Source organism: Polistes dominula, unplaced genomic scaffold (assembly GCF_049000335.1).
Source record: "Polistes dominula isolate Pdom_NZ unplaced genomic scaffold, Pdom_raw_medaka contig_75, whole genome shotgun sequence".
NCBI lineage: Eukaryota > Metazoa > Arthropoda > Insecta > Hymenoptera > Vespidae > Polistes > Polistes dominula.
Genome location: NW_028301003.1, coordinates 1,211,164 through 1,499,521, shown reverse-complemented (window position 1 = coordinate 1,499,521; position 288,358 = coordinate 1,211,164). Strand labels below are relative to the sequence as shown.

Genomic DNA, 288,358 nt, shown 5'->3' with positions numbered 1-288,358 from the left:
TATAGTACTAAATTTATTCTACTCTTACTACTTATAATAATAATAATAATAAATTATATGTATTAAATTATTATATACATTATTATTATAATTGACAAATATTATAAGTAGTATAAGTAATCTTGGAATTTGTTTAGAAAAAGAAAAAGAACACCACCTTTAATATCTAGTAATATAGTAATCTAGTAATCTAGTAATATAGTACTAAATTTATTCTACTCTTACTACTTATAATAATAATAATGATAATAATATTTGATACTAATATTTATATATTATATAGTTGAATATATATATAACCAATTATATATAGTTAAAATAATAAGTTAAATATAGTTAAGTAATATATATATATATATATATATATAATAATTATACGTCATATACGTCATATCTTCAATGATAATTATTCATATTTAATAGAAGTGATAATAATAATCATTCTAATTAGGTCACTTATGCAGAAACTTGAATATCCCACTTCAAATGAAACATTTAACATTTAACATTATACACATAATGGCATTATGGCAGTAATAAACATTTTTTTATACATACATTTTCATTTTAAACAATATATTGATCTAATTTAAATGACCAATATTAAAACACTATAATAAAATACCAAATGAGATACAATTATTATTATAAGCAAAAATTTATTTATTTATTTATTTATTTAAATTCATTGAATTTGAACTTTATCTTTTGTTTTTAAAAAATTATTCAATGATAACACAACATGATTCAATCATTAAAAAAAAACCAAAAAAATATTACTATTTTTTTTCTAGTAATTTTCTAGAAAGAAAATAAGAATACAATTGAAAAAAACATTTACTTTTACTTTCTTTTCTTTTTTTTTGTTTTTTTGTTTATTTATTTAATATAGATTAAAAATTTATTAAAAAAAAAAGAAAAATAAAAGAAAAAAAATTATTTGTTGCAATGATGACGAAAATGTAGAAAAAAAAAATGATGACGTTAGTTTATAGATTGGCAATCTCGAAATACATTTTTCAACGTAGTTGAATACTAATTGCGAGTCAAAGTATTATATGTATATGTATATATATATATATGTATATGTGGTTTTGCGCAAGTTACAATTTTGCAACGTTTCAACTACCTACGATTCTTTCATTCCAAGTAGAGGATACCAACACGAGAAACCTTCTCCGGATTCGCTTCTGAAATCGAATGGAATGTATGATTATAAATTGACCTAATGGTTTAATTGCACCAACCAATAATAACTGACATTAATTAACAGGAATCTTTTTTTTATCATATGCTTTTTCATCCATTTTTTCTTTGTGTTTATTACAAGCGAACCAAAAAGAAAAAGAAATAATAATAAATCATTTGATTGAGATTTCGTTGAGTACTTTCTAAAAAAAAAAAAAAAAAGAAAAGTAGTGAATTTGATTTTGCAATATTATACAACAGCAAACAGATTTGTATTTATTTCGAAATATAATTTTGAATATGAGTGTTGGGTTTACTTTTTTATTTAAAAAAAAAAACAAGATGTCTGTTGAGAGTATCTTTTTAAAGATAAGATTGTTAAAACACGATTACATTATATTAAATTTCTTTAATAATATTTATTTTATTCATCATATGTTTTTCTCGTTCACATAACGTTTGTAAAAAAGATATAATCATACTGTGTTACTTTTGCAAATGATAAGTGCACCCGTTGCACTTTAGGCTTTGCAAGTTGTTGCAACAGTAGAAGAAGAAGAAGAAGAAAAAGAAGATGCACACATCTAATTACAGGTTTTGTTTAAGAGTGATGCAGTACAATCATACATATGGAATGTAATGTAATATAATTACGTGTTGCATTCATGAAACATAACTTTGAAGAAAAAAAATAGAAGAAAAGAAAATATCTCATCATTTGTATTATTTTTTTTTTCTAAATAATTTCATTCTTAATTATATATAAGAGTTTAATATTGCGATTGTAAATTGAGATATAAACTATCCTATCTTTCAAGTTGGATGAAACTGCACACAATGTGCACAATTTTATTCAAATCGGTTCAGTAGTTTAGGAGTCCATTGCGAACAAACAACGTGACACGTAATTTATATATATATATTAAGATTAGATAAACTATCCTATCTTTCAAGTTGGATGAAACTGCACACAATGTGCACAATTTTATTCAAATCGGTTCAGTAGTTTAGGAGTCCATTGCGAACAAACAACGTGACACGTAATTTATATATATATTAAGATTAGATAAACTATCCTATCTTTCAAGTTAGATGAAACTGCACACGGTATGCACAATTTGATTAAAATCGGTTCAGTAGTTTAGGAGTCCATTGCAAACAAACAACGTGACACGTAATTTTTATATATATTAAGATAAGATGGTTAAGTATATTATTAATTAAATATATATATATTACATTTTTTTAACACTAGATATACCACCATTTTCAGTATACCTATATCTACTACACTAGTCAAAAGGACTGGTGTATACAAAAAAAAAAATGCTTTTTGAGGCTTCCAGTCTTTATTTACAGAAATCAAATGTTACATGAAGTAGAAATTTGGAATAAAAATGGCCTGACCAGTCAGAATGATATTGGTCTGCTGATATATCTAATGTTAATTCTTTGTGGAAAAATTTATTAGTAGATATTTTGAAAGAACAAAAGGGATTTATTCGAGACGATAAATGTGAAAAAGGTGTGACGTAGTTTCTTCGAAAGTGATAAATCAAACAAGCAGAGATCAAATCGTCCTGTTTTATAGCCAGAAAGAAAAACAAGAAGAATAAGAGGAAGAAAACAAAATAAAAATAATAAGAAAGATAATGTTGAAGATGAAATTGAAGATGAAATTGAAGATGAAAATATTCTTAACAGTTTTGTTTTCCATTCATACAATACTTTTCCTGTGTTTTTTTATCGTCTATGAATTATAAATAAACATTTATCTATTTTAAAAAAAATAATAATAATAATATACATAGATACATATACATAAGAGATATACTAATAATAAAACACATATGAATACAATTTGCATAATAAGCGAGAAATAAAATATGCATAGGTGTGTATATTCTGCTGTCTATCTGTACATCATGTGTGTATTTGTATGTGTATTTGTGCACACATGCACGAGTTTTATGTAATATATAAAAATATATTTAAACAATATAAAATATAAATAAAAATTGCAACGTGAATCTTATATTTTGCATGATATATATATATATATATATATATATAATACATCAGTCACATTTTGATTAGTGTGGTAGAAATAGGTATTGGGATCTCTAGCACTTGAATACGCTATCTGGTGGCTAAATTCAAAATTAGAGTAGATAGGTCGAATTGCTACGCCACGTGGGATCTCTAGGAGGGACGCGCCATACACATTGCTAGGCTGAAAATTTGGGGGGGGGGCAGCTTCCGTTGCATCGCGCAGCCATGTTTATCTTTAATATGTATTAACGATTGTGTTTGTTAGTTTAAGTTTCGAATACTCTTTAGTATTTATTGTGATATTTATATTTAATTGTTTTGTTTGTTTTTTAGTAGTATTCTATAAGTGTAAGTTTAAAGTTTACTCATTTAATAATTACAAGAGTATAAATGTACAAACCTAACCTATAACTTATCGTTTGTTTACAGACTAAAATGTTTGAATCATTCGCGCTTAATCACGTGACTACATAAGTTCCAGTCCTCCAGCAATGTGTAATTATGACGCGTCCCTCCTATAGGGTCCCTAATTCGACTTACCTAATCTAATTTCGAATTTAGCCACCAGATTGCGTATTCAAGTGCTAAAGATCTCACCACGTGACGTAGTAATTCGACCTATCTACTCAAATTTTGAATTTAGCTACGAGATGGCGTATTCAAGTGCTACAGATCTCAATAAAATAATAATTTAATAATTTTGTAACGTGTGAAAGATGAAACAGAGTCAAAATCAGTTGTTGACATTTTGGTTACGTCAAAGTCTACAATGACACATGAAATAAATGATGTGTCTCGGAGACGCCATTGTATGTCACAAGGTGTTAAAATATCTTTAAAAGATAATTATGTTTTTGTTCTTCATTTTTTTTTTTTAGGTTATTTTTTTTCTCGTTTAAAATTCGATCATTTCTCACAATTCCATCTTATATCTCCGACCATGACACCGACCATGAGAAAAGAATTACACGATTGAATTATGTTCACGTTCCTTATGAAACATGAAAGATAATACATATATATATATATACAGTAATACATAAAGTATATCGTCATGATAAAGAGTCAGATAAAAATACAATAAACGACAAGTATAAGAGGAAAAGATAAAATGCATTCTCAATTGTCCTTCAATGTTTAATTGATTTTCGATCTTTTCGTTGTTTAAAGATTACAATATAATATACAGGTAAAAAAAAAAAAAAAAAAAAAAAAAAAAGAATAAGACGAAGAAGAATAAAAATATATGCGCATGCGTGGTGTACTTTTATTGAGATATAATTTTTTTTTTTTTTTTTTATTTTAATTTTTTTTTTCCTCAGGAATATTGCAACTTACGTAAGAGTTATTGTAGATAAATCGTAAATCGTAAATCGTCGTGAGTAATTTACGTAATTTTGTAAAAAAAAAGAAACAAAAAAAAATTAAAAACTCCTTTCGAAATAATAAATCTAAAAACAAAATAAAAATAAATAAAATTAAGAAAAAGAAATTAAATTAAATTCAAAATAAATTTTAATATAATATATACATATTTAATATATATATATATATATATTTAGTGTGTGTGTGTGTGTGTGTGTGTGTGTGTGTGTGTGTGTGTGTGTGGTGTGGTGTGGTGTGGTGTGTGTGTAAATTATTTTTCACGATAAGGAAATAAAAAATAGCAAAGTCTTGCAACTTATCGATGGGTATGTCCCTGCACTTGAAAAAAAAAAGAAGAAAAAAAAAACCTAACGAAAAATTATTAAGAAGAAAAAAAAGTAAAAGATTTATAAGAATATATATCAAAAGAATCGTTATCGTTAAATCGATCAAAGATAAGAACATGTGCACATATATCCGCGTTTACTTATTTCATCGTCGTAATTTAGATTTCAAAACGATTCCAATCATCATTAACAACCACTACTTCGATTTATTTTAATTCCTCTATCATTCTTCTTCTTCTTCTTCTTCTTCTTTAGGTTTTTTATTTTTTTATCTTTTTTTTGTTTTTTTAATTCTTATATATATATATATATTATACAGATAAAAATCAGAAATAATTACATTAAATTTTTTCGTATATCGTTCTCCTTAATCGCATAATTCAATTACAGGTATATATATATATTATACAGAAATATACTTGACTCATTTTAATTAACTTGTTAGTCATAACTTTGTACATTATTACAAAAAAATATATAATTTAATATTAGGTGAGATATAATTATTATTATTATTATTGTACAAAAGAAAATGATTTAATTTATATATATATATATATATATATATATATATATATATATATATATATTATGTGTATTAATAATTTAATTATACAAACATATAATATTTGCTTAACATAACCTATTAATAGTAACTTTTTACATTCATACCATCTGTAATATATATAAATTATGTGTTACGTTGTTTGTCCGCAATGGACTCCTAAACTACTGAACCGATTTTAATAAAATTGTGTATACTGTATGCAGTTTCATTCAACTTGAAAGATAGGATAGTTTATCTAATCTTAATATATATAAATTGCGTGTCACGTTGTTTGTCCTCAATGGACTCCTAAACTACTGAACCGATTTTAATAAAATTGTGCATACAGTATGCAGTTTCATCCAACTTGAAAGATAGAATAGTTTATATCTCAATTTATAATCGCAATATTAAACTCTTATATATAATTTAATTTATACAAATTTAAGGTACTATTTTATACACCTTTACTATCTGTTACCTGCCCAAGTAACCACAACCCAAACTCTATAGTCGCTGGTCGTTCTTACCTGTATAGGGGACATGTACAGAAAAACTTTCAGCTTTTATAAAATAACGAAGGTCTGGCCTATCGTGGGCTCTTGCTGTAAAATACATTTATATAAACACACCATGCCTTTAATGAAAACACACACACAAACACACATACACATGTATAATATCATTTGCAATATCACCATTTTTTTTATATGCATGACTGATGCATCCACGTCATACACATAAACACATATGTACATGTGTACATATATGAACACATACATTGAATTAAACATTTCTTCGTATACGTATTACGTGTGCTTTTGAAATCAGCATCCGGTAACGGTACATACGTTCGATTTTATATACAGTAAATTACTTTACTGTATATACATATATATGTGTATTCGTGTGTACGTGTATAGAGCGAAAGTATGTTGATGGGGGGGGGGAAACACATAGAAATAGAAGGGAAGAAAACAAGAGGGGGAAGACTGTTACTACCAGGAGAAACTTGCAAAAATTTTCACTATATCCTAAATTAATTTTTTTTTTTTTTTTTTTTTTTTTTTTTTTTTTTTAATAACTATTAACACACATACATATATTTGTAAGTGTATAAGAATGAAATTATTTTATTTTGTAATAAATTATATCATTTAATATTAGATTGTATTATATGTATATGTGTGTATTTAAGAAAAGACTTACTGTTAATAGGTTATGTTAAACAAGTGTTATATGTTTATGTAATTTAATTATTAATTACAATACACACGTCTTTAAGTTAACGAATTACCTTATACCGTCATCTGTTAGAATCTTATCGAACTAACAGAGATAATCATGACTCTTCTTTGTTAATAAACAAATAATTCGATTAAAAATTGAGATATAAACTATCCTATCTTTCAAGTTGGATGAAACTGCACACAGTGTGCAAAATTTGATTAAAATCGGTTCAGTAGTTTAGGTATCTATTGCGGACAAACAACGTGACACGTAATTTATATATATTAAAATAAGATAAACTATCCTATCTTTCAAGTTGGATGAAACTGCACACAGTATGCACAATTTTATTAAAATCTATTCAGTAGTTTAGGAGTCCATTGCGGACAAACAACGTGACTCGTAATTTATATATATATTAAGATTCAGCTTTATACTCTATCGAAATTAAGGTACTATTTTATACACCTTTACTACCTGTTACCTACCCAAGTAACCATAACCCAAACTGTATAGTAGCTGATCGTTCTTACCTGTATAAGGGTATGCATGCACAGACAAACTTTCAGCTTTGATAAAATAAGGAATGTCTGGCCTTCCTGGGCTTCTTTCTTGGGCTATTTGGATATGTGTAAATGTGCGTCTGTGTGTGTGTGTCTGTGTACAAATATTAGACCAGTATTTGTCATCATTGGATTTGATTGGTATTTAAATACGTTTTTAAATATTCATTATATTAGTTACACTATGGATATATTTTCTCTCAATGACAAGGATGATTCATTGACACATGAGAAACACCATGTGTATGTATACATATGTGTGTGTGTATACTTTACTTCTTTGTGAAATCATGTTTGATTTAAATGTATTTTTATCTTTTTTCTTTTTTTTCTTTCTTTCTTTCGTATTCATTAAAAAGCTTTTGTAAGTAATATTTATCTTTTTATTGAAATATGAGAGTGTCTTTTGTTGGAATATTTGTTCTTAAGAATCATTTAATTAATGAAAAGATATAAATGTGTGTGTATGTGTATATAGTTGAATGATTTATTAGAGAAATATTTAATAACAAACCAATAGTATGTATGAACCAATAGTAATATTTTCCATTGATAAATGTGAGAAGGAGGAGGAGGAGGAGGAAGTTAGTAAATTAAATATTAAAAAATATATATATATATATAAATTGTTTAAATAATCCGTTAAAGTATAATAACATTTTTAAATTGATTTTTAAAATTGTTTCATATACCAATACCAATACCAATACCAATTATCTATCATTTTTATATTTTTTTTTTCATATTTTTGATAAAAATGAGAGAGAGAAAGAGAGAGAGAGAGAGAGAGAGAGAGAGAAACTATCGTTAAAGAACGTCGCAATTTCTATTCTAAATGAGTCTTTAACTATAGCAAACATTATTAATAGTCAGGCATTACCTATAGCACATATTTTAACGAAATTGGTTTAAGAAATTGATGAAAGTATGAATAACTTATATATATATATATATATATATGTGTGTGTATTAATAATTTAATTATACAAACATATAATATTTACTTAACATAACCTATTAATAGTAACTTTTTACATTCATACCATCTTTAATATATATTAATTAATTAAATTAATTAAATTAATTTCATTTATATATATATATATATATATATAAGATATATATTATCAATCATTATCTTAATGAGTATATTCATTATAATATTTATCTTTGAAATTATGTTAATAAAATAAGTAAATTAATGATTGTGTATATATCATATTGATTTTTTTTTCTTTATCATTTGTTTGAAGAAAAAGAAAAAATGAAAATAATTATTTGACTTCAAATACAAACACACACACACACACACACACACACATATATATATATATATATATATATATATATATATATATATATATATATGTTGATTTTATAGTTATTATATTTTATATTATATTATATTATATTATATTATATTATATTATATTATATTATATTATATTATATTATATTATATTATATTATATTATATTATATTATATTATATTATATTATATTATATTATATTATATTATATTATATTATATTATATTATATTACAAAAATAATAATGGTATATTGTTTAATATAATTTTTAATATATTCTTTAATATATATTATTGTATATGTTATCCAATATTAATATTAATATTAATAATAATAATTATAATATTAAATATTAATAATATAATATTAATTGTCTCTTTTCGAAGATTATGTTGAATTATTAAAAATACAGGTTATGTTAACTTAATTTAATTTAATTTAATTATATGAAAATAGTAATAATGTATTCTTTAATATATTATTATTATTATTATTATTTTTCTATATTATTATATATGTTATCTAATAATAATATTAATAAAATATAATATTAATTTACTCTTTTCGAAGAATATGTTGAAATATTAAAAAGAAAGGTTATGTTAACTTAATTTAATTTAATTTAATTTAATTATATAAAAATAGTAATAATGTATTCTTTAATATATTATTAATTTAATATAATAATATTATAATAATTACATTAATATCTTTTTACTAATTACTTATTATTGCTAATAAACATTAGAGAATACAATTAATTCGTGTTATAGTTTGTTAAAGAATATGTTGAAATATTAAAAAGAAAGGTTATGTTAACTTAATTTAATTATAACAAAAATAATAATAATAATAATATAATATTCTTTAATACAAGATTCAATAATTATATTAATATCTTTTTACTAATTATTTATTATTGCTAATAAAAATTAGAGAATACAATTAATTCGTGTTATAGTTTGTTAAAGAAAATGTTGAAATATTTATAAAAAAAAAAAAAAGAAAAAAAAATTATTATTGTTAAATAATTATAAATAATATCTCAATTTTTTATATAAATCATTTGTACCAATTATTTTTATTATATTTTATGACTGATAGAATTAATTAAAATAAAACATTTGTAAATCATATTACAGTTTGTAAAAAAAGAAAATATTGAAATGTTAACAAACAAAAAAAAAGAAAAAAAATTATTATTGTTAAATAATTAAATAATAATATCTTTGTTTGTATAAATCATTTATTTATCATTTTTATAAATCATTTATATATATATATATATATATATATATATATATATATATATATTAATATTTACAATTGATAGGAAAAGTTAGAATGTTTTTTTTTTTTTTTAAATCGTATTAATTTGTTAAAGAAAATGCTAATTGTTAAATAATTAAATAATAATAATAATAATAATGGTTTATTTGTATAAATCATTTATTGTTACATATCAGGCTAACATTCGTGGTAGAAGGTGGCACTAAAAAAAATTTATCTTACCGCCCAACCAACCAATAACCAACCAACCAACCAAGCAACCAAGCAACCAACACATACTGGTGCAACAAAATTCGATAATGCAATTGCAACGCCCTCTTTGACCAATTTTACTTTAAAAGTAATATGAGAAAATAAAACAAAACAAATAGAAAACAAACATTATCGTGAAATATTTTTCTTATTTTTTTTCTTTTTTGTTTTTTTTTTTTTTTGTATTATTATGATAAAAACATTTTATGGAATTAGAAATTTTTCCTTGTAGTTGTAAAATATTAGTTTCATTTGTGGTTAGATTTGTACGTTAGAAATATAATTTCCAAGAAAAAGTATTATTTGTTTAAATAACATTTTCATCAAAAAAAAAAAGAAAAAAATAGAACAGAACAAATTAAATAATTAATTCGTCAACATGTCAATGGGGTCATGAAATTATTTTTTATTTTATTTTATTTTATTTTATTTTAAATTTATTGCAATTTTATTTGAATTTGAATTTGAATTTGAATTTGAATTTGAATTTGAATTTGAATTTTATTTGAATTTAGATTATGTTTATTTTATTTTATTTTATTTTTTATTTTATTTAAATTTAAATTTGAATTTTATTTTTATTTGAATTTAGGTTATGTTAATTTTATTTTATTTGAATTTGAATTTGAATTTGAATTTTATTTTTATTTTTATTTGAATTTAGGTTATGTTATTTTATTTTATTTTATTTTTTATTTTATTTAAATTTAAATTTGAATTTTATTTTTATTAGAATTTAGGTTATGTTAATTTTATTTGATTTGAATTTGAATTTGAATTTTATTTTTATTTTTATTTGAATTTAGGTTATGTTAATTTTATTTTAGTTTAATTTCAACTTTATTTTAATTTTATTTGAATTTTAATTTTAATTTTAATTTTAATTTTATTTTAGTTTAATTTCAACTTTATTTTAATTTTATTTGAATTTTAATTTTAATCTTAAACTTTATTTTTATTTTAATTTAGGTTATGTTAATTTTATTATATTTTAATTTAATTTTAACTTTATTTTAATTTTAATTTTATTTTTTATTTTTAATTTCAATTTCATTTGATATTAGGTTATGTTAATTTTATTTTATTTTAATTTTATTTTAACTTTATTTGAATTTTAATTTTATTTGAATTTTAATTTGAATTTGAATTTGAATTTTAATTTTAATTTTATTTGAATTTAGGTTATGTTAATTTTCTTTTAGTTTAATTTAATTTTATTTTATTTTAAAATATGAGTAAAAGAAGAAATATATATATATATATATATATAACATACGTGCACACGACGTGACACACGATGTGACACACGTGTACACCACGTGTACACTTCCTGGATCATTTGACGATTATATTCGTTTGTTTATTTAAAGTCATTCGAGGAAGTGGATTTGTTATCATCAAAGGATACGATGAATCATCTTAAAACACGTTTTAATGTAGATAAATCAAATCCTCGTATATTTCCTCTGTTATTCATTTTTTTTACAGTCATTAAACTGTTTAATTGAGAGATGATCATAAAAAGAAAATTATTCATAAATTATACAAAAAAATTCATTAAACTCGTTAGACTCGTTAAAATAATAAAGAAGAAAATATTTTTAATTCAAAATACAACAACAACAACAAAACATTAACGTTTATTTACTTAATTATAAATTGTTAATCATTTTTTAATTTAATTTTTTCTTTTATTTATTGTTTTTTTTATTTATTTATTTCAGGAACGGAAAGATGTCCTCAGAAAGGTGTAGTCAAACAAGTTGCTACGAAATTAGTAAGAGCATTATCAGAAAAAGGATTGGCTTTACTCGTCAATCATGGCATTCCAGAATTTAAGGTATGAATAATAAATTAATCAATTAAAAAAAACAAATATAATAAGTAATAACAACAAATTATCACACAACAAAGATGTCTTGATAATAATTAAATATAATAATAAATATTTTTCATTATTTTAATGGGCTGACATTTTTTGTACAATTACATTTCAATTTATATATTTATTTATTTATTTATTTATTTATTTATTTATTTATACTAAAATATTAACTTTAATAAATTTTTAATGATATTATATATATATATTAAATTTTTTTAACATTTAAACACATTCTTATACCACCATTTTCAGTATACGTACCTATTTCTACCACACTAGTCAAAATGATTGGTCTGGTATATATCTAGTGTTAATAATTTATAATAAATAAATAAATATATATATATATATATATATATATATATCTATATATAAAATATAATTATTAATATATATATACTAAATATAAAATATAATTATTAATATATATATATATATATATATATATATATATATATAAATATAATTATTAATATATACATACTAAATATATATTATTATATTTAATATTATTTATTAATTTAATTTTATTAATTTAATTTTATTAATTTAATTTTATTAATTTTATTATATTAATTTACTATTATTAATTTAATATTATTAATTTAATATTATATTATTTATATATATATATATATATATATATATATATATATATATATATATATATATATATATATGTATATTAAATGTTTATTACATTCTTTTATGATTTACAAAAAAAAAAAAATTGTGTTCTTAATGCATGGAATATATATATATAAAAAAAAAAAAAAAGAAAGAAAGATAATGAAAAGTAAACGATAATTATTATTATGCAACCTGATATCATCTTTCAACTTTATTTTCATCATTATGGCAATATCGTTAAAGTATAGAGTAAAGTATAAAGTGTAAAGAATGTTTTATTTTTTTGTTTTTTTTTTTGTTTTTTTTTGTTTTATTAATATCTATGGTTGATGACCATGCAAACATGAATCACTTTGATATGAAAATTTATTAATAAAATGAATATACATAACACATGTATATATATATATATAGATGTATTGGATGGAGAAGCATTGAAGTTTTCAAGGGCTCCAGATAAAAAAAAAAATCTTTTTAGATTATACAATGACCTCGGCACTTGAACTTACTATCATTCTGTGCTCTCTTTCCATTATAATGATGTAACAGTTCATTGCATATACTTTATTAACGATAAAGTTGTCTTTTAAATTTTGTCAATAGGGTAATGATCTATCTGACATACGTAATTGTGACGTTTTAATATGAATCATCGGTCTATCGATCATTCTCGAAAATGATCTATTTTACACATTTCTTTGTGTTTCTTTCTTTTTTCTTTTCTTTTCTTTTCTTTTGTTTTCTTTTTTTTTTTTTTTAATTAAATATAATATTTATATTTCTATCTATATTTATATCTTTAATAAAATTTCTATTTAATATTCTGATCGATCATTTTATATTTTTTATTATTGAAGAAGTGTTAATGAGAATGATTAAAAATATAATACATTACAAGCATACATGCATGCATACATACATACATACACACACATAGATTAAAATTTGTATGTTAGTAATATTATTGTATTAGAATTATTTAGATTTCATAGATTATAATTTGTATTGTCAGATTAATTTTAAATATTCGCGGGTTTTTATTTTTAAATATTCGCGGGGTTTTTGTTTTTAAATATTCGCGCGATTTTTGTTAAACATACGCGGTTTTCTTTTTAAATGTGGACTCCATTTTGAAAATACATTTTATTCAATAAAGGCGCGAATGCTTAAACTCGTTTTATGTATGTTAATAATTATGTATTGAAAATTTAAATTTGATGGAATTTAATTTGTATTGACGAAACAATTTTAAATATTCGCGGGGTTTTTTCTTTAAATATACGCGTGTTTTTGTTTTTGAATATTCGCGCGATTTTTGTTAAACATACGCGGTTTTCTTTTTAAATGTGGAGTCCATTTTGAAAATTCATTTTATTCAATAAAGGCGCGAATGCTTAAACTCGTTTTATGTATGTTAATAATTATGTATTGAAAATTTAAATTTGATGGAATTTAATTTGTATTGACGAAACAATTTTAAATATTCGCGGGTTTTTCTTTAAATATTCGCGCGATTTTTGTTAAATATTCGCGGTTTTCTTTTTAAATGTGGACTCCATTTTGAAAATTCAGTGTATTCAAAAAAGGCGCGAATGCTTAAACTCGTTTTATGTATGTTAATAATTATGTATTGAAAATTTAAATTTGATGGAATTTAATTTGTATTGTCGAAACAATTTTAAATATTCGCGGGTTTTTCTTTAAAAATTCGCGCGATTTTTGTTAAATATTCGCGGTTTTCTTTTTAAATGTGGACTCCATTTTGAAAATTCATTTTATTCAATAAAGGCGCGAATGCTTTAACTTGTTTTATGTATGTTAATAATTATGTATTGGAAATTTAAATTTGATATAATTTAGATTCTACTTTTAGGATAATTTTTAATATTCGCAGCGTTTTGTTTTTAAATATTCGCGCGGTTTTTGTTAAATATTCGCGGTTTTCTTTTTAAATGTGGACTCCATTTTGAAAATTCGTTTTATTCAATAAAGGCGCGAATGCTTTAACTTGTTTTATGTATGTTAATAATTATGTATTGGAAATTTAAATTTGATATAATTTAGATTCTACTTTTAGGACAATTTTTAATATTCGCAGCGTTTTGTTTTTAAATATTCGCGCGATTTTTGTTAAACATTCGCGGTTTTCTTTTTAAATGTGGACTCCATTTTGAAAATTCATTTTATTCAATAAAGGCGCGAATGCTTAAACTTGTTTTTTGTATGTGTTAGCAATTTTGTATTGGAAATTCAAATTTGATAGAGTTTAATTTGTACTTTCGGGACAATTTTAAATATTCGCGGGGTTTTTTTCTTTAAATATACGCGGGTTTTTATTCTTTAAATATTCGCGGTTTTCTTTTTTAAATGTGGACTCCATTTTGAAAATTCATTTTATTCAAAAATGGCGCGAATGCTTAAACTCGTTTTATGTATGTTAATAATTATGTATTGAAAATTTAAATTTGATGGAATTTCATTTGTATTGACGAAACAATTTTAAATATTCGCGGGTTTTTCTTTAAATATTCGCGCGATTTTTGTTAAACATTCGCGGTTTTCTTTTTAAATGTGGACTCCATTTTGAAAATTCATTTTATTCAAAAAAGGCGCGAATGCTTAAACTCGTTTTATGTATGTTAATAATTATGTATTGAAAATTTAAATTTGATGGAATTTCATTTGTACTTTCGGAACAATTTTAAATATTCGCGGGTTTTTTTTCCTTTAAATATTCACGAATTGATTTTTTTTTTTTAAATATTCATTGAGTTTTTTTTGTTTAATATTCTCAGGTTTCTTTTTAAATATTCGCGGTTTGTTTTTTTTAAATATGTACTCCATATTTAAAAATCACTTTTTTTTCTTTAAATGGCGCGAATATTTAAACTCGTTCTACATTGACATGACATTAAACCTTAAATAATATTGTTATTTTTCATTGGATTGCAGTTGAAAGCAGCGTACAGAGCATTAGATGAGTTTTCCGAATTGCCAGAGGAAACAAAAAGCAAATACCTACGTGATTCTTCGAGCAAATCCAATCATGGATATGTCAAGCCTGGAATGGAGAAGTAAGTGTGTCGATGTTGCCGCACGACTTGAAATGTCTCTTGGTGCGTATGAGAATAATAATAAAAAGAAAAGAAAGAAAGAACCAAAAAAAAAACAAAAAAATACAGAGAGACAAATCAAAAAGATCAAACAAACGAAAAAATACATTTTTAATTTTTATAGCTTTTCAAACTGTCCCCTTCATTTGCACATGCGCATTGTGAAGAACAATGTTAATCAAAAATACAATTAAATGAATAGAAAAAAAAATATTCCCTAATTGTTAAATTTTAATAAAAAAAAAGTGTATATATCATCGTATAAAACAAAAAAAGACATACACGTCAGGTATATTTTATTTTTTATTTTTGGTAACACATTTGTAATGTTTAACAATAATTGTCTGTCATTTTAAAAAAAAAAACGACAGATATTAAAGTATGAGGTAAAGATGTAAATTCCTGCGTTACTTTTGAGATAAATTCGATAAAAATTAGCAACTATTCATTTTGATGATACGCCATATATATTTATTATTATTATTATTATTTGTTTAATATATTAGATTCGCAAAAGAAGAAGAAATTCGTCATGCTTTCAACATTACCGGTTGCGAGGGAGCATTACCGCAAGATGAAGTACCCGGATTTAAACCTGCAGTGGAAGAATTAGAAAGAGATTTCAAACAACTTTCAGTCATGCTCTTAACCGTAATTATTCCTTCACATTTCTATTTCTTTTTTACTTCTTCTTCTTCTTTTTTTTCTTTTTTTTAATAATACTTGATAATAATAGCATATGTCTTCTTGATAGTTCAGGGATTCTCAAGCTTTGTTTTAAAACCAAAAAAAAAGATACTACTGGTTAATAATCCCAATAAGAAAGTAGCAAGATTTTTCCTGAATACGATTTTAGGTTTCTTTGGTTACATTAGGTTACATTACATACAATATAAGTTCCAATGAAATTATAAAATAAATGATAAACGATAGTTTGATGTTTGTCTAGGCATTATCAGTTGGTTTGGAACAATCTCCTGACTTCTTGTTATTGAAACATGATCAAATGTTGGGAACTGGTAATGAAACTACACTTCGTCTTCTTTATTATCCACCAATTGGTGCTCCGTCAACAGACGTGACGCGTTGCGGCCCTCATTTCGATTATGGCACTTTCACTCTGCTTGCACAGGTATGTGGATAACCTCGGTACTGTAAAAGATACTACAAGTTATGCGTATTGAATGACAATAAAAGGTATACTTGGGGTTCACTTTTGTATAATTTATACTAGAAATAAATTTATCTAGAAAAATATATATTTTAAAAGAGATAACTTTTACAGTATGTCCATTTTTTTTTTATCATGATATTAAATATTATACAGCAATAATGAACCACCGTATATTAAATGTCACGTTAATATTTTACAATATGTCAATTTTTTTTTTTTTATTATTATATTAAATATTTATAAAATATAAATTGACGACACTGTAAATTAAATGTCATGTTAATGTTTATAGATATACGACCATTTTCAGTATACCTGTTTCTACTACACTAGTCAAAATGATTGGTCTGATATATCTAGTGTTCAATATTATACAACAATAACGACACTGTAAATTAAGTGTCATGTTAATTTTTATAGATATACGACCATTTTCAGTATACCTAATTCTACCACACTAGTCAAAATGACTAGTCTGGTATATCTAATGTTAAATATTATACAACAATAACGACACTGTAAATTAAATGTCATGTTAATGTTTATAGATATACTACCATTTTCAGTATACCTATTTCTACTACACTAGTCAAAATGATTGGTCTGATATATTTAGTGTTAAATATTATACAACAATAACGACACTATAAATTAAATGTCATGTTAATGTTTATAGATATACCACCATTTTCAGTATACCTGTTTCTACCACACTAGTCAAAATGATTGGTCTGATATATCTAGTGTTAAATATTATACAACAATAACGACACTGTAAATTAAATGTCATGTTAATGTTTATAGATATACCACCATTTTCAGTATACCTATTTCTACTACACTAGTCAAAATGACTAGTCTAGTATATCTAATGTTAAATATTATACAACAATAACGACACTGTAAATTAAATGTCATGTTAATGTTTATAGATATACTACCATTTTCAGTATACCTATTTCTACTACACTAGTCAAAATGATTGGTCTGATATATTTAGTGTTAAATATTATACAACAATAACGACACTGTAAATTAAATGTCATGTTAATGTTTATAGATATACCACCATTTTCAGTATACCTGTTTCTACCACACTAGTCAAAATGATTGGTCTGATATATCTAGTGTTAAATATTATACAACAATAACGACACTGTAAATTAAATGTCACGTTAATATTTAAATATGTCAATTTCTTATTATGATATTAACAGTAGATATACCACCATTTTCAGTATACCTGTTTCTACCACGCTAGTCAAAATAATTGGTCTGATATATCTAGTGTTGAATATTATACAACAATAACGACACTGTAAATTAAATGTCATGTTAATGTTTATAGATATACCACCATTTTCAGTATACCTATTTCTACTACACTAGTCAAAATGACTAGTCTAGTATATCTAATGTTAAATATTATACAACAATAACGACACTGTAAATTAAATGCAAAATTAATCTGTAATTTGTTTTTCTATTTTTTAGGATTGCGAAGGTGGTTTGGAAATACAAACATCGTGCAGTGATCAATGGAGACGCGTTGGTCATTTACCTGGTGCCATTTTGATAAACACAGGAAGCATATTGGCCAATTGGACAAATAATCAATTTCCAGCATTAAGACATCGCGTTGTCGTTCCAGAACATTGCAGTCGTGGTCGTCATTCCATTGCATTCTTCGTACACCCGAACAATGATATACCAGTTGAACCATTGGACATTAAAATCGTTAAAACAAATCAAGAACCGGCACCATGTCGTCTACAGAAAAAGAAACGTGGCGTCTTAACTGCATATCATCATCTTCAACGTCGATTTCGAGAAACTTATGCATCGTAATTGGTTTTTTTTTTTTTTTTTTTTTTTTCTTAAACAATATATGTAATCATTATAATTATTATTATTATTATTATTATTATTATTGAGTTCCTTCATCGTTCAAAAATCTTTAACTCATTTCATTAGTTGTTTTATTCTTCTTTTTTTTTTTGAACGTTTTTTTTTCTGTATTTCTTTAATTATCGATATCACGTGATTATTAATTTTTTTCTTTTAATCCTTTTTTTGTAATTTTTTTTCTTTTGTATGTTCTCCCATCTCGTCATTAGATCCAAGCATTTGATGTTGATGAAGAAGGAAGTTAAATAATTCATAAATTGCAAACTACATCACTAAGTGATCGAATAAATAAGAAATTAAATTGACATACGTGTTACACTGAATATGTGATGAAGAAAAATGAATAAGAAGTATTATCATTAACAACATATCAGGAAACATCGATTTAAGACGTCGTCTACGTTTCAAGGACAATAATAAATAAACAATTTCTCTGTACTTACATTTCAAAATTGTTTCGTTCATTATTTTGATTCCTTACGTACGTTGGTTGGTTGGTTGATGGTGGTATCGAAAAAGGATTGGGAATATTATCTTAAGTATGTTCTCGTTATTTGATTTTTTGTTTTTTTATTTTGTACTTTTTAATTCGTCTAAGTCAAGGGTCGGCAACCTGTGGCTCGCGAGCCACATGCGGCTCTTTGGATACGAAGCTGCGGCTCGCGAGCCACATGCGGCTCTTTGATACGAAGCTGCGGCTCGCGAGCCACATGCGGCTCTTTGGATACAAAGCTACGGCTCGCAAGCCACATGCGGCTCTTTGGATACAAAGCTGCGGCTCGCGAGCCACATGTGGCTCTTTGATACGAAGCTGCGGCTCTTTGGATACAAAGCTGCGGCTCTTTGGATACAAAGCTGCGGCTCGCGAGCCACATGCGGCTCTTTGAATACAAAGCTGCGGCTCGCGAGCCACATGCGGCTCTTTGGATACAAAGCTGCGGTTCATATGTTAAGAGTCTTTTTTTTTTTTATCAAAAAGATATATTTATGCGAGTTATGCGAGTATTATTTATTTTGTTAGCAAGAAAAAATTGTGTGACTATTTAAATCTTTGAAATTTTGTAAATTGTAATTTTTGGCTCTTCCGACTCAAAAGGTTGCCGACCCGCCTCCTGGTTTAAGTAATATCAATAGGGAACATCGTATTAATAAATACACGTTTATTAAAATCCAGCATCCCATTCGATAGTTTGTTTTTCCTGGTACGGTTTGAAACAAATTATTTTATCACCTGGTTGAAATGTTATCGAACTATTGACAAATCTTAAACCACATTCCGTGCCACTTTTAATGGTATCCACTTCTTCTTTGTGATGTCTCATCGATAATAATTTTCCTTTGAAAAACATATCAAATGATTGAATTGTAATTTTTTTTTTTTTTTTTTTAAATGTTTCAAATGTTTCATTTTCAACTTACCGGTGTAAACAATATTATCACCACGTTTCAAATGATACAATTCATTTTTCTTAAGAATACCTTTGGTACATTGACAACCTGCTATAGAAACTTTCTTTTTTTCTATCTTAACGTCGAATTGTTTTAAAAAATCTGCTTCACCTAAAAGTGTTGAAAAAAAAAAACATGAAATTTTTGCACACAATGTTTTACAATCTTTTTTTATAAAAAAAAAAAAATAATAATTTTACCTATTATTTCTTCGCTATCTTTCAACGGAAGTTTCAAATTAATTTCATTCTTTATGTCGTCAATTAATTTATATATAACATTACAAGGTCGTATAATAATATTATTTGCTATAGCATTTTTTTGCATTGCGTTAGATATACTTATATTGAATAGATAAATAATAGCTGAAAAGAAAAAAAGAAAATATTCATTTTAATATAATTATAAATAATCATAATATTAACATTAAGCATAATATTACATATATAACAACACTATAATTTCCGAATGGCACCAACGTGGCGCCACCAACACTTACCCAAAAGTTTTCACATGGCACCAACGTGAAGCTACCGGCACTTACCCAAAAAGTTTTCGCATGGCACCAACGTGAAGCTATCGGCACTTACCCAAAAGTTTTCGCAGTGCACCAACGTGAAGCTATCGGCACTTACCCAAAAGTTTTCGCAGTGCACCAACGTGAAGCTATCGGCACTTACCCAAAAGTTTTCGCAGTGCACCAACGTGAAGCTATCGGCACTTACCCAAAAGTTTTCGCAGTGCACCAACGTGAAGCTATCGGCACTTACCCAAAAGTTTTCGCAGTGCACCAACGTGAAGCTACCGGCACTTACCCAAAAGTTTTCGTAGTGCACCAACGTGAAGCTACCGGCACTTACTCGATAGTTTTTCGCATGGCACCAACGTGAAGCTACCGGCACTTACTCGATAGTTTTTCACATGGCACCAACGTGAAGCTATCGGCACTTACTCGATAGTTTTTCGCATGACACCAACGTGGAGCCACCGGACGTCATAGTATTAATATAAATATATATAGAAAAATATTGTAATGTAAATACCATCAAAAGTAGATGCTAATTCGAGATCATTTTCAGTAACTGAACCAACACCGTAATGTACAACATTCAAACGACAAAGTTCATCTGCTGTATAAGTACCAATTACATCTAAAATAGCTTCTGCAGAACCACTAACATCCGTTTTTAATATAATATTAAGTTTTGGAGTAGGATCCGTTGTATCTTCTTTTTTTCTAGGCTCACGTTTATAATACTTTCTTCCCATTGCTCTTCTTTTTGCCAATCTTTCTGTATATTCCTAATAAATTAATAATTTATTATAATAATAATAATAATAATAATATCTTTGATAAAATCAATTTTCAATTTAAATTAAGATGCACATTTGAAGAAGATCAAATCTTATTATGGTAACATTTAAACCAATCTTACAATTAGATGTTCGTGCAATTTTAACTCAGCTCCCTTTTTATGTTCCTCAGCTTTAATATTATCTATTTGTTTTTGTCTATATCTAATAACTGTATGAGCTTCTTGTTCATTCTTAACTTCTAATATTTTATCACCAACATCGGGTAATTCTCTCCATCCCATGATTTGTATCGCATCCGATAAACTTGCTTGTATAACAGGTTTACCTGCATGATCGAACATTGATCTTACTTTAGCCCAAGCAGTACCACTTACTGAAAAAAAATGAATGATTAATTAGATGTAATAAAATTTATTATCATTCTCATTCATACATTTTCATTTTGATATATATATAAATTACGTGTCACGTTGTTTGTCAGCAATGAACACCTAAACGACTGAACCGATTTTAATCAAATTTTGCACACTGTGTGCAGTTTCATCCAACTTGAAAGATAGGATAGTTTATATCTCAATTTATAATCGCAATATTTGTTTATTAACAAAAAGTCATGATTATCTCTGTGTTAGTTCGATAAGATTCTAACAGATGACGGTATAAGGTAATTCGTTGACTTAAAGAGACGTGTGTATCGGACTGATTGTGAACCACAGCAACGCGTACTTACCAAGTACAGAATTTTTTTTAAAGTACCACGTTGAATAAGCGCAGTTGATAATTTTCCACGAGCTTTATCGTTTCTACATTCAATAACTACACCTTCAACCAATCCTGTAGGATCACCTTTTAATCCAATTATTTCTGCCTGTAATGCTATAGCTTCTACCAATGTATTTAAATTGGTTCCCTTTAAAGCAGATATATTTACACATTGAACTTCACCACCAAGTTGTTCAACGATAATACCTTGTTGTTGTAACATCTTTTGCGTTCTTAACTGAATGAATAATATTATTGATTGTAGCTATAAAAATTATTATCAGTAATATCAATGTAAATTAATATTATTATTTACTTACAATGTCAGCGTTATGTTTGTCAATTTTATTAATAGCTACAATAATAGGTACATTAGCTGCTTTAGCCATATCTATACTTTGTATTGTTTGTTCCATTACACCATCATCAGCAGCTACTACTAATACTACAATATCAGTTACTTGTGCACCTCTTTCTCTCATAGAAGTGAAAGCTGCATGACCAGGAGTATCCAAAAATGTGATTTTCTCACCCGTAATTAATTCCACTGAAAATTTCATTTTTTTGGAGGGGTTTTTAACATTAGTCTGATATAATAATAATAATAATTATTATTATTAAAAATAGAGTTTGATTGTGTACCATTAAATGCACCAATGTGTTGAGTAATTCCACCAAATTCTGTATCCACAACCGAAGTGTCTCTTAGTGCATCTAACAAAGTTGTTTTTCCATGATCAACATGTCCCATTATGGTTACCACTGGACGTCGATTTACTAATACAGATTCATCCGGTGGTGGTCTATATGGAAAATATATAACAAGTAAATAACAATGTTTATGAAAATAAAATTGCAAAGGTTAACATTAAAAACTTGTTTTTTGTTTACCGTACAACTGCATCGTAATCTTCCTGTTTTTGCTGCACATTGGTTGGTTTGGGAACAATCTTATAACGAAATCCTAATTTTCTAACGATACTAGATAATATTTGTGGATCATTTATATCTGAATCGAATGAATATCTTTTATTTTTATCTGAAAGGGAGGCAGCTGATAAAATATCTTTTATATCTCTTTTTAAAATAATTGCCAATTCGTCGACTTTCATGCCGGACCACAAATTAACTAACGGCCTTTTAGTCTTAGTTTCTTTTAATGATTTTAGTTCTTTCTAAATAAAAATATATATATATATATATCATATTCATAATATATTTTACTATTATTATTTGACAAAAGTAAATATAAATGAAATACAACAATATGAAATATTATTATCCTTTAAACTTACAGTGCGTTCATTGAAATGTGAAGTTGTATGAAAATAATCATATTTTATAAATATGATAGCTGAATTTCTTATATTGTGTTTAAAATATCGTCTTTGTTTAATAACTTCATTATTACACTGTTTTAATCCACTAAAAAATATACAAGAAAAATTATTCATTATACATATATTATATTACAAAAAAAAAAATAAATACATTAATTATAAATAAAATAAGCACCTGAATTTTGAGCATGTTTTAATTAAAGTAGGAAACATTTTGCTGGTATTCATCATAAGTTTAAATAATAATATTTATTTAATAACATAATAATATTAACAGAGGTTATATAAAGAAGTATCAAAAAGTGTAATAATAAATATTATCGCAATTAGCGATTCAAAACAACGTTTAAATGCAGTGTTGATATGATTGGTTAAACGTGAGCCAATAGAAATCGAACAAGTAACCAATCAAATAGCTCCAATGTTTTATAAGGTTTACATAAGTATTCATAATTCTAGGTTATGCTAAATGTATTTGTTATATGGAGGTTAGAGGTAAGAAGTAACATCCATAGAGATATTACAGATAGAGTAGACAAACCATGGGCGGTTGTGTTAGTGGAAATGTCTCTGCATGAATATAGCAAAAAACGAAAGGTTGATGTTGTCTCTCTCTAACTCATGCGGTACCGGCGCATGCGCATTAGACTTGTCGTGCTTATCGTACACGTATGTATACAATACCAGCTATCTTAACTTCTACTAGCAGATTAATGCGCATGCGCCGCTCAGCGCAAGTTAGAGAGAGACAACATCAACTTCCCATGTTCTATCTCTTTTTATTTCGCCGACAGGTTTATGCTAGCTTGCTGTTCTATGTGTAATATATCTATGGATGTTACTCCTATCTCTCTACCCACCATATTCAAAACAACATCTAAATGCAGTGTTGATATGATTGGTTAAACGTGAGCCAATAGAAATCGAAGAAGTAACCAATCAAATAGCTCCAATGTTTTATAAGGTTTACATAAGTATTCACAATTCTAGGTTATGCTAAATGCATTTGTTAGTTTTACGAGATTGTATGTATGTGTAACTAGATAACAGCAGTTTCTTTGTTTTTATAAACATGTACTTTTAAGTTATCTTACTGTTTATCATTTGTTTCTGCATATAAAGTTTTTATTTATTTTATATTCGTTATAATCGAAGAATTTTCGTCGAATCGTGTTTGATTATATATTTTCAATGTGAACTGAGATTTACATAGTTTAATGAAAACAAAAGAAAACAAAAAACAAAAATAGCAAAAAGTAATAAAAGATTTTTGTTTACTAATGAATGTTACATTATTTGCATACGACAAGTTTTAATTAAAAAAAAAAAAATATGTCTAATAATCAAGAAAGTGTCAGTATGTCTAACACAGAGGAACAACGTGAAAAAATGAAGAAAGAACTTGAAAGTAAATAACAGTTAATATTATTCAAATGAATGAAAATAAAATTGGAACATACATTAATGCAACAACAATGATGGTGTGCTTAACAACATATCACCTCACATTTATACATTATTAATTATTTGTTTTGTTTATTTGTAGAAGTGGGAATGTATCAGCCAAATGTTCCTTACGATTATATGAAGCAGGTATTTGATGTATTACAAGAATCTAGAGAAATGTCGAATAATACGGCAAATCAAAAGGTACAAATTTGCATTAGAATATAATAATCAATCTTAAATATGAAATATTTGAAACAATGATTTATCATTAAAATAACCTTCTTTTATTTTATAGGATTTGTCACATTCCATTAATGATATAACCAATAAATCAGACGTAACGATTAAAGGAGGAGATTCTATATCGGAAACAGATAATAACAGAGCTAAACCAAGTTGTTCGTACAATACACATTGTAACAATGTTAATTCGGAATCACCTAAACCACGTAACAAGAGAAACAATAAGAAAAAATGTACGGACGACAACGATGGAAGCGACAATGGAGTCACAATGGATAAAAATATGATGTCACGTTTGAGATCAAAGAACAATTCACAATTACAAGAGTGTTGTAATTTACGCGAAGATAATAAAAAAATGTCATCCATACAAAAAGATTTTCAATATCATAACAATAGATGGAAGATCAATCCGTTAGATTCACAATCTAATCCGAACGATGTGTCATTGCAACAACCAAAACGATCATCAGTTCAAGAACGTTTACCTTTCAGACTTTGCAAAGGTACGCACACCGAAGAAGAATCAATTAAAATAATGAACGACTTGAATAATCATTTGAAAAATATGGCGAATCTGTTAAGTTGCCATGGTACGACCGAATTGAAGTTTCAATGGGGGACACCCATTCAGGTGTGTAACTCCAAACCTCATTATTGCCGTTGACTCGCATATACAAAATTAATAACTACTATTTTTCTTTTTTTCACAATATGCGTCTATCCCTTTTTTTTCTTCTTCTTCTATTTAATACAATTTAAATCTTGTGTAATATGACATATCTACCGAAGATTATTATTATTATTATTAAAAAGAAAAAAAAAAAAGACTCAATGTATCATGTTAAAAACTAAATGCAAGTTAAACATATCGTTTTGTTTGTCTCTTTGAGTTTTAATATATATATATATTATATTATTAATAATAATTTATTTGATACTATTATCTATTAAGCATTAATTATTTTAGATTATTTTTATTATGCTTTTGCAATATTAATACGTTTAAAAAAAAATAATAATAATAAAGGAAATAAATTCGCCAAATAAAACTAATATCATAATTTGCACAATGTAAATGATCTACAATTAATTAGAATATACTTCTTATAAAATTGTAAATTGTATATTTTACAATTTTACATTTTATATTTTAATACTCTTACAAAAAAAAAACAAAAATACATTTTGATAAAGAATATGTTTGTTTTTATATTAAACTCTTTATACATACAATGGTATACATATATATACATATACATATATATATATATACATGCATATTGGTTAAATGATTGCATAAGTAAACTTTAACTGTAAGTTTTTATAAAAGTACATTTGAATAATTGTTATAAACTGTATTTACCATAACTATATTATGTGTATTATTCATATATATAAATATTAACCAGACAAACGCGGTAATCAAAAGTGTAAACTATGACGACATTTGTTCAATAAAATTATATTTCTATAAAAAAAAAAAAAGAAAAGAAAAGAAAAGAAAAAGAAAAAACCAACAATAGACTATTGTCTTTTTTCACTTGACTTATTTCAATTCTAATCCTTCTTTTATATATAGGTGGATACGGATAACAACAGTTTTGGAAGAATACCATCAATGGTGAATTGTTATTACGACGAAGAAGAAGACATAGACATGATCAATAATTACGAAGATGAGGAAAATCTAATAAATAATAATAATAATAATAATAGCGACAATGATGATAATTTAACTAATAATTATGACAGAGTTAACAAAAGGAAAGCATCATGGCTTATTACTAATTCAAAATTATCTAATTCCAGCAGCGACGATGATATGAGTCTTAGTTTAATTAAAAAACCCAAATCGGAAGATAAATGTCAAATGTACAAGAAAAAATTGCAAAGGAAGGATGATTCTTCTTCTTTTTCTTCTTCTTCTTCTTCTTCTTTGTTTAAACGTGGAAACAAATTAGATTATTGTACCAATGAAGATTCATTTACTAATAATAATAATAATCTTGTTAATGAAGAAAAAATGTTGAACAAAGATACAGATTTAAATAAAAGTTTAATAAATCATGGGCCTAACGAAAGAACAATGATATCATCAGAAATATTATCCAATTCAAGAAGAGATGATACAATTTCAATGTCTGACACAAATAAAACACAATTATCTTCATCGTTGACATTGAGAAGTAGTAAAAAGGTTTCTACTAATCGATGTAACTTAAATGATGAAAGTCCTAGTACATCGAGAAAAGAAAATTCAACTGGTATGTTGTTAACGAATAAATATAAAGAACAATTGGAACTAATTGATCGAAATATTAACGATGATGATGATGATGATGATGATGAAACAATGATCAAAGATAATATTGTTATTAAACCATTACCAATGAACAATTTTTCTACAAAATTGGCAAGACAATGTGCCATATTGAAACAAACCGATGCAGAGAGAAAGAAAAAAATGTTATTGGATAAAGAGGAAGCATTGAGAATGACTAAAGAAGAAAATGATAGGAAGAAACAAGAATACGTTAAAAGAAGAATGGAAGAGATGGCGAAGGAAAAGTTAAAGGTAAAGGATAAAGAGAAAAATAAGGACAGATTGATGGAAGTATTGGAAGCAAAGAGTACAAGTCGTACGACAAGGTGGAGGGATCAAAGAAAAAAATTAACAAAAAAACAAAGGAAAGAAGATTCCGAAATTGATGTAAGCGTTTTTTTTATATATATATATATATAGTTATTCTTTTTTATTTTATTTATAATATTGAATAATTATATTAACTAAAGTAGCACAAAATATTGAAAAATATTGAATACACCACACATGTATTCATAATTATTATAATATCTTGTGGAATTAACAGAGATAATCATGACTGTTTGTTAATAAACAAATAATATTGCGATTATAAATTGAGATATAAACTATCCTATCTTTCAAGTTGGATAAAACTGGATACAGTGTGCAAAATTTTATTCAAATCGGTTCAGTAGTTTAGGAGTACATTGCGAACAAACAACGTGACACGTAATTTATATGTATTAAGATAATATAAACTATCCTATCTTTTAAGTTGGATAAAACTGCATACAGTGTGCAAAATTTGATTAAAATCGGTTCAGTAGTTTAGGAGTACATTGCAAACAAACAACGTGACACGTAATTTATATGTATTAAGATAATATAAACTATCCTATCTTTCAAGTTGGATGAAACTGTACACATTGTGCAAAATTTGATTAAAATCGGTTCAGTAGTTTAGGAGTACATTGCGAACAAACAACGTGACACGTTATTTATCTATTTTAAGAAGAAACATATATAATTATATTATAATAAAATAATAATAAAAATATAATAATATAATACAGAATATATATATTTTTCAATATTTTGTGCAATAGTATATATATATATATATATATGTGTATGTATGTATATAGGAAGAAGAAGAAGAAGAAGAAGAAGAAGAAGACATTGAAAAAATAATCGAAGAAATAGAAAACGATGAGTATATTTATACAACTCATGTAACGTGTCCCATCTGCAACAAATTGTTTCCAAGTGATCAAATTGAAAATCATGCAGCTATGTGTGATCAATTTCAAACCGAAGATGATTATCTATATTCAACTGAAAACAGTAAACAAATGGTTAAAGGCAAAGTTAAAAAATCACAAATGTTATATGAATGTAATATTTGTTCTTCGTTTAAAACGTATAATGGTATAGATTATGAAGATCACGTTAATAAATGTTTACAGAGCAGACAACATTCACCACCTCGAGGTACGTTATTTTATCTTTATTTAATAAAAAACAAAAAAAAGAAAAAAGGAAAAACAATAATTATATATGTATAATAATACTTTTTTTTTTTTTACAGGTACTCCTGTTTTAATCGATGTACCTGATTCTCCAATTAGTTCTTTTCAGTCGATTAGCGAACAAAAAAATTCTAGTATAGATTATAATGACCAATTAAATAATATTACAAAAAAAGCACAAGTAGGTAGAAAGAGAAGGCGTTGATTGCATGATACAGTTGTTTTCTTTGACAATTTGAAAAAAAAAACAAATATATATATATATATTTTCTATTTTTTACTTTTTTTTTTTTTTATTTAAATATTAATATACGTTAAACCATTAAGTATTTGATTATACTTTTTCTCTAAAAAAAAAAAAAAAAAAAAAAAAAAAACTAAAAAAAATGTTAACGTTTGATATAATATATTTGTATTGTATTTAACTGAAGAAATGAAAATGTTATATTATATATTATATATTATTATCATTTTATTTTATTATTTTTTATTTTATTATCATTTTTCATTCAATGATAGATTATTAGATATATATTCTGCATTTAAAACATTCCATCATTTATAATATTTTCTAATTTAATTGATTATTCTAACAAATATATATATATTTATCTTTAATAGCATTTACAAGTAAATGTGTTTTTTTTTTTCTTATTTTTTTTTTTTTTTTTTTTTTTTTTTACAAGATTTAAATTGAATGTATTTAAGTAAGATTAGTTGAGATAAAAAAAAAAAAAAACAAGAAGTTCTATGTAGTTTTATTAAAAATAAATATTAATAATAAATTAGAATAATATGAAGCAAAATGAAAATATGGGTAGTCTTCGCACCAAAGTTTGTTTTATAGAATGTTAAACATACTCATATGTATATTTACAGTACGAATATATATATATATATATATATAGAATGTCTAAAGAGTTTGTTATTTAAACATATGGGAAGAGTAGTTCAGTATAATTTTATGCATTGAAAATAAGAAAATAATTTTTTAAAAAAACATTTTTAAAAAAGTCTCATTTTTTGTTTCTTCTTCTTATTTTTGAGCATAAAATATTCTTACAACGTTTGACTGTAATACTTTAGACACCCTATATATATATATATATATATCTATAATAAAATAATAAATAGATTAAAAACTTATTGAAGTATCTAGTTTTATCAATGCTAATTAATTACAAAAAAAAAAAAATAAAAAGAAAAAACAAATATGCAAAATTAAATTATATTCCAATGGGATAGATATTAATTTGTTTGTTTATTTTGTTATTAATATAGTTAGCATTGATATTAAAATTAGATCATTAAGTATAATGTATAAATATTTTTATACTAAATAATAAAATAAATTTTGTAAAACTTAAGTACGCCTGATCAAAAAGATAATTTTATAAGTGTTCATATATGTATCTTATCTATTCTTTTTTTTTTTTTTTTTTTTTTTTTTTTTGATAGATTAAACATAACTTAAAATTGATTTTTATATGTATACATATATATATAGATTTTATATGTATATATGTATATATGTATATATATAATTTGCGCAATTGTGTAAAATTATTCTTACACTTTTTATCTTTGAATTAATAAAATATTTTCATGCTGAATAATCAGATAAAATAGAATTTTAAAAAAAGAAAAAAAAAATTACACAAATTATTATTTATCTCAGATATTATATTTAGTTCATCTATATCACACATACAACGTTAATGTTTATGTGATATTTATATTAACAATAATATCAATTGATTTGTATTATTGTTTTGTTTTGTTTTGTTTTTTATTTACAATTTATACATGATTGTTTAAGAGTTTACATATAAAATATGAAGAAATTAATAATATTTTTGTTAATCATATTTGTAAACAATGTGTCTATGGAATTCATAACCTTAAATGGCTCATGGAAGGGAAATATTTTGTGCGGTAAGATTTAATTAATTAATTTTTACATAAAATAATTAATAATTTTTTACATATTAATTTTGTATTTATTGATTTCTTTTAGATAAAACTTCTCATCAAAAATGCAAAGGTAAAATATTTCATATTTTTATTTTTTTTAATTACTTCTTTTTTGAAATATAAATTTATTTATTTATTTATTATAATAATTAATAGTAATAATAAATTATTTTTATAGAATTAGAATTTCCAGCAGTTGTACCAGGCAGTGTTTATACAGTTACATTTGAATGTTTATTTTCGTATATATGATGTACCAATGTTTATACAGTTTATACATATTTATATATATATTTATTTATTTATTAATAATTAATAATAATAATATATTATAACTTTATAGAATTAGAATTTCAAGCAGTTGTACCAGGCGGTGTTTATACAGATTTAACTGTATAAACTGTATACACAGTATATACATTTATATATAATATGATACTATATATACAGTTTATACAGTTATATTTAGATTTTTATTATCGTATAAATGGTGTACCAATGTTTATACAGTTTATACATATTTATATATATTTACTTATTAATAATTAATAATAATAATAATAATAATAATATATTATAACTTTATAGAATTAGAATTTCAAGCAGTTGTACCAGGCGGTGTTTATACAGATTTAACTGTATAAATTGTATACACAGCATATATATATATAATATAACACTGTATACAGTTGTATATATATATATATATATATATACACAGTTTATACAGTTATATTTAGATTTTTATTATCGTATAAATGGTGTACCAATGTTTATACAGTTTATCCATATTTATATATATATATATTTATTTATTTATTAATAATTAATAATAATAATAATATATTATAACTTTATAGAATTAGAATTTCCAGCAGCTGTATCAGGCGGTGTTTATACAGATTTAACTGTATAAACTGTATACACAGTATATACATTTATATATAATATGATACTATATATACAGTTTATACAGTTGTATTTGAGTTTTTATTATCGTATAAATGGTGTACCAATGTTTATACAGTTTATACATATTTATATATATATATATATATATATATATATATATATATATATATATATTCATTTATTAATAATTAATAATAATAATAATATATTATTTTTGTATAGAATTAGAATTTCCAGCAGTTGTACCAGGCGGTGTTTATACAGATTTAACTGTATAAACTGTATACACAGTTATATTTAGGTTTTTATTTTCGTATAAATGGTGTACCAATGTTTATACAGTTTATACATATTTATATATATATATTTATTTATTTATTAATAATTAATAATAATAATGATAATATATTATTTTTTTATAGAATTAGAATTTGCAGCAGTTGTACCAGGTGGTGTTTATACAGATTTAACTGCAGCACATTTGATACCGGATAATTTTTTAGCAATGAACGATATAACTAATCGATGGGTTGGTAATCAAACCGTTGTATACAGTAGAAATGTTACTGGTGATTAATAATATTTATAAAAATATAAATATGTTCCGATTAAACTTTTATAACTCATCGATAACAATTTTACAGTTACAAGTACTTTAATGGATGGTTCAACGGTAGCATTGATATTCCATGGTGTGGATACTTTTGCTACAATTTATTGGAATGATCATAAAATAGGAGAAACTTCTAATATGTTTTTAAAATACATATTTTACGTAGAAGATTATTTGAAGGTATATGTTAAAACTACTGAATTATTTTTATGTATAAAATTATATATTACATATACATAGATAAAAAAAAAAATATAATCAGAAAATTCATAGATAGGAGAGAACACTTTAAAAATTGTATTTCATTCACCTGTAAAAATGGCTGAGGATTTATACAAGAATCAAAGTTTACGATACATCGTACCACCAAAATGTGTTCCCAAAGAATATAATGGAGAATGTCACGTTAATCATATTAGAAAAATGCAAGCTAGTTTCTCATGGGATTGGGGCCCAGCTTTTCCTTCTATGGGCATTTGGAAAAGCGTTGAATTAATTTCAACCAAAGAAATCCTAATTACAGATGTTACAACGGATGTTTATGAAAAAGACGAGTTTTGGGAAATAATTGTAACGATATTCTTTGAAATTCCTCCTCGTAAAAATATTGATGACATTAGATGCACCATAAATTCAAGATTATATCTAACAAACACTAATTACGTTCAAAATTCATCCGACGTAAAATTACAAGTCAAGGATGATGAATATGTTACAGCATCGATTATATTACAAATAGATTCAGTATGTTGACTTTGTTATCTTGTTTATTTTTTGTTCATGATAAAAAAAAAACATCATTTTATTTTAAATAATCTTTGAATTATATTTAACAGAAATTAATTGACAGATGGTGGCCAAATGGATATGGAAAACAAAATTTATACACGTTAATGGTTAACATTACTACAGGAAGTGAAACGTTGAATAAATCTTTACGTATAGGTTTTAGAACTATTGAATTAATAGAAGAACCTTTAAAGAAAGGATTAAGTTTTTATTTTCGTATAAATGGTATATCAATATTTGCAAAAGGAAGTAACTTTATTCCTGCAAGTATATTTCCTGAATTAACAGCTGAAGAACGTGTTATCAGACATTTATTATTATCAGCTAAAGAAGCTCATATGAATATGATCAGAGTTTGGGGTGGTGGGATGTACGAATCTGATTTATTTTATAATTTGGCTGACGAATTTGGTATTATGATTTGGCAAGATTTTATGTTTGCGTGTGCCATGTATCCAACGAGTGATGAATTTTTGATATCTGTTAAAATGGAAATTGTACAAAATGTTAGACGATTGAAGAATCATCCAAGTGTAGTTTTATGGGCTGGTAATAACGAAAATGAAGCAGCATTGTATAGTAATTGGTATGGAACTGGTAAAGATGATGTATACAGAAACGATTACATTAAACTTTATGTCAATTTAATTGAAAATGAAATGAAACAATTAGATACTACCAGACCTTTTGTAGTATCCAGTCCTAGTAATGGTTTATATACCAAAGAATACAATTATACTGGACAAAATCCGTATTCTAATTTCTATGGGGATGGTAAGATACATTTTTCATTATTATGAATTGTAATGTAATAATGAAATGAAATGAAATGTATGAAATGTATTATTTACAGTTCATTATTATAATTATTTAAACAATGGATGGGACATTAATCAATATCCACGTTCAAGATTTATATCTGAATATGGTTTTCAATCGTTTTCATCGATTTTAACAATTTCCAAAATTATTCATAATTTTCATGATTTACGTACAGACAGTGATATTATGAAACATCGTCAACATTTGCCATTTGGTACGGAATTGATGAAATTACTTATTTCGAAAAATTTTCTAATACCAAAGTCAAACGATACAATCAAAGATTTTACAAATTTTGTATATTTAAGTCAAATCAATCAAGCTGTATCTGTTAAAATACAAACTGAATCGTATCGTCAAGCCAAATCAGAATTGAATGATTTAGGTGAAGGATTAACGATGGGTGCACTTTATTGGCAATTGAACGATGTTTGGCAAGCTCCTTCGTGGTCTTCTATTGGTAATGAATTTTAATGTTTCTTTTTTTCTTCTCAATTTCTGTATTATTTCTCATGTGTTTCCTTTTTTTTTAGAATATGGAGGAAGATGGAAAATGCTTCATTATTATGCAACAGAATTTTTCTCACCAATTATTGTAACGTCTCATTTATCTCAAGTAAATGAATTATCTATTTATATTGTTTCCGATAAATTGTACGAGATAAATAATTGTACTTTAAAATTAAACATTTATAATTGGAACTCGATGCAACCACTTCGTGTATATTCTTATAATAATATTAAAGTTGTAAGTATATGAATTTTTCTTGTTGTTCTTTGCAAACAATATTAAATAATATTTTATTTTAACAGGAAGCAAATAAAGCGATGTTAATTACATCAATGTGGCTTGACAAGCTTCTTGAAAAAGTACAATGTGGAACGTTAGCAGAAGCTAAGAAATTTTGTGTCATACAATTAACGCTTGAAGATAATAATGGATTACAAATAGCTCCAATTAATTATGTTTATCCAACTGTATTAAAAGATGTAAATATTCCATCAGCCAATGTCAAAGTAAGTCAATTTTATCTAATCATAATAAATAATATAATTAATGAAATGTAATACAACAACAACAACAACAACAACAACAATTTGATTATATTTTAGATTAAAATAAATGTCAATCAATTACCAGGAAAATTGTCTAATTATCCAGATTATGAAATAGAATTAACGACCAATGAAATAGCACTTTTTGTATGGTTGGAAGTGAAAACGATAGATGGTCGATTTTCCGAAAATGGCTTTCACATTTTCCAGAAGACTAAGTATATAAAGTTTCATGCGTATGAAGCAACTACGCCGGACATGTTAACAAAAAATATACAAATTACAACTCTCTCGGACGTTTACAAACAGGAGGATGATGATCGTTCATTCGTTCATGAAAATACAAATACATTTATTGATTAGATGAAAGTAAAATAAATATCATAATGCAAATAAATTTCATATCCTATGTTAACCCAGGCGCTCAGTCTCTAGACAATTGTGCCCGGACCCCTTGCGGGGAGAAACCTATCATCGTGGTGGTCCCGCGGGTAGCCCCAACTCCCTTGCAAAGCGCAGCAGTCTGGCCGCCCCTGAGATTACCTGGTCGAAAATGTTGTTGGCGGTGGTCCCAAGGATATTATTTCTGACGTCCGTGAGCCCAACGCATTGAGTTATGAGATGTAGGAGGGTATCCTTCGCCTCCCCTTCGCCACACCTGCCGCAGACTGAGTCTTGTGCAAGGCCTAGTCGCGTAAGGTGCTTTCCTAAGTGCCAGTGCCCCCGACTCCCTTGCAAAGCGCAGCAGTCTGGCCGCCCCTGAGATTACCAGGTCGAAAATGTTGTTGGCGGTGGTCCCAAGGACATCATTTCTGACGTCCGTGAGCCCAACGCATTGAGTTATGAGATGTAGGGGGGTATCCTTCGGTTCCCCTTCGCCACACTTGCCGCAGATCGAGTCTTGTGCAAGGCCCAGTCGCGTAAGGTGTTTTCCTAAGTGCCAGTGTCCGGTGACCAGTCCCACAACCAGACTCAATTGGGCTTGGTCTAGGTTGATCAACTCGGTACCTAACTTCTCCGAAGGCCCTGAGAACAGGGCCTTTGTGTACCTCATGCCAGGGCCTTGCATCCAGAGATCCTTGAAGCGATCCATGGCCCACTTCGTAGTCCTCTTCGTATAAACTCCCATGAAATGTTGACAGGTTGATAAATATAACATTTATATTTATTATAAATGTAAATAAATATTTACAATAGCAAAATCTTTTGAAAATGACAATGAAAATGGAATTAAACACAAAGGAAATATTTCAAATAATATTACAAGTATTAATAATAATTGATAAATAATGATAATTAATTAATGTGAATTGAAATTAATTTTTAATTAAATATTGTTGTTTTTTTTTTCATTATTTCTGTTGTATTTATTTTATTATCATAAATTTACAATGAGAATGTTACAAAATAATTTATACTGTATTAATATTCCTATTCAGCACTGTACATGAATGTATATGTGTGTATAATGTTCTTATTCATACACGTATATGATTGTATATGTGTTTCATTAAAACAGTATGGAAGGTAAAAATTGCAAAATCATCAATTCCAAGAATGTAAATCACGTTTTGCAAATGTACAACAAATTACACGTACCTATGCAATATTTATGAAAGTTTAGTAAATTTTTTTCCTTTTATATCAAAAAATAATAATAATAATAATAATAAGGTAATTGTGTCAACGTGTTTTAATTCGTTGTGACAAAAAAGAAATGTTGAAAAAAGTTAGTCTCGTATTTAATTTCAAACGTGTGTACGAAGAACGAGATTTATATTTTAAACACTTCAAAAATGTTTCAAGTTTTATTAATTTTGTCAACGATCGTTTTTTCCTTTACGATTGGTGATGGTAATTCAAATTTTCTAATCTCTTTGTAGTTTAGTTTGTTTCTTGTTTTTCTATAATTTTTATTTCTATTTTTTTTTTTAATATCATTAGACGCTAATTTAAATCGAACGGATTTAAAATGCAGTGGACGTGTTTATTACAATGTTACATTGACCGCATATTATCCTGAATATTTGAGCGACAATGAAATTGATTATTTGGATATCAGAGGAAAGAAATTAAAAACACTTCAGGTTTGTACAAATTTGTCGGATTGAAGGGTGGGGAGTGGGGGTAAGGTAAGGTTAATTCGTACAAAAGCAAGGCATGTTTTTGTGAATTTTTTTGTGACGACACAGTTACAATTTCTTGATTAAAACCAATGGTACATTAAAGTATGACATTCGAAGAATATTATATAAAATTTTCACGAAGAAATATTTAAAAATACGACAATGGCAGCAATTATTCGGATGTGTCTCATGTCAGGAAAAAAGTAGAATTGCGGGGCCCCTCATTGGTGCTGGGCCCACCCGGGTGTTGGATCATCTGAAATTAAAAAATCAAAATTCATTCGTTAGATAATAGTTTTGCCCAGGTAACGCTGAAAGGGTTTTTCGAAATTTCAATTTTTCACTTTTTTGGAACACTTTGAAGGGAAAAACGCAATTATTTAGCCGATTTTTTTTGTAAAAAATCGCATTTTTCCCTTCAAAGTGTTGCATAAAAGTGAAAAATTGAAATTTCGAAAAACCCTTTCAGCCTTATCTGGGCAAAACTATTATCTAACGAATGAACTTTGATTTTTTGATTTCAGATGATTCAGCACCCGGGTGGGCCCAGCACCAATGAGGGGCCCCGCAATTCTACTTTTTTCCTGAGACACGTTCGAATAATTGCTGCCATTGCCGTATTTTTAAATATTTCTTCGTGAAAATTTTATACAATATTCTTCGAATGTCATACTTTAATATACCATTGATTTTAATGAAGAGATTTTAACTGTGTCGTCAAAAAAAAAATTCACAAAAAACATGCCTTGTTTTTGTACGAATTAACCTTACTCCTCCCTCCTTAATATTTAAATTAAAAATAATAAGATTTTGTTTTTTGACATCGATCGAAAACTCTTTCGTTCAATGTTCATGCAACTTTACATTAAATTGTTTAAATATTATCTTATTATTATATAGAAATTATTTTAATTATTATTTTGACTCTATGATTTGCATTTAATTTCAAAAAAAGAAATAAAAACCAAATAGAACCTTTGTCAAAGACCGATACACATAAATAAAAAAAGAAGAAGATAAAAAATCATGAAAAGAAAATTGGAATAAAAAAAAGACTGTCCGGAAAGTACGTGCCGATTTCCGGTAGATGGCATTGAAGTTATTTTACTGAAAAAAAAAAACCTGAAAAGTTCTGAAAGGAGGAAAATTTTGCAAGTTACTCTTTAAAGATGGAGAAAAAGTTTGTGAAACATAATGACACTTGAATATAATTTGATAAATAATTATACCAAGAGAAAAAAAAAGAACTTACATTGCAAAACATTTCAATCTTTCATCAAAATCGGCACGAACTTACCGAACAATCCAATAATAGTCAAATCATGGAATCAAATCATCATGGAAATAAATGAATTTTAGGATTACATAGATGGACGTGAGACTTATGTTACAGCAAGTATGGATTTATTAGGTACCAATCTTAAATATGGTTCTCATTTGTGTATACCTGAATTAAACGAACACTTTGGTAGGCGCATTCCTTTACAGGTATGAATCATAAGTTTCGAAACATGTATTTGTTCCACTTAATCAATTTTTATATTTACTTTTTTCTTTTCCTTGTTTTTTTTTTTTTGGATCAGGCACGTGACTATGATAGCAACATGAGTGGTAAAAAATTTTCTAGAATTGACATTTGTGTTAGAACTGATGTTGACAGTTATGATCAAGCTGTAAATCGTCTTGTCACTTTATACATATGATTATACTAATTACAACAACAACAACAACAACAAAATGATAAACAATTCAATGAAATGAAATTAATATTAACATATTAGCATCTATAATGAATAATAAATCTTACAAATTACATTGAATTAAATGTAATTGAAATAATATTCGCAAATTTTGGTATTTACGTATTAACGCCATTTGCAGCAAAATTCCGCTAATGCGCCCAATCTACACCTTAAATTGTTGCAACAAATCATGTATTTTCATTCACCTGATGCTGTCGCCATAACCCTGACGAAACCCTGACGGTTGCTGTGTGCAAACAACAAGGTTATTGTATGCGAACAACAAGATTGTTCTTTATTGGCGCATTAGCGGAATTTTAGCTGCGATGACGTTAATACTTAAGTACCCAAATTTCATATACACGTTATTTAAAAAATTATATAATGTATTCATTTTATAAAATACACTACAAATAGTTTACTCACTATGTTTTTTTTCTTTATCAGTGTATCTTCGATAAATTAAATAAATATTCTAAAAAAAAAAAGATAATAAAAAGAACAATTGTTATTTAAGTCTTACACAAATTATATATTTTCTAATCTAATAGAAAAATAGAGTAAAAAAAGATTAATGTAAAAAAGAAAGAAAAAAAAATAAATCTCAAATGATATCATTACGTAGGTTGGAACTTAAATAGTGGCAACTATTTATTCACAACTGATACAAAAGAGTTACATGTTTGTATCTGTTACTGTCCTTCAAAGTAATCACCAGCGTTGTGTAGAACCCGTTGCCAGCGATGTGGAAGACGTAATACACCGTTAGAAGAGCCTGTTCTGTTGATGGTGCTAATGGAGTGGTCTATTGTCATGTCTCGTCCATGAACCCATCGTGGCATTTGCTTCAGAATTGTTCCAGAGATTCGACAACGCTCCAAGTGCGTCTGAGCAGCTTCGTAACGCATCCATTTCTACATTTCTGTCAATACATGTGGAACCCATCGTGACATTTGCTTCAGAATTGTTTCAGAGATTCGACAACGCTCCAAGTGCGTCTGAGCAGCGTCTTAATGCATCCATTTCTACATTTCCGTCAATACATCATGCGGAACCCATCGTGGCATTTGCTTCAGAATTGTTCCAGAGATTCGACAGCACTCCAAGTGCGTCTGAGCAGCTTCGTAACGCATCCATTTCTACATTTCCGTCAATACATCATGCGGAACCCATCGTGGCATTTGCTTCAGAATTGTTCCAGAGATTCGACAACGCTCCAAGTGCGTCTGAGCAGCTTCGTAACGCATCCATTTCTACATTTCCGTCAATACATGCGGAACCCATCGTGGCATTCGCTTCAGAACACTGTTCCAGAGATTCGACAGGCAGTAGACCCCTTCATTCGCACCAATAACAGAACAGACTCTGCTAACGGGTTCTACACAACGCTGGTGACTACTTTGAAGGACAGTAACATGTGCAAACATGTAACTCTTTTGTATCGATTGTGAATAAATAGTTGTCACTATTTAAGTTCCAATTTACGTACAAAATGTATCTACAGTCAGTAGAGAATGTCTTCTTAAATATAATTGTTATAATTGGTATCGTTGATTTTGAAAGTAAAAGCAATAAATAAATAATTCATTTTGTTAAAATAAATAATTAAAGTTGATACAATTTATAATATAAATATCTTAAAATATAAAACAAGTCTATTAAATGTTTTATTTTGTTAAACTCTCATTCAAATATAAATCATTAAAATACCTAAACAATAACATAATGTATAAAATGAACTTTATCAAATGTTCAAAATCAACGGTTCAATTATAATAACAAAATAAATTATTTATTAACATTTTTTCTAAGAGGTAAAGTTTGATCATTAATTTCCTCATCTGAGGAAGAAGATTTCACTTTATTCCATGGTTGTTCTTCACCTGATCCTAAAGTACTATAAACGAGAATCTCAATTATATAAAGAGCAACAGTTACAAAGAATATTATTCGCCATGCTTCTATTGTTTGCTGTAAATAAAACAATATTAATTAATAATAATGTCAAATTGTTATAAAAGATACTTTTTCTTCCCTACGGGCCGGAAGGCGTCAACTTTTCTGTGCAAAACGAAGTTGCCGCTTTCCGCGTCATAATATACAATTGTTGTTTTGTTTTTACTTACATTTCCATGAGTTAATTTACCAACGAAAATAGGTACAATAAATCCTGGTATAGTAGCAATGCAATTAGTTATGGCTACCAGTGTACCGGCAAAGTTTGGTGCAATATCTATGTGATTAGATAAGAAACCACAATACATTCCACCAATACATGTTACTCCAATAGTCATAAGTATTACTGCTAAAGCACGATTACATCCGACATAAGATACACCTATCAGACAAATCATTGGAACGAATGATGCTGTAAACAAAAAAAAAAAAAAAAGAAAAGAAAATAACACCATTTTAAATTCAATGTTATTTAAAAATACATCAAATGAATTATACAAAAGATGATAAATCTTACAAAAAAGTGTTCCTATCTTTCTTGAAAATGTTACTGTTATTAAATTCTTGTCTTGCATGATAGCCAATACTTTACTCAAAGTCATTGTAAATATCCACATACATAAAAAGGGCATTGCTGATAATCCGGCATTCTGTATAAATAAAATGAGATTAAGAAAATATAAAATATATTATATATATATATATATGTAAATTCTTGAAATCTTACCGAACTCATATTGAATTTTAATATTTGACTCATATAAGTTGGTAATTCAATGAGCAACATATACCAACCAAAATTACTACAAAAGTGTGCTATCAATATTGCCCAAAATGGTGTAGATCTTAATAATTGTCCCCATGGTACTTTTAATTTCTAATAATAAAATTATTATTTATCTTATGTATTATTATTTGAAAGATAATATTTGATCAAAATATATAAATAATATATTGAATTACTTCTTTATGACCGGCATTGTTTTTAGTATGACCCAAAGATTCCATGATATAATTTTTTTCATCCTCGGTTATAAATCTCGTTTGTTCTTCTGGAGAATCTTGGATTATTAACCACCAAGCTGTACACCAAATTAAACATAATGCACCTTCGATATAAAAGATCCATACCCAACCAAGATTAGCAGCCAATATTCCTGATAACAAAATAGATATCACTGTACCCAAAGCAGTACCTAAAATAGAAAAATGTTAACATTAGTTAATATCGTCAAATGATCAATATAAGATAAGAGAATAATGTTGTTAAACCTTGTTTTTTTATTTTTATTTTTATATTTACCAGCATAAACGATTGATGCAAGAACACTTCGTTCATTCGGTGGTGCCCATTTTGCTATCATCACGTGCATAGCTGGAAACGTTACACCCTGTATAAAGAAAAATAATGTTAAATGATATATATATATATATATATATATATATTTTTTATTTTGTTTATATTAAAAAGAATATTTCAATACTAACACCACCGAGACCTTGAATAAATCTCATTACAATGAATAACGAGTAATGTATTTCTGCTGCAATTGGTGATAATATCGATGCTACAACATTTAACAATACTGATCCATTCATAACCCATTTAGCTGATAACAATTCTGACATTCTACCACCTGGTAATAATGATACCATATATCCCCAAAAATATGCAGATAAAATAAGACCTTGGAGTGGTTCGTTCCATACAAATGGACCATCCTGAAAAATCATTTTTATTCATAATAATAAATGTTCAAACATGGGTTTTCAAAAAATGGGTATTCAAAAAGAGAGATAAACAACAATTTATCATTGAATCTCTGAGACTCTATTCATGCGGAGCTAATAAAATGGGGTGGGGAAGAGGGGAAATAGATTGATCGAAGACATTTTTGAGCTAATCGAATTAATATGGAGCAAGGAAACATTGCTGGAACAATGGAAAGAGTCGATTATAATTCTAATCTTTAAAAAAGGGAGACAAAATGGATTGTAATAATTACCGGGGTGTATTTCACTTTTACCGACGTGTTACAAAATACTATCAAACATCCTACTAGCTAGGATAGTACCGTGTGCGAACGAGATAATAGGAGATCATCAGTGCGGTTTTAAGAGAAATAGATCGACTACAGACCACATTTTTGCTATTCGACAGATCTTAGAGAAAAAATGGGAATTAAATCAACCGGTACATCAACTTAATATAGATTTTCAAAAAGCGTACGACTCGGTAAAACGAGAAAAAAATGCTCGAAATTCTAATACGACAGGGGAATACCAAGAAGAAAATTGGTCAACCTTGTTCAACTTTGCCTAAAGGAAAGTAGGAGTAAAGTGAGGTTAGGTAACCAAATGTCGGAAGATTTTAATATCCATAGCGAGTTAAAACAGGGGGAACGCATTGTCATCCCTTTTGTTCAATTTAGTACTGGAATTTGGTGTCAAAGAACTGCAGTAAAGTAAAGATGGTTTACAGTTGAACGGGACAACACAATTGTTGACATACGCGGACGATATTGCTTTGTTAGGGGACAATGAAGAGTCATTAATTAATAACGCAAAAATATTCATAGATAATACTAAAGATCTAGGTCTGGTCCAAAATATTGGTCGGTATACCAAACGGGAAAAGACCACTGGGTAAACCGAGACGTAGATGGGAGGATAATATTAGAAGGGTCCTAAAAGAAATAGGATACGAAGACCGCGAATGGAAGGATTGTGCTCAGGGACAGGAACAATGGCGGGATTTGGTATTTGCGGCAATGAACTTCCGAATTTTTAATGCCAGTTAATAATGATAATAATAATAATAATGTAAAGGAAATGTGGTATTCAAAAAGAGAGATAAACAATTTATCATTGAATATATCTAATCTTTTGAAAAGATATTTATAAAACAATTTCATTGATAAATTGATAATATTTTTTCTTGATATTAACAGTAAGAGAAAAAGAGATAGAATTATATTATTTTATTTAATATATTTAAACATTTAAGTATGTTTTTGTTTTTTTTTCATATAAATCAAAAAGAAAAGATTACCTCGGTAGAAGATGATGTTACGTTTGAAATTTCATCACCCTGACAAACTTCCGTTATCATTAAACTTCCATTTTCATTTATTAATTCATCGTGTTTAGATAAATGTCTTATAGCTGTATGATTCACCATAGCTACGATAGCTACACTGACGTTTACTTTAAAACCATATATAATAGCCAAACCGATGGATCCAAGTATGGCCATTAAATATCGGATTGGAAAATGTGGAGACCCATTATGCCTTGGGCCTGTAAAATAAAATATTTCTTCAATTAATTTTGTTTTATTATTTTATCATAAATATGTTTAACGAGGGAATGTTAAAATTTACTTGTTAATAATTTAATGAGAATAAAAGTTTAAAAAAAAATACTGTAGAATTTAGGTTATAATAAATTAAATGATTCATCAACATCAACATTCAAATTCAACATCAAGAAAGTTAACAAAATAATTTTGAATGACCGTAAAGTAAAGTTGATTGAGTTAACTGAGACTCTAAAGATATCAAAGAAACGTGTAGGACATGTAATACATGAATACTTGGACATGCGAAAGCTGAATGCAAAATGGATGCCGCGCGTGCTCATTATCGATCAAAACAAAAACAATGGCAAGGTTGTATAAATTAAGCTACAAATTGCTTTCCTATCCACCGTATTCTCCAGATCTGGGTCCGTCAGTGACTTTTTCCTATTTGCAAATCTCAAAAGAATAATGCTCATTGGAAAAAAATGCAACACTGATGAAGAGGTTATCGCTAAAACTGAGGCCTATTTTTTGAGACAAAAGATAAATCGTTTTACAAAAATGTTATTGAAATGTTAAAATGGCGCTGGAATGATTGTGTTGCTCTTGATGAAGATTATATTGATGAATAAAGTCAATTTTGAAGGAAAAAAAAAACCGTGTTTTTTTTGTTAGGCCTGGGACTTTTCAGTCCATGTGTTATATATCATATGTTATGAAATTTAAAATCAACATAGTTCAAGAGGACACGATTGATACCATTTGGCATAATCAAGTAATATATATATATATATATGTGTGTGTGTATGTGTGTGACAGTGAAAGATAGAAACTGTATGTCAAGATTCACACAGTGGAATGTCAACACACATACCAAATGCATCGGTGAAAGCCCGAATATTTTGGTTTATTTTTATAACATTAATATTTCGGACATACACCACCAAGCGATTATGTGAATTTTAACATTGTTCAACTTCGATCTTTAACTGTAACATATAAGCCATATATTTTGAGTGGCACAACTCCATTTTCCAAAAAAATTAGGTTAGTTACCGTACTAGGGCACTTACGTATTAACGCCATGGCAGGAAACTTCCGCTAATGCGCAAACTATGCCTTAAATTGTTGCAACAAATCATAGAATAATAAAAAACTTTATTTAAAATCAAAATATTTTCAAAATTCCAAATATTTTATTTAGAAAAAGTAGTCAATCGGATTTCGGTGGAAAATAGGCCGATATAGAATTTAAAGTAGATTCAAAAGGGTCTCTATTTTCTATCACCTGATGCTGTCGCCATAACCCTGACGAAACCCTGACGAAACCCTGACAAAACCCTGACGAAATCCTGACGAAATCCTGACGAAACCCTGACGCAACCCTGACGGTTGCAGTGTGCAAACAACAAGGTTGTTGTGTGCGAACAATAAGATTGCTCTTTATTGGCGCATTAGCGGAATTTTTGCTGCGGTACCATGACGTTAATACGTAAGTACCTGTAATAGTTACATTTTTACATGACCTTTTCATTCTACAGCAATTTATTACAAATATATTTAAAATCATGAAGATTTTGTATCATGAATATACAGGGTGATTCTCACTAGCTCTTGCCACTTAAATAACTCCGAAAGTATGATAATACCAAAAAAATGGCTAAGAAAAAAGTTGCATGAAAAATTCAAGACAATAATATGACATTAATATTTTTTTGCTAGGTTGAATCATTTTCGAGATTTATTGGTCAACTTTGTTTTTTTATATACAATGTTACATTTTAATACTTATTTTCGGATAGCGGCAGTCAAGACGAATCCAATGATATGCAACATTAATATTGTTGAAGGTTAACGAAGGTCAAAACTTACGAACAAGCCGGCCACAATACAGCTCATGGTCATGGCCGCGTCATGGTCGCGTCATGGTCGCGTCGTGGTCGTGTCAAGGTTGTGTCAGGGCTGCGCCATCATTCAGTTGTTTCGATAACGAACGAAACAGATATTTTCCGAATAGTTTTTATTGAGTCATTGTCAGGTTTTATATTTAATGTTGCATATCATTGGATTCGTCTTGGCAACCGCTATCCGAAAATAAGTATTAAAATATAACATTGTATTAAAAAAAACAAAGTTGACCAATAAATCTCGAAAATGATTCAACCTAGCAAAAAAATATTAATGTCTTAATGTAGTCTTGAACTTTTCATGCAACTTTTTACTTAGCCACTTTATTGGTACTATCATACTTTCGGAGCTATTTGAGTGGCAAGAACTGATGAATCATACTGCGCATATTTTATTGTTTTCAATAATTTACTTAATTAATTTTAATAATATTTAATTAATATAATTTCAATAATTTATTGTTAATTGTAATAGTTAGTTTCAATATTTATTTTATTTTTAATAATATCCAATGATATTGCATCAGCTGTGCTCATAAATCATTTCAAATCTTTCATCATGAAGAATTAATATATTACTTTTATTATTTTAATAAATTATTTAATTATAAATTATTATGGTATTTACGTATTAACGCCACAATAGCAAAAATTCCGCTAATGCGCCAATAAAGAGCAATCTTTGTTGTTCGCACACAACAATCTTGTTGTTTGCACACAGCAACCGTCAGGGTTGCGTCAGGGTTGCGTCAGGATTATGGCGACAGTATCAGGTGAAAGAAAATTGAGACTATTTTGAATCTATGTTAAATTCTGAATTTTCAAAATGTTGCGATTTAAAATAAAGTTTTTTATTATTCTATGATTTGTCGCAACAATTTAAGTTGTAAATTGACGCATTAGCTGAATTTTGCTGCAATGGCGTTAATACGTAAATACCATTATTATTATTTATTATTATTATTATTTTAATAAATTATACAAATAAAGTATTTAATTATACTATCTTAAATTTGTACACAATAAAAATGCATTTTAACAATCGATTATTTTCAAATTAAAAATGCACTAATTTATCAAACTAAGATTTGAAAAAGAATAGAACAAACAAAAAATTAGATTCGTATCAATGAATAACATTTATTTCGTTATCGATCGCACGATAATACCATAAGTATGATACATTCATAGATAAATATATAATACTTTGATTTATAAAACATAATAATAATAATAATAAAAATATCAATGTAATATATAACATTACAATTTTTAATATTATCTTTCGTAAATCGAACAAATTCAATTGTCTTACATGAAATGAAAAGAAATGAAATGAAAGGTAAAGTAAAGTCAAGAAAATGGGGATGCGTCAAGGTCAAAAGGACGTCCGAGGCGCACGATTCAAAAAACGTTGTAACTCTCCTAGAAACTTTTTCATTTCATATTAAAACAAAATCTGATAAATTGAACTATTTCTTTGTGAATTGTAATGTGAATTGTGAATGAAAATTTATATAAAAAAAAAAAACCTTTGCAAAACAATTCTTACATGATAAAAATATAAAATTAGTTAAAAAAAAAAAAAAAGAAAAAGAAATGAACACACCTGTAGAATGATTTTCCATTGGCATCTTAATTAGATTCTTCAAAATATCTTCTTCAAAAATAAAATAAAAACAAACTTTATTTATTACTAGTATTAAATAATAAACCTTTTATTTTGTACACACAACCACACGAGGGTGGTGGTGCATTTAATTGGAAATACACACAAAAGGGGATGAATATACTATTGTATAATATTTCAAATAATAAACATACTATTCCCCTTTAGAAAAATATATTCGAGTATTGAATTATATATATATATATATATATATATATATATATATATATATTTTTTTGTATTTTATAAAATCTGATGTAATTCAAATGCACTTTATTGTAAGATCCGAATAATAGTCTTTAGATTGTATTAACTATAGTCACGACGATATCAATGCACATAACACACTGAGGTAAGAAAACGAAATCAGTTGGTTATTCTCGTTTTTCTGTAAAACACTTGTCCGAAAGGATCACGAGCCATTGGCCTCTCTGCTATAAATGCCGGTTCCATCCCACGTAATCATCAAACATACTACACAAACACAGACACACACACATGTATATACTTCCAGAGAAAATAGGTGGGATCAGTGGGGGGATGAGGTTGGGGTGGTGGTGGGGAGAAAACCATGTGTACATTCATATATATATATATATATATATACACAAATGAAACGTGGTATGACGTTCGTTGAGTCAAAGAGAAGGAAGAAAATGTGGAGACGTGCGAGTTTGCGCGTCCGTTAAAATCAGAAGCATCAACTTTCGAATAAGAATAAGAATGAATGCGATCATCTCGTTTAAATATATATTTATTTTTAGGATAAATATATATTGATATATTTAAGTTTTGTATGGCTTTTTTTTTTGGTTTTATTTTGTTGCAGGAATTATAACATCGTTTAATATTCATAATCATCTCTACCCTACATTTCACGCATACCTAATCATTTAAAAAAATATATATATATATATACTAGGGGTGCTGTCCGATACACACGTCTTTAAGTCAATGAATTACCTTATACCACCATCTGTTAAAAACTTATCGAACTAACAGAGATAATCATGACTCTTTGTTCATAAACAAATAATATTGGATTATAAATTGAGATATAAACTATCCTATCCTTCAAGTTGGAAAAAACTGCACAGAGTGTGCAAAATTTGATTAAAATCGGTTCAGTAGTTTAGGAGTACATTGCGGACAAACAACGTGACACGTAATTTATATATATATTAAGAAGATCTATATAAAATGAGATTGTTTTAGTCAATTATATAATTAATATATTTTGTTTTTCCTTTTTTTGTTTTTGTTTAGAAATGAATAATTTAACATTTTATGCATTTTCATGAAGTTTTTGTTTTGTTTTGTTAAAAATTACAAGAATGCTATTAGTGTTAATCACTTTTCATTTTAATTACTTGAACGTTTATAATAATTTATGAAAATCAATTTAATCATTTAAAATGAATTTAAATTCACTTTAATCACTACCAGTGTAAATTACAATTAGTAATCATTTGATATCCAACAAACATGGTGTAATATAAATTTGTATAATATTAGATATACCACCATTTTTTCAGTATACCTATTTCTACTACACTAGTCAAAATGACTGTTGTATACAAAAAATGCTTTTCGAGCTTTGCTTCCAGTCTTTAATTACTCTTAAAAAATAATCAAAAATGTTTAACAATAATAATTTTAATAGGTAAATGAATTTATAGATATTTTTCAATTATTTACAGAAATCAAATGTTACATGAAGTAAAAATTTGAATTTAAAATGGCCTAACCAGTCAAAATGGTCTGGTATGGTATATCTAATGTTAATAATTAAAAACAACAGAAATTAGAAAAAAACAAATGTTTGTATTTTATAGCATACTTTAGATATATATATATATATTATAATGATCGATTTACAAGATATGGTTATTTGTAAATAGTCGACATATAATGATGATATTAGTTACGTTAAATTTTCATTGTGAATATAAAAGACATGATTATTGTCTCTTGGCATGTTATAATTAAATTCAAATCGTAATAATTTTGTGAAGGAAAATAAATAATTGAATTATATACAATAAAAATAATATACGAAGAAGAACAATATGGAGTCGATTAATGAAAATAAACTTGATGAGATTTACGCGTGGTTAGATCAAATAACATTTTCAAGACCAAAGAAAAATATATCAAGAGATTTTTCTGATGGAGGTATATATATTGTAAAAAAAGATATTTTTATTTTTTTTTTTTTTTTTACAGATATTTTGTTTGTATTTTTTCAATTTTGTAGTATTTATGGCTGAATTATTGAAACGATATTATCCAAAATACGTTGACATACACAATTATGTACCTGGTAATAGTATAGCAAAGAAAATTGATAATTGGAATATATTAAATAGAAAAATTCTGTCTAAAATTGATATGAAACTTGGAAAGGATGTAATCAATCAATTAGCTAATTCACAATCAGGTATTATTGAAAAAGTTTTGATAGATTTGCGTGGGAAAATTTTAAAAGATTGTAACAACGATCAAGATTCTTTATATCTTGATTATGAAGAAAATGGAAGAGTTGGTAAATAACAATTGAAACGCATATACATTAATCAAATAATGAATTGATTTAAATAGTAATCTTAATAAATGTATTAATGTTAATTATATTATATTAAAGTTGACGTTAAACCTATTTTAAATCCTGAAGAAGTTGCTAATAGAACAGTACCACGACATATCTTCATACGACTCAAGCAAGAATTGCAAGAAAGGAATGAAACTATTAACACACTTCATCAAAAAATTTCACATTTGGAAAGTTTGATCAAATTGAAAGATCAAAGAATAGTGGATCTTACTACACAAGTTAAAAGACCAATGACAGATGTATCAACTTCTCGTATTAATGTTCTTCCAAATTATGAAATTAATAAAGTACGAATGAATTCTTAAAACGTTCTTTTTTTTTTTTAGAAAAAATCAAAAGAAATTATAGTTAATATTATATTTTTAAATGTAATTATATAATTTATCCTCTTCATACATGTTTTTTTTTTTTTCATTTCTATATTAACATATCAAAGTATTAACGTATTAATACAACAGTACTTGTTTGAAAAGTTTCTTTGAGAAAAAGAAACCTTTTTGTTTTTTCTTCTTCTTCTTCTTCTTCTTTCCTCTTAATACTCTTCCATATTCTTTCGTTCTTCTTGTATATTAATTTTCAAATGTACTTTACCCGATATATATATATGTATGTTTTACATGGGTGCTCTCATGCTAGGCGGTGATACCAAAATAACACCATCACCACGAATGAATAACATTGATATATTCCTTTTGGTAGTACGATAAACTTCCTCATATGTTTCTTCATCAATTTCTACAGTTGTCACAGTTTCTTCAGCTTCACCTAACACCATATTCAAATGTTGATCATAAGCCTAAAATAAGAAAATATTAAACATATATTATACTCCATTATTTAATTAGAAATTGTAAAGGCACATTGACAAAACTTACATGTAAACGTCCACGTAATTCTCTTTCGTTTCTCATTTTAACATAAATTCGTTCATCCAAACTCAATCTTATTAAATCCAATGGTTCTTTAACATTTATTGCAGGAACCTAATCATCAAATCAAATAAACAAACAAATATAAATGTTATATGCAACGTTGAATGAATTTTGAGGTTAACTTAGATAGGTTAACGAACGAAAATATTACCTGTTCTGTTTCATCAGCCATAATATAATTATTATTGAAATAATTAATAAATTATAGTTAATTATATTTATGAATTAATAGTTTAGTCTTGATTTAATATTATTAAACAAAATACACAAATGCCTGTATTTTATTCAACTCATCGACTTATCTCGAAGACAGTAATCGAAATCGTATCGTCAAAGCGTTTGGCGGGAAAATAACCAAAATTCAAATTAGTACCGAGAACATATTGAACAATAACTTAATCTTTTTAATTTGAAAACATTTTTATAACACATTATATTCAACAAAATAAGTAATACAATGTAGAAAGATAAACATTGTTTAGTCTTAATTTAATATTATTAAATAAAATGCACAAATGTCTGTATTTTATTCAACTCATCGACTTATCTCGAAGACAGTAATCGAAATCGTATCGTCAAAGCGTTAGGCGGGAAAATAACCAAAATTCAAATTAGTACCGTGAACATATTGAACAATAACTTAATCTTTTTAATTTGAAAATATTTTTATAACACATTATATACTGATCTTTAACAAAATAAGTAATACAATGTAGAATGATAAACATTGTACGAATTTTTACATTTTATTTATATCAAATAAATAAATAATATTAATTGATCAATATTATTTCATATTACAAACCACGTGAATATACATAACTAGTTTATTAATAACAAATTTTGAAAAAAAAACTGATTATAAATCAAAGAATCATCGATATTTTAATAAATAATATTAAAATAATTCATTCTTTCAATGAAAATAAATAAATTTCATTCAAGTGCCTTGTGATAGACTACACTTCATACTTGCATGTATAAAAATGATTATTTGCAAAACGTGGGTAAAAAAATGATTCAATTCCACGAATGTTTAGGTAATAGTACAATATTAGATACAAACTTGATTAGTTAGTTTTTCTACATAATTTGTACGAAGAATTGAAATAAATATTTCTTTAAAAGATTATTACATATTTATAAGCAAATTATTTACATGTATTTCAATGTACGTATATATTTAATAATATTACAAAGAATGAAAATTGATTAATTATACTTGTCTATATATATATATACAGTAATTAAATAAAAAGAGAACAAATATTTTATCATGATCATTATCAAAAATCAAAATGAAACTGTATAATTTCAATATTGTGTATTAAAATAATGATTCAATGTTATCAAAGGTCGGGGTATAGAACTATTTGTAGTTGTTGAAACAAACTTGAAATGAATAAGTATTTCTTCCTCTCTTTCCTCTCTCTCTCTCTCACACACCCTTCCCTTCTCTATTTCTTTCTCTTTCTGTCTGGAAATGTTTCTTATTTTTCTTTTTTTTTTAAGTACGCCGCCGTTTGTAAGACGTAAATAACGTTGAAATAAATCAGCACATTAATTCAATGCTCGTTCGCTCAATCCAACCAACCAACCAACCAACGATCATCGTTTAAGCAATTTTATAAATTCATCTGTAAATCCTGTTTAACAATAAGCTACAAAATACATCCTTCGTAGAATCATACTTTTATGCTATATATATATATGTAAATCATATGTCCATAAGTAGTAGTAGTAGTTACACGTATGCATCATAGGTGTACAATTGCACCGCTCGTACACTCCTCAAAGAATCGTTTCCATAAATATATAAATACTAAAATGAAGAAAAAAAAACACGAAGAAAAAAATATACATACATATATATATAAGTAACCAATAAAATAAGTAAGTAAGTAAGTAAGTAAAGTCTGATGATGAGGAGCGGCAGTGGTATCCCATTGTCGTTGCGTCAGCGAACCCAAGCAAAGAGATGTTTGGTGATTGGCCAATTAGGAATAGTGGGAAATCCCCGTTGATATACCTGCTGTTCTTCCGTCTGCTATGTTGAATGTGTTGTGTTATGTTGTGTTAGGTTGTATTGCGCGCTAGTATGAATGGCGCACGCATGGCACTACCATACACACATACATACATACATACATACAGTGACATACACATATATATATATATATATATGTACAATGACGTCCTAAACGTTTCACGCGCGTCATCATCGGAACCTCAAGATTTTTACCCTGAAGGAACGTAGACTATCGTTCAGCAATTAGTAACGCGCGAAACGCCATTCACATAACACGTTTATAGTTCCACGTTTATATATACATATATATATATATATATGTATGTTCGAAGTTTTTCCTGTGTGCACAATTTAAATTTGTGAAACCATTTGTTTGTTTGTTTTTGTTTTCAACGTTAATTAGCCATTAACAGTTTATTTTTATTTTTTCTAAATTCTTTTTTAATTGTTCTTTTGATTTCTTATTGCTAATAATACTTTTAACAATTTGTTTATTATCGATATCTTTTTTTTTTGTTGTGGTTGTAATATTCGTACGTTCTAAAGAGATTTTTCTTTGTTATTTAATAAAAAAGGGAAACTCCATTATTTCTTTCACTTTATTAACTGAATATATCAAATTCTATGTATATACATTCGCAATATTTATGTTAATTAACAGTTAACGATTTATTTTCTTGCGATATCTGTATTAGTTTGAATAATTGTGCGTGGCGCGAAACATTACGTACGATTGTATGCATGATAACACAACACTTAAATAATATACGTACGCGCGCGCGCACGTATTATAGATACATACATACATACATACACTTGGTTGCATTATTCGTTTCAATTTTTAAGTAAAACCGTCTACAACAAACTTATTTATTTCGAAAAAAGAAAAAAAAGACATGAATTCGTTTGACAATTATGATAGGACAAATCTTTCGGAGGTCAGTACAACAACTAAATAAATGTTTTTTGTTTTTTTTTTTTTTAAATAAATAAATAAAAATAAGAAAATAAAATATGCATATTATTTGATGAAGTATTTTGTTCATTTTTATACAGGTTTGTTCATCGGTGATCAACTTGAATGATGAAAATGAAAATAACGATCATTTTTTGTGGAACATGGATACACCTGTTGTTAATAAAAAAGATGTTACACACACAATGTATAATTCGTACGAACCTAAAAGGAAAAAATGTTCACTCGGTAAATTATTTTTGAAAATATAATTATCAATAAATTTTTACGTAATTGTAATTGAACACAAATATTTCGTTACTTTTCTTCCTCTTCTTCTTCTTCTTGTATTGTATTGTATTGTATTGTATTGTATTGTGATATTATTTTTGTATATTACAAATAAAGGTGAAATTGAGTACATCGATGGTACTGATTGGTGTAGAAAACCAATGAAAACTTGGTGCAAACAGGAAACGATAAGTTGGTTAATGTCAGCCGCATCTTCCATAGGATTACCATACAGATCTATACAACAAAGTCTTGCAGTTTCCGGGGAAGAACTTGCAGCCATGACACGCAATGATTTCTTATTTCACGATCCAATTTATGGTGATAAATTGTATTGCCATTTACATTCTCAACGAGTTTCTAATTCACGTATGTTTACAAACCCATTTACAATTAATTATTACACCACTATCCTTATATTTTAATATGATTTATATTAACAATTAGAAGTATAATCATTATTTTCTTTTTTTTTTTTATTTAATATTAGGATTAGATTAATTATACAATTATTAAAAAAAGAAAAAAGATAATTGTGTGTTTAGTGTAATTTTTTTTCTTTTTTTTTTTTTTTTGGATTATATTTTTATTTTATTTTTTAGTTCCACCATTTGAGGCTATACACTCACATTCCGAGGACGATATGGCACAAATGTCGTCCAGTGGTATATCCGGTAAATGATAATTCATTATTATTATTATTATTATTATTATTAGTATTATTATTATTATTATTATCGTATAAATCTGTACGAGAATACGTTTCTTTATTCCCCTTCTTCTTAAGTTAACTTTACTTTAATGAATCACGATATTTTTTTATTTTTTTTATTTTCTAGATGCGGAATCAGATAATTGTATGAAAATCACAACTAAACGGCCACCGGGTAGACCGAAATTATTAAAAACGAAGAAAAATGGTACGTTCTCTTTCCTCATTGTATATAATTGTTATTTTTTTTTCTTTTTTATTAATATATATTAATATTTATATATTAATAATAATAATAGTATGATATATATTATTGTGTTATTATAATCATGCAAATATAAAGTGCAAATATAATGTGCAAATAATTTATATTAAAATGCTATAAAGATAATAATATATATTATTATATTATTATTATAACATATTAATAATAATAATATATTAATATATATTATAATAATAAATATATAAATATATAAAATAATATACTATTATAATATATTAATAATAATATATTAATATATATATATATATAATATATTATAATATATAGAATATAATATACATCATAATTATATATTATATTAATATTATAATAATATATTAATATTGTTAATATAATATAATATAATATATAATTATAATTATATATTATATATTATATTAATCTTATAATAATTGTATTTTATTTTTCTTTTTTTATTCTATATAATATTAAATTATACATTATGATATATATTATATTAATATATTATAATAATATAATATTATTAATAATAATATATTTTTTACTATGTTATAATAATATATTATTTTATATATTTATTTATATATTATTATATTATTATTTAATATATTAATAATAATATATTAATATATTATTATTTATATATTTATAATAATAATAGTATAATATATATTATTGTGTTATTACAATCATGCAAATATAAAGTGCAAATATAATGTGCAAATAATTTATATAAAAATGCTAAATATATATTATTATATATTATTATTAATATATTATTATTATAACATATTAATAATAATATATAATAATATATTATAATAATAAATATATAAATATATAAAATATATTAATAAATTAATAATAATATATTAATATTGTTATTATAATATAATATATATTATATATATATAATTATAATTGTATATTATATATATTAATATTATAATAATATAAAATGCTAAATATATAATAATATATATTATTATATTATTATTATAACATATTAATAATAATATATAATAATATATTAAAATAATAAATATATAAATATATAAAATAATATATTATTATAAAATATATTAATAAGTTAATAATAATATATTAATATTGTTATTATAATATAATATATATTATATATATATATATATAATTATAATTGTATATTATATATATTAATATTATATATTATAATATATATATATATATATTAGAATATATATTATATTAATATTATAATAATATAAAATGCTAAATATATAATAATATATATTATTATATTATTATTATAACATATTAATAATAATATATAATAATATATTAAAATAATAAATATATAAATATATAAAATAATATATTATTATAAAATATATTAATAAATTAATAATAATATATTATCAATAATAATATATTTTTTAATATGTTATAATAATATATTATTTTCTATGTTAATATATTTATTGATGACATGATATGACATTGATATATTGATATATCAGACATATGAGATATGATATAATATTATAATATATATTTTATTAATATAATAAATGTAAATATTATTAATAATAATATATAATAATATATTATATTATTTATATTAACATTTATTAATATGATATATTATTACTACTATTATGACAAATAAAATGATTTGTTTTGTTTTTTTTTTGTTTCTTTTTACTTTTTTACATGTTAGTCACAGGCCAAGGTAAACTATGGGAATTTATTAGAGATTTATTGCGAAATCGTGAAACTTGTCCAAGTTTAATTTGTTGGGAGGATTATTCCCAAGCCAAATTTCGATTCGTTAAAAGTGACGAAGTAGCCAAACGTTGGGGCTCAAGAAAAGGAAATACAAAAATGACCTATGAAAAACTTAGCCGTGCCATGAGGTTTTTATTATTTCATTTTCTTATTTCAATTTTTCTTTTTGGCTTTTTCCTTTACACTTTACATGCTTTTCTTTTCTTTTTTTTTTTTTTTTGTTATTTGTTTTTAATGCGAAAAAGAAATGAAAAAAATGTCTCGTTTTAAATCATAAAAATTCAACTTTATGGTTTTTTTGTTTTTTTTTTTTCAGATACTATTATAAAAGTAAAATATTTCAACCAGTGCTTGGTAGAAGATTGGTTTATCAGTTTGGTCCTAATGCGAAAGGTTGGCAGACTGACAATCCTAATTTCCGATATTGATATTATTATTATTATTATTATTATTAATAATAATATTATTATTATTATTATACATAAATACAAAATTAATTTTAATTTATTAATAGTTATGTTTAAGAACGAATGTGTATTAAGTGATTTTATGCTGAATTATTGTAATTTAGACAACAACAACAACAACAAAAACAAAATGAAATTTCATATTTTTACAGAGAGATTGTAAATATCATCGATTATTATTAATATTTAATATACTTATATAAGGCAAAAGTCAACCCTTTTGTCCTATAATAAGTCAGACACGTCAAATTTTAACTAAAAACAATAAAAACCTGTGTTTGACTACACATATTTCAATTGTTCTCGATATTTTCTTAATTATATAATAATTAAATAATTAAATTTAAATAATTTAAATAATTATTTTAATAATTAAGAATATTTAAATAATTTAATTATGTATAATTATTTGTCAAATTGCACACACAAGTTTGAGTTGATAATTTTTTAAAAAAGAATTCATCAAATGTTAATGTAAAAATGAAAAATCTAATATTAATAATAATAATAATTCTTAAGTTTATTGTCATTGGAATAATTGAAAATTAGCAAATAGGACAAAGGGTTGATAAACTATATAAATAATAATTGTAAGATAATTTTCGAGATTAAAATCGAAATGGAGACAGACAGACAGACAGAAAGAAAGAAAGAAAGTAAGAAAGAAAGAAAGAAAATCTTGAGAGTAAATGATATAAATAAAGTAAGTACTTATATTGTATTGCATTTTGTCAACAAATAATAATTTGTTTGTTTGTTTGTTTGTTTTTTTTTTTTTTACATATAATTTTTCTCTTACGTTTTATATTATATTATTCGTATAATAATTATTTCTTAATTTGAAAAAAAGAAAAAAAAAAAATTCGTTGATATATAGTCAGTCTTTCTTTGATGTTTTTTTTTTGTCATTTTTTTTTTTTTATTATTATTATTATTATTATTATATAATTTATTATATACGTTTTCTGAGTCTTACCCGTAATATAATATATGCTATTGTATCTAGGATAATGTACAAAACGATCAATACGATCATGCAAAACCAATAATCTATTTGTTTCATGCCAACGGCTATCAACAGTTGTTTGGGCATGGCCAAATGACAATATACATCGGAACAATGCATTTTTGGTCTATCGTATCTGAAATTAAATAAGGTAGATTGTAATTTTTGTATCTCGTTTATTCCCTAGTAGCAGAAGACTATTGAAAAAATATTCAATAGATGTGTATTTAATATTAAAAAGAGATTCAATGTCTCACACATGTATTCAACATTATTTTTCAATATTTTCTGCTACTAGGATTGATTTTATATTATATTATAATGTAATATATATTATAATAATATATAATGCATATTATATTTATATTTATATATATAATATTAGGTCGAGAGTCATAAGTAACTTCCGATGCGGCTATGTAGAATCTATTTTTCGTATTTACCTACTATAAGTCACCGAAACAAACGAATTTTCGATATCACTGTATAGATGAGGATTCAGTTTAGTCTTCTGTTAACTTTTTTATGCAGTCAATGTTACATTTAACCGTTTTTCTTAATCACTGAAATGGATGGTAAAGATCACACGTGTTAGAAGTGAAATCTTCAATAAAATTAAGTTTCGAGAGAATGAGACGAATACAAAATAAAAATATCTGATGTAGGATAATTGTATTCTCTTCTTATTTAGTATCGCGGCCGTTTCATCGCCTTCCACCGCTCCGTTACATAGCCGCCTACCGCTCCGTTGCATTGTTTCAAATCACACCCATTCTAAAGAAGTTTTCACTTCCAAAAGTGCATATTCAACATGTAACGCTTTAGGAATTGAAACAAAGCAATAGCACTAAGGTGGCAACTGAAAAAATATACAGCTTATACAGTGCAGGACTGAATAACTGATAGGGCAGTCAGAAATTGGTTTGGAAAATTCCGTTCTGGAGATACGATCTTAAAAGATGAACCCGAGTGCAGGGGATGTATTTCCGACTTTGATGAACCTTTTAAAGGTAATATTGAGAGCAAAATCCAATAGATACGTTAAACAATTGCAAAGAGTGCAAAAAAACAAAAACTCCATGAAAGGTGTGTTGCACTTACCAGTCGCAGAAACGCCATTCTTTGTCTCATTAAAAATGGAAGTTATTTATGACTCGATCTAATATATAATGTGTATATTATATTATATTATAATATAATATAAATAGTATTATATAAATTATATTAGAATTTATTTCAATTATTGATTCTGTATTATGTTACAATATAATATAATATACAGTCAATTAATTAATCCTTTGCACTACACTTTTACATCCGCCATTTTTCCTTCTATCAAAATTGATAAAGATAACCTTTACTTTTTATTTGTAGTAAATTTCAAATAAAATATTTATTAAGAATATTTAAAAACTACTGTATAACCAAAATAAAATATTATTTGTAGTGTGCAAAGGGTTAAATATATTAATCTTAACTGTATATATGTAAGATTATATAATAATATATAATAAAATATAAATTACAAATATATTATAATTATTATATTGTAATATAATATAATTATAATATAAATATAACGTATATTAATATAATATATATATATATATATATATATATTATATTATAATATACAGTCAATTGAAACTAACCTTTTGCACTACCCTTTGCCGACATTTTACTTTTTACCAAAACTGATTAAAATAACACTTTTACTTTTTAATTAAAAAAAAAGAAAAAGTAAATTTCCAATAAAATATTTATTAAAAAAAGTTTAGAATTATTAAATAACAAATTTACAATGAAAATATTATTCATAGTGCAAAAGATTAAATATATTAATCTTAATTGTACATATGTAAGATTATATATATATAAATATATTAATAGAGAAAAATATAAATTTTACCCATAAATCGTAATCATTGTTCCTTCGAAACCATATTTTAGGAAAGACATGTGAAACAACCAATGCAAATATGGATGTGCATCATTAAGGTGTACAAAAAATCCGCTAAATATTGTAAATGGTAAAATTATAAGCGGTCCAAAGATCACACCGTTCTACAAAGTTGACAACTTAACATTGATTATGGCAATCGGTGCTAATTGAATATTATTATTATACATTATAAACAATTGAATGTGAACAAACCTGTACTGTTAATCCAACGCCAACGATAAAACCGATAGCTTGTGCTACCAAAGTAACGACGAAACACATAAGTACGTAAAGTATTAATCTTTTAGCTTCGAATATTTGATTACTCATGAAATAAACTATTAACGTGTATATACACGTTGCCGTTAATTGTACCGGAAAATCGGCAAATTTGTTTGCAAGATAAAATGATCGTAGCTTGTACCAACGATTAAAATGTTCTCGCATTAATATTGGCAATTCCAAAGGTACTAAAAAAAAGAAACAAAGTAAATACGTAAGATAAAGTTAACAAAAATATGATTATTAATATTAATCTTACGTTAATTAACCCTTTGCCCTTATATAACCCTTATATCAACTATCCTATCTTTCAAGTTGAATGAAATTGCACACAGTGTGCAAAATTTGATTAAAATCAGTTCAGTAGTTTAGGAATCCATTACGAACAAACAACGTGACACTTAATTTATATATATTAAAAAGAAGAAGAAGAAGAAGATATTAAATATACAAAATGTATTGCAACCATTGTACTACTTTGTTACTTTTATTATCAAAATTATCTATAATTTTTAGTTGAAGTAAATTTCAAATAAAACATTTTAAAAATAATTAACAAAATTCAAAAAATTGTTCCTAATGCAAAGGGTTAAATATATAAAAGGGTATTGGGATCTCTGGCAGGGGGGTGAACGTGGCTTATCAATTCGACCTATCAACTCTAATTTTGAATTTAGCCACTAGATAGCGTATTCAAGTGCTAGAGGATCCCACCACGTGGCGTAGCAAAATTCGACCTATTTACTCTAATTTTGAATTTAGCCACCAGATAGCAAGTGCTAGAGATCCCAATATGTTAATAATAAAGGTAAGGTTACTTACAAGTAATTAACGTAGAACTGAATGCACTAAACATTAAAAACATTAGATTAAAAAAAAGTAAATTAAAATTATCTAAAACGTAAGTGGCGTCTTGGCCAATTCTAAAAAATATTGCACCAACGATCAATGCGATTAAAAGATGCATCGATATCCGTGTGAGCGTCAATATCTGTTAACAGATTTAAAAAAAAAAAAAAACAAAGAGAAAAAAACATTAATTATTGTTGTGACTATAATCTTGAGTAAACAAAATGAGAAGAAGAGAAAAAAGAAATAAATAGAAAATAACAAAACAAAATGTACAATTGTTTTGATTACCTTGTCGCGTGATAATTTAATAGCGTTTCTTCTAAGAAGAACGTGAAATTGTTTCCAAAATCCAGTAGCATAATAAGTCGTATGTTTGTATTCTACTTCAAAGGATGGCACACGTATATTAGTCTGTTGTAAAATTTTGGAAGAAGCAGACATATGGGTTACGATGATTTCTTCAGTTTTACCCAAACTTAATACCATCGATGATCTCCAAGTATTACTTTTTCCATTATCAACAGATTCTACTAATCTCGATAGATGATCACCATAATCACCGTTACATATCTCTATTACTGAAAACAAAATCAAAATATTCATTAATTATTGATTAAAATATATATTTTATACATGTTGTTTGATTATCAATTATGCGAGTTATTATGTTAATTTGATATTTTAATAATATTATTTATTATATATATATATATATATATTGTGTAATAATATTAATGTAATTAAGTTCAATTAATTTTGTAACATTAGAATTTTAAAAAAGTATGATGGCGGTCAACGTGTCAAGGTTGAATCAAAAGTTCGTGTATTTATTGTGTTGAAACTTTAGTTTTGATATTTATATATATATTATTGAACTAACAGAGATAATCATGGACTCTCTTTGTTAATAAACAAATAATTCACGATTAATAAAATAATATTGCGATTATAAATTGAGATATAAACTATCCTATCTTTCAAGTTGGATGAAACTGCATACAGTGTGCAAAATTTGATTAATATCGGTTCAGTAGTTTAGGAGTACATTGCGAACAAACAACGTGACACGTAATTTATATGTATTAAAATAATATAAACTATCCTATGTTTCAAGTTGGATGAAACTGCACAGAGTGTGCAAAATTTGATTAAAATCGGTTCAGTAGTTTAGGAGTACATTGCGGACAAACAACGTGACGTAAATTTTGTACTTTTGGAAATATATATTTAAAAATACACGAATTTTTGATTAACCCTAACTGTTGTTATTATTATTATTATTATTATTATACTTACTAAAATCTGTAGGATTATAATGTGTAGGACAACGTAGACCAAGACTACTTAAATATGGCACCAAATTATGTGATCCACCTGTATAAACGCAATAACCTTCAGCAACAACGTAAAGATGATCAATCATATCAACTAAAGATGCACTAGGTTGATGTATTGTACAAATTATTGTTCGTCCTTCTAATGCTAATTGTTTTAAAAATCTGATACATTGTTTCGATGTGACACTGTCCAATCCGCTAAAGTGAAAACAAAGAAAAGAAAAATAATAGTGAATGAGAATTAATATAACAAAATAAATAATAATAATAATAACAATAATAATAGATAAAAAGTTGTATAGGATTTTGGTTTTTTTTTTTAAATGATTGTACAAAATTTGATTTTAATCACTTTTACGTGTGTTAAAATTAATTAAATAAATATTTATTAAACATACCTCGTAGGCTCGTCTAAGAATATTATTGGTGGATTGTTAATTAATTCTAATGCAATGGCCAATCTTTTTTTTTGTCCACCGCTTAGGGCACCGATAAGGGTAAATCGTGATTCTGTCAATCCCATCACAGATAAAATTTCTTCGATCTGTTGATAAATATAATAAAAAAAAAAAAAACATTATCTTTAATAATAATAATTAAATATATATTATAGTGGGTGAACCAAAAGTTCGTATAATTTTCATCAAATGTTCTTTATATTGAAATCAAATAATCGTTTGTTTTATTTTATTGTTCTTGTTGCAAAATTTTCTTTGAAAATATTAATTTAAACAAAAAAAAATTACATAAAATTGTAGTTCAACCTAATAATAATTGGTATATGTAATTTAATTTGGAAATATTAATCTACAAAAAAATAATACATAAATTTTGTTAAATTTACTTTTGGAAATATTAATTTAAAAAAACAAAAATTACATAAACTTTTTGGTTCAAGTTAATAATAATTAGTATATGTAATTTAATTTGGTAATATTAATTTAAACAAAACAAATTACAGAAATTTGTAGTTCAACCTAATAATAATTGGTATATGTAATTTAATTTGGAAATATTAATTTACAAAAAAATGATACATAAACTTTGTTAAATTTACTTTTGGAAATATTAATTTAAAAAACAAAATTACATAAAATTGTAGTTCAACCTAATAATAATTAGTATATGTAATTTAATTTGGTAATATTAATTTAAACAAAACAAATTACAGAAATTTGTAGTTCAACCTAATAATAATTGGTATATGTAATTTAATTTGGAAATATTAATTGAACAAAAAAATATAATACATAAATTTGTAGTTCAACCTAATAATAATTATTGTAAAGTTTACTTTGGAAATATTAATTTAAACAAGAAAATTACATGAATTTGTAGTTCAACCTAATAATAATTAGTATATGTAATTTAATTTGGTAATATTAATTTAACAAAAAAAAATAATACATAAATTTGTAGTTCAACCTAATAATAATTATTGTAAAGTTTACTTTGGAAATATTAATTTAAAAAAAAAAAATTACATAAACTTTTTGGTTCAAGTTAATAATAATTAGTATATGTAGTTTAATTTGGAAATATTAATTTGACAAAAAATAGTACATAAATTTGTAGTTCAACCTAATAATAATTGATATATGTAATTTAATTTGGAAATATTAATTTAACAAAAAATAATACATAAACTTTGTTAAATTTACTTTTGGAAATATTAATTTAAAAAAAAACAAAAATTACATAAAATTGTAGTTCAACCTAATAATAATTGATATATGTAATGTACTTTGCTAATATTAATTTAAAGAAAAAAAAAAGATTACATAAACTTTTTGGTTCAAATTCATAATAATTGTTACATATATACATGTTTATTTTTAATTTGTTATTGTTATTGTTCTAGTTCTTGTTCTTCCAACAAATAATTACATATCTTTTTTTCTTCTTCTTTTTCTTATTGCTATTATTATAATACTATTTTTCTATCAAAATCACAGCTTTAGTTGGATTTTCTTGTATCATTGTATAAACAATTCAACTTATTCCAATGAAGTAAAGAATTATTTGAACAATATTTGTAATCTGCATTATAATTGTTTTTGAATATTAATGAAATATATATTAGATTTACACAAATGATTCAATTTTCTAGAAAAAAAAAAAAAAAAGAAAACAATATCTTAGAAAAGTTTTACAAAACACCAAACCTACAGCTGAGATTTATCATTATTATTATTATTATTATTATTATTATTGATAATTGCATTGTTTAAATAAAATTTGTGATAGACCTATACCCTGCGCAATCTTTCACGTGGCTTCAAAGTAAGTTTGAGATCAGCTGCTACTAGCATAGCTTCTTCCACTGTGAAAAGTGGTTGCATATTGTCGTCTTGCATAATGTATGCAGATGAACGTCTAAATTCAACGAGGTTCCTTTCAATGCCATTCACCGTAACGTTTCCATCGAAGGACGACGTGCTACAAAAAAAAAAAAAAAACAAACAAGAAAAAAATCAAACAAAAAGAACAAAAGTTATTTTTAGAAAACAAGGTCAAAGTAAAAAGGTGTCGCAAGTTTAAACAATACGAATTATTTATCAAATATTATTCATTATTATATTGTTCTATCTTTTTTACTATTATTATTATTATTATTGTTGTTGTTGTTGTTGTTGTTATTATTATATATATAAAGCTCGATGATGAATAAAATTATGACGCAATTTAAATTCTATTCATCTCATCATTTTCATCATTATCATCATCATCATCAACATCACATGCTAGAATACAAATATCTACTTTATATATATATATCTATATATATGAGAAAAAAAAGAGAGAGAAACAAAGAAGTAGAAAAATAGAGAGAAAGAGAGAGAGAAGAAAAGAAAAGAAAAAAAAAAAAAAGAGAAAAAAAGGAGCTACCTTGATAACTTTTCATTGTTTTGTGCATATCTCTGAGTTTCGTTAGAGTAATTAAAAAAAAAAAAAACACTTGCACTTATGAAAATTATGTTTGTGTTTTTCTCTATGGCATTTATTTATTTAATTATTTTTTGTTTGTTTGTTTGTTTGTTTTTCTTCTATTTCTTTTCTTTTTTTTCTGTTTTTTTTTTTTTTGTAAATTACTGACATAAAACCTGCCAGGATATCCATAAGCGTTGTTTTTCCAGCACCCGATGGTCCCATAATGGCGGTGAGTTCACCCGGTCTGAAATCTCCACTAATGTTCCTTAATATGGTCTTCCTTTCTGTAACAACGTGAAAAGAAAAAAGAACAAGGAAAAACAAACCATTTGAAAAAAAAAAAAAAACAAAAGAAAAAAAAACAATAAAAAGAAAAGTAGACATCTTTTTTCTGTTTTTTTTTTTTTTTTTTTTTTTTTAAATTAAAACAACATGACATATATATATATATATATATATATATATATATTTTTTTTTTTTTGTTCTTTTTATTCTCATTCACTCACTCACTCACTCAAACTCACACATACACACACACACACACAACTATTTCATCTTATTAATAAAAATTCATTGCGTTATGTCAATCGTAAATCCTTGACGCATGTAAATGCGTAAGTGTGAGTGTGAGTGTGTGCGTGTGTGCATATGTTACCATATAAAATCACATAACTAAACAATGTCAAGTTTGACATAAGGTCACTTAGAACGTTTATATGTGTGTCTGAAATATTAATGTGTGTTCAAATAAATATCTCAATAATTCAATCTTTCATCAATGCATTTCATATATGTTGACAAACATATATTAATTTATAATTATTATAAATAATTATTGTATATGTGTCTGAAATATTAATGTGTTAAAATAAATATCTAAATAATTCGAACTTTCATCAATGTATTTCATATATGTTGACAAACATATGTTCATTTATAATCATTATAAAATATATTTATAAATTATACTTGTTAATTTTCAAAAAAAAAATGATTATATACATGTATTAATTATACATGTTTATTTTGACATTCTTCAACTTCTTATATATATATATCAAGTTATGAAATATGTTTTGATAATACATACTTAAAAATTCATGATTTAATAATTAATAATTAATGTGAATAAATTTATCGGTGTGATATATATACATATATATGTATATATATATATATATATATATATATAGGGTGATGATATTTAGAATTAAAATGCTGCATTGAATTAATTCAAATTTAAATGTTTTATTCTTGTAATTGTTTTTCTTACTAATAGGAAAAAAAAAACAAACAAACAAAGATAATAAAAAACCAAAAGATTAATTGTTAGGTTAGTTTTTTTCTTGTTATACTTTATTTCTATTAAAAATGAACGAACTTTTGATTACAAAAATATCTACTGTAATCTTTTGTATACATATGTCTGTACAAATGTCTGTATAAATTTTGATTAGAAAAATATGTACTGTAATCTTTTGATTACATATATCTGTAGAAATGTCTGTACAAATGTCTGTATAAATTTGAATTACAACAAAGTAATACTGTAATCAATCTTATTATTACAAAATATTATTAAAAATATTTAAAAATATCTATATATAGGGTGATGATATTTAGAATTGAAACGTTGCATTTATATTAATTTAAATTTAAATGTTTTTGTTTTTCTTACTGATAGGAAACAAAAAAAAAAACAAACAAACAAAGATAATAATAATAAAAAAAGAATATTAATTTTTAGGTTAGTTTTTTCTTTTTATACATCATTTCCATTAAAAATGAACGAACTTTTGATTACAAAAATATCTACTGTAATCTTTTGACTACAAATATCTGTATAAATGTCTGTATAAATGTCTGTATAAATGTCTGTATAAATGTCTGTATAAATTTGGATTACAACAATGTAATACTGTAATCAAACTTTTGATTACAAAATATTATTGAAAATATTAAAAAAAAAAAAATAATTCTTTAAAAATTTTTCCATTTTTTTTTGTTTTTGTTTTAGCTGATTTTTACAATAACCTTACGTCATTGAAATGAACAAAATCATTTATTTGATGGTATTATATCGTTTGTCAAACGAAACGAGATTATCGATTCTTATCGCTCACTATCGAACAATTTTATCGATAGGAATATAATTTTGTCTCTAACACATCAGTCAGTTTCCTTTATAAAAAAAAATTAACCCGAGTGACCAAAAAGAAAATTTCTCTTTTTTTTTTTTGCAGATACATTAAATGGAATCCTTGTGAAACTCATGAAAAAAAAAAAAAAAATAAACTTTTTACAAACGAAACAATTTGTGAGAAATTTTTATTCGTTTTCTTTCATTTTTCATATTCTTTTTTTCTCATTAATTGACGAATATAGAAAGAAAGTTTCAAATTATAAATTATAAATATTAATCAAAAAAAAAAAAAAAAAAAAAAGAAAAAAAACAGAAGAAGAAACAAAATACACGTGAAAGAAGATCTAGTAATATAGTATTATTATTTAGTATATTTATATAGTAATATTTAATTATATAGTAATATTTTTATCTACATTTGTACCTTCAACCCATAATCACTTTAATCTATCAAATAATAATAGTAGTGGTAGTAGTAGTAGTAGTAGTTTAGTAATATCAAGTAAATTGAAAGTACTTACATATATATATATATATATATATGTTAGAGTCATTTAGCTTCTGTCGATTAGTTTGTAACATAAAAAATATATATGTAAACAGATAAGATGATAAATTGATAGTGACAATGTGTAATCTGAAACTCTTCTTTTAACGTAATGAAAGATAAATGAAGATATACCTATGCACACATCTAATATGTATATAATATATATATATATATATATATATATATATATATGTAATTGTGAAAAATCGAAATTGGATAATGTTAAGATTCACATGGTTACTTTGGTTACTTCTTGGTGTATGTCCGAAATTTATAATAATTAATTTATAATAATGAAACACCAAGTATTCTGTCTTACACCAACGTATTTGATATATATATATATATATATTATAATGATATATATATATATAACAATATTATATTGATATATGTATATAATTTAATTATAATTTTATTTATAATATTTGATATATATATATATATATATATATATATATATATATATATATGTTACCGTGATAGATCACATGGTTACCTGGTTACTTAGTTACTTGGTGTATGTCCGAAATAATTGAAATTCGAAAATTTCTAATAATAATATCAAATATTCACCAACGTGTAAACATATATATATATATATATGTATAATATGTACCGTAAAAGATGGAAATTGGATAATGTTAAAATTCATATGGTTATTTGGTTACTTGTTGGTGTATGTAAATAATAATTTATAATTATATATAATATATATAATTTATAATAAAATAATAAATAATTAATTTATATATAATATAACACATTATTATATTATAATATATTATATATAATGTGAAATATTAATTTATAATAATGAAACTAAATATTCGGTCTTACACACACCGGACATATTTGATATGTGGGTATGTTGACATTTCATCATATGAATCTCGACTTTTTCCAAATTCGGTCTTTTATGATAACATATACATATATATATATATGTTATATGCTGATACGTGTATGATATATATGTATGTATGTATGTATGTATGTATATCAAGGAGAAGAAAAAAGAACAAGACGATTAAGTATTATTAATTTATTCATGAGGATAATAAACCAACACATGCACAAACACACAACACAACACAACACAACACATTAGGCTTCTCTTTTGACCGTTACATTATGATTAACATTTAATATGAGTCAAGAGATATTATCCGACATTATAATTCTAAAAAATCATTTTCTATCAATCTTTGCATTTATATTCTCTTTCATGATATAATAAAGTTCAAGTAATACCAACACTAGTTGTGCAAGATTTATCTGGAATAATTCTTATCTTGTAAAAAAAAAAAAAGAAAAAGAAAAAGAAACAAGAAACAAGAAAATAGAAAGAAATTCTCCTCGTGTAATTTAATTAAGAAAGATTATTTCGAAATTTTTATGTTATAACACAAAGAGAGGAAGAAAAACGTTCGTTTTATCGAAAATTTTGTGAAATAATATAAAAAAAAAAAAAAAACACGAGGGGAAGAAGAGAAAGAGGAGAAGGAGGAGAAGGAAGAGGAGTAGGGGAAATAGGGGGAGGGGAGGAGAGGGGGAGGGGAAAGTGAGAGAGAAACTTTGATCATGTAAAACGTGACGATAGATTGAAACATAGATAATATATGAACACACATACATACACACGATGTGACACATAGAAAAAAAAAAAGGGAAAACTCCCTGATGAATTAATTGAAACGTCGTGCTCCTTGAAAATAATTTTCTTTTTCTGTTTTTTTTTTTTCATCTTATTAAAAAAAAAAACGTACTTCTTTTAGTTATTAATTGTAATTAAAATATGAATCGACACGCGCGTGAGTAAATGACACGCGTATATTACAAAATCAAAAGGTTTATTCTGTTGATTAGAAAGTGGGAGAAAGAGAGAGAGAGAGAGAGAGAGGGAAATAGAAGAAAAGAAGGAGAGAAAGAGAGAAAGAGAGAGAGAGGGAGAGAGAGAGAGAGAGATAGGTCATTGGCATTTTAATGAATATGTTTGTAGAAATGAAAGAGAAATATAAAGAGTGAGTGGAGGAAAAGAGAAAAAAGATAGAAAGAGAAGAAAAAAAAGAAGAGAGACAAGTAATACGTGAGTCAAGAAAAAGAGAGAGAGAGAGAGAGAGAGAGATAGAGTACAACGACATTCCAAGGAGGACAAGAATTCAGACATACATACGATAAGTGAGTTATTAATAGATAAGAGAGAGAAGATGGGACAAAGCTGAGTTTCAAAACGTATTCAATAAAAATGTTAATGAACGAACGAACGAACGAACGAAGGAACGAAGGAACAAATGAACATTTTTACTTGTTGATGAAAATCCAAATTTACTCGATGAATCGTATCATATATAATAGAAATATGTGCATACACTTTCTCTCTATATATACATATATATATAGTGACATATATATATGTATGTATATGTACGTATGTATATATATATATGTATATATAAATAAAAAAGAAAAAAAGGTAGTTTACCTCTCGCCAGGACATTTTCCCGTCTAGTGTAAGAGATATCTTGAAAAAGAAGAAAGAAAGGATCGTCGATGCAAGGAATGCTCAATTCTTTCCAATGATTTGTCGAATTATTCGCAGTCGAATTACTAGTAGACGTAGTTGAAACTAACGTCTTCGAATCTAGCGCCATTTTCCGGATCTCTCTCTTCTATTGAAAACAAAACACGATAAAACACTTTCACACGGAATCACGTGTCCATCTCGAGAACTTTTCTTTTGTTTTGTTTGTTGTCTTTCTCACTCTCCTTCTCACTCTCTCTTTCTTTCTTTCTTTCTCTTTCTGTCTGTCTCCGTCTCACTCTCTTTCTTTCTTTCTTTCTTTCTTTCTCTCTATCTATCTATCTATTTTGTTTATTTTCTTGTTCTTTTTTTTTTTTTTCTATCGTTTCGTTAATAATTATTTTCACGCGTTTAATAAAATAACGAACAACGCGCGTGATTATTATTAATACCTTTTAACACGTTGGCATGACTAAACGACAATGTTACTTATTGCAATGCGCGGAAACTGTTATCGCGTTTTATGAACTTTTGAGAGTGTTGCTTCCTTCCGCGCGTGTACAAAGTACGCGCGCGTCTCCTCCCTCTTTTGTTTCTCGCGCAAAGTCCTCCACGCTATAACAACGTTGTTCCACATTCCATTCCGTTCCGTTCCGTTCCGTTCCGTTACATACCGTTCCATACTTGTACCGTTCCGTTTAACTTTTCTCTCATTCGTCTCGTTCCCTCTGTCTTATCTTACTATAGTTCTGTTCCATTCCGTCTCGTTTCGTCTGTCTTATCTTACGCTGTGGTTCATTCCCGTTCTCGTTCCCATTTCATTCCGTTCTGTTATTTTATTCTTCTCAATCCGCCCACTGGTAGTCAATTTTATATTTTTCTTTTCTTTTTCTTTCATTATTTTCTACGATTAAATAGAACTATTGTTTCGACACTTTTAAAGATTTTGTTGTTTGTCTATTTTGTTTCTAATTTGACTATTTTCCAAATTTTCTTTTTTCCCCCCTCCCCTTACTCTTATAAATATGTATATATATATATATATATATTAATACTGAATTTTTATGAATACACAATATTATTATTATATATTATATGTTTTATTTAATGAATTCGAGATATTGTATTTTGTTTCTAATTTGACAATTTTCAAACATTATCTTTTTTCCCGCCCTTACTTTTATAAATATATATATGTATATTAATGAATTTTTATGAACACACAATATTATTATATATATTATATGTTTTATTTAATGAATTCGAAATATTGTATTTTGTTTCTAATTTGACAATTTTCAAAAATTATCTTTTTTCCCGCCCTTACTTTTATAAATATGTATATATATATATATATATATATTAATACTGAATTCTTATGAACAATATTATTATACATTATATATATATATTATTCTGTATTATTTAATGAATTTGAAATAATAAGATTATTTTCAATTTGTACAGGCAATATAAAAAAAAAGATACAAGATAACTGTTTACTCCATTAGATTATTAATGAAAAATTTGAAGGAAAAAAACTTGACTGATTACTGAATAATGTTTAACAGTATAGATCTGGTACGGTATCATTATATTTATAACAACGTACCTTTCTAAATGATCATTCATGTTGAATGAGATTTATATTACTAGAGAAAGAGAGAGAGAGAGAGAGAGAGAGAGAGAGAGAGAGAGAAGGAGAAAATAAATTAGTAAACGATTTGCAAAATACCGGATGCAATGTTGGAAAGTAGTCAGACGAGTATCAATATTATTCATATTCCATTCGTTTAAAAGTAGATAAATAATTTAGCTGTCTAGGTTGATGAGTGATAAGAACAAAAAAAAATAAAGAAAGAAAGTAATTATCAACGTACTGTAAATTACAAAAGAAAAAAAAAAGGATTAATTGTATCATTGCTGAAGTTTCTTTATTTAAGGCTTATTGCTTTAGATATATGTCTGTCAGATTTGTATTGGTATTAATATATATATATATATATATATATATAAGTATGCGTCAATCTACAGTATTAGTATGTTGATCTTGATTTGATGATGAGCTTTAAGTATGTCTTTATCAAGACATACTTTAAAAAATACTTTACTTCTTGTCTCAACTTATCGTTTGCTATGTCAGGTATAAGATAAAGAAAAGATTTGATTGAATAGCATTGCAACAATGTAATAACCTTTTTTTGTTTTTCCATCAAAATTTCATCGCATTGACAAATTTTGAAATTAGAATTAATCTAAATGATAACAAATATAATAATAAATCTTTTCTTTTCATTTTAAAGAAAACGAAAAAAAACAGAATTATATGATTTATTAATAAATAATATTATTTAATGTTATAAATAATAATTTTACAAATTATTATAAAAAAAAACAAAAAAAAACACAAAAAAACTTCGACTAAAGTAACAAGCAGTTTTAGGTTATCATTATTAATCATAAAATATTATTTATAATGTAAAATAATTGTACTAATATCGTTTGAATATAAAGAAAAATGCGTGCGTGACTAAATAAAGATATTCAAATTTGCCGCCACATTGTAAAGCTGCGCAGATATCTCATTTCAAGCATCAACGCCAACTTCACGATGCATCATCACATAGGATGCAATCACGCATGCCAACTGTATTGCCATCTACGACGCCGTAAGGTGTAGGATAGCGGTGTTGTCAAATCTAAGTGCCCCCATACGAGAGTAACTTTATTATTTAACATGGTGTTTTACAATTAGTGGAAAAAGAAAAAGGTGATATTTGTTTATTCATTATTTCGCGTTGATTAATTTCTATCGATGATTATATCCATTGTCGTATTATATTAAATTGAATCAATTCGTTTACAATGTTATATAGAAATATAAAAAGTGTATAGAAGAATTGAGTGAACGTTCTCGACGTGAAAAATTCGACACACACAACATTCAAAAAGGAAAATAATATATATCGCATTGATGATCTACCTTGAAACAAACGATCGTCGAGATAAATCCGATGGGAGATGCTGATCGATTGGATTACATTTGTTCAACTTTAATCTTTTCATTAATGGACTTGATAGAAGATATTAATGCTCAAACGAAACAGGTATCCTTCATCCATTTTGTTTACGAACGCCTCTCCCACGTTTCGTCCCCGGAAAACACCTTTTTTTGTGTGTCCACTTAAAAATATTACAACGTTATAAATATTATGTCAATGAATAACAGTTAATCGTGTTAATTTTTATTTCATTTTTTTTTCTTTTTTTAATAACACATAACCACACTCTTGTCGACCTATTTATAATTGTATTTTTATTTTATTTTTTTTTTGTCTCTTTCTTTCTTTTTTTAACAAATCGATCAATGGAGTAGAGGGAGAGAGAGGGATGTTCTTCTCTCGATCTATCGTGTTTTTCCTTGTATCATTTTTTCTTCTTCTCCTTTTTATTCAATTGATATAATATTAGTATATATATATATATATTTTTTTTTTTTGTCCTTTTTTCACATCACATCTGTTTTATATTTTTTTTATTTTTATTTTTTTTTCTACGGAAATGTAATCGTCGTCATGTGAGTTTTTAAAGTGTGCATTTTCTTTTTTTTATCATTTAACATATTAACTCTGTGTGCAATATTCCGTATGGTTGGATGATAAATATTTTTCTGCATGTATGTATATATATATATATATATATATATATTATTGAATTATATCATATAATACACACTCACTCACACAGAGACACACACAACACATGTGCGTTTGCGTGTGCGTGAGTAATAAGCGCGTGAATGCGTTATGTATATACATATATATATATGGCATATAAACACATATCACACGTGCATCATATATACATATGATACATATAATACATTATTTATTGTCTTGCAAATGTATACGTTAATTTGTTAATGCATTATTATTAAAGAAATGTAATTTAACGTTATTATTATATATTCTAACCTCTCTTTGTGATTTACAAATTGTAGGTTTAAATATTACAAATAAACACGATGGCAAATAAAACAAAGTCGATTAATAAAACACAACCACGTATTCAAGTATTTCGACCGACGTACGATGAATTTAAAAATTTCACCAGCTATATTGAATATATGGAAAGTAAAGGTGCCCATAAAGCTGGATTGGCCAAAGTTATTCCACCACCTGAATGGGTTCCAAGAAAAAGAGGTTATGATTTGGATACTTTAGAACTTAGTATACCTGCACCAATATGTCAAGTTGTTACCGGAAAGCAAGGTCTTTATCAACAAATTAATATACAAAAGAAATCAATGACGGTCCAAGAATATAGCAAATTAGCAAATTCTGATCGTTACATTACACCACGACATTTTGATTACGAGGATTTGGAGAGAAAATATTGGAAAAATATAACATATGTAGCTCCCATATATGGAGCAGATGTATCTGGTTCTTTGACTGATCCTGATGTCAAAGAATGGAATATCAATCATTTAGGAACAATATTAGATTACGTAAATAAGGATTATGGTATATCTATAGATGGTGTTAATACTGCATATTTATACTTTGGTATGTGGAAGACAACATTCGCATGGCATACCGAAGATATGGATCTTTATTCGATTAATTATTTGCATTTCGGTGCACCAAAAACTTGGTATGCTATACCACCTGAGCATGGTCGTAGATTGGAAAGATTGGCTAGTGGCTTTTTCCCATCTAGTTATCAAAGTTGTCAAGCATTTTTACGTCACAAAATGTCATTAATATCGCCGCAAATTTTGAAACAATATTCTATTCCTTGTAATAAGATAACGCAAGAAGCAGGAGAGATAATGATAACGTTTCCTTATGGATATCATGCTGGTTTTAATCACGGTTTCAATTGTGCTGAATCAACTAATTTTGCTGCACCTAGGTGGGTAGAGTATGGTAAAAGAGCGACCCAATGTACGTGCAGCAAAGATATGGTCAAAATATCAATGGATACATTTGTCAAACGTTTTCAACCAGAAAGATATGAATTGTGGTTACGTGGTGAAGATATCGGTCCACATCCAGAGGATCCTAGACAAACAGCAGCACCAATGCCATCTCAAATGGATTTGTTATGTAGTAACACTAGTAATGGACAATTACCACAAAGTTATTTGAATGCTGCTCCTAAAAACAAAAGGCATACCATTCATAAGAAAAAGAATATCATTGGTACCAATACAGATGATATGGTAGATTTAGTTAATCGTTCAGATATTCCAGCTGATTTAAAGAAAGCTTTGCAAGATTTAGAATACGAGGAGGGTGATGATCAACCTGATGAACAACAATTGGAAGTATTGGAAGATATTTGGCTTAAGGCAGGTGAAATGGATGTCAATGAAGCGACCGTTTATGACGATGGTTATAATCGTAAAAAAGGTAGAAAAAGAAAGAGAAAGCAAAATAGTACTGAGAAGAAGGAACATCACAAATCAAAGAAAAATTCAGTTAAAATGGTAAGTCCAAAACGATCAGATGATCAAATTGTATCCATTAAATTGGAACAAGAAGAAATGTCTGCAATTGATCAAGAAACAATCGATCAACAAAATTTATTAAATCAAACTGATCCTTTACTTCTGACCAATGAAAATGTTTCATCTGAAAGTAATAGTAATACGTTGATATCTCAATTGTCAATGGAAGAATCTGCTGGTTTTGTAGATACTACTGATAAGTCGTCTACTAAGAAAAAGAAAAAACATTCCAAGACTCCGGAGTATAAGATGAAACAAAAATCACTTTCTAAAGGAAAGGGTAAACATACGAATATACCTCCATTGTTTATTCAAAACGAACCATTAGATGTTTCTGATGCAGATGTTCAACGTAAACTAATAGCAATGCCAAGTCTTAGCCCATATAAAACATATACAATGAAAGATATATCTAATAATCAAAGAAAGATCAATCTTTTACCAGGTAATATTATATCCGTTGGAAATGAATTTAGTATGACTACCATGAAAGATAAAACTGTAGTAAATATTACTAATAGTGGACAAATAATGCATCCATCTTATGACGATGACAAACAACAAGTAGAAGGAACTATAACCGTAGACGTGCATGATAAACAACAAAATCCTTTCTTGAAGACTTCCAAAAAGCCAAATAAAAAGCATGTTTACAAATCTACATTCCCTAATGTAAATTTATTGAAAAATAATGCACTATCTAGTAAGCAAATGGAAGATAACAAGAAGACATTAAACGAAGATTCGAAAATATATACTCAAGATATCAAGCCAGTTGGTGGTAGTACATCTTATAAAAGCATTGGAATGGTACAAACTGAAAGATGTATTACAAGTTATGCGAGAAAAGATATCATAAAGGCACCTAAACTCATGCATTTAGATTTATCTAATACCAAAGTGATATCAAAAGTAGAACTTGATGATGCAGATAAAGGGCTTCGTTTGGCTCCTAATTTGATGATGTTACCTAAAGAAGAAACGCAAGATACCAAACGCATTATGTTTTTGCCTAATACATCCACAAACAATGATCCGCCAATATTAGAAAATGAAGTTACTGGCAGAGAATCTACTACATTAGAAAAGAAAAATGATATTGATGTTTTAACACCTTCGACGACGTTTGCCATTCAAAAGAAAAATAATGCCGTAATGTGTAATTATTTTCCAAAGACTGCTGCAATTTTACCTAAACCGCTTAATCAGAATAATGTCAGCTTAAAGAAGGGTATCGAATTGAAATCAATTAATAATAAAGAAATGACGAAAAATAATTTATGGCAAATTCCTTGCAATAATAGTGTTTTCTTATCAAGTCAGAATTACAATAATAAATCACTTCAATTATCTCTAGCTAATGCTAAAAGAAGTGGTTTATTAAATGCTTGCACTAATATTCAAATAGGTCCTACAACTACTGCAACTCTAACTACGTTAAAAAAATTCGACTCGAATAAGGTCTTATTAACTGCTGGATCTCCTAATATTGCACAATGTTCAAAACTTACTTTGACTTCTCCAATTCAATTAAACACGATGGAAACAAATAACACTACTTTACAAGATAATAATGATAATATATCCAATAGTATGGCATCCTTGACGAGAATATTGCCAGCACCAGAAAAAATAGTTCCGAAAAATTCTTTAATTATTCGAAAACTTGAAAACGATCAAGGAATATGTAGAAGTCAAATGAAACAACAACAGCAACAACAAAATACAAGTACAAAATCATTACTTAGTTGTACAGTAAAGAATATCGATGATATGGCTAATTTAGAAGTAAGACAAGGTAATGTTGTTGCTACTGCTGCTGCTGCTGCTGCAGGTACATTGATGAATAAGATGAATAAAATTGAATCTAATAATATGTCATATAATACTAATTATCATTTGAACAATATGCAAAATTATCATCAGAGAGATCTTACCATAAATATGATAAAGCAAGAAGATAACAAATACGTCAATGTATCCAAAACTCAATGGCCAAATTTAGAGCAAAATTCTAACAATAGACATTTGACAATGCCAGAATTGAAGCCAATTAAACCACCAGTAGTTAGAAGGAAACCAAAAGAGAAGCTTAAAAAAGCAACTACAAGGAAAAAACAAAATGCACAATCGACTGTCATATCTTTGAACTCTGAAGAAAAAGGTTCTTCAAGTTCGTATCCTGCTTTAATGATACCAGGTCATATTTCTGATATGTTAAATCCAAATATTCCAAGTAGCGACATGATGAAAGCTTACAATGATTATTGGAGCGCGCAAGTTTCCCATTGTGCAATTTGTGCAACTTTTGCTTCCACTCGTTATGGAAATAGTCAAGTAATGCCACCCGATTGGAAGTATTGTAAACCTACTATTTTACCTGAAAGTTCTCCAATATGGGTAAGTAGAATATTTTACATATAATCAGTTTAATTTTTATTAAAAAAAAATTATTATTTTATATAATATTTTTCTTATATCTGGATTAGGTATCGTCAACTATATTTGCTGTAAATTCAAAGGAACAAGCTGTAGAATCAGAGAATTCTAAAATATTGAGATGTCGTGAATGTCACGTAACAGTTCATGCTTCCTGTTATGGAATTACCATGTTACCAACTGACCCATCCAATTGGGCATGCGATAAATGTAAAGCTGGTAAATCTGACGTGGTACGTATGTTCAATCTTTTATATATATTGAGAAAAAAGAAAGAAATACAGTATTAATTGTTAATTCTTTATTATTAAACAGATGTGCTGTTTATGTCCGATGCGAGGGGGTGCTGTTAAACGCACGAGTGATGGCGGTTGGGCACACATTTTGTGCGCTTTATTATTACCAGGAGTAACTTTTAAGGATGCTATTAATAAAGATCCCATTAATGTATTAACAATTAGAAAGAATGTATTAAAACAAAAATGTTGTTATTGTCGATACAACGATGGAGCTTGCCTTAGTTGCAACGAATGCGATAATCAATTTCATGCATCATGTGGACTTGTCGCAGGTGCTACTTTTGCAATACCGTTATACAATAGTCAAGAATTACAGGTAAAAATAATAAAATATTATGATGTTTATTTATTAAGATCAAATATTTAAGAATAAATGATAAAACAATGTTGTTGTGTGTGTGTGTGTGTGTTTCTAGGTGACGTGTCATGGTCACGATGACGGTAAAGAAAAAATACCTGTTATACGTCAAGGTGAAACAGTATGGGCAAAACATAGGAATTCAAGATATTACAAAGCTAAAGTTGAATCTATAAAAGATACTCTTTTCTATATGGTCACCTTCAGCGACAATAGTTTTAGCGATGATCTATATCCATCTGATATAATTGTGAGTACTTCAACAATATAAATATACATTATTTTTTAATTATATATTACTAAATAATAATGTTATTATTTAGAATTACGATCCTGGTAAACCACCACAGATTGATGCAGCTGTTACAGTTAATTGGACAGACGGTGAAGTCTACGATGGTACTTTTGAGGGCACTAATCATCAAATTATGTACACCGTGAGTATTACAGATTATCATATTCAAATGTATTGCAATAAACAGTGTATTATACAGTATATTACATACTCTATATATATATATATTATACAGTACATACATATTATATACTGTATAACAGTATATATATATATTATACAGTATATTACGTACTATATATATATATATATATATATATATATGTTATACAGTATATACATACTGTATACTGTACAACATATACTGTTATACAGTATATTACATACTATATATGTATATTATACAGTATGTATATATATAGTATGTATATACTGTATGACAGTTTATATATTATACAGTATAGTATATCTATATATATTTGTTATACAGTATATTACATACTTTATACTGTATGACAGTGTGTATATATTATACAGTATAATTACATTCACGGTGTAATATTAATTTTATTTGTATTTTCTTTTTCTTTTTTTTTTTTCTTTTTTTTTTACAAACGTATGTTTATTACTTTTGTTTAGGTAATTTTCGAAGATGGTTCTCAACTTGCCTTAAAACGTAACGATATTTATAGTTTACAAGAAGATATGCCAAAAAGGGTGCGCTCGCGTTTGGTAAGTTTAGTAACACACACACATTATAATTAATTTCATTATGTTATATTATATTTTCACACGCAAGTTTATCTTTCTTTGTTACCACCATATTCTTTTTTTTGTTTTTGTTTTTTCTTTTTTCTTTACTTGTAATTTTGATTTAAAGCTTTTTCTCTTTTTTTTTTTTTATCTTTCCCCCCCCCCTTTTTTTCTTTTTCTTTTGGTTTAAAATTTAATGAATAATTTCTTTTCGTATTAATTTGTATATTTGTATAATTTATTAAAGTCCATTGCCACAGAAATGAAGCACAGGTATCACCTTTACGGCTTAGAGGATGACACAACAAATGCGCAAAGGCACGCAAAACAAGTCAAACATTGTGATTAAGGCACTCCGACGACGACGACGACGACGACGACGTGTGAATTATACCATTTTACTGTAAATATGATCAATAGAAACAAAACGAAAAAAAAACAAAAAGCAAGAAAAAAAAACAACAAAAAAGAGATATGTTCCAACTCGTTTCTGTAAATATTAAATTAAAATAATAATAGTATATAGATGATAAATTCAAGGATCCTCCTCCTCCTCCATTGTAGAGAGATCTATTTAAAAGTGGCGGGGAGGAGGGGGAGGGAAGGAGGAAGGGGGTGCCGGGGGGGGGCAAAATCTCGTTTGTAATTTGATCATGTGTGTTGTGTGTAATCAAAAATTGATTTCTTTCCATTATTATTTTAAATGGATAAATTATAATGAGACGATTTTTTAAATACCAATTAAATGATAGACAGAGAGAGAGAGAGAGAGAGAGAGAGAGAAAAAAGAAAAGACCCCAAAAAAAATTTGAAGTTGATAACAAAATTGACATTTACAACAAACGATCCTTTCAAATTGACAATTGAAAAGAAAAAAAAAAACAAAAAAACACAATATATATTATCGTGAATAGAAAAAATCCGTTGCCATGTTATTGATTAATAATTATGACAAAATTATATTGATAATTTTCTTTTTAATTATTTCTGTATTTTATACTTTGACAAAATATTATTATTATTATTGATTTAAGAATTTTTATGTAAGAATGAAAAAAAAAAGAAGAAGAAGAAGAAGAAAGCGAGTTTAGCCCCCCCCCCCCCGAAGAGAAAAATTATGATGGAAGATGATCGATGTATGAAAGTGATGATGTATGAATTTTGTGTATATCTTCTTTATCCTGTATATGTATGCGTGAAAAAAAAAAAAAAAACTCTTAACCATTTCCGCTCGAAGTCTACAAATTTTCTTAACGAGTGATGATATATATATATATATATATATATATATATATATATATCGTTATAATATTTCAAAATCATGTCATAGGTCTCTTTTTACTCTTGGTACGCTTTTTATACTTTAAGGTTATGTTTTCGAATATAAAAATTAATTCGTAAATACAAATATATATATATGTATATGTATATTAATTATTTGTATTTTAATAATATATATATATATATACATATATTTATAAAACTTTGTATAGTTTTCGAAACAACAAATCAATTCGTTAATTATATGCAACGAAAAATAATTGCAATATTTCATCTTTTTATAATAATAAGATAAATGTATTATAAAATTTCGATTTAATATTTTTTTTTGTTTTTTTTTTTTAAATAAAATTGTCTGTCTGTCTGTCTGTCTGTCTGTCTGACTTCTAGCGGAAATTATTTGATAAATTTGGGTTAAAAGTTGAATAATTGCGAGAATAAAATTGAATTAATTCTTTGATTGCCACGGCGAAATTGTTTTGCCTGAGACGACGCCATGACGACACATTATATTTTTATTATTCAAAAAATATATTGACAAAATAATAATAATAATAATAATAATAACATTGTAATTGTTCTTCAATAGGATACTTTTTATTTCTAAGTATCTTTCATTTTATCGGGTAATATTGAAATACAGTAATTTGTAATTTTCATTTAGCTTTTTTTTTTTTTTTTACAATTGTACAAAATTCATACGCGTTCCGATCACCAATGGCTACTATCCACCCATCAGTGGCGTCTCAGGAGACACCAACATGGCAGTCAAAGTGTTAAATAAATAGTAGACAAAATATTATTATTAAGTATGCACGAAAATAACAAATTATCATTGTGTACCTTCGCGCCTTGGCCTTGAGGATTTTCTTTTCTTTTCTTTTTTTTCTTTTTCTTTTCTCAGGCGCCTAAAAATATACACACATTATATATTGTCGTGTTAGTTGGTTCTCTTTTGATTTTCTAATTTTTTTGAAGACGCGCGCGCAAAAATCCACACACACACATCACTAATAATATACATATTTTTCAAAAAGAGAAAAAGAAAGAGACAGAACACAGACAAAACTGTATAAAATTTCAAAAACCCACACACATCACTAATAATATACACATTTTCTCAAAGAGAGAAAAAGAAAGAGACAGAACACAAACAGAACTGTATAAAATTTCAATATGTCCGCCGATAGATGATTTATTTTTCTCATCAAATTTTTTGCGAAACAATTTACAAAATTGTATATTTTCAATTTTTTCTTTTTCTTCTTTTTTTTTTTTTGTATTGATGTGTGGTACTATTATGATAATTGTAAATATTTTTTTCTTTTTTGTATTTGATTTGATTTGATTCGATCATTATGTGTTAAATTAGTTTACACATTAGTTTTATTCATCGTAACGATTGAATTATCGTTTCGTCGAATTTATTTTGATTTCTTTTATTATTTCGCGTTTTATTTATTTTTTTTTTTTTTTTTTTCTTTTTGAGGGGTTTTTTTCTTCAATGTTTTTTTCCCCCTCCCTTATAAATTTATAATCAATTTATATTGTAATTTAATTTGAACAAATTTCGACAATTTTTACATTATACATTTTAAGGTATAGGATAAATTTAAATGTTGTCATCGTTTATACAGAAGATAAATTATTTTGTGTCACTCTATTTGAAATAATAATAATAATAATAACAACGTGAAAACGACGAATATTTGTTTCCACACACACACACACATACACACATACATTCTCTCTCTTTCTCAGTCTCTCTCTTTTTTTTTTTTTTTTAAACAGCTTCCAAAATAATATTGTTTACACACAAAGCGTTTTATGTATTTGTATAAAAATTGTGATTAACATAAAACAAGAAATTTTTAATTTAATCATAATTTTTACCGTCAAACAAACAAACAAAAATGTCGTTGTTGCGTTGTCAGATTTAATTGAAGTTCCTTTTTTTTTAATGTGAGAATAATGATTAAGTAAAAAGGGTGTATCAAAATAAAAAGAGACAGTAGTTATACATAAATAGAGTTATTATGCCTAATTATGGCAAGTATCATCTAGTCGTGTTATCATTTCCTTCACTGTTCAAATATACATATGTTTTTAAAAAAACAAAAAAAATAAAAATTTATTCAACATCAATCAATTTACAAAACTATTACATACATATACAGTAAACCTTTTTTCTGTAAAACGTTTAGATAACTCAGTATCTGGTAGAGCATTAGACTTTTAATCTGAGAGTCCAGGGTTAAAGTCCCTGTTTTTGGGCGAAATATATTCTTAATTAATTTACAAAACTATTACATATATATACAGTAAAACCTGTTTTTCTGTAAAACGTCTAGATAGCTCAGTATCAGGTAGAGCATCAGACTTTTAATCTGATAGTCCAGGGTTAAAGTCCCTGTTTTTGGGCGAAGTATATTTCTAATTACTTTTCAAAACTATTACATATATATATACAGTAAAACCTGTTTTTCTGTAAAACATCTAGATAGCTCACTATCAGGTAGAGTATCAGACTTTTAATCTGAGAGTCCAGGGTTGAAGTCCCTGTTTTTGGGCAAAATATATTTTTAATTACTTTTCAAAACTATTACATACATATATATACAGTAAAACCTGTTTTTCTGTAAAACATCTAGATAGCTCACTATCAGGTAGAGTATCAGACTTTTAATCTGAGAGTCCAGGGTTAAAATCCTTGTTTTTGGGCGAACTATATTTTTAATTAATTTTCAAAACTATTACATATATATACAGTAAAACCTATTTTTCTGTAAAACGTCTAGATAACTCAGTATCAGGTAGAGCATTAGACTTTTAATCTGATAGTCCAGGGTTAAAGTCCCTGTTTTTGGGCGAAGTATATTTCTAATTACTTTTCAAAACTATTACATATATATATATATATATACAGTAAAACCTGTTTTTCTGTAAAACATCTAGATAGCTCACTATCAGGTAGAGTATCAGACTTTTAATCTGAGAGTCCAGGGTTGAAATCCCTGTTTTTGGGCGAAGTATATTTCTAATTACTTTTCAAAACTATTACATATATATATATATATACAGTAAAACCTGTTTTTCTGTAAAACATCTAGATAGCTCACTATCAGGTAGAGTATCAGACTTTTAATCTGAGTCCAGGGTTAAAATCCTTGTTTTTGGGCGAAATATACTTCTAATTAATTTTCAAAACTATTACATATATATACAGTAAAACCTATTTTTCTGTAAAACGTCTAGATAACTCAGTATCAAGTAGAGCATCAGACTTTTAATCTTAGAGTCCAGGGTTAAAGTCCTCGTTTTTGGGCGAAATATATTTTTTACCATATAATAAAACATGAACTTATTAAACAAAAAAAAGAAATAGAACTTTTTCTCTAAAAAATTATATACAGTAAAATCTATTTTTATGCAGAAAATAAGGACGTATTTACAATTAGAAAATACAATCAATTATTTACGAAATAAATCAAAAAATGCTTTCAAACAAATTAAATAAGTACATTAGAACTGGAAATATTTTCAAAACATTTCATTTTTCATTGTATACATGGTGACATTTTCAAAAATGTATATTAAATAATTCAATGCTACTCGTAATCCAAAACGCTTATCTTCTTGTGACGAATTGGTTCAATATCGCTTTCGTCGCTTGAAGATAAGATTTCAATTATTTTTGATACCATAAAGTCAATGATCAGTTTTTGTGACGTTAGTCGATTGGTCATTTGTTTGTACACGTGTCACAATAGCAAGAAATACGCATGATCTCAGCTCTTTTTGGAATTTCAAGCTTCTTTCGGAATTAGTATCATTTTAAGAACATGCGTTTCCAATTTTATAGAAATCTTAATCCCTTGTATATATTTTATCGACTGTAATAGATTCCGGTTCTTCTTGTCCTTCTTCATAATCTATCAAATTATTGATAATGTCACTATCATTGACAGTTTCGTTCTCAATCATTTCGTCCAGTTCATTTTCACCGAAATTATCAAAGCCCTTTTTCCGCTGATGTTATGTGCGAGCGCAGTAATTTCAGATAATAACGTGGACACGTTTTTGGTTACATTTTGATTAATTACACATTCAGGTCAGATCGCTTTTACCAGCACGAATTTAATATGTGTTGTTTTATTTGACCAATTGCTGTAGTAATATCATTTATACAGTCTAACATTTTGAAAATTCTTTTCAAACTTCAGTCAGGTCTAATTCCATCGTTCTCTACTGTTTTTTTTTTCAGAATGTAGTTAAAAGTTAATTTGACATAATGTTTCTTAAAATTTGCGATTATGCCCTGATCCAATAGTTGTATAAGACTCCATCATTGTCAAAGAGTCCACTTAGTCAGGGTTTCCGTCCACACATGTATGTATACACTGATAGATAACATTAAACTGATGTCTCAACATCGCTGAGATTTATATACAGCATAACAAAAAAATCGCATATAAAAGGACTACACAAAAGACAGGTTTTACTGTATATATATATATGAATCTTCATTTAATAATAATAAATACATTTTAATATTCCTTAGACAAATATAATAATAGTAAATAATTAAATTTATAATATTATTTTACAATTGGAGATTCTTGATTAACAAATGTGTTAATTAATAAATATACATTGGAAATTGAGTAATGTATTTTGAAAATTACAGACACAAAAAATGTACAATACATATATATATATATATTATTATGTACATCATCATTATCTTTAATCTTTTTTTTTTTGGGGGGGTTTTTGATTTTATTTACAAAGATACAACAAAGTTATATCGGAAAATTAAAGGAATTTTGATACGACCAGACTATTCTTAAATAAAAAATCATATCACTTTTATAAATTTACAAATATTTTCTTAAACAAAATGATATATAATATAACAATAACAATAATAATAATAATAATAATAATAATAATAATAATAATAATAATAATAATAATAATAATATGATCACAATAATACGATCACGTTTATTATTAAATTTAATTTACGTGTAAATTAAATTGAATATGATTTTAGTAGTTGCGTTTAATGATTTTTTTTTACAATCAAAGATTTTTCAATGTGTTTTCTCTCAAAAAAAAAAAAAAAGTCAAAAGAAAATCAAAAGAAGAAAATACACACGATTGAAAATAATTTTGACAGTTTTTGTATTTTCTTTTATTAACACTAGATATACCGCCATTTTATTTCTACCACACTAGTCAAAATGACTGATGTATAAAACAAAACAAAACAAAACAAAAAATGCTTTTTGAGCCTTCCAGTCTTTATTTATTCATAAAAAAATACCAAAAAAATGTTTAACAATAATAATTTTAATAGACAAGTGAATTTATGAACATTTTTAAATAACAAAACGTTTAATTATTTACAAAAATCAAATGTTATACGTGAAGTTTTGAAATTTGAAATTAAAAAATGGCTCCGACCAGTGCAAAATGGCTGAGTGTCTGGTATATCTAGCGTTAAAATAAATTATACACGCGAATAATAAAGTTTAATAATAAATATATAAAGATACAAATAATAATATTCATTTGTAATAAATGTAAGAATGTGTTGTGTTTATAGAAAAAAAAAAGAAAAAAAAGAAAAAAAAAACTAGAAATTTGAACGAATGACAATGACCAAAAAAAAAAAAAAAAAAGAAAAAGAAAAGAAAATGGTAAAAATTAATTAACAATTGAAATATATGTGTGACATTAATTTAAGTATCTTTTGAACGTAGTGTTAGGTATCTGAGTTTTGACGATAAATATCCTACATAGAACAACATATATGTTTACATTGTTGCATTGCAAATGCATTTAAACACAATTTACAAAAAAGTAAGTAAATATGTATGCTAACAAGTATACTAATATATAAGTATACAGTTTAAATGAATATATAAATTGTAATAATTTTTTGTTTTGTTTTTAGCAAACCGATTACTAAAAAGGCAAATGGAAAAATATGAACAAATTGCCGATATTTTTGTATGTTCGTTTTCTTCCCTCCGGACGTTAAAAGCGTCAAATTTTTCTTCCGCTGTGCAAAACGAAGTTTGCCGCTTTTCGTCTACGTCGAGTAGAAATACAGTATACACACCATGGGGGCAGTAAATAAGAAAGCCTCAGAGAACACATGTTTGTTGATCTCGGCTTTGCCACGGACTTACATGTGCTCTGAGACATTTCTTACTTTATCGCTTTAGATATGAAACATACTATTTTTAAATAGTACTCAATAAAACAATACTGAAACATTCCTTGGTGATGTTACTATAACGTTAATAGTCCTATCTTCTATTAAGTTTGCACCAAAGTGCGCTAGCCGTTAGCAAGTGCATAAGTACACCTATGCCAATGATCAATATTAAATTATTAATAACATTAGTATCATTTATTTCCAATTCGTTTAAAAATTTCGTTGGTTTTTTATAATGACAATAAAAGTCATCGCAAACCAAATCCATTCGGTCATATCCGTAAACTGTATAAATGAGACTATGGAAACTGGCACGAAAATAGGATATGTGAAATATCCAACGAAATGCACGAGGAGTGTCCATGTATGTTGCGCAAAATCCAAAAACGGAAAATAGTACGGCGATAATGGGTCCTAGGAAGACTGCGATCTAAAAATATAAACAATAAATTCAAATTAACAAAATTATAATAGAATAAAAAACAAAACACACATATGTGTCACTTATTTATATTAAAAATGATTTATTTACTTTAACTGGGGTAGTTGCACCGATGAAAAATCCCCATGCTTGTGCGGTTAACGTTGCAGATATGCTGACAACCATAAAAAATAGGATACGATAAGTTTCTATGGGTTGTCCTGTTAACCAATAACTGATAGTCAAATAAGTTCCAGCACAGGCAGCTTGGAATGGTATTTCAATGAGTAGCATACTGATGTAATATGGTGCCAGTTTATACCACCGATTGAAATGTTCTCTACTAAGAATTTGCATTTCCAGGGGAACTGTATAATAAAGAAAATTAGAAGAAATATATTTACATTTATATTTATATAATTACATATATACATATATGTACATATAATGTACATTGTATACAGTATTGTATACAGTAATATATGTATTACTTACTGTGTATACAATGTTATTATTATAGTAAATACTGTATACAATACTGTATTGTTTTACAATACATGTATGTTTGTATTATATATATATATATATATATATATATATATATATATATATATATATATATATATATAATTAATTATACAGTTTTAAATTTTGTATAAAACTGTAAATACTTACAGGCAAGAGTAACCGCCATTTTTCCCGTGTAAACGATCAAAAGTAAGGAACCATATAAATAAACGTAATTAGCTAGAACACCATTAGCACGATAACCACTTCCCATATAAAGATATCCAAATATAACGCCAATGAGCAAATGACAAAGTAATCGTACCATCAAAAGCGTGTAATCTCTTTTCAAGCTTATTAATTGTCTTTTGTAAAGAAGATAACATTGTGTTAAAAAACTGGTCGTAGGTTGTTGTTCCGTAATGATATCATCTGTCAAACATATTAGATTAGATTAGGATTTTGAAAAATGTTTAGAAAAATGATTAGAATGTGAAAGAACATTTTATTTATAACAACAGGAGTAAAATGAATTTACAAAAAATGAATATAAGATATTGATTTATTTACCTTCTGAACTATCTTTGATTACTTTTGGTACAACTCGTGTAGTTGTTCCCTTGTCCCATAAATTTTCATCTGCTGCTGCTGTTAATTTATCAACCGTTATACCATAATCACCAATAGCAACTTCGATTACTGTAAATAATAATAAAATTCACGAATGTTTCATTATTTTAGAGAGAGAGAGATTGAGAGAGAGAAAAAGAAAGAAGGTAATATTGTTGAGTGTATTTGAATACTTACAAAAATCTGCTGGATTGTGATAAGGTGGACAATTGATACCGATCGATGTTAAATGTGGTAATAGACCATGAATCGAACCCTTGTATATGCAATAACCATTTGCAAGTGCATAAAGGGAATCAAACATTTCAAATAGTAATGCACTTGGTTGATGTATCGTACAAACTATCGTACGTTTTTCCATTCTTGCCAATCTTTTTAACAATGCTATACATTGGCTACAGGACATTGAATCTAAACCTGAACAAAAGAACAAGAACATGTAATTTTAACGAATTATAAACATTATGTATTCAATGTGGATTGACAAATGTTATTAATAATAATAATATGAAAGAGTAAAAGTAATGATAATAATAAATTACCAACCGGTGGTTGGTTCATCAAGAAAGATTACTGAAGGATTGCTGAGTAATTCTAATGCAACGTCCAATCGTTTCTTTTGACCACCAGATAACCTTCCACATAAAGTGTCGTAGCAATAACTCAGACCTAATATTTCCAAAAGATTCAATACCTATGACATTAAAAATATTTTATTATTATTATCATCATCATCATCATCATCATCAGTATGTGCCATTTGAGTAATAAACCTCTTCGATTTCGCTAAGACATTAAATGAATGTGAATTTTTATTGAAATGGGGACTTCCCCAATTGATCATTAAACGATAATTGACTACTTCTGTGTTGTAAAGTTGATTAAAAAAAATGCAACTTTTTTAAAAACATACCATCATTATCAACTGATGGATGGATATGGTATGATGATGATTTATTTGAAATAGTAAAGAAAAAAAAAAAAGGATAATAATAATAATCTTCTTTCTCTTCTTTTTTTTTTTTTTTGCTTTTTTTGTTGTTGTTGTTATTGTAAAACAGTCGAGTCATTGAGTACCCATTAAAGATAATGAGGAATAAGGAGGGGGGGAGGGGGAGGGGGAACAGGATGGGAATAAAAGAAAAAGAAGAAGAAGTAGAAAAAAACCATAATGGTACCTGAGTATGTTTATATGCCGAACTTATATTATTGCCTAACTTCAAGTGTGCTGTTATGGTCATAGCTTCGCCAACTGTTATTCTTCCTCGTACCAAAGAATCTTGTTGTATGTAACACGACGTTCTTTTCCATTTTTCACTGTGTGCTACTCGAACTTTCCCATTTACCAGAACCTCACCGCTCATACCTTTCAAACTGTAAAAATGTTCATGAGATTTAATATAAAAGAATATTAATGAACTTTAGTCAAAGAAATTCGAATACTTTTTTTTTGGTTGGGTGGGGGGATGATCAATTATACTTGTAACATCATCATCATCATGATCATCCTTATCTTTTGTGTGTTGGATGTGTTTAGTTAGTGACATTGTTTAAATAATGAATAAAATTATATTGAGATTTGTATTTGTTACTTCATCAATTGGAATTTGAACGGGGATTGATCTACGTATGAAATTATACTATTGTATACAATAAGTGCTTACTCGATTTTTTTTTCTTTTTCTTTGTCTTTTCTTTTTATTTACTTATGTACAAGAGCCATTGTTTTTTGTTTTTTTAAGGTTTTTGTTTTTTTTTCTGTCATTTTATTCATTCGATAGAAGATTATTACGTATTATAGGTTTATAAAAGATTACGTATGAAACTTACGTATAACCAGCAAGCACGTTTAGTAGCGTTGATTTTCCTGCGCCTGATGGGCCCATAATGGCGACCAATTGGCCAGCTTTGAATTCGCCACTTACACCATGCAAAATTTCTTTTTTTTCTGTATGGTTAAAACAAAAAAGAGAGATGTTTATATTAATAGAATAAATTACGAACAAGATGCGGTATTGTTCATTTATTTATTTATTTATTTATTTATTAATACGTTGAGTGCAGCAAGCTTTGTTTTATCTTCGTTTAAATTTTCAATTTCATCGATATACTGACAGTTGAAGACATTTGTTTATCTTATGAAATGATATTAAATGTTTTTATAATAAATACTTTTAACGCGTTATTTATAAAATTAATTATTATGCTTTATTTTTCTTTTTTTTTTTTTAAATAATATTTATTTATGTTTTTGTAATTATTTAAAATTTATGAATATAAAATGCAAATTACTTTTTTTAATATGTACAATTATTGTAATTTATATGAAAAGTAAAATGACGGTCACCGGTTAACGACGTAGCATTTAACCTATAAACCAATTACCAATTTGTCAAATTTAACCCTGAACTTAGCTGCAAAAGAAATTCAAATAACGCGGGAAAATAATTCGTTGTGTAGAAAAATGTCCTTTTTATTACTCATACTTGAATTATTTGGATAAAATGTAAGTCATTTTTTAAAAAATAATTTTAGTTTATCGATCAATGTTCAATTATTGTAATTTACATGAAAAGTAAAATGTCGGTCATCGGTTAACGACGTAACATTTAACCTATAAACCAATTACCAATTAACTGAAATTAACTCTGAATTTAGCTGCGAACGAAAAATTCAAATAACGCGGGAAAATAATTCGTTATACAGAAAAATCTTGTTTTCTTTTTCATATTTGAATTAATTGAATTAATATTTATTCTTCACATTAATGTAATTATTTTAAATTTATGAATATAAAATGTGAACCATTTTTTTTTAAATAATTTTAGTTTATCGATCATAATTCAATTATTGTAATTTACATGAAAAGTAAAATGTCGGTCACCGGTTAACGACATAACATTTAACCTATAAACCAATTACCAATTAACTGAAATTAACTCTGAATTTAGCTGCGAACGAAAAATTCAAATAACGCGGGAAAATAATTCGTTATTTAGAAAAATGTCCTTTTTTCCTTGTCATATTCAAATTAATTCGTCTTAATAAATTCTTTTCTCTGACTCAAAAAGTCCAAGAAGTCTACGAGAAGAGAATAATGAATTTTCATTATTCAATTATGTTTATCGTTATTCGTATCACGAAAAAGTTCAACATGAGACCCGTCCGTGACATCATTACCATGGATTTTTTAAAATCGGCTTAAACGTATCGCTCTTAATACGTTATTATTATTATTATTATTACTAAATTATATTTTGTCTTTGTGCGTTTAACCCAAACAAAATATACTGATAGACAATTTAAAATATCTTTTCAATTGTTTAGTCTCGTACGTAATCCCATCATCCATCCATTATCCTCGACCATTTGTATTATTAGAATTTTATCACGAAGTTTTTATCGACTTTCTCGATATGAATAAATATTTATTTCAAAGTCTACTGTATAAATTGATTTTATATGGGCCGCCTATTTTGAAAGTGGCTCAACTCCGTTTTCCAAAAAAATCGACTTAGTTACCGTAATAGTTACATTTTTACATGATCTTTTCATTATCAAGCAATTTGTTACAAATATATTTAACCCTTAAAGTGGACACTTGATAAAAGTTAGTTAACACGTTCACGCTGGCGCGTACCACCGGTGGCCCGCATTAGACTGTCTCATCGGGCGGCTTGAACCACCGGTGGCCCACGCTTGATTGTCCCATCGGGCGGCTTGTACCACTTGATTTTCAGTGTCTGCGCTGTAAGGCGGCACTCGAATCTAAGATGCGCTTCATCTGGCGGCGCGTGATTTTTGCTTGTTCAAACTTGGAACAAGGTGGACCACCGGTGGTACGCGCCGCCCGATGGGACAATCAAGCGTGGGCCACCGGTGGTACAAGCCGCCCGATGAGACAGTCTAATGCGGGCCACCGGTGGTACGCGCCGACGTGAACGTGTTAATAATTGCCACTATTTTAATAGAAAATATAAATTTACAACATTTACATACACTTAAGCAGTATAACTCGTTATACTGTTCATTGTATTGAAACGCAAACCCTTGAATATCTCGATTCGAGTATAAATAGAGAGATAGGCCACTTTCAAAATAGGCGACTCATATAATATTTATTCAAAATTAACGTTGATTATAATAATAATAATAATAATAATAATAAAAATAAAAGGACAAGAAGATGTGAAGAAGAGAAAAGACAGGAATGTGTATCTTTTTGTTTATTTTATTTTATTTTATTTTTTTTTGGTAATCTTTTCGATTTCTATTTTGATCAGTGACGTATAGAAAGCAACCTGTTCGATATAAAAAAGTAAAATACAAAATTAATTACATGAGATACAAAATGAAAGATTCGTGTGTATTAGGATGGTAGATTTTAGATGTCACTTTTAGAGAAAGTAGGCTATGAAAGTTTGCAAATAAAAGAGAGAGAGAGAGAGAGAGAGAGAGAGAGAGAGAGAGAAAGAGCGAGAGAGAAAAAGAGAGAGAAAGAAAGAAAGAAAGAAAGAAAGAAAGGGAGTGAAAGTTTGAACATTCGACGGAGAACATTCGGAAGATTTTAAAAGGTATGAAAGATGAAGATGAAAATGATGTACCAAAATGTAATTATTTTAGAAATATTTTTGTAAATATTTTTGGAAATATTTTGTTCACTACGGAATTTCGAGTTTCTTGAAATATTCGTGGATTTGATTTCTCTTGTTTTTTTTTTTTAATTAAAATAAATCACAGAACATTATAATTATCAATGACACGTGAATCATTTGATAAAAAGTATATGTAAAAAATTTCCATAATTTTTTTTTATTTGAATAATGACAATTTCAATTAAACCATGTTATTAATTATAATTATAAAAATTTTAGAGATTGTAATATTAAAACGTGTAGACTGGCCCGTTTTAGGAAGTCACAATGAAAAAAACGTATGTAAATTTACGGGGCCTGTCTGTTATATGTCCAGAATGATTCGCCGAATGTTCATCAATGTGTCATTCAGTTATTTTTCCTTCTTCGTTTTTTTTCATTTCTCGTGTTTTTTTTTTTTTTAATTAAAATAAATCACAGAACATAATTATCAATGACACGTGAATCTTTTGTTAAAATGTTATGTTAAGAATTTGATTAATTTTTATTTGAATACAGACAGTTTTAATTAAACTATGTTATAAATTATATTTAGACAAATTTTGTATTGTAATATTAAAATGTGTATATTCATTTTGTTATTGTTTAAATATTTAATAATTTATAATTATTTAATTTATTATTCTATCTATATATTATATAAATATAGAATATAAATATTAATTATTAAAATATATATTATTATATTGTAATATATTAAATTTAAATTATTATTTATTTAATTATAATTATTAAAATGTATATTTAATTTTCATATATATATGTATATCTTCAAATATATAAAAATTACGTGTCACGTTGTTTGTCCGCAATGGACTCCTAAACTACTGAGCCGATTTTAATCAAATTTTGCACACTCTGTGCAGTTTTATCCAACTTGACAGATAGGATAGTTTATCTTATCTTAATATACATAAATTACGTGTCACGTTGTTTGTTTGCAATGGACTCCCAAACTACTGAACCGATTTTAATCAAATTTTGCACACTCTGTGCAGTTTCGTCCAAATTGAAAGATAAGATAGTTTATATCTCAATTTATAATAGCAATATTATTTGTTTATTAACAAAGAGTCATGATTATCTCTGTTAGTTCGATAAGATTTTAACAGATGGCGGTATAAGGTAATTCGTTGACTTAAAGCCATATGTATCGGACTGATTGTGAGTTAAAGCAACGCATGGCTAGGCACCCCTAGTTTAATATATAAAATATTATTATTATTATTATTTGAAACATGCTATTTAATAATAATAAATTTGATTATCATTAATTTCTTACAATTAACTTCACGAAATATTAAAAACTTATGTGAAAACTAACATAAATATTCGTAGTCTTAAGTCACAGACGAATCATTACATAATTCACTCATCTGATTGATCATGAAAATGATCAATGATTTCAAGCACGAAAAATGAAATATTTATAAAAAGAAAAAACAAAAGTAATTACGCATTTTCTTAGAATGTAATAATAAAAGGAAAATGATTCATTATGGTGTGAAAGGAGTGGGGTGAGGAAGGGGTGAGGATGAAGGAAAAAAACCCAATGCCATTAATAAAGGAAATTAATCAAATAAACTCATTCGATTTGTATTCCGTACGAAATAAAAATTATTCTGTAATACTGTTAAATCATGTATTATTCAACTATTATGCCATAATAATAATAATAATAATAATAATAATAATAATAATAATAAATAATTAATAACTGTCGTTGATAGTATAAATATGGGATTGAAAATTATATACCGAGTATTTTATTTGAATCGTAAATTCAGTGAAATATTTTGTTGGATAATAAATTATTGGATGATAAAGAAAATTATATATATATACCTATATATATATATATATATATATGTCAGACGACATTAGGTTAGTTAGAAATGACATTATCGGTTTTTTTTCTCTCTCTTTTTATTTTTTTCTTCTTTTTGCAGATGGAAGCGTAGAAGCGTGAAAGGTCACACGAAGATTAATTTTGACAGTTTCCTCTTTTTTTTCTATTTTTTTTTTTTTTTTTTTTTTTTTTATAAATGTAATCACATATTTTCACATATTTTATATATTTGAGTTTTCTCTTTCTTCTTTTTTTTTTTTTTTTTTCATTTCTAAATAGAATTAAATACATTTTTATATATTCTAATGCACCAATTTATATGCGCGAAGTTTTTATTTCTTAATACTAAAACCACTTATGTTGTAAAAAACACATATCTTGTGTATATATATATATATATATATATAAAATTATCATTCGTTTATTTTATCGAGAGATTCTGATAATTAAATACAAATTCCGAATTCTTTGTTTTTTTTTTTTTTTTTAATAATAATAAATACAATTTATATTATCTTGCTCGTTGAATTTATTAACATTGTTATTTTTCGTTTGAAATTTTTTTTATTTCTTTACTTTTAAAGTCGTCTGTAGGTCATGGTTTATTGGTTCATTTTTTTTTTGTGTGTGTCGTGTCGGTGGAACTGATTTACATAATTTCGCAAAGAAAGATATTAAATTTCGCTTTGCGAGAATTTAATACAGTTTCTTTAACACGTTAACACAGGCGCGTACCACCGGTGAACCGCGTTTGACTGTCCCATCGGGCGGCGTGTACCACCGGTGGCTCGCGCTAAACTGTCACACATCATCACAAAGGATGCGCAAAACTCTCAGCTGGAATTTCGGAAAAAAGTGAAGGTGACATTATCTGTCTCATTTTGTCAGAACAGTTCTTCTTATGACAGAAACAAAACAAAAATAAAAATAAAAATAAAAATAAAAATAAAAATAAAAATCAAAATGCATAATTCATTCGAGGAAAGTTTTAAATCGTCGAAAATATAAATATTCACGAACAAGAACGAAATAATACGCAAGCACGCACGCACGCACGCACGCACATCCGGAAAAATGAATACCACTATTTAGCTTTATTATTATTATTATTTTTTATTAACTAGCATTAGGAACTCAAAAATTCATTGCCGCAAATATCAAATTCCGCCATTGTTCTCGTCTCTGAACGCGAACAACCACTACTTAGCATTACGAATAATAATTTGTAATCATAGTCGAATGATTATTAAGTCTATATCATTATACTAAACTAACAATTAAATTGAAATTATATGAATCAATATTTCCTGTGATAATCGAGGGGTTCGTGGTGGGGATTGGAGTGGGGGATGAGGTAGGGGTTGCGGAGGGGGGGGGAAGGGAGGAATTTAATGATCTTTACAATTTCAACGCCATGTTATTTCTTTTTTCTTTTTTTTTTCTGTATCATTTGATTTAACAATAAACTATTATATATCTATATACATGTATGTAATAATAAATTAAATATAGGATTAGAGAAGTTTTTGATTGACATGTTTTGACAGAATAGTTATTACAGAATTACATTTCAAATGACTATTGTTTAAGCATTGAGAAAATGAAGATTAATAAGAGAGAGAGGGAGAGGGAGAGGGAGAGAGAGAGAGAGAAATAAATAAAGGTTATGTTTTGTAAAAAAAAAGAAAGAAAGAAAAGGTAAAGAAACGTGTAATAATATTGTAAAATAAAATAATATGATATTTGTGATATTACATTTGAAAAGTCGTTCATTTTAAATGACACATCCGTTTAAATTCTATTAATAAAACGCTTACGTCGGTTGTATATATGTATATATCATTCGTTGAGTACAGTTCAGGAAACAGTTAACGTTATACATTATACATTTGTATTGTATGTATATATATATATATATATATATATATGTATATGTATATATATATATATATGTATAATAATTGACAATGTATATTCTGTAGTCGAGGAAGGATTCGTAATACGAATTTCTTGTTAAATGAACGTTACGTGATTTTTGTTTTTAATGGGTATAACGTGATTTGGATTTTTTTTTCTTTCCTTTTCATTTTTCTTTTTTTTTCTTTGTTAAATGAAATATTGTTTGCATTATTGTAAAACAAGAAGATTTAACTGTTTCAAATACATTCATCAACAAATTGATTAAAACTTTTGTAGATAACTTATGAGATGCTATTATTATTTGTTTTGTAAATTGTTTGTAATATTAATTTAAAAATTGTTTGTAATGTAAACCAAAATATTATTGTGTAAACTTTAAATGATTTATTTTTTAATAAGTTTAATTCGAATAGAATTGTTTCTTTTATTTTGTTGTATTAAATGAAATATTGTTGAATTGTTGTAAAACAAGGTAAAACATAGGTTTATTAAATTGATAATAATATTTCAAGGTAATTTATGAGATAGCATGAGTTCAAATCGTTTGAGTTATGTAAATGTCAATTGTGTAGGCGAAAAAAAACTAGTATTCAGTTCTTTTCTTTATATTCTATTTTCTGGAAAGGAAAATTCTATTCAGAGATTAAAAGGAAAGATTTAGGAGGGTTATAAAACCATAAAACAAAAAACTTAAGAATTATTGGGACCTACTGGTGCGATGAAAACCTTTTGTGCAAGTGTCGGGTTCTTCGGATAGTTTCAGATTTCTATGAAAATCACGTGTGACACATAAGGAGAAACAATACTCCGTTACTTGAAACGAGGTTTCTTTATGCATGGTCTTTTACTGCGATCTTTGCTTAAAAACATAAGCTGTACCCATCGGTTAACTATATGGGGTGTACTCTTTTGCTATTGGTCAATAAGATTCATAATTTCCTTCCCTCTCCAAAAGGGGTGTAGCTCATTTCTGATATTAATATGTGGAAAGAAGTAAGAAAGTGTCCTTAGTGAGATTTTAGTCTGTATCAGTCCTTAGTCAGTCCTTAGTCCTCAGTTTTCAGTCTGTATCAGTCCTTAGTTAGTCCTTATGCTCAGTCTGTATCTACCCTTAGTTAGTCTGTCTGTATCTGTTCTTAGTCCTCAGTTTTCAGTCCGTATCAGTACTTAGTCAGTCCTTAGTGCTCAGTCTGTATCTACCCTTAGTTAGTCTGTCTGTATCAGTCCTTAGTTAGTCCTTAGTGCTCAGTCTGTATCTACCCTTAGTTAGTCTGTCTGTATCTGTTCTTAGTCCTCAGTTTTCAGTCTGTATCAGTCCTTAATTAGTCGTTAGTGCTCAGTCTGTATCAGTCCTTAGTCAGTCCTTAGTGCTCAGTCTGTATCTGTCCCTAATTAGTCTGTCTGTATCTGTCCTTAGTCCTCAGTTTTCAGTTTGTATCAGTCCTTAGTCAGTCCTTAGTGTTCAGTCTGTATCTGCCCTTAGTTAGTCTGTCTGTATCAGTCCTTAGTCAGTCCTTAGTGCTCAGTCTGTATCTGTCCTTAATTAGTCTGTCTGTATCAGTCCTTAGTCCTCAGTTTTAAGTTTGTATCAGTTCTTAGTCAGTCCTTAGTGTTCAGTCTGTATCTGCCCTTAGTTAGTCTGTCTGTATCAGTCCTTAGTTAGTCCTTAGTGCTCAGTCTATATCTGTCCTTAATTAGTCTGTCTGTATCTGTCCTTAGTCCTCAGTTTTCAGTCTGTATCAGTCCTTAGTGCTCAGTCTGTATCAGTCCTTAGTCAGTCCTTAGTGCTCAGTCTGTATCTGTCCCTAATTAGTCTGTCTGTATCTGTCCTTAGTCCTCAGTTTTCAGCCTGTATCAGTCCTTAGTCAGTAGATTTATTTTTTAATGAGTATAATAAGAATTTTTTCTTTTATTTTGTTTTCTCTGTTAAATGAAATGTTACATTGTTGTAATACAAGTTAAAAAATAAATTTATTAAATTGGTAATACTAGAAGGTAATTTATGAGATAGTATGAATCATCATCTATCATTTGAGTCTTGTAAACGTATAATGATTTATTTTTTAAAACTTATAATTCAAATAGGATTTTTCCTTTATTTTCTTCTATTAAATGAAATGTTGTTGCATGATTGTAAGACAAGTTAAAAAAATACATTCATTAAATTGATTAAAGCTTTTGAAAGGAAAATTCATGAGATGGTATGAATTAAAATCACTTGAATTTTGTAAATGTTAAATGATTTATTGTTATTATTTTTAATTTGAATAAAATTTTTTCTTTTATTTTTCCTGTATTAAATAAAATGTTGATTGCATTACTGTAAAACAAGTTATTGTAAAAGAAGTAAAAAAAAAAAATACATTCATGAAATTGATTAAAGCTTAGGAAGGAAATTTATGAGATGGTATGAATCATCTATCATTTGAATTTTGTAAATGTTCAATGATTTATTTTCAATACTTATAATTTGAATTTGTAAAACAAGTTAAAAAACAGATTTATTCAATTGATAATACTTGAAAGATATTTTTGAGATAGTATGAGTTAAAATCGTTTGAGTTTTGTTAACGTTTAATGATTTATTTTTATTACTTATAATTAGAAATGAATTTTTTCTTTTCTTTTCCTGTATTATATGAAAAATTGTTGAATTGTTGTAAAATGGTGTTTCTGCGAATGATAAGTGCAACACACCTTTCATGGAGTTTTTTTTTTTGCACTCTTTGCAATTGTTTAACGTATCTATTGGATTTTTCTCTCAATATTACCTTTAAAAGGTTCATTAAAGTCGGAAATACGTCCCCTGCACTCGGTTCATCTTTTAAGATTGTATCTCCAGAACGGAATTTTCCAAACCTATTTCTGACTGCCCTATTAGTTATCAGTCCTGCACTGTATACGCTGTATATTTTTTCAGTTGTCACCTTAGTGCTATGGCCTTGTTTCAATTCCTAAAGCGTTACATGTTGAATATGCACTTTTGGAAGTGAAAACTTCTTTAGAATGGGTGTGATTTGAAACAATGCAACGGAGCGGTAGGCGGCTATGTAACGGAGCGGTGGGAGGCGATGAAATGGCCGTGATACTAAATAAGAAGAGAATACAATTATCCTACATCAGATATTTTTATTTTGTATTCGTCTCATTCTCTCGAAACTTAATTTTATTGAAGATTTCACTTCTAACACGTGTGATCTTTACTATCCATTTTAGTGGTTAAGAAAAACGGTTAAATGTAACATTGACTGCATAAAAAAGTTAACAGAAGACTAAACTGAATCCTCATCTATACAGTAATATCGAAAATTCGTTTGTTTCGGTGACTTATAGTAGGTAAATACGAAAAATAGATTCTACATAGCCGCATCGGAAGTTACTTATGACTCGATCTAATAATAAAAATATAAATAAAAGATAATATATAAATCTTAATATATATATAAATTACGTGTTACGTTGTTTGTTCGCAATGGACTCCTAAACTACTGAACCGATTTTAATCAAACTTTGCACAATGTGTTCAGTTTCATCCAACTTGAAAGATAGGATAGTTTATATCTCAATTTACATTCGCAATATTATTTTATTGCGAATTATTTGTTTATTAACAACGCGTAACTGTGCACCCCTAGTATATTAATAGTAGATGATCTCATTGAAATATTGTAGAAGAGACAAGTAATCAAAAAAAATGATGCATCAGAATTATATAAAAGTTTAAATACAGTTAATAATAAAGTTCTATTAATAAAAAAAAAAGAAAATCGATTGAACTTTTTTCTACGTTACGTCATTTATTTCCTAATAATTAACTAGTTATAAAATTTTATTGACTTTAGTAATCGATTAAAATTGTTTGTTCATTTATGATGATAATTTGTTCCTTTTTTTCTTTTTTTTTTTTTTTTTTTTTATCCATAAAATATTATTTTTATCCATCCAATTCAATACTAATTTATACAAAGTTAATAAACCTTTTTTTTCTTTTTTTTTTGTTTGCAGCTCGTAGTTGCATAAAACTGAACTACGATACGCAAATGATCATTTTATGATAGTAAAAGATGAGTTTGTTCATCGAGTATCAATGTACACTTGATAAAAGTAATAATATTAATCAATATTTTATCATCAATCCTTTCATCATAATTTACACACTAAAATGTAACATGTTAATAATAATTTTTTGTTTGTTTGTTTGTTTTTTTTTATTCTTTGTATTTTTTCGTTTACATCAGATATATTTTCGTGCAGTGAACTTTTTGTAATCAGTCACGCGTAACCAGAGTGATTTTTTTGTTAAAACTTTGAACTAGTTTGTTTTTTTCAAGACTGTAAATTTTGTTCTCGTTTTCTTACATTTTCAAATTACATTGATACGCAAATTTATTCAGTTTTCTTTTTTCTTCTTATTACATCGCAGTTTTATTCTTTTTTTCCTTCTTATCGCATGAGTCAGATTTATACAGTGTAGCACGTTTCAAAAATGCAAAATTTTAACAGCGTTGTCACGTTTTCTTCATTATTTATCAAAATATTATCAAAACTGGGGCCCCCCACCCTTTCACTTTTTCCTTTTTATTATTGTACATTTTTTTGTTTTTTTGTTTAATTAATGACATTAATTTCTTACATAACTTGATTTATTACGAAACGTAATTATATTCAACGAAAAGGTCAATAAAAAAAAAAGAACCATAAAGAAAACAAATTAGGTCAATTCAAAGAAAGAGTGACATCTCTTATGGGAGAAAATGTGAAAAAGAAAGTGTCCAGCCTTTTCTATAAATAATAGTTTCAAAAAACCCTTCCAGAATGGCGCTGATGTAGACAGAAGGTATGGCATGAATATAGCAATTGTAAACGAATTGAAGTATGCCGAGTTATGTAATAATGTAGTAAATATAACCTTAAAGAATTATTATGAGAAAACGTGTAACCAGAGTGATTTTAATTCGTCAACTGTAAAATAGTACGTTTATTGATTTTGTAATCATTTAATTTGATGAATAAGTATGTGAATAACGAGAACAGTTATGGGTAAAATTTGTCTTGTGAAATTTGTGTTTCTCGTTTATTTCTCAATCCTACTCTAATAATATTTGACGTTTCCATTAAAATTTACCCTCTAGGTACTGTGGCGCCACCCTAATTGAATGCATTTCGACGGACACTTTTTCATATACAGTGATGTTACTACTCCTTATCTCTACTCTCCATAGATAAAACATAAAATATTCAAATAAAATATATAATGTAATATTAAAACAATTATATAGAATATTTAGAAAATATAACAAATTGTACCTATTTCAATGGAATGATTATTATTGATAGTTATCAACGATGTTATCAAATTAACCATTAATTAATTCTATATCTTGCTTTTATACAATCATGCATTAATTCTGTATATCAATTTCATATTTGTAATAAACATTTGTGTACATAAATAAGAAGCCATTAATCTGTTTAAATTCCAACGGGCTTATTATTATTTTGTTTTTCCTTATTCTTTTCTTTTTAATAGAAAAATAATGTAAAATAATAAGTTCAAAGTATATTCCTGTCGCATTGTTTCAAATCGTTCGTTAAAACAAAAAGAAAAAGAAAAAGAAAAAGAAAATACATAAATGAAATGAGTAGAAGAAGAAGAAGAAGTGGGGATGAGAAGAAGGGGGCGGGAGTGGAGGGGAGAGGAGAGGAGAAGGGGAGAAGAAAAGATAGAAAATAAAAATATTATGAGAAAAGAATAATAGAAATAAAAATAGAAAGAAAGAGAAAGAGAAGAGAGAGAGAGAGAGAGAGAGAGAGAGAGAGAGAGAGATGATAAGTGTGACGTAAACAGAACTATAACTCATGCATGTAATACCCTAGTCAAGTTTCATGCGATGACCTTTTTCCAACTATACATACTAACCTAACTAAAAGAAAGTATAATCATCTATCTATCTGTTATATTACTTTCTCGTGATAATTTCTAAGAGAAGAATTAACAGAAAATGAATAATAAAAAAAAAAAAAAAAAAAAAAAAAATAAGACAATTCTACACCAATTAAATAGTTCGTTGTTTGAATTAAATATTAGTTTTTCTTTTTTTTTCTTCATTATTATTATTATTATTATTAATGTTGTTGTTAAAAATATACGCATTTTGATGAAATATTTTCCATAAGTTTTATACGTGAGTTCGTCGAACACACACAAACACACACGACGACGACGACGACGACGACGACGATACGCGCGAGTACACACATACACATATAAATATACACTAATCGTTGAGATTTTTTTTATGAAATATCACTATATATATATATACGCGAGTATTATAAACAGTTACAAAGGAAGTAGAGAAAGAAAGAAAAAAAATATAATATTATAAATATTAACAGTGTATTGTTCTTTTTCTTTTGTTTTTTATTTTCCATGTCCTCAATTATGCAAAGAAAAATGTAAAACGTAAAACGCGTAAAACGTAATTGGTGTATATATATATATATGTGTGTGTGTGTGTCTGTGTGTGGTTTGTGTACTAATTAAATAGATTTCTCGTATATAAAATGAGAAAAAATTCATTATTTCTTATATCGGTTTTGTGTAATTTCAACTGCATAATATTTTTCTTATATTTATTATTATTATTATTATTATTATTATTATTATTATTATTATTATTATTATTATTATATTATTATTATTACAGTGAATGGAAATAATAATCGTCCACACGAGTTTCTAATATTTTAAATGAAACGAAGAGAAACAAATGAGATTAAATAAGTTGCGCAATAAAATATATGACTAAAAGAACAAATCATTGTAGTTATTATTATTATTATTATTATTATTATTATTATTATTATTATTATTATTATTATTAATCTAATATAATATAAGTAATGGAAAAATACGCTTTAAAAAAACAAACAAACAAACAAACAAACAAACAAAGTGAAAACAAAGAATATTATTTGTAAATCGTTCACGTATTATTGTTAACATGAAAAAACATTCGTTAAGAATAAAATATAAATAAATAAATATATATCATAAATAAATATAAATAATAATAAAAAAAAAACAATATGTATTAAATATCGTTGATTAAATGTTCATATAAAATGAAAATACTATATACATAACTGTATATATAATACTATTATATACTATTATACAGTTGTATGTACAAGCATGTATTATACAAACTGTATATACTATTATACAGTAATACTATTTAACAGTATAACTGCATATATTATTATACAGTAATACTATTATAAAGTATAAGTGTATATATTATTATACAGTAATACTATTATACAGTATAACTGTATATACAAACATAATATACATCATATTTTGTATATAATGTATACAAAATAAATATTAATTATAATAATTAATTAGAAAATAAATAAATATTAACACTAGATATACATGATCAGTCATTTTGATTGGTCGTGCCATTTTTCAATTCAAAATGTCTACTTCATGTAACATTTGGCTTCTGTAAATAATAAAACGTTTTGTTATTTAAAAATATCTAGAAAATTATTTATCTAATAAAATTATTATTGTTAAACATTTTTTGTTATTTTGTAAGAGTAAATAAAGACTGGAAGCAAAACTCAAAAAGCATTTTTTTCTGTATACACCAGTCATTTTGACTAGTGTGGTAGAAATAGATATTCTGAAAATGTTGGTATATATCTACTGTTAATATATTTATTAATATATTAATATAAATATATTATTATATATATATTAATTAATATATAATTGTTTAAAAAAATCATTAACTATTTATTTTTAACTCCGATTGTATTTTTATATGATATATATATATATATTACATTTTCTAATTATATTAATATATAATTATTATACATTTTTTTCTAACATTCCAATTATTAACACGTTAATAATTGAATATAATAATAACAATAACAATAATAATAATAGTAATAAATTAATCATAATGCGAACCAAATGTTAACCTACAAACACTATCAATGAACTTAATGCTATTAAAAGAGTGGGGAGTAGTGGAGTAAGAGTGGGGGTTAGAAGAAGTGGGGATGAACCAAATCTACAATAGATTGCAACGAATTATAAATATGATAAATAATGAAAAGTTTGAATAATTATCATTGACATTATTACGAAATATTTATCACGTCATTTCATAATTTAAATAAATATACTTATTTAATAATAATAATAATAATAATAATAATAATGATAATAATTATATATAAATATTCAGTACGTAATGGTACATGTAAATTAATTGCATGGTTTAATGAATAAAGGAAAAAAAAGATTTAAAAAAAAAAAAAAGATACAAAATGGAGTTGATCTTCGATAAGTGTCTCCTTGATCTTTGTCAAGGTTAACTACGATGACTTTTAATAAAAATAAATACAGATGACCAATTTCAATGTATATTAGTGTGTTCCTCTGTGTGTGTGTGTGTGTGTGTAATTGCTTCCTTTTTAAAAATAATATTAAATTAAAATGATACAAAAAGAAAAAAAATATGAAAAAAATGTCTAATGTATAATTAGAAAAAAAAAAAAAAATAGGAAAAAGAACAAAAAAACAAGAAGCAGTAAATTGATTGAATTAAAATTTACTACTTACTAATTGCAAACTTCTTGAGATTCCATTCCTTGACGCGAAATTTAATGTCCTTGAAGATTAGATCAATTTCCGGTCTCCTTGGAAACGAACAATTTTTTTCTAATTTGTATGTGGCGGGGGGTGGTAATGTGTCGGATGTAGCCATATTAATTGCTTCAACATTTGTTTGACTTTTATTATCAGTTTGACAACAACTCAAGGAAGATTTTGACGGTGAATAATTTGACGAATTGCAACTTGTCATCGTGAATTTGATTGGTTTGTTTTTCTTTATTTTATTTTATTTTATTTTATATATATATTTATATTTTTGTTTTTTTCTTGTTCTATTATTATTATTATTATTTGTTGTTGTTCTTCTTCTTTTCTGTATTTTGTTTTTGTTGTTATTTTTCTTATTGTTTAATTTGTTATCTTTTATTTTGTTTTCCTTCAATTTGTCAAATAAAATTTATTTATTTATTTTTTTTCTTCTTCTTATATTTCAAGAGACAAATCCTTCATGGTTTCTTCTTTTGTTTTGTTTTTTGTTTTTTCCTTCGTATTTTCCCTGTAAAGAAGAAAAACAAAATTCGATCGATTAGGTAAACTGCAATTTTTTTTTTTTATTTTTTTTTTGTTTTTTTTTTTTTGGCGTCGTAAAAAGAAAATTTATTTTATATTTGTTAATTAAATTTGTTTGTTTTTTTTTTTTTATCCTTTCGATTTTAACACAATAATAATTCGAATTGTTAAAGGTTAAAGTCTTCTTCTTCTTCTTCTTCTTTTTCTTTATGGATAAACACCATGACGCGACAGGAACTACATGAGTTGAATTGACTTAAGTAGTGGTGGGGAGTGATCGAAGAGGGGAGGGGAGGAGAGGGGAGGGGGAGTCTATGAAACTTTCAACTTCAGACCTTTCACCGACGGATGATGACCACATTTTTTTTAAATGTCTCCCTCGACAATTATGTTTGTTGAAATGTTTTCTTGGGTTTATTTTTTTTAAACAAATAATATTCAAAAATCGTAAAGATCAAAAATGCAGCAGAAAAAATAAAAGATAAAACAAAATGCAGGAATTTCAGCAGAATTTTTTTTTGTTTTTTTTTTTTTGAAAACTTGCCTTACAATTATTCACACAACAAATGATTTTTATTTTTTTATTTTTGATTTAGTATTAACAAATTGTATTGTTTCGTTTGAATTAATTATTTGTTTAACCCCCCTTCCCCTCTACACCCTCCTACTACCCTAGTTTTCTTCCCAACATTATTTTTGCATTTTTATTTTATTTTATTTTATTTTATTTTATTTTTGTTGTTGTAAAAAACCAAAAGTTTCTTTTGATCCTTTCTCGAGGATATTAAAAACGATATTCCTTTTATTGGATATCCTGTTTGTAAATTGACATATTTTATTACTGTAAATTATTTTTTTAATTTTTTATTTTTTTTTTATTTCACACTAGTGTGTATATACGTGTTGTACGTGATTAATTATTCATTGTATAATAATAAGCTTGTTTTTTTTTTTTTTTTTTTTTTATATTAACATAATGCATACATTTTGCACACACTTATGTTTGTCTAACAGTTGAATAAAAAATTCACATTGTGAATTATAACTCGGATTTTATTTTATTATAAGACAGTCAAAATATTGTTTTTAACAAAAAAAAAAAAAAAAAAAAAACAATGTTCAATCAATTCGAGGTTATAAATAAACGTGATTATATATTATTTAGTTAATGTGATTAATTTTTAAAAATAGTCAATTTAGACAATAATTTATACAATTAAATTTATTATTATTATTATTATTATTATTATTTAATAAAAATTTTTTTAATGATTTATTATGCATTGGTAGAATATTTTTTGTTTGATTTTTAAAAATAAATATAATACACTCTCACAATGAATTATAAGAAAAAAAACTAATCTACAAATCTCATGGTCAGACACATTTAAATTTATTATAATATTTTTAATATTATATAACAATTTAAAAAAATATATATATATTATTAACATTTGATTATTTGAATAATAATTTCAATGATTTATTTATGCTTCTGTAGAATTTTTGAAAAAAAAAAAATAAAAAAAATAGAAAATACGCATTCAAATGAATTCTAAGAAGAAAATCTGTCAGACACATTTAACAAACATTTATTTTCATACTATTGAATATTATTAATATTTAACAAAATTTTGATTTATAATAATCTTGTAATTTTTACTTAATTGTTAATATTGCAAAAAATATCGAATCTGTAACGAATTAAAATGTTTTCTCCTTTATATTGCATAATAATAGTTTTTCATTCGAGGTGTTCGAATGTATATACTGCACTTTGAATAAATTAAATTGATATGACATAATAATAATAATAATAATATATATTTCTGTTCGTTCATTTTTCTTTCAGTTTCTTTTTCCCTTTTTTTTTTTTTGTTTTGTAGATAGAAATAGGAACGATTGCTTGATATGCAATTGACAATAATTGATAGAAAAAGGTTGTATGAATTAATTTTGTCAATTAACCATAAATATCATCATCTAACTTTCATGTGTACTGATTAATTGTCTTTGAATATCTTTTGAACGCTTCATTTAATCGCCAAAACATAAGACACCATTTTTATACAGCCCTTAATTTCCTAGAAAAATTTCTATTGCTAATTTAATAATAATCATTTATTGTCGTGTTATATAAAATTCATAAACAAAGATGAAATTTGTCTGAAAATAAATCAAAATTAAATCTTCAATATCATTCAAATGGTGAGGTTTATGAAAAAAATCGAAGATACCTTTTTTGTAGAGCATTCAATTTCCTACAAAATTTGTCTTGAACATTTTTCTGTACAATCAATAAATAATGAGTTATGAATTTTATTCTATTGGACTGAGAGAAAAAAAAATAATAAAAAAAACTACGATGCGGAGGGGATCTTCCTATTAAAAAATGAAGAGGTCATATTTGGTGAAGAATTTTTTTTTCAGGTCTCTAGCAACCCATTTTTCCGTGGCACTTGTAAAAGAAAAAAATAATGGATTTTTTTGACCCATCCTAATATATATATATATATATTGAAAACAATGTTAATACAACTCAGAACTATTTGCATATTCTTATCTAGTAGTGACTTATTTTACTTTTTTTTTTTATATTTATTATCTTCATTAACGATCATTTGAAAAGATAATATTCTCTGACTGTGATTTACGAGTGTGTTACAGAATAAATTAATTTATGGTAGTAAGTATTTTCTATAATTTATTGTTTAATTAATTAGAAATGTTCCTCTTTTTTTTTTATTATTATTATTAGTTTTGTATTGTATATTATTACAGTTTGATATTATCAAAATTTGCAATGTTAAATTTGTTATAAAATAATTGAGAAATAGGATGATTTTGTCAACAAAAATTATTGATCACGATTATTATTACGTGGAAAATTTTTTCAACACGATTTGTGTTTTTTTTCTTTCTCTCTGTTTTTCTTTTTCTTATTCTGTTTCCTTTTTTAAAACAACATTTTTCTTTGTAATTAATTTGATTGTGTTATCTATCATTGGACGAGTCATTATGTTGATTATTTCATACATTAATATGTTTCTATTAATATGTTTCTGTTTCATTATTTTCTAGTTTAAAGCTGTGCTATTTTATTAAATCTTTTTTTTTTTTTTTGTAATTTTCTACAAACCCCCCATCCCTCCCCCTCTTCGTTTAACGATAAACAACACGTTTTTTTTATGATTAAAAATAATACAAAAATTAATTCATTTTAATAATCATGTTTATTGTTCATTGCATTTATATTTGACAATGAAATTTATATTAATGAATTAAATGAAATATTTTGTAATGGAGCACGGCATGGCTCAGTCGGTAGAGCGCTCGACTCCCGCCCGGAATTCGCGAGTTCGAGTCCCCGCTCTCCGACATCGAACGAGGGGGGCATGCCCTGTGCTCGTCGTCGTGGCTTTGGGCTCGCGGGCGTCAGAAATGATGCCATTTGGGACCACCGTTAACATTCAATGTGATGGGCTTTGTTGGGGGGACCCGGATGTGCTGCACTTCGCACGGAGGACGTGTGGGTGCCCACGGGACCACTACAATGATAGGTGCTCCCCCGCAAGGGGCGCCCAGGCTGGCTTTAGGCTCGCGGGCGTCAGAAATGATCCCATTTGGGACCACCGCCAACATTCAATGTGATGGGCTTTGGGGGGAACCGTACTGTGCTGCACTTCGCACGGAGGACGTGGGTGCCCACGGGACCACTACAATGATAGGTGCTCCCCCGCAAGGGGCGCCCAGGCTGACTTTGGGCTCGCGGGCGTCAGAAATGATGCCATTTGGGACCACCGCCAACATTCAATGTGATGGGCTTTGGGGGGACCGTACTGTGCTGCACTTCGCACGGAGGACGTGGGTGCCCACGGGACCACTACAATGATAGGTGCTCCCCCGCAAGGGGGGGCGCCCAGGCACAATGGTTCAAGGAACTGAGCGCCCGGGTAACAAACCACACGAAAAAAAAAATATTTTATAATAAATATTATTAAATATTAATATTTCTACTTTAAATATTAATATATTATATATTACTATTATATTAATATTACTAATATATATTATTATATCGTTTTTAGCATGCTTGCGATTAGTATTATTATTTGATGATAATTATTTTACGTTACATTAATTGTATATTATTATTTAATAACGTTATAATATTTGTAATAAAATCGTTAATTTTTCTTCAACATAATTTAGAACGTTTAATTAAAACATATATTAAATTTCTATTATAAAAAAAAAAAGAAAAAAAAAATCATTTCGATAACGGGTTCTGTAATTAAAATACTTTGAACAGTTGTTGATAACACATCGAGAAAAAGATTTTAAAAAATTATTTATTAGGTTTAGTCTGATTTAATTAGAAAAATGAAACTTGAAAAAAAACAGAAAAGAAAAATAAATGATAGAAACGAAAAAGAAAAAAAAATTTAAGCAAAAGGAAAAAAAAAACAATTTTATAAGAAAATGATCATCGATCTTTCAAATAATTATCGTCAAAATGTCGTCGTTTTTTAATCTCTTCTTTAATTTTCTCTTTTATATAAATTCGATACGCAATATGCATGTAAGAACATTTACTCGACACAACTAGAAAGTTCATTTCAAATAAAAAAAAAAGAACGACCATTACCACAACTACTCTTTGTAACAATTTACCACGAAGTATCGTAAAAAAGGAAAAAAAAAACTAGATTTATAATTTTGAAATTTTAAATATTTAAAATTGACCGTTAAGATAACGAACAAAAATGATATTCTAATATTAAACTTTGTTGATCAATAGTTTGTACAAAATTATAAATTATAAATTATAAATTATAAATAAACTAAGAAAATATATTGTTCATTATCCAATTGTTTAAAATCTCATTCTATAATTTATTATTATATATGTACTTATATATTATTTTTTTTAAAGTTACCACGAAGTATAGGAGAAAGAAAGAAACTAGATTTATAATTTTGAAATTTGGAATATTTAAAATTGACCGTTAAGATAACGAACAAAAATGATATTCAAATATTAAGCCTTGTTTTATCAATAATTTGTACAAAATTGTTAATTTATCGCAAAAAAGGAAAGAAACTAGATTTATAATTTTGAAATTTTGAATATTTAAAATTGACCGTTAAGTTAACGAACAAAAATGATATTCAAATATGAAACCTTGTTTTATCAATAATTTGTACAAAATTATAAATTATAAGTGTTATTTTGTTTTTTTTTTTGTAAGAAAGTTTGGTTAGGTTTATAATATTAAACAGTATAGTTTATTATACTTGATAATATAAAGGGAGTAAATAAAAAATATATTGAATGATATTGACTATGAAATATAACACATGTTTGCATATCAATGATCTACGCAATATTTTTTTTATTATCCCTTTCCAATATATACACGACAAGATAATATTAATTACAATAATTATAGTAAACTTTGATAAGATAAAAAAAAAAGCATAGAGCACAGACACACAAACACACATACAAACATACACAATAGATTGATCTTCATCAAGATTTCTTGTAAAGTGAGAAAATATTAATAGTTGTGGACGTTTCTCCTAATGATTTTGTAATCGTGTTTGTTTCGTTTGTTTTTTTTTCTTTTACAAATAAGATTCGTGTTATGGTAATGAAAAGCTAAGAAAAAAAATCATAAAAGGTAACGTAAAATCATAATTAAGTAGTTTGTAAAATAGTACAGTACAAATAATAAATAATATTTTTTATTCTCTTTTTATTTTTACGTGACGTAATATCACCAATTCAGGGACGAATCTATGGCTCTTAAAACAGAGGGGAGAAACAGGGGGAAATTGTTCGAAGACAAAAAAACTGGTCGTCTCGACATTTGTTTCATTTATTATTTTGATAATTTTAATTAAATTATTATTCTTAATTATACTAGAAAATCTCTGGCAGGAGCGTGGTGTAGCAATTCGACCTATCTACTGTAATTTTGAATTTAGCCACCAGATAGCGTATTCAAGTGCTACAGATCCCACTACGTAGCATAGCAATTTGACTTATTTACTCTAATTTTGAATTTAGCCACCAGATAGCGTATTCAAGTGCTACAGATCCCACTACGTAGCATAGCAATTTGACTTATTTACTCTAATTTTGAATTTAGCCACCAGATAGCGTATTCAAGTGCTACAGATCCCACTACATAGCATAGCAATTTGACTTATTTACTCTAATTTTGAATTTAGCCACCAGATAGCGTATTCAAGTGCTACAGATCCCACTACGTAGCATAGCAATTTGACCTATCTACTCTAATTTTGTATTTAGCCACCAGATAGCGTATTCAAGTGCTACAGATCTTAAAATAGTTTTTCTTTTTTTTTGGCGTGAATCGAATTATTAGGAATTCTATTTCAATTAAAAATATCAAATAATAAATGTTCATATAATATAAATTGTTTTTGTAATTTCTGTGTTTTTTCTTTTTTTTTTTTTATATAACCAATTTTTTTCATCATTTATATAATATAGGGTTGTACTATAAAATTATAATTAACATGGAATAGCGAAACATTCGTATTTCGCCATTAATGCAATGTCCAACTGATCAATCAAATTTCTCATTATTATTATTATTATTATTATAATAATTATTATTAATTAGCATTAGAAGTTCGTAAGTTCATTGCGGCAAATACGAAATCCCGCCAGTGTGTTTTTTCATAAGTGTGTAATTTAATTTTACCCCCCCCCTCTCCCCCCAATATAATTATATTCCATTTTTTTTTGTATTTGTCATTTTTCTTCACGGAATAATTTTCAAAGATAAAATGGAATACCTAAAGAGAGAAAAAAATATACATACATATTAAATAGAATAAAAAAAAAAAAAAAGAAATGTTTTGTTACAATAATACATGTGTATTTATTTGTGTGTTGGAGAATACACAAGAAGACCGATATTATAGATTATGAATTAACATACATTCGTCGTGTTTAATTTTATTGATATAATTTAATACGTAGAAGAGAAAAGAAATATGAACACACCGTTTTTCATCATCATAATAATCAAGCAAATGTTTTACTTTCTAAAATTGCGAACAACTATACGAAATATGACAGATATATATATATGTGTTATCAAAGTTTTAATTATACGTTTGCAAAAATAGGTTAGAAGGTTAGAATAATATTTAAAGGGGACCGATTACTACGTTAATCAAGTTAACGTTCAGCGAATTACTACGTTGTTAAATATTGATATATGTTCTATGCGAATAAAATTATATTAATCAATGACACATGTATGAACATTATATTTTAGAAATTACATATATATATATATATATATATATATATGTATGTATATATGTATATGAATAAATATTTATTACATACCAATTATAACTATTGAAAAATATATCATACGATGGATATTGCCAAATAGATTCCGTCAGCCAATGAACAAGTAGCCAACAACAACACTTTAAATAAAACTAATTATACCGTGATAAAAAAAAATAAATAAAAAAAATATACAGAAACGTCACTTGACGAGATATTTTTGATTGTATTTTTATTGTTTGTTTGTTTTGTTTTTTCTCTCTCTAATTTTTTGATCAACACAACAACGATCCGTCCATCATTGTCGAAACATCATAGTGAACTGTAGACAACGGTAAAAATCGTTTTTACGTTCTCCTCACTGTTCACACCCGACTAACCACCACCATCACCAGTTACCACTGTAAATCCGCATGCCCCACATATACATACACATTCTATTTCTTTCTGTCCTATTGCGCATGCGCTCGTGTATGATCAAATTGCCGCGATCATTTCATTGGTCAATTTCAAATTATACGCGAATCGTATGCGCAACTCGAGATATCGTTTCACATTTCGCGCCATAATCGATAAGATACTACACTTTTTTTCTCTTTCTTTCTTTTCTTTATTTCTTTTTCTTTTTCTTTTTTTTTACCATTGATAATCGATCATATTCCATATCATATTTCTTTTATCTTTTCTTTTTTCTTTTTTGTATGTTTGTTCTAACTGGTGTCACATGATCGTACTGCGATACGCATTACGCTTGATTTAGTTAAAAAAAAAAAAAAAATATATCTAATAACTTTGATTACGTGTAATTTTAATCCATTTACTGTCGCAATTCACGTATTTTGATTTTATAAATGAATTGTGTGTGTTTTGTAAAATTCAAGAGTTTGTCTTCTGTTTAATATTTTCGTGATAATTTATAATGTGTTGATTTCATTCTTTGATTATACGATTATTCATCCGATCTTTCTTTCGTCATGTATTACTTCTATGACGAAATTAGCAACGTTATACAAGTGTTTTGGATGAATCATGTAAGCAAATAGTGGTTCCATCCTATCTAGAAGAAAAATAACTAACAAGTATTAGAAAAGTTGATAATAGATTGCACTTTAACCATCTATCGATAATACAGTTTACTACAATTACCCCTGTCGGAAATGTAGTTTTGATTGTTATCGAAAGTTTTATATGAAAACTCATAGATGTCATAATTGTCGATAATACAGTTTACTGTAACCACCTGTTGGCAATGTAGTCTTGTTTATTATTAAAAATTTGAAAGAAAAACTCATAGATGGCTTAATTGTCGATAATACAGTTTACTGTAACCACCTGTTGGTAATGTAGTCTTGTTTATTATTAAAAATTTGAAAGAAAAACTCATAGGTGGCTTAATTGTCGCTAATACAGTTTACTGTAACCACCTGTTGGTAATGTAGTTTTGTTTATTATTAAAAGTTTGAAAGAAAAACTCAGAGATGGCCTAATTGTCGGTAATATAGTTTCCTTTATTTCAATCTTTTTTCACATTTTAATTATATTCCATTAAAATGAATCATTTATTCAAATAAAAAAAAAAAAAACCATTATTTAAATAAGATCGAATAAATATTAGACGAATACGAATGAAAACATTCAAATTTATCGTAATACAAATGTTTTAATTAAATTGTTACAAAAAAATTATGTTAAATAATTTTATCATCATTCAAGATAATAATATTCGATATTCATTTTATTATAATAAAATTATAATAAAAAAAAAAAAAAGAATAAAACAAACAAACTAGAAGAAAGAATAAAGAAGATGAAGATGAATGAGTAAGTGAAATAAATCGATCAACTTTTGAAACACGTCGTCGTTTCAATCGCTTGAACATTGCCCTTTTGAATCATTCTACGAACAAATGATAAGAAAACAAACTGTTTCGTTGTATTCTCGATCTACTTGCTTGCTTGCTTGAGTTTCAATCTAATCCATAATACGGGATCGTACTTAAATCAAAGTAAAAAAAACAAAATAATGCAAAAAAATAATATAATTATCTTATCACCTTCTTCTAATAATATCGTTACATTTAATTGTTATATTATTAAAAAAAAAAAAAAAAAAAAAAAATTACTAAATAATATATGTAATTAAACTAATTATAATCGAACGAGATACACGCGATTACAAATGTACATAAAACTCGTGTATAAATATAACATACTTATATTAAGACATTAAATTACGAGATGAACAATTAATGCGAGATTAATTTCAAAATAGAATAAATAGAAATAAATGGTACATAAAAATAGATAGAAAAAAAAAAAAAAGAAAAAATGACCATCCAGTTGTCCAAAATTTCTTACACTTTAATACGTATAGGTATACGATTATCATCGTCATCGATATCGTAAGAATGTAGAAATGAAATTGGGACAAGATGTGAGTAAAGATGGATGTGTGAATAATGTAAACCACAAAATGTTAGAACAAACGAAACAAAACGAGAAATAAAAATACAAAAAAAAAGAATAAGACTCGAAAAATAAAAAATATCAGCAACATTGATGACGATTATTATTAATATTATTATATATTACACAATTGGGGGAGAAAGGGGGAGAGGGGCAGGTGGGGAGGGGGGGGGGGGGAATGTTCAAGGAAATTGTAATGATATCGATTAAAAAAAAAAAAAAAAAAAAAAAAAAACCAAAAAAATTTATGAAACGTAATGAGAGGAAACATTTTTTTTTTTTTCTCTCAATGATTTGTCTTGTTCAAAGAAGAAAAAAAAAGGAGAAAAAAAAAAGAAGAAAAAAAAACCAATACAACAAAAAACACGAAAACAACGATGATATTGATGATGATGATGATGATGAAAAAAAAAAAAAAATTCAGAACAAAAAAAAAAATGATTCGAAGATAATAATGGACTATGTGTGCCAAGTAATGCGTCAAGTCCGGGTACAAAGTTTTAAAGTGATTTGTAAGAAGAGAGTGGGGCAGGTTGGGGAGGGAGGGAGGGGGGAGTAAGGAAGGAAGAAAGGAAGGGAAGAGAGGTGGGGAAGGACAAGGGGCATTAGGAGGGAGAGTGGTAGGGAGGGGAGACAGTGAAGGGAGAAGAAGATTTTACACTGTATTGTTCTTTTCAAAGTGTGAGTAAGATGATCAAAATGAAAGAGAAGAAAAAAAAAATAGGAAATAACGAATGAGATAGATAATAGTTGAAATATATATATATATATATATAGATAAAGAAACAAGTTTTTCAAAGAGAGAGAGAGAGAAGGAGAAAGAATGTGAGAGGGAAGTGAGGAAGGGGAAACGTGGGACCGAAGGGTAGAGAGTAGGGAGAGTAGGTATAGGAAAGATGGAAAAAGAGAAAAGGAAAACTGTATTGTACAATTTCAGTCAGTACAGAAACATCGTTTGATGCGATTACTTGGTGTTTTGAAACGTGAGCTTATATTTTTCAACAGTTTTCTTTCATGGAATTATTATTATTATTATTATTATTTAAGAAGATAAATAATTATATTATAAATATATATATATATAGATATATAGATATATATATATATATATATATATGAAGAAGAGAAATATATAAAATAATAATTATAATCAAAGTTGTATATTGTGTTTTGTGATTTTTCTTTTTGGTGGTGGTTGTTGTTTTTGTTGTTGTTGTTTTAATAATTCAAATTTCAGTGTAATTACGTGAGAGTTGATTTTCTTTTTGTTTTTTTTTTTTGTTTTTTGATTTTGATTTTAGTTTCAATTTATAATTATATTTTTGATTATACATACGTATGTATTATTTGATAAATCAAACATTTTGGAAACTTATATTAGTGAGAGAGAGAGAGAGTTTGTTTTTTTTTTTTTTTTTCGAAATATTAAATTAAGTAAATGACATTTGTTTGATATCGCGTTGTTTATTAGTTAATCGTTGTTTTGACAAATTAAGTTTAAAAAAAAAAAACATTTTGCATAAAAATAATAACGAGATAGAAAATTAATGAATGAACGTGTAAAATCAGGATAATGCTAATAAGGTATGAAATTATTATACATTATTTTTCTTTTTTAGAATTATTGTATTTATACATGCATAAGCATGCATATATGTACATATGTATGTATGTATGTATGCATGTATGTATGTTGAATGTTTTATTGTATTTTCAATTTTGTATTAATAGATTACAAATTAATTCTCTTTATTATATTTTTTTTTCTTATTTTATTTTATTATTATTATTATTATTATTAAACAAGTGTATATATGATATTATGACGAATATAAAAAAGAAATAAAAAGATATAAAAATTAGACGACAATCTTTGAATAAGGATTAATCGATTGGTAGTTAATAATAATAATAAGATAGAAAAAGGAAAAGTAAGGAAAAAGGGAAAGTTTATTCGCTTACCAGTAAACACATTCATTCCTTAAAACGTTCAACTCTTTTGCGATGTAAAAGGTGATTTAAAGTACAGATTTTTATTTTTTTTTTTTTTTTGGATTTTGTATTACTTGCTTACCATATCGATATTTATTTCGAGGTCCATTCAGATTTTTTATATTTACTAATATATTTTTAATATAAATTTAATATTTTTTTTAGAAAATATAAATATATATATATATGTAACTGTATATATATATATATATATATATATATATATATAAGTACACATACTGTAGAAATACTGTATATATATATATATATATAAGTATACATACTGTATAAATACTGTATATATATATATATATAAGTATACATACTGTATAAATACTGTATATACATATATAAGTATACATACTGTATAAATACTGTATATACATATATAAGTATACATACTGTATAAATACTGTATATACATATATAAGTATACATACTGTAGAAATACTGTATATATATATATATAAGTATACATATTGTAGAAATACTGTATATATATATATAAGTATAAATACTGTATAAATACTGTATATATATATAAGTATACATACTGTAGAAAAATACTGTACATATAATAAGTATACATACTGTATAAATACTGTATATATATATATATATATATATATATATAGTTCATTTGCATACGAAATTATTTCTATTCTTATTTACGGAAGTAAAAATACGGGACGATGATATGAATATAATGTTTTTTTTTTTTATTAAATCATATATTATCATTACATTTTCTTATCGCACTATTATTGATAGACACGTGGCAAGAAAAAGATTGTTTAACAAGAAAACATGACGGAAAATGAATAGTAATAATAATTTACAGAGATTAGTAATAATTTTCCATACGATTAATTACATATATGTATATATATATATATATATAAGTATGTACATAGTTATTAATATGTATTTTACAAGGACTGTTTATTTTTTTATTTTTTATTAAATTCCAATGCATTATATCATTGGTTTTTGCATCATCATTGTTCTATTTTTGTCTTCGTTTATCTTATTTTCCTTTTTTTTTTTTTTTTTGAAATAACTATAAATGTCACACGAGATTTGTTGTCTAAAAAAAAAAAAAAAAAAATAGAAAGAAAGAACAAAAGGAAAATGGAAAAGAAGTGTTTTCAGTATTTCTATCTATAAATACTTGTTTCAAGGAAAACTAGTAATGTTTTTTGTTTTCTTCTTTTTTACTTTTCATTGTTTTTCTTTTCTAAATATTCTAAACACTTTGATAGGTAATAAACATTTGTGATAAAAAAAAAAAAATAAAAGAAAAATATTGAAATTTGTCGTAAATTTGTCAAAAATGTTTGAACACGTTGACTGCCATGTCAGGCATATATGACTGACGGTAAATATTCTGAATCTGGGCACCGTCAGCCATATTTTACTGACCCTTTTTCTTTTTTTTTTTTTTTTAGTTCTCACAAGGTATATTAGTAAATATTTCACAAAATATCAGACTAATGAATTGTTATAAAAGTTTTCTAAAAAAAAAAAAGAAAAAACAAATTGGAATTGTCATTAAAAAATAAATTTACAATGAAATGTTTCGAAAGAAATTACAGAAGTCCGTCAATTTCAGTCCCCAAATCAAAATACTTTCGCACAATTCGCTATTTCGCACATTTTAAAAGATTCTAAACTGTTTAATCCTCTGCATTCGGATGTCCCCTCTCAGGGGACATCAGACTGGTCATCAGATGACAATGTTGTTTGAATAAAAAAAACAAAACAGTTTCAGTCTTGCATTACGTGTTGTGTGTTTTGTTAATTTAAAACACAGTTTTTGCTGCATATTTTTTTATATTCCTATACATACTTTCGCACACACTTTAAGGACCCAATTATGTGCGAAAGTCGAGGGCCTACGATAAACAAAGTTGGAGGGGTTTATACAAAAAGTTTCAATAATCATCCAAAAAACATTATCCTCTCCATAGAATAAGAATTTTTTTTTCTAAACGTTCTAAACATAATTGTCTTACTATATAATAAATAACTATAGATACACAGTATCATTATTGGTCGTGTAACGCCAATGTATAGCAGCGCACTTGGGCCTGACGTAGGTTTTTTTAGAAACTAACAAACCGGTCAACGTGTTTTAAAAGAGAAACTTGCCAAGGTTTTTGTAGTACTTTTATATATATTTTTTTTTTTCAACTCTGTTATTTGCTTTAAGTGTTTTAATCTCGTATCCAAAAACAGGTTTTTTGCATTAAACTTTACAATATAGAATTAGATAAATTTACATATTCATTATGTAGAATTGTAATTAGTATGGCGTATTTATTATCGTTTCAGTGTCCATCACATTTTTATTACTAAATTATTACGAAAGGCAAACATGTTTTTTTTTTTTTTTATTACGGCAGACAAGGACCACATAAAAAAAAAAGTCGCATTTAGAAAGTATAATGATAATCCTTTCAAAAAAATTTAATAAGTCAATTACATAGCTGGAAATATTTTCAAAACATTTCATTTTTCATAGTATACATGGTGAAATTTTCAATAATGCATATTAAATAATTCAATGCTAGACATAATCCAAAATGCTCATGTTCTTGTAACGAATTGATTCAATATCGTTTTCGTCGTTTGAAGATATGATTTCAATTGTTTTTGATACCATAAAGTCAATGATCAGTTTTTGTGACGTCAGTCGATTGGTCATTTGTTTGTACACGTGTCACAATAGCAAGAGACACGCATGATCTCAGCTCATTTTGGAATTTCAAGCTTCTTTCGGAATTAGTATCATTTTAAGAACATGCATTTCCAATTTTGTAGAAATCTTAATCTCTGTATATATTTTATAGACTGTAATAAATTCCGGTTCTTCTTGTCCTTCTTCATAATCTATCAAATTATTGATAATGTCACTATCATTGACAGTTTCGTTCTCAATCATTTCGTCCAGATCATTTTCGCCGAAATTATCAAAGCTCTTTTTCCGCTGATGTTATATGCGAGCGCAGTAATTTCAGATAATAACGTGGACACGTTTTTGGTTATATTTCGATTAATTACACATTGAGGTTAAATTAAGATTGAATTGATTGACAATGATATTTACAATGATATAATTCTCGTTTTGTTTTGCTCATTCGATAGATTTTTTTATTCTGTCGTATTAGTAATTAATTTCATAAACGTTTCATGCAAAATTGTGCATTTAATTGCTAACTATTTGATGCTGACAATGATCAGACTATTATCAGAGTATTCTAATTATCGGATACGTCAATCATGGCAAAACTTAAATAGATGTCATCTGAATTTTTTGTCTCTTTTCATTCTTTTAAGATTAGTTATATAATTTATAAGAAATTATTACTTGAAAGACAAGTTTTTATTTATTTTAATGATTAAAATCAATGTAATCGACAATATGTGTATATATATATATTTGATAAAAAAATTACCATATTTTTTTTATTATAAAAGAAGATTTACGTCAATTGGATAGTTATAAGGAAATATTTTCTTTTATTTATAAATTATTATTGTAGATTTTATAAGTTATTTTTCTTTTCCCCGCCTTTTTCTACGAATTACAGAACGATAGTAGCCATTTTATCTCACGTGGGTACGTTAAACTGAATATGAGGTTAGAAACAAGTGAAAGAAAACAAAATTGGCGGTAATAATGTAAATACAAAAAAACTTATTGGATAATAATAATGAAAAGAACGAAATTAAATATGACGATATTTATTAAATAGAAGTATTTTATTTATGAAATATTGTCTCATCATAAAACAGTTCTGTATAAATATTAAAAATGGTAAAAATCAAATATTATTTATATCAATGGTTAACTGTTACGTAAGTACACTTAAAGTCAGTAAACTGTTTGGCTTGTTTAAATATTATTTTAGTATAATCAGTTTTAAAATGAATAAATTTTTCAAAGTTATTTTATAAAATAGTTAAAGACTATAAAAGTACATTTCAGGAATTGTAAATATTCAACATTTGCCAAGATTATTTAGAAAGTTTCTAATGTTTTTACCTTATGGTGATTCTGATTTAATTCCGTAAATATAAAATATGATTGAAACAGGTTTAGGGGAAAAATGTTGATTCCTTTTTTTATTTTTTGACACTTAACAGTAATATTAAAATCAAATGATATTAATTTATTTCAAACAAATGTAATATAATGTAATATAATATATTATAACAAAAACAAAAACGTGTTGCTGTAGCTCACAATCAGTCTTCGATACACACGTCTTTAAGTTAACGAATTACCTTATACCGCCATCTGTTAGAATGATATAAACTATCCTATCTTTCAAGTTGGATGAAATTGCACACATTATGCAAAATTTGATTAAAATCGGTTCAGTAGTTTAGGAGTACATTGCGAACAAAAGACGTGACACGTAGTTTATATATATAATAATAATTAAATAGAACTACTAGTTACTAGAAAAAACTAACTACCAATTATTACTGGTCACTAGAGAATACACAAACCAGTATTTCTTCTTTTTTTTTTTTTTTTTTTTTTTTTTTAAATAAAACCTGAGATACTTTATATAACAAGATTTTTTGTATGAAACTGTATAAATATTTCTCAGCCAGGTAACTCCCTGTTTTGTTTTTTTTTTTTTTAAAGTAATTAATTCTTAACGTTAAACTTATCGACACACTTCCTGTATTTCTATTTTCATATCTTTCAAAATGAAATGATTATTTATTAAAATAAAACAAAAAAAGAACATATTTTATTAATATAAAATTAATAATAATATTCAGTCTCATTTTCATTGTATTTTATAAACAAATTCAATGAAATTAACAATTATTAACATTTGCTTATCACACTTGATGCTTTGAGACCCAGCAGATCTTTTTGGCAACTTGAGTCATTTTTCTCAATTGTTTAACTTTGGTAATGTTCTAAACATATTTACATTTAATTTAAAGCTATAAAACCTATATGGTCTTTTTAAGTAAGTATTAAAGAAGTGTCAAAAACAATTTTGAAGTAAATCTATGCAATAATTTTTTTTTTATAACAATTTTTCTCGTCTGGGTCCAAAGGAACCAGACCTATTTTGCGACCTCATTATTCTCAATTGTTTAACTTTGGTAATGTTCTAAACATATTTAGATTTCATTTAAAGCTATAAAACCTATATAGTCTTTTTAAGTAAGTATTAAAGAAGTGTCAAAAACAATTTTGAAGTAAATCTATGCAATAGTTTTTTTTTTATAAAGATTTTTCTCGGCCGGGTCCAAGGGAACCAGACCTATTTTGCGACCTCATTATTCTCAATTGTTTAACTTTGGTAATGTTCTAAACATATTTACATTTAATTTAAAGCTATAAAACCTATATGGTCTTTTTAAGTAAGTATTAAAGAAGTGTCAAAAACAATTTTGAAGTAAATCTATGCAATAGTTTTTTTTTTATAAAGATTTTTCTCGGCCGGGTCCAAAGGAACCAGACCTATTTTGCGACCTCATTATTCTCAATTGTTTAACTTTGGTAATGTTCTAAACATATTTACATTTAATTTAAAGCTATAAAACCTATATAGTCTTTTTTTAAGTAAGTATTAAAGAAGTGTCAAAAACAATTTTGAAGTAAATCTATGCAATAGTTTTTTTTTTATAAAGATTTTACTCGGCCGGGTCCAAAGGAACTAGACCTATTTTGCGACCTCATTATTCTCAATTGTTTAACTTTGGTAATGTTCTAAACATATTTAGATTTCATTTAAAGCTATAAAACCTATATAGTCTTTTTAAGTAAGTATTAAAGAAGTGTCAAAAACAATTTTGAAGTAAATCTATGCAATAGTTTTTTTTTATAAAGATTTTTCTCGTCCGGGTCCAAAGGAACCAGACCTATTTTGCGACCTCATTATTCTCAATTGTTTAACTTTGGTAATGTTCTAAACATATTTACATTTAATTTAAAGCTATAAAACCTATATAGTCTTTTTAAGTAAGTATTAAAGAAGTGTCAAAAACAATTTTGAAGTAAATCTATGCAATAGTTTTTTTTTTATAACAATTTTTTCGTCCGGGTCCTTTGGACCCGGGTGTGGTAAGCGTGTTATACCAGGAAGGGTGATGAACAAATATTAACATTGTTTTTGTTTTACAAATTATCAAATACGGATCATTTTGTTGATCACTTGATATTTTTGATTTGAATTTTTAACGTTACAATTATTAATCATTTAATTCGTTCATTTATACAGGTTATTGACATCAAAATGAATGAATTGTTGATATCATTCTAATCTGCATAAGAATGCAAAAAACTATTATGTTTCTTTTCTAACCTCACTTTATAGAAGAAAGAAAGGAAGAAAGAAAAAAAGAAAGGAAGTGAAAATTATTTATTTATTCATAATTTTTACATAAATTTATTCTTAACGTGTCGCGTTGTACTATCATTTGCACATTGGTTGTTTACATAATTTGTTTTGGTTTTTGTCTTTTTTTAATTGAATGTTGCTGCTGCAGTGCATGCGTGTACATGCATATGTGTAGTAACGTGTGTGTAAGTATAGTAATTTGCGTCAGAGTCGCGTTAATGTCTCAGAAAAATCGATTAGAAAGTAAATATTTACAGAAGAAATAAAATAATATGAAAAATAATAATAATATAAACAGTGTATATATATATATATATATTTTGTTATTCTTTTCCATGGTCATTAGATAAAACTATAAGCAATAATTATCATCAAACTTGCTCAACTTTTTCTTTTTATACAATACTTAGTAATATTAAAAGTTCCTTTTTTTTTTTTTTTTTTTTTTACAATTTTAATATCGTTTTACTTTTTTATTTTTTTATTTTAATAATATATATGTGACACCAGACGTATTGAAATTGTTTTTTTTTTCTTTGCTTGTCCTTCTTTTTCTTTTGTATCGTTTTCTTCTTTTCATCTAGTGCCTTTCCTTTCTTTTCTTTTTTTTTTTTTTTTTTTTTTTATTCCATTCATATTTGTTGACAGTGTCTCGCAGTTGTTTGTCGTACTTTGCTCGATCGTCATCATCGTCATCTTGATTAAATCATTAATAAAAATGAATTTTATTTTTACAGAAAGACAAAATCTTACTTGCATGTATTATTTGCGTATATATTTAAACAAAAATATCTTATTATTATTATTATTATTATTATCTTTTTATCTTTTTTTTTTTTTTTTTACTTATGAATAAATCGAATAATTAATTCTGCGTAACGATGCAAAATTATTATCGCAATTTTTCTTCTGCTTTTTTTTTATTTGTTTTAATTTTTTTATTTAAGAAATACAAAAAAAGAAAAAAACTCACCAAACGGCTATGTGACAGCCGTTGATTTGTGTCTCGTCTCTCTCTTTGTTTTTTTCCACAATTATAAGGAAAAATAAATCATAGGATACTTGATGTATTCATTCATTTTTTTGTTTGTTTCTTAACCACTTGCGCTATAAAGACGGGTCACGCACGTCGAGATGCTTTTGTTTCAAAACAACGAACGACGTGTACACCACGTCGTCAATAGGCTTGGTGAACACGTGGTGTAAATAGATTTATATTATTCCCATTATATCAATCAATATTGTAAAAATGTAAAATAATAGTAAACTCAATGATATTGTTTCAAAAAAGTGCAATATTGTATCGCACATAACCACAACCCTTAAGTTAACTCATAGCGCAAGTGGCTAATTTTTTGTTTCTTCTTCACTCTCTCTTAATTGAATAAAATTTATTATCATCGATCATAATCAATTTTCATCGTAATTATTTTCACCGAATTATCATTCGAATTGGTTACGTTTTCATTCATTTTTTGTTTGTTTCTTAACTACTTGCGCTATAAAGACGTGCCACGCACGTCGAGATGCTTTTGTTTCAAAACTGTGAGCGACGTGTTGTACACGTGGTAAATAGATTTATATTATTCTCATTATATCAATCAATATTGTAAAAATGTAAAATAATAGTAAACTCAATGATATTGTTTCAAAAAAGTGCAATATTGTATCGCACATAACCACAACCCTTAAGTTAAATCATAACGCAAGTGGCTAATTTTTTGTTTCTTCTTCACTCTCTCTTAATTGAATAAAATTTATTATCATCGATCATAATCAATTTTCATCGTAATTATTTTCACCGAATTATCATTCGAATTGACTACGTTTTCATTCATTTTTTTGTTTGTTTCTTAACCACTTGCGCTATAAAGACGTGCCACGCACGTCGAGATGCTTTTGTTTCAAAACTGTGAGCGACGTGTTGTACACGTGGTAAATAGATTTATATTATTCTCATTATATCAATCAATATTGTAAAAATGTAAAATAATAGTAAACTCAATGATATTGTTTCAAAAAAGTGCAATATTGTATCGCACATAACCACAACCATGAAGTTAAATCATAACGCAAGTGGCTAATTTTTTGTTTCTTCTTCACTCTCTCTTAATTGAATAAAATTTATTATCATCGATCACAATCAATTTTCATCGTAATTATTTTCACCGAATTATCATTCGAATTGACTACGTTTCCATTCATTTTTTTGTTTGTTTCTTAACCACTTGCGCTATAAAGACGTGCCACGCACGTCGAGATGCTTTTGTTTCAAAACTGTGAGCGACGTGTTGTACACGTGGTAAATAGATTTATATTATTCTCATTATATCAATCAATATTGTAAAAATGTAAAATAATAGTAAACTCAATGATATTGTTTCAAAAAAGTGCAATATTGTATCGCACATAACCACAACCATGAAGTTAAATCGTAACGCAAGTGGCTAATTTTTTGTTTCTTCTTCACTCTCTCTTAATTGAATAAAATTTATTATCATCGATCATAATCAATTTTCATCGTAATTATTTTCACCGAATTATCATTCGAATTGGCTACGTTTTTATTATCCTTATGTGTCGTTTTGGTTGAAGAACCAAAAAAAAAATGGACGTGAGGGACATATGAACAAACAAAAAAATTCTCAACCAACGAAGATTTAATCGATTTCCTTCTATTTCAATAATTCAATCGATAGAAATATTAATAATATTATTCATTCGCTTCATTATACATGTAATGTTATCAATGATAATAATAAAAAAAAAAAGAAACAGGAAAAAAAAACAAGACAAAAAGAAAAAAAAAAGAGAACAGATGAATTATTACAACCTGTTCTTAATAAATATACGTTATTATTTGATTAAATTTTTCTTCATTCCTATACATCTTTAATAAAATAATGGACAAGAGTCTATTGTAAGAGACTATGCGTGTATGCGTGTGCGATCGTATGAAAGAACAAAAAAATGATTATATATTACTTATCTAGTATAGAGTCATTTGTGTGGATGTGATTTAACGTTTCCAATAATGATAACAATAACGATAACTCGTTAAACTTTACTCTTCTTTCCTCATACCCCCCGCAAATTATGGTCTTTTAGAATGAATTATTTGTTTAATTTTTTTTTTTTTTTTATTATTTCTTTATTTGATAATATATACATATATATATATATATATATATATATATTTCATTTGATTTCATTTATAATTTAATCGATCAAAAATGTTTATCTGAATTCTATGCATTTCTAAATTTATATTAGGTCGAGTCATAAATAACTTCTGTTTTTAATGAGACAAAGAATGGCGTTTCTATGACTGATAAGTGCAAGACACCTTTCATGGAGTTTTTTTTTTTTTGCACTCTTTGCAATTGTTGAACGTATCTATTGGATTTTGCTCTCAATATTACCTTTAAAAGGTTCATCAAAGTCGGAAATACGTCCGCTGCACTCGGTTCATCTTTTAAGATCGTATCTCCAGAACGGAATTTTACAAATCAATTTCTGACTGCCCTATCAGTTATCCAGTCCTGCACTGTATAAGCTGTATATTTTTTCAGTTGCCACCTTAGTGCTATTGCCTTGTTTCAATTCCTAAAGCGTTACATGTTGAATATGCACTTTTGGAAGTGAAAACTTCTTTAGAATGGGTGTGATTTGAAACAATGTAACGGAGCGGTAGGCGGCTATGTAACGGAGCGGTGAAAGGCGATGAAATGGCCGTGATACTAAATAAAAAGAGAATACAATTATCCTACATCAGATATTTTTATTTTATATTCGTCTCATTCTCTCGAAACTTAGTTTTATTGAAGATTTCACTTCTAACACGTGTGATCTTTACCATCCATTTCAGTGGTTAAGAAAACCGGTTAAATGTAACATTGACTGCATAAAAAAGTTAACAGAAGACTAAACTGAATCCTCATCTATACAGTGATATCAAAAATTCGTTTGTTTTGGTGACTTATAATAGGTAAATACGAAAAATAGATTCTACATAGCCCCATCGGAAGTTATTTATGACTCGATCTAATATTTTTTTAAATATTAGATACACATGTATTCAATATTTTGTGATATTAGGGTTATATTAATATATTCTATTAAATATATAATCTATATAATTAAATAATAATAATATATTAGTTAAAATTAATATTGCAGTTGATGTGTTGTGTATATTATGTACGTGTATAATTTTTATGTTATATTTATATTAATAACTATAATAGTACAATATTTAATTAATAATATTATAATAATTATAATATATTATTTTTTTATTATTAAATAATTGTAATATTAATATTAATATAAATTGATATTAAATTTTTAAATTAATATATATATATATATATATATATATATATATATATATATATATATATATATAATATAGCATTGCAGTTATTAATGCAGTTATTGTATACTATGCATGTGTATGATAATGTTTATCTAAATGACAATAGTTATCATGATCTTTAATCTCCTATCATGTTATTTAATTCATTATTGAATTTTTTACCTTTGATGTTTGTTCGTTATTATCTTTTAAAGATCTTACTGACCTTTTCATTATTTGTGATAAGTTAAAATCTTTAATTTGATATTACACTAGTATAACATTTTTGCAAGTTATAAAATGAAATGAAGACTTTAGTCGTTTGATTTTTAATATTAATTAAAAAAAAAAAAATAAATAAATAAATAAATAAAAAAAAGTTGATAGTTCAAACTATTTTAAAACTTTTTCAGAATAATAATAAATATATCACATAATGTATTTTTTTGATAACATGCAGTAATTATATACAAAATGTTACCACATTCATTGCAACAACAACATTGCAACATTTTATTACCAGAAAATTATTGGAACTGTCCTAGTTTCGCAAATAAAATACTCTGTATACATTAAATATATAATTGTCTCTTCGATAATGATCGTAACTTCTAATGTTTACGAATTAATATTTCCAATGTGTTCATATATATATATATATATATATATATATATATATATATATATATATATATATATATATATATATCAATATTTCTATCAATTGCATAGAAATACCATGGACATAAGAGAAAAACCTGTTATTATAAGAACATTTTCCATATAAAAAGTTATATAGTTAATTTATAAATTATTCATTAGTTACAAATTATTTTGTTCTATTTCATATCATTATTATTATAATTATGTATTTCTCACATTTTATTACTCGAGTATTATAATATTTAATAATTTTAAAATTCAGCATAAAAAATATATATATATATATATATGAAACCAATTACATAGAGAGAAAAAGACAGAGAGAGAGAGAGAGAGAGAGAGAGAGAGAAAAAAGCAAGAGATAAGAAATTCGTTGATTAGTATAATCATTGGACGATAAAACACGTTTGAATAAAGAAGAGACAAAGACAATTCAAAGTCCATTGATGTTGGTATTGAAATGAAATTAATAGATACTATTATCTAATCTGATTAAATATGTTGAAATAATTGACATACCGGAAAAATTGCGATTAAGTGTTTTTTTTTTTTTTTTTTTTTTTTTGGTTGGTGATTACATGGTCATATGTGTTCTTTGTGTTGTTTTTTCTTATTATTATTATTTTTTTTTTCTGTTTATTGTTCTTTTTTTTTTATCTAATAGTTTTTTTTTCTTCTCCTCTTTTACAGATTTACGTCGAAAGAATTAAAGAAGATTTAACGCGAATAATAAAAGAAAAGAAGAAGAAGAAGAAGAAGAAGAAGAAATAAAAGGCCAAGAGGTGGAACGATGGAAGTTTTAATACACGAGGCCTCGAACAAACGAGAAATAATCGATGGAAATTCAACGATTAATAATCATCATAATGATATTAATTTAAATGGCAACAAAATCACTATGACAGATCGTAAGGAAAAAGATGACGATGATTTGAACGCATCTTATGCGAAAAATATTAATGATGTTGATATGGTCGATATTATTGTTGAAAATCTTACCTATACCGTTTCACTTGGATTTAGAAAAGGTATGATTAATTAGACTTTTTATTACAAATGTTTAAATACAATCTAATTATTTCACATTTTCACAAACAATAGAATATATGTTAATATATTTTCATTATAGTAAATATACAAAATAATATGTTCTTATCTTATTTTAAAATGTATGCATCATTCACATCATACTAAATAATTCTTTATTATTATTATTATTATTAACTGGCATTAGGAACTGGAAAGTTCATTGCGACAAATACCAAATCCCGCCATTGTTCCCGTCCCTGAACACGATCCTTTTATTCGCGGTCTTCGTATCCTATTTCTTTCAGGTCCCTTCTAATATTATCCTCCCATCTACGTCTCGGTCTACCCAGTGGTTTTTTCCCATTTGGTATATCGACCAATATTTTGAACCAGACCCAGATCTTTAGTATTATCTATGAATATTTTTGCGTTATTAATTAATGACTCTTCATTGTCCCCAAACAAAGCAATATTGTCCGCGTATGTCAACAATTGTGTTGTCCCGTTCAACTGTAAACCATCTTTACTTTACTGCAGTTCTTTGACACCAAATTCCAGTACTAAATTGAACAAAAGGGATGACAATACGTTCCCCTTGTTTTAACTCGCTATGGATATTAAAATCTTCCGACATTTGGTTACCTAACCTCACTTTACTCCTACTTTCCTTTAGGCAAAGTTGAACAAGGTTGACCAATTTTCTTCTTGATATTCCCCTGTCGTATTAGGATTTCGAGCATTTTTTTCTCGTTTTATCGAGTCGTACACTTTTTGAAAATCTATATTAAGTTGATGTACCGGTTGATTTAATTCCCATTTTTTCTCTAAGATCTGTCGAATAGCAAAAATGTGGTCTGTAGTCGATCTATTTCTCTTAAAACCGCACTGATGATCTCCTATTATCTCGTTCGCACACGGTACTATCCTAGCTAGTAGGATGTTTGATAATATTTTGTAACACGTCGGTAAAAGTGAAATACATCCCGGTAATTATTACAATCCATTTTGTCTCCCTTTTTTAAAGATTTGAATTATAATCGACTCTTTCTATTGTTCCAGCAATGTTTCCTTGCTCCATATTAATTCGATTAGCTCAAAAATATCTTCGATCAATCTATTTCCCCCCTCCTCCCCTCCCCTGCCCCCTCCATTTTATTAGCTTCGCAAGAATCGAGTCGTTATTCGGTGATTAATGATTTTTAAAATTTGTTAATCACCCTTTTTTACTTCTAACATCGTTGGTTCACTAACCATAGGTTCCACCGTATGGAATTCTAAATTCTAAGTTTCCCGATTGTTTTAATAATTCTTTAGTGAAAGTATATTAAAAATCATAAAAAAATGTTCTTCTTGTGTAACAAAGTATTGGTCAAAAATTACAAGGTCGATTTATGTAACGTAATCATATAATTAAAAACAACTAAAGAAAAGGAAAGAAGAAGAAGAAGAAGAAGAAGAAGAAGAAAAAAAAGAATAGTCTTGAATATTTAATTACTTATTATTTATTTCTTACTGTTCCAATGAAAAGATGATGCAATAAGAAAAGGAAGAAAATTTAACAAAAAAAAAAACAAAAAAAAAAAAACAAAAAAAAAACTGATAAAATATGAAGAATCAAACGAATGTAATTGTTTAATGTATTGTCTTACATAATTTTTCTTGCATACGTTTTATTATATCACACTTGTTTCATATATATATATAAAACTAGTTATGTGATAAATTAATTTCAATTAAATCCTTTATCATTTTATTTATGATCTTTTCTTGTTTTCTCTCTGTTACAAAAAAAAAAAAAAAAAAAAAAAAACAAAGGTCGAAAGGAAATACTACACGGAATTAATGGTAGATTCAATGCAAAACAATTAATTGCATTAATGGGACCCTCGGGCGCTGGAAAATCATCATTACTCGATGTTCTATCTGGTTTTCGTGAAACTGGAGTAGACGGTGCCATTTATGTCAATGGACGTGTCAGAGATCTTCGTTCATTTTCAAGGTAAACATGATTTTCTTTCTTTTGGTATTTTCTAATTAATTGTGTCTAATTAATTTCTAAATTAATTGTTTCATAATAATAATAATAATAATAATAATAATAATAATCAATTAATTCTAATGAATTGACTAAAGTATTTTTAAATTTGTGTATTGTATCAATATTTTTAATAATAACATGAAATTTTAATTGTCTTTTTTTCTTTTTTTTTTTTTGGATTTTTATATAAAATAATCAGATGTTCGGCTTACATAACTCAAAACGATTGTTTGGAACCACTGTTAACGGTTTTGGAAAGCATGAGAATAGCTGCTGATCTTAAATTGCCAACTAATGTGCCTAAACATCAAAAGGAGACTGTTGTAAGTGTTGGTTTAATGTTGTTTTATTTTTTTTTTTTTTTTTATTAATTTATTCGTACATCGATTAATTTCAAGATAAATTGTTTTTTTTTTTTTTTTTTTTAATATTCAAACAGATCTTTTTCCTCAATTACATGTGTATTTGTATGATTTAATAATCTGTTTAAAAAAAAAAAAAAAACTAAACACACATATTTATCTTAGAAACTTTGCATTTGTCAACGTTGAGTGTAACTTGACATCAGTTTTTTTTTTTTTTTTGTCTCAAGTGATATCATTATACATTCGATAATTATACAGTACAATAATAATTTATAAACTAAAATGGATATTTTATTATAAAATTTGTATTTCTTTTCAATCATGACATTTCATTGAAATTGTTTTATCATTTTGATCAAAGTCAATTTCATAAATAAAACATTTAAAAGTGTTGGAAAATAAGATTGATAGATTGATTATACATGTTTTTTATTTTATTTATAAACGAATGATATACATTTTGTTTGCATATTATAGGATTCTTACAAATTATTCTATTTTTATATATTACATCATTATATCAGTGACATTTCTAAGAATATGTTTATAGGTTATGGTGAAAGATCGAAATTGCAGAATGTACAAAAATAAAATCAAATGTTAGAACTTTCAACGACATATTTTTACTTTGTGCTGATCATGCGAATTTCAACATTCTCCAATTTCAAAAGTTTCTTTCCAAACCTTCTGAGAAAGATCGAAATTGCAGAATGTACAATAATAAACTCAAATGTTAGAACTTTCAACGACATATTTTTACTTTGTGCTGTTCATGCGAATTTCAACATTCTCTAATTTCAAAAGTTTCTTTCCAAACCTTCTGAGAAAGATCGAAATTGCAGAATGTACAATAATAAACTCAAATGTTAGAACTTTCAACGACATATTTTTGCTTTGTGCTGATCATGCGAATTTCAACATTCTCCAATTTTGAAAAGTTTCTTTCCAAACCTTCTGAAAATTTAAATTCTCATTAGAAAACATTTAGCACAAATTAAGAAACAATTCGAGTCACCTAATTAATTTGTTAATAATTTTTAACGAACAAATTTTTCTTCAAATTAATTGATTTATGCAAATACTCCTTGGGGAACATTTGGCACAAATTGGGAAACAATTTGGGCCACCCAATTAGATCAATTTGTTATTCGTATAATTTGCTAATAGTTTTCAACAAAAAAATGTTGTTCAAATTGATTGATTTATGCAAATATTACCTGGGAAACATTTGGCACAAATTGGGAAACAATTTGGGCCACCCAATTAGAACAATTTGTTATTCGTATAATTTGTTAATAGTTTTTAACAAAAAAATGTTGTTCAAATTGATTGATTTATGCAAATATTACCTGGGGAACATTTGGCACAAATTGAGGAACAAGTTGGGCCACCCAATTACAACAATTTGTTACTCGTATAATTTGCTAATAGTTTTCAACAAAAAAAATGTTGTTGAAATTGATTGATGTACGAATACTTGATGAACACTCGTTGGATTTTTTGCAATATTAATAATAATCATGTAAAGAACAAAAAAAAAACATAAAAGAAAGAAAAATTAATGAAATTCGTAGATCGAAGAGATACTAACGACCTTGGGATTATATGAGCATATGAATACAAGCACGGGGCGATTAAGCGGTGGACAAAAGAAGAGATTGTCAATGGCTTTGGAATTGGTTAATAATCCTACAGTTATGTTTTTGGATGAACCAACAACGTAAGCCAACCATTTATTAATAACCATTATTAATTATTCCATTAAGAAAAAAGAAAGTGTCAGTTTTGTTTGGTGCGAATGATTAATTGATTAATTATTATTATTATTGTTTTTCAGAGGATTAGACAGTTCGTCGTGTATGCAAGTTGTAAAATTGTTGAAACTTCTTGCCAGGCAAGGAAGAACAATAATTTGTACGATTCATCAGCCAAGTGCTTCGATATTTAAAATCTTTGATCATGTAAGTAACAAGATAATTATTTGTTCTTTTATTATTTTTTGTTAATGCATTTAGTAAAAGGTGTTTATGACTTAACTGAAGGTTGTATCAATGTTTTCGAATTAATAGAATATATATTTGACACTAAACTTTGTCGTTTAGTTATCAGTTTTGACTTTACAGTATTCATAAATGAAGTATTCATAATTTGTTAATAAACAAGTTCATTTTTTGGTAATATTATTAAATGTGGGTCGTAACACCTTAAGGTACCTTTTTTGTTGTTGAATATTTTTTGTTTAAATTTAAACAAATCTAAATAAGTTAATGTTTTTTTTTTTTTTATTTGAATTTTTATTATACAGATTTACTTACTCGGTAAAGGAAATTGCCTTTATCAAGGATCTACAGAGAAATTACTTCCATATTTGGAATCGATGAACTTACATTGCCCGATTTATCATAATCCTACGGATTATAGTAAATATTATTTATTTATATCTATTTGGTTTTGATTTTTAATGAATACATTCCAAAGGGGATATACATTCTAGTGTGATCAATGCAATTTTTGATTGCAATTGAAATTGAATTTCAAAGAAACTGCAATGAATCAACAACTGCATTCATTTTTTTTTTGTTTTTAATTTTTTTTACCAATTATATTTATACTCGTTTCAAAATTAACATCTTAAATTATTTATTTAAACTTTTTTTTTTCTTTTTTGTATTACAGCATGCTGAAAACATTTCATGTTAAAAATCAATTGTTTATTTATGAAACACACTAGAATAATTCCCTTTAAGTGAACAATTAGTAATAATATTTTGTAATTTAATTATCAAACAGTAATTGAATTGGCATGTGGCGAATATGGCGATGATAAATTAACGACATTGATAAACAATTCGGAAAATGGTCGTAATGTCCAATGGTTCGAAGATCATCAGGCATTGAAAGATGCGAAAACTTTAAGAGGTGAGAAAAATTTCTTTTAATCACATTTCATTTATAAGTACACACCTATAATCCTAATTTCCTTTATTTAAAACAACGAATGAGACACGTGACAAAAAAAATTTGTATGTAAAACAATAAGCACGAATTAGACACGTTGTTGTTCAATTTTTTCTCGATATTTTTTTTTTGCTTACTTTATTTTATTGTGAGAGTTAAAGGGATATAGGACAACAAAATGATTAATAATATATTAATATATTAAGGGTATAGGTCATAGGGGGCGGGGGGTTGGCAATTTACGGCTCGCAAGCCACGTGTGGCTCTTTGGATGTGAAACTGCGGCTCTTTAGTTGAAAGAGTTTAGTAAAAATAAAAAAAATAAAACATTTAAAAGTCGTTCTGAATCGATTAACATAGAAGATTAGCTTTAATTATGCGAGTACGATTTATTGTTGGCAAGAAAAAGTTTGGTAGCTGTTTTAAAAGCTTTGAAATTTTGTAAATTGTAATTTTTGGCTCTTTCGACTCAAAAGATTGCCGATCCCTGGTAAAGGTTAACAAAATTCATGAGAAATATATTATAAATATGACGATTGATATATATTTGTATTTATTTGTTTAATCGAAATATTAATAACCATAGATATTATTATTATTATTATTATTTGGGATTAGAAATTCGAAAGTTCATTGTGAAGATATCAAATTCTGCCAGTGTTCTCGTCCTTAAGATTAATCCCTCCATTTACGGTTTTCGTAACCTTTCTTTTTAAGATCAATTTACATAAATATATAATTAATTGTACGATTTGAATATTTTTCAGCTTTGCATCCCTTAAAAGAATTGAAAAGGTTAAACAAGTCACCCGAATCGCAAGTTACACCGTTGAGCAATCAAGTTTATACATTATTGAAAAGAGGATTAATAATGTATAAAAGAGACGTGGTAAATATATTCATTGATTTTATTATCTTTTTATAGTTTTATCTTGAATATATGTATATTTACTTGATATGTTAATAATCAAGATCGATAGATCTTAATGATTTGTTTTAATTAATAATTTTTACATATTTATTACAGTCGTTAACTTATCTTCGTGTAGGAGTCAATATAATGATAGGATTATTACTTGGAATGGTATTTAGTAGTTGTGGAGATGATGGTAGTAGAGTATTGGACAATTATAATCTTTTATTTTCTATACTTATACATCATATGATGACTACAATGATGTTGACTATAGTAACGTGTAAGTATTTCATTTAAAATTGTCTCAAATATTAGGGTGTAACAAAAGTTCATTTATTGTGTTGAAAGTTTAACTTTGAAATTGCTTTTTATTTTGGATTTTATTTACTTTATTATTATTATTATTATTATTATTATTAACTGGCATTAGGAACTCGAAAGTTTATTGCCGCAAATACCAAATCCCGCCATTGTTCCCGTTCCTGAGCGCGATCCTTCCATTCCTTTTAATATTATCCTCCCATCTACGTCTCGGTCTACCCAGTGGTCTTTTCCCGTTTGGTATACCGACCAATATTTTGGACCACACCCAGATCTTTAGTATTATCTATGAATACTTTTGCGTTATTAATTAATGCCTCTTCATTGTCCCCCAATAAAGCAATATCGTCCGCGTATGTCAACAATTGTGTTGTCCCATTCAACTGTAAACCATCTTTACTTTACTGCAGTTCTTTGACAACTAATTCCAGTACTAAATTGAACAAAAGGGGTGACAATGTGTCCCCCTGTTTTAATGGACATTAAAATCTTCCGACATTTTGACTTTACTCGACACGAATTCCCCAAGGTAGTCTCCACCTTGAGATCCGAACGGGGGACTAGTGGGACTTTGGGAATATTAATTAACAAAAAAATCTACGAACTTTTGATACACTCTAATAAAAAATTAATTAAGAATTTTATATATGTATATATATATATTTTAAATATTGATTAATTTAATCTATTTATTTTCAGTTCCAATGCAACTTGATAGACTCATGAAAGAATATTTCAATAGGTGGTACAATTTAAAAGCATTTTACATGACAATAACGATACTAGATATACCACTATCAACAATATGTTGTTTCTTATTTACAATAATAATATATCCAATTTCGGCTCAGCCTTTAGAAATTGGAAGGTTTTCCATGTTTTTTGCTATTAGTTTATTCATTTCTTTCATAGCTCAAGGTACTGGCTTGATGATTGGTGCTGTATTAAATGTTGTCGTAAGTAATAGATTTTTTTTTTATAAGTTTCATTTGAAATGATTAATTGTTAATTAAACTGTTAAGAAAAAAAAAGGATATAATCAATTGAATAATAAATAATTGTAGAACGGTACGTTCGTGGGACCATCTTTATCGGTACCTTTGATGATGTTTGCTGGATTTGGTGTATCATTAAGGGATTTGCCAATTTATCTCAAATGGGGTACTTATGTCAGTTTTTTGAGATATGGTTTGGAAGGGTACGTATATTTATATAAATAAAACATTGTTTAAAAGTTATCTGATTAATTTATAGTATATGCCTTTGAAGGTTATGGTCAATCTGTAATATATGATTGGAATTGTTTTAAACTTGTTTAAGTGAAACACACATCATGAAATTTGAAACAATATCTTTAAACAGGTTTCATTTAATTTATAATAATCTAGAAAAAAGAGCTATGGAAATTAAATAATTATCCCCTCCACTGGTAATTTAAATACAGCCAAATTGGAATACGTTTTATAAATTGACCGAAAATCTTTGGGTATTCTATAGAATAATCACACAGATAATCTATGAAATACATGATCATTATATATGATGATGAAAGACCCCCTGTATATTTGTGCTCATGTTCTACATGTTCTACATTTCTTGGACATTTGTTCAATATTTATGTATACACATGTTTTGTATTAATAATAATGCAAATAATTTTGATAATTTTAGATTCGTTGGTGCTATATATGGAATGGATCGTGACGTTTTACCATGCAGTAAAAGTGATGAGCTTACATACTGCCATTATAAATATCCTAGTAAATTTTTATCAGACATAGCAATGAACGGTGATCAATTTTGGAACGACATCATTGCTTTAACGATAATACTCTTGATAACACGTCTTACTGCATTTTATCTACTCAAATGGAAGATATATTCTATGAGATAAAAAAAAAATGTAGAGAAAATGTATTTTTTTTTTTTTTTTTTTTTTATATTTACTTATGTGAAAAATATCATATGACATCGTCACTACTATTATTACTTTACGAACTTGAAACGCGTAATAAGATCTCGTCATTAATATTTCTAATCATTTTCATAATCACTAAGATAGAATATTTTTTTTTATTATCTATGATCATTACCTATTTTAATAAGTCTAATCTAATTTATTATATCTCTCAGAAAATAATTATATTGTCAATGAGTTATAAATAAATGTCGTTTTTCTAAATAATTTATTCTTGGGAAGAAGAAGAAGAAGAAGAAGAAGAAGAAGAAGAAACGACATTTATTTGTTTCATAAATTTTAATAATTATGTATATCATTTTGTAATCATTAGAAATATGTAGTATTATATAATATAATATTAGTAAAATTTTGTATATCTTCGAAAATAGTGATATTATATAAATATATTTTTTATTTTTAACTGCATTAAAATATATACGTATATATTTTTCAGATCATTGAAATCATTCCATAAATATATATATTTATATTATATATTTATATTATTATTATTATTAACATTTTTTGTATCTTTCAAAGTAGTCCTATTATATGAATTAAATTGTATTTTTAATTGCACTTAACATATATACATATATATTTGTCATATCATTGAAATCATTTAAATATAATTACATATATATATATATATATATATATATATATATATATATATATATATTACATTGTTAACGTTTTGTATCTTCGAAAGTAATTGAATTATATCAACAAATTGTTATTTTTAATTTTATTTGAATATATATAGATATATTTATACACGGTACTTACGTATTAACGCCATTGCAGTAAAAATTGCAGCAATCTTTGTTGTTCGCACACAACAACCTTATTGTTTGCACACACCAACCGTCAGGGTTGCGTCAGGGTTTCTCGTTAGGGTTTCCACCGAAATCGGACTACTTTTTATAAATCAAATGTTTGGAATTTTTCAAGTGTTTTGATTGTAAATCAAGTTTTTTATTCTTCTATGATTTGTCGCAACAATTTATGGTGTAGATTAGCGCATTAGCCGAATTTTGCTGCAATGGCGTTAATACGTAAATACTTTATACACTTATATATTATATTACAGTTCTATTTTTATTCCATTGTAATATTGAATATAGAAAATATAATTTAACTGTGATAATTATGTTTATTTTCGCTTTAGTATTTTTTTTTTAACTGTAATAATATTATTCATCTTGCGTTAATCGTTTTACAATTGAATAATCATACTAAAAGGTGTACTTACATTTCTAATGTAAAATGATTGGCTAACCTAATTGTAAGTGAATATTTTTCTCGATGTGTTCAGTAAGTTTAGTAATTTCAAACGATCCTATATTCAATATCAGGTGTTCCTTCTCACATTCTAAATATGAAATTAGAGTGGATAGGATAGAATTGCAAAATTTTTATGTATAATACTTTGAAATTGCATCATATATATATAAATATAATATTTTTTAACATAATTCATTAATTTTTTACGATGAAATTTCTTATTAATTTGTTGATTCAACAAAAGAACTGTATTTTTTTAACCGATTGTTCTACAACAACGAGTGAGACTCGTGATATGAAATCTGAAATAAAATAAAAATTAAAAATAATCACGAGCTTCATTCGTGATACTTCATTCATTCGTATCAAACGTAAACGAGTGATACTCGTGATAAGAAATTGAGAAAAAAAAAAGCACGAGTCTCACACGTGATAATTTAGATCAAAACATGAAGAATACGAGTCAGATTCGTGGTAAGAAATTTGAGTACAGAAAAACAAAAAATAAGCACGAGTCTCACACGAGAGACTTCAGATCAAAACGCGAAGAACACGAGTCAGATTCGTGGTAAGAAATTTGAGTGCAAAAAAAAAAACAAAAAATAAGCACGAGTCTCACACGAGAGACTTCAGATTAAAACGCAAAGAACACGAGTCAGATTCGTGGTAAGAAATTTGAGTGCAGAAAAACAAAAAATAAGCACGAGTCTCACACGAGAGACTTCAGATGAAAACATGAGGAACACGAGTCAGATTCGTGGTAAGAAATTTGAGTGCAGAAAACAAAAAATAAGCACGAGTCTCACACGTGAGACTTCAGATGAAAACATGAGGAACACGAGTCAAATTCGTGGTAAGAAATTTGAGTGCCAACAAAAAATAAGCACGAGTCTCACACGTGAGACTTCAGATCAAAACGCGAAGAACACGAGTCAGATTCGTGATAAGAAATTTGAGTGCAGAAAACAAAAAATAAGCACAAGTCTCACACGTGAGACTTCAGATTAAAACATGAGGAACACGAGTCAGATTCGTGGTAAGAAATTTGAGTGCAGAAAACAAAAAATAAGCACGAGTCTCACACGTGAGACTTCAGATGAAAACATGAGGAACACGAGTCAGATTCGTGGTAAGAAATTTGAGTGCAGAAAACAAAAAATAAGCACGAGTCTCACACGTGAGACTTCAAATGAAAACGTGAAGAACACGAGTCAGATTCGTGGTTCTATTCTTATCGATATATGTCTTTTTATTTTTACCATAATTAATTAATAATTATAATTAGTATTATAATTATTGACCGAATAATCGGGTGTTGAGGTATAATTAAATATGGAATTTATTTTTATAAAAATCTTATCGTCAATTTTTTTTTTTTTCGTAGAAAGAAATAAAAAACAAGAAATAAGAGATACTACGACGTTTGGTATTCGACGTTTAAGATGGAAATGTTATTTTTAAACTATGATGATCTTTGATAAAGAAAATGTCACATTTTTATTGATTATTTTATTTCCAATATTTCATTTTACAATAATAATAATAATAATAAAAACGGATGATAACAAAAGTAAACAAATAATATAAATGCACACATAAAGTTTTATCAACTACTAATATATATATATATCACACTTAATCTTATAAGGCACATATTTAAATTGTCAGTAATCAAAAATAACATTATTTACGATTTATCAATCAGAAAGATTTAGAAATTTTAAATATTTTCGAATATACCAGCTTTCATAGAATGTAATTGATTATTTTTAACGTCTACTAATCGTCCTTCGCCAATGGTTAAACCATAAAATGCACCATTCTTGAGTATTTGAAAAGGATTATTAGAAACGTCTAAGTTAAATAAACTGGCCAAATGTTTGCAAGAACCTTTTTCGATGTTGTCAATTTTATTATTAGAAAGGACAAGTTGTAGTAAGTTGGATAAACCTTGGAAACTGTCACCATTGATGGTGGTAAGTGAATTATTATTCATATACAAATTAAGAAGATCTGAATATAGAAAAGCACCTGGTGCTATATAAGATATTTGATTGTGATTTAAATATAACGTGTGTTTAGGTGAATCAACGAAACTATCCTTTTCCAAACTTTGAATTAGATTCTGATCAAGATGTAAGGTTGCCATTGAAGTTGGTAAAATGGGAAAATTATTCTCGGATATGGTGGTAAATTTATTTCCCATGAGATTCAATTCACGAAGAACGTTAAGATGAGTAAACAAATTTCTGGGTAATTGGTTGATATTATTTTGATAAAGATAAAGTATCTTCAAGTTTTTCAAATCGGAAAATGCTTTAGGTTCGATCTCGCTAATGTGATTTCTCGTCAATATCAATACCGGTAAATTTTCTTGACCTTGGAATGTATTATCTCGCAATTTAGTGAGTTTATTATTTCCCATATTGAGATAAGACAAATGTTTTGGTGAAGAAGAAAAGGTACCAGGTTCTATAGAAGCTATTTGATTACTGGTCAAAATAAGTTGACTCAAATTCGACGGCAACGTTTGTACAAAATCTAAATTGGTCAATTGATTATCGGCTAAAAATAAACTAAATAGATCAGTTTTATCGAATGCATTACTATCGATATTTGTTATAACATTGGCCTTGAAGTTAAGTTTTTTCAGATGGGGATTAACAATAACGTCCTTTTTTAAATGACTAATTTCATTGCTAGCAAAATTAACGATTTTTACGCTGGCTGGTAAATCGTTTAACAATTCTTTAGTTATTTCGTTAATATGATTGTCGGATAAATCGATCGAACTTATTGGCAATTTAACTTGATACCATCCATTTTCAAATGATCCAATATTCTTATTACTAAGATCTAATTCACCGGTATGTCGATTTAACGTAACATCTTGACATTGTCTCGGTAAAGTTTCCTTATCGTTTAAACTGTTTACCAATGTTACAACGTCATTCGTCATGCACAGTATAACCCTGGGATTTTCCTCGAGTTGACCGTTGTTATCTCTTTTAAACCTACGATAAATTTCTTTTTCCTGTTTCATTTCAAGATCACGTATTTTTCTTTCGATCGTTTCAATCTTACTTTCTGTACTTTGATTTTCATTATTCATTTGTTTATTATCATTATTTCTATCGTTGATTAACAAATTAGCGAAAAGATCGGTACTGATGCTAGACAATACGTTATTGGATATTATTATATCGGTATTTTTGTTCAAACCGTAAAAATTGCCACGTTTTAATTGGTCAATAGGATTGTTCGAGATATCCAATTCGTTGAGATTTTCTAATCCAACGAATAGCGTGTTGAGATTGTCGATTTTGTTATTAGCCAATGACAATTTTTCTAATTTGTTCAAATTCGAAAAAATGCCATCTGGTAAATTGGTCAAAGCATTGTCAGAAAGGTTTAATATTCTTACGTTGGAAACGTGTTCGAATGCATTTCTATCGATTTCTTTTAATCCAAGACTCGACAAATCGAGAATATCGCTGGGTTCGATAAATTTAACTGATTTTAATTTACCATTTTCTATTGACAAATCATATTTCTCTTGGGCAGTTTTTAATGGAATCGCTGTTACCAACGGTAGAATGAGAAATAACAAACGCATTTCTGAAAATGGAAAATAAACAAAATTATTATATGACAATTTTTGTAAAAATCATAATTAACAATAATAGATAATCATTTTTATTGCAAATTAACGTATATATTGGATTGTTCGAAAAGTAATTTCGTTTTTTTTTCCTGTTCAACAATTTTGGCATTGGTTGATGCAAATCGGCAAATAAAAACACGTGAGATCGGTGGAAGATTAAATTTAACGAAAATTCAACTGTTTATCCCCACTTGAAAGACTTAAGTTTAACCTTAAAATGAAAATTGTTTTCATTTTTATAAAAGAAAAAACGAAATTACTACAAATTCAACTGTTTATCCCCACTTGAAAAACTTCAATTTAATCTCAAAACGAAAATTGTTTTCATTTTTATAAAAGAAAAACTAAATTCAACTGTTTATCCCCACTTGAAAGACTTCAATTTAACCTCAAAACGAAAATTATGTTCATTTTTATAAAAGAAAAACCAAATTACTTTTCGAACAATCCAATATAATATATATATTATTATAAATATTATTATTTTATTATTTTATTAATTATTATTTATTAATTTTATATTATTTTCAATATTTTATTAATATTATTATTTTATTAATCATTATTATTATTAATTTTATAATATTTCATATATTTTATTAATTTATTATTATTACTATTAATATATTTAGTATTTTAATTAAATTATAATTATTATTATATAATTATTATTATTTTTAAAAAAATATAATATTTAAATTATAATAATTATATATATAATAATATAATAAAATTACACACACACACACAATTATTATAATATTATTTTTATATGTATATATATATATAACGTCAAAACTATATTATATTATTATTATTTTTATTATTATTATTATTAATATTATATTAAAAGTGATCTCATATAAGAAACATTAAAAATAAACATAATTTTTTAATGAAATTAATTCGAATGTAATTTTAAATGTTATTATCAAATCATTGTTATTGTCAATTTGTTATCTTCAACACTGTATCATACTTATTTATTATCTCGAAATTATCTATTTATACACATATTATTCACACATTATTTATTTATTCACAACTGTAATTATTGTTATATAAATATCTAAAAACAATAATATATATATATATATATATATATTATTTATTTATTTATAATTAATAATCACTTTTATAATTATATTATTATTATAAATTAAATATTAAATTATATTTAATATAATTATATTTATATATTATATTTAAATATGAATATTATATAATATATATATATATATATATATATATATATATATATATATATATTATATTAAATATAATAATAAATTTATATAAAAATAATAATTAATTATAATATATAAATATTACTATGATAAATATAATTATTATTATAAATGTAATTATGAAAATGTAATTATAAATTCACAACTATAATTTTTTGTTATATAAATATCTCAAAAAAAAAAAAACAATAATATATATGTATATATTATTTATTTAAAATTAATAATCACTTTAATAATTATATTATTATTATAAATGTAATTATGATTAAAGTTGATTAGTAGATTTACATTATAAATAGAATTATATTAATATTATAAATATATTTAAAATATATATATATATATATAAATACTACTTACCGTTTCTTTGTTATTAACAGTTTCAAAAAAAAATATATATATATATAATCTTCACTTAAATCTGTTTTGAAGAAAAAACAACAGTTTAGTTATAAGAGATTGGCAAAAGACTGAGCTTGAGAGAATGATAGAACTCGACGCAAAGAATGTTTGCTTCGCTTAAGGACAAGGTAATGTCTGCAGAAAACAGGTCTTCTTCCACTCTTTTATATATACATATATATATATATATATATATATATATATATATGTACATATACATATATACATACTGGTAAATCGTTCTACAAACATAAACGCTTTCATTGATAGGAATAAATAGAAGAATGGATGATTGTGGTGGTGGTGGTTAACGCATTAACCAATAGTGGGAGCTTAGTCAGAACTTGAGGAAAGATAAAACGAAGGAAAACCAAATAAGCGAGATGAGATGAGGAAAATATTTGTTAAAAAATCTATATATATAGATATAGATATACATTTAATAATAGTATACATTTAATAAATCTAGATAAAAAGAGAAGGAAGGTCAACAATATGATATTTCATCTTTAATTGTTTCTAAGAATGTTGTTTTTTTTTTTTTTTATAATATTAAATTATTATTTTTATATTTTCCAAATTTGTGATTAACGTTGTTGTAATAATATGATGTGTTTAATTTATATGATTACATGGGATAAAATAGAAAGAATTACACTTTAACACATTGAGTATTGAATTATTTGTGACATTTTTATATATAAGTAACTAATTTAATTTGTTATTGTAATTATATATGAATTAATATGTAAAAGTAATATATATTATTGATGATATATATATATATATTTTTTTTGCAACAACATTTTCATTACTAAATATTAATAAACATTACATAAATAAAACAAAATACTCAAGTAAGTAGATGACGTGTCTCACTTGTCAAATGTACCCAAAGGGTTCATAATTTTAGATATATTTTAACATGAGATAACTCAACACGTGTGTTACATCTTAAGATAAAATGAAAGATGAACAATAACAAAAGAATAATTCAAAACAAGGTTTTGAAACTTTACTTAAAATAATTAAATAAGAATAATACCATTCTAATAAGCTTAATTAAACAACTAATACATCTTTAGTCCTTGACATTAATTTAATTTAACAATACAGTCTCAGAGATATAATTGTAATATTAATTAAATAAACATTATTTAACATGATGAAGAAAACATAAATTGGTTTCTAATATCGTGTTACTTGTCTCTTATTCTTAGACGTTTATTTCAAGTGCAAAGACCTTTTCCCTTTTCCCATCCTTTTCTCATCCCTTCCCTCTCCCCCCACCGTTCTCTTCTTTTTTTCTTTTTTCTTTTTTACTCCTTGCTCCTGCTACACCGGTTTATTTTAACCTTATTCTCTTCTTCTTCTTCTGCTTCTGCTTTTACTTCTTCTTCTTCTTCTTTCTGTTTCTAACATCGTAACACGAAACGTTCTTATTCAATATGCGATAACAAGTTCACTTAACTTTAGTAACGTTCATTAAATTTCTAATCATGAGGAGAAATATCATTGTAATACACTTTCGATTTTATCATTCAATGAAATTGTATTCGTGTGTTTGTTTTGACCTTATGTAATGTTGTTGGGTTTAAACGTTGAGTAACATTTTGTTTTTTTGACCGTTGTTTGAATAATTGTATGAGGAAAAAAGAAAGTGAAAATGTTGACTGAAAGGATTGCTATGAATAAGAATTAAAAAAAGGGAAAACGCCTCTACGAAATAATAATAATAATAAGTTATTATTGTTAATAATTATTATAATATTAATTATTATTATAATATCATTTATAATTAAATATTGAAACATATTTTTATATGTTAAAATTGTATTTAGGTTTGTATTAAATGTAAAACATATTTTTATGTATTACCATTGTATTTAGGTTTGTATTAAATGTAAAACATATTTTTATGTATTACTATTGTATTTAGGTTTGTATTAAATGTGAAACATATTTTTCTATATTAAAATTGTATTTAGGTTTGTATTAAATATAAAGTATATTTTTAGGTATTAAGTTTGTATCTAAGTTTGAATTAAGTATGAAACATTTAATTACTGTATTTAATCGATGCAGATTTGTAGCACATTGCATTATTTGTTTTAATTAACCAACTTGTACTTAAGTTTGTATTAAATATAAAGTATATTTTTATCTATTATGTTTGTATTAAAGTTTGAATTAAGTATGAAACATGTAATTACTGTATTTAAATGATGCAGATTTGTAGCATATTGCATTATTTGTTTTAATTAACCAACTTGTATCTAAGTTTGTATTAAATATAAGGTATATTTTTAGGTATTAAGTTTGTATCTAAGTTTGAATTAAGTATGAAACATGTAATTACTGTATTTAAATGATGCAGATTTGTAGCACATTGCATTATTTGTTTTAAGTAAAATTGTATTTAGGTTTGTATTAAATTTAAAACGTATTTTTATGTATTATGTTTGCATTTAAATTTGAATTAAGTATGAAACATGTAATTACTGTATTTAATCGATGCAGATTTGTAGCATATTGCATTATTTGTTTTAATTAACCAACTTGTATTTAAGTTTGTATTAAATATAAAGTATATTTTTAGGTATTAAGTTTGTATTTAAGTTGAAATTAAGTATGAAACATGTAATTACTGTATTTAAATGATGCAGATTTGTAGCACATTGCATTATTTGTTTTAAGTAAAATTGTATTTAAGTTTGTATTAAATTTAAAACGTATTTTTATGTATTATGTTTGCATTTAAATTTGAATTAAGTATGAAACATTTAATCGATGCAGATTTGTAGCACATTGCATTATTTGTTTTAATTAAACTTGTACTAAAGTTTGTATTAAATATAAAGTATATTTTTAGGTATTAAGTTTGTATCTAAGTTTGAATTAAGTATGAAACTTAAAATACATTTAATGAATGTATTTAATTGGAGAAGGTTTGTAATAGGTTGCATGATTTGTTTTAAATATTCATTTGTATTAAATATTGTATTTAAATTTGCTTTAAATATAAAACATTCAAATACTCCGTTATAATTGTTAGTTAAAAAACTAAACATTTCATATACTAAATCGTTTAATACATTAATCCAATCAGTCAAAATATTTACTGATAAAGATAAAATCATAAACCCCAACCTAATTAAATAAGTAAAGCAAATATTAGTTTGAAGATTATTGCATACTATTATCTTCCATATCAAAATTTATCTAAAAAAAAAAAAAAAAACAATTTTAATATCTCAAACACGTAATTTTCATTTTCTTTCTCTTTTTTTTTCTATATTTGAACAAACTAAAATTTCAAATAATTATAATAAGAATATATTAATATTTATATATATATATATCTATTATTATTATTATTATTATTATAATATATATAAATACATTTATATAATTAATTTGTATAATTAAAAATAAATTATAATTATATATTAATAATTAATATTATATTTATGTAATTATAATTAATGCAAATATAAATACAAACTTAATATATCATAATATTTAATACAAATTTAATTACAATTTTAATAGATAAAAATACGTTTCATATTTAATACAAACTTAAATACAAACTTAATACATCCAAATATTTAATACAAACTTAAATACAAGCTTAACACATTAAAATATTAAATACAAATGGAAATACAAACAAGATACATAAAAATACGTTTAATATTAAATACAAAACTAAATTGCAAATTTCAATACAAATACATACCTAATTTAAATCATACAATCTACTACAAACTTACTCCAATTAAATACAGTAATCAACATTTCTCATACTTAATACAATACCTAAATACAGATAAAACAAATGTAATCATTACAAACTTAATACAAAGAAAATACTTCATAAATACCATGCATGCAAGAATGTCATTATACAACAGTATAAAATATAACCGTTCATGTGATATCAGTTATTTAACAAACATATGAAAGATTTTTATAGTTACTTGATTATGCGAGTGCATGATATGATATGATGATATCTATATATATATATGTGAATTGATAATTATTGCACGATACAAAATTATACCTGACCACACCATTTAATTATACTTAAATGATTTTTATTGATCCTATCGCATAACTTCAATGTAATTACCATACTTATATATACTTAACATATTTTATTATCTTTAATTAGATATTTCTATTGAAGTTCAAAGTACATATTCGTAGACTAGTTATACACTTGATTATATATATATATATATATTTTTTATATTTCTAGTATAATCTTCTCTTAAGGTCATTGTCCTTAAAAGGAAACGAATAAAAAAGAAGACGCTACAACGTAGAACTATCTCTAAGTATCATAACTTGTATTACGTTGTAGCTTCAGGGTCATAGGTAATCTTTCTCACGACGTCTCGTGGGACTAAGAAGGTATTAATAATATCATTTGTATTTCGAATGAACAATTTTATATCATATTTTTATCTTCATTATTTAATTGTTATTATTGTAAACTGTAAGATGAGATTTTTATTACAATCTGTTGAAATAATTTTTGGACAAAAAAAAATCATATCAAATTGAAATCCATCGAGTTTATTGTCGAAATGATTAAAAATGATTTGGTTTTTTTTTTTTTTTTTTTTTTTATTACAAAACTTTATAACATTTGTATTTATTAAAAAGCTATGAATTCAAATGAAACGGTTTTATTACTGTTAGTATAATAAAATTTCATTTCATACTGACAATAAAGAAGAAACTATAATCCATCATTTGTTTTTTTTTCACTCTCACTTATATGAGAAACCAGGATATCCTTTCATTCACTTTATTTATACACCTTAATAGTTTTTTTTTTTTTCTTTCTTTTTATTCCCTTTCACACATACACACACAAACACACACACACACACACTTTAACTCACTCATATACTTTAATTGTATCATCATGCATTAATTATTTTAGAGACAAATTTGATATAGTTGTTTGTTCGATCGATCAATTAATTTTGATTCGTTGTGAGAATACAGAAAAGAATAAAAATAAAAATAAAAATAAAAATAAATAGGAAGTTAATTTGTATTAATAAATGAGGAAACAGAAAAATTGAATAAAATAATAATAATAATAATAAAAATAATAAAAGAAAAGAAAAGAGATCATGATAATTTAGTTTCATGAATAGATGTTAACGAACTGCAAAAGTGAATAAAAGTATTCATGGGTTAAAGATCGATTTTATGGGATTTTATGGGGGTCGGTTGTTTAAAGACAGCTGTTCATGCCGACAAAGCAACCTAGCACGATTCATCGTTCTTCTTTATTTCTTCCTATCACGGAACCAATCCTTGATTCCACTTCTCCCCTTCTATTTCTTTCATGGTAAAAAAAAGTAAAACAAGTAAAAGAAAACAGGTACTGCCGTAACGAATGTAGAATAGAGTTGGTCGAGTTTAATGTAACTTTTACGTAAACTTCTTTTATCTTCTTGGGGAAAAAAAATAATAATAATTAATAATATGTAAAAATATGATAATGAATTTTTTTTTATATTTATACTGAGATCATTCATTTCATTTATTTTCTTAGTTTGTTTTAGTATTAATGAATGAATGAAAGGATTTAAGTACTAGTAGGATTCAAGTATAAGTATTAATGAATGAATTGAAGGATTTAAATACTAGTAGGATTTAAGTATTAGTATTAATGAATGAATTACAAGATTTAGGTACTAGTAGGATTCAAGTATTAGTATAAATGAATGAATTAAAGGATTTAAGTACTAGTAGGATTCATGTACAAGTATTAATGAATGAATTACAAGATTTAGGTACTAATAGGATTCATGCATAAGTGTTAATGAATGAATGAAAGGATTTAAGTACTTGTAGAATTCATGTATAAGTATTAATGAATGAATTGAAGGATTTAAGTACTAGTAGAATTCATGTATAAGTATTAATGAATGAATAAAAAGATTTAAGTACTAGTAGAATTCATGTATGATGTACTTCGTAACACAATATATTATTTTATTAGTTTTAAGTATAATTGTTTTGATGTATTTAAAATCATTGAGATGTACTTCACGTTTTAGTACTTAAGTATTAGTATCTAGTAACTTAAAGGTTAATAAATTTACACATTCATTAGTTCTAAGTATAATTGTTTTTATGTATAATATTTACAGTTATTAAGGTGTACTTTATATTTTAGTACTCAAGTATTAGTACATAGCAACTCAAAGTTTCATAGATCAACATGTTTATTAGTTCTAAGTATAATTGTTTTGATGTATACTTACAATTATTAAGGTGTACTTTATATTTTAGTACTCAAGTATTAGTACCTAGTAACTCAAAATTTAATAGGTCTACATATTTATTAATTCTAAGTATAATTGTTTTAATGTACCTACAATTATTAAGGTGTACTTTATATTTTAGTACTCAAGTATTAGTACATAGCAACTCAAAGTTTCATAGATCAACATGTTTATTAGTTCTAAGTATAATTGTTTTGATGTACTTACAATTATTAAGGTGTACTTTATATTTTAGTACTCAAGTATTAGTACATAGTAACTCAAAGTTTCATAGATCTACATATTTATTAGTTCTAAGTATAATTGTTTTGATGTATACTTACAATTATTAAGGTGTAATTTACATTTTAGTACTCAAGTATTAGTACCTAGTAACTCAAAGTTTCATAGATCTACATGTTTATTAGTTCTAAGTATAATTGTTTTGATGTACTTACAATTATTAAGGTGTACTTTATATTTTAGTACTCAAGTATTAGTACCTAGTAACTCAAAGTTTAATAGATCTACATATTCATTAGTTCTAAGTATAAGTAGTTCTAATATATTTGAAATTATAAATCACTTTCCACATTTTAATACTTAATTATTAGTATTTAATAACTCAAACTGATTGTAAGATACATCCACATATTTATTAGTTCTAAACGTAATTATTTTGATGTATTTAAAATTATTAAGGTTTACCTCACATTTGATTATTCAAGTATTAAAACTTAGTAACTCAAACCTAAATAAATCCACATGTTTATTAATAAGAAACATAATTGTTGTCCTACATTTAAAATCAATAACTTATTCCCGACATTTCAGTAGGTCATCATAAATATGAAATCTATAATTTCTAATTAAAAATAATCAAAATGATCAAACTTTTCATACTAATAACTACTTAATATTTCATGCACCTGTGTTAACATTACATATCTAAGAAATATGATTTGATAGGAAAAAAAAAACAAATTAATCCTAGCTAAATCCTTCATTAAAATTCACCAATTTAAAATAAGAAAATAATTATATATTTGTAACAAATAATTATAATTAAGCTATGAAATTATTATTACAAATAAAATAAAAGATAATTACAGAAGGCATAAAAAAAAAAAGAAATTAATTAATTAACATTTATTGATGCTTATAAAAAAAAATGCAATTTTAAAATAAGATATTGACATTTCTATTACTGATAGGTGATAATTAAAGTAAAGAAATGAAATCGATTGAAGATACGTATCCAGAAAGTAGAAACGTATAGAAAGAGAGGAGAGGAGAGGAGAGCAAAAGGAAAGGAGAATGTGTGAGAGGAATCGTGTGAGAAGAGCACCTTCCTGATCACACACACCGGATGAGACGAAACTTGCTATGAAAACGTCAGTCGCGTGCCGACCAGCAAACCAGTCGGATCATTCAACCTTTTTCTTCGTAACATACTCGTTCATTGACGTTGTCGTCATTATTTCAAAAGTTTATTTAATTACAACTCGACGTTTAATATTTATCAATACCCAATTATTGAGACAAACACAAACAAGTAAAATATTGTTCATCGTTATTTAATTGATTATTAATTGAAAAGAAAAAGGTGATTATTTAATAAAAAAAAAAAAAAGAAAAAATAAAAGGATGAACAAAATTGTATATCAACATTTGTGAATGTAAAATTTTGACAATTATTTAACAGTAATAATATAATTTTCCAATAAAAAATATAATAATACATATAATTTTTGTTTTTACAACAAAAAAAAAGAAAAAGTGTTTACATAGTGAAAATAAATGATCGTTTGACTAATTATAATATTTCGATGAAGTTAAAATTACATTTTTTGAATATAGAATAAAAGACCAACAACTGATCAGGATTAACTAAACGAAGCATGATCGGTGATAATTCAATTATCGCGAAGTTGATATATAACGTTAGATCGGTAAGGATCTGACGTTTATATTATTGACAACGTCTGAAGGAGGGGGACATACGTTATTTTTCTTCTTTTTTTTTTTTTCTCCTGAGGATCAAAGAAGAGGATGCCGAAGAACAGTATGTGGAGACAAAGGCGAGTAGTCGTTCCTAAGAGGTAAGTAAAAACATTTTATAATTGTTCATCACAATTTACATTTTTCTATCAATATATATATATATATCAATATTATTAAATTATTATAATTAATAAATATATATATGTATATATATATTTCATTATAACTATACTTATTTAACTATATTATATTATATTAATTATATTACTATAACTATACTAATATAACTATATATATACATACATTTTATATATATATATATAATAATTGAAATAATTTAAATAAATAATTTATATAAATTATAATTTTAATTTATATATAAATTAAATATTAATTATATATAATATATAATAATATTATTTGAAATTTATATAAATATATATATATATAAAAAAATATATATATAAAAATTTATATAAATTTAATTTATCTAAATTATTATTAATTTATTAATAAATTATTATTAATTATATTAAATATTTAAATACACATATATATTTTTTATATATTTAAATATAACATTATATTTTTATATTATTTTGTGTATATATATATATTAGTTATATAATTGTTTTAACAAAAAAAAAAATCGTAATATTTGTACTGTAATTCATTTTTTATTGTCTTATTAATTCATCATTCATTCATTCATTCATTCCTATATCGATGTAGAAATAAGAAAAGTTGGTCAAACTTGCGGAAGGAATTCAATTATTAAATAAGTCAATAAAAGTTATTATAAAGACGTAGAAAGAGAGAGAGAGAGAGAGAGAAAGAGAGAGAGAGAAATGGAAAGGAACTTTCTATGTAAAGATACTTTAAAAAAAAAAAAAAAAAGAAAAAAAAAACCAAGAAAAATACAAAGAATTTCCCTGAACGAAAGCGAAAGTCAATGAGACGAATCGATGGTACGGGGTGAGGGGGTTGGGTTGGGTTGTGGGGAGAGGACGAGGGGGGGGGTGTCGAGGGGGAAATAGATTCGCCTAATATTCCATCTTTCTTCTGTGTTAACCATGATCGCGTGTAACAAGGTTATCATTAACTAACTACTAGGTTCTTTTATGCATGCCTGACTTTTTGGCGTAATCGTTGATTTTGTCCGAAATCACGCAAACCTTAGTCTCATTTTATCGATTTTACGGAATGAAACTTCATGGTATATTTATTATGTAACATAAAATGCATTATTTTTATGGTTTTATTCTTGACGTTTGATTTACATGAACTTATTTCAATGATTTCTTATTGTTTGTTTGTTTGTTTGTTTTTTAAATTTAAAATATTATTTTATAAACATTTATGTTTGCATTTTGTTATGTTTGTTGTACATTTGTATTCTTAAATATTAAATTAATTATAAAAATTACCTCATATTCGATTGATTTCTTATTTTAGATTACTGTATATTAGAATTACAATATTATTTTATTATTATTTCATTATTTATATTATTATTATTATCTATATTACAAATATCTGTTGATTTTTAATTACATAATAATAAAAATATGTAAATATAAATTTACATATCGTCCCCTTTTTTTTTTTATGCACGAAAATTAAAATTTCAAAAATCTATTGGGATCTCTGGCAGGGGGTGGGGGGGTGGGGAGACGTGGCTTAGCAATTCGACCTATCTACTCTAATTTTAAATTTAGCCACCAGATAGCGTATTCAAGTGCTACAGATCCCACTACGTAGCATAGCAATTTGACTTATTTACTCTAATTTTGAATTTAGCCACCAGATAGCGTATTCAAGTGCTACAGATCCCACTACGTAGCATAGCAATTTGACTTATTTACTCTAATTTTGAATTTAGCCACCAGATAGCGTATTCAAGTGCTACAAATCCCACGTGACGTAGCAATTCGATCTATCTATTCTAATTTTGAATTTAACCACCAGATAGCGTATTCAACTCACTCCTTTCATTTAAACAATGTCTGTAAATCTTTTTAAACAAAAAAATAGTTAATAATAAACATATGTGTTAGTATAATATTAACTGTACAAATGATATGTCATTTGAAGATTACTAATTATTAATGAAATATATAAAGTAGTTTAAGTAATACTGTATTAAAAATAGAATAAAAGAGTTGAAACCGGAATGAATGCACGTCAAGTGGTAATAGGAAAGTATTTGTTTTGTTTTGTTTCGTTTCGTTTGTTTTTTTCCTTTTTCTTTTTTTTTCATAACAACCAAGTTATTTACGAGGCATGCGACAAGCGTATCGGTCTACTGCATTTCAATTTATCTTCTTACTTCTCGTAACTAATACCGATACCGTGAGCTAAAATAAAAGGAACGGTTAACGAACAAGTTCGAAACATTTAACGGCATTTTTCATTTCTTTTCTTTTTTTCATTTTGTTTTGTTTTCTTTTGTTTTGTTTTGTTTTGTTTTCCATTACAATTCTAAACTCCTTGTTAGTATTGAATGAAAATCTTTATCCTGTTTTACTAATCGTACTTTATATCGTTGATCTAATACAAAATTGAAGAAATAATTTAAAAAGGGTTTATTTTCTTATTTACAGAACTATTTATTTTTTTTTAATATATATATATATATAAATTTTTAATAATATTTTATTATAAAAATATATCAAAAGAATTTGTTATTGATGCCAAATGAAAATTCAAAAACCCTTTAGCGAATTAAACATGGCTATGAAGAAAAATAAGTGATGTGCTTACCAATACGATTTTTGAGGTTATGTTTATCCAACTGTAAAAGAAAAATTTACAAAAATCTTGTATTTAGAAAGGAAAAAAATATATCAAAAGAATTTGTAATTGATGACAAATGAAAATTCAAAAACCCTTTAGCGAATTAAACATGACTATGAAGAAAAATAAGTGATGTGCTTACCAATACGATTTTTGAGGTTATGTTTATCCAACTGTAAAAGAAAAATTTACAAAAATCTTGTATTTAGAAAGGAAAAAAATATATCAAAAGAATTTGTAATTGATGACAAATGAAAATTCAAAAACCCTTTAGCGAATTAAACATGGCTATGAAGAAAAATAAGTGATGTGCTTACCAATATGATTTTTGAGGTTATGTTTATCCAACTGTAAAAGAAAAATTTACAAAAATCTTGTATTTAGAAAGGAAAAAAATATATCAAAAGAATTTGTAATTGATGCCAAATGAAAATTCAAAAACCCTTTAGCGAATTAAACATGGCCGTGAAGAAAAAAATTGATGTGCTTACCAATACGATTTTTGAGGTTATGTTTATCCAACTGTAAAAGAAATATTCACAAAATTTTTGTATTTAGAAAGGAAAAAAATATATCAAAAGAATTTGTTATTGATGCCAAATGAAAATTCAAAAACCCTTTAGCGAATTAAACATGGCTATGAAGAAAAATAAGTGATGTGCTTACTAATACGATTTTTGAGGTTATGTTTATCCAACTGTAAAAGAAAAATTTACAAAAATCTTGTATTTAGAAAGGAAAAAAATATATCAAAAGAATTTGTTATTGATGCCAAATGAAAATTCAAAAACCCTTTAGCGAATTAAACATGGCTATGAAGAAAAATAAGTGATGTGCTTACCAATACGATTTTTAAGGTTATGTTTATCCAACTGTAAAAGAAAAATTTACAAAAATCTTGTATTTAGAAAGGAAAAAAATATATCAAAAGACTGTAATTGATGACAAATGAAAATTCAAAAACCCTTTAGCGATTTTAACATGGTCGTGAAGAAAACTAACTGATGTGCTTACCAATATGATTTTTGAGGTTATATTTATTCAATTGTTAGAGAAAAATTTACAAAATTCTTCTTTAAAAAGATTTTCCATTATGACAAAAATAACAATAAAACCAGAAATCTAAAATGAGCGATTGTTCGAGTAGAAATTGTTGTCAAATAAGAAACTTTATTTAAAAAAAAAAAAATATTACAAATCAAAATGACGCAATGTCCGTAATTATTATCATAAATCAACGTATACTGAATATACATGTAAATTTTGAAAACGATAGAATAAATATGACTCGAGATATATTGTCGGCAAGTTTGTCAAAAGTATTTTCGAAAAAAAAGGTATGCGGGCTGAAGCGGTATTCGATCTTACCGTATTGTTCCATTTCCTTTTGTAGACATATTTTAAATGAGAAGGACATACTTTTAAAAAAAAAAAATAATAAAAATCGAATTGTTTTGTTTTGTTTTTTCTTCAAAATTTTAAACCACCAGACTAATACCCCCCTTAAACGTTCCGTGCTAGGCATAAAAGAAAGATAGAAAAAAAAAAAAGAAATAAAGAGAAAGAGAGACCACAATATATGGCCGCATGAGAATGATAGTCTACGTGTCTCGAAATAGAGATCAAGCTTGGCCCCTTAAACAACTATCGAATGGTAATATCGATACTTTCTTGTGCAATAGAGAGAACTTGAAAAATGATCTGATATCGTGTATCTTATAATCTATTCCATCCATAGAAAACATAATAATAATAATAAAATAAAAATAGAACCAGATCTCGTATATTACAAGGTATCGTGTATTATTACACGATGACAATAAAAAAATAAAAAAAAATAATAAAAACATCATTTGTAGTGAATAACATTTTCACTGGAAGGTTCCGTTAAATATTAATAACGATATGTATATATAACAAATAAATAAGATCAAAAATATATAGACAGGTGATTAATTAAAGGTACACGGATGCGTATTTGAATGAATATTTCATTCCATGGCGTAACCCCGATAGGATGGAAATGGATTTTCCGGGAAATGTGGTGATGCTCATCAGCTGTTTTCTAGAAACGAATTGACCTTACGTGTCTCTCTGTACTTTCGTATCTATCTATCTTTCTTCTTCTTTTATGTTTGCCGTTACGGTATAGGTACGCGTACCTTCTAGCTTACGGTTCCTTTCTCCCTGTGTCGTTGACACTACTCCGACCGATACCGTTCGTTTCTCGATTTCTTTTCCGGAGAATCTTTTTTTATACGTAACTATTCTTCTTTGTGCATGCTCTTACTTATTGTTTAATCCTTGAAAAAGAACTCTCTCTCTCTCTCTCTCTCTCTCTCTCTTGATTTTTAAAGCAACAAGAACAACAATTATTTATACATGTGCGGGTTAGATTTTGTTATATAGCAAATGGAAAACGTGTCGATGACAGATGATTTCCTTGTATTAACATTTATAGACAAAACCCTTTGCGGTGTTAAATAAATTTTTGTTTGTTAAATAAGTTTTGTGCCGGTGTAGAATGAATGGGGCACGTGGTGGTAACCAATAAGGATTAAATTACGCGAACGAGTATTGCGTGTTACAAGTATGCAACCATATACGTAGGATACTTAAATAATACATTCGTTGTCGAGATTTAAGTATTGTCACGGACAATACTTCATTTTTATTATAATTTTGTCAAATTGATTTATTTTTATTTGTAATATACAAATAATGACACAGAGAGATAGAGGTTTTATTATTTACGGGAAAAGGTTAAGGAATAATATGAATAATTATTTTTGCAATGGATTTAGGTTAAATGTTAGGTTAGGTTTACACTTTATATTATATTAGAAAGCACGATGTGTCAAAAAGTAATTATCTCGAAAAGGTCTTCAAACGCATTTGACTTACCGACAAGAGTTTATAATTATTTTTGCTTTATTCTTGCCTTTCTACTCTCGATAATGAAGCTTCGTAATCTCGTCAGTATTGCGGAAATGAACGACATATATATATATATATATATATATTTATCTATGTAAATGTGTTTGCTATTGCATCAATATTTCTTTTATTTATTTTACAGTTATGCACCGCATATCTTCTTTACAAATCATTATTATTATATATATAATTATTATTCTCACTTTTACAGTTTTTAAAGTAGGGCCCGTTCCCTTAATAAATATTTTAATATTATCTTTATAAATATAAAATTATATTAATAAATAAATAAATATATTAAAATAAAATAATAAATAATTCCTAATTTGAACAATTAATTAATTTAAATCATTTTAAACTTTTACCAACATGGTGGCAATTTGTATATTTCATTTTAAGAAATGGAACCTTACCCCTAGTGACGAAAAATTGAACTAATGTTTGTTTGAACGGACAAAATATAAAAATGAATATATATTTAATGAATCAAACTATAACATTTACAATAATTATATTTAAAATTTAAGACATTTTACAGAAATATTATTTAATAAATTAAATAAATATAATAATAATAATAATAATTATTGTTATTTTTTTATTATAAGTATGACCAATCGTACGAGTTTTGATTCGAATATTCGAATTGTGAATTGAAAGTCAAATGTAAATAACGCATAAAATATAAAAAAAAAAAAAAGTACAAAATGAACTTTCTAATTTTTCGTGGTCAATAAGTTAGAAGGTTGTATCGTTCAATGGCAAATCCTGGTGAAGATCTTCAAGAAACTTCGATTAAAACTATAGAAAAGAAAATGACAAAGATAGAAAAACTTCATCGTCGTCCTAGAATTTGTTGATATTATAATAAACCGCAATGTTTCTAGTTAAGAACAACTCGAAAGTTGCATTCAACTTCAGGGTTTTCTTTTTGGTATATCTCTCATTGAAATACATCGTAAGGTAAAATATCTTTCTATTGTATTACAATGATACAATAACATGCAATATATTTACGAATAGGAAAGATTTGTTCAAAAGAAATGATACATTTGTTTCATTTTCTTCAATGATTTCGAATTTTTATCGAATTTTGAATAAAATAAACTTTTACATTCAGTTTTTTTTTTTATATATATATATATATATATAAAAATTTCAAATATATTTAAATATATTTTCCGAAATTTTTACACACACATAAATTCTTTAAATAAATATTTCAATAAAGATTTTTAAATATTAATTAATATATATTATATGTTATTAATAATTATATTTAAAAATGTATATGTTTAATTAATTTACATTGGTAAATATTGTAGGGAATAAATCTGACAATAAGAATAAGCTGCAATTTCAAACGAGAAAAAAACATAGTCGATAAAATCTAACCTACAAACATTTTATACATATTATATAGGAATATTAAATTATGTTCATAAAATGATCTTATAAAAGTATGCTATTTTTCAAAATAATCTGAAATATCTAATACTACAAGTTATTTCTTGCATTCTCACGTAGTTTCACTGCATTTTTCTTTTTCTTTTTCTTTTTCTTTTTTCTATTTAACACATATCTGACATCTTCTTTGTGGATTCTTTATGTTTTTTTAACCTCTTTGCAAGTGAAACATGTCTCGAATCACTGACATTTTCTAAATTACGATATAAATTGAAATAATTTATTTAAAAAAAGAAAAGAACCTCGGAAAAAGTACTTTTCCGAAAAGTAGTGAGGTTATTTCCGAAAAGTAGTGAGGTTTTTTCCAAAAACTAGTGAGGTTATTTCCGAAAAGTAGTGAGGTTTTTTCCGAAGAGTAGTGAGGTTTTATCCGAAAAGTATTTTAAGTAAAATTAAAAAAGTATTTAAGTAAAATTTTAATTTAAATGCGAATTCGTCATTACGTTGTATGATTTGAAAATTTTATTTAGAATCTCGTATAAGATTTTTGTTTTGAAAAAAAAGCAATATAAAATAAATTATGGCATTTTTACAAATTCCTTGTTTTTTTCATTGTTCGCTCTGATTGCAGAACCATCGAGCTTATCGCACTTATGGGTATTTCCTGTACGCTTTTTCTTTTTCTACACACGAGAGAACTTCATTCGCGTCTTAAAAAAATGGAAGTACGTTTGCAGCCGGGTGAAGATGAACTTATATCTGGGAAACAATTGTCATCGGGTAAGTATAGTCTTTTTTATCATTGATTTTAATTCTAATGTTGTAATTGATCATTGGTAAATATTTTTTGAGAATCCAGGGAGGGTTGACAGTATTATTTGAGGGATACAAAACCTAAACATGGGAACTTATTTATCTCAACTATTTTTTCAATTTTTAAATTTAATAAGAAAGGTAGAAAAAAGATAGACTTACTGTAGGGATGCAAATGATAAGCATAGAAATCATGTTTTTACATTCACATATTAGATCTAATTGGAAGAAATTAGGGTAGGCCTAAATCCAGGAATGGGTGTTAACAAAATGTTAGTAAAGAATAAGGAAATAATCCCATCAATTCATCAAACCGACTAAAACAAACGTGACCCCTAAATTGTCACTACTTCTTCAGAAATTCATAGGTCAATATTTAAGACCTAATTGGAAAAACTTAGGATAGGCCTAGATCCAGGAATAGGTTCTTACAAAATGTTAGAAAAGAATAAGAAAATAATCCCATCAATTCATCAAACCGACTAAAACAAACGTGACCCCTAAATTGTCACTACTTCTTCAGAAATTCATAGGTCCATATTTAAGACCTAATTGGAAAAACTTAGGATAGGCCTAGATCCAGGAATAGGTTCTTACAAAATGTTAGAAAAGAATAAGAAGATAATCCCACAACTTTATCAACAATCGTAGCCCCTAAATTGTCAATACTTCCTTAGAAACTCATAGGTCCATATTTGAAACCTAATTAGAATAAATGAAAATAGGCCTAGGACCAGGAATGAATGTTAACAAAATATTAGAAAAAACAAATAAAAAGATATTCCCATTAATTTATTAAACCCACTTAAACAAACCTAACCCCCAAATTATGAATACTTCCTCATAAATCCATATATAATATTTTAGATCTAATTGATATTAATTAGAAAATGACATAAATTCGTGGATGGGTTAGAAGAAAAATTAGGAGAGACAAAATAATAAATAAATCATTGAAAATGATAGTTGCACGCCACTTGTTTGCCACTTCCTTTGGCACTTAGCTTATATGGTAGGAGCAAGGAATATTCTTTATAATAGTAAACGTGAGTCTCGACTTCCCGCTTGAGGAAGGTCAAGGTGTGAGAGAGTGAACGTACGAAGGACTAACATCAGACAAGTTCAAGAAACGCCGCCAATGTTGAGTCTCCATCCCCGTTTTTCTTACCTTTCCACTCCCCACCCCCAACTTCCCCGAAACCCCTTCCCCTATCCTTCGTGTACCTTTTAATACTCGTTTACGTTTCGATTAATCGTCGTAACGTAACTTATCATTTAAAAACAAACAAAACTAAGTTAATATATACACATTCGAGTTATGCTAATTCTAACTAATAGCACATTAGATCCGTTTGTATCCGTTAGTATCGTTTAAGAAAGCAAGAAAAAGAAGATATTAATTAGAATAGTTTATCATCACTGTCTTAGATTTGTAGAATTTATGTGAATTCAAGAATTACACGATTAAATTGATTTGTTTTTATTAGAAACATGCATTTGAAACTTCTTCCTCATTTTTTTGTATTCTTTATTTTTTTTTTTGTCGATTAATTATATATACTAGCTTTTTCTTTTTTTTTTTTTAGCGAATTCGTGAGAAAATTTACACTTTATAGGTTAGGTTATAATTTAAGACTTGGTTTTTTTCTTTTCTTTTTTTATGATCTTACTTGATTATATACTCTTTCGCATTTAATTGATACATTCAACAATTTAAATTTACACGAGATAACAAAAGAGGAATATTTTATAATAATTAATAATAATAATAATAATTATTATTATTATTATTATTGTTATTATTATTATGTTTTAATGTGTTAAATAATAATATAATTAATATAAATATAATTTATAATAAATATAATAATATAATATTAAAATAATAATATAAATTAATATAAATAATAATAAATTATTATGTTTATTATTATTATTTATTTATATGGGTATATAAAATAAATAAAATAAGTGATATTAATAATATTTATTTAATTATGTATTTTAATATACTATATCTCTATAATATACTATGTCTTTAGGTACTGTAAATTTTCAATAGATGGCGTTGTATTAAAACTCAATTATTTCGATATGTATTCACGCTATTTTTTTTCTTCAAATTTACATATGACAAACTAACCTTGCTTTTTATATTTTTTTTTTATTTATTTCATTCTAATTGTGGTATTATTATGTTGTCTTTTGTTATAATTTACTAAAAATAATTTAGAATTATATTAAATCAATATTTTATAACATGGAGAGCATAGTGCAATACATTTTACGTGTATGAATACAGACATACGATAATGGTGAAAGTAAGTAGGTTTTTCTATTGATAAAAATAAAAAAAAATAAAAAGAAGAAAAACGTATATACTGCACCCAACACTCATACATTTACCAATAAGATAGCATAGGTGTGTTCCTGTTTGATGTTTCTTTTTAAAAGGAAAGCCTTTCACAGGAAACGTTTAATGATCGATAAACGCATCTTTCAATTCTTCCGTACCTGTTTTAAACGATATTCGATCAGAAAGTTGGTACTCATGAAAACCATCACGTACTATCTTTACGATTATATCAAGTTTATTCCTCGAGAAGGTTTAATTTTCTTACATTGAAATAAAATTCTAATCTCACCTGGTTAAGTTACTTATGGGATAGATGCAATTAATAGTTTCACGTTAATGCAAATCGTGTTAGTTACTTTGCTTTTCTCATAACTAAGTATTAACTGTATTACAGTTAGGCCAAGCGTATGACCTCTATTTATGACCGCAACTACCAATACATTGCTTGCTGTTTTAATTAGTAATTAGGTAAGGTGTTCGTTATGTCTTATTATTTTCATATATTTTGCATTGTTTTTATTTTGTTCGTACAAACCGACCTAGTATACATGATATCACTATTGTTTTCGTATTTATTATAATTAACGAAATTTAACAAATATCTTTTCAATATTTTAAGAAATAATTTATTATAGTTTCAAATATATAACATTTATTATTAAATAAATATTTTAAGAACGGTTCGGTGGCTCAGTGCTAGAATCTCCGATTCGCAACACAGAGGAGGTATCCCGGGTTCGAATCCCGGCAGTCGTGAAAAATAAAATTTATTTTCCATGTATCCCGAAAGGGAATCATTATTTTAAATAATTAAATAAATATTTATATATATTTTAAAATATATTTATTCATTACATATTTAGAAATATTTAATGATTATTAATTCCAATAATATATATTATATTAATTTAATAATATATATTATAATTAAATAATAATTTTAATATAATATATAATTAATAATAAAGAATATAATAATAATTATAATTATATATTTAATAATTTGTATTAATAATTAAAATAATATATATGTATATTAATTTAATAAATATATATTTAGAAATATATAGTTTATGTATCATTAATTAAAATATTATATATTAATATAATAATATATATTATAATTAAATAATAATTTTAATATAATATAAAATTATAATAATAAACAATAATAATCATTCTAATTATATATTAAATAATTTATATTAATAATTATAATAATAATAATTATTTTATAATTTATATTATAATTAAATAATAATTTTAATATAATATATTAAACATAAATATTTATACAGTATGTTAATAGTCATTTTATTACTGGTTACTTCAAGTATTTTCTACGATAAATACTGTAAAATATATTATTAAATTATTTCATTATTAATACTCATTTTTAATTATTATTTTTTATATAATATGTTGCAAAAAGAAATATGTACTAAAAAATTTATCTTAATAAGTTAAATTTGTAATTTTACTGATACAAATTGACACATATTTTTCTTTCGAATTAATTTGAAATTTGAAACGATAAAATAAACGAGCAAAAATTTTCAGATGAAAGAAGAGAAAAAGATCAGAAAGGTTATGAGAATGCTAATACTAATAATAATAATAATATATTTTACGATGATTTTATTGGAATTATAATTAATGGAGAAAGTAAATGTAAAAAAAAGGTTAACAAGATTTTTGAGATTAATACTTGTGTTTACCTATTTATAATATATTTTACAACTATTAGCTATAAGGAAGTGTTTCTTTCTCTTCAATGAATTATTTCAATCGTAAAGTTAAATAAAATTTAACGGTTACGTTTTATGATAAATAATTTTTTCTTTTTTTTTTTTTATTGAAAAATCATCTGTCGCGGTGGAAATGATAAAACTGGAGCAAATCTGATACGGCAAGATTTAACCTACTTGTTGATAGAGAAATTACCGACTCTCGTGTGACTCGTATTATAAAATATTGCAAGTATTATATATATATACATATAAATATATGTATATACATATGTATAAACAGTTAGTATATAAAAATGTATTCGTACAGCAATCGATTTAAAACATAAACTTTGTAGAAAAATATTAACCAAAAATAAATATGCATGTATAAAAATATTCTTAATAATTTTCTAAAACTAATGTTATTAATAAATTATTATTTATTATAAAAAAAAAAACAATAACAAATATTCAGAAATTATATATAAAAGTAAATATATTAATGTAATAAGTATTTTTACAAACTTTCGATTAGTAATATTACAATATAAGACAATAGATTACATTACACATAAATGCAAGATAATATTGGGTTTTATCCGGAAAGTTCGTGAAAATTGTCAATAGATGGCATTAAAGTTCTTTTGCTAAAAAAAAACCTGAAAAGTTCTGAAAGCACGAAATTAATAATTAACAAATTTGCATAAAAACATTAACCATAACAAATGTTCGATAAAAATGTTACAAGTTCCCTTAAATATATTCCATGGGTTAAAAGTCAAACAAAAAATATTTGTATCCAAAAATTGCATGCATTTTCTAAATTTTAAACCAACGTGCACTGTTGTGCAATACATCATCAAGTATACATGTCAGGTATTAAGATAATCACAATTGTGTGTGTGTGTGTCTGTTTGTGTGTGTGTGTGTGTGTGTGACTGCATAATAAATTAAAAAAATATTTTTCATTCTACAATAAAAATTCAAAGATGTCACAAAGGGAAAGTTCTGCGTGGGTCGAATACGCCCTACGTGGCACGGAACGCTGTTAAAACGTTGACTTCCTATATCAATTAATCAGAAACTTTCTTTCGAGACCGTAATTTATCTCAAAAGGAATTTTTTTACATTTGTAGAATCGAATTTCTTTTACACATCGAATCGTACAATTCAAATTTTTGTGATAAATCGATTAACAATAATTCATTGATGTTGCTTTATTCTTTTTTTTTTTTTAACTGGAAAGGTAAAAATACAGTGTTCCGATCGATCGAAACTCTCTTGAGATCCACTTTTGAGAAATCTCACGAAAGTGTATGTTTGTGTGAGTCTGTGTATGTATGTTTCTGTGCTTATGTGAATGAACCTTTTTTGATTTATTCCGGTACGAGACTATACTAACGATAATTAAACATAACAACAACAAAAATACCTTTGTTTCAGAGAAAGGAATCGGTATCGTGCAAACGAGTAAAAGGCGTTTACAAAACACATATACATACACACACACACACACACAGACAGACAGACACAAGTATACCCACGCATGCAAGAGTACAAACACGCGAGGACCAATTTTACGGACACGTCGAGTCGCTTTCACGACTTCTGGGTCAGTAGGGCTTTCCCTCTCTCTCCCTTCTCTTTCCCCTTCCTCGTTTCTCATTTAAAAAGAGAGTAAAAGGTCGTCGGTCCGATCGGATCCTGTCCGATCGGGTCCGGTCCATGATCTCGAGTGCAACGGCATGCACATCCGTTACTTTTTGTTTTTTTTTCAAACGTCTCGTGGTTCAATTCCGTTTCAGTTCCGACTATCCCGATCTTTTCCTATCTAATCATTTTTTTTTTCGATAATATCTATAAGATAATCGATAGTACGTTTTATTATGGTTAATATATACATTATTGTTTAATAATAAATGATTCATGTAGTAGTATTCTTTCACATGTGTTATATAATTTATTATAATTATTAGGAAAAAATTGTTAAACGTTTATAGGTTAGGTTAGAAAATTGATCTAATATCGTAGTTCAATTTCGATTACGTTTCAACTACCTGAATCGTTCTATCTATCAATTTTTTTCGATAAAATCTATACAATATTCGATTGTACGTTTTATATTATTTATTAAGTATATTTTTGTTAATTAATAAATGATTGACACAGAGTATTCGTTTATATTTATTCTATGATTAAACATAATCATTGTAAATAATTGTAAAACGTTTATAGGTTAGATTCAAAATCTAATCTTATATTGTGGTTCAATTCCGAATACGTTTCAACTATCTGGATCTTCCTATCTACCAATTTGTTCGATAGTTTCGAAACGATAATCGATCATTCGTTTTACTGTAATTAATATTTATACATTTTTATTTAATAATAAATAATTAACACACTGTATTATTTAACATTTTGTAAAAATATACAGTCTCTCTCAATCATATTATTTATGAGTTACATTTATAAGTAAACAATTTTTAAACGTTTGTAGGTTATAATGTAAATTAGATTTACAGTAGTATTCTAATTTTTTGATTTAATTGCAATTACGTTTAAACCATCTGAATCTTTTCCTATCTACCAATTTGTTCGATAGTATCGATACGATAATCGATAATACCTTTTACAATAATTAATATATATATATTTTTGTTTAACAATAAATGATTTTCTTGTCATCTTTAACATCTATTGTATAATTTAATGTGGTCCACCACCGGTTACGTTGGTGGTGGTACCACCGGTTAAAAATTTACAGGTTAGGTTGAAAGTTTGATTCATAAGATTAAAATTGAAACATATTTTTATTACAAGTTCTCAAAAATTATCGCGAAAATGAATGTTTACATGAAAATATCTCACTTAATAGTTATTTATTATTAATAAAATCTTTAATCGCTTGTTTTTATCGACGTATCAATTACTTTGTATACAGTAAAAAAAAAGTCATTTAGATTATTTGATTTTGACTGACTTTCACCGGCATTTAAAACTCGTATCATTTACGATCGTCTTCGATTTTTTGCGAAATTTCGATTACATCATTGATTTGACATTACGTATCAATAAATACAGACTTATTAACGATTCGTTTGAAATTATTGATGATATTTTGTATAAATTTTCGTATTTCCTTTTTTTTTCTAACCATTGATTTTTATTAAAATTACCTATGTATAATTTATGATAATAATTCATGTATAAATAAATACTATAATCACACACACACAAATCTTGAAATGTAATTTATTATATTTTCATGTAAATATATTTTTTTTATTTTTTATTACATTGTTAAAAAAAAAAAAACACGTTAAATTTGTATATGATAAAAATAAATGTAAATTATAAACATTAATTCGCGAAAACTCGTGTCAAATGTTAAAACTAAACTTGCAAAATTATTGAAAATCGATCAAACAACAATTTCCAAACGTTTAACATTAATTTATAAATAAGAAGAAAAAAAATAAATTATCTAAAATTTATTCAATGTTATTAATAAATATTTAACAAATCCTATTGAATGATTTATTATGGTGATTCATTGACAAGCTTCGTTTAACAAATTTACAAATGTGAATTTGAACAAAATATGAAACTCTTGAAAGTCGAACGATAATTATTCCGATATGTAAGATAAAATAAATGCGAACAAAATCTTGTGTTAATAATTAAAGAAGCGTAGTTCCTTTCTAAGATTCACATGGACGATTATGACCATAATGGTCAGCACGAATCTCGGCCAAGATCAACGACGATATGCTAACCTTATGGGGGAATAGTCCGGTTTGTGTTAGCTTCTTTTAAAGGCAAACAACGTACCCACCTTCTTAACGGACCCCATACAAGAGAATATACACACATACACATGCAATCAAATTTTTCATTCCCATCGTTTATATTCCGACTAAGTTAATGTCAATTTATTTTCTACAAACTACCAACAATTGCAAATTTTCTTCTACTTCATTCTTATTTATTATTTGTTCTTTGTCTTTTATAATATTTTATATTATTTCAATGTAAAATTAGAAATAAAACTGACATTATATTTACTACTCAGTGACAGTGAATTAAATGATCAATGAAATAAATAAAACCCCAAAGAAATTACGATGTCATCCAATTTGTTAATACTTTTCTTTTTATGTTAATAACTTTAATGCAAATTTGTTTGATTTCTTCAAACAGAACTTCAGTTAAACTGCTTCGAAATTTGTACAGTTATTTTCGAGAGGGGGGGGGAGGGGAGGGTACCAATTTGACTCGATACGTCACTGTTTACACCCAACTCTCTTTCTTAAATTTCTTTCAACGATGAGTATATAAATCTACAAAGAATACGAAAGTTTCGAGTTGAGTTACGGCATGAGATAAAAGAAAAAATAAAATAAAATAAATAAGACAGTAATGAAAAAAAAAAAGAAAAAAAAACTGAAAAGTAAAATAAATAAAATAAAAAATAAAAATAAAATAAAATAAAACGTAATACAGAGAAGCATAATTTTCAAGATAAATCGTTCGTGCATTATCATTATGATATTATGAGAAATAATCATGGTGGATGTTAGATGAACAAAATTGAAGAGCAACGATGCAAATCTTGTTCACCTAGAAAGTTACCAACTCGGTTGCTCCGCAATAATATAATGGAAAGGAAAAAATGTAAAAGAGTGAGAGAGAGAGAGAGAAAAAAACCCAATTGCTTTGGGGCAATGAGTATTTGTTGTTTTTTCTATATCTCTTTGATTGGTTGCAGCAGTCAATCCCTTTCTCTCTTTCTCTCGCTCTCTTTTATTTCAGCTTTCTTCGATGATCTCGAACGTCAATCGATTTTTTTTTTGTTTCTTACCCGATGATATCGAGCAACTTCAGAAAAGTAGATAGTGCATCTACCGGTTGCAATTTTTTTTAAAAGGTTGAAGTTGATTCTAATACTTTTGAGTTATGACTCGTGGTTCTGCTTCAATTACGTTCCAATTATGTAGATTCATCTATCTGCCAATTTTTTTTAATAATATTGATACGATAATCGGATTGTTTATTCTTCAATTGTTAATATGTATATATTTGTTTAATAATAAATCATTGACATCGTATTATTTTCAATTTATTTTATGATTTAACGTGATCACTGTAAATAATTGTAAAACGTTTATAGGTTAGATTGATAATTCGATCTAATATCTTGTTTCAATTCAAAATACGTTTCAAACATGCTGCATATTTCTTATCTACCAATTTTTTTCTTCTGTAAAATCGTTACAATAATCGATTGTACGTTTTACAATAATTAATATACTTCTTTTTGTTTAATAATAAATAATTAGTATCGCATAACGTGATCATTGTAAATAATTGTAAAACGTTTATAGGTTAGATTGAAAATTCGATCTAATATCTTGGTTCAATTCAAAATACGTTTCAAACCAACTGTATTAGTTTGAAACATTTTTATTTAACAATAAATAATTAACACACTGTATTCTATTAAATTTTGTAAAAATATACAATTGTTAAACGTTTGTAGGTTAGAATGAAAATTATATTTACAGAAGTATTCTAATTTTTTGGTTCAATTCCAATTACGTTTCAACTATCTGGATCTTCCTTATCTACCAATTTGTTCGATAGTTTCGAAACGATAATCGATCATTCGTTTTACTGTAGTTAATATTTATTCATTTTTATTTAATAATAAATGATTGACACTGTATTCTATTACATTTTGTAAAAATATACAGTCTCCCAATTATTTATAAGTTAACTTTATAATTAAACAATTTTTAAACGTTTGTAGGGGTTTGATTGAAATTGGATTTATAGAAGAATTGTTATTTCTTGGTTCAATTCCAATTACGTTTCAACCAACTGTATCTTCCTATCTACCAATTTTTTCATTAAAATCGTTATGACAATCGATCTTACGTTTTATTAGAGTTTAAATATACATTATTGTTTAATAATAAATATATATAACATCATATTCTTTTACATTTATTCTCTAATTTAACATAATTACTATAAACAGTTATAGGAAACATTTATAGGTTAGATTAAAAATTGTAATTTATAATATTATTCATATAAATCAGATAGTAATTAGCTTAGATTAAATTAATAAAAATGATATTGCAAATACAATTTTTAATATTAGAATATTCTTTTAACGATCGAATGTGTTTGGTTTTTGTTTTTGTTTTTTAGAAGGAGTTCAAATGGAATCTACGCCAAGCGGGAACGATCATTATTCGAACTTGCAGCGCGTTACAGAGAAGGTAATATTCCGCTTACAATTAAATTATCTCTAGAAAAAAAAAAACAATAAACAGAGGAAGTTAAAAAATATTCTGTTTATTTTATTCGTTACTTTAGTATAATCGTATTCTCATTTGTTCATTTCGTATGGGTAATTAATTTTTTTTTTTCCATTAGGAATAAAATTTGATTATCATTCTGTGAGTACCGATGATCGATGAAACTTGTTGTTTTTTTTTTTTTTTTTTTCAAAGGAAATTGTGTTACGCTAGGATGTAACGGGGAATATTTTCTCATATATTCTAGTGAATGCATTCGAGTAAGTATACAGCGTCAAATAATTCAACGATACGATTCATTGCTCTTGTAAAACGCTTTCAATCGATTATATTTTTTTGTCTGACTTACCAATTGAGGCTTTGAAAATAAGGATGGATCAATCACACTAGCTGTAATTTTGAAAAATAAATTACTATGGAAAATTGTTCGTAATTTTGTTTCAAATTAAAACCAATTTTCAAAGTGAATCTTTACAGTTTTTACCTATGTTGATTCAATTTTAACAATCAGAATAAACTGACTGCAGTAGTTGTCTGGATTTCGAGGTTAGTTCAACGATATTTTGATCAAATATTGATCATATTTTAGAAGAAAATACAAAAATCTGATTAGAATAATCTCAACAAGTGAACAAAAGGAATATTAATTAGAAGAGATAACAATAGCTGACATGATTTGATAAAAACAATGATCCTTGACGAAGGTCGAGGGTAAAAAAAGAACATAAGAGAAAATGATTTGGAAAGTATTTCTTTTTTTTGTTTTGTTCTAATTTTATTGTCTAAACACTTAACATAAGAGCTCGTTAAAGATCTTGTTTAAGGATGCATTTATGGGGTGTAATTATTAACCGGACTTAGGTTTCGCATGCTTTGTGACAACACTTGGTGAAGAAAAAAAAGTCATTAGTGTACGTAGATAATAAGTAGAGCACGAGAATATGAACCAAATTGAACAAAAGAAATGTCTCGATTTACTTAACAACCTTTTGTTTCTTTACAATGATCTATTACAATATATTATACAGTTAAATAATTAATACACCTTTCATTCAGTAGTTCCGTCATTTTTCAAGAGAACAATCAAGATGACACGATATCAACATTTTTTTTTTTTTAATTACAATTGTAATATTAGTATACAGTGTCAGGATCAGACACTGTATAAACTGTAAAACTCAAAACTTAATCAAAAACAAAACAAAACAAAAAGTTTCACATACATTTTTATACAGCATTTCATTGTAAATGAAAAAATATATTGTTTACAGTTAAAAATTTGATTTTTTACAGTTTAGGTTCAAAACTTTTCAACTCTTCTGATGCTCGTAGTCCAAATTATTCAATCAAATTATTACAATTGTAATATCAGTATACAGTATCAGGATCAGACACTGTATAAACTGTAAAACTCAAAACTTAATCAAAAACAAAACAAAACAAAAAGTTTCACATACATTTTTATACAGCATTTCATTGTAAATGAAAAAATATATTGTTTACAGTTGAAAATTTGATTTTTTACAGTTTAGGTTCAAAACTTTTCAACTCTTCTAATGCTCATAATCAAAATTATTCAATCAAATTATTACAATTGTAATATCAGTATAAAATATCAGGATCAGACACTGTATAAACTGTAAAACTCAAAACTTAACCAAAAACAAAACAAAACAAAAAGTTTCACATACATTTTTATACAGCATTTCATTTTAAATGAAAAAATATATTGTTTACAGTTAAAAATTTGATTTTTTACAGTTTAGGTTCAAAACTTTTCAACTCTTCTGATGCTCGCAGTCGAAATTATTCAATCAAATTATTACAATTGTAATATAAGTATACAGTATCAGGATCAGACACTGTATAAACTGTAAAACTCAAAACTTAATCAAAAACAAAACAAAACAAAAAGTTTCACATACATTTTTATACAGCATTTCATTGTAAATGAAAAAATATATTGTTTACAGTTAAAAATTTGATTTTTTACAGTTTAGGTTCAAAACTTTTCAACTCTTCTGATGCTCGTAGTCCAAATTATTCAATCAAATTATTACAATTGTAATATCAGTATAAAATATCAGGATCAGACACTGTATAAACTGTAAAACTCAAAACTTAATTAATTATACAATTAGATTCAAAATTAATTAATTTTAAATTAATTGAATTTTATACAGTTTAGGTTCAAAACTTTTCAACTCTTTTGTTATTCGTGGTCAAAATTTTTTAATATACTGTAAGTTAGGTTAAGTTTACAAATTTTCAATCCACCCGTGTATATCTTTTCGAAAATATCATTTTATTTGAGAGAATTAGTTTTTAAATGTAAAACATTATTATTAATATTATATATATATACTACTATTAAATATTATATTATATACTATTAAATATGAAGGACAAATAGATATATAAAAAATGCATGTAAAAATTGTGCCCTCATTTTCTAAAAAAAAAGGTTAAGTATTTAAGTTTTATTACTCGCACACTGTATAAATCTTGATGAATCCTGACAACTGTATAAATACAATATAAAAAGAAAGAAAGAAAGAAAAAAAAAAGCAAAATCAATGTCAACTTAAACTTTCCTTTTATAATTTTATAAGAGTTCATAAATATTATTATTAATAAAGAAAACGTAATGAATCGTAATATAATTTGATTGATAATTATACTTGAGAAATACAGGAGTCAAGTATTTCTTAGGTTAGATACAAAGTTAAGGTTAGAAAAAAGAAAAAAAAAGAAACAAGTGACGTTCGTTTGAAATCGTTTAAGGTGAAAGCTATCGAAACACGAACAAATGAACGAAGACGACGACAACATCATAAAATGAAAAATCGTTTTACCAGTTGCCGTGCCATTAATCGTACAAGTAGAAGACGTTAGCACCGTAATCGGAAATAATTCATTCGAATGGAATTCTCTCACTTACAATGAAGGAAAAGAAAGAAAGAAAGAAAAAAAAGAATACCATATCAAATTTTATTAACTGTAAGAGTTAGTCTTAATACGATTTAATGTTTTTTCTTTCGTTTTTTATTTCCAAGGAAAATAATCCACTTTTTCTATACTTTTTAAGAAGACACACTTTCGATCATTCGAGAACAAGTAACCACGATTGATCGTAATTAATTAGAAAGTAATTACGATCTTTTAAGAGAAGAGAGAGATACATTTTTTTCTAGATTCTTAGAAAATAATCATTTGAAAAACTTGTTCAAAACGACGAAGATCTCGGTATACGAAAAAAAAAAGAAAAAAGAAAAATAAAAAACCTTACACACAGGATATTCAGACAAATGAGGTTAGATATTTTTCGTATCACCCTGTATATATGTATGTATAAAAAGAAATCACACAATTCGTAACTGCGATAACGATATCGTTTTACTTAATGACGTCATTTTTCTTCTTAATCCTTTACAAATCCTATGTCGAGTATGACTCGACATATCAGTTTTTATCTCAAGAGAGTAGCTCCTTTGTCGAGTCTCACTCGACAATTTGACTTTTATCTAAACGATCACATTAATTTAGTGTATAATTCGTGACATTTGATTTTTATTTTTCTATTTTTACTTTTATATTTTATTAAGGATATTTTTTGGTTTGAGTATATCTGTCAGGGATGATGAAAAATTAAGAAAAGGGGGATAACAATAAAATCATTTCGTGTTTGTCGAGTTTGTAATTCGAAAAAAAAAAAAAATCACTTGAAGAAAGTTTTTCGAATGATAGTAAATTTATCTAATCTAGTAACATAAAGCTAGTAAAACGAAACTAATGTAATACACGCATCAAGGAATGTACCATACTTCCCTATGATCGGCATCGAGTACGTTGACCGATCGGTAGGACTGCCAGATGCTTGAGACTCTTCAGGAAGTGACTGTATACTGTATTCTTACCTGTCTTTAAACTTACCAGAAATGGACACGATGATCTTATTTTCATCTTATTTATTTCATACTCGAGTTGAAAAAGCTTTGCTAACTTTTATTCGTATCGATTCATTCACGTGCAGCATACTAATCCCATATTTTCTCACGAATTTGATTTTGTTATTATTGTTAAGTCAATAAAACATAATAATAAATATTCCAAAATTCCCTAGTAGCACAAAATATTGAATACATGTTGTATTTAATATTAACAAGACGTTTAATCTCTTTTATTTTATATTTTGTGCTAATCTCTCTAGGGGGTTGTATTTTATTAAATTTTTATGAATAATTTTGTAATTTATATTTTTTTAATAAATATATCAATTTATAATTTTAATATATGAAACATTTGATTATTTTAATCCGTTAAAATCAAATTGCGGACACTAATATGGCGGATACTAATATGGCGAAAGGAAAACAGCTGATCGAAAATAGCGGGCTGTTTTATTACAAATTCATGCAATCTTTTTGCATATTTTTGTTAATAAAAATTAATTCGTTTATAAATATTATTTTTTTCCTTTATAGAAATATTTATTTATTACCTTACAAATTATTATATAAAAATATATTACCTATAAACATAACCTATATATATATATTATATTTCGTAACTGGAACCAAAAAAATTCTATACGGTTAAACCATTGAACTAATTTTTCTCGAATTATACGAATAAAAAGTCAAATAAATTATATTGTAAAATGTTTATTATTTATTGTGTTTTTATTTTTTTTTTAGTATGAACAAACGGAGGACATTGATGGATTGAACAACACGAAAAGAGCCGACAGATTGGTACTTTTTTTCAATCGCGTACCAAAAGTTGGTTCACAAACGTTCATGGAACTTTTAAGAAGGCTTTCCATGAGGAATGGTTTTTCCTTCAACAGAGATCGAGTTCAAAGAGTCGAAACTATACGTCTTGCCCCAATTGAACAGGTACGAATCCCAACTTAATTCAACTTAACAATAATTGTTTGCGTCTCGATTGAAAGTTGGATGTATGTTAGCTGTAAAAATCACAAAAATTCAGCTAAAGTTTGACAGAAAAATGTGAAGATAAAATAAGAAAAATAAACAATAACAATTTATCATTTTTGTAGCTTCAATTAGCCAGAATGGTCAGCAGTTACTCGGAACCATCGGTTTATGTTAAACACGTGTGTTTCACGAATTTTACCAAGTGAGTTTTAACCTTAAAGTTTGTCTCTTTTTTTTACAAAAAAAAAATTGAGTCAATCATCCCTTTTGACATACAAATAAAATTCAGTTAAAAAAGCTTTAGAAAAATATTATTTCAATAATTAAACAATTACATGTAACAAATTCCATACCACGTGTAACATATTTAATTAATAACTTCAAAAATACTTCAAAGTTTACAACAAAGCATAAAACAAATGAAATCTCGTCAAATCTTATTGTATGTCAACTAGGATTAATAAAACAGAAAAACCCTATGTGACGTAACATTAGTCAATAATTTTTCTAATTCCCTAGGTTTAATTTACCAGAACCAATTTACATAAACGTAGTTCGTGACCCAGTTGAAAGGGTTATATCTTGGTATTATTACGTCAGAGCACCCTGGTATTACGTGGAAAGGAAACAGATTTTCCCTGATCTACCCTTACCCGATCCAAATTGGTTAAAGAAAGACTTTGAGACGTGCGTGTTGAAGGGTGACAGGGAGTGTCGTTATTTGGAGGGAGAAATACACGAGGGTATTGGTGATCATCGTAGACAAACCCTTTTCTTTTGTGGACATAGCGAAAAGTGCACGTGAGTTCTTTTTATTTTTTTTTTTTGATAATTTTTCATGTATCTACAGGGTGTACATTTATTTAGATTTTATGCCAATTAACTCATTTATTATCCATTCCTGTCACCAGTATGGTCTCTGGGTGGAATAGCTGATAAAAAGTACACTTTTCCAAATTAAAGCAACAAAAATCGTGGCCCTTGCATAGTGGCCCATCGCTCCGTTGCCTATTCGTATACAGGCTCCGTTACCTCGCCATCTACCGGCTCGTTGCCTGAACTACCCATTTCTTCCAAATTCAAGCAATAAAAATCGTGGCCCTTGCATAGTGGCCCATCGCTCCGTTGCCTATCCGTATACAGGCTCCGTTGCCTATCCGTATACAGGCTCCGTTGCCTCGCCATCTACCGGTTCATTGCCTGAACTATCCATTTCTTTTCAAATCACTTCCTATTCTAAAAGTTTTCACTTCAAAAAAATGTATTGGTGAATGATCGAACATTTGAATTTATTGATATACATTAATATTTCGGTTATACACCAAGTGATCATGTTAATCCTGACATTGTCCAATTTATTGGGTTAACAAGAAAGTAATTTCGACTTGCACCAATAGATAGCGTTATGTTTGTTTCGTTATTCTTTTGTTAATGTTAGAATTGTTTTCTTTTGAGGTTTGGTACTTGACACTTTTGAATTGCCATTTTCAGTCCTTTCAACACGGTGGGAGCCTTAGAACGTGCCAAACTAGCTGTCGAGAAACATTATGCGGTTGTTGGTGTCCTTGAAGATGTGAACACAACACTAACCGTCTTGGAAAATTACATACCTCGATTTTTCCGAGGTGCAACTGAAGTTTATCATGGTATTACAATTATATTTAACGTTTTTAACATTAATTAATTAATTATTATCAATCATTTTCATAAAAATAATTCGAATTTGTTTTGTTTTTTTTTTTTTTAGATCAAACACACGCATTCACCAGTATCAATCGGAATTTTTTCAAGCCACCCGTTAGCGAGGAAATCAAGGATATCGTTCGTCAAAATTTTACCCGTGAGGTAGAATTTTATCAATTTTGCAAACAACGATTGTACAGACAATTGCGAGCATTAAAATTTACCAATCACGATATAACTATGAATAATCGTTTATAGAAAAAAAAAAAAAAAAAACAGAGAATAGTACTTCATTCTCTTCGACCTTGAAGATATAATAAAAAAAAAAAAAATCTTCGAAAACTGCCAATCATTAGATCTGAAAGATTTCATAACAATTATTGATCATTCGTAGTTTGTTTCTTTTTTATTTATACAAATTAGTCTAACCATTTATGTGTATATTAGATCTTTTTTTTTTTTAATTAACTTTGTTAAATTATTAATTGTGTTGTGAAAATTAAACGAAGATAAAAAGACAAATTAGTTTTTAATTATCATTTAGGTAACAATTCGTTCGATTGTTTATCCATTTAACCCTTTCTATACTATTAATTATATTTCAATAATGTTTATTAATAACTTAACAACTATATATTTGAAATTAATTTTGATTTTGAAACAAAAATATATATAAAAACAACTAGGATGTTTCCAATGTTCCCAATCCCAGCAATATGTATGGCGCGTCCCTCCTACAGGGTTTCTAATCTCTAGCACCTGAATACGCTATCTGGTGGCTAAATTCAAAATTAGAGTAGATAGATCGAATTGCTATGTCACGTAGGATCTGTAGCACTTGAATACGCTATCTGGTGGCTAAATTCAAAATTAGATTAGACAGGTCGAATTGCTACGCCACGTGGTGGGATCTCTAGCACTTGAATACGCTATCTGGTGGCTAAATTCCAAATTAGAGTAGACAGGTCGAATTGTTACGCCACGTGGTGGGATCTCTAGCACTTGAATACGCTATCTGGTGGCTAAATTCAAAATTACAGTAGATAGGTCGAATTGCTACGCCACGTGGTGGGATCTCTAGCACTTGAATACGCTATCTGGTGACTAAATTCAAAATTAGAGTAGATAAATCGAATTGCTACGTCACGTGGGATCTGTAGCACTTGAATACGCTATCTGGTGGCTAAATTCAAAATTAGAGTAAATAGGTCGAATTGCTATGCCACGTGGTGGGATCATTTTCAAAATAAACGGCTCAAATGACAAATATTTTAGTTCAATTTTTCATTATCATTTTACGTATACTTCTCAAACATCCTTAAAGAATTCCTAAATAAATAAAACAAGGAAACATATGGATGAATAAGGTGTCATTTTATTTTGTTTTATTTTTTGTTTGTTTTTTTGTTTTTTTTTTTTTTTGGAGGAACTAACGAATAATGAAATAAAAAATGAAAAAAGCTGTTTAAAGTTGAATAACTATTATTGTATTAATTAGCACATAGTACAACAATACAGAAAATACAGGTATATATATTTATGATGTATAATATACCTAAATTATTAATGTTAATGAATGAATAATGTATTATACTTTACTCGTTAACATTTCGTAAATTATAATACTTTTTAATTCTTGTTTACGCATTCATTTTATTATTATTATTATTTTTTTTTTTCAATATCATATAACATTATAATTTTCTAGGCACGTTAAACGTTTGTTAATCATTTTCTAACGAAGGTTAGATTTTCTAATGGATAATGTATTTTTTTTCTTTCTTTTTCTTTTTTTTTTTTGTTTTATTTTTTATCAAATGTCTATGGTAAAAAAAAAAAAAAACAAAAACAAAAATAAAAAGACAAAACAAAAAGAAGAAAAGTGAATCATTGAACTAATTTTTATTATCTAAAAAATATGTTAGGCATTTAAATTGTAATTATTGAAATTAATTTATATATGTTTATATTTTTTTTTTTTTTTTTTGATAAAAGTATATTCATAATAGTATTGATATTTTTGTAATTATTATTTAATTACATCAATATTCTTCCATCATAAAATTATATAAAAAAAATATTAGATGTTAGATCTTCAAATTAAATTAAATTAAATAAAAAAAATAAACAAAAAATATAATAATATATTTAAACAGATTTATAGACATTTGTTATAATAAATATATCATTGATAAAAGATGTTTGATTTAGGTTACTCTATACTTATTGCAATGATTTTTCTAACGTGTAATGGCACCGAGCTATAAATTTATTCTTTCTTGAAAAAAAAAAAAATATATATATATATATATTTATGTGTGTAATTTTATTATTCAGTTTATTGTTGTATTGTAACGCGTTAAAGAGGACAAAATGTTTGTTGTTTATTGCACAATCAGTCTTGACTAAAAATTATATACTTTTTATACAATATTTTATATATTTTTCTTTCTTTCTTTCTTTTATTTATTTATGGTACCGTAATCCAAGAGATACGTAAACAAAAAAAACATTAAAAAATAACACGTTATCTCTCTTCTGAATAAGCGCTTTTGTTAATAATTAATTTTATATTTGAATGTAGATATATATATATATATATCTTATATATAACGATTAATTATTAGGTCGAGTCATAAGTAACTTTCGATGCGGCTATGTAGAATCTATTTTTCGTATTTACCTATTATAAGTCACCGAAACAAACGGATTTTCGATATCACTGTATAGATGAGGATTCAGTTTAGTCTTCTGTCAACTTTTTTTATGCAGTCAATGTTACATTTAACCGTTTTTCTTAACCACTGAAATGGATAGTAAAGATCACACGTGTTAGAAGTGAAATCTTCAATAAAACTAAGCTTCGAGAGAATGAGACGAATACAAAATAAAAATATCTGCTGTAGGATAATTGTATTCTCTTCTTATTTAGTATCGCGGCCGTTTCATCGCCTCCCACCGCTCCGTTAGATAGCCGCCTACCGCTCCGTTACATTGTTTCAAATCACACCCATTCTAAAGAAGTTTTCACTTCAAAAAGTGCATATTCAACATGTAACGCTTTAGGAATTGAAACAAGACAATAGCACTAAGGTGGCAACTGAAAAAATATACAGCTTATACAGTGCAGGACTGGATAACTGATAGGACAGTTAGAAATTGATTTGTAAAATTCCGTTCTGGAGATACGATCTTAAAAGATGAACCGAGTGCAGGGAACGTATTTCCGACTTTGATGAACCTTTTAAAGGTAATATTGAGAGCAAAATCCAATAGATACGTTGAACAATTGCAAAGAGTGCAAAAAAAAAAACTCCATGAAAGGTGTGTTGCACTTATCAGTCGCAGAAACGCCATTCTTTGTCTGATAAAAAATGGAAGTTATGTCGATATTATAAATTAATTATTAACATTTTATTCATTACTATTGCATATTTTTAAAAAGGGGATTTTTATTTTCTTCTTCTTCTTCTTCTTTTTATTTTTCTTTTTTTTTCTTTTCGTTTAGTTATTGTATATACATTTTTGTGTGTATATGTATGTGTGTGTTTATTTTTATAATTTTCTTTTTCAAAATGTTTTCCGTTAAACGACTAATTTTTACGCAATTTTTATTAATTTCGTACTTTCGTTTTTCGTTTTTCATTTTTCGTTTTTCGTTTATCGTTTTCGTTTTTTTTTTGTTTTTTTTTTTTGTTTTCGTTCTTTCGACAAACAATTGCAATTATTAGGAAAATAAAAATAGGAAAAGAACTTTTTGTTCAGAATTTTTCACGGCTCGCTCGTGTGTATGTGTGTGTGTGTGTTTTTTTTTGCTTTTTTATCTTTCTATTTTATTTTTATTTTTTATTTTTGTTTTGTTTCTATGTGTCGAAGATTAATAAAAATAATTCGCTCTTTTTTTTTATATCGAAAAAAGCATATCACAGGGTGGTCTCGTTTTAAACCGTCTGTCGTGTCATTTGAAAAATCAATAATGATATACAATTAAAACACCATTTTGTTTATTCTCGTTTCATTATCATCCTCATCTTCATCTTCATCTTTTTCTTCTTCTTCTTCTTCTTCTTGTGTTCATTCCTTACTTTTTCTTTTCTTTCTTCTTCCTTTTTATTTTTTTTTTATTTTTTGTTCATTTTTCTTTTTCATTAGGTGATTCGAAAAGTCGCATCGTTTTTTGCTGACGTAATAATGGCGCATTAGTTGATGCAAAACTGACAAATAATAACACATGAGATCGATGAGAGATTAAATTTATCAAATTCAACTATTTATGACAACTCAAAAAATGTAGATTTAATCTCGAATATGGAGGGTAGAAGTAACCAATTGAGGTGGCGCCACATTAGCATCATGGTGAATTTTTAAAGAAAGCGCCAAATATTATTAGAATAGGATTGAGAAATAAACAATTACAATTATATTTACAATTGCTACATTCATACTATACCAAGTGTCTACACCAGCGCCATTCTGGAAGCTTTTTGAATTGTTATTGACAGAAAACGCTGAACACTTTTTTACATTTTCTCCCATAAGAGATGTTCGAAGCAACAATTATCTTCATTTTTATAAAAGAAAAACAAAAAATGACTTTTCAAACCACCTACTAATAAACCTTGCACAAAGATACGACGATAAATACGATTTATTTTTTTTTTCTGTAGTTTTTCTTTTTTTTTATATATATATATATATACTTATACGTAAATAATATATTATATATTTTATTTACAAAAAAAAAATTGTTTACGATTACCTATGTAATAAATTATCCCGTTTTTTCCATCTCTTTTACTTCAATCATCTCAAATTTATACATTATCTTATTATTTTCATCTAATATAAATTCGAGAATATAATATGAAACTTTTCATCCCTTCATCCCCCTCCCCACTCTCTCTATTACTCTCTCTCTCTCTCACTCTCTCTCTCTCTCTCTCCCATATATGGCATATATTTATGTAAACATATATATATATTTTATTTCTTTTGAATCCGCTCATCTATAATATTGTGTATATGTTTCTATATATATATATATGTGTGTGTGTATGTATGTATGTGTGTGAATATATATTTCCTCTTTTTTTTTGTCTTCTTCTTCATATTTTTATTTTTTTTATATTTATAATTATATTAAAATAGTATACAAACATAATATTTCTACTACCATAAAACACTCTTTGTACTAATCCTCGATCCAACGGATATTTTTTTAAAGCCTGCAATTACAATATAATATATATGTGTGTGTGTGTGTGTGTGTGTGTGTGTTATGTATGAAATCAAACAGTTTCATAACAAATATATAAATACATATTCGTGGGTCAGTTAACTCTGAGCTCCGGATAGCTCAGTGGATAAAGTGATCATTTTTTATCTTAACAAGTAAAAAATCGTGGGTTCGAATCCCCCTAGGGGTAACAGATTTTTTTCAGTTCACAACAGTTCCAAATTATATCATTAATTTCCTACACACAATTAATATATATAATAAAGAAAAAGAAAGTATACTTTCTGTAATTCGAATTCTCAGTCGGTTTAAGAATCTCAACAAATAATACGCAAGGAACACCAGACAGAGGGTCAGAAGACACAACCAAGGACCTGTTGGGGATTATAAATAAAACTTTGTATATAAATAATCGGTTTATATTTATCTAAATATAATAATTATAATTATCTAATAACGATCAGACAGATAATATAAATTGTCGTTTAATTAAGACACAATGAGTTTTATAAATAAACCAAACTGTTGCCTATATAAAAAGAAACGACAAAATTTAGATTCTATGTATTCGCTATTAGATATAATATATCTTATCATCTAGATAATAAATATAACCGATTATAAATATGCATAAGGTTCTTTATGTATACCACACAGTCTTTAAATTGTCTTCCTAATCTCCTCTCTCTGTTCTTGCGTTCGAATTAAACAAAGTATAGTATAATTTGCCCACATTAGGTTTTTAAACATGTCTAGTGTGTTATTAATAATAAAAACATAAAATTGTATATTTATTTATAAAACAAAAATTGCATGGACTTTTTATAAACGATCTAATTAACAATATATAGATTTTAGTCATTAAAATTGAAAACAATTATTTATATAATAAAATTGAATATACAATTCATTGTCATCATCATTCATCATCATATTTCCCATAAAAACTATCTTAAAATTTGCATTTAAACAAAATACGTCATTCAATTGTAATACTCTCGTCTATTTAATATACGCGTCACAATTTTATGGAACATTTACCGATAAAATAATTGAAAAGAAAAATATGTGTGTGTGTGTGTGTTCGAGATAACGAACGAAATTTTACAAAATTTTTACATTCTTTTAAATTATCGATGTTTAATAATATTGTCATAGTAATGGGGTTTTAAGATTATCCTCTTCGGATTGATGATCATAGGTTTAACAATTGTTTCGTTCAAATCATTTTCATTGAAAACCTTGCCACAGAAAGATACGAGTACACACATGCACGCACGCACATATCATACCCCAAGGTGTATTATGAACGATTTATTTGAAAAAGGGGTTTGCTTTTGAACTTCTTACATTTATCATAAAACAAAAGATATTTTTGTTTTGCATGTGCTTTTTCAATCAAAACAAAATGTAAAGAACAAAAAAACAACTATACTTCGTAGCTGTCAGATTGGTAACACTTGACAAAGAGTATAAACCCCTTTTTCTTTTTTACATTATTTTCTCTTGTTTTATTTTAATCGATTCGTTCTAGTAAAAACGCAAAATAACTTTCCTTTTAACATTTGATATTTGTTCTTCTCGGTTTGTCAGTCTTTCTTTACGAATATATATATATATATATGACATAGAATTTTTGAAAAAATATTTACGGATTTGATTGGACGATTAGTTGAGTATTTAGTATTATTGTTCAGAAATTGGCAGGAAATAATAATTGACATTGTCATCGTCGTCGTTGATTGAATTGTTGAATATTGGGAAAGACGTTGTTGTACCCGATTTAATTAATATTATTATTATTATTATTATTATTATTATTATTATTATTATTATTATTATTATTATTAAATATAATCTCTCAGAGGGTAATGTAACATTTATGTAACGATTAGGAACCCAAAATCAGTAAGTGACTTGTTGTTTTTAAAAATATAAACATTATTATTTTATATATAATAATCTAAAAGAGGATCAATAAAATATAGGTGACCAGTCTCTGTCCCTTTGTTTTTCTCTCGTAGCTATTGGTACATATTGTACTCTTGTTGATACGGGTAAACATTGAAAACAATAATTTTTGCCATCGTTGTTATCCCAAAATTGTGTACCCTTGCATTGAAAACGTACGGCAAATTCTAATCTCTGTCCAATCGTTAACGTGTGACAATAAAGTACGAATGAAAATTTGTCGCTAAAACCGTCGCACGAATTGGATATGTAAGTTGCTTGCAAATCACTGTAATTTTTCCACGAGTTCAATGTATATCTGATGTGTACAGATTTGTGAAAGTCTAAATTGAGAACTCTAACCGTACCTTGAATGCTTAAACTTATAGGATCCTGTACCAAAACATTTTCCAAACATACTTTACGTTCTCTGATGAGATCGAGAAAATTCGAAAGACCAGCGGGTTGTTGAAACAACGGTACCAATGTTCTATCAGCAATTCTAGGTACGGAGGAGCCACTACGATTGTCCCAACTCGTGGTGGACAAACTTAAATTCAACGGACTGTTTTCTTTTTGAAAACTATCGTCGTAAATCAAATCGTTATACGCGGAATTTGGTATCTTTGGTATCTCGTCTAAGAATGTTCGTACATCGGCAAGATCCAATCCTAAGACATCGGCAAATCTGACGATTTTTTTTCTACCAGGTGTACCAGGTGGAGTCTTGCCAGTTTTCAACGATGAACTACGCCTAATCCTTCGTGGTCTGCCATTTAATTGTTCTTCATCTTCCTCTTCTTCCTCTTCCTCTTCATCTTCCGTAGTAACCTTTCCCTTTCCTTCCCTTTTTCTAGTCTCAGTCTCAATCTGTTCATCCTCATTCTCTTCCTCTTTTTCTTTTCCTTCATCCAACCATTTTTTCTGTTTGCTTATTGAACTGTCATCTTGATTACTGCCGTTACATTTTTTATCTTTGTTAAGAAAATCACACGTTTTCTCGTTTACCTTATCGTCTAATACTGTTACATGATCAATTTGCAAAGTAACCTCGTTAATTGCTAAATTATCCGATTTTTCCGTCAGTCTTTTACCCGTGGTACATTCAACCATGAGTTCATCGTTTAGGTTTAACGTGCTAGCATAAATCGAGTGGTCAAACTCATCCCGTTCTATAATTTCCGGTATAGTTATGGAATCTTCTAAATCTGTTTCTAATTCGGTAGGACTACTGTCATCGTTAATAGTATCCGATAATTCTGTGCTAACGTTTGCAATAGGTTTGTTATCTTTGATAAAATCATTAGAAGAATCCGATTGTTCAATCGTATCAATGTTAATTCGTTCATTCGATACACTTGGAAAATCATTAACGTCGTATCCTTCATCATCATCATCATCATCATTATCATCATCATCATCCTCGTTTTTTTCAACAGTTAATGGTAACGTATTGGTCGCTGCAAATGTTCTGATCACGTTGTCCGGTATCTCGGAATCCGAATGAGATTTGATCAGACATTTGCGTAAATAATTGCAATTGTTTTTAGATGTGTTATCATCTTTCAGGGAAACCGTACTATCATCGTCAAACGTACTCCAAAGTGATTCGTGACTTGGTGACGTTGTCTCGCGCGAACTTCTACCGTTCAACGAATCTTCAGAACTGAAGGTAGTAGCATCTTTTACAGTGATTTTATTTTGACGAGTTTTATCGAAACGAAACCTATTCAAGGGTTTGTTTTTGTTCGATGATAAACTGGAATCCGATGAATCCTCGCGATAAATGATAGAAATATTTTCCAATGGTTTACTGAATGAAGAAAATTGTCCTTTTATCGTGGAAGAAACATCGTCCAAATTATTGGATATCAATTGTTCGCTTTCCGAACTTGTAACTGGATCGAAATAAACCTCGTTTTTGTTCTTTTCCACGTCTGATGATTCTGGATCGAAATAAATTTCAGATGATTCACTGACAGGTGAAGTACCACTTACCGGTGATACGTAAATACATTCCGATTCGGAATCTTGATCGATTCCTAATCTAGGACCGTTAGGTGAACAATGACAAGTATCATGATGATTGGTTTTAAGTATTTCCGTGTTAACCAATAAATCTGCCAATTCGGCAGCCGTAACTTCTTCACCGGGTGAACTGGGTTCCTGTTCGAAATCATCTAAATCATCATCGAAATCGTAGTAAAGCTCGTTGTTATCCGCTTGATGTCGCGGTTGTCGATGAAAGACTCGAGCACCGATTGGATTGTTAACAATGTTAGGGGCAACGGAATTGGTTGTTGTTTTTTCGCTAGGTCCATGCAACCATGAAGCAACCTCGCGTGTTATCGGTTTTGTAATAACCGATGCACCAGCAACCGATGATGGGGTTTTGTAACTTTCCGAATTATCATCGGCGTTACCCAATGATGTAAGCCGTCGATGAAGACGTCTGGCAAATGCTTCAGCACGTCCACGACAACCACCGGAAAATATAGAACCAACCAATCCGCATGAACTGTCACCGTGACCACCTCGTCCTCTTCCATATTCGGTACCTGCCGTGTTTGTACTACTGCTCATCTCAAACGTTTTATCTTCTTCTATATTTTTACTCTTCGAACTATCACCGAATGTTGTTGTTGTTGTTGTTGTTATCGTTGGTGCTGTTGGTGTTTTATCGATGTTAATAGAGGATGAATCCTTGACCGAGCTCTCGTCCAAGTCCAATTGTGAACTTGAACTCGAACTCGAACTCCTAGACTCGTCCAACTCCTTTTGTTCCCGATTACCCGTATTGATCTGAAATATCAAATATAATTGTCAGTATTAATCGTTCTATCGTTGAATCAATTGTTAAAGGGAAACAAAAGTTATTTGCGTTTATTCTTTTGAAAATTTCGATAGTTTGAAACTGTATAATGGATTGTGTACTTTTTGTGAAATTTAATTTGGAAATATTAATGTTAAAAAAAACTCACGAACATTTGATTATTTAAATAATTGTAAATTACATTTAGGTTAATTCTAATATTAGATTAGGAATTAAAAAGTTCGTGGATTTTTTTAAAACAATTCACTTGCATATAAAGTAATTTAATTGACTTCAAAAAAAAAAAGAAAAATTGCACATATCTGAAGTAACAAAATGAATTCGCGAATTGTTGTGATGCACCCTATATTTTAAATTAAATTTAGATTAACCCTAATATTAGGTTAGGAACCAAACAAGTTCGTGGGGTCTTTTATATTAACATTTCACTTGCATATAAAGTAATTTAATTGACTTCAAAAATGAAATTGCACGTTCTAAGGTGACAAAATAAAATTCACGAACATTTGATTATTCAAATAATTGTAAATTAAATTTAGGTTAACCCTATTATATATTAGAGTGAATCCCAAAAAAAAAGGTTCATACATTTTTAATATCAACATTTCACTTGCAATAGAATAAGTGCACAAATTTTGGAATTAAACCTAACAATTATAAAATCCATTTAACACTTGGCATGCGGGTATACTTGGCCGTCAATTTACGCGTGCAGCGGGCAATTTTTCATGAATCGCGCTGCAATTTGATCAAAAATTTCTTCTACCTTATTTTTTGAGTCTTCGTCGAATTATATACAACATATACATTGAAAAATGTACAATTCATCATTATATATATATATATAACAAAACGCTTTATCCACTTCACTGTATTGTAATTATACGTTACTCAATTATCCACCATAAATCTATTAAATACGTATATTGACGTGATCCGCTCTCCAGTGACAGACTACGAGAAACGTAAAAATACGTTACCCGCATGCCAAGTTGTAAATCAACCATCATCGTCAAAATTTTACCTAAAACTTCGCATTTAGGGAAAAACAAAATGATCAAAAATAAAAAAAGATAAACAACGAAAACCTTCTTTAACGAGAAAGAAAGAAAGAAAGAAAGAAAGAGAGAGAGACAGAGAGAGAGAGAGAGAGAGAAAGAGACAGAAGAAAAAAAAAAATTAAAACAAGCTGACTGTATTCGATACATAACGTCGACCACGAGAAAAGTGGAGCGGTATAAATACGTCTGGCTCTTAGTCAAGTACGCCTACATGCCGTACACGTGATTCGTACTTTTAAAATGTCTACGTAGTAGTCGTCGATGTAGTTGTCTTCTTAGTCGTCGTAGTTGTTGTCGTTGTCTGGCATGTCATAAATACCACCCAACCATTTGTTTTCAACATTTAACGGAATATTACTGTAAGAAAATATTTCACATTTTTTTTTATAATAATAACGTATAAAAAAATGATCGTTTATATCAAATTAATAATAATAATAATCAATATTCATTTTCATTTTTTTACGATTAAGTTTTGCTGTTGTTTCAAATAGATTAGGACTTTAACCGGTATCTGTTAATGCAAATAAAACATTTCTCTCTGAGTGTGTTTGTCTCTCTCTCTCTCTCTCTCTCTCTCTCTCTCTGTTTCTCTTATGTTTAAAATTACGTCTTATCGATCATCATTGATGATTGAGCAAGGTTATTTAAGTATTATGTAAATTATACATAATATAATATAATATACATATATATGTATTAACGATACCGTGTATGTGTCTATTATGTATAATATATTCATTATTAAATATATTATAATATATAATGTATATTATTAATTATTATAATTTATATTAAAAGGTTAATTTATATATTAAATAAACTTATTATTTGTAATATAATAGTATATACTATAGTATATTATATTGTACTGTATATATATATAGTATAGAATATTATATTATTATATTAACATGATTTTTATATATACGATATATCGTGTATGTATGTAATGTATAATATATTTATTGTTTTATTATTTATTAAATATTATTTATATTAGTAGTAACTATATTATTATATTAATTTAATAATAATATGTATATATATGTGGGATTCGTGAAAAAAATTGAACCGCTGAACTGACTGGAACCGGGGGGGACTCGAACCACGGATCTTTCGCTTTCCCGGGCGGCTGCTCTTTTTAACCAATTGAGCTATCCAGGGTCCACCGACCAATCCTTCTCAGGAATGCCCAATAAGTTTGGCATGGAGGCACTCGTCCCACATATATATATATCGTTGGATAGGACGGGGTGGGCCCATTCATTTTCCGTCTAGATCACCAGATCTAACGCCCCTCAACTTTTTCTTATGGGGCTACTTAAAAAATCAAGTTTACGCTAAGCCTCCGACTACAATGGCCGATATGAGGGATCGTATCGTCAATGAATGTAAGAAAATAACATCACATACATTAAAAAACATTAATGAGTCATTAATTTCTCGATTTAGACAGTGTACTGATGCAAATGATCGTCGCCACATTGAACCTCTTTTTTGTAAATAGACGTAAAAATTAAAATACCTCCTAAAGTAATAATTTGTTTTTGTTTTTTTTTTTTTTACATAAATAGGTTATTACTTTTTTGTAAATACTATGAAGGAGCATCCCATGATGCAATAGAAAATATATGATTCCGTTTAAAAAAAACATTAATGACTTTCATGTATCCTTTACACGTCCACCTACAAAACAAAAAAAATGTATCATCAGTATGAACCCCCTTTCAAAGCCATTCAACTCCATTTGAAACATTGTCTGCTACGCGTAATAATATTAATGTAAATCTAAATGGTAAAATGTTCTGACCCACCCTATATATATATATATAATGAAAATCTATTTCAACATTTTATATATAAATCAATTTATTTCTACACGTAATATAATATATATATATATAGATATATAATATTATAAATTAAATTATAAATTTAATTATAATACTATAATATTTAATTATATATTAATTAATTATATATACAATTAAATAATATTATAATATTAAATGATATTATAAAATAATATATTTAATAAATATTATACATACATATAAATATAATATAATATCTAAAAAATATTATATATATTAACATATATAACATATCTAACTACATATATATATATTATAATATTATTTATTAATAATATAATATATATATATTAACGTATATAATATATATAATTAACATAAATAATAACGTAATATTTATAATATAACATTATTAACGTTATAAATAATAACATTATTATTTCTAATAATATATATATATTAACAATGATATTAATGAAATAATTACGTTATATTATTAATAATTATTAAAATAATAATCATATTAAATAAATATTATCCGACAATGAAACAACGATTCTAACCTAACATCCTTCGTGATATGTGATACTATAATTAGTTATTCTATTTATTATCTTCTACACACAAACACTAATGATTTTTAAATAGTTCATTTATTTATGCTACACACAATAAATCGATCTATATATGTTATTATCTTATTTACCATAAATATCACACTGATGATTAGAAATTATTTGATAAAACCTTGAACTTGTTCATTTTGTTATTTGATAATAATTTAAAAAGAAAAAAAGATCTTTATATATCTCGTTAAAATCATTCATTTCACTTGAACAAATTTTCTAACAGAAACTGTGTTTATGTAAATATTTTTATCCTGTAAATTATGTCAATATTTCTATCTTATATTTTATCTTGTTTTAATAAAATGTCCAATTAACTTTAACAATATATTAAATAAATAATATAAAATCACTTTTGTAAACTTGGAATTACAATAATAAGTTTATCAAATTTCAAAACAAATTACGTGAAATACTTTGCCAATGTCAAGTTTAACGATTCACTGATGTGAATCAAGTAAGGTAATAATAAATATATGTATATATATATATGTATGTATGTATATATACATATATGTGTATACTTTGTTTGACGTATTACGAAGAGACTTAATGAAAATTCAAGGCGAGAGACTACAATTCGCATGAGAAGAAAAACAGTGCGCGTATGTATCATGCTAGTTTACAAACACATTTATACGATCACACACACACACACACACACACGTGTAATCTTGTTAATATAATAAAAACGTACGTACACGTAGACACGCTAGTATAAGTATAATTAATTGTAAGTAAATAAAATTATGAATAATAATGTTTATAATTTTGTAGATATGTGAATATGTCAAAAATAATTATTAATTTTACAACGTATTGTTCATTCATTTCTTTCAATATTTTTAAACAATATTCCCCCGCCACACGTTGCTGTGGCTCACAATCAGTCCGATACACACGTCCTTTAAGTCAACGAATTACCTTATACCGCCATCTGTTAGAATCTTATCAAAGTAACAGAGATAATCATGACTCTTTATTAATAAACACAATATAATTCGCAATAAAATAATATTGCGATTATAAATTGAGATATAAACTATTGTATCTTTCAAGTTGGATGAAACTGCACACAGTGTGCAAAATTTGATTAAAATCGGTTCAGTAGTTTAAGAGTCCATTGCGAACAAACAACGTGACACGTAATTTATATATATTAAGATAAGATATAACTAATTAATTAAATTATATTTAATTTAAATAAAATTCAAACTTTGCACTCGGCAGATTTAGGTGACAACTCGGACGGCGCTGATACGGCGCCCGACAGCTAATTTCAAATCTTTTGTTACTCTATCTGCTTATTAACGATCTGTGATAAGATATTTCTTTTAAGATATACTTAAAGATAATACTTAAAGGGTCGAAAAGGGACTGTAAGGTTTGCTCTGTTCGTAATACACCTGGAGGTAGGTCACAAGTAACATATTATTGAGATAGGTGTCCTGATAAACACCTAGGATGAATTTTGGGTATTGTTTTACAAAATATCATACAAAAACTAATTATAAAGTATAATGTTTCTCAAATTTTGTTGTTTTTTGATATAAAATCAAATAAATTGGTGAAATTTGATTATTATTTGTATACGTTTGTTTGTTTATAAATGACTTTAAAGTACATGTAAAATGTTTCTGCACTTGGTAAGGGCAAACTAAAAAGGTCTCGAGTGCAAAGGGTTAAGATATTAAATTATAATTAAATTGAAATGAATTAATTATATTCAATTATATTTATATAATTAAGTATTTATATTTAAATATTAATTATATTTCAATTTTTAATATGATATATATATCATTAAATTTTATATTAAGATGTACAGTAATATAATATATTATTTTATTATTATTATTATTATATATATATAATTATTTTTGTGTTTTTTAATTGAATAATTTAATTTTTAATATTATATATAATATATTATTAAATCATATTATTATTTTATTTATAAATTATTTAAATATTTAATTGAACATTAAGACTGTAGAAGAGTACGAAATGATTGCAACGTATAATTCATTCATTTTTCTTTGATATTTTTTAAACAATAAATCCACGTAATTTTACATTTATAAATATTACACTCATTGGAATAATTACTCTCATTAAAATTTTATATCATTATAATAAAATAATAATATTATACTTTATTTATAAATTATTTAAATAATTTAATTGAGACTCGTGACAAGTGAATTATAAGATGTAGCTACCAATTGGGACTCGATCTGTCGATGCTGGTAATTGTAAAGGGAGACAGAAGTGGGTCTCTAACGCCTGAGCTATTCAGGAATTACTGATTGAAATATTTTATTGAATATTAAGCCCGTAGAAGTATGAAATGAATAAACCAAACCATTGATGAATAAATAAATAATTGTATCTTATCAATTATATATTCGAATATAAATTTATTCATAATTGAAGAGAGAAAGAAAGAAAGAAAGAAAGAAAAAATAAATAAATAATATAATAATAAATTTGTAATTTCAACAAAATGACGAAGAATGGAAAAAGCAACGATGAAGTCATGCAAATAACGAAACGTTATACTAATAATACTAGCGATTGTTACTCCCTAAGTAATCGTAATCGTAAAACAATACGTAAGGTTATCAGGGCTATTAACGCTTCACTTAGAACAACTACTGCAAATGAAAAAAGAAAGTAAAGAAAAAGAAAAAAGTAAGAAGTATAAAACATCGGCAAAGTATTTAAGAGAAGAAGAATAAGATGAACAAGAAGAAGAAGAAGAAGAAGAAGAAGAGTTTTCGATAAGATAAAATCTGAAAGAGAAAATAAATAAAAAGAAATAATATTGAAAACGAGACGAAGGGTTAAACGATACGCGTTTTAAAAATTCATCAAACCAATCATTATTTATAACAATGTAAAATAATAATTTAATAGAACTGTAAATAATTCAATAGTTTAATAATTTAAAGTTAGTTTAAATAGTAATTGAATTTTTCCAAACAACTTACTATTTTCCTTCTTATCAATTTACGTTATCTCGTGTCATGAATGGATTACATGTAAGACCAAAGTACACAAACATACACATACACACACACAAATAATAATAATAATAATTTTGTTTAATGAAAAACTTTTGTTTCATATACTTGACATTACTTACTTAATTAAAAAAAAATATATATATATATATATATATTTCAAATTAATAATAAACGATAATAAATAATGAAAATGATAATCGTATAACAATTTATTATACATTCTTATCACTTAATTAACTTAACCAAACAATGATGCAATCATTCTGTTTCGAATCATTAGAATGTAACTAATCAAAATATAACACTATATAAAATATTTGTAACTGTATCTATAAACAAACAAACATACTTCAAATATACACACATATAAACACACACATACACACTACTACTACTACTCGTGATCTTCTATCGAGCAATGTGCAACGTTGTTACGCAAAAAGGAAAAAAACCCGGAAGAAAAGTCAAGTGAGTATTTAAGCAACTAACATTGCTATATTCCTCCTCCTCCTCCTCCTCCTTCTCCTCCTATCTATCTATCTATCTATATTTATACAAGTTAACTGTATATATATATAATTAATTTCTAAAAATGATTTGCCCTTTCGTTTGAGAAGAAGGAAGAGAAATAAAACTGGCGTAAGCGCACCTGTCGAATGTGCAATGGCACTCTCTGCCGTTTTAAAGTGTCTCCTCTCTCTCTCTCTCTGTCTCTCTTTTTCTTTTTCTTTCTCACACTATCAGAAAGAGAAAGAACGTATATGTAAGATATATAACACGAGTACTAACGTACTAACGAACGAACGAACGAACGAACGAACTAACCAACGATGAGTAGTTGAAGACAAAAGTAGAGAAGAAGATCTTCTTCTTTACTTCTTTCTCTCTTTACTTCTCCTCGTTGGCTGATTGTAAGACGCAAATAGAATCTTTCTTCGGGCTCGCGAAATGCTACGTACAAAATACACACGTACACATACATATACGCATATGCACATACATAACTCGACGAAATATGATGATGAGGAAAGCTCTACAAGTTTTGGCGTTCACCTCATGCAAACACGGCCACACACACACACACAACACGGATATATACGAAAATTGAAAGATCGCGATTTATTAATAATTATTCTTAATGATAATATAAGTATAATATTTACATGAAATATTTCAAGTAAATTAAATATCTCGTATTGGAGAGAATAATAATGAAAAAAAGAAAAAAAAAGTAATGGGAGATTATAAAAGAAGCAAGGTTAAAGAGCAAACACACCCGAGAGAGAGGAAGAGAAAGAAGAGAGAGAAAGATTTTTCCTTTCGGTGTCAAGGCATTTAAAGAAAAAATCGCAATTTTATCTTTTGGCCGCCAACAACCGAGAGTGCATCGTCAATCATCAACGACGCGACCTTCGGGAGGGTTCACGGTGAAATATTCATTCATTGGGCGGAGTTGAAATACAAATGTTGGAGGGGATATTCGAATGAAATATTTTTTAATTATATACAGATTATAATAATTAATAATTAATTTATTATTACAGGTTCAATATTTAATTATGCAAATAACTGGTTAAGCATTTTTTTTTAATTATAATTCATATGCAGCACATGGTAGAATTATTCGTGAAAAAACTGGGGGAGAAGAAGATTGAGGGAGATTTGAAAACCCAGAATAATTCTTTTATACAGTATTATATAATAATTAATAATTACAGGTTCAAATTTAATTATGTAAATATTTAATTAGAGAATTTATGCATTGAAGGATTTATTATTCTTGAAAAAACTGGAACCTAATGGAAGAAATTGGAATATTGAGAAGATTGTGGTGGGGGGATTTTAAAACCCAAAATTATTTTTTTACAGATTATATAATATAATTATATAATTTTTAATTATTACAAGGTTCAAATTTAATTATGTAAATATTTGGTTAAAATTAATGCATTGATGGGATTAATTAAGAAAAAACTGGAACCTGCTGGACTTGAAAAAAACTTAGGAATGGGGGGATTTGAACCTACGATCTTTCAATTTCCAAGCAACTGCTCTACCAATTACGCTATCGGTGACAACTGGTCAAGTTTTTTGAACGAATAGCTATTTATGTATTTGGCATGAAAACACTCAATTTCATATTATTTATAATCATTAATATATTATATAATTTTATCTGAAAATTAATTTTACAAACCAAAGGTCTTAAAACACGTAAGTAAGTAAGTAAGTAAGTAAATAAATAAATAAATAAATAAATATTATATTATATTTAATATAATTAATAATAAATATTGTTTAATAAAATTTGAAATAAAATGTTTAAAATAAAAAAAAAAAAAAAGAAAATGGTCGACAGACGTAGAGAAAAATGAACCGATGTATTTTTATCCTCCCACCTTTTCATTTCCGCCCCATCCCCCCTCTCCCAATCGAGACTTCGAACTTTCATTGGTGTATATTTAGAAACTTGATCGCATACAGGGTCGACTTAAGAAAGAGAAAGAGAAAGAAGAGGAAGAAGAAGAAGAAGAAGACAAATTACCGTCATACTATGTCCGTTCAATTTTCCCGACTCGAAGATACTCGAATTTTCTTCCATCGTAGGCGCTAAGATCATTTTCCCCCTCTTTTTCTGAGTTGAATAATATGCGTTTAAAGTCAAAGAAGAGCAGGAGGACCACCTTTGATTGGTTGATTGCTTGCTTACTTGCTTTGCTATTTTTTTGTTTCCTTCACATTGAATTTTGGTCCACAATGTTCTTCTGTTCCTCTTGCCAAGCTTATTTTTGATATCTCGTAAAATCCCCCAATTGTAGGAGAAATTTCATTGCGCGGAAAAAAAATTCAATGAATACAAAAAAAAAGACAATAACGGAGAACAAAGTAATTTCCTTATTGGTAATTTAAGTTTTTTTTTTGTTTTTTTTTGCACGATGAGAGATACTCGTGTAATTGATAAACTCCGAACGAACGGGGAAATAAAATAAAAATACACCGAGTTTATCGGATAGATTGTAAATAAAAGAAAGAAAGAAAGAAAGGAAAGGAATAGAAAAAAAAAAACATTCAAGAAAATAAAAATCAACGAGAAATCATAGTACTTGTCATCCAATCCGAACCACGTCACAGTTACTGTCACCGTCACCGTCACCGTCACACTTTCGATGGTGTACAAATTTTTCGTACACCGATATTACCGAGAGTTCATTGACATTCAATACAACAATCCTGTCGGATCCATCAATTCATCAAAAAATCTATAAACAAATTTCAATCAAAATAATCTTACTATCTTTCAATAAATTCATCGTCACCGAGATGAATGAACAATTAATCCAATCAATGAAATAATTTCTCTTTAATAAGTCAATTATCTTTAATTAAATTTAATTAAAGATTAACAAAACCTACCCACCCACCACTATCATCATCGTCATCGTCATAGTCATTTTCATCGTCATCATAAAAAAACAACAAAAAATGAAGTACTATGATTAGAGTACTACGAAAATTTGGAATTCCAACGAAAACAAAACAACAACAAAAATTAAAACAAATGACGAAACAAAAGTAATAACAAGTATTGCAATTTTTGGGCTCGTGGAGGAGGTGGGAAAGTTGGTGGGTGGGAAGGGGGGAAAAAGCACGTAACGTTCACGAACGAGAAAACAGAAAAGGGGCCAGCACGACCGGCCGGTTCACGCATACTGACTTCTGACTGGTCGAACTAGTAGGTGACTCGAAAAGCCCCTTCCATATCGCATAGCAACCGCACGTAAGCCTCGCGACTGATAACCGCTTGCACTCACTCGACCGGAGTCAGCGGATCTGCTGAGACGTGTAAATATCTTTTGCCTCTGATGCCTCCATCTCATCTTCAAAGATGTTCAATTAACCAATAACAATGAAAACAAAAACAAACGAGAAAGAAGAGGGAACATGAACTGAACAATTTTTTTCCGAATGTTTTAACTCAATTTGTCAACTTAAGGACAAATATTTTCTTCAAAATACTTTAACTTATCATTAGACAATTTACATTAATAATTAATAAATAAAATTGTAATATATTTTAAAAGATGTTATCCGCGAAAGCCACTATAGTGGTGCATCGTACTAGAAGATGTTATCCACGAAAACCACTGTAGTGGCGCGACGTATTGCAAGATGACATTAGCGAAAACCACTATAGTGGTGCATGGTACTGGAAGATGGCATTTGTGAAAGCCACCATAATGGCGCGTCGTACTGGAAGATAGCATCTGCAAAAGCCACTGTAGTAGCGCATCGTACTAGAAGATAACATTAGCGAAAACCACTGTAGTAGTGCATCGTACTAGAAAATGACATTAGCGAAAACCACTATAGTGGTGCGTCGTACTGGAAGATGGCATTTATAAAAGCCACCATAATGACGCGTCGTACTGGAAGATGTTATCCGCGAAAGCCACTGTAATAGCGCATCGTACCAGAAGATAGCATCTGCAAAAGCTACTGTAGTAACGCATCGTACTAGAAAATGACATTAGCGAAAACCACTATAGTGGCGCAACGTACTGGAAGATGGCATTTGTGAAAGCCACTGTAGTGGCGCATCGTACTGGAAGATGTTATCCACAAAAGCCACTGTAGTGGCGCATCGTACTGGAAGATGTTATCCACGAAAGCCACTGTAGTAGCGCATCGTACTGGAAGATGACCTTAGCGAAAACCACTATAGTGGTGCGTCGTACTGGAAGATGGCATTCGTGAAAGTCACTAAAGTGGCGCATAGTACCTAAAAGGTTAAACTATAGTATAACTTTATCCTAGTGAATCCAAACTCGTACGTTTATTGTACCAAAAATTTTAACTTTGAAATTGCATAACTGATGGTTTTTTTATTCTTTTTTTTTTAAATACCAAAATTTTAATTATTTATATAAATATATATATATTGAATATAATATATTTAATATAAATATAATTATATATTATATTTCATATTTAATTATTACCAAAAATTTATTTTAGTAATATTAGAGTGAAGGTGAACCTAATGTCCGCGTTGTAGTCCGCGAAGTTATCCTTTCGTGGATAACATCTTCTAGTATGATACGCCACTATAGTGGTTTTCGCTAATGTTATCTTCTAGTACGATGCGCTACTACAGTGGCTTTTGCAGATGCTATCTTCCAATACGACGCGCCATTATGATGGCTTTCACAAATGCCATCTTCCAGTACCATGCACCACTATAGTGGCTTTCGCGGCTAACATCTTTTAAAATATAGTATATACCTATATTTTTATTTATTAATTATTAAAGTAAAAGTTTGTGAGGTGTCTTTTCTTTTCTCTTTTCTTCTTTTTTTTTTTTTAATTAATATTTTCAAAGTAAATTTTTACATTAAAAAACAAAGCAATCGGTTATATGTTGTTTCAATTAAATTCGATGAAAATTTAACGCGATAAAAAAGCACAAACTTTTTATTCGTTTTATCCTAAGTAGTTAGCAAGGAATAATTTTACCAACTACACCAAGCGAGGACTACGTTGCTGAACTTACTTGGGTTGGGTTCGTGTGACGATTGACCATAATTCACAATTAACGTTAACCGAGTCCATTGTTCCGTTTCGAAATACTTTCGAATAAAATTGTTCACCTCCTTGTTTTTTTTTTCTTTCCTTCTTTTTTTTTTGCGAGCGTTAAAAAATTCTCTCTTCTTTATTTTTATTTTTATTTTTATTTTTAATTTTTATTTTCTCGTAAAATGTACAGGATGTATCAAAGTCAACACGATGAGTATTGATAAATAATATGATTATGGTTGGGGAAGGGAGAGGGGAGGGGTGGGAAGACGTGGGGAGAGGAGGGGGTAACTATTTAAATTCGATACTATCGAGTATTGAAGAAATTTAATTGACACTAACGATGAATGAAATATTAATACAACCACGCGATAATAATTATTAAATATTAAATTGATACTATAGAGTGAACAATGACGTCACTAATCTGTGTACGTTTCATACTTGAATACTCTTATTATATATATATATATATGTGTGTGTGTATGTGTATGTAGATCAATTAGATTTTAAACAAAGATACATATTTTTAAATCCTAATGTTCATTCGAGAAATACAAGTGGGAGAAAGTAGATACAAAAAATAGAAACAAGACATTTGCAAAATTATATATACATATATACATATATATATATATATATATGTTCTGTTTTACGACGAGGATCTGTAATAGTGATTGAAATAGCTCAAAAATAACCTATACTGGATGGCGCAAAGTCAAGAATTTTCGCGACGGGTTTAAAGTGCGCGCGCAATTTCAAATAAAATCATCCTCGCATTAGATTTAAGCTTGTTTTATGTTTTTAATTTTGTTAATTGTTTAGTTTGATTTGATTTGATTTTATTTCACATTAATAGCAACGAAAATCTTCTATTATTATTATTATTATTATTATTATTATTATTATAAACAATTGTAAAAAAAATTAACAAATAAATAAGGATAATAATCATTGAATAAAATAATAGTAATTTGTATTGATTTTTGTTATTTTGTAAAATTGAAAAAGAGACAAGAAAAATTACTGTCATCGTTTAAAAAAAAAAAAAAAAAAAAAAAAACAGAAAATTATTTTAAAAGATAAAAACAAAAATAGAAAAGAAAGAGGAAAGAGAAAAGAGGAAAGAGAGAGAGAGAGAGAGAACAGAAATAAAATAAAAAAAAGATAAAAAATGATTTGACTCGTTTGACATCCCCGCCGAATAGCACGTAGTACGGCAAATCCATTGGAAAAGGTCATGCGAGAAGGTCAAAGGTAAATGCAATGAAAAGTATACGTCACAACTATAACTCACCGATTTTTTAGATCAGTATATTCCTTTTTAAATATATCCCTGTTCTTTCGTAGACTAGTATCACGTAATTGTTGATTAAGAAAAATGCGTTGTTGTTGTTCTTCTGCTTCTTCTGCTTGTTCTTCTACTTCGATAAAATTTGAATGTAACTGCACTGAACTGCGCTGTCTATCAACGCACAGCGCCGTACGCACGGCGCCGTTTACTTTGCCCGCCACTGCACCGCACTGGGACCGCACTGGGACCGCACCGCACTGGCACCACACCGTAGCGCACCGCACAATTTTCTATATTATTATTTCTTTCCTTTTTTATTTATTTTTTGTTTTATCACCCCCTTTCACTTAATTCTACCAATGAAAACTTGTTCTCTTAAATCTCTCACCAAATGTTATTATCTTTATCTATCGTAATTTCTTTTTTTTGTTTTTATTTTGCCAAAGATAAATTATAAAAACAAAAACAAAAAAATAAGAAATTGACGAAAACAATTATCTTCGTTTATGAATTAAACGTGTGCGTGGGCGCATCTTTTTTTCTTCATTTGTATCTTTTCAACAGATTAAATATCAATTAGAAAAAATATCTTACGTACAAGGGATATAGGAGGAGACGGTGTAAGAGTGTTAGAGGACAGAGTAATGAAAAGATTTGATGAGAGATAAAAGAGAGAATGAGAAAAAATAATAAATGATAAAGGAAAAATAGGATAAACGTCGTCGTCGTCGTCGTTGCAGCAGCCAACAGCACCACCACGTTTAAGTGCGTCGCTCGGGAAAATGATGAATACGAGGAGTATCACTCGTATGGCATACAACCGGTGGGACAAGGGCGACGAAGGTCGCAGCTGCGCGTGGCGTTCGCGTCACGCAAATGCGTCCTCTTCCTATCCTGTTGAAAGTAAGAAAGAGAAAAAAACACAAGAAATATATAGTAAACAAAAAAAAATTACAAACAAACAAAACATTCGCGAGTTAATAAAATTTGTCGATGCAAATGACAAATAAACATTGTCTTGATACAATTATAAAATATATCATTTGATATACAATTGATTTGTAAATAACAACGATCGTTGAAAGTTTTGGTTAATAAAGTTATATGAAAATTCGAAATGGTCACGCGTTTGCGCTTGCAATTATCGACTGATATCGAAGGCTAAGGGGAGCAAGTAATAATCGATCGGTCACATGACGTCGATACGCTCAAATCTTACTTTTATTATTTTTACATTTATTTATTTTTTATTTTTTTTTTTTAAATACGATTATACGTTATCGCCGATAACTTTCAATCCGTTATATTGCGTTTATATTTTTTTCTTCTACTTGTTCTTTTTTCTTTACTTGAGAAAATGAACACGAAAGCGCGTATTGAAAAAATAATTTCATCAGAAAAATTTCGTACGTTAGTTTAGTGAGTATAAAATGTTATGGTAGGTGGTGACGATTGGAACAATGTACGATCCTGAAATGTACGGACCAATCGGTGCAAAACATTGGTACCAGAAGCGCACCACCAGAGGCGCTTGCAGCAATAAATGACGGCGCTTCCTTCGTGCGTGGTGCTTGTTACGTCACTTAGGGGAGCCCGTGTCGCAGATTATGCCGCATTGCCACGAGTAGCCTAAGCTCTCGTCGAACTATATCTTCTCTCCTTCTTTATCTTAATCTTTGTCTTTCTCTCACTCGTTCTCATCCTTTATATATATATATATATATATTTCTATCTATCTAATCACTCTATCTGTTTCTATCTTTTTCTTTAATTCTCCCACGCTTACTACTGGTTGTACTAAACGGAAGGGGGTAAATTCGTTGGTGGAAGAGGAAAGAAAGAAAAACATTAAAAAGAACAAAACAAAAAGAAAATAATACGCGCGAGTTAGATAGCACTGGCGGACAAAGTTAGTTAGTTTATAAAAAGAAGAGATCATCATCATCATCATCATCATCATTGATGCAAAAAATAACTCGCGATATGATACGACATGACGGCAAAAATTATAACGATTGATAAAACGATAAGGTTTAATAAATTTGCCGAACTACTGAAAGGTTCTTGCAGTTGTTGTTGTTGCTGCTGCTGCTGCTGGTGGTGGTGGTGGTGGTTGTGCTGGTGTTGGTGGTGTTATACTGAATTAATTCTTCCAGAACGAAGTAACATAATTGTTCGTTCTTGATAATAATAAAACAAAATAATTGTTATAATTATAATAATATATATATAAAAAAAAAAGGGTTCAAAATGAACATTCGAAGGTTGCCCGGTTTCTTCTATCACTATAAAATGTTTGGTGGTCTTTTAGTATCGTTATTCCTCTTTGTTATCTATCTTCTATTTCACTGGGGTATAATGTGCACGAACTTAGAAGCTTGGCGACACGTTATCAGCGTGGTAAGTTGTTTTCCAAAATATTTTCTTTCAAAAAATATTTCATTGAAGACAAATTCTATCCAATTATTACGAACAAAAATGACCGATGACAAATAACAACAAAATGATAAACAACAAGAGTTGATCTCATCATCGTTGTCATTTAATTTTCTTAGGTTTTTTTTTCTTCTTATTCTTCTTCTTCTTCTTATGATTATTATTATTATTATTATTCTACATTCTTATTACTTTATACAGTAAATCGCGTGTTATTATTTGTTCTCAGTGTACTATTTTTATTTTCTTCAACACGTATAAAAATACATAGAAATGATGAATCTGGATTAGCGCGAATTTCGAGAACGGATGGTAGAATACCGGTGAAAGGGGGGGGATGGATCGAAAGAACGGACTATGCGCCAAAGACGATCAACCAATACGCAAGCGCCTTTCCAAATTTTCCCCTATTACGCAGAATTGAACCACATTTCATAAGGGGATGAAAGAACTCTGAAGAACATTAATTTATTACGAACTAAATTGGAACACGGTTTTCTTTTTACATATTTTTCGACTAAAAGTTAATGTCATTTATTTCTTAGGTTATTTTAGATTTGTTTTTTTTCTTTGATATGTTGTGTAATTTACTATTCAATTATTTATTTCATTCGTTTAATTATTGTCCATTAGTATCATATATATATAATAAATAATAAATATAATCTTCTTCTTTCTTTTTAATATGTACAAATTACGTGTCACGTTGTTTGTTCGCAATTGACTTCTAAACTACTGAACTGATTTTAATCAAATTTTGCACACTGTATGCAATTTCATCCAACTCGAAAGATAGGATAGTTTATATCTCAATTTATAATCGCAATATTATTTTATTAATCGCAAATTATTTGTTTATTAACAAAGAGTCATGATTATCCAACGCTTGGCGAGGTACCTCTAGTAAAATATATAAATAAATAATAAAATATAAATATACAATAAATAATAAATATAATTAGTTATATAATTTATTATTTATATAATTTTTTTTATCTTTTATTTATAGTTATTTATATAACGCATACATTGTACACACTTTTTTATCGCATTTTTTTATAAATTAAAGTACGCAAGATCATTTGACATCACGTGGTAGGGATTAAGTGTTAAAAAATAATTAACACTAATGGACAATAATTTTTCTAATGGTGTATAAGCTTATATAGATGCTAATAGGACTACTGATTTCAAGGATATTAAATAATAAATAAAAAAAACATTGAAAAACAAACATTTTAAAGATTTTTAAAAAATAACATATAATATTTTCATTTTTATTGATCACCTAATCAGAAAATCATTTTAAATAAATTGTATTTTGAATAAAATACAAACATTTGTTTTATGTTGTATAAATTTTGTTCTACTGTAACGATTACCTTTCTTTTTTTTTCTTTTTTTTTTTTTTTGAATCTTTTCACAATTACTTTTTTTTCTAAATCAAATCCCTTCATTGATCGTGATAACAAATGATAAATTTTTATTCGATATTATATTAACAAGATATAAAACAAAATAATATTGTTTCAAGTATTTATACGTGAAATTTCGTTATTGAAATAATTTCAATTCAAATTCGAATTAGAACGATTTTCTTATTGAATTATTTTCATGTTCACATTTGTATTTTATTTTTCATTATTTTTCTTCATAACGGTATTTGCATAATCTTTAACATTTTCCAATAGAAACGACAGTTTCTGTTTTATATCATAGTTATTCGCATGCAACGTCATCGTGATAACTATTATTCAAATGTTATGATACGACATTAAATAGAAGAAGAAGAAGAAGAAGAAGAAGAAAGATAGAGAGAAAAAAAAACAAGACATTTTTTACATAATGAAACTTCTTTTTACGTGTAGCACGCTAGAATTTTCAATTATAATCCTAATTATAATAATTAAATGTAAAAAATGTAAATGAAGAAAAAAAAAGAAGAAGAAGAAGAAGAAGAATATAAATTATTGATACAATTTACAGTGTAGAACACACAATGATGGTACGGCTATGGGAATTTTATGTCAACCACTTTGCACCGAAAAGGGCATACATTCTTTGGCATGTGAAACATTGCATACAGGCAAGGAAGCTGTATTTTCTGCACACTGGGAAGCTACAAGACTCGTATTTAAAGCTTACAGGTTTTATTTGTTAATATAAATATTTTATAAATATTGTTTTATTTTATTTGTAAATATATTATTATGTTAATTAACACTAGATATACCAGACCAATCATTTTAACTAGTCGACCATTTTAATTCCAAATTTCTACTTCATGTAACATTTGATTTTTGCAATACATTATTAATATTATAATTTGTAGAACTAAAACAACATCGGAAGAATACGAGTCATTATTTTGGATCGATGCTTTCGATGCTAAACATTTTCCAACTGAAGAAGATTTTGGAACTATGATAAAGGATCTAGTTATTAATAAATTAAATTACACTGTAACTACGCAACAAATGCAAAGATTAGCACGTTTGAGAACACACAAGATTGAGGTTGATACTAAACGACGTCAATTGGAAATGGAAAACGTTTGGCCACTTTTACAGGAAAACGAATATTTAATAACAATTTTATTCGAAGATCGTGACGTATTTCCGCAATTAATTGGCACCTGTGGAACATTTTATGCAGTTGAATACGTAAGGTAAAAGATTTATCATACATAGAATTAAATTCAATTTTTTTAATTAACCTAAACTGGTTAATTATCATTCACGAATTTAATTAAATATTCACCCCACGTTGTAGATATATACAGGATAATTCACCAGCTTTATACTTTCGAAGCTGTTTAGATGGCCACAGCTGGTGAATCACCCTGTATATAATTTATTTATTTATTTTCTTTTTTTTAAATACACTACTATACTTATTGGGATCTCTAGCACTTGAATACGCTATCTGGTGGCTAAATTCAAAATTAGAATAGATAGGTCGAATTGCTAAGCCACGCCCCCCCCCCTTGCCACAGATCCCAATAGAACAATGCTTTAGGATCAAATCGCGCACAGCTAGTATTAGAACAACAAGTGCATGTTTTATTTTTCATATTATGCTTATGAAACTTTATTTCAAAATTTATTATCGTCTCGGGTTCGATAAAAATAAAAAAAAAAAGAAATACCGTCAACTGTCTCTTATTAAAATATAGCTTTAGACTTAAATCGAGATTTAATTAACAATAAGAGAGAACAAATAATTTGGTAAGTTTAAGAGGGTTTTTTTTAGGTATTGTGCTAAATCCCCTAGATTATATTACATAGTATGAACAATAAAAATATGACCTAATTGATAGGAAAACAATATATGTCGTTACATGTACTATACGACACCGCGTCATTGATACTAACCAAAGTGACATGGTAATTCTTGGTAGGACGACTTCTCAACGTAACAAAAAAACAAATATAAAAGAAAAATATAATAAAATCAAATCAAAAAATAACCACACATTCGTCCAAGACCGTGTGTTGTCTTCTTCTCGGTATCAACACCGGTACCTACTACTACTATTACTGCTACTACTACTACTACTACTACTACTACTACTACTACTACTACTACTACTACGTCGTAAACCTACTTGATCACGAATTATCATATCAATTTCGGATGGCATTAATGACATTTTTCCGATCGTTTAGACATTAAATGACAGACGCGAGACTGAGGTTAGATCGCTAACGTCAGACCTATAGAAACACCTACGACGGCATTGGCACTATCCGACTCTAAACCAGAATGGGCCAAGAGATTGAAGTTAGCCGTCATGATCATGGATCTACTTGAAGAACTTGAGACCAATTTTCCCGAACCATTTTATCTATGTGACGTCAAGATAAATCATTTCGGATTACCCCTCGGTGGACAAAAACTCAAGTTTCTGGATTTGGACGCTGTATTTCCTAAAACCATAATTGGACGTATCACGGCTGATGGGAAACCCTGCAAGGGACATGAGGATTGTGATTTTTTCGATTGCAGATCGGTCTGTTCGAAAAATCATAGATGCGAATCACCGGTTGTCAATAATAATTTACAGGTAGAAAAACTGTAATGAATAAAAACACATTTATATCTAAAAAAATTATCTTTTAACATTAGATTTACGGATGTTTTGTTTATTATCATTTTTTAAACATTGTTTGAATGAAGGATTGAATAAGGGGATAGGAATTATTATATTAAATTATTAATTATTATTATATTTAAGTTTCATATCTTATCTTAATATATATATATATAAATTACGTGTCACGTTGTTTGTCCGCAATGGACTCCTAAACTACTGAACCGATTTTAATAAAACTTAGCACAATGTGTTCAGTTTCATCCAACTTGAAAGATAAGATAGTTTATATCTCAATTTATAATCGTAATATTATTTTAATGCGAATTATTTGTGATTATCTCTGTTAGTTCGATAAGATTCTAACAGATGGTGGTATAAGGTAATTCGTTGACTTAAAGGACGTGTGTATCGGACTGATTGTGAGCCACAGCAACGGGTGGCAGGGCACCCCTAATATATTATATGTAACAAAAAAATTTGAAAGGAGTCAACTTGACTCAGTCCGTAAATCTAGTGTTAAATATAATACCTAATGTTACTATATCTAGTGTATAATATATAACATAACATTAAAGTATTGAACCAAAATATGTTCGTGAGTTTATTGTGTTTACAAATTATTGTTAACTGCATAATAAATTGTTTTTTTATTTTTATTAATAATATAAAAAATTTCATTAAACATTTTTGGTTCACACTGTGATATATATATATATATATATATATATATGATAATCCTAATGTTATTTTTACTGTTTTTTTTTTCTAGATCATATGCGAGAAAATTTTTCTCGGTTGGACCTTATCAGGAACCATAATTTTACCTGGTTTATTGATGTCAGAACATACAACTAGTTCACTAGCTGTTCTATTAAGACAGTGTGCTAATCCAGCTGGTGATACTGCACATTTGCCACGTGCATCTGTTCCGGATAATTTGAAGATAAGATTGTACAATACATTGAGCGATATGGAACAAGAAGTATCTGCTTCCTTATGAAAGACACAACTTAAGAATGCAAACAAACGTCCTCTGTTAAATAATAAGTCACGCACATATTACTTTCCCTTTCTCCTAGCACCCACCCCCAACCTCATTTCTTTTCTAACATATATATATATATATAGAGAGAGAGAGAGAGAGATATATATAATGTTGATATATGACTCAACGATAAATTGAAGAAGAACAGAAAATCAATGATTCTAGAATGATTATATCTAACATAGATACTTACGTGCTTAGGTTAATCGCCTAACTATTTCTATTACTAGCATGTTCAAATGTAACAAACATGTTTCAGATCTATTATGCGTAGAACGTTTATTGACCCTTGTGTAAATAAGAGTTTGACCTTGACAAAATAATTATCCAATTAACTGTTTTTTGAAAGATATCATTTTGTATTTATTTTTTTAAATAATTTATTCAATCATTCTCTTGTTTTCTTCTTATTCAACTATTTCCTGCGGCCTAACAAAACTTAACATAGAAACATGACGAATCTCTTTTATGTCTGCCTCTTTTTTTACCTGAACAAGTTTTATAGGTGTCATATTTTTCACCTGAAAAAGCCAAATATTAGAAATATTCATTTATTACTCATACACAAATGCATTTAATCTTTCAACAATGAGCTTATGGAGAATGATCGATACTTTAAATGTAATCTAATCTTTTTGTTGGGGGGGGGGGGTGTCCTCTCATGTTACACTTGGGTTAATAAACTTTAGCAGGCAGAAAATAATAATAATAATAATAATAATAATCTTAAAAGTAATTCACACAGGGGTGGGTTTAGGAGAGTATGATGAAAGGGATGTAATAATTGTAGAAAATCTTTCAATTGTAATTAACAATTATGGAAAAAACGGCACTAATTCTAAATTATTTATAATAATACTATTTGAAGGACCATCACACATCTATTAAAAAAAAAAAACAAACAAACAAACAAACAAAAACGTTAATTGTAAAAACGTTTACTTCCACTATTTTTCTTCAAATAATTATATCATTAAATACCTGTTTCTCGAAACGTGTTGTTGTTTATCTTTTTATTGAATACCACTCATTGATACACGTGAATTATTTTCAACTAATAAAACACTTAATATCGTTATTATTTAATTATAATTAATAATAAACGCGAAACACACGTAATTCTAACGATTTTTCATCCATCTTTCTTCACTTTCTATTTAAATTAACAATTAGATTTTTCCCGCTAGAGATGGCGCTGAGTTAGTCCGTCATTATTGGTGGGAAATTTGAAAGCATTTTAAACAAATGTAATAATCGTAATTGTTCTTTTGTTTTTTTTTAAACAAATAAAAGAATATTATAATCGTTTAAATATAATGATATTACGTCATTTCGATCCATTATTTTAATTATAATATTTCTTGTTGTATAAAAAAATGTAATAACAGGTTATACTTTATAATTGTTCTCATCTGTTTTTTTTTCTTAAAGAAAAATAAATAAAAAAGAGAAGAATATTATATGATTGTTTAAATATAACGATATTATTGCATATTTCAAACTATTGTTTTAATTATGACATTTCTTGTCTTATGAGAAAGTGTAATAAGAGGTTATATTTATTTTACTTTACTTTACTTTCATAACCTATATTTTAACACCTGTCTTATGGTTGTATCACTTAGACATAACAATAATAAAATATTTATATATAAAATTGATCATGGAAGAAGAAGATTCGACGTGTAGATATTTTGTAAAACGAAAAAATCGATATTGTCGTATGACCGTTAAAAAAGGTAACAAATTTTGTGGAGAACATCAACAGAATTCAATCAATTCCAACGATATAGAAATTAGTGAAAATTGTAAGAAAAGGATACAATGTCCTCTTGATCCTACTCAGTATGTTTTATTAATTATATAATCACAGATAATGCAATAAGAAATTCATTAATTATTATTATTATTTCTGTTTTTCTTTAGTATTAACTTATTGTTTATTTTCAGTACATGTTATCAATCAAAGTTGGCTAAACATTTGACAATATGCAATGCCCGAAAGATATTAGACTCTCAACCAGCATATATAATTAAAAATATTAATGTAGATAAAGAAACGGAAGAAATACCAAGACTTTTACCACTTTCTCAACTTGATGTTTCCATTATAAATGATATAATATTAAGAATTAACGAAGCTTATGGTATAAAATGTTTATACATATTTATATGTGTAATATAATGCTACCATTACTTTATACATTTAATTACATTATATTACTAAATTTATAGAAAAATTAACTGAAATTCCAAATGCAGTATTACACCATGATATATTAACAAATACATTGAATGTTTCATCATGTGGTAAATATGGTAAAAAACATTTAACACAAAATTCATCATTACTGGCACATTTGGATAAAGCTAAACTTGTAAATGATAATACTTGTTACATTGAATTTGGTGCTGGAAAAGGTATAATTTTTGTTAACGTTAAGAAAATTTCAATATAGATTGTTTCAATTAAAGATTAATGTGATTTATTTGATTTATAGGTGATTTAACTTACTGGTTAGCACAAGTTGCAAAGGAAAAAGAAGATTCTTGTATATTGTTAGTAGATCGTTCAAGTCATAGGCATAAAAATGATAATAAACTTAAAAAAGAACAACATAATATTTATGTTAAACGAATACGCGCAGATATAGCAGATTTACAACTTGGTAGTATTCCAGAAATCAAACGTTTTATCAATAAAGTTGGAATTGCTAAACATCTATGTGGCACTGCTACAGGTATCTTTTAATATAATATATATTTATTATCTTTTTTTATTTTTGTATTATCTGATTTATACGAATTTGTAGACCTTGCAATACGATGTTTGACTCAAGCAATAGATAATAAATCTATCGGCAATAATTATGGATTAGTCATAGCTTTTTGTTGTCATCATAAATGTGAATATAAATCTTATATTGGTAAAGAATATTTGAACAAATGTAAATTCCTTCCAAACGAATTTCCAATCTTATGTAGCATAGCTAGTTGGGCGACTTGTGGATTTAATATCAAAAATGATACTGAATTAAAAAAGGATGAAAATGAAACAACAAAGTACGTACACTATTACAAATGTTACTTAATTCCAACATAATTTCACCTGATTAATAATATTTCGTGTGTTGTAGATCTAACGAGAAAAATATGCAATTTAATGAACGACAATTAATTGGTTATAAAGTTAAGACATTATTAAATTGGGGACGTTTAGAATATTTACAAAATATTGGCTTTGAAGGTTGTTTGTATCGTTACATTTCATCGGATGTTTCCTTGGAAAATATGTGTATCGTTGCAAAATATTCTGTCAGATAATAAACAATCATAATTAATCAAATAAATAATTTGATATGTTATGTATTAATTAATAAAAAATAATGATAAGATTTATTTTATCCTCTGTTACTCTCATGCAACTTGGAATTTTCTCATTGGTTGTCAATTGTAAACAGTGAAGCCAGATCGCGGAACATTTCTACCCCTTCTCTCGAGCCCAGCACGTCTCGCACACAACTAAATTTACGTGCGGTGTGTCGGGAAACCGAAAGAAGCCGAGGGAAGCCGAGGTTAGCTGCGCGAACAGAAGAGAAATAGTACCCCCACCACGCGCCGCGGAGAAATACATGGACACAATTCCATAACCCCGCGTGGTGGGGGTACTATTTCTCTTCTGTTCGCGCGCAGCTAATCTCGGCTTCCTTCGGCTTCTTTCGGTTTCCCAACACACCGACACGTAACAATCCATTGTGTGCGAGACGTGCTGGGCTCGAGGGAAGGGGTAAAAATATTCTACTATCTGGTTTATGTTTATATGTATAAATATAAATAGGTTAAGTTAATATTGAATTGATTAAAAATTGTAAATAAAGTTAAAATTATTAATGTTCGACATATTTAATAATTATTCAACAAAGTGTACTGTATAATTAGGCTTTTTTTTTGTATTAATAAAAGTATCGTTAAAAATGATTATATTTTTGACATGTCTATCAGCTGATCCAATTCAATATGGCCGTTCATAATATACATATGTAAGTTTTCATTCGATAAGTCACAAAACTGCCCCTACAATTGTATCTTTTAATACAATAGTTTGTATGAAGATAAAAAATATATTTAAAAAAAAAAGAATATCTACTCGTAAAAATATCTCACTTGTTCTACAAACATGGCTGGAAATGCACAAATATTGGAAGGATTTCTATGTCCCGTTTGTATGACCGATTTAAAAGCACCAGATAATTTGACCAAACACTTTGAAGAATTTCACAATAATGAACAATTTTTAAAATCTCTCAAAGGTATTATCAATCAATGAAATAATAAACACATCATATAAACATTATTATTAATTAATTCAATCATTATTTTTTGTTTTTTTATTTTTTAACGTAGATTTACTTGGCAAAGCTAAGAAGAAAATATTAAAACAAGATGAAATGCCAGAAGTATTTTCATGTACTCCAAATAATCAAAGACACAAATTAGAAATGAATACGGAACAACAAGAACCAGGTAATTGCGTTAATTATATTTCAATTAATCATCTTATCTTAACTATTATTAATAACAATGAATTCATTAGGTGTAATTAAATCACACACGAGATATTTCAAAGAAATAAGAAACATGAGATTGGAACGTTATACATCAGAAACAAATAAATTATTAATAAGATTAGATAAATTGTTATACAATTTGCCATTAGATCCAAGTAAAAGAAAAGGTATGCGATTAATATACAAAAGACATATTTGAACTTATTAACAAACACACACACACACACACACATTTGTATAAAATTGATTATCGTTAAACAGTACACGAACAAAGTATCGTACCATGGATAGATGAAACAGATGTCAAATTGTGTCCTACTTGTGCTAAAAGTTTTCACGTTGCAAGAAGGAAACATCATTGTCGACTTTGTGGAGCTATAATGTGTCATAATTGTACTCTTTATTTATCCCTATTGGATGCTCGTAAGTATCGATAAAAAGAAAATGAACAAACAAAAAAAAAATATATACTTCTACCCAATTGGATAGTAATTTTACAGTTCTTGCTACAGATGCTGGATAAAAAAAAAACAAACTATTTTCTAGGAAAAATGACAAGTCCTGTTTCTATACAGGACGATTCGGCTGTATCTCCGTCATCATCGGAGAAAGGTTTTTCAGAACGCGTTGTACGAGCTGGTATAGGATTTACAAAATTGGCAAGATCACCATCGAGTGGTAGTTTAAATAGCGTTTTAGCTTTGGTCAATGATTCAACTGGTGGTGCTGAACAACATTTCAAAGTTTGTACACATTGTATGAATTTACTCGATGCTAGAGAAAAACAAAAAGAAAAACAATTTCACAAGCCAATAGTATGTCAATTTTATGAAAAAATGAGATTGTACATGGAAGAAACTATGCAAATATTGATAATGTATAACAAAATGAGCGAATCTTTGAGGTATTTCATTCTAATTTTACATTACAATTTAATTCATTATTTCAATGCAATAATATATTAATATATCTGTTTTTAGAGAAGGAGAATCTACGTATGATTTGCAAGATGCACAAACATTACGTCTTAAAATTGCTAAATTAGGTGAAAATATAGATGCAATTAGTAAAAGAATATTAGTACTTGGTACTAGAGATGTGGATAATTCGCCCCAAGGTCAAGAATTAAGATTACATCAAATGGTTAGGGCTAGTGCAATGTTATTTTTAAAAGAACAATTACTCTCTATACAATCGTTACCGTCGATAGAAGAATATGCCACGTTGAAAGAAGAACGTCAAAGACGAATAGAACTTAAAGCTGCCTATGAACAACGATTGGAAGAACAGAGACAAAAATCTCGTGAACAAAACAAAAGAGATACGCGAAATTTGGAAGGTGGTGGTGGTGGTGGTGGTCCATTGGTCAAAGAAAATCAAGTAAGATTTTAATATAATATATATATATATATATCATCGTGTGTTCTTAATTAAAATGTTCCATTGATTTTTATCATAATCTATCATAATCTATTTTTTTCAAGCAACAAATGACTATGGATCAATCGCAAGGTTGGGGCCCATCTATTAAAGCTCCTATGATATCTTCCTCTACTAATCCGCTCATCGAACAAATGAATAATTTAACAGCGTATATCGAACAAGCTAGAGCCGATTGTAAATTTGACGAGGTCACTACTTTAGAAAATAATCTTCAAGAATTGCGCAGTGCCTATTATGCCAGTAAGGAAAGTAATAACAGCGAATAATATAATAAAGGAAACTGTAAACATTCCTTTTACGTTCCTATAACAAACTTTTTAAATAATTCTCTTATAATATAATAATACGTGCTTTATTGTTTTTTTTTTTTTTTTTTTTATCAAACAAACTAAACGTTTGTTTCATTAATAAAGTTAAATGTACGTATTATGAAAGATTTGTTTTCTAAAATAATTAATTATGTTCAATAATTAGTAAAACATAAAAATATATTAATAACTTGATAATTGGGGAAGGTAAGTTTAACTTGTCGCAAAGATTTCGCATTTTTGTTTTATTATTATTATTATTATTAAAGAATAAATATATTAATTTATTTATATTTTATGAAAAATGTCCCCAATTAATAAGTTAATCTTCATTAGAAACTCGGAAGTACGTGATTTTGCAAAATTGATATAAAATATATATATATATATTGTATTTCTTACTTTTGGAATATTTATATATGTTAGTGAAGTAATTGATATACTTAATAAGTATATAAGTACATAAAATATGTATGAAAATTTAGTTAACCATATATATATAAATGTATATGTATATGTATATATAAAATGTATTTTTTTCTCTCTCTCTCTCTCTATATATATATATATATATATAACAAATAATATAATTTTTTTAAATTACGATATATATATATCGTTTGAAAAAGTATATAACAATATATGCATTTGATAAAATGCATTAAAATTTGTATATTCGTAATATTGTGAAGAAAAACAAAAAAAAAAAGAAAGTATATAAGATGAAAACAAAAAAAAACAAGATTTCATCAGTCTTAAAGTTTAGATTTTAAGGAAACCATTAATTTTTCTAATTTCATAGCTTTTTGAAGATTACCACTGATTTTCAACTTTCCTGTCATAAATGCGGTAGCTGGTTTTAATTTACCTGAAAAAAAAAATAAATAAATAAATAACAAATAAATGTGTTAAGACAGAACAAGTAATCAAATAATGTATAAAAACAAACAAAAGTTTTCATTACCAGAAAACATTGCAAAGAATTGTTCCGAATTCATTGTAAGAATTGCATCTGCTGGATCTTTTGGTTCACCTTTGCCAGTAGAACCAGTACCACTTTTAAGATTTAAATACCACGTACTAGCTTCCTCTCCTTCAAATGGGTAGAGAATAAATAGAAATAATTATGCATAAGAAAGAATAGCCAATAAATAAATGAATCATTTTACCTTTAACATTGAATTGATATACAGCATTAGTTTTGTTAACAAGTTCTGCACTCAAATTAGCATTAATAGCAGAAAATATATCTGCAATTTTGCCACTACCTAAATCATGATCAGATGATTTCTCAGATGATTGTTTAACTGTATTATCCTCCTTTGATGCATTCAAATTGATTGGAAAATTAATATTACCATCCAAAAAGAAATCTAGCATTAAATTATCTGTAGTATCTGTATAAACATTTTTATATTTATTCGATAATAATTCAAATACAACAAAAAAAAAATAGGTGAATATTATTAAAAGTAAATAAATGATACAAATATAATGAAATAATAAATAATACCTGGATTGCAAGCGTAACTTTTAAAATCAGTAATCCCTTCTTTTCTTAATATTTCTTCGTCAATTAAAAATTGTCCAGTAACGGATCTACTATCTTTACAAATCAAAGCGTAAACCGCATCTGCCACAATGTCAGGTTTACGACTGTGATTTTTAGAATCTGGACCCGTTAACATTTCTATTGCAGCAGTATAAATAGCTAAATAATAATATAAAAAATACAATAATAATTATTGTCACAATATTTCTTCTAAGTAATATAGAAGATAACATGAATATAATTATATAATATACCAGTTTGTGGCCATACAGCATTAACAGCAATACCATCTTCTTTAAACTCTTCTGCCATACCAAGTACACACATGGACATTCCGTATTTGGCCATCGTGTATGCTACATGATTTTGAAACCAAATTGGTTTCATATTTAACGGTGGACTTATATTCACTATATGAGGATTTGTGCTCTTTTTAAGATAAGGTATACATAATTTTGACCTAAACCAATTACACATTTTCATTATTACTTATTACATAATGTTATTAAAGAACAATTAACAAAGATTAATTACTTACACAAGAAAAGTACCCCTTGCATTAATATTATTCATAAGATCATACTTTTTCATATCCGTAGCCAGAGTACCTGTTAAAGATATAGCACTGGCATTGTTAACAACAATATCAATACCACCAAATTTATTAACTGCATTTTCAACGGCAGACTTAACTTGTCCTTCATCTCTGACATCGACGATACAAGGCAAAGCTTTACCACCTGCTTCTTCGACTAAACATTAATAAATTAATAACGTTAATGAACAAATATTTGTGTGTAAACATTTATATATTATTATTAATATCGTTATATTATTATTACTTTCTGCAACAGCTGTATAAATGGTGCCTGGTAATTTCGGATGAGGTTCTGCAGTTTTTGCAGCAACAACTATATTTGCTCCATCTTTTGCTGCTTTTAATGCTATACTCTTTCCAATGCCTCTCGATGCACCCGTTATAAAAATTGTACGTCCTGCCAATTTCCTGTATTTATATACAATGATTCCAAAACAAACAAAAATTGTATATATATATATATTATTAATTATTTTCAAAATGCAATTATAAATACAATTAGTGGATAAATGTAAATAGCAGATTGTTCATGTTAACCGTGTACATACACCACACATGTATATCCTTTAACCAAATATGTGTATATATTACATGTATATATATATATAAATGTAAAATTGATTAAAATTATTAGAAAAAATATATAAAAATACGTACCCAGAGTTTATCATGTTGCAAATAGTATAGAAAATGTAATGACAATTATTTCGAAAATGTGATAATAACGTCTTGATATATCAATCTAATGAAATTGAATGTTAACTGTAAAACTGATTAATGTTTCATCAAATAATATACACATTTAACGTTTTTAATAATCGATTAACAATTTACGAGAATATGAACAAACTCGATTGCACTTTTACATGTAAAAAACATATTTATATCTATATTATAATCGACCTTTGATCGTGAATTAACATTAAGGTATGTATCTATCCACGCAATCACTAATAACCTGATTTACAGTGTAGTATCTTTACAAAATGTTCTATTCGAATGATATATTGCATTTGATTATTTATTTCTGTATGTATAAAAAAAAAAAAAAAAGAAGAAACAGAGTTATAGTATATTAAAAAGTAATTTGAATAACCTTGAAAAAATACGTATTAACTAATTTGCATTAATTAGCTGTACAAGTATAGGTTAAGTGAGGCATATTTGTATTACTATATATAGTATATAACGTATGTATGTATTTTGTCCAACAATTAGAAAGTTAACTTTAATATTTATATATTTAATTATTGAATGATCATATAATTTCAATTTTGTTTATTAATTAATGATGTATTGTAATAACGAATTGTTGGTACAACTGACGTTATTGACGTTTTACGTAATTTTTCATATATACTTTGATTAGTTGATGGTGTAAATCTTACACTCTTGTAAGATTTTGAAATTGGAGTGATACTAAAAAAAATAAAAAAATAAAAAAAAATATTAAAACATAGATATTTTTATTATTCTTATTTTTTGTTTTGTTTTTAATAATAATAATATAATGAAATAATAATATATATATATATTGAGAATGTACCTATCATGATGCATTATTCTTCGTGTATCCATTAGCATCTCTCTGCGATTAAAAATACTTTGAGCATTGGAAGTTAATTTATTAGAATTAACAAATTTCATATTAATCGTTTCCATTTCTTCACGAAGTTTACGATATTTGTCAGACATTACTTGCATATTATGTGCAAGCTTACGATATTCATCCTTTAATAGATTATATTTTGCTTCCTTCAAAGTTAAATATAATAATATTAGATAAAACTAATATAAAAGATGAGATTGAAAAATAAGGATAATGTACAATTTGATAAAAACGTCGTAGAATAATGTTATTTTGAGTATTTTGAAAATTAGCTATTTCTGGTAATGATTGTATAGCTTCATTTAATGGAATAAACAAAGATGATACTTTGGGTAATAATGGTTCTTCCAATTGCAATGATGCCATATCCCCATTATTACATCTTGGACAAGGTCTTATACCTAAAGTTAAATAATATATATATATATATATATATTTACACTAAAAAAAGCACATTCATTTGTAATAAAAAGATGATGTATGTTTTTTTATATCTTGTGTCAAATTTAACATAATTACCTTCGTCTAAACAATTATCACAAAATATATGTCCACATTGTGTTATTCTAAATGGTTTCTTTCTTCTGTTTTTCGTAGAATAACATTTATTACAAATGTAAGTATTCATTTGTCAATAAAATATATATATATATATATATAATTGTTATATTTAATGTTTTGTCAAATAAAGTTAATTATTTATCAAGAAATAATTTACATTTGAATGTTAAGTATGTAGTATGCAAAGTTCGTATCGATAATTCGATATTTTCAATGGACCAATCATTTCAAGACATTATTTCGTATTTTGACCAATTAACTATCAATATTTAGGCGCGATTTTATAAAGATATTTAAATGAAATAATTATTCATTTGTATTATACATAATACATATACATATATAATGATAATGTTGTACATAATACGAATTTATTTGATCGTATGCGTTATAAATCGATATATTTTAATATATTATATAATATTTGTATAATAAACAAAATGTATATAACCTTATTCCAATAGCAAGAAAATAAAAATGTGAATTTACATTTGGAAATTGAAAATGTTTTATATCCAAATTTCATAATACATAAAAAAATAAAATGTTCTACAAAATTGTGCATTTTCTGCAACAACAGGAATTTGATTATTAATAAAATTAAAAAGTATTTCGAATTATAACGCCATTGATATGTGATAAAGTGTCATATACAAAGAAATAAATACATAAAGTTAATTTTATCACAAATTTCAAGTATATATATATATATATGTAGATTCGTATTAAAATTTAACAAAATAAAAATTAATGAAAGTATATATATAGATTTAATTGTTCAACTAATTATTACGAGAATATCCTTAGCTATTTATATATATATATATAAAATTATACATGATCGAAGATGTACATAATGATAAGATCATTTAAAATAAAATGAAAATATATATATATATATATTTAAAAATAAAAATACTCTAATTAGGGATAAAGCTCGGTAATGAGACAAAAATCTAGTTAACTTTGCGTAATTGCTATGACACCATTTTGTCCAATCATTCCACCCTGTGATACTACTGCCAAGCTTGAAGATTCATTGATGCTAACTGGAGACGTAGAGTGATTATTTACACTAGTAGCAGCTAATGCTTTATTACGCAATTCAAATACTTGTTGTATCGCTTTGCGAAAGCATAAGAAATTGTAATCTATAACACCTGTAATTTCATTCAAATTCATAAACGATTCTTCATTCATTTTATACATTGGATGTAATTTTAACAAATAAATGAATATCTTACCTTGTCTGTCAAAATTATCCTCTCTCAAAATGCAAACCAAGGCTAAAAATTTATTCACTTCGCGCAAGAACAAAATAGTGCCGTTATTTAATTTAATTAAACTAGAACTTTGATTATCAAATGCCGCTGCATCCAAGTCTTCTCTCAATCTAATTAGAAAAATTATTCAAATTTGTATTATTTATATTTATACAAGTATATATTTACTTACCCATATATGCAAGAGACATCGATAACTACATCTATCATATCGCAACATAATTCGTAACTTTGCATATCTACCGGTGAACTGTCAGTTGCAATGTAAATTTTGGATACAACATCGAACAGAAATGCTTTCTCAATTGCAGAATTCTAAAATATTATTATTCAAATTGAACGTTTAATAAAAGTAATGTTAAAATGATAATACTATGACAATTGTATACATACTGATATGAGTATATTTAATAAATTTTCCAATGTTGGTAATTGTGGTATTAACTTTTGAACGACTTTACTGAAAGCTTCGAATATACTGTGATCGTATATAGACGTCAAATGAAAACTAAGATGTATTCGATCGCATCCTAAAACAAATTTCTAACGATAGATTTACACAGTTTATCAATAATAAACGATAATTATTGTTTTTCCATTTATAATTTACCAGAATCTATTAGATCGTCGTTAGCTCTGGTATGTATGTCCCTTTGCGTTTCCATTTTACAATCATCCGATAGTCCATCAACTTTATGAATGAAAACTTCAAATTTAATAGCTTGATTAACCTTATATGCTTTAGTAACAGTCAAATGAAGTTTATTCAAAGCTTCCATATAATCATCCTGTGCATCTATTACAAAGACTAATGCACCACAACCACCAAATATCATATCGCTATCAAAAGTAGGATCAAAGAAATCTATTTGTCCAGGAAAATCCCAAATTTGAAATTGAACAAAGCTAGAATTACTAATATCATCTTTGATTACTTTGTTTGTACTTTCCAAGAATAATGTTTCGTTTGGGGACATTTTGTGAAAAACTACTTTTTGTATCGATGACTTTCCACTTCTGAAATATCATCAAAGAAAATGAAATACGAGTCTGATAGATTTTTAGATGAGTTATTAAAATATATATATATACCTTCTAAGACCCATTAAAAGTATTCTAGGTTTTTGTTCTCCTGCTACAGCTTCCGTAGATGCCTCTGCTTCTCCATCAAAGGGAGCATATCCAAAATCTTTTGGAAATGAATCAACATCATAACCTGATTGAAATTGATCATCATCATCCTAAAGAATACAATAGATCATAATGAATAAACAAATAACCTCTATGATGATACATTTAATAACAAATTAATAAATAATTATTTAATATGTTTTCTTTCTTACCATATTTATATATACAATATTATTGTCAAATCACAAATTGAATTTTCTATAAGGTTAATTTTAATTGATATCATTCAAATGCAAGAAAATAATCAGACTTGCGATAAAGAGGGCAAGCCCAATGTTGATAACAAAGAGAAAATCACCAACTGACAGAAATTACTGATCGCGCATATGATTCTTTAACATAACCTTCTATTTTCAGATGGTAAATAGAAAAATCAAACTATACATAACAATATTGATGTTTTTCTACAATTATCCTGTTTTGCCATCTATCGGTAATGTATTGAAACAAAAAAGAGAGATCATTTTTATAATATTTCTTTTTTTTCACAGAATAAATAATTTTAAAAAATAATAATATTATAATTATGATATTAATTGTTTACATGTATTTTACAATTATCTTACAATATAATTCAATAACGAACAATAATATAAGACGATTTCTCGATATTTCGATATTTCAACATTTCGATATTTCGATATGAATACATCGATGAATCTTAAAATGGCGGACGGAACGCATGGCAGTCAACTAGAGGAATAAAGAGCGCTGTATGGTTCTTTTCCGGTATCGCTGTTACGCGTGGAAGGTAATGAAATTTGAACTGGTTTGAATATTTAAGAAAATCTATATTAATCCAACGATGCGTCAAGTTGAATAATCTATGATTTATAATTTTTTATATATTTCTTTAATATATTTTTCGATAGAGTATAAATTTCTTGAAGAAACATTATCTTTCATTGGGAGATCGTTTTTAACCTCAATTACGTATCACTTGGTATAACATCTTTTGATAGTTTTTTAGTTTATTATGTTATTATATTTATACGACATTTGTGTTTTTATTTAATGCAGTTTTGTTTTGTTTTTTTTTATGTGAATAAATTTTATTAATTGTTCGTATAAGTGAATCTATCGATTGATAATTATTTACACGAAAATACGAACATTTCATTGACGTTGTTTAATTAAAACTTGTATTGTTTTTAAACTTTATTCAAACGTTGTGTGCGTGTATTATTATTTGTTTATATGATTCATTTATTAATATATATATATATATATGTATACACGTATCCATTATTAAATATTTTTCAGAATTTATTTTGATTCAATGTGTGATAGATTTGAAATGCTTGTTACATATTTGAAAAAAGAAGAAAATGGAAGAGTTAACTAATTAAACTAATTTTCTTTGTTTTTTGTTTTAGGTTAAAAAATGAAGCAAATTGTAACCAACCAGACGGTGAAGATCCCTGAGGGATTGACCGTTACAGTGAAATCTCGTTCTGTCACGGTTAAGGGACCAAGAGGTGTTCTTAAACGTTCCTTCAAACATCTTGCTTTGGATATTCGTGTAAGTATTATTTGCTTCAAAAAATAAATCCAAAGAAGAAGAAGAAGAAAAAGAAATATATTTCTTATGATGATAAATATTTGGATTCCCCTTCATTTTATTTATAAATGAGAAAGCTTTATTCTGATACGTATTCTGATAAAAATGAATCAATGAATTTGTCGCATTAAAATATTATTAAATAATTTTTGTTTCTCGATTATTATTTCATTACAGATGATTAATCCAAGACTATTGAAAGTTGAAAAATGGTTTGGAACAAAGAAAGAATTAGCTGCAGTACGTACCGTATGTTCTCACATAGAAAATATGTTGAAAGGAGTAACGAAAGGTTATCAATATAAGATGCGAGCTGTATACGCTCATTTTCCTATTAATTGTGTAACAACTGAAAATAATACGGTCATTGAAATCCGTAACTTTTTGGGTGAAAAATATATACGACGAGTTAAAATGGCTAATGGCGTAACTGTTACAAACTCTGCCAAGCAAAAGGATGAATTAATAATCGAAGGAAACTCGTTGGAAGATGTTTCACGATCTGGTATGCAAAATATAATGACATTGTTGTACACACATTAATATTCTATAGAATAATTTTCTGATATAATATAATATAATACTATTGTAATTTATTAATTAATACATTTTTATTTTAGCTGCACTTATTCAGCAATCTACCACTGTGAAAAACAAAGACATTAGAAAGTTTTTGGATGGACTTTACGTTTCCGAAAAAACTACCGTTGTACAAGATGATGAATAAATGTTATTAGACGAAAATTAACATTATTTCATTTTATTCTATATTATTCATTGGAAATAGATATTATTTATAATGCGTTTATACGTCCATATTGTAATATCTATAATTTTATTATACTACTATATTGTCATTTGATAATTAATTTTATAATATATACTTGAAAACACATTAATATATACAATTTTTAACATAATAATGATATTAAATAGAATGCATAAGAGTGCATTAGAGTTTTTGAAATTGGCGCTACTTTTATATAGTTGACGTACTCACCGCAGAAGGGCGCGCATAACGTATTATTATCTTCTACATAAATATTTGTTTGTTTACATTAGAATTCGTATAGTTGAGAGTATTTTTAAGAATTTTTCAATTGATATATATATATATATATATATTTATATATGTAATTAAATTTCAAATAATATTAATAATGTCGAAAGAATTAGTGAACATCGATGGAAATGTTAAAAAAGTTCAGAAGGAAAACCTAACCCCATACAAAGTTGCTATTGTTATGTTGATAAAAGAATATTGCAATGAAAGTCGTAAAGGTAATTAATTTTTTTGTCAAAATAAACAGATTTTATTACTTTCAATAATTATCATTGTAAAATGATACATCTTTAATTATGTTTCAGCTATTGTGGTAAGACGTGATTTTTGTTTAGCAGCAGTCAAGTTAATTCAGGTAAGCTATATAATTTTGGAATTTAAATAAATAATCTTTTTGAAAAAAAAAAAATGATTTTCATGTTCCTTTTTTTCCTAGTCACCCGATATGGAATTGTATACCTTGTTACATATGTTATACAGTAGCGAATATATTTATTCTTATGGACACGAGTTAGAACTTCAATTAAATACATTGTTAGAGAAGGGTATTGAAGGATTGTTAGATTTATTCGATAATCTTGGTAGATTAATGAAATCTACGTTAGATCATGCCATTACTGTACCATTATTAAATAAAAATTCCGTTCTTGGATTATACGTAAGAAGAATAATAATATTTTTTGAAAAATTACCCTTCGATCAATCCATTTTGTTATATGAAGATCTTAAGAATTATGTTAAGAAAAAATCGAAAAGTCCTGAAACAACCGATATATCATCTTGTTTAAAATTTGACGAACCTTACATTTACAAGTAAGCTTTTCTGTTTGTTTTTTTTTTTTTTTTTTTTTTTTTTTTGATAAGTATATTCGTCATTCGATAGATGAGAAATATCTTATAAAATATTACAATTTGGATAGTAATAAAAGTACAACCGTATGGAGTGGAAGACAAGCAGAATTATTAGTCGCTCAACAAGCGCATGCATTAAAAATGGATGAACACAAGGCCATGTCACCGGTTGATTTACAAATTCTTATAAAGAAACTTCTTCGTTCTAGTCCTTATTATGCAGAAGCAGTAAGTGTTATTCTCTTTTATATATGAATTTGATTAAAAGTAAATATATTTGTTACTTTTTTTTGTCTTCTACATATTTCTTTTCAGCATTATCTGAGCTATTTGAATTGTTTACGGATAAACGAATACTGTAGCGCAATAGATAGTCTTTATCATTGTTTCGACAGATTAGCACCATCCGAAAATCGTTCAACGCCTGAAGACAAATCGAGAATGTTGAGATATGCAGCATTAAATCTTGCAGTACTTCATGCTCATTTTAATCATAAGTACGTTTTATGTAATATTATTATTTATTAATGTAATGATTAATATTATATACTTTTTGTGTGAAGAAAAGTAGCAGAGGAAGCTTTGAAAGAAGCTATTATGATGGCACAAGAAGCAGGGGATAATGTTTGTTTGCAACTAGCTCATGCTTGGATGTATTACCTCACTAGCAATAAAAAGTATGTTTGTATAAATATATATATATATATATATATATATTTTTTTTAATAATATATTACAAAGTTGTTGATATTTGACAATTTTTGTAGAGGTCCTTTGATAGAAAGATCTCTTGGAAAAGCTAGTATGTTAGGAATTACATATACCACGGGTTTAGGATTGATTGCACTTTCTCATTATTCCGCTTTAGAAGCTAAACCTCCTTCGCAAATTTTTGAGGTATGTAAAAGTTAAATGTGACCAAACGTGTTTCATTATTTATATATAGACAGACACATTTGTTTGTAGACGTTAATGAAATCAGACGTGTTGAATTGTCAACATTCAATGATAGATCTAATGTCGTTGACTTATTCTGAAAAATCAGCGCTATGGGCATATTATGGAAAGATGGAATTATCTTCAGTTTGTTCTCAACTTCTTCTTTTGCATAATTCAGGAAGTAAAAAGCAAAATGTATTCAATGGAACTTCAACTTGTCAAGCGGTTGTAAACGTTGCTAATATTTTAGTAGAATTTGGTGAATACAATCTCGTTGATATTGTATTAGCTCATGCTAAAGAAAGATTTCCCAATCATCCGTCTAACAAGGTTTAAAACAAATTATTGACTTTAAGTATATCAGAATAATTAAATGTTTATATATATATATTCATTTTAAAATTACATAATGTATACAAATATTTACAGACGTGGATGTTGTGCGAACAATTATATGAATTTACAAAAATGATGAGACGCGAAAGGTGGAGCGAAGCAGATGCAATAGCTACTCGCATATCTAGTTTAGATCCATTGGAATCTAAGTTTAGGTAATATTATAACGATATGTTTTATTACATAAAGATAATAGAGAGAACATTATTTGTGATGTTATGAAAATATCCTTGATATATCAAAATTATAGGCAAGCAGAAGTTTCTTTAGCCAAAGGAGATTATCCAAATACTTTGCAATTAATCGACAGTATAGAAAAGGTTTCTGATATAACAGCAGAAAATCGAGTACGCGCTATGATACTTTTGAGTCAAATAATGTGCGCATCTTTCTTGTCGGGAAATGAAACAGTAGGACTCAATTCGTTAGTGATTCTTAACAAAGCATTGGAATTAGCTACCCATAATCATTTGTCCTATTATGAAGCTCTTATCAAAATGCATCTGGCGAATGTTCAAGTAATTATATAATAGTAACTTCATTTAACTCATATAGGTAAACAAATACAAAAATATATACATATTATATTATTTTTTTGTAGTTACTTATGGGACTACCTTCGTTGGCAATGAACTTGGTTGATGAAGCTATCACTCATACGTTAGCTCATGGCGGATGTTACGAACAAGGGAGAGCACTTATTTTGTATGCTAAATGTTTAGTCAGTACTGCTACCTCAAATTCGACTAAATTACGAAAGGAAATAATCTTAAATGCTATCAAAGCGTTGTCTAAAGCAAAAGATCATTTTAATAAAGTTGAAGCTTTTGGTAAAATACGCAGTGTATTGAGTTTACAAAGTATAATGTACAATGAGATAGATATGAAATTTGAACGGAATCAGTGTTCATTAGAATTACGACGATTTGAGGAACAATTTCCAACAAAATTGGACAATATTTGTTTATATTAAAACAAAATAGATGTTATCGTTTTTTTTTTAAATTGTTGTTGTTTATACATTTACTTTTTAAATTATTTCTATAAAATCTTGTCATTTTAATTGAATCAAAGTTCAATTGTTTTAATTGAAATTTAAAATATACGCAGTGTAAGAAAGTATTACGTAAGGTTTATTTATGCTTTATATACTTGTGTATATATATAGTGTAACACACTTCCCTTAAACTACCATACACGGTTTGAGATTATAAAAAAGGATGTAGCTTTGTTCGTAGTAATACAATCATTGTCTATCATGTTCTATATTATCGACATGTTCGTTCGCAACGGCAACCTGTCAAGATCTCTTCATATCTTCACTCATAAACAGCTTTGAATTGCATAGTAACAGCCCTTCAAACCCTTTAACTCTGGCCTACTCAGACCGGGTTGCAACATTGTTCTTCCTCTTCAAAGTTGTCGTCCCGACAACTGCCATATTCCTAGAGCAGAACCGATTCAGGCTTCATGTCTTCTCCCATGTAGTACCAGTGCACCGTTGGCATGGAAGCGAAATATTTGCTATGACTTCCTCCAAACCACTCACCGACTTAGTGGGCTATTCACCTGGGGTTCAAACTCGCTCCAACTAGAGGAAAAACCATGGCGTAAAAACCTCCAGAAGATCGTTTGTTCCAGTCGCCATAATGCGACTCTAAAACAGCAAGGTTTCTTCCGAAATAGGTTGTCTACCTTCAGAACAGTTCTCGTTCTTCTTGAGCAGGTCATCTTCTTTCAGGACAACAAATCTTATCTTCCGAAACAGGTTATCCTCCTCCAATGCAGGTCGTCTTCCTCCAGGACAGTCCTTCAATCTGAACGAACACGGAATACTCCTCTTCCTTGCAGATTTTCCGAAGAAGAAAACATACTTTCTCTCTCGTTGGAGAATCCTTGTTGTGTTCTCCACTAACTCGTTCTGAACTTTCAACTGCATGTCTCTGGCACGTAACCTTCCACTACGCGAACAAAATGAACACGCGTCTTTTGATGAACAAGCAGTGTTGAACATTCCGGTGACCGGAATTTGAATAATACATATATATTTCTTATTAATTGCTATTAAAATTAAAAAAACAAAATTAATTTTCAAGGGTTGCTAAGTAATATTCTTTTTCTGGAAAAGGGATTGTAGAAGAAAAAAGTTTGAGAATCAGTGATCTAAACTGTGCATCAAATACAAAAGAAGTTCATTTTACTAATTACATTTTGATAAACGCGAATTGTTCATCATATACATATATTTCATTGATAATATTATTTTATGAAATATTAATAAAAATTCGTCGTCAATTGTCATCTGTATTGTTCAAATTAGTTGGAATTTTGTCGTCAAAGAAAATTGAAGAGCGCAAAAATGGTGCACCTAAGAAGATTTGTATTGTTCAAATTAGTTATGAAGATAATTGAAGAGTGCAAAAACGGTAAGCGTGATATTCAAATGTTTAATTTGAATAAACATTTTGGAAACAAAGGAAAGTATATTTGTAAGTACGGATAATTGAAGAATAATAGAAGAATAGCGAGCGATAAGGAGAGAACTTCAGTCTTTTAGAATAGCAATTAGATGGTTCAGAGAAGTTGATAAAAATAGTATTTGATTTATATTGTATTAAGTTTATTCATTACAATAGAAAAAGAGAAAAGGAGTTATTTTGTTTTATTACATTTGTTATAAGAGAGTTTTTCAGATTGTTTTTATATTTATAATACAAAATGAAGAAGAAATTGTAAGTAAACATTATATTAATATTTTTTTTACTTTACTATTGATAATTAGTAATTTTCTTCTTATTAGGAATTATAGTATTTTTAAAAGATACTCCTTACCTCCTGAATTAAAGAACGTTTTACAAAGTAATTTAGTAATCAGTGAAAGTAACAGTAGAATGACTAACTTGTATATAGAACTTCTTGAAAATCTGAAAAGCATTGAAAGAATAGATGAAGAATATTATTTAGATTATTTTCATACCTTATTATATATCGAAGAGTATGAAAAATCGAAAAGAAAGCATAAAGAATTACAAACAATTTTAAAAGGATGTCAATTAGAAAAGAAATATTTCAATAGATTTACAGTATGTGCGTCAGATTTAAGTGAAAACGATTATCTTATTAAACTGCACGATTTGATTTTTTTAAATGAAACAACTTCTAATAATAATGTAAATAAGCGTTTTTACATCGCTAAAGTTGTAAAGATTTATGAGGGAAACTTTGATTTTGTCATAAATAATAAGTAAGTATATCAACCCAATATGTTTTAATGTTTGTGATTTATATTTTACATTTTAATTGTAATTACAGTTCCAAATTTAAATTTCATGAAAATAAGAAATATGATATCAGTGTAAGGGACTCAAACTTTCCTCTGAAAATATGTCATTATGCTTTGGATGAAATACAATCCTTTTATAACATTAAGTTATTGATAAATCCGGAAATTAAAAAGGATACATTACAGTACTATTCAATAACGTAAGTTGTATTTGTCGTTATTCAAAGCTACATTTCTTCATTTTAAAATACTTTATCTTTTCTATACACCGTTAATTATAATTTATATAGAAATTTTGCTTGGTTCAATGAATCGATCAAGAAAAATCCTGAACAGATGCAAGTAGTGAAAAATGTTATAAATAAGACAGCTTATCCAGCACCATATATATTATTTGGACCACCTGGTACAGGAAAGACTGCTACATTGGTTGAATTAATTTGCCAGGTATTAGAGATATATAAATCATTTGAAATACATTTCATTTTATTTAATTCTATTAATAATTATCGTTTACATTCTGTATACAATTTTGTGCAGGCAATTGTGTGTCAGCCAAGATTATTGGTAACCTTAAGAAGCAGGGTATTGGTTTGTGCTACGTCTAATGCTGCTGTAGATGAAATTACAATAAGATTATTAAAATATCTACCAGCGGAAATTATGTGCAGGATTTATTCGCAATCATACGATAGGTTAATTAATTGATATGATATATATATAACAGATATTCAAATTAATATTGTTCTTTTGTGTTATTTATTTTGTTATGTTATATAGGTCCAAGGTAAATAAGACTATCCTTCCTTGTAGTTATTTTCTAAAAGATTATCTTGGATTCATTAGAACTGCATTACATTTTCAAATAATTCTAGTTACGAACATTACATGTGCTTGGTACGTAGATTGTTTTAAATGATAACAAATGTTCATTTAAAGATATATATATATATATATATATATATATAGACTTTAAAATGAAGAATATTATTATTTTAGTCTCCTCAATACCGATTTGGGGAGAAATCTTTTTTCTTATGTAATTATTGACGAAGCAAGTCAAGCTACAGAACCAGAAACAATATTACCATTTTTGTTTGGACCTTTGATACCCATGATGAAATCACAAGTTGTTCTTGCTGGTGATCCTTATCAATTGGGACCAGTAATTTTATCAAGAATAGCAAAACCATTGTTAGGTAAAATAGAATCATATTTTACCTATTTCTTTTCAATTGTATTTGATTGTCTTATTAATATATTCTAGGTATATCAATGTTAGAGAGATTAATGAATTTTCCTATGTATAAACAAGACAAAGATAATAATTATGATTCGCGTTATGTGACCAAATTGAAACAAAATTATCGTAGTCACGAGTGTATATTACACGTGTCCAATCAAGAATTTTACGAAAGCGAATTAATTGCTTGTGGAGATGGAAGAATTATCAATAGTGCAATTGGATGGTCAAAATTACCTAACAAATATTTTCCAATAATATTTCATTCGTCGTATGGTATAGAAAAGAGTAAAAAATATTCGTCCAGGTAAGAAAGTAAAATGTACACATATGAATATTTCGTAAGATTAATTATATTGTAATTATTGTAAGTACAACAAATCATTCATTTTACAGCATGTATAATCTTGAAGAAATATCTATCATAATGAAGTACTTAAATTTATTACTGGGTGTAACTTTTGGAGATATAAAAATTGAACAAGGACATATAGGCATTGTATCACCGTTTAAGCAACAAAAACTTGAAATTATTGAGAGATTAAAAAAGAGAAAAATGAATTCTATAACTGTTGGTAGTGTAGAAGAGTTTCAAGGAAGTGAAAAGGAAATCATTATTTTAACAACTGTACGATCTCGTGTATTCAATCACGATGGAATACAAAATATTGGATTTTTATCTGAAGAAAGGGTATATTTACAATTATTTCTATTAATTATTTATTTAAATTTAATTTTAAATAAAACATATATATATATTTTTTTTTCAGAGATTCAATGTTGCTTTAACTCGAGCAAAATGTCTTCTTATTATAATAGGCAATCCAACTGTTTTAGAAACTAATAAACATTGGAAAGTATTATTAGAATATTGCAGAAAAAATAATGCTTTCACCAAATCTTTTAAATAGAGATGATGTGTGAGCAAAAGGTTTACATTTTAATAAAGAGAGAGAGAGAGAGTTATTAAATAATACTACAAAGATTAATTTTATGCAATATATAATGTTAAGATTGTTTCATAGATTTTGTCTACATTTTAATTAAATATTCCAAAATTATCTTATAATAATGAAAACATGTTTACTTATTCTTATATTTGACGTATACATCGTTTACATTTTAAAAATTGTTCTTTTTTTATTCAATTAAGAAAGCAATTGTCATGCATTATTAGTTTGTGATAGATAATTGATATATAAATCAGATAGAAGATATAATTGCGAGATAATCATTTATTCAGTCAATCAACCCAACCCCTTGTTTTATAACAACGAGTGAGACTCGTGATACTTGATTAAGATCAAACAAACAACACGTGTCAGACTCGTTGTCCATTTATTCTCGAATATTTTCTTACTTTAATTTGACGTATAATAATAATTATTATTATTATCATCATTATTATTATTCAAGCAATGGAGTATTGGTGGGTATAGGATAAGGGGTTAATAAAAATCCATAGCAAATTTGGTTAACGTGTTTCATTGATCGTACCAATCAGCACAATATATATCTATATATATATATATATATTCAAACACGACAATTTTAAAAGATAATACGCATTAGGAAAATAACAACATTGATTTTCTCACTTTTGTACATATAATTTATTTTATTATAATAAAACAAATATGTATATGACGTGCAAATGACCTTTGTACAAGTTCTTAAAAAAGACAAATCTAATGTAATTTGAAAATACTTGCTTTCAAAGTTTCTTTCATCAAATCTTCTTCTTCTTCTTCTTTTTAAAATGAGAAATGTGAAATGAAAGTTTAAAATAATCAAGGAACATGTTTACTCATAAACTCATAAGTATTGAACAAGGGTGGTTTTTAGTGATTCGAAGTGTTTAGAAAACAATAAGATGCTTTAAACATTCTTTTTATTTCTTCTTCTTCTACTTCTTCATCTGAACATGAGAAATATGAAGTGTAAGTTTAGACTGATCAAATAAGAAACATGTTTTTTTCATAATAACACTCATAAAACATTGAACAAGGGTGGTTTCCTGTGATTCTAAGTGTAAAGAAGTGAACTGTTATCGAATAAGATGCTGTCTTCTTCTTCTACTTCATCTTAACATGAGAAATATGAAGTGAAAGTTTAGACTGATCAAATAAGGAACATGTTTTTTTCATAATGACACTCATAAACACTGAGCAAGGGTGGTTTCCTGTGATTTTAAGTGTAAAGAAGTGAACTGTTATCGAATAAGATGCTTTGAAAATTCCTTTCATTTCTTATTTCTACTTAATATAAGAAATATGGAACTAAAGTTTAGGCTGATCAAATAGGGAACATGTTTTTTCATAAAAACACTCATATAACACTGAACAAGAATGATTTCCGGTGGTTGTAAGTGTTTAGAAAGGAATAAGATGCTTCAAAAATTTCTTTTATTTCTTCTTTTTATTTAATATGAGAAATATGGAATGAAAGTTTAGGCTGATCAAATAGGGAACATGTTTTTTTTTTGTAAAAACACTCATGAAACACTGAACAAGGGTGGTTTTTGATGATTCTAAGTGTTTAGAAAGGAATAAAATGCTTCAAACATTCCTTTTATTTCTTCTTCTTCTACTTTTTCATCTCAACATGAGAAATATGAAGTAAAAGTTTAGGCTGATCAAATAAGGAACATGTTTTCTCATAATAACATTCATAAAACACTGAACAAGGGTGGTTTCTGGTGATTCTAAGTTTAGAAAGGAATAAGATGTTTCAAGAATGACTTTTATGTCTTCTTCTTCTTCTACTTCTTCATCTTAACATTAGAAATATGAAGTGAAAGTTTAGGCTGATCAAATAAGGAACATGTTTTCTCATAATAACATTCATAAAACACTGAACAAGGGTGGTTTCTGGTGATTCTAAGTTCAGAAAGGAATAAGATGCTTCAAAAATTCCTTCTATTTCTTCTTTTTCTACTTAATATGAGAAATATGGAACTAAAGTTTAGGCTGATCAAGTGGGGAACATGTTTTCTTATAAAAACACTCATAAACACTGAACAAGGGTGGTTTCCGGTGATTCTAAGTTTAGAAAGGAATAAGATGTTTCAAAAATTCCTTCTATTTCTTCTTTTTCTACTTAATATAAGAAATATGGAACTAAAGTTTAGGCTGATCAAATAGGGAACATGTTTTTTTTTTTGTAAAAACACTCATGAAACACTGAACAAGGATGATTTCCGGTGATTGTGAGTGTTTAAATAGGACTGGGATTGTCATCGATAAGAAAACAAGATAGAGATATGAATATGTACATACATATATATATATAAAGAGAGAAAAAGAGAGAGAGAGAGAGAGAGAGAGAGAGAGAGAGAGGGTATAATAGAATGAGTGAGTGAGAGAGAGTGAGAGAGTGAGTAGAATCTTTATAGAAAAGCGCGCGCGATATAACACATTGATTTGCGCTTGCGTATGCGCATTAAAGTGCACCTATCTCTTTCCCTCTGAGTATTTTAGCCCTTCTCTCCCCACGTTTAGGTGGTCCAGGCCCGTGGCCGTGTCTCTCGACCCGTACACGAACGAGTCACGACCGGGATACGAACCAACAGGTGATGCTGGGAAGAGGCACTCCCTCGGAAACGTCCGGATCCCACTATTCTCCTCTCCCTCTCCCTCTGTTCTTTTTTTTTTTTTTTTAGCCTTCCTTCTGGATATATCCTCTCTTCTTCCTTCGAGAGTGATTTAGTCGGGCCGACGACGGGGCTCATTTTCGTAGTCTCTTCCTCTTCCTCCTCGTCGAGAATTCATTTTTTTTTTTATTCTCTCTATTGTTTTTATTATTATTCTTCTACATTTTTGGGTGCGGATATAATATCTATCATATTCTCAATGATTGATAATTATCATTGATAAGAAGACACAAGAAATATGATTCATATTTGTTTTATTCTTTCGTTTGTTTTTGTTTCGATTTTTTGTAACATTTATCATTGATAAAATAGAAATAGAGAGAGAGAGAGAGGAGAGAGAATTTAGAGAGACAGAGAGAGAGAGAGAGAAGGATGGAAACACGCGCGAAATTGATATATTAATGTGAACAAAAAATATTTCACTTGTATAACGTGAGGATTTGTTTCATTGTTTTACTTTTGATTGTTTTTTTTTGTATTTTTTTGGTTTCTTTTTCTTTTTTTTTTGGAACTAATATTCGGTGCAACATCAACACAACAACAACAACAACAACAAATCAAGTTGATCTTCTACCTGCATTCAGGATTATAACACACCTTTATATTTCATCAATTTCTTCAAACAACATTTGTATCCGTGAGTCAAGTTCTCTCTCTCTCTCTCTCTCTCTCTCTTTTTCTCATTAAATTGTGAAATTTTTCAATTTGTTTGGTTCTCTTTTCTTGAGGCATGTTTATTACTACTTTAATATGCATATGGGGGGTTTTTGTTTGTTTTGTTAAATTTATTTAATTATTTTTATTATTTGTATTGTTTTGTAAAAAAGGGTAAATGAATTAATATTGTTTTGTTTGAATTAATGATGATTTTTGTATTTTCTGAATTAGGGTATGCATTATCATATCGATGACTTTAATGAAACATGTGTGAGATTATTTGTTCTTTTCACAGGATTTATAATAAAATAAAAATAAGAAATACGCGTGAGACAAACACTTGTTGGTGGTACAAACGTTGTAACAGTATATATATATATTTTGATATCAACGATGATGGTTTTCAATTTGTGTTAATTTCAATTATTGGAATATTAGTTTTCACACGTTGTTTTTTTTCTACGTTTCCTTTCATGTGTATCTCTGTGTGTATGTGTGTATGTGTGTGTGTGTGTGTGTATTTGTCGATAAAAAAGAATTTATTATTTTTTCTCTTTGTCATTTCGTTATTTCCCATAAACGATTTAGTTAGTTCTATTGGAATTTTGTCTGTTTTTTTTGTTTTTTTAATACTTTTTTGATCATTTATTAACAAATATTTTAAATATCTCCCATTTTGTTTGTTTGTTTGTTTGTTTGTTAAATAAAATACGTGAAATATATATACGGTGGTTTAACAATATGTTAAGTGAACAATATATAATTCATATTATAAACATAATGTTCATATATTTGAAATTATTATATGGTGTTTTAATTGTTTAATGTTTAACGAAAATAATAAGATGTTGAATTTGTTTTTATTTAACAAAAAAAAAAAAAAAAGAAAAAAGAAAAAAAAATCGTTACGTGATTGTACGATTGAACATCGCGTTGTTGTATTTTTATCGATTAATTAGACTATTTTGAAAATGTACCTGTTCCAAACAAATGGATTGATCCTGGTTGTGTCCTATTGTTCGTGACCTGTTTACTCGCATAATTTAAATCTCTTTGAAATTTTTATCTCTAACTGAAGTTATTTAGAAAATACATTGTCTTTACAAAAAAAAAAAAAAGAAAAGAAACAAATATTAATAATGTAGAAATAATTCGTGAAAATAATTGAACGATGTTTTTGAAAAACATATTCAAACTAATGGCTTGAAAATGTGAATATCATTTTGATCGCAAAAAATCTCCTTTCTTTTTTTTTTTTTTTTTTAAATGCAAATGCATTCACTTCATCTAAACTAATGGCTTGAAAATATGAATATCATTTTGATAAAAAAAAATCTCCTTCTTTTTTCTTTTTTTTTTTAAATGCAAATGCATTCAGTTCATCAAAAGTTCAATTTGCTATAACACTGAAACGTGATCAAATAAAATACGTTTGTATGAACGTGAATTTCTACTTTTTACTATGTACTTTCATTTTTACAGTATTTTTCCATTTGTTTTGTTACACCCTGTATAAGGTTTGTACATATGTTTGAAATGTATATATGGTGGAAGGGTTTTAAAGCTTTCGCGTATTATTCAATACTCGATGATGTCCTTTGAACAAATTCTTTGTTGTTGTTATTGTTGTTGTTTTATTTATAACAAATACGTTCATCTCTTTGTAGACGAAATTAAAAAGAAGAAAAAAAAATGAACAAAATGAATTTTTTCTATGTTACAGTATAATACTTATTTATTCTATTACACCTTGTATAAGGTTTTGCACTTATGTTTGATGCTTTAAAGCTTTCGCATTTTTTAATAACCTTACAAACTTTTTTTCTCTTTTCTTTTGTTTTATTCATAACAAATGCATTTGTCTCTTTGTGGGTTAAAAAAAGAATGAAATACGAACAAAAATATGAACAAACTATACTTCCCATTTATTCTATGAAACCTTGTACAAGGTGTAAATCGATGATGTAAAAAATGGTTAGTTAACCTCTAATTAAGCAGATTATTTATTAAAAAATGATTATAATTGAAAATGCGAATTTCTGATACGGAATATCTATCTAAAATGGGTCAAACGAAACTGTACAGCAAGGACCAGAATAAAGGCATCGTCGAACAATAGTTCTTTAGTGGATACACCTCTACTGTATATACATATACAGTATAGTATATATACATATATATATCGATTATATCTTTCGTAAAGCGGACTCCGATCGTATTGTTTTCGATCAAACTTAATCTATACAGCGTATTGTTGAACAAAAAAATAATATATGTATACATATATATGTTTTAAATATATTTTTTTTAATTTTTTATAAAATTTATAAATTTATTATACAAATATATATGTGGGACGAACGCCTCCATGCCAAACTTGATAAGCATTCGTGGAAGGGAACTGGTCGGTGGGCCCTGGATAGCTCAATTGGTTAAAGAGCAGTCGCCCGGAAAGCGAAAGATCCGTGGTTCGAGTCCCGGTCCAGAGTCAGTCCAGCGGTCCAGTTTTTTTTCACGAATCTTACATTTGGGGGCTCGTCCGGGATGGAGGTCTGTTTCGTAGCATGTTCCACAGTCTTACAACGCCACGAGAAGAAATTATTTATAAATAATTTCAAAGAGTAAAGAGTTTGGCCGATAGTGGCGACGCGAACGGTTGGCCGAGGAACTAGACAAGACGGTCTTACGGAGCCTCGGCAACGTGTTCGGAACGAGTAAAGACGTAACGAGTAAAAAGACGTAACGAGTAACGAAGGTGCCACCAAGGGAGGGGTGGTTATGACGGAACATTCGGGGTCGAATGTTGTTGTTGTAGGGGGTGGAATGTGGGACGAACGCCTCCATGCCAAACTTGATAAGCATTCGTGGAAGGGAACTGGTCGGTGGGCCCTGGATAGCTCAATTGGTTAAAGAGCAGTCGCCCGGAAAGCGAAAGATCCGTGGTTCGAGTCCCGGTCCAGAGTCAGTCCAGCGGTCCAGTTTTTTTTCACGAATCTTACATATATATATATATTTCTTCTGTGCACATATTTGTAATTGAACTCCTCTTAAACGGCTGGACCGATTTTAATGAAATTTTGTGTGTGTCTTCAGGTGAATTCGATAATGGTTTAGCGTTACAATTCCATCCAATTTAAGTTGTTTATTTAATTAATTTTTTTATTTATAAATTGTTATGCGAAATGTTTATAGGTTGAGGTTAGTCGATATTCGAGTTAAAGAGAATATTCGAGTCCGATAATCGAAGTTATTCGATTCCGACAGTTAGTGCTGCGATCACATTAAGGAAAATATTTTGTAAATAGCTACAGCAATGCATGGCCGGGGCACCCCTACTATATATATATATACATTTATATTTTTTTATATTTTGTATATTATTTAAAAATATATTTACAATATTTTTTTAAATATATATTTGTTCGAGGTTTGTACCAATTTGATAGTAGAAGATTAAACAGAATTTTCTAATTTTATCTTTGCTTTGTGTGTGTACTGTACTCTTCTTCTTCTTCTTCTTCTATTTTTTGTCTTTTCTTTTTATTATCCTTTTTTTTTTACAAACTAGAGTAAGAGAGAGAAAGAAAGAGGGTTTCGATTCAGGTTGGTCCACTCTCAAAGGGTTGTTATCCACTTCAACGCTTTCACGGGAACTCTTAGATGACTTATCTTCAAGATATCGAAGTTTTACGATCGAAATTTTATCTAGTACACACCTATCACGTGTTACTTGTTCACACTTTTGTTTTTTCTCTCACTCTTTCGTTAATTTTATTTTCTTCTTCTTTTTTCCTTTTCATATTTCTATTAAATGTTTAATAATAATAATTATTTATTGTTCAGTGTTGTTCAAACGTTTGTTTATATAAATGATAGATGAATCTGTTTTTTATTTTTTTTTATTTTTATATTAGTTTTCTCTTTCCTACGTTGGTATCATTAATTAAATTGTTTCATTAATTTCATCGTAGTAACTCGGTTTCATTTTTTATGTTTGAAAGGATCAACGACACGTGTGTAGGATGTTTTAACGAGTAACACACGTCGTTAGGAAAATTAAAATGAAAAAATGGTGACGATGAATAAGAATGAACAAAAATAATCAAAAGTGTACGCTTGATTGATTGATTGATTAATTGGCTTCGATTTATTTCGATTTGACCATAAACATTTTTTGATTTTTTTTTTTTTTCAAAAGATTTCCTTTTTTCTTTTGTTTTAATCAAATTTCTACAAATAGAAAAGTATTTTCTGTATCCCAATTTTTTTCTTTTTTGTTCTTTTAATCGAGAACTATAAAGAGTACTGTAAAAGAGATAATATAAAGTTTTGAAAATTTTTCAAAAAAGAACAGAATGCCTCAAGAAAGCATTCGTTGGCAAGGAACTCAGAGGAGAGCATGTGGCCCAGGAGCGCAATGGAACGTTCAGGTTCGTTTCATATTTTTCCATATATTCATTTTTTATTACAATTTAATAAATACAGTTAATTATTAAACATATTTTTTTTTTACAGTAAACTCTCAATTTAGTCACGTTTTCAATAATAATTATCCCTTTACGTGTTAGTTTCTCATCATTTTAATTTGTTTTTTCCAAAACAATTGAAGAAAAATTAATGGCAGATGTATATACCTAACCTCCAAATTAAAATTCAAATATAAAAATACGATAAAACGAATAACAAAAAGTATTTACAGTTATTAATTATTAAATTTATATTAATTTTTAATCTGTCCTAGTGTTGCAATTGAAATAAAAAAAAAAATATACGTCCTGTAAAGAATAGTCACTTTTTTTTTGACAAATTTTCAAATTTCGCGGGCTCATTGATTTAAAAATCATTTCATTGGATAAGTAAAAGTATTTGATCGTTGTGATTGGTTTAAAAATTATTAGCCCCGCCTTTTGAGTTCCATTTTGAATTCGTAGTTACATTGAGATTTTACCGTATAATTAATTAATTAATTAATTATTATTTTTTGTTGTTTAAATAATTAAATCAATATATAAACAAATTATAATGATATAGAAAAATAATCGAATTTTTTATCCTATATACATTTTTCTTATCTTCTTTACTCATATTCTTCTTTTTCTGTTTTTTTTTGTTCTTCAGATTCATTCGATTCAATTTCCTCGTATGTGTCTCCTCATTCTCTCTCTCTCTCTCTCTTTCTCTCTTTTCTCTCTTCAAACATTTTCTCTTACCCGTCATTTCCGTGTATGATACGAACGAATGTAATATCTCGTTCAGTTATTCTAACGACAAAGGAACGTTACAAAGCTTGCGCATATTTGTTTAGGCGCACATTACACAAAGTCATAGAAAAAGAGAGAGAGAGAGAGAGACAGAGAACATGTGTCATACGTTTGTGAACAAATTTTAAATGGAATAGAAACGGTATACATATATATATATCGTATAATACATATTCTCATTTCAACCTTTTGAAATTCACTCATGTCAGTTCGACTATTTCGAATTTTAATCGTTCTTCTACGTTTTACTTGTAATACCTTCCCCCTCCACTCCTTCCCTCACTCCTTCCCCCCACTCCTTCTCCAATCCCTACTCCTTCCCTCGCCTCCACTGCGCACTTCTTTTTTTCTTTCTTTTCTTTTCTTTTCTTTTCTTTCATCTTTCTTTCAACTCATTTGTTTCTTTGTAATCTTTTCTTTTCTATTGCATATTTTAATCCTACGTATTATAATAGTTCAAGGAGTCATTAAATTTTTGTTTTAATCCCCTAAGTGGGAGGTGGGGGTAAATCGTATTGTGCGTTCTACTTTTTTTTTTTTTTCGGTTTAGTATCATTCAATTTTGACGTATTCAAAAGTAAAAGTATTTTATGTTTCTCGTGGAATCTGTTGGTATAAATGTTCATTCGGTTTAGCTTATATTTTATATCTGAGGATGGAGTGGGGGAAGTAGAAATACAATTAGATTCGATAAGAGTTTCAAGGTGGTCTGGTAAAAATCAAATTTCTTTTTTTTAAACTACGATTTACATGTTGAGAATCTGTTCGGATCAATTTTGATAGTTCGTGATTTGGAAAATAAATGTTTTGATAAATTGTTTATGATTGTTGTCAAATTTTCGATCAATTTTTAAAATGAGTCCTTCAGTTTTTATCTTTTAAGGTTCAATGAGAGTTTTAAAATGTAGTGTAATTTAAAAAAAAAATCAATACGAACTATAACCTTGCTAGCTTTTGATTTTGAGAATAAATGTTTTAACAAATTGTATAAAATTGTTATCAAATTTTAGATCAATTTTTAAAATGAGTCCTTCAGTTTTTATCTTTTAAGGTTCAATGAGAGTTTTAAAATGTATTGTAATTTTGAAAAAAATCAGTACGAACTATAACCTCATTAGCTTTTGATTATGTGTACAAATGTTTTGACACATTGTACAAGATTGTTGTCAAATTTTAGATCAATTTTTAAAATGAGTCCTTCAGTTTTTATCTTTTAAGGTTCAATGAGAGTTTTAAAATGTAGTGTAATTTTGAAAAAAATCAGTACGAACTATAACCTCATTAGCTTTTGATTATGTGTACAAATGTTTTGGCACATTGTACAAGATTGTTGTCAAATTTAGGATCAATTTTTAAAATGAATTCTTAGATTTTTATGTTTGTAGGTTTAATGAGAGTTTTAAAATGTAGTGTAATTTTGAAAAAAATCAGTACGAACTATAACCTCATTAGCTTTTGATTATGTGTACAAATGTTTTGGCACATTGTACAAGATTGTTGTCAAATTTAGGATCAATTTTTAAAATGAATTCTTAGATTTTTATGTTTATAGGTTCAATGAGAGATATAGTTTTAAAATGTAGTGTAATTTTTCAAAAATTAGTACGAACTATAACCTCATTAGCTTTTGATTATGTGTACAAATGTTTTAGCACATTGTACAAGATTGTTGTCAAATTTTAGATCAATTTTTAAAATGAATTCTTAGATTTTTATGTTTGTAGGTTCAATGAGTGTTTTAAAATGTAGTGTAATTTTTCAAAAAATTAGTACGAACTATAACCTCATTAGCTTTTGATTATGTGTACAAATGTTTTGGCACATTGTACAAGATTGTTGTCAAATTTTAGATCAATTTTTAAAATGAATTCTTAGATTTTTATGTTTGTAGGTTCAATGAGAGTTTTAAAATGTAGTGTAATTTTTCAAAAATTAGTACGAACTATAACCTCATTAGCTTTTGATTATGTGTACAAATGTTTTGGCACATTGTACAAGATTGTTGTCAAATTTTAGATCAATTTTTAAAATAAATTCTTAGATTTTTATGTTTGTAGGTTCAATGAGAGTTTTAAAATGTAGTGTAATTTTTCAAAAATTAGTACGAACTATAACCTCATTAGCTTTTGATTATGTGTACAAATGTTTTGACACATTGTACAAGATTGTTGTCAAATTTTAGATCAATTTTTAAAATGAATTCTTAGATTTTTATGTTTGTAGGTTCAATGAGAGTTTTAAAATGTAGTGTAATTTTGAAAAAAATCAGTACGAACTATAACCTTATTAGCTTTTGATTATGTGTACAAATGTTTTGGCACATTGTACAAGATTGTTGTCAAATTTAGGATCAATTTTTAAAATGAATTCTTAGATTTTTACATTTGTAGGTTCCAATAGAAATGAATTTACAAAATGTATTAGTTTTATTAGAAAATATTGAATATTTTGAAAGCTAAACAATAAAATTTGTGATAAATCTCCATTTTTTAAATTCTAAACGTTTCGATTTATCGTACTTTTTTCTTTTTAACTTTTTATACTATTTTCGTATGTTTAAACATTCTTTTTTACGATATAAAAACTTTACTTTTTTTTTCTTTTTCTTATAAATACAATCCAAGTTCTCCACACCACATCGATTCTCCGTACAAGCACGAAAAATATTTTCGTCGATTTTTATCGCGAAAAAATAAAAATTGTTTACTCGTGTCTCATCCTTTTCCCGATATTTAAACAAAAGTAATTTTAACAAAGAATTATTTTTTTTAACGTCATGATTGCACTAACGATAATAAAAAAAAAAAAAAAACCAATACAAAAATAAATAAATACGAAATTTTTTTTTGTTAAATTTCGACTAAAAATAATAAATAATAAAAAATACAATCAAATATCATTCAAAAGTAATCAAATATCTAAATTCTAACTTTTAATTTACGATCATTCGTTGCGTCGTATCGTTGAGGAAAAAGTATGTTAACCATCATCTTCTCTTGCTAAAGATAAAGATAAAGAGAGAGATAGACTGTGTATGTATGCGTGTGTAAGAGAGAGAGAGAGAGAGAGAGAGAGAGGAAATGCTATTTGTTGATCTTCTATTTTAGTGGCTTGAAATAGCATTGGAAAGTGGAAAATTGAATTTCCGAGCATGATCAGACCTTCTCGTCTGTTCTCATCTCTTTTTCACTTAGGTTGTTGATCAATGAATCCTTAATGAATGAGATTACCTCGAATAGGTGGTCAGAGGGAAGGTGACAACACGATGTTTGTGGCATGCCTGCAAAGCTCTTGGTATTGGACTTCTCTTAATGCTTTTGGGAGCTTGCATGGCAACTATAGGTGAGTTTGAAAACAAGGATAATAATGTCGTAACCGATCTGCTGATCGATTCATTATCTAACCAAACTTTTTTTTTGTCCTTTTTTCCTATTTTTTTTCGATAATATTGCATCGACAGTTGTTTGCTAATTCAAAAATTTCTATTACATAGGCCATTTTTTTTTTAAATTATTGATCAATTTACGCGTAAACGTAATAGAATTATTTAATTAACCTTTATTTATGGTTAGGAATAGATAAAACGTGTGTAATACTCGTTTATTATGCGTTTTGATTGAATCTAAACATTTTTCTAATATTAAATATTGTATTTCATATTTTGTATGAATGTTTCGAACTTATCATTGTTTATTTTATTTTTATTTGTTTTTGGTTTTTTGCTATGTTTTTCAAATAGGTTACTAGCGGATCAATTATCAGTGGCACAAGAGATAAGAGGTAATTTGACGATTAAAGTGAAAAATGAGTCACGTGAGTTTCATTTGAACAACCTCAGTTACGCCGGGCCGATAGTCATGGGTTTTGGAGGTAATTTTATTAATAGTATAATAATTATACAAATAAATGATAAATATATTTAACACATTTGTATTCACACTTTTACATTAATATTATAGTAGATAATATTTTAATGTACATCACAATGTATCTACCTACGTTCGTTTAATCTTTTCTCATTTACATACACCGATATTTTTTGTTCGCGTTTTATTTTATTTTATTTTATTTTATTTTTTTTTTCATATTAATAATATAACTTTTATTATATTACAATTTACATAGAAATTTTTCTAATATTCGAAATGAAAGAAGAATTGAAGATGATTTAATTTTTTTTTCACGCGTGTCAATAATAAAATCGATATAAAAAATGTATAAATATTTTTATTATTATTATTTATAACAATAAAATATTTTTATTTAATTATTACGTGTATATATATGTATTAATATTGTTTAATGAGAAAAAAAATGAAAAAAAAAATATATTTGCCCCCAGAGAGATTTGAACTCTCGACCCCTGGTTTACAAGACCAGTGCTCTAACCCCTGAGCTATGGAGGCTTGTGAAAGGAAGTTAACAATAACTCTACCAGAGTCTTCTTAGCCATGAATATTTCTCAATTATAATATTTTTTTTAAATCATTATTATAATTATAATATATATATATATATATATATTAAACGTATTAACAAATTTACGCGAATACCTCTTAATAGTCGTCATTCATCAACGGGGTCTTACAAATTGAATTATTAATTTTTTCTAATATAAAATAATTATTTAAACAAAATAACAAAAGCAACAACAACAAATTTATTTATAATAATAAACAGATATATATGTAAATACTTTATTGCCCATTTTAGGATTTATCGTTGTGGCTGTATGCGTGATGACCTTCGAGGCACGCGATAGCGCAGCTAAAGTTGTACCGGCACGTTTTAGATTCAATCAAAGTACGTTGAAAGGTGCTAAAACTCAACGAAATCGTAGATCAACGTCTTGTCAAACGACTAATAATAAATGGGATCATCAATATGGATTATTCAGGATAAATCGTAGCTTGAGTCCGAGCGCTCAAGAAATTTCTCGAAGACAATTGAAGGCTGAATTGGTCAGATTTTCACGAGAATTACAGGAAAAAAGTTTATCCCATACCATCAAAAAGAGTCCCAGTGCACCGATTTTGATAGATAAGAAATCACCACGTAGGGAAACACCACAGTATGCTGGCTGTGCATTTCTAAATCCACAATTGTTGCAGAGACATGCATTGTCCGTTGATAATCCAGCTTATAGTCCACCACAAGTAAGTCAAATCGATTAAAATATACACCGTGTGTGTTAAATTGTGAAGTAACTTGTTTTAATCTTATCTTTTTCAGTATTAAGTATTACTTTCTGCGTTACATTGATAAATTTATAACGTAATATATTACATGACGTAATTTAGGATGTTTGATTTATCTGTCTATTTAATATCCACTTATTAATATTAGAAGATATGTCAACACTATTTTTATTACAACATTCGTAAATTTCGATTTATCGTATCCATTTTGTAACAGATTAGTCGGGAAAGTTTGGAGTATCCAAAGTTAACTGGTAGTCAAGCTTCCATGGCAATGGATCTTCATATTCCTAATAAAGGACCAGTTACGTTAAGGGTTAGAGATCGATCGGATACAGCGAGACGACATCAGTTGCTTCGTCAAACAAAAATCGAAGACGTCGAGGAGACCATGGAATCAAAAAGGCCAACTTCCGGATATATATATTCCCCAAGATTATCAGGTTAGTATTTTATTTATAACATATATTGGTTACAAATTATAATCAGCTATCTTTAATACATTCAAATATTCATTTTCAAAAAGATCGGATCGATTTTTCATAAAACAGTCCGCCATTTTTCGTCCGCCATTTGTCGTTCGCCATTTTGGTTTTTTTTAAATTCTCCAATATCAATTTTCCAACAAATTAAATGCCTGGGGTTAAAAAGGTCTCAGAAAAGAAACTTCTTTTATTTTTTTAGTTTTTGTTATGTGTAATTTTGGCAAAGTTTGTCTTCATTTTCCATTTTAAAACTAAACTACATTAAAATGAATATATTTTCTAGGTGTATACAACAAGTATCCCGCCGAGTACGTAATTGGAAAAAGGAATTCGGTGGACGTAAGATATTTGGACGATTTAAATACCCTTTCGTCGAGGGATTCATCAAAAGTATCACCGCGAGATTTTCGAAAACTATCGTCCCCGAATTTTCGTAAAATGTCATTGGACAGAATAGGTGGTGAACATAGGTTGGACAAATCGATGGGTCATCGTAAGGCAAGTTTGGAATTTAGAAAAAGTCCGGATTTTCGTCGTGGTGATTACAGGTTAGTTTGATGTACAGGTAACCCTCCTACAACATGGAATCCTATAACACATTTTCGTTCTAAAATCATTCATAAATTGCAAAAATCTTGATACAGCATTGTATTTTTACAACACTGTATAACACAATGATTGATTAACATATTTAAAAACTACAAATGAATTTTGAGTCTCATAACACGGTTTTACTCAACAAAGCATTTTTTAGGAACCTGTTTTAATTGGAGGGTTACCTGTTTTATAAACATAATGATTTACATATTACATTTGTATTTTATAAATATATACTGTTTTTTTTTAGAAAATTATCGGTGGACAGATTCAGCGTGGATTACACTAGATGCGTAATGGACGAGGTTGAAATTAGATCAAAAGCAAACAGCGGTGAAAGTTTGAAGAGACAACAACGTTATCCTAAACTTCATCATTCCCGATCTGACGACAACAGAAGACGTTCCTTCGATAAAAGTCAAAGGGAATCCCAATCAAGTAGATATTCCTTGAACACTCAAGGTGCTACTGACAGTGCTGATTACGATTTAAGATATTTCATATCAACTTCATTAAGCACCGAGGAAAGTCGTACGGAAAATCCCGATGACAGTCATGGTTTTGACATTGACGAATCTTTGACAATTCCTTCACCTTTAGAAGGACAAGCTGAAACTGATACGCTATTGGAAGAACCCGAATTAGAAAATTTAACGGAAAACGATACGGAAAATAACGTTGATCGTTTTAATCGTTGCGAGGATATTAAAAATGTCGATGAAGATTTGAGAAAGGTTGATGATATGATGTTGCAAGATTGGGAAAATGTTTTGAAGGAATCGGAAAGAAAGAGGGAAACTATTTTGTGTATAGAAGATGACGAAGTTTGAAATCTGTTACTTTATTATTATTATTATTTGTTATTTCTTTAAAGGGTTTTAGTCATTTTTTTTCTTAATCAAAGAAATAAGAAGACTTCAGAATGAATTATACAAATCGATTATGTCTTCTAGTCGAGTTTAACTAGTCTCTCATTTTTTGATCATTGACATTTGACATGGTACAAACGATGAATATATTTTAAGCTGTATATATATATATATATATTTGTGTATTTTTAATAAGTGGCTTTTAAAGGAACGATACGTTGAATATAAGTATAAAGAGATTAAATTGAAAATATTATTTACAATTAGATAGTTGATTCATTAAATGCGAGCCTAATTTAGGCTGATTGTGAGATTGAATCATTTTGAGGACCATTGATTTAAGTAGAGAATACAATTCTGTGATCTGTAACTCGTAGTAGCAATGGTGTTAAACGATAAACTAATGGGAATCGTGACAAAAGAACGAGCTTTTTAAATTAAAAGGAGAAACATTTTACAAGGTTTTAATACTACCGGTTGATACGGCCTTCGAATTAATTATTATATCATCAATGTTTCAAAATGTTCAATATTTATTGTTGTAGATAAATTGTTGTATAGGAAACAAAAAAAGAAAAAGAAAGAAGGAGAGTAAAAGGTAATGGCGGAGATTAACCCTTTGTCCTATCAGTTAACTTCCAATTTGACCCATTATTGGGTCATAATAATCAAGAAATTATTATAATTAATATTAGATTTTATTTTTTATTGACATGATTCATTCTTTTAAGGATTTATAAAGAATAACCTGTGTGAATGTAAGGAGAAGTTTCATGTAACGAAGTAAGAAAATGTTGAATACAATTGAACCACGAGTCTGACTCGTGTTGATTATTATTGGTCTGAAATATCACGGATCAGACTCGTGCTTATTGTTTAAGGTTTTACAGTCAAATTTTTGAAGGTTTTTCTAGTCTCACTTGTTGTAGGACAAAGGGTTAAGTTGTACCAGGACTAAGGCCTTGGAATATTAAAAAGGGGTTCCCCAAAAGGACTCCTTGAAATATTGAAATTACTTTTATGAGAAACATTGCATTTCTTTTTACCAATTGATTTAATTATTGTATTTTAAGGTACGCAATTTTTCATAGTTATTTCTTTTCTAATTTCATTTTGAGGACTCCAAAATTGTGATTCCAATTGTTTGGTGTCTTCCCTACTTAAAAAATATGCGCAAAAGTTTGAAATCTTTCAAGTTAGTTGATTACTTTACTTTTTATATAATCCCGATCGAATGAATTATATATTTATCGATAATCAATTGTTTCGGTGTCACGAATGATCAAACCTAACCTATAAAACGGACAATAAAATACGCCCGAATAAATCATCATCACGCGACACACTTTTACAAACTTTTCCAGTCTAAATAAGTTTGCCATTTTTTTTTGCCTCCCCCCACTCTCATTTGACTATATGCAATTGTCAAGTTACATTTTGTTATAAGAAAAAGTAGAAAATGATCGTAAACGAGCGATTATTGTTTTGTCTTATTTTTAATTCTCAATTAAAACGTATTTTATTATTGAAGTGTGAAACAATGTTAAAGCGTCAATACAATCACTAAAATAATTGTAATAATTAGAATGTAAAAGATAAGTCGTTGTGTTAATTTTCAAATTTGAAGAAAATAAGACTAATTGGGTGACATGAAATGTCCCCTTATATAAGCATCATATATATTATATATTATATATTATATATATATCTAGAGTTTAATGATTGTATTTAATAAAGGTTAACATTTTCGATTTCGTATAAAAAAAAAATGATTTATTCTCTTTGAAAATTGAAAATATTATTATTATTATATTCCCTTATCAAAGGAAGGAAGCAAAAAAAAGTTCCTGTAACTAACCCCTCTGACTATTCACACCCTCTCTTCAAGTATCAACCCTAGTCTTCCTACGAGCCTAAATCTTTAATTCTATTCTTCTCACGGAGTAACCAAAATTGAAACGAATTTGTTCTCTGATGAATTTTTTGTCTTCTTTCACTTCTTCTTCTTTTTCATCTTTTTTCCATTAGTAGTTCGACATTGACGTATACCATTTGGTGAGTATTTTTCTCACGATTTTCGGGGGTGGGGGTGGGGGGTAGCTTAAGGTGTCAAGAAATGTTTAATAGTTTTATTACTACCATAAGATTCTTATGAAAAGAACAGAACAAAAGTTGATACTGAAAGATTTAGCGATCGTAACATATTGCTTAAAAAGATCAATGAATATGGTGGAAGGGGAGTAGTGGTGGGGATTATGGGTTGTAGTGGGGGTGATCGGTTGTGATGGTGGGGGGATTGATGTGAGGTAAGATGCAATTTGATTTACGTGGAAATAGAAAAAGTTAATTAAATGACAATAAAGTTATTTGCAAGATATTTATTATTATTATAAATATTAAAAAAATATTTGTTTATGGGGTAATATTAATGTAAATTGAAAAAAAAGGAATTGTTGCTTCATTGATTCTTTTCTGTTTTTAAATATATTTTGTAAGATTTTAAAAATCAAATGGCGCTAATGGCGGATTAATCATAAATTGATCATTTTCACGATTTATAGGTTATGTAATATTAATTAAAACTCTTCAAACGTGTTTATTTCAAAATTATATTTCTTTAATTGGCAAGTAAATATAATTAAAATATAATTGTGTACATCAATTCAATCTAAAATTTATACAATATTTTGAAAAATTAAATTGTCATAATAAATATGTAGGGGAAACGTTTTTTATTTTTTTTTATTTACAATCGATTTTATTTTCTAATTTTATTTTTTTTTAGCGAAATAAAATTAACAAAATGAATAATAAATTTATTGCTAAACCAAAAATGACATTTATATTACAAATGACATCCATTTTTCCTTGCTTTAAAATTATTGATAAATAATAAGACGTAGATGAAAAATAAAAAAGAAAAATTGGCAAATTATTTGTTTCTATTTATTTGTTTGTTTTGTTTAAATATTCAATAAAGATATATTTATTACAATAATACGATTTTGGTAAAAAGGAAATAAAATATTTATATATTTATATATTGTTTCTTCTTTTTTGTTTTTTTTTTGTTTTTTTTTTGTTTTTTTTTTCTTTTCAACGATTTACATAGGCGTTTTGTTATCCCATTTAAGAAAGTGATAAATCTAATTTAGATGCAACATATAGACCAAAAAAAAGGTTGTTAGATTTTATTTGTATTATTTCATAATTGGATAACGATAATAGCATTTCACAAGTGAATTTAGGACAGAAGTAGATTTACATTGAATCATTTTAATAGTAGTAGCTTTCGTTGATTTTTAGGTTAGCGTCGTCTTCCAAAGCGTAAGAAAACATGATCAACGTCTTGTCTTTTAACACCACTTCCTGGCAACGGGTTGTTTTCTTGAAGTACTGAAACTTTTATTTTCAAATTATGTAATATTCATTTATTATTTGTAGATGTTTCATTTTATTTTTATCTACGATCATTGTCACTTTGTTTTCTCTTTCTGTTTCTGTTTGTTTTTCTTTTTTTGGATTGAACAATCAAGATCGTTATCCGAATTCTAAGAAAACGAAACAATAATCATCCTGTAAGAACTTATTGCTTTAGGGTATAATTGTTTTCAATCTTTGTACACACCCTACTGTATTTAACCTAATTATACTCGTGTGATTATGTGAACGATGGTGAATCTCATGTTGGAGGAAAGAAAAGAAAAACAAAAGGTCGAGCATTTCCTGTTCGTTGGATTGTTGGATAATTTGATCTTGATTTTGTTTTCTTTTTTTCTTGTGTTCGAACGAAAATACTTTAGAGTACTTTTATATAATAAAAAAAAAACAAAACAATGATTGGATTATCTGTTGGGATTGTTGTTTCTTTTAAATGCGTTTATAATGTTATGATGGTGGTAACTAAATTTATCCGTGAGAAAATAGAACTTGGAAAATGTCAAGATTTACAGGGTGAAATGTCAACATTTAAACAATATGATTGGTGAAAGATCGAATATTTGCATTTTTTTCTTATAAATTAAATATTACAGACATGTACCACGTGAATCACGAAGTTGTCCAATTTCGAATTTTTAATTTATACATAACCTATACATATTTTGATCGAAAAAATGTTTTATTGACGATCTTACGTAAGATTGTTAATAATTTGAGGTATAATTGTGAAAAATTAATTAACCATCGTAAAGAAAATATGATGAAAAATAATTTGAATAAAAAAAAAACAAAAAACAAACAAAAAACATTGATTGACGATAAAACGATTTAATTAATGCTAATAATTTCAATCGAAAATCTTTGTTGTTTCAAAATGTAACCATTTTTCTTTGTAAACATCCTCCATTAATGTTGAAAAATACATTGAAAAATACGCGTTAAATTATCATAAATAAAATGTTATCCTATTATTATGAATGATGTGAATAAAAATAGATTCAAATAAAAAAAAGTACCTTTATCGTTGACGTAACTTTCCATCGCTGAGCTTAGTTGATATATGGTTGAAAGAGCAGCACAAATTTTTCGTACCCTTGGTGGTACTTCATCGAGTAATCCTGGACTACATTGGGCCGGTGGCATAGCAAAAATTTCTCCAAATAAAATTGTAACTGCCGCCAGGGATACAACGATCGTTAACATGGAGTTCATGATTGACTGTAAAACAATAAACAAAAGAAAAAATAAATCAAAACAAATTGATATAAAAGTTTGGAATAAAAGATGGATGAGAATCATTGTCCCATTGGACGAGTTTGTTGTCCTACTGTTGAGATAGCTGAAAGTTTTATGAACCAGTTTTATAATTCAGTTAAAGGTTAGGTTAGAATTTTGTATTGAATCAAAAGAAATATTTTTGTTTGTCAAATATTTGTTGGTTAAGGTTAGTTTACAATTTTGTATTGAACCAAAAGAAATGTTGTTTGTAAAACATTGTTTCTACAGTTATGGTTATTGAATGAACAAAACTATGTATGTGATTTTTATATACAAAATAATTCTATTCAGTATTCATAAATAATAATTTGTCAAAAAGGTTCACTTTCGGATTACAACAGGCTCAGGTGCGTATCTAAATGTTTGTTTTATCGATGCAATGATTTTAATACAATTTTTAGAAAAGATCTTCCAGTAAGGTAATCTGTTGATTTCACAAAATTTGATGCATCACCAGGTGTTCAAAAAAAAAAAAGAAAATGGTTTCAACGTATGATCATTTTTTTGATTCAGTATCCATAAATTGTAATTTGCCAAAAATCTTCCATCTACGAGTACTAAAACATTTTCGTAGATTTAGTTTAATCAATAACGCAATAGTTATAATAAGATTTTAGTAAAGATTATATAAATAATCAAAGAGAACTTCTACAAAGTTAGCCCTTGATCCAAAAATTGTCCAATGCATCATGAAATCGATGCCAGGTGTGTGTTGTGTGTGTGTGTGTGTGTGTGTGTACACCTTGTTGGCATTCTGTCAATTCACTTAAATCGTGTGAATGTTATGTGTATTCTCGAATGATCTCTTATGATAAATTTTGTCTTAAATTTCACTCGTTAAAACTAACATTGTACAATTAATTAATATTATATACACAAGTGATAAGAACCAAAAAAAAAAAAAAACAAAATGGAAGGTACATTATTTTTACAATTAAATTATTGATATTTCATTGTCAATTTAATTTGTGATTATTTATATTTTATATTGTTTATAAATTTCATTATGTTCCCTGACAAGATAAAATACGAAATAAGATTAATTTGGAAACACAAAAGAAAAGAAAAGAAAAGAAAAGAAAAGAAAAGAAAAGAAAAAAGAAAACTAAAAAACCAATAAAAACAATCAATTTTATTTCTCATTCCTATCTCGAATTTCTATGTACATATGTGTATACATGTGTGTACGTATGTGTGTGTGTGTGTGTGTTTTATCAGTAATGTGAGTTTTATTAAAATTCGTTGGAAAATCGTTTAAAATTCGGTCAGTATTATATGAGATACGATTGGTATTTGTATTTGAAGTAAGGTGTTACATTACAAAGAAAGAAACGTGAATAAGGACAAGGAAAAAAGAAAAGGGCAAGGAAAAGGAAAAGGAAAGAAAATTATTCGTATAAAATGTCTTGAGTAAATAAAACCCTTTAGTTGATCCGAATGCGATCTTACAGTCAAACTCGATAATCCTTATTCAGTCAGGAGTATTGAGAAATGTGCACGTGCTAGGATTTTCCGATACTTTTTTCTTATCCTTCTACTTTGCACGACCAATAATCGCGAAAACGTGGGCTTTTGAACATATAACCTTGTAACCTTTATACTTAAATTATAGAAGTGGAATACTGTTTCTTTTTTTTTTGTTCTTTCTCATTTTTCGATCATCTTTTTAATATGATAATTCGAGGAATAGAGTAACGCGAATATTTTTACGCGAAAAGAATTATTTTAATAATTTACTGTGTATATATACACTTTGACGTGTCACACTCGTGATACTAATTTTAGATCAAATGCGAATATTAAGTATTATACTTGTGATACTAATTTTAGATCAAATATGAATATTAAGTATTGTACTCTTGATACTAATTTTAGACTAAATACGAATACCATAACGTGTCACACTCGTGATACTAATTTCAGATCAAATACGAATACCACAACGGTTTATACTCGTGATAATAACTTTAGATCAAATACGAATACTAAGTGTTATACTCGTGATACTAATTTTAAATTAAATACGAATACTACCACGTGTACCACTCGTGATACTAATTTTAGATGAAATACGAATATTAAGTGTTATACTCGTGATACTAATTTTAGATTAAATACGAATACTACCACGTGTACCACTCGTGATACTAATTTCAGATCAAATACGAATACCACAACGGTTTATACTCGTGATACTAATTTTAGATTAAATATGAATACCACTACGTGTCACACTCGTGATAATAATTTTAGATAAATACGAATACTAAGTGTTATACTCGTGATACTAATTTTAGATGAAATACGAATACCACAACGTGTTATACTCGTGATAATAATTCTTATCAAATACGAATACTAAATGTTGTACTCTTGATACTAATTTTAGACTAAATACGAATACTACCACGTGTACTACTCGTGATAATAACTTTAGATCAAATACGAATACTAAGTGTTATACTCGTGATACTAATTTTAGATCAAATACGAATACTACCACGTGTACCACTTGTGATACTAATTTTAGATCAAATATGAATACCATTACGTGTCACACTCGTGATAATACTTTTAGATTAAATACGAATACCATTACGTGTCACACTCGTGATAATACTTTTAGATTAAATACGAATACCACTACGTGTCACAATCGTGATACTAATTTTAGATCAAATACGAATACCACAACGGTTTATACTCGTGATAATAATTTTAGATGAAATACGAATACTAAGTATTATACTCGTGATACTAATTTTAGATTAAATATGAATACCACTACGTGTCACACTCGTGATACTAATTTTAGATCAAATATGAATACCAGGTGTCATACTTGTGACAACAGTTTGTGATCAAACGTAAATTCCAACCATTTGAGAACAAATTTTGTCTAAACTAAATGTGTTTTGTTTAAATTCAAGGATTGATAGTATTTTTTAAAAGTATAAACAATTGAAAGTATTTTAAGTAAAATAAGAAGTAAAATTTAAATAATAATATAATAGAATAAGAATATTTATTGTATTAATAATTAATTCAAAATCAAATCTTTTCAAATGATATACAATATAACCTACAAATTTAACGAATCAAATTGAAAGTACGTATTATATTTTAAGTAAAATAGAAAGTGTGTAAAATTGTTTTCCTTAAAGAATAAGACTATTTATTCTATTAACAATTAATTAAAAAAAATCAAATCTTTTATATCTTGATAATAAAATGATAAATAAAATAACGTACAACATAAAATTTTGTGTTAAATTGGAAAAGAAGAAAAAAGAAAAAGTCACATGTTATTCCAACTTTTGTACAATTTTCATGAATAACTGTAAAAAGGGGAGAGTAAGAGATGAACGTGTTTAAATAATTTAACTGAAATTCTCGATAAAGGTAAGAATTTAAAAGCAGTTATTTCCCTGACAGGTAGGATAGGTAGGTAGGTAGGTAGATAGATGGCTTTGATACACGTAAACGTAACAGGTGGTTTGAATTCATAGCATTTTGAAATAGTCAAGACCACAGGTTAGGTTTCCTCAACATGAATATTCCAAGAACTTGATCAGTTCCATTTATGCATCATGGTACATATACATTATTAGACAGATACTCGAATAAATTAGTGTATTATATTATTAGAAACGTTATATTTGCAAAGAACAAAAAAAAAACAAAATAATAAAACGAAATGATTAAAACAATAAAGAGTTAGTTACACGAGGGGTGAAGTTTAGGGGGAGGGGAGGGGGGGGGGGAGGGAGGGGTTGTGGGTAATAGTTTATACACCGAGATGGACTATTTTCACATTTTATCTTCTTCTTCTTCTTCTATTACCCTTTTATCTTAATCTTGGACGAAAATCGTTTAGGAAATCTTTTCTCGAGTTATATTGCACCACTCTATTGCTGCCGAGTTTTCTTCCCCGTTTAATCGTCCAACCGCAATTAGACTTTTACTCGTTTCACGTTCCCCAATGACACTACATAGACATAGACATATATATATATGTACATACGAACACACACCTGTGACACGAAAAGCTAGGACTTTAACCGAGGAAGATACTTTTCCTTTTTTTTTTTTATTAGATTTACTAAGAAAGTTATATATATATAGATATATGTCATGTTTTCTTACAAATTCTTCTTTATTTCATTATTCTAAATTATTCTTTTTTTTTTTCTTTCATTTCACGCCTATCTAATCGTCAAATATGAATTTATTCAGTAGACAGGTGAATTATCTTGTTCTATTTTTCTTTTTCGTTTTTTTCTCTTTTTTTTTCTTTTTCTATTTCTTTTTCTTTCTCTTGCTAATAACAAATTCATTGGTGATAACAAGAACAAGGAAATAAAATCTACTTTCTCTTTTCTGTCTCTCTCTCTCTCTTTCTCTCTCTCTTTTTCAACACGCTAGATTTATTTTATTTCGATGGAATTTGAAATTTTTCTTTTTTACGATTTCGAAAGACCTTTTTTTTTCGTTCAATTTATGTATGTGCATATATATATGTATAGATTTTTTTTTATTAACCTATTTTCCAACAATTTATCGATACCCATTTGGAAATGACATTTTTCGTAGTATGGAAAAAGATTATTGTTGTATTTTTTCTTTTTTTTTTATTAAACAATTGTTTTCAGGTAAGCGTATCGCGAGAATGCTAAGAGATGATTGAAAATTTGTTTATCATTGAGGTTAGGTCGATATTTAGAACGTTGCATGAAATATTTTGCTATAATAAAAGCTCGTAAAAGGCGTGTGCAACAGTATAATTATCGTTTTTGAAATTGGTCTCTTTCTATTTCATTTTTTTTATCTTTATATTTGAGGTTAGGTTGATGTTTAGAACGTTGCATGAAATATTTTGCTATAATAAAAGTTCGTAACGTTACGTAGTATTTATTATCGTAGTATTTTTTACGTAGTATTATTTATCGTCTTTCGAATTCAAATTCGAATTCAAATTCGTCTCTTTCTATTTCATTTCTTTTTCTTTTTATCTTTGAGGTTAGGTCGATATTTAGAACGTTGCATGAAATATTTTGCTATAGTAAAATCCCGTAACGTTACGTAGTATTTATTATCGTAGTATTATTTATTCTCTTTCGAATTCAAATTCGAATTCAAATTCGAATTCAAATTCGTCTCTTTCTATTTCATTTCTTTTTCTTTTTATCTTTGAGGTTAGGTCGATATTTAGAACGATTAATGAAATATTTTGATATAGTAAAATCTCGTAACGTTACGTAGTATTTATTATAGTAGTATTATTTACGTAGTATTATTTATCGTCTTTCGAATCCAAATTCGAATTTAAATTCGTCTCTTTCAAATTCATTTCTTTTTCTTTTTATCTCTGAGGTTAGGTCGATATTTAGAACGTTGCATGAAATATTTTGCTATAGTAAAAGTTCGTAACGTTACGTAGTATTTATTATCGTAGTATTATATATCGTCTTTCGAATTCAAATTCGAATTTAAATTCGTCTCTTTCTATTTCATTTCTTTTTCTTTTTATCTTTGAGGTTAGGTTGATATTTAGAACGTTGCATGAAATATTTTGCTATAATAAAAGTTCGTAACGTTAGGTAGTATTTATTATCGTAGTATTATTTACGTAGTATTATTTATCGTCTTTCGAATTCAAATTCGAATTTAAATTCGTCTCTTTCTATTTCATTTCTTTTTCTTTTTATCTTTGAGGTTAGGTCGATATTTAGAACGATTAATGAAATATTTTGCTATAGTAAAATCCCGTAACGTTACGTAGTATTTATTATCGTAGTATTTTTTACGTAGTATTATTTATCGTCTTTCGAATTCAAATTCGAATTCAAATTCGTCTCTTTCTATTTCATTTCTTTTTCTTTTTATCTTTGAGGTTAGGTCGATATTTAGAACGTTGCATGAAATATTTTGATATAGTAAAATCTCGTAACGTTACGTAGTATTAATTATCGTAGTATTATTTACGTAGTATTATTTATCGTTTTTCGAATTCAAATTCGAATTTAAATTCGTCTCTTTCGATTTCATTTCTTTTTCTTTTTATCTTTGAGGTTAGGTCGATATTTAGAACGATTAATGAAATATTTTGCTATAATAAAAGTTGCGTAGTATATTTATTGTCTTTGAAATTAGTTTCTTGTTCATTTTTTAAATCTTTCTTCGTTCAACATTGTTCGATAATCTTCGAACGATTTTGTAATTCGTTGTAACTTTGTCAATTCGAAAGTTTCTTAAAAGCGCATGATTGCACAAAGGAATTAACTTTATTGAGGATAGAGTTTTAGTAGATCTTTTCTTTTCTTTTTTTTTCTTATCTTATCTTATCTTGTCTTGTCTTGTTTTTTAATCAAAGTATATACGTTTATTGGATTTAACCAAGGATTATACGTTAAACATTATACTTTAACCGTAACTCTCCTCTAAGTACCCTTTATTACAGTAAAATATATTGAACTCTTATTCAAAGTTAGGTTATAGTTATTTGAAAATGGCAGACCAAGATGATAGTCGCGTTTTTCTTCGTGATATCTACGTACTTTCTCATTAAAAATTTGTAATTTCCCCATTCAGGCTTCTAGAGGACGGATATTAGAAATCAAAGTGAAATCTCCGGCTTTGACGACGTCGGTACCGAACTTTACTCTTAACTTACAAATACCTAAGTTAATTTAATTCCATCTTTGTTTTTTACTCGGGTTTGAATATTTCACGAATGAGATCATTTTCTTCTTTGTAATATAAAATATTGTAATTAAGAAGTAAAATATATATGTGAAATAAAATCAACGCTACTTATTATATTTTAATTGTATTTAAATTTAAATTTACTATGACCGTTATATTAACGTACTTTTTTGAAATATGAATACTTAAAAACGACGAATTTTGGATAATCTCGTAATGTGTTTTTTTTTTTTGGATCAATTCGTTAATTGTTGTTCTTTTTCTTCTTCTTTTTTTTTTATTATTTTTCCATCAGTAAAAATTGTTATTTTATTTTTTTCTATGGTAAATATAATTTATCGCGTTTAAGTATATTTTCGAACGATATATGTATTACCTGTTGCATCGAGGTTCGAAAGGGACGTTGGGTTTATATCTCACGAGAAAACCTTCGGTCAACTTTGCTTCAAATCTTTTTTTTTTTATTTTTTTTTTTTAAGTAACAATAACCTGTTGCTTTATTTTTTAATCACTGTAAGATTCATTGACTATAAATAGTGAAACAAATTGTCTTATGGGATAACATTTATGTGAATTGTTGAATAAAATAGAACAATGTTTATTGTAACTTTTTTTTCTCTTTTTTTGTTTTTTTTACTCAATCGTGTTATTATAAAATATATTGAAAAGAATAATAATAATAATAAAAAAAAAAACAATTTTGTTATAAAAAAAAATGTGCTATGGTGGTGGTCTCCGCGACGAACAGCATTGAACTTTCTATTTTTATTCGAAACAAAGTAAACGTTGCTATTTTTTATTTATTTATTTATTTATTAAACACTAATATGAAGAGAATTGTGTAGTCGTTTTAAACAAATATTTATTTTCGATAAAATGGTGGCGTAGATTCACAAAAAAAAATATTTTTGAATTGTTTCTTCTTACAAAAAATTGGAAATAAAATTAATGATAAGTAAAAAAACAAAAAGATCTTAGATATTTTCTTTTGAAAAATATAGTTTACGAAGTATCGTTTAAATTTTGAATGAATTGATGAGAAAATTATTTATGTTTATACGTGTTTAACACGAAAACCCCATAAATCTTGAAAATGTCATAATCTTGAAGATGTATTATCGAATATTGACATTTGAATTGAATTTTCTTTCAGAAAGAACAAATGTCATGTTTTTTTTTTTTCAAAACATTTACATTAACGTTACTCCTGTTTAATGTTTTACATCTGTATTTAAATATTATTAAAAAAAAAAGTATATTTTAAATGATACAAAATAAAATATCGAACATTGCAAATATTTTATTTAAAAATTAAAAAAAAAGACGCGTAAGAAATAGAAAAATAGAAATTTTAACAGTTTAGTTTAAATTAAGTAACGAAAAAGAAAAATACAATTCTACGTCACGATCTAGAATCGACAAATTAAATTTGAGGTTAGCCGATAAATGTACGTCACGTGATACGCATGCACACACTTAAATGTAGACAGAGGAAAAAGAAAAGAAAAGAACAAAATAAAAGAAGAAACAGAATGAAACAAAATGAAACAAAAAAAAAGTATGAAAAATGAAAGAAATAGTAAGAATAAAAAACAAAAAAAAAAACAAGAAAACAATTGAACATGTGTATCTTCGTATCATTTTTCACTCACCCCTTTTGTTTCGATGAAAAAGATGCAACAGGCTGTCGAAGGTTTCGTAAACGACGACAATACAAAAGCACAGGCTTCCCTTTTGTTGTTGTTGTTGTTGTTTTTAATATATTTCGTACGAGAATATAAAAATTGACGTCCCCGATAAAAAAAAAAGGAAAAATAAAAAGATAGACACAATTATATAAATATATATATATATAAAGAATTAAAAACAATTAAAGATTATTTATAAATAAATAAATAAATATAAAACAATTGAAATATATGACAGTTGTACAAAATAAAAATAGTTTAACAATTACGAAAAAAATGTTATAAAATATATTTATATATATGTATGTATATTTTTACGTTAGTATTTGAATTTTTCTATCCTGTTGTTATATATATATATATATATATATATATATATATATATTTATATATATATATGTATATATCAAGTAACTCCTTGAGTAGTCGATGATTGCAGTGATAGTGGCGAGTATCCTGAAGCAACAGCCCTTAAATACGCACGATCCTGACTGCCATGCGCGTTGTTCCATAGGACGACAGAGAAATAAATAGTTTCCCATACGCATGTGTCTTCCACCCTTTTCCACCCACACCCTTATCCCCCATCCCCCATTCCCCATCCCCAACTCCCCCTTAGCTTCATCTTATTCTTTTAACGTTACTTACGTTAACTTCTATCTTCTTTGACATTATTTTCTTTTTCTTCTTCTTCTTATAGAAATTTTATGTTAATTTACACATACGCTGTTAGAATATGGGATAGGGGTGTGAGTTGAGGGAGATAGGGGGTGGGAGGAAGAAGAAGTTGATTAACTTGAGTCAAAGATACTTAAAAATAAAAATAAAAATAAAATGAATATGAAAATGTTGAAAGATTTGCTTTTGCATATTATAAATTTCCCCATAAACTTTAATTAATATTAAATAAACCATATATTTCTTTTTTTTTTTTTTTTAGCATTTTTTATTCTTCATTTTAATATTATTATTATTATTATTATTATTATTATTATTATTATTATCACTATTTTTTTTTCTTTTTTTCTTTTTAGGTACTCGTAAAATGGGGACAACGAAATTTCATAATGAAGATTGAGGGATGTTTTGTCAGGAGGAATTTTTTTTTCTGTTGAGGGGGCGAAGGGGGCGTAGGGGGCGAGGAGGGGGAATGAGGGGGAGGGGATGAATGTTCCTGAGTTTTAGGGGAAGATGAAGAAAATATGACGTTTTGTCATATTTTTCGTAGTTTATTTTTACGATCGTAAAAGGACCGGTCAATTTGTAGGACAGTTTAACGAATAATCCCATGGTGCATCCCACGGTTATCAATTAATAAAAATAATAATCGATCATCCATGGTGTTTTGTTCTTTTGTTGTTGTTGTTGTAGTTTTTTACGATGATATTGTATTTAAGCTTTCGAATCGTGTCGTTAAAGTAATTACGAGATATTTATTATGTTATGGTTGATTTTTATTATTGCATTTTGTATTAAAATAGAATTAGATGAGATTCTAGTTGTTATACGGGGGTTGAATTTAATTAATTAATTAGGAAATATTGTTTAACGATATTTGTTTGTTTATAAATTACACTTTTGTTCAGACTGAAGTTATAAAGATGTTAGATTTTTTTTTTTTTTTTTATTAAGAAATGCATGAAAACATTGATCATTTGTTCATTTTTTTTGGGGAGGGGGGTAAACGTTAAGTAAAATATATTGTTTAATGTTGTTAATATTTTCTTTTTAATTATTCATAAGTTTTAAGACAAAATATATAATAAACTACTGTTGCTGTGGTTCACAATCAGTCTGATACTTTGTTAATAAACAAATAATTCGCAATAAATTAAGATAAGATAAACTATTCTATCTTTCAAGTTGAATGAAACTGCACACAGTGTGCAAAATTTGATTAAATATTTGTTAAAAAATTTTTGCAAAAGAAAACAAAAAATGATTGACGTATTATATAAAAAAAAAAAAAAAAACAGATGTGTGTAGATCACACACGATAGTAGAAGTGAAACCTTACAAAGAAAACCAAAATTCGAGAAGTTACAATATATCGAAACAATTGAATTGTAATACAGCGCAACAATCTATTGAAAGAACTTTACAGAACCTAGATAACCTCTAAATAAAAATCTTTAAATTAGTAATAAAAAATAATAATAATAATAATAATAATAATAAAATATCGCGATAAAAATTGTGCTATGTGCTAAGTTGGAAAAAATCACGTGAAATAAAATGAAATTTCATGAAAATAAGTTGAGTAGTTTCGAAATTATTAATGGACAAACATATTGTTACACCGAATTTTTATATATATAGAATTTTATTAATTAATTAATTAATATATCGAATTAAAAATAATATAGAATTAAATTATATATATATATTGAATTTAATTAATTAATTAATTATTTTTGTTTCATCGGTTTCACGTTCTTCCGTTTCACGTTCTTTCGTTTCACAATTTTTTTTTAATTACTCTGATTTAAAAGAAATGTTCACTTGAAAAATATGAAAAACGTGTTTTTTGTTTTTTTTTTTTTAGTACAATAATACTTTTTGTTACTTACCATATATATTGTTTCACACGCGTAGGATTTTGTTTTACGAAACGAATAGGTGAATGGTAGGATCGAATAAAGGCTTTTTCGTCGTTTTAATAAATGAAACCTTCTTCGTAAATGATATATGAGCGGTCATTCGAATTTGAGTATAAATCATCCGTAAAAAAAATTAATATCTTTTCGTTAATACCCTTCCTAGAAATATGTAACGTCATTGATACGCATAAATGTTTGCTGCAACGGCTGATCATTCCCATGTATTATCTATTCTCTCTTATCTTTTTACCAATTTTATACAGAAATATATATATATATATATATACAGTCTTATCGGTCAATTTATTAACGCATTTTATACGAAGAAAATGTCATCGAGTGAAAATTTCGTTGAACTTTAATATATCGATTAGGTTAGTTTTGTACACCTGTTTTTGTTTGTTTGTTTTAAATAAATATTAATTTTTTTTTAAATTATAATTGTTAATAATAATAATAATAGTGATTAATAATAAGATAATATTCAAACAATATTAAATCTTAAAGAATAATTCGTTAAATTTTTATTCAAATTTATGTTTTCAATCAAAATAACATCGAGTAACACTGTTTCCGTGGCATTAGTCAAATCTACCATACCGACGGAGGATTTATCGAAAAATTTCGTATGATATACGTGATTCAGAGATATAATGTGTAAATGTGATTGTACTTTGGGGTATAATAATTTTCATTTGATCGTTTAATTAAATTGATTTGATACTTACACCAATGTATTCATAAGATTGTTTTTTTTTACAGTAATAATATGGAAGCCTATAATAATTGTGCCCATAATTATGAAAGTGATTTGAGTCATGTATCTCTTGTTTTGAGATATTTAAAGATTTATATTTAAACACTATATTATATTGAAATAACAAACATAATCAAATGATTCATTTCGGACAATTACATTGAATTAATTTAGTTTAAAATAATGTGGTGCTTAATAATTAATAAACTCATTTTTTTTTTAATTAATTTTGACTCAGACCACTTTCCTAATTATGGGCACAATTATGATAGTAGTTTCATTATAGGTTTATGTCTTTTGTATCGAATTATTTCAAATAATTAACATTTGAAAATGCTAAAAACAAAAAATATAAAATAATATTGAAATGTCAAGCACTTTCTAATTATAACCTCAAAATTACAATATAAATAAATTTAATTGATAATAATTTAATGTAAATTAAACAATGAATTCTTTTTATTTCAATTTTGATTTAAATTACTTTCATAATTATGGATATAAATTTTAGGAAAGTGGCCTAACCTAAATCTTTCGTATTAAAATATTTCAAATAATTAGCCTTTTAACACAAAATAATATAAAAATAACACAAAACAATCAACAAAATAAGAATTAATTTAATTAAAAATTATGCAATGTTAAAATAACTGATAAATGCATTTTATTTTAATTTTCATTTAAATTACTATCATAATTATGGATACAATTTTTAGGAAATTACCCTAACCTAAGTCCAATCAACAAAATTAGAGTTAATATTAATGAAAAATAACATAACCTTAAAATAAACTGACAAACCAATGAATTTTTTTCTCAATGAAAATTAGACCACACACAAACACACACACACACACATTAGATTACTTTAATAATTATAATAATACATATAAATCGTTATGATTATCGTCGTTTAGGTGAGACTTCACCCTTTTTTTTCAAGACAGTTGTTTGAGCAAAGTGGGTAAGCATTTTTCTCGAAAAATTCGAAGCACGATAACGTAAGTATTCCGTGCAGCCCGACACTCGAGAATTAATTAACGCTAGTCGTTAGATCCATCCATTCATCAATCCGTCCGTTTGTCTGTCCGTTCATCCATCGTCGTCGTCGTCGCACGGGGATGATACAAACTCGAGGTAATTAAATCGCGGATTTGTATTCGTTAAATGCGTTAAAGAAAAGGACGAAAGTAACCTGTTTACTTATCTACCTATATACAGTAACTTTTTTATTTTTATCTCTCCCTAACCTTTTTTTTTGTCCCTTTATAGATTTTGAAAGGACACCAAAGTATGATTTTATATTTTTAACTCGATGATACAAAAATTGAATAAGATATGTGCTCATATTATCATGAAAGTGGTTTTAGTCAAAATTAAAAAAAAAACAAAATGAATTTATTTAAATGAATTTAGATTTTAATTTTAATTCATTTTTTATTTAATTTTTCTTACCACGTGTCTCACTCGTGACGTTCGTTTTTAGCTAATTTTTTGTATCACGTGTCTTCAGACGATGTTGTAGGACCTAGAGATTAATTGTTAACATCTTTTGATACCTAAAATTGAATACAGTAGGACTTGTTTAAAAAGACCTATGTTAAACAATGCACAAAACAGGCTGTTTATGGGTCTTTGAAGAAAAAAACGATTGAACAATCGATTAACTTCTTTTCCTACGTTTTAATTTAATGATTTGAATAAGTATACACTTCCAAGTTGTGATTCTAGTGTTTGGTCAATTTTTCTTACCACGTGTCTCACTCGTGACGTTTATTTTTAGCTAATTTTTTGTATCACGTGTCTTCAGACGATGTTGTAGGACCTAAAGATTGATTGTTAACATCTTTTGATACCTAAAATTGAATACAGTAGGATTTGTTTAAAAAGACCTATGTTAAACATTGGACAAAACAAGCTGTTTGATGATGATATTGACGATGATGATGATGATAATGATGATAATAATCCCTAGTAGCACAAAATATTGAATACATGATCCATACATGATGATCAAAGTTGTTGAATCTCTTTTTAATATTAAATTCACATGTATTCAATATTTTTCAATATTTTGTGCTACTAGGGATGATAATGATAATGATGATGATGATGATGATGTTGGATATTTTTATTGTAGCTATCTTTTTAAATTTCAATAGATTTTAATAAATGAGCCGTTTATTTTAAAAGTTTAGCCATTTTGTTTGAAATTCCATTTATTTTCGAATCGAGATATTCAAGGGTTTGCATTTCAATGCAATTAAAAGTATACGTAGAAGATACTAATGAGTCATACTGCTTAAATGTATCTAAGGGTGTTAAATTTATAGTTCCTATTAAAATAGTGGCAATTGTTAAGTGAATAATATGCGTTTTCTTACCACGAATGCAGTTAGATCACTTTTAAAATAAACAATTTGATTTGTTATAAAATTTCGAATGGGACTTAACTGCATTCAACATAATTTAAGATACTTCAAATTGAAAAAAAAAAAAAAAAACAATACTCAATTTATTGTAAATATCTTTAAAACACTTGACAAACATAATTCATGCGATTGAATACATTTTTCAACTACATAATGTACAAAATTACAAACATAACCTACAAAATGATTTATTACTCATCTACATTTTTGTGTATGTGTAAAAGAGATCTGAAGAAATTTTCATAATTTTAAAATATATTAATAACAAATTGCTTTAGAATGAAATGATCATGTAAAAATGTAACTATTGGGTTGACAAGAGAGTAATTTCGGCTTGCACCAATAGATAGCGTTATGTTTGTTTCGTTTTTCTTTTGTTAATGTTAGAATTCTCTTCTTTTGAGGTTTGATAGTAGACACTTTTAGATTGTTATAGAAACAATCTTAAATAAACGTAAATAAAAGTAAAAATAGAGTTTGATTTCATACTAAAAAACCGAAATTACTTTCTTGCCAATCTAATATTAGTAAACTCGATTTTATTTTAGAAAATGAAGGTAAACCATTTTCAAACTATAAACGACTCTAAATTTTCTTTAACATTGATTTTGTTGTTCAAATCTACGAGAAAAAAATTCAAATAAATTACATTCGTCAATAGATTTAGTTTCAAATTAGATTAGAATGATTTCATTTAGTAAACGAAATACATAACATAACAAACAAACAAACAGCAAGGAAAATAACAATTATATAAGAGAATAAGAGTAAGAATAATCGAGTAACCATCTGTGAATATTTTTCCTCATGTTGAATGTGGAATAACGGAATAACGCGTCTCCTCGTATCCGTTCGTTGTTTTGCCGTTGTCAAGTATAAAAGTATCTCGAAAGGATGCTAAGATGCAACGCACACCTGTCACCCTTGTTACGAACGAGGTAAACGTTGGCAGCGAATTTCACGCTGAGAATCCGATGAAAATGAATTTACGTGTGACACCAACACACGTGTCTGTCTGTGTGTGTGTGTGTATATGCATTTACATATACACAGTTATACGAATAAATGTATTTGACGTATTGTATACGAACAATTCGTAGGAAGATAAGGGGTTGATGATGTTTTTCACATGAATCGTCTTATATTTTAAATGTCAATTAAATTCAACACCTAACAGGATTAATAAACGCCCCCTTTAGAAAGACATTTCTACGTTTTTTCTTTTAACGTGATATAAACAAAACTTGTTCTCTTTTTCATAATAATAATAATAATAATAATAAGAATAATTTATTTAGAATAACTTGTGTGTTAATATTACAATTAAAAGTTTATTTATAAATTACATAGTTGAACAAAATATATTGGTCAACAAATTAATGTCAATCATTGTTTGATTTATTTTGTTTTTACACCTTTAAATTGTTTTTTTTTTATTTTTTTTTTTTTATTTATTTATTTACCAATAAAGAATATATAAAATATAGATCATATATAATATATATTATTTTTCTTTTTTTTTTTACTCATAAGATCATCATCATAATAATTATAATTAGTTTAACAATTAAAACAAAAATTTAATTATATTTACATATGAAAATTCGTTTAATAGTTTATCTCATTATGGAATGTAAAAGAAAACTAACACGAACGTTGTGCGTTCGTCAAAAAAAAATATTTTGATTCTTCGTTGTTGTAATTCATCTGCATAAATTTGACTCGATTTGTGTACCTAACCTACATTTTACTCGAGCAACATTCTTTTTTATTTATATATATATATATTTTTTTAAAAATAATATTCTATTCTACAAATCTTTAGCTTTTACACGTAATACAACAACAACAACAACGAAGAAGAATCAAAACATATTTGACGAACATACTTCATTCGTGTTATTCGATTAGTGTTCGATTCGTGACTTCGTTCATGTTAATCGATCGAGTTAATTTTTCATGACGTCATTCCGGATCTGGCGCTTGATAAGCAAAACCTAATTTTTGTAAGACCGCTTTTATATCGTGAAACACTGATCGATCCTCGATCGTGCTAGGTATCTGAAAACAAAAAACAAAAACAATATAATGTTAGGTTAGACCATTTTTCTTTTCTTTCCCCTTTCTCTTTCTATTTATTTTTAGTATCTTCAAATTACCTTAACTAATTCAGAACGTGCCAATTTGGCAATGGATCTTCGCATAATTTTACCGGAACGTGTTCTAGGTAAATTTTTAACTGCACCAACTAACCTAAATGACGCTATTGGTCCTATCAATTGTCTAATATTAAGTATCAATTCTTCACCTATTAACTCATCTGTTGTTGTTGTATCTGAAAACAAAAAAAAAAACATTACGAATTTTTGTCTTCTGTATCATCTAATGTAAAATAATTTTTGATTTTTTATTTCATTGATTTTTAAAATCATTTGTTCAATTAAATTCACGTGTCACACACGTTATTATACATCAATATCACGAGTCATACACGTTATACATCAATATCATGTGTCACACACGTTATTATACATCAATATCACGAGTCAAACACGTTATATATCAATATCACGAGTCACACACGTTGTACGTTAATATCACGAGACTTATACGTAATAATAATTAGAAAATCAAATGAGACAAATAATTACAAATGAGACGCGTCGAAGTATGAAAAAGGATTTAATGTAACGTCAGTTTTGAGATTAAACAAAAAAAAAAACAAAAAATAAATCAAAATAGATGGACAGATGTAATATGTAATAAGATTGAAACCTTGACGTTTGATGTAAAGACAGAGTGGAACTTCTCCTTTAGTTAGATCTGGAACACCAACTACCGCGGCATCAGCTATGTCAGGATGAGCTAAAATGATGTCTTCAAGTGCTATGGTCGATAAACGATGTCCTGCAACGTTGATTATGTCATCGTCACGAGAAGTTACATAAACGTAACCGTGTTCGTCTATGAAACCAGCATCCATCGTATCGTAATATCCCTATAAATAATAATTGGTATTATAAAGTAAAGAAAAAAAAAACAAATTAAAAAGCAACAACAAAAATAACCACATATATAAAATAATATCAATGATAGACTAACCGGATAAGTTGAGAAGTAAACTTCTTTGAACCTTTCGTCGGCAAGATAGAGGGTGGACAAGCAACCAGGTGGCAAAGGTAACTTGATAACGATCCTACCGAGTTCACCTATTGCCGCTTTGCTACCATCTTTGCGAAATATCTCGACTGTAAAAGAAAATGTCTTAGACACGTCATTCTTGGACATCGGGAACGTTTATAACTCTTCTGGGAAATGTTGGAAACTTTTCAACTTCAACCACAAGGCAATATGGTTATTTGCTTGGTTCTAGTTTTATTCTTTTTCTTTTTTTTTTTCTTTACGTATATGAGCAAAAAAAAAACATTGATAATGTATTATAACATAACCTCTTAACGAACACAAAAATATAATATAACCTTTTAAACGAACACAAAACAACATAACCTCTCGGGAAACGTTGACGATGAATTCGTATTGCTGTTGTTAATTTACCTTTATAACCAGGAACTGGTCTACCCGTGCTAAACTTTGGCAAACAACAATCGACACCGTATCCAAGACATAAAGCAGTTACCGGGTGTCCCGTTTCCGATTGCCACCAATGATTTATTACCGGTACATTGAATATGCTTTCCGCCCACAATTTCGTTTCGTAATCGCAATATTCTCCAGCAACAAATATCGTTTGCAATCTTAAATTGATAAACATTTTATATTGTATATAGATAATAATAAACGAATAATAAATATTGTTTGATTAATTATAAAATCATAACTTACGATTTCATAGAGTATTTTTTACCAAGGGTACAATCAGGATCGGCATGTTTCAAAACACGTAATACCGTTGGCACGCAAAATAATGCATTTACTTTATGCTCGTCTATTATTCTGTAAAAACAAAAAAAAAACACCAAACGTTACTAGTTACAACGGATGAAAATTAATTATCGATTTATTTAATTATTGTTTCCTTGTTTACCTAAAATATTGAGATGAATCTGGCGTTCGATCAGGTTTTCCTTCGTACATAACGCTGGTAGCACCGTAAACCAAAGGACCGTAACAAATATAAGAATGTCCTACAACCCAACCCATATCTGAAGCAGCCCACCAAACTGAATTTTTATTCATACCGTAAATCGTTTTCATTGACCAACAAAGGGTTGCTAAGTGGCCACCTATTGGTCTTAAAATTCCCTTTGGACTGTCTGTATAATAATGAATGATAATTAGTTGATCAATTGATTTTGGAAATTTACTTTACTTAATATCTTGTATACCTGTTGTTCCTGATGTGTATAATATATACAAAGGATCGTTAGCTTCTACTGGAACGCAGGGATGAGGTTTGGCAGTTTTCAATATTTTTTCCCAGTCGTATTGATTAGGACGAAGAGGACAAGTCCAAACGTTACTTCTTTGATAGATAATGCATTCAGGTTCTTTAACCGATATTAATTCCAACGCATCGTTAAGCATCGATGTATACCTGAATTAACATTTATAACGATCAAATCGTCAGACATATACGATACAATACGATTTGCATATCTTTAAAACAATTTTTTCAATTGATTTAACATTAGATAAAAAAAGAAGACAAAATTTACTTAATAATTTTATGAGGTTCAAGACCACAACTGGCAATAACGATGACCTTTGGTTCCGCGTGATCTATCCTATTGGCCAATTCGTTAGCAGCGAATCCTGATTTATAAGAAAAAAAAGAAAAAAAATTAAGGATTTTAGAAAGGACAAAATTGATGAACAATTGAAAGCTTTCACAATTTTTGCTGTTAATATTAATTTGTATTACCTCCGAAAACAACTGAATGGATAGCGCCAAGTCTAGTAACAGCCAAAATGGTAATTATCGTTTCCGGTATAAGAGGCATGTAAATGATAACCTTATCACCTTTACCGACACCCATATCCGCTAAGGCACCGGCCAACAACGATGTTTTTTGCAATAACTCATTATAACTAATTTTTCTAATGGTCGATGATTGGGGACTATCATAAATGATAGCCGTTTTTTCACCGTTACCAGCTTCTACATGACGATCCACGGCATTGTAACAAGCATTCAACTCTCCTCCGACGAACCTGTCAAACGAAACAAAATTCCAAAAAATGGTTTCCTTTTTTGACGCATATATGCACCAAGCGAAAAAAAATCAGGACGCATATATGCGCCCAATGAATAACATGCGGGCGCATATATGCGCCCAGTGAAAAAAAAGAAATACGCATATATGTGATTATCAATATTTTTCTTTTCTTGTCTCGATAAATTTCTTTTATCATATAATTTTATCAATATAGTTAGTAGGAGAAAATGAATCAGTTGTAATCGCAAAGGGGTTAACATTGTATTAATTAGATTCCCGTGATCGGTTTTGAAAGAATGAGAAAATAAATGACACACGACTTACCATTTGGTAAATGGTTCGTTGGAATTATCGAGAACTTTAGTCCATGGTTTAAACCAATCGACCAATTGTCCAACTTCACCCCAAAATTCTTCTGGATCTTCCAACGATCTCTTGTAAGCTTCCTCGTATAAAGGTGATTGCTGTAGTTGACTCGAATTGACGATACAACCTGTGATAGAATTAACAGTAGGAGTGGGTTTTTTTTTCTTTTTTTAATTCTAACTAGTTATAATATTATCATTATCATTGTCAAAGTGATCGTTTTAAATGCACATTTGATTAGAAAAATTAAATTTGTCTTTTTGTCCTTTTTTATTCCTGATCGTATGTCGCCTACACTTTTGAAAGCACCACAACCCATCGACTTTCCGTAATTTGCGTTATGTGACAGTATCTTATAAATATTTAATGGTGTCACGTAAAAGGCGCCAACTTACCGACATTTTTTACCTCTTCTCGTGAATAATACATGTCAAACTCGGTTCTACAGAGAGTTTTCACAGTAATTTTCTACTTCAACCGCGGTGGTGTCACTCTTCACCCCCTTTTCTCTTTTTTTCTTTACGCGTCGCCTACGTGTTTCTTTCCGTGTATCGTGAATTACTCTTTTTTGCCGTATGTTAAGATTCTTTCCTGTTTTCTTTTTTTGCTCAAATAAAACAGTATAACTCTATTGCGTAAATATAACTAAATAATGTGGTAATATAACTAAATTATTGTGTCAGGAAAAAGACGAAATTACTTGCCGAACAATTCAATATTTAGATCTGTCTTCTTTAAATTCTTTTTTTGTTTATAAATATTTTCTTTGTTATTCAAACTCAAACGTTAAAAACGATTAGCACTTATTTTCTTCTTTTTTCTTCTTTTTTTTTGTATTACTAACAATAAAACATCTGAAAACTCGTTTAGTTCTTCTAGTCACTTTTATACATTCTTCCCACCATTATATCACTTGTCATCTATTTACAAAAGTGTTATATGTATATAGTTTACCGATCGTTTTTTTTCTTCTTATTAAACTCACCAACTTGTAAACTCTCTTACTGCGCTTTGACAAAATAAAAATGTAATATTTTAACGTTCTATTTTTATTTCTACTTGTTTTTATCTCCTTTCATCAATCATTACCCCATTGGTGGTAAAGTTTTTAAGACTTTTAAACAATTACGTTAAACAATGTCAATGTTATCGCAGAAAACAATTTTTTCATTATTTACGCATATATTTCTTGTAGCGTGTTTTTCTTTTTTTAATAATTTTTCTTTTCTTTCATATTTTAAAAACGTTAATTATTTAATTAATTAAAATAAAAAGAAGCGCTAATTGTAAAATTTAGTTGTAATCTATTTAAACTCACCATTTTCATCGATTTTCCAGGATACTTGTGATGATCTCGTAATGGCGGACTCGTTGAAAACATAGTTCTCAGCTTTGGAATCCAAAATGTCGGAATTCGTCATCTGCCGTGACATTTTGTTCGATCTGCGAATTTTGTCGTTGACCTCGTTCAACTCAATGGATAATAATTTCCGATTGCAAACAGTTGTTTAGGCTATTTAAAAAAAAAAAAAAAAATAAGTTCTCCTTAAAATTATTGTTAACTACTGCTTATCAAACGTCAATTAACCTAAAAAAAAAAAAATAATATATATATATATATATTTTTATACTCAGCAAAACAAACTAATTATTTTTGTCTTTCTGTTTCTTTTTTTTCGTTCCTTTTTCTTTCTGTTTTTTTTTTTAATAAACAAATTAATTGTCAGATAATTATACAATTGATAAAACCTCTAGATAACCTCTCTATATAATTGTTAATATTATATTAATAAATAAATAATTATAATTTCTTTCTTATCATTAATACGTAAAATTATTTCAATGACATTTTGTACGATAAAGAAACATTCCTGGTGTATAATGAAATTGTACAGGATGAGTCGACTAAACTGTGCAACCTAATAATAGCATTTAGTTACAATGATATTAAAAAAAAAAAAAAATTACTTTCAAGGACAAAGTTGAACTATTGCAATATAGAAATTAAATGGTTTATCAAAATGGTTAAAATACTTCACACATTGCGTACGGCACACTATTCGCGCAACACACTTCCAGAGATCGCACATTTTTGGGTGTAGTTCTATGTTTAATAAACGACGAGATATCTCGTCTTTCGCACTCAATGTGTTAATTTTGTAATCTTTGTATCGTTGATTAGACTTACACGTTTTTCAATCTTTACGTTTCATACATGTATTTTTATTTAATACTACTGTCATATATCTATCATTATAATCAAACAACAATTACTACGATTAATTGCACCAATGGGTTGAACTTTTCAAAAAAAAGCAAGCCAAATATACAAATTCTATGCTTGTTGATTGTCCAAAGAAACAACCACTTTGATAGTATTAAATAATCGTGTTTAATAATGAGATAACTCGAAACACATAAATGAAACAATCAAAACTACAAGAAGAACACATACTAACACACAAATCTTAATTTCATAATGAAATTTGAATCTTCTCGATTTTATCTTATTGAGAAGAAACATTTTTACTAACTGAATATAAAAACGTGTAAGGGAATTCTTCGGCATTTTTGAAATGAAACATTTCTTTAGAATTGGAAACAAATGAAATGCGGTGATGTAGTGGGGGAAAAGAAACGGACGATGTAGTGGGGGGAAAAAAGACAAAGAGACAAACATATAGGATTGTGCTTGCGAGAGAGTGAGACAGAATATAGCTATACAGTTTTTGCAATTTTTGGTCTCTTCTTTGTGCTCTGCTTTGTAATTATCGTTCCTTGTTGTACATCTGTGTATTTGTGTTCAATTGTATACTACGAAGCGTAAACTCATATACAATAATTACAATACTAAATTGTTTCAAATCACCCCCATTCTAAAGAAGTTTTAACTTCAAAAGGAAAAGGATAAATAGTTTATGATTAAATTGTAATAAATTCATTTTTGTTTTAATATTGTAATTTTGTCTCTTTGTTCTTCACGAGGATGTATATAACCTATAAGTTTGTACGCATTAACTTGCACCCCCATATTTTGTAATATTAATATCAGTTGTGCCTCGTCACGCGTTACTGTGGTTCAGTTTGATTAAATAGACAAACAAAAATCTAAGAAATCATAAGTTTCTAACCTCCCTCTTCCAAGACGAACTCGATTTCCGTCCTTCCAACCCTTTATGGAAACCTTAATCTTTTCCTAAACGAAAAAAACGTATAAACGACACTTTCCTGTGGAAGATAACCTGATTTACCCGCTCTCTCATTTAGAAGGTATTTCAAAATAATTGAACTCAATTTCAACACAATGTAACACTAAGCGCTCGTGGCCCTTTTCGGCTTGGGCGAACCAACAACTCGAGAAAATCTGTGTTTATTGGGTTCAGTAAACTTGATAAAACTTTATTAGATAAGATATTGTTTTGAGCCATTCTGAAAAACATCGTGTAACTCTACATCTTATCAAAGAATGAGATCACGAGTATACTCGTGAAACGATATTCGTTAAATCGAACCTAAGTATTGGATTGGCAACTAAGTAATTGCGAATTTTATTTTACATTTTATTGTTTTTCGATAGCATCAAAGATCAGAAATTTTACGAAATTGGCATTTTAACGTTGCCTGACTGACGACTGACTGAGGTCATCAACAAAAATGGACAGGACCTAATTAACTAAACTTATATTTGCAAAAATTTTGCAATTTTCTTTCTTATTTCAAATCCGCAATCACTTAATTGCCAATCTAATAAATATCACTATCATTCGATATACCGCATCGATCTTAATGGAGCTGCAGTGGAACCCTTTGAAAGTAAAGGGTTAAATATTAGAAATATTCAATTAAATCCATTTGATTTTCAAATAAACATTAAATGTTAATATTGAAAAGTCAGACTGACCATTAATACACTAGTAATATGCTCATCGTTAAGTTGTACCGAATTATGTTAACAAAGACAATCACTGGTTCCTTTAGTTGTCCTAATTTACTTATCACACCCACCATTTGTTTGACTACTTCCTGTATTCTTTCTCGAAGCCTTTAGATCATTTTCGATGAATTAAAGACTGAATTTTTCGTAATTTCCAGATTGGGAATGTTCAAGAGACTTTGGAGCATTCATCTTACTCAAAGTGTAAGCTCCAGGTCATTTTGTCTATGACCACTTTCAATTGTCATTGTTTCGCGTTGTGCCGTGTCGCCTCAGCGGCGACAACTGAGTGCAAAAGGGTAAAATATAAGATTGTATTTAAAACAACTAAGTTGATCAATAAAATGACTTATTCTAGCAAAAAAAAAAAATAAAAATATTGTAGTCCTGAATTTTTCATGTAACTTTTGTTTCAGCCACTTTTGTGCTACCATCATATTTTTGAAGCTATTTAGGTGACAATAGTTGCTCAATATGTATGTTGAAGGTATAGAACGTCGAAGATAAATGAGCTGCCTATTTTAAAAGTGGCCTAACTCCATTTATGTTCAAATCGAGGTATTGAAGAATTTGTGTTTCAATACAATGAAAAATATACGTACAAGATACTAACGAGTTAGACTGCTTTAAGTGTAGCTAAAGGCTTTCAATTTATATTTTCTATTAAAATAGTGGCAATTATTAACTACAATTGGAGTTAGGTCATTGTCAAAATTAACAATTTGATTTGTTATAAAATTTCGAATGGATTTAATTCCATTCAACATAATTTAAGATGCTACAAATTGAAAAAAAAAACAAAACAATACTCAATTTATTGTACATATCTTTAAAACACTTGAGAAACATAATTTATGCGATTTTTTAACTACATAACGTACAAAATTACAAACATAACCTACAAAACAATTGATTACTCATCTAAATTTTGTGTGTGTTTGTGTTTGTGTGTGTGATACACAAAATTGTAACAAATTTTCTTAGTTCTTCTTGATCATCTTCATGATTTTAAATATATTTGTAACAAATTGCTTTAGAATGAAAATATTCTGTAAAAATGTAATTATTACTGTAGCTAAGACGATTTTTTTTTTGGAAAATGGAGATGGGTCATTTTCAAAATAAGCTGCCTATTAATATCCGTCTTTGTTTAATTTTATATTAATTTCCTTCCTTTTGTTTTCAATTATTTCGCAGTTGTTTTTACTCGATCATTTTTTTTTGTTTTGTTCTTTTCACGTATAATTTTTGAACAGTTTTGTCATCTTTGTCAAAAAAACATTCTTTTGAGATATCATTCTTCGTAATAATAATAATAATAATAATCTTACGTTAATTTAATTAGAGATTACAAAAAAAAAAATAAAAACCAATGCGTTTAAAACTTAATTTTTACCAAATTAATAAATCAATTTAAAATTCATACAAATTTGTCTGTACCTTTTGATGCTTAATTTTTTTTTTCGTAAAGTAAAATATATATATATATATATATATATATATAAAATACGTTATATAAAAAGTATTTGGTAACTTTTCAATTGAATTTAATTTAATGTATTATATGCGTCAAAAATAACTATTCACGAATTAATAATACGACATTTATTTTTTGTGAATTTTAAATCACCTTAGCTTATTTTAATATTCCTATACGTCCGAAGTGTCGGTCATCGTATTGAATGAAAAAAAATAAAAGAAAAAAAAAAATTAAAAAAGTAAAAAAAATATTAAAAATATCCTAAGAAACGTAAAAAAAAAAAACAAAAAAAACAAAAAAAAATCTCTCTACAAATGTATTTGCATATCTGTTAATGACAAAATTTAGGCAAATTGTATGACGTTGTCTGACGTTGGTTTCAATTTATTTATCGATATGTAATTTAGTCATATTAATTTGTTTCAAGCAAATTTGACTAAACTAATGTTTCTTTTTACGTAAATGGACTTAGGTCAATTTTCAAATTAAAAACAATTGTCAAGAAACAATTTGAAAAATGAAATATCATTTAAAGTATACCTAATATCACTTCAATTTTGTTAACAAATAATGACAAGATATCAAATATATGACGTATTTTTAATCTTAAACGTTAATTACATTTGTCAAAATTGCAAATTGCAATATATCGGTAAGATTGATTAATGCTCTGCATATGGCGGTGTTTTCAAATATTTATGATGCACAGGAGATATTTAAAGTAATAACTACTTGATATATATATATATATTTTTTTTTTCATAACTAATAGACCTGACATTTTGATACAATGACGTGACAAGGGCTATTTTTTCAATTTTTTTACCGATTTTTTTTTTTAAAGACATTTACGTTATTTACAATTTGACATTATTTATTCTTCAACGATGTTTTATATAAAATAGTGTATGGTGCACTTTTAAAAAATCTTGCAAACCCAATTTTTACTTTTTCTCCATTAATGTTTCTTTTCATCTATTTTTTTTGAAGATTTTTTTCTTGAAACGAATTTCTCTCGTTTTCTACATTGTGTTTATTAAATCATAATAATTCTGTGGTTTATACAGGAAATGCTTATATTCCCTTTTTGGTTTTTTTCTCATTTTTTTTTTTTTTATTATTATGAAAATTGAACTCACACTATTTTCATAATCAATAATTACAGCAATTTCTTTTACCGAACAATTTTAAATTTGTACAAAACGTGTGGGCACTTTTTAAATAATTAAATATTAACTAATAATTCACATGAGAAGTTTACAGTAAATTGAACATAAATTACGTGATATCAAATTTTAATAATAAAAAAAAAAAAATTGACTTACACCACTTTCCAAATAATTAAAAAATGAAATATTAAGGGAAACAGTAAATGAGTTATTATTTTTCCCCTAACGAATTTTCGAGAAACACACTTAAGAATTTATTTACCTGTTCGTATAATCACCTCTTCGTGGATAAATTTGTTGAGTGTAAAAAAAAAAAAAAAATAAAGAAAACAAATAATAATAATAATAATTAAGTTTAACAATTTAAAATCCCTTTAACAAGAACACACAGTGAGCACATATTTAGTCGATCGATTGATTGAAAAATATTGAAACGAATGAATCAGAAAATTCAACAACAACAAAAAAAAAGAAAAATTTTCAATATATATATTTCTTTCTAACACTTGCCGATGAAAAGACAAAGCAATACTATACGATTCTATACAGTTGGACTTGATTATTATTTGAAAGATTGTACGTAACAAGTATGTAAAACTAGCGATCACATGATCTACCTTTTTCCTGTTCACATATTGATCTATAGGTCATCGATTTAATTATCAGATTTGTTCACACAATCGTAATGAAACACGATACGAAAGGGCAAAGGTTATTCTTATATACGTTTTATACGAAATGAATATTGTTATATAACAATGTTTAAAATTTGTACGAACAATACAGGTATCTCTGAACAATAATTTAACCAATTAATATAAATTTCACTTGTTGCTTTTTTTTCTTTTTTCTTTTTTGGTTATATTTATAATTTGTATTATTATAAATTTATTTATTTATTTTTAAATAATTTATCGATAACAATGAAATGAGAGAATAATTACAATGTAAAAGGACTGGGGGTGTTTGTGATAAATAGTAATAGAAAAAAAAAAAAAAACAAAGAAATGGTGGGACTATAGAGGGAGTGTGTGTGAGAGGTAAACTTGAGACCCTGTAGGAGGGGGACGCGCCATACACATTGCTAGGCTGAAAATTTGGGGGGACAACTTCCGTTGCATCGCGCAGCCATGTTTATCTTTGGTATGTATAAATAACGGCTGTGGTTAGTTTAAGTTTCGAATACTTATAGTTTTTCAAGTGAAAACTTCTTTAGAATGGGAGTGATCTGAAAAGTAAATAAACGGAAACGGAGCTATGTAACGAAGAAATGAAACGAAGCTATGAAACGAAGCTATGAAACGAAGCTATGAAACGGCTGCTATACTAAATAATGAGAGAAAAAGAGACAAACATATAGGATTGTGTAATATGTTATGTATTATATGCCAATAAACGTAAAATCATTTTTAAATATGGTAACAATATTATAATAATAATATTATAACAAATAAACCCTACAATTATCCTACACCTGATATTCTGCATTCATCTCATTCTATCGAAACTTAGTTTTTTCAAGGTTTCACTTCTAACACGTGTGATTTGTGCACACATGATATTTTATTGTAATATTTATATTTAATTGTTTTTTTTTTTTAGTAGTTTTTTATAAATGTAAGTTTCATTTACTTATTTAATAATTACAAGTATAAATGTACAAACCTAACTTATAACTTATCGTTTGTTTACAGACTCAAATGTTTGAATAATTCGCGCGCAGTCACGTGACTACACAAGTTCCTGTCCCCCAGCAATGTACATGGCGCGTCCCTCCTATAGGGTCCCTAATAGAGATTAGAGACCCTGTAGGAGGGGGACGCGCCACACATATTGTTGGGGTTGCTATTGGCTGAAAATTTTCTGGGACAACTTCCGATGCAACGCGCAGCCATGTTTATCTTTAGTATGTATAAATAACGGCTGTGGTTAGTTATGGAGATATAATATTCAGGAATTCTAGCTGATTTATTAATATTTGGAAATTAAAAACAAATTTGTACGAATGATTAAAATAATTTGTAAATATAATATATATAAATAGTAGATAATTGTATTTATGAAAATTGTATAAATTTCTACAAGTTGTTTTGAAATTTCAAAATACTGTAATGCCCTTTTATCAAATCAAACTTCATTGAATCTTTCTTTTTGAATTTATAATAATTTTTTTTTGTCTAACCTATTCTATTTTAATTATAAATTTGTTAATTATCATTAAATATGGTTCATTTTTGTTTTCTGTATTTGATGCAATTCATTATTTCAAAATTTTGTCAAACCAATTCACCACTCTACCCCCTCCTACACTATTCACTATTACTATATACAACTTTTATACTATTTAAAATGTTTGATTAATTCGCGCGCAATCACGTGACTAGACAAGTTCCTGTCCCCCAAAATTCTTTGGCGCGTTCCTCCGAAAGGAACCCCAAAGGTAAATGTAGGTTACGAGAGCGATTAGAAGTAAGTTTAAAAAGGGATTAAAAAAAATAGAAAAAAAACAAAAAATAAAAAACACTCCAACACAAACGTTTTAATTATATAATTATTGATAAAATTATATCTCAGTTTAAAAAAAAAAAAAAAAAAAATAATAATAATTCATACACAAATATAATTTACATGTATATTTACATAAATATAAAATACAAATGAGAGTGTCTGCTTTTGTGTTTAATTATAATTATTAATATATTTATTTTCCAAGGAGGATTTTACGAGTGGCACCGATACTTTGGCCAGACTGTGTAGCACCTTTGTTTGAACCAGCTTGCAGACCAATCACAGATTCACCGGCACGTAATTGTTCTTCCGTAAATTCACGTTTGCATTCTTCTGATGGTTTAGGTCCTAAATAAGGTCCCTTCCATTCTGGGTGTTTGTAAGTCTATATATATATATATATACAAACATAGAACATTTAAATGAATTTTTATATTGAATAGATGAATAAGATTAATTAGAAGATAAAATAATCAAATATATGAAAAATATATAATAAGATAAAAAATTAAATAAGGTAATAAAAAAATAAAAATATAAAATAATATAATTTCTATTGGATAAAATAAAATAATAAAAAAAATAAAATAATAAAAAATAAAAAAAAAATAAAAAAATAAAAAAATAAGAAAAAAATAAAATAAGAAAAAAAAATATTAAAAAAAAAAAAAAAAATAGAAAAATAGAAAAATAGAAACAATAAAAAAAATTGTTAATCAAAATAATTGGAAAATATATAAAAAGAGAAATAAAAAAAATGATATATATATATATATATAATTTCTATTAGATAAATAAATATAAAATAATTAAAAAAAAAAAAAAAAAAAATTGAAATATAATCTATCAAAATAACATACCGTACGACCAAGGGCAAATAAAGTTGTGATAACTTGAGCTATATCTTTTTTCTCCCATAGATCGACCGTTTGGAAGACATCAACGTCATCCACACCATATTCCTTAAGTGCTTTTTGGAATCTATCGATAAAAAAAAAGCAATTCAATTAAAAAAAAAAAAAAGAAAAAATTCAAAACAAAATTAAAATATAAAATTGAATTGTTTCAATACAAAATTGTTGTGAATCATTTTGACGATCTTATTGCTTACAGATTGATATTTTCCATCATTTTAAATTGTCCGCCAGAAGTGTTGATCTTTTGAATAGATCCAGGTGAAATTTTGTTCATCAAATGACAAAGAACTTGACCGTCCTTTAAAACATCCTCGAATGATTCACCAGGTGGAAATTTTTTTCCAAGAACACTTTCGATCCATTCCTGAGCTTCCCGTTCTTGTTCGGGATTACGTTTGGCTGCGATCTAATTAGAAAAATCATAATCTTTAATAAACTTCATCATTGTTCCCCATTGAAATGCACTTTTCTTTAAGAATGAACATTTCATTTTATTTTCAATTAAATCAAATCAAAAAGGGAAATAATAAAAATATGTTATATCGTTAAAATGTCAAATTACATACAATAATTTGTACAATAATTTATTAAATATTTATTAATATGAACAACAAATATGTTTTTTTTTTTTTGGAAAACAACAGCAACGTTTCTGTATATTTTATTATTAATATAATATTATTTATTTATTTTATTTTTTTTCGATATATTTCAATAATTAATTAAAAGAATAAAAAAAAAAAAAAACTATAACGCAAAGAATCAAACGATTTCAAATATTAATATTATTAATTAATTATTAATATATATACATATATATTAAATAAATTCTAATATTATTATTAATAAAATGAATTTGCAATATAATTATCGACAATTATTAATGCTATAGAAAAATTGATGACACTTTGAATTACACAGAAACTTGATTTTCACATATTTCGTAAACCCTATTTAGGATATCAAAGATTAATGTTCGATGTAAAAATATTCTGAAATTTTTCGAAAATTATAAATAATCAAATGAATTTGTTATTAAATAATTTGAAATAGTAACGATACCGTTTTAATGTCTACATTACCTAGATAAAACGTATAAAACTGTTGTGATTCCAAAAGAAAATCGATTAATCTGTAGATTAGTTAGGTTATGTTCGCGTTAACGATTTTCCAAAAGAGAAAAGAAAATGTAAAAAAAAAAAAAAAAAGGAGAAAAATAAATGTCTGACGTAAAACTCTGACACCACACATCGATCTAAAGATTTTCCCCATTGAATAATTCTATTCCATTTGGCCAAGATTTGATTCGGGGCACGTTCCTTAATGTTTTAAGGATTATCGCGATCTTCATCACTATTGCATCCCGATCGTAGTAGCAATTTCGTGGTTAACTTTTAATACATATTATTTTCTCTTTCTTTCAAGCCCCCTCCCTCCCTTCCCCAGCCTGTCCTGTCCTGTTACTTCTCTTCTATTCGTTTTATTTTCTATTCTCCCACGTAATAAGAAGAATTACAATAAGAAAGTACCTTAGCGCGGACTTGACGTTCTAGGGCCATCCTTTCGTGATATTTCTTTTCAGTAAACTGAACTGTCGTGGTAAATCGACGGTCCTACTTATATAAAACCGGCGGGTGTTGAACACGCAATAGATGATGATGATGATGATGATGCCAGCCCACGCCTTGGAAGAATCTGTCCAACCGTAGTGGGTGGTTGGGTGGGTGGTGGTAGTGGTGGGTTCTCTTTTAATACAAACCCTACCTCTACTACTTTCAACAAAACTGAGAAACGAAGATAATCTGAAAAGTTTAGAAATGTGGGAGATTGAAAGTGGGGGTGGGTCAGGGTGAGAGAGGGTTCAGGGGGGTGTTGAGGTGTGGATGGTTGGAAACTACAAGTTTTAATATCCGTTGCTTTTTATTGATGCCGTACTTTTACGATGATTCCGATTCTCTCTCAATCTCTCGTTTTCCACGATTTTCAAAACTGTCTCTAATATTAGACGCTTATTCATTTGTGGAATGAGTCGATCCATCTTTAAAAAGACTTTCCTCCAAATGATTTTCTTCTGGGCCAAAAGCATGAAAAACGTTCTTCGTACGTAGAAACAACTCACTGAATTTCTGGATTTATTAATAGTAACATTTGTGTGTTAGCACATGCGTCTGGTACAACACAATCTGGATCAACGATGATGACGATGATATTCTTATATATTCTATATGTTTGAAAAGATACCACAGTATGGTTACTTTGCGTAATTTCTAATTTATCATCCATGAATTTTCTATTAACAATGGTTTCATTCTTACTAAAAGAAAACTTGAAAATAATAATAATAATAATAATAATAATTTATCATACATGAGTTTTATTTTAACAATGATTTTATTCTTATTCAAATAAAACAATGATCTTGAAAATGAGGTTAAAATTAAGATTTGATAGTGTTGGTTTAATCTATGGGTTTTATTTTGTGTAGCTATGCTATGTTTAGTTGATGGTCAAACAATTGTGAGAAAATAAACAAGGCACTGGAAAAAAACCATGATCTTGAAAATGAGGTTAGGGTTGAGATTTGTTATATTCATTTTAGTTATAATCTATGGGTTTTATTCATTTAGTTATAATATGTTTATTCAACAATTCTGAAAAAACTAAAAAAAGTATTGGAAAAAAAAAAACAATGAGCTTGAAAATAAGGTTAAGGTTAAGGTTTGATATTATATTAGTGTTGATTATAATCTATGGGTGTTATTCGTTTCGTTATAATATGTTTATTCAATGGTCAAACAATTGTGAGAAAATAAACAAGGCACTGGAAGAAAACCATGATCTTGAAAATGAGGTTAGTGTTAAGGTTTGATATATCAGTGTTGGTTATAATCTATGAGTGTTATTCATTATAATATGATCTTCATTCAAAGGTTGAACAATAATGAGAAAATAAAAATAGATTTCAACATTTCCTTAATGTGTTTTTCTTTATTT

At 27.0% G+C, this 288,358-nt stretch overlaps 28 protein-coding genes, 2 long non-coding RNA genes and 1 other non-coding gene across 52 annotated transcripts in view; 16 read left to right on the top strand and 15 right to left on the bottom strand.

Moving 5' to 3' along the window:
- The window catches only part of LOC107067279 (uncharacterized), a 26,406-nt gene extending 7,099 nt beyond the window's left edge, over positions 1–19,307 (top strand). The window contains exons 3-7 of the mRNA XM_015322640.2: positions 11,870–11,985; positions 15,613–15,734; positions 16,280–16,424; positions 16,723–16,905; positions 18,442–19,307. Coding sequence (XP_015178126.1) covers positions 11,870–11,985; positions 15,613–15,734; positions 16,280–16,424; positions 16,723–16,905; positions 18,442–18,795 — 920 coding nt within the window. The 3' untranslated portion in view covers positions 18,796–19,307. The remainder of the gene's footprint in view (positions 1–11,869; positions 11,986–15,612; positions 15,735–16,279; positions 16,425–16,722; positions 16,906–18,441) is intronic.
- Positions 19,308–19,405: 98 nt separating this feature from the next.
- On the bottom strand, positions 19,406–24,057 carry mIF2 (mitochondrial translation initiation factor 2). Its single transcript, XM_089173854.1, has 12 exons — positions 23,899–24,057; positions 23,679–23,808; positions 23,275–23,558; positions 23,026–23,186; positions 22,704–22,930; positions 22,348–22,621; positions 21,741–21,994; positions 21,348–21,606; positions 20,505–20,669; positions 20,275–20,415; positions 19,729–20,191; positions 19,406–19,666 (listed from the first exon to the last, which is right to left on the bottom strand). Exons 1-11 carry the CDS (start codon positions 23,952–23,954, stop codon positions 20,019–20,021), a joined length of 2,124 nt encoding a protein of 707 aa, XP_089029980.1. The 5' UTR covers positions 23,955–24,057; the 3' UTR covers positions 19,406–19,666; positions 19,729–20,018.
- Positions 24,058–24,719: 662 nt separating this feature from the next.
- Positions 24,720–35,833, top strand: beta-Man (beta-mannosidase). Its single transcript, XM_089173987.1, has 16 exons — positions 24,720–25,131; positions 25,270–25,373; positions 25,468–26,049; positions 26,998–28,128; positions 28,869–29,214; positions 29,312–29,454; positions 31,094–31,187; positions 31,270–31,296; positions 32,561–32,707; positions 32,783–32,931; positions 33,025–33,495; positions 33,588–34,314; positions 34,394–34,822; positions 34,896–35,110; positions 35,176–35,379; positions 35,476–35,833. Exons 1-16 carry the CDS (start codon positions 25,056–25,058, stop codon positions 35,779–35,781), a joined length of 5,151 nt encoding a protein of 1,716 aa, XP_089030113.1. The 5' UTR covers positions 24,720–25,055; the 3' UTR covers positions 35,782–35,833.
- Positions 35,834–35,976: 143 nt separating this feature from the next.
- LOC107067283 (uncharacterized) lies at positions 35,977–39,888 on the top strand. 2 transcript variants are annotated; one of them, XM_015322649.2, is made up of 4 exons: positions 35,977–36,560; positions 37,363–37,505; positions 38,904–39,032; positions 39,128–39,888. In XM_015322649.2, exons 1-4 carry the CDS (start codon positions 36,551–36,553, stop codon positions 39,245–39,247), a joined length of 402 nt encoding a protein of 133 aa, XP_015178135.1. In that variant the 5' UTR covers positions 35,977–36,550; the 3' UTR covers positions 39,248–39,888. The 2 variants fall into 2 exon arrangements, with proteins under 2 accessions (XP_015178135.1, XP_015178133.2); XM_015322647.2 differs by having other exon boundaries at positions 35,977–37,272.
- A 556-nt stretch (positions 39,889–40,444) lies between these two features.
- On the bottom strand, positions 40,445–48,245 carry MFS3 (major facilitator superfamily transporter 3). 6 transcript variants are annotated; one of them, XM_089173847.1, is made up of 9 exons: positions 48,060–48,245; positions 44,295–44,542; positions 42,731–42,964; positions 42,546–42,633; positions 42,206–42,438; positions 41,970–42,119; positions 41,760–41,892; positions 41,413–41,654; positions 40,445–41,257 (listed from the first exon to the last, which is right to left on the bottom strand). In XM_089173847.1, the coding sequence occupies exons 1-9, from the start codon at positions 48,082–48,084 to the stop codon at positions 41,075–41,077; spliced, it is 1,536 nt and encodes a 511-aa protein (XP_089029973.1). In that variant the 5' UTR covers positions 48,085–48,245; the 3' UTR covers positions 40,445–41,074. The 6 variants fall into 6 exon arrangements, with proteins under 6 accessions (XP_089029973.1, XP_089029974.1, XP_015178138.2 ...); XM_089173848.1 differs by lacking the exon at positions 48,060–48,245 and adding an exon at positions 45,832–45,862; XM_015322652.2 differs by lacking the exon at positions 48,060–48,245 and adding an exon at positions 45,617–45,820.
- A 1,720-nt stretch (positions 48,246–49,965) lies between these two features.
- Positions 49,966–51,041, top strand: LOC107067287 (sperm flagella and cilia-associated protein 1). The gene is made up of 3 exons (XM_015322658.2): positions 49,966–50,294; positions 50,377–50,664; positions 50,764–51,041. Exons 1-3 carry the CDS (start codon positions 50,189–50,191, stop codon positions 51,036–51,038), a joined length of 669 nt encoding a protein of 222 aa, XP_015178144.2. The 5' UTR covers positions 49,966–50,188; the 3' UTR covers positions 51,039–51,041.
- A 34-nt stretch (positions 51,042–51,075) lies between these two features.
- LSm3 (U6 snRNA-associated Sm-like protein LSm3) lies at positions 51,076–51,978 on the bottom strand. The gene is made up of 3 exons (XM_015322657.2): positions 51,817–51,978; positions 51,609–51,716; positions 51,076–51,529 (listed from the first exon to the last, which is right to left on the bottom strand). Exons 1-3 carry the CDS (start codon positions 51,835–51,837, stop codon positions 51,347–51,349), a joined length of 312 nt encoding a protein of 103 aa, XP_015178143.1. The 5' UTR covers positions 51,838–51,978; the 3' UTR covers positions 51,076–51,346.
- A 1,414-nt stretch (positions 51,979–53,392) lies between these two features.
- On the top strand, positions 53,393–58,854 carry LOC107067244 (ETS-related transcription factor Elf-5). The gene is made up of 7 exons (XM_089173853.1): positions 53,393–54,632; positions 54,751–54,898; positions 55,058–55,309; positions 55,543–55,614; positions 55,780–55,860; positions 57,599–57,794; positions 57,983–58,854. The coding sequence occupies exons 1-7, from the start codon at positions 54,591–54,593 to the stop codon at positions 58,092–58,094; spliced, it is 903 nt and encodes a 300-aa protein (XP_089029979.1). The 5' UTR covers positions 53,393–54,590; the 3' UTR covers positions 58,095–58,854.
- A 173-nt stretch (positions 58,855–59,027) lies between these two features.
- On the bottom strand, positions 59,028–74,823 carry LOC107067301 (ATP-binding cassette sub-family G member 1). Of its 4 annotated transcripts, none has more exons than XM_089173844.1 (10): positions 74,684–74,823; positions 66,650–66,767; positions 65,808–65,991; positions 63,951–64,096; positions 63,512–63,750; positions 62,504–62,793; positions 62,186–62,354; positions 61,295–61,551; positions 61,049–61,203; positions 59,028–59,275 (listed from the first exon to the last, which is right to left on the bottom strand). In XM_089173844.1, the coding sequence occupies exons 2-10, from the start codon at positions 66,703–66,705 to the stop codon at positions 59,086–59,088; spliced, it is 1,686 nt and encodes a 561-aa protein (XP_089029970.1). In that variant the 5' UTR covers positions 66,706–66,767; positions 74,684–74,823; the 3' UTR covers positions 59,028–59,085. The 4 variants fall into 4 exon arrangements, with proteins under 4 accessions (XP_089029970.1, XP_089029969.1, XP_089029972.1 ...); XM_089173843.1 differs by lacking the exon at positions 74,684–74,823 and adding an exon at positions 71,662–72,423; XM_089173846.1 differs by lacking the exon at positions 74,684–74,823 and having other exon boundaries at positions 66,661–66,767.
- LOC149032123 (uncharacterized) lies at positions 59,190–60,310 on the top strand. Its single transcript, XR_016177004.1, has 2 exons — positions 59,190–59,290; positions 59,525–60,310. It is a non-coding gene; the product is annotated as an uncharacterized LOC149032123 (long non-coding RNA).
- A 901-nt stretch (positions 74,824–75,724) lies between the features above and the next one.
- On the top strand, positions 75,725–82,134 carry LOC107067302 (lysine-specific demethylase 4C). 2 transcript variants are annotated; one of them, XM_089173839.1, is made up of 7 exons: positions 75,725–79,615; positions 79,705–79,887; positions 79,970–80,269; positions 80,370–80,561; positions 80,635–80,748; positions 81,246–81,338; positions 81,620–82,134. In XM_089173839.1, exons 1-7 carry the CDS (start codon positions 75,725–75,727, stop codon positions 81,623–81,625), a joined length of 4,779 nt encoding a protein of 1,592 aa, XP_089029965.1. In that variant the 3' UTR covers positions 81,626–82,134. The 2 variants fall into 2 exon arrangements, with proteins under 2 accessions (XP_089029965.1, XP_015178167.2); XM_015322681.2 differs by having other exon boundaries at positions 81,607–82,134.
- Positions 82,135–83,505: 1,371 nt separating this feature from the next.
- On the bottom strand, positions 83,506–115,795 carry LOC107067300 (ATP-binding cassette sub-family G member 1). Its single transcript, XM_015322679.2, has 10 exons — positions 115,462–115,795; positions 107,502–108,051; positions 92,258–92,375; positions 91,606–91,801; positions 90,974–91,121; positions 90,605–90,844; positions 90,368–90,496; positions 89,966–90,229; positions 89,402–89,658; positions 83,506–89,299 (listed from the first exon to the last, which is right to left on the bottom strand). Exons 2-10 carry the CDS (start codon positions 107,743–107,745, stop codon positions 88,961–88,963), a joined length of 1,935 nt encoding a protein of 644 aa, XP_015178165.1. The 5' UTR covers positions 107,746–108,051; positions 115,462–115,795; the 3' UTR covers positions 83,506–88,960.
- Positions 115,796–118,752: 2,957 nt separating this feature from the next.
- Positions 118,753–142,006, top strand: LOC107067361 (ATP-binding cassette sub-family G member 4). Of its 2 annotated transcripts, none has more exons than XM_089173762.1 (13): positions 118,753–118,856; positions 131,953–132,290; positions 134,107–134,290; positions 134,529–134,652; positions 136,269–136,414; positions 136,532–136,655; positions 137,000–137,114; positions 137,485–137,613; positions 138,420–138,541; positions 138,680–138,848; positions 139,589–139,845; positions 139,954–140,087; positions 140,561–142,006. In XM_089173762.1, exons 2-13 carry the CDS (start codon positions 132,053–132,055, stop codon positions 140,781–140,783), a joined length of 1,965 nt encoding a protein of 654 aa, XP_089029888.1. In that variant the 5' UTR covers positions 118,753–118,856; positions 131,953–132,052; the 3' UTR covers positions 140,784–142,006. The 2 variants fall into 2 exon arrangements, with proteins under 2 accessions (XP_089029888.1, XP_089029887.1); XM_089173761.1 differs by lacking the exon at positions 118,753–118,856 and adding an exon at positions 118,948–119,457.
- A 1,624-nt stretch (positions 142,007–143,630) lies between these two features.
- Positions 143,631–147,606, bottom strand: LOC107067345 (uncharacterized). Its single transcript, XM_015322766.2, has 2 exons — positions 147,411–147,606; positions 143,631–145,754 (listed from the first exon to the last, which is right to left on the bottom strand). The coding sequence occupies exon 2, from the start codon at positions 145,750–145,752 to the stop codon at positions 143,857–143,859; it is 1,896 nt and encodes a 631-aa protein (XP_015178252.2). The 5' UTR covers positions 145,753–145,754; positions 147,411–147,606; the 3' UTR covers positions 143,631–143,856.
- Positions 147,607–155,012: 7,406 nt separating this feature from the next.
- Positions 155,013–184,669, top strand: pip (heparan sulfate 2-O-sulfotransferase pipe). Of its 7 annotated transcripts, XM_089173916.1 has the most exons (10): positions 155,014–155,357; positions 155,612–155,703; positions 155,790–155,853; positions 163,527–163,675; positions 174,014–174,084; positions 178,821–179,021; positions 179,186–179,265; positions 179,583–179,864; positions 180,555–180,709; positions 180,811–184,669. In XM_089173916.1, exons 3-10 carry the CDS (start codon positions 155,804–155,806, stop codon positions 181,002–181,004), a joined length of 1,182 nt encoding a protein of 393 aa, XP_089030042.1. In that variant the 5' UTR covers positions 155,014–155,357; positions 155,612–155,703; positions 155,790–155,803; the 3' UTR covers positions 181,005–184,669. The 7 variants fall into 7 exon arrangements, with proteins under 7 accessions (XP_089030044.1, XP_015178235.1, XP_089030042.1 ...); XM_089173918.1 differs by lacking the exon at positions 155,612–155,703 and having other exon boundaries at positions 155,013–155,357; positions 155,790–155,832; XM_015322749.2 differs by having other exon boundaries at positions 155,013–155,703; positions 155,790–155,832.
- Positions 184,552–204,938, bottom strand: Gbs-76A (Glycogen binding subunit 76A). Of its 4 annotated transcripts, none has more exons than XM_089173914.1 (2): positions 204,170–204,938; positions 184,552–190,734 (listed from the first exon to the last, which is right to left on the bottom strand). In XM_089173914.1, exon 2 carries the CDS (start codon positions 190,513–190,515, stop codon positions 187,957–187,959), a length of 2,559 nt encoding a protein of 852 aa, XP_089030040.1. In that variant the 5' UTR covers positions 190,516–190,734; positions 204,170–204,938; the 3' UTR covers positions 184,552–187,956. The 4 variants fall into 4 exon arrangements, with proteins under 4 accessions (XP_089030040.1, XP_015178159.2, XP_089030039.1 ...); XM_015322673.2 differs by lacking the exon at positions 204,170–204,938 and adding an exon at positions 200,009–200,948; XM_089173913.1 differs by lacking the exon at positions 204,170–204,938 and adding an exon at positions 199,844–200,001.
- Positions 204,939–205,779: 841 nt separating this feature from the next.
- Positions 205,780–212,737, top strand: aln (divergent protein kinase domain 1C). The gene is made up of 5 exons (XM_015322677.2): positions 205,780–206,566; positions 208,589–208,749; positions 208,935–209,270; positions 210,317–210,668; positions 211,468–212,737. The coding sequence occupies exons 1-5, from the start codon at positions 206,417–206,419 to the stop codon at positions 211,696–211,698; spliced, it is 1,230 nt and encodes a 409-aa protein (XP_015178163.1). The 5' UTR covers positions 205,780–206,416; the 3' UTR covers positions 211,699–212,737.
- A 420-nt stretch (positions 212,738–213,157) lies between these two features.
- Positions 213,158–215,162, top strand: LOC107067298 (tRNA:m(4)X modification enzyme TRM13 homolog). Its single transcript, XM_015322676.2, has 6 exons — positions 213,158–213,588; positions 213,694–213,890; positions 213,979–214,164; positions 214,245–214,484; positions 214,557–214,806; positions 214,881–215,162. The coding sequence occupies exons 1-6, from the start codon at positions 213,407–213,409 to the stop codon at positions 215,065–215,067; spliced, it is 1,242 nt and encodes a 413-aa protein (XP_015178162.2). The 5' UTR covers positions 213,158–213,406; the 3' UTR covers positions 215,068–215,162.
- Positions 215,163–215,506: 344 nt separating this feature from the next.
- On the top strand, positions 215,507–218,142 carry Rbsn-5 (Rabenosyn-5). Its single transcript, XM_015322803.2, has 7 exons — positions 215,507–216,053; positions 216,148–216,267; positions 216,338–216,478; positions 216,573–216,734; positions 216,858–217,215; positions 217,292–217,691; positions 217,796–218,142. The coding sequence occupies exons 1-7, from the start codon at positions 215,921–215,923 to the stop codon at positions 218,018–218,020; spliced, it is 1,539 nt and encodes a 512-aa protein (XP_015178289.2). The 5' UTR covers positions 215,507–215,920; the 3' UTR covers positions 218,021–218,142.
- Hsdl2 (Hydroxysteroid dehydrogenase like 2) lies at positions 218,106–221,215 on the bottom strand. The gene is made up of 8 exons (XM_015322792.2): positions 220,870–221,215; positions 220,457–220,620; positions 220,153–220,366; positions 219,869–220,074; positions 219,576–219,773; positions 219,232–219,459; positions 219,027–219,155; positions 218,106–218,930 (listed from the first exon to the last, which is right to left on the bottom strand). The coding sequence occupies exons 1-8, from the start codon at positions 220,881–220,883 to the stop codon at positions 218,818–218,820; spliced, it is 1,266 nt and encodes a 421-aa protein (XP_015178278.2). The 5' UTR covers positions 220,884–221,215; the 3' UTR covers positions 218,106–218,817.
- A 224-nt stretch (positions 221,216–221,439) lies between these two features.
- On the bottom strand, positions 221,440–222,989 carry LOC107067358 (uncharacterized). 2 transcript variants are annotated; one of them, XM_089173919.1, is made up of 3 exons: positions 222,341–222,989; positions 222,041–222,222; positions 221,440–221,967 (listed from the first exon to the last, which is right to left on the bottom strand). In XM_089173919.1, exons 1-3 carry the CDS (start codon positions 222,447–222,449, stop codon positions 221,662–221,664), a joined length of 597 nt encoding a protein of 198 aa, XP_089030045.1. In that variant the 5' UTR covers positions 222,450–222,989; the 3' UTR covers positions 221,440–221,661. The 2 variants fall into 2 exon arrangements, with proteins under 2 accessions (XP_089030045.1, XP_015178279.2); XM_015322793.2 differs by lacking the exon at positions 222,341–222,989 and having other exon boundaries at positions 221,440–221,631; positions 221,759–221,967; positions 222,041–222,187.
- A 311-nt stretch (positions 222,990–223,300) lies between these two features.
- On the bottom strand, positions 223,301–225,215 carry RagC-D (Ras-related GTP binding C/D). Its single transcript, XM_089173915.1, has 7 exons — positions 225,009–225,215; positions 224,758–224,906; positions 224,276–224,682; positions 224,059–224,195; positions 223,838–223,980; positions 223,627–223,775; positions 223,301–223,542 (listed from the first exon to the last, which is right to left on the bottom strand). The coding sequence occupies exons 1-7, from the start codon at positions 225,009–225,011 to the stop codon at positions 223,343–223,345; spliced, it is 1,188 nt and encodes a 395-aa protein (XP_089030041.1). The 5' UTR covers positions 225,012–225,215; the 3' UTR covers positions 223,301–223,342.
- Positions 225,216–225,453: 238 nt separating this feature from the next.
- RpL9 (ribosomal protein L9) lies at positions 225,454–227,161 on the top strand. Its single transcript, XM_015322732.2, has 4 exons — positions 225,454–225,607; positions 226,233–226,378; positions 226,595–226,922; positions 227,038–227,161. The coding sequence occupies exons 2-4, from the start codon at positions 226,241–226,243 to the stop codon at positions 227,142–227,144; spliced, it is 573 nt and encodes a 190-aa protein (XP_015178218.1). The 5' UTR covers positions 225,454–225,607; positions 226,233–226,240; the 3' UTR covers positions 227,145–227,161.
- Positions 227,162–227,310: 149 nt separating this feature from the next.
- ida (anaphase promoting complex subunit 5 ida) lies at positions 227,311–230,789 on the top strand. The gene is made up of 11 exons (XM_015322731.2): positions 227,311–227,698; positions 227,786–227,835; positions 227,917–228,293; positions 228,401–228,560; positions 228,648–228,829; positions 228,896–229,009; positions 229,100–229,229; positions 229,299–229,601; positions 229,701–229,822; positions 229,918–230,185; positions 230,269–230,789. Exons 1-11 carry the CDS (start codon positions 227,578–227,580, stop codon positions 230,638–230,640), a joined length of 2,199 nt encoding a protein of 732 aa, XP_015178217.1. The 5' UTR covers positions 227,311–227,577; the 3' UTR covers positions 230,641–230,789.
- Positions 230,660–232,426, bottom strand: LOC149032122 (uncharacterized). Its single transcript, XR_016177017.1, has 2 exons — positions 231,363–232,426; positions 230,660–231,258 (listed from the first exon to the last, which is right to left on the bottom strand). It is a non-coding gene; the product is annotated as an uncharacterized LOC149032122 (long non-coding RNA).
- On the top strand, positions 232,424–237,353 carry LOC107067237 (putative RNA helicase mov-10-B.1). The gene is made up of 9 exons (XM_015322556.2): positions 232,424–232,911; positions 232,980–233,150; positions 233,241–233,397; positions 233,491–233,645; positions 233,731–233,847; positions 233,950–234,149; positions 234,218–234,500; positions 234,590–234,884; positions 234,964–237,353. Exons 1-9 carry the CDS (start codon positions 232,559–232,561, stop codon positions 235,102–235,104), a joined length of 1,872 nt encoding a protein of 623 aa, XP_015178042.2. The 5' UTR covers positions 232,424–232,558; the 3' UTR covers positions 235,105–237,353.
- Positions 237,354–237,571: 218 nt separating this feature from the next.
- On the top strand, positions 237,572–252,687 carry LOC107067351 (uncharacterized). Its single transcript, XM_089173920.1, has 8 exons — positions 237,572–238,482; positions 242,857–242,932; positions 247,003–247,109; positions 247,503–247,633; positions 248,477–248,919; positions 249,179–249,404; positions 249,730–249,994; positions 250,294–252,687. The coding sequence occupies exons 2-8, from the start codon at positions 242,858–242,860 to the stop codon at positions 250,871–250,873; spliced, it is 1,827 nt and encodes a 608-aa protein (XP_089030046.1). The 5' UTR covers positions 237,572–238,482; position 242,857; the 3' UTR covers positions 250,874–252,687.
- Positions 248,097–248,169, bottom strand: TRNAT-UGU (transfer RNA threonine (anticodon UGU)). The gene has a single exon. It is a non-coding gene; the product is annotated as a tRNA-Thr (tRNA).
- Positions 252,688–254,088: 1,401 nt separating the features above from the next.
- Positions 254,089–264,498, bottom strand: Ms (neuropeptide receptor myosuppressin). The gene is made up of 4 exons (XM_015322571.2): positions 264,343–264,498; positions 263,989–264,067; positions 255,370–255,571; positions 254,089–254,314 (listed from the first exon to the last, which is right to left on the bottom strand). Exons 3-4 carry the CDS (start codon positions 255,563–255,565, stop codon positions 254,220–254,222), a joined length of 291 nt encoding a protein of 96 aa, XP_015178057.1. The 5' UTR covers positions 255,566–255,571; positions 263,989–264,067; positions 264,343–264,498; the 3' UTR covers positions 254,089–254,219.
- A 6,874-nt stretch (positions 264,499–271,372) lies between these two features.
- Positions 271,373–282,452, bottom strand: LOC107067367 (acyl-CoA synthetase short-chain family member 3, mitochondrial). The gene is made up of 13 exons (XM_015322814.2): positions 282,202–282,452; positions 276,675–276,869; positions 275,315–275,483; positions 274,696–274,985; positions 274,490–274,586; positions 274,160–274,368; positions 273,859–274,087; positions 273,657–273,767; positions 273,369–273,568; positions 272,916–273,061; positions 272,589–272,811; positions 271,973–272,148; positions 271,373–271,874 (listed from the first exon to the last, which is right to left on the bottom strand). The coding sequence occupies exons 2-13, from the start codon at positions 276,787–276,789 to the stop codon at positions 271,779–271,781; spliced, it is 2,061 nt and encodes a 686-aa protein (XP_015178300.1). The 5' UTR covers positions 276,790–276,869; positions 282,202–282,452; the 3' UTR covers positions 271,373–271,778.
- Positions 282,453–284,557: 2,105 nt separating this feature from the next.
- Positions 284,558–287,054, bottom strand: Mp20 (muscle-specific protein 20 transgelin). The gene is made up of 4 exons (XM_015322809.2): positions 286,894–287,054; positions 285,559–285,770; positions 285,308–285,428; positions 284,558–284,832 (listed from the first exon to the last, which is right to left on the bottom strand). The coding sequence occupies exons 1-4, from the start codon at positions 286,921–286,923 to the stop codon at positions 284,641–284,643; spliced, it is 555 nt and encodes a 184-aa protein (XP_015178295.1). The 5' UTR covers positions 286,924–287,054; the 3' UTR covers positions 284,558–284,640.
- Between the last annotated feature and the right edge of the window lie 1,304 nt (positions 287,055–288,358).

Coding starts and splice junctions, on each gene's coding strand:
- mIF2 (XM_089173854.1), bottom strand. CDS start 23,954: ATGATGAATACCAGCAAAATGTTTCCTACTTTAATTAAAACATGCTCA. Junction 23,187..23,274: donor GATTACGATGCAGTTGTACG/GTAAACAAAAAA, acceptor TTTTCCATATAG/ACCACCACCGGATGAATCTG. Junction 21,995..22,347: donor AAAAATTCTGTACTTGGTAA/GTACGCGTTGCT, acceptor ATTTTTTTTCAG/TAAGTGGTACTGCTTGGGCT.
- beta-Man (XM_089173987.1), top strand. CDS start 25,056: ATGTCTAATAATCAAGAAAGTGTCAGTATGTCTAACACAGAGGAACAA. Junction 28,129..28,868: donor AAGAAGATTCCGAAATTGAT/GTAAGCGTTTTT, acceptor GTATGTATATAG/GAAGAAGAAGAAGAAGAAGA. Junction 35,380..35,475: donor TTCCATCAGCCAATGTCAAA/GTAAGTCAATTT, acceptor ATTATATTTTAG/ATTAAAATAAATGTCAATCA.
- LOC107067283 (XM_015322647.2), top strand. CDS start 37,215: ATGTTTCAAGTTTTATTAATTTTGTCAACGATCGTTTTTTCCTTTACG. Junction 37,273..37,362: donor TTCCTTTACGATTGGTGATG/GTAATTCAAATT, acceptor TAATATCATTAG/ACGCTAATTTAAATCGAACG. Junction 37,506..38,903: donor AGAAATTAAAAACACTTCAG/GTTTGTACAAAT, acceptor AATGAATTTTAG/GATTACATAGATGGACGTGA.
- MFS3 (XM_089173847.1), bottom strand. CDS start 48,084: ATGCCAATGGAAAATCATTCTACAG. Junction 42,439..42,545: donor TGCATCAATCGTTTATGCTG/GTAAATATAAAA, acceptor TTTCTATTTTAG/GTACTGCTTTGGGTACAGTG. Junction 41,893..41,969: donor TAAAATTCAATATGAGTTCG/GTAAGATTTCAA, acceptor TTATTTATACAG/AATGCCGGATTATCAGCAAT.
- LOC107067287 (XM_015322658.2), top strand. CDS start 50,189: ATGGAGTCGATTAATGAAAATAAACTTGATGAGATTTACGCGTGGTTA. Junction 50,295..50,376: donor AAGAGATTTTTCTGATGGAG/GTATATATATTG, acceptor TCAATTTTGTAG/TATTTATGGCTGAATTATTG. Junction 50,665..50,763: donor TGAAGAAAATGGAAGAGTTG/GTAAATAACAAT, acceptor ATTATATTAAAG/TTGACGTTAAACCTATTTTA.
- LSm3 (XM_015322657.2), bottom strand. CDS start 51,837: ATGGCTGATGAAACAGAACAG. Junction 51,717..51,816: donor TGGCTGATGAAACAGAACAG/GTAATATTTTCG, acceptor TTTGATGATTAG/GTTCCTGCAATAAATGTTAA. Junction 51,530..51,608: donor AATTACGTGGACGTTTACAT/GTAAGTTTTGTC, acceptor TTCTTATTTTAG/GCTTATGATCAACATTTGAA.
- LOC107067244 (XM_089173853.1), top strand. CDS start 54,591: ATGAATTCGTTTGACAATTATGATAGGACAAATCTTTCGGAG. Junction 55,310..55,542: donor TCAACGAGTTTCTAATTCAC/GTATGTTTACAA, acceptor TTTATTTTTTAG/TTCCACCATTTGAGGCTATA. Junction 57,795..57,982: donor AAACTTAGCCGTGCCATGAG/GTTTTTATTATT, acceptor TTTTTTTTTCAG/ATACTATTATAAAAGTAAAA.
- LOC107067301 (XM_089173843.1), bottom strand. CDS start 71,830: ATGGCGCTAGATTCGAAGACGTTAGTTTCAACTACGTCTACTAGTAAT. Junction 63,751..63,950: donor TTCTTAGACGAGCCTACGAG/GTATGTTTAATA, acceptor TTTTCACTTTAG/CGGATTGGACAGTGTCACAT. Junction 61,552..62,185: donor CAGTTCTACGTTAATTACTT/GTAAGTAACCTT, acceptor TCTTTTTTTTAG/TACCTTTGGAATTGCCAATA.
- LOC107067302 (XM_015322681.2), top strand. CDS start 75,725: ATGGCAAATAAAACAAAGTCGATTAATAAAACACAACCACGTATTCAA. Junction 80,749..81,245: donor ATCATCAAATTATGTACACC/GTGAGTATTACA, acceptor ACTTTTGTTTAG/GTAATTTTCGAAGATGGTTC. Junction 81,339..81,606: donor AAAGGGTGCGCTCGCGTTTG/GTAAGTTTAGTA, acceptor AATTTATTAAAG/TCCATTGCCACAGAAATGAA.
- LOC107067300 (XM_015322679.2), bottom strand. CDS start 107,745: ATGACAAGTTGCAATTCGTCAAATTATTCACCGTCAAAATCTTCCTTG. Junction 91,802..92,257: donor AACGTGCTTGCTGGTTATAC/GTAAGTTTCATA, acceptor ACATTTTTACAG/TTTGAAAGGTATGAGCGGTG. Junction 91,122..91,605: donor CGGCATATAAACATACTCAG/GTACCATTATGG, acceptor TTAATGTCATAG/GTATTGAATCTTTTGGAAAT.
- LOC107067361 (XM_089173762.1), top strand. CDS start 132,053: ATGGAAGTTTTAATACACGAGGCCTCGAACAAACGAGAAATAATCGAT. Junction 137,614..138,419: donor AGATGCGAAAACTTTAAGAG/GTGAGAAAAATT, acceptor AATATTTTTCAG/CTTTGCATCCCTTAAAAGAA. Junction 139,846..139,953: donor GTGCTGTATTAAATGTTGTC/GTAAGTAATAGA, acceptor AAATAATTGTAG/AACGGTACGTTCGTGGGACC.
- LOC107067345 (XM_015322766.2), bottom strand. CDS start 145,752: ATGCGTTTGTTATTTCTCATTCTACCGTTGGTAACAGCGATTCCATTA.
- pip (XM_089173917.1), top strand. CDS start 155,804: ATGCCGAAGAACAGTATGTGGAGACAAAGGCGAGTAGTCGTTCCTAAG. Junction 179,022..179,185: donor GTCTTGCCCCAATTGAACAG/GTACGAATCCCA, acceptor TCATTTTTGTAG/CTTCAATTAGCCAGAATGGT. Junction 180,710..180,810: donor TGCAACTGAAGTTTATCATG/GTATTACAATTA, acceptor TTTTTTTTTTAG/ATCAAACACACGCATTCACC.
- Gbs-76A (XM_089173913.1), bottom strand. CDS start 199,918: ATGATCTTAGCGCCTACGATGGAAGAAAATTCGAGTATCTTCGAGTCG. Junction 190,735..199,843: donor TGAACGGACATAGTATGACG/GTAATTTGTCTT, acceptor TTGATATTTCAG/ATCAATACGGGTAATCGGGA.
- aln (XM_015322677.2), top strand. CDS start 206,417: ATGAACATTCGAAGGTTGCCCGGTTTCTTCTATCACTATAAAATGTTT. Junction 208,750..208,934: donor CTCGTATTTAAAGCTTACAG/GTTTTATTTGTT, acceptor TATAATTTGTAG/AACTAAAACAACATCGGAAG. Junction 209,271..210,316: donor TATGCAGTTGAATACGTAAG/GTAAAAGATTTA, acceptor CGCTAACGTCAG/ACCTATAGAAACACCTACGA.
- LOC107067298 (XM_015322676.2), top strand. CDS start 213,407: ATGGAAGAAGAAGATTCGACGTGTAGATATTTTGTAAAACGAAAAAAT. Junction 213,589..213,693: donor TGTCCTCTTGATCCTACTCA/GTATGTTTTATT, acceptor GTTTATTTTCAG/TACATGTTATCAATCAAAGT. Junction 214,807..214,880: donor GATGAAAATGAAACAACAAA/GTACGTACACTA, acceptor CGTGTGTTGTAG/ATCTAACGAGAAAAATATGC.
- Rbsn-5 (XM_015322803.2), top strand. CDS start 215,921: ATGGCTGGAAATGCACAAATATTGGAAGGATTTCTATGTCCCGTTTGT. Junction 216,268..216,337: donor TACGGAACAACAAGAACCAG/GTAATTGCGTTA, acceptor TGAATTCATTAG/GTGTAATTAAATCACACACG. Junction 216,479..216,572: donor AGATCCAAGTAAAAGAAAAG/GTATGCGATTAA, acceptor ATCGTTAAACAG/TACACGAACAAAGTATCGTA.
- Hsdl2 (XM_015322792.2), bottom strand. Junction 220,075..220,152: donor GCAAGGGGTACTTTTCTTGT/GTAAGTAATTAA, acceptor TAATTGGTTTAG/GTCAAAATTATGTATACCTT. Junction 218,931..219,026: donor ATTCTTTGCAATGTTTTCTG/GTAATGAAAACT, acceptor TTTTTTTTTCAG/GTAAATTAAAACCAGCTACC.
- LOC107067358 (XM_089173919.1), bottom strand. CDS start 222,449: ATGAATACTTACATTTGTAATAAATGTTATTCTACGAAAAACAGAAGA. Junction 222,223..222,340: donor TGATAATTGTTTAGACGAAG/GTAATTATGTTA, acceptor ATTTAACTTTAG/GTATAAGACCTTGTCCAAGA. Junction 221,968..222,040: donor TACGACGTTTTTATCAAATT/GTACATTATCCT, acceptor TTAACTTTGAAG/GAAGCAAAATATAATCTATT.
- RagC-D (XM_089173915.1), bottom strand. Junction 224,683..224,757: donor CTTTTAATGGGTCTTAGAAG/GTATATATATAT, acceptor ATGATATTTCAG/AAGTGGAAAGTCATCGATAC. Junction 224,196..224,275: donor CGACGATCTAATAGATTCTG/GTAAATTATAAA, acceptor AATTTGTTTTAG/GATGCGATCGAATACATCTT.
- RpL9 (XM_015322732.2), top strand. CDS start 226,241: ATGAAGCAAATTGTAACCAACCAGACGGTGAAGATCCCTGAGGGATTG. Junction 226,379..226,594: donor ATCTTGCTTTGGATATTCGT/GTAAGTATTATT, acceptor ATTTCATTACAG/ATGATTAATCCAAGACTATT. Junction 226,923..227,037: donor GGAAGATGTTTCACGATCTG/GTATGCAAAATA, acceptor TTTTTATTTTAG/CTGCACTTATTCAGCAATCT.
- ida (XM_015322731.2), top strand. CDS start 227,578: ATGTCGAAAGAATTAGTGAACATCGATGGAAATGTTAAAAAAGTTCAG. Junction 228,561..228,647: donor GTCCTTATTATGCAGAAGCA/GTAAGTGTTATT, acceptor ATTTCTTTTCAG/CATTATCTGAGCTATTTGAA. Junction 228,830..228,895: donor CATGCTCATTTTAATCATAA/GTACGTTTTATG, acceptor TTTTGTGTGAAG/AAAAGTAGCAGAGGAAGCTT.
- LOC107067237 (XM_015322556.2), top strand. CDS start 232,559: ATGACTAACTTGTATATAGAACTTCTTGAAAATCTGAAAAGCATTGAA. Junction 234,150..234,217: donor AATAGCAAAACCATTGTTAG/GTAAAATAGAAT, acceptor AATATATTCTAG/GTATATCAATGTTAGAGAGA. Junction 234,885..234,963: donor GATTTTTATCTGAAGAAAGG/GTATATTTACAA, acceptor TTTTTTTTTCAG/AGATTCAATGTTGCTTTAAC.
- LOC107067351 (XM_089173920.1), top strand. CDS start 242,858: ATGCCTCAAGAAAGCATTCGTTGGCAAGGAACTCAGAGGAGAGCATGT. Junction 248,920..249,178: donor CAGCTTATAGTCCACCACAA/GTAAGTCAAATC, acceptor ATTTTGTAACAG/ATTAGTCGGGAAAGTTTGGA. Junction 249,405..249,729: donor ATATTCCCCAAGATTATCAG/GTTAGTATTTTA, acceptor TATATTTTCTAG/GTGTATACAACAAGTATCCC.
- Ms (XM_015322571.2), bottom strand. CDS start 255,565: ATGAACTCCATGTTAACGATCGTTGTATCCCTGGCGGCAGTTACAATT. Junction 254,315..255,369: donor AAGTTACGTCAACGATAAAG/GTACTTTTTTTT, acceptor TGAAAATAAAAG/TTTCAGTACTTCAAGAAAAC.
- LOC107067367 (XM_015322814.2), bottom strand. CDS start 276,789: ATGTCACGGCAGATGACGAATTCCGACATTTTGGATTCCAAAGCTGAG. Junction 275,484..276,674: donor CTGGAAAATCGATGAAAATG/GTGAGTTTAAAT, acceptor ATTCTATCACAG/GTTGTATCGTCAATTCGAGT. Junction 274,587..274,695: donor CCATTCAGTTGTTTTCGGAG/GTAATACAAATT, acceptor CTTATAAATCAG/GATTCGCTGCTAACGAATTG.
- Mp20 (XM_015322809.2), bottom strand. CDS start 286,923: ATGGCCCTAGAACGTCAAGTCCGCGCTAAG. Junction 285,429..285,558: donor ATGATGGAAAATATCAATCT/GTAAGCAATAAG, acceptor TTTTATCGATAG/ATTCCAAAAAGCACTTAAGG. Junction 284,833..285,307: donor TATTTGCCCTTGGTCGTACG/GTATGTTATTTT, acceptor ATATATATATAG/ACTTACAAACACCCAGAATG.